This window comes from Gordionus sp. m RMFG-2023, chromosome 5 (assembly GCF_954871325.1).
Source record: "Gordionus sp. m RMFG-2023 chromosome 5, tfGorSpeb1-WG-v2, whole genome shotgun sequence".
NCBI lineage: Eukaryota > Metazoa > Nematomorpha > Gordioida > Chordodea > Parachordodidae > Gordionus > Gordionus sp. m RMFG-2023.
The window spans coordinates 17,979,421-18,242,637 of record NC_088779.1 but is presented as its reverse complement, the minus strand read 5'-3'; the positions used below and the strand labels follow the sequence as shown (position 1 = coordinate 18,242,637).

General features: G+C 26.4%; 7 protein-coding genes and 2 long non-coding RNA genes across 22 annotated transcripts; 4 read left to right on the top strand and 5 right to left on the bottom strand.

The window, feature by feature from the left end:
* The first annotated feature begins 25,777 nt into the window (after positions 1-25,777).
* LOC135930086 (uncharacterized) lies at positions 25,778-26,635 on the top strand. The gene is made up of 3 exons (XR_010572727.1): positions 25,778-25,880; positions 25,983-26,325; positions 26,368-26,635. It is a non-coding gene; the product is annotated as an uncharacterized LOC135930086 (long non-coding RNA).
* Positions 26,636-55,650: 29,015 nt separating this feature from the next.
* LOC135929867 (uncharacterized) lies at positions 55,651-56,744 on the top strand. 3 transcript variants are annotated; one of them, XR_010572650.1, is made up of 8 exons: positions 55,651-55,734; positions 55,782-55,853; positions 55,905-55,985; positions 56,036-56,107; positions 56,159-56,239; positions 56,290-56,361; positions 56,404-56,479; positions 56,526-56,744. It is a non-coding gene; the product is annotated as an uncharacterized LOC135929867 (long non-coding RNA). The 3 variants fall into 3 exon arrangements; XR_010572651.1 differs by lacking the exon at positions 56,404-56,479; XR_010572652.1 differs by lacking the exons at positions 56,159-56,239; positions 56,290-56,361.
* A 1,003-nt stretch (positions 56,745-57,747) lies between these two features.
* Positions 57,748-68,622, top strand: LOC135930496 (rRNA methyltransferase 1, mitochondrial-like). The gene is made up of 6 exons (XM_065467294.1): positions 57,748-58,103; positions 58,145-58,249; positions 58,335-58,505; positions 68,053-68,176; positions 68,218-68,346; positions 68,432-68,622. Exons 1-6 carry the CDS (start codon positions 57,756-57,758, stop codon positions 68,485-68,487), a joined length of 933 nt encoding a protein of 310 aa, XP_065323366.1. The 5' UTR covers positions 57,748-57,755; the 3' UTR covers positions 68,488-68,622.
* Positions 68,450-89,237, bottom strand: LOC135930495 (isocitrate dehydrogenase [NADP], mitochondrial-like). Its single transcript, XM_065467292.1, has 10 exons — positions 89,155-89,237; positions 89,029-89,111; positions 88,822-88,987; positions 88,623-88,783; positions 87,911-88,054; positions 78,959-79,095; positions 75,424-75,688; positions 75,036-75,133; positions 68,971-69,066; positions 68,450-68,680 (listed from the first exon to the last, which is right to left on the bottom strand). Exons 1-10 carry the CDS (start codon positions 89,213-89,215, stop codon positions 68,593-68,595), a joined length of 1,299 nt encoding a protein of 432 aa, XP_065323364.1. The 5' UTR covers positions 89,216-89,237; the 3' UTR covers positions 68,450-68,592.
* Positions 89,238-111,743: 22,506 nt separating this feature from the next.
* On the bottom strand, positions 111,744-129,040 carry LOC135930533 (eukaryotic translation initiation factor 3 subunit I-like). Of its 2 annotated transcripts, none has more exons than XM_065467336.1 (7): positions 128,972-129,040; positions 128,659-128,905; positions 128,339-128,616; positions 128,186-128,296; positions 128,049-128,138; positions 117,323-117,486; positions 111,744-112,163 (listed from the first exon to the last, which is right to left on the bottom strand). In XM_065467336.1, exons 1-7 carry the CDS (start codon positions 128,972-128,974, stop codon positions 112,088-112,090), a joined length of 969 nt encoding a protein of 322 aa, XP_065323408.1. In that variant the 5' UTR covers positions 128,975-129,040; the 3' UTR covers positions 111,744-112,087. The 2 variants fall into 2 exon arrangements, with proteins under 2 accessions (XP_065323408.1, XP_065323409.1); XM_065467337.1 differs by lacking the exon at positions 111,744-112,163 and adding an exon at positions 115,194-115,827.
* A 6,313-nt stretch (positions 129,041-135,353) lies between these two features.
* LOC135929456 (GATOR1 complex protein DEPDC5-like) lies at positions 135,354-196,675 on the bottom strand. Of its 10 annotated transcripts, none has more exons than XM_065466048.1 (27): positions 196,614-196,675; positions 196,500-196,577; positions 196,411-196,460; positions 195,092-195,161; positions 194,910-195,050; positions 191,405-191,547; positions 182,975-183,159; positions 182,757-182,891; positions 182,596-182,657; positions 182,479-182,549; positions 176,289-176,370; positions 176,047-176,201; positions 175,721-175,909; positions 157,096-157,285; positions 156,996-157,038; positions 156,731-156,946; positions 156,422-156,646; positions 156,168-156,365; positions 147,213-147,451; positions 146,671-146,900; positions 141,409-141,922; positions 137,323-137,396; positions 137,139-137,277; positions 136,876-137,073; positions 136,709-136,827; positions 136,188-136,615; positions 135,354-135,969 (listed from the first exon to the last, which is right to left on the bottom strand). In XM_065466048.1, exons 1-27 carry the CDS (start codon positions 196,617-196,619, stop codon positions 135,377-135,379), a joined length of 4,773 nt encoding a protein of 1,590 aa, XP_065322120.1. In that variant the 5' UTR covers positions 196,620-196,675; the 3' UTR covers positions 135,354-135,376. The 10 variants fall into 10 exon arrangements, with proteins under 10 accessions (XP_065322120.1, XP_065322122.1, XP_065322125.1 ...); XM_065466050.1 differs by having other exon boundaries at positions 182,975-183,066; XM_065466053.1 differs by lacking the exons at positions 196,411-196,460; positions 196,500-196,577; positions 196,614-196,675 and adding exons at positions 195,222-195,276; positions 195,546-195,789; positions 195,965-196,007.
* A 2,091-nt stretch (positions 196,676-198,766) lies between these two features.
* Positions 198,767-199,918, top strand: LOC135929888 (exosome complex component MTR3-like). The gene is made up of 6 exons (XM_065466623.1): positions 198,767-198,844; positions 198,885-198,945; positions 198,986-199,308; positions 199,351-199,575; positions 199,622-199,732; positions 199,779-199,918. The coding sequence occupies exons 1-6, from the start codon at positions 198,830-198,832 to the stop codon at positions 199,875-199,877; spliced, it is 834 nt and encodes a 277-aa protein (XP_065322695.1). The 5' UTR covers positions 198,767-198,829; the 3' UTR covers positions 199,878-199,918.
* Positions 199,919-201,783: 1,865 nt separating this feature from the next.
* On the bottom strand, positions 201,784-217,023 carry LOC135930586 (COP9 signalosome complex subunit 2-like). 2 transcript variants are annotated; one of them, XM_065467430.1, is made up of 6 exons: positions 216,785-217,023; positions 203,636-204,122; positions 203,265-203,584; positions 202,896-203,211; positions 202,789-202,844; positions 201,784-202,121 (listed from the first exon to the last, which is right to left on the bottom strand). In XM_065467430.1, exons 1-6 carry the CDS (start codon positions 216,947-216,949, stop codon positions 201,897-201,899), a joined length of 1,569 nt encoding a protein of 522 aa, XP_065323502.1. In that variant the 5' UTR covers positions 216,950-217,023; the 3' UTR covers positions 201,784-201,896. The 2 variants fall into 2 exon arrangements, with proteins under 2 accessions (XP_065323502.1, XP_065323501.1); XM_065467429.1 differs by having other exon boundaries at positions 202,789-203,211.
* Positions 217,024-237,178: 20,155 nt separating this feature from the next.
* Positions 237,179-238,316, bottom strand: LOC135929492 (proteasome subunit alpha type-2-like). Its single transcript, XM_065466100.1, has 7 exons — positions 238,230-238,316; positions 238,106-238,182; positions 237,932-238,064; positions 237,766-237,888; positions 237,635-237,722; positions 237,517-237,590; positions 237,179-237,386 (listed from the first exon to the last, which is right to left on the bottom strand). The coding sequence occupies exons 1-7, from the start codon at positions 238,265-238,267 to the stop codon at positions 237,212-237,214; spliced, it is 708 nt and encodes a 235-aa protein (XP_065322172.1). The 5' UTR covers positions 238,268-238,316; the 3' UTR covers positions 237,179-237,211.
* Positions 238,317-263,217: the final 24,901 nt, after the last annotated feature.

Genomic DNA, 263,217 nt, shown 5'->3' with positions numbered 1-263,217 from the left:
CTACGTTAAAAAATTTACTATTATTTTTACTACGTTAAAATAAATATACATGAGGGAAGCAAATTTAATATTGCTTATTTTTTTAATAAATAAAGAGAAAATCATGCTATGGTATTGTGTAATTTTACCATTAAAAAATAAGCATTGGGGAAGCAAATAAAAAAATGCTTATTTTTTTAATAAATAAAAGAGAAGGAAATTTTTTTATATAATATTTTTTTCCTTACTTTTTTAAAATAAAAAATTTTTCGTTTTTATTAATGTTTAATAATTGTAATTGTATTATTGGAAATTTATTAACATTATCATTTAGCTCAAGAAATTTTGATGCGAAAAAATTGATTATTGAAAAAGGAAGACCAAAACCAATTTTACAAAACTTAAAAAAAGAAACCAAAACTTGCATCCGTAATTTTTCTGTCGATAAATTTGAAAAATATGAATGGCTCACTGGATGTGAATTTTCTAATTCTCTATATTGTTGGTCATGCCTATTATTCCCAAATGAAAAATATGTTTGGAATGATAAAGGATTTTCAGATATGAATAATTTTTCAAAGGCAGTTAAACGGCAAAGAATCAACCGCTCATTAACATTCGATGATTTAATTAAAAACATTTGGCCAAAATCGTATTGAAAATATGATAGATTCGATACGCAAAATATCAATCGAACAGCATAATTCTAAAGTCAAATCAATTAGAGAAATATTGATCAACTCTATATGTTTTCTTGGAATTCAGGAGCTCGTATTCCATGGTGATGATGAATCTTCTAATTCAGTAAATAGAGGAGATTATATTATATTAATTTATTTGCGCGCGGAAGAAAATTTACTATTGAAACATCACTTAGAAATAGTGCAGTTTTTATTAGACCATCAAGCAATATTCAAAATGATTTGATTAATTTTATTTCATATGTCTTATATCAAAAAATATCAAATTCGTCGAATTGTTAGATATTAGTAAATTCCAAATAATCAATTTCCCAAAATATTTATTAGATATTTTAAACGACACTTATTCTCAATATTTCGACTTACACAAACTGGAAACTGAATTAAAAGTAGTGTTTGAGGATGTTGAATTAGAAAGAAAAATAATGTTAATAAAATACTTAAATTTTTAATATGCACCGATTTGATGAAAAGTTTTAAAGAATTATTTAAATTATGCAAATTCATCTTAACTTCAACAACAGCAAGTGCGGAACGGAGTTTTTCATCTTTAAAAAGAATCAAATCTTATTACAAAAACAGGATGAGCCAAAATCGATTATCTAATTTATCTTTGATTTCGATTGGAAAAAAATTATTAAAAAATTTAAAATCTAGCTATAACTTTTATAATGCAGTACTTGATCATTTTACTCAAAAACAAAGACGAATACCACTTATTTATAAATCCGTTGTGGTTTGAGTTTGACTAAAGTAAATTTTTTGATTGTTTCCCTAGTAGTAAACTTGACGCTTCGTCACCGAAGTAAAGGCTAACTTGATTCAATCTTCAGGTGCTTGCCGAAAAAAATTAACATGCGGTTTAATTTATAATAATTTCTCCTCTAGCCGATTTTTTAATGGCTGAATATTTGGTTTGAATAAATTGAAATTAAAATTTCGTAAAATTTAAAAAGAATTAATTTTAATTAAAGTTAAATTATAGGAAGTTTTTAAAAAATAATAATGTTTTTCTTAACTTTTTCTTTTAACTTCAAATTTTTAAAGTAAATGTGTCATTTTAATTATTTTTATAAACAAACAGTGGCGTCACTAGAGGAGGCGCGCAGGGGCTGGAGCCCCCTAAAAAATTTAAATAGCCACCTGAAGCAAATTTTTTAATTTTTTTAATTGCTCCTTAATATCCCCTTAAACTTAAATTTTTTTGATTGCCTCAAACGATTTCTTTTTTACATAGGCGTAGTTGGGGGGGGGGGGGGGTAAGGGGAAATCTCCCTTCCTTCAGAAATTATCATTTTTTGTGAATATCATTTTAAGCTAATAAAAAATATTCCCCTTCTTCCCCCCACTACTAGACCCCTAAAAATCTAAGCATATATCTTAAACAATAATTTGAAAGAAAGATTGTAAACAAAATTTCATATTTTTAGAAAAAAGCATTTATATATAAAAAAAGTGAACTAATTATGTTTCTAAGGAAATCGAATATAATTCAAAGATAAGTCTTAAGACAAAAGTGAAATGTATTATAATTATAATCCTAATCATAAATTAATTTAAAAAAATTCAAACAGTGGAATATTACATGTCGTAGAATTACAGTGTATCTAATTTTATCAATTATCATATGATAATCAAGTAATTTTTACCAATATAGCGAATTATATATTTTACAAAAAACTATAAAATATTGATAAGGACATCAGAAAATATCTTTTAAATACATTTTGGGATAAATAATATGAAGATTAAATATAAATAATGGCGTTAAATAATTGAATGCAAATTATTGATATATTTATTATCAAGAGCATTCAGGTGCGTCGCTAGCCTTCACAATCTCAGGGGGCTCAGTAAAAAAAATTTATGGGGGGATTCCCCCCCATACCCCCTATTTGCGGGCCTTCTGCCCACTTTTGCCGGCCTTCGCCCGGGTTTTATATTAATATATTATACTTTTTTAATATTTGTTAACTCTGAACAATTATTCTGATTTTCATATTTTGTAATTTATTATATTATGCATAAAAAATAAACTGGCATATAAAAAACCACATAATGCAATAATAAAATTCTTAGAAACTTACATTGACAAAAGGTTATCAAACTAGTATAGCTCTCTGTTACCATTTTAGACAATGTTTTATAGAATGGACTAATAAGGAAAAATTTATTGGCCTAAACCCAATCAACAATTTTTGAAAGAGAGCTTATAAACGACCAATCCAAATCATAAAACTATATGGTGGTTAGAGCTTCCTCTTAGATGACATGATGGAAGCTAGATAAGTAATCGAGAAAATTATTGTGATATATTAAATTTCTAAAAGATTATCTTCCATTTTAAATGATATATAAACGACTACACAGTTGTCCATTATTGTTTATCTAAAATAAGCAATTATGTGCTCTCAGCCGTTATAGTAATAATCTTAAATTACATAGCAACACAAATAATAGTTCTTGTTAATTTGCAGTAATAGCCATGACACTCACGATGTAAACTAATATCATAATTTATTATGTTGGATAAATTGATAAAATAAAAACACTAAAAATCTTTGGAAGAAATAATTGTGCAAAGATATTAAAGCCTGGAGTTATTTATACGGCAATGCCATATTAGAAATGAAACATTTTCTAACTATAAAATAAGGACCAGAATTATATGATGAAACAATTAAGATTTTATATATTGTCGCACCATCTTGGTATATTATTTCTTAAAATAATAGTAGTTTGTAATAATATCAAAAATATACTTGTATTAAAAAGTTAATTCAAGACTGTTTTTCGAAAAAGAAAAAAAATAGCTTTCCTAAAAACATTTAAAAAAAGAGAAGAAAAGCTATAAAATTTATTACATCTATTGCAAAATGAATAATAAAATGTTTTTGTTTTAAAATTATTTGTATCTAAATAGATAGCGTTAAATACTTGAATTCAATTATTATTATATTTATTAACAAAACCATTTACTAGTAAAATTTATTATAATATTAACTGTAATATATTATATAACTGTCAAATACGTCTATAAAAGTGGCATTATATCTAATATTTTATAAACAACTGCATATAGTAAAGGATTATAAACTATATGTCTACTTAATTATAAATAAATCTCTTATACTTATTTGGACCTTGAAAATATTTTTAAGGTAGATAATAAAATTTAAAAATAAATATACAGTTGATTAGTCATTATGTATTGGGCTAATTACAATATTAAATTTGTTAATTTTCAAATAATATATGATTATATATATTTAATTAGGGTTAAATAATAATTTAAATAATAAAAGTCAATTAAACTTCAACTGTTAAAGCTAAGTTAATATTTAGTGAGTTATTGATATTATATTTTTTTTAATACAATATTTGATTGCAAGCTGACATAGTGAAAATATAATTTATAATTATATCTATATATTACTTAATGGAATTATAAAAGAAATTATTCAGTGGGCAATCAAAAAAATATATTTTTAGTTTAAAGGGATATTAAGGAGCCATTAAAAAAAATTTTTTTGCTTCAGGGGGCTATTAAAATTTTTCAAGGGGCTCGAGTCCCTGCGCCCCCCCCCCTATTAACGCCACTAGCTTTGATTAGTAAAATTTGTTAAAATATTAACTGCAATATATTCTCTAACTGTCAAATATGTCTGTAAAAGTGGAATTTTACCTAGTATTTTGTAACTAATTCTATATAATAGAGGAATATCAACTATATGTCTACCTATTTTTTATAAATAAATTTCTTATACTTGTTCGGACTAAATTATTACCATGCTTTTATATTCATGTATATACAAGTAATATATTATATTTTATATAAACTAATAAAAATATATTTCTTATTTTTGTTCCAGACTTATTTTATGTTTAAGATGTAATATCATTTTATTGGAGGTAATTATGACAATATAATTAATAGTGAGGATGAAGATTTTATATATGATAGTGATCATGATACACAATCTTAATTAGATGATTATCATAGTATATTTCTCTTTATTTATCATACCAATAAAAAAATTAAAATTATATGTAAACACTATACTGACCAATATGAAAGTTCAACCAAAGAAGTTGATGTAACACAATTCCAGACATTATTAGGAAATCTTTATTTAGCTGGAATTTTTAAATCTAACCATAAAAATAAAAAAAACAAAATATTTTTTTTAAAATATGTAAAATAAATTTATGTTTAGAACACATTAATTTTTATGTAATAAATGTTTTGCATGTCATATTTCAATGTTCTATATTTTTTTATGTTTGAATGTATTAGTGTAATTTTATATTGAAGAATAAAGATCCTCATTATGAATTATCATGATTATATGATAGATAAGTTATTTTTTAAATGTAATATTTAAAATTTAAAAAAAGTAAGCATTTTTTAGAAAATTTTGGCACATATTATAATTATCCACATCTTCTTTAATCTAAGCTTAAGAAATAAAAATAAATAAATATTTTATCAAGTTTAATGTTTGTTGTATCCTATATCCAAATATTAAATATGAATATAACTGGAGATATATACATTTGAAATTGGGGTCTATTAAACCTCACCCGAGTACTAACGTCATTTTTTTTCACCTGAGTTTTGAAGGGTTAAATTCGGCTACAAAAGTGAATAAAGCACTAACCTTTACTAAGGAAGCCCTAAAGAATGATATAAATTTCATAGTTAGAGCTATAATTTTCTGGCCCAAAATTGACCTTTAAATATTTATTTACCGTAATTGTTTCATATGACGTCTATCCTAATTAATTACGGAATGCACAATATAATGGGGAAAACCATATGTTTAGTACTACTATAATTCAGCTCTAAATAATAATATTATATTTTTCCCTTAATTTTTTATATCAAAAAATTTTCATTTTTAAAAGCAAAATTAATCAGTGGCGTCGCTAGGGGGAAGGCGCAGGGGCTCGAACCCCCTTAAAAATTTGAATAGCCCTCTGAAGCAAAAAAAAATTTTTTTTAATGGAATCTTTACCCCTTGAATTAAAAATAAATTTTTTGATTGCCTCCTGAAAGATTTCTTTGATAATTCTATTAAGTAAAATATAGATTTAAATTTATTATTTAAAAATTAATAAGACTATCTAAATATTTATTAAATGAATACTATATTAAACATTAGATTAAATTAATACATATAAATTATATTTTCATTTTATCAGCTAGCAATCAGAGTTTGTGTTAAAAATATAATATCAATATCACTCACTAAATATTAATTTAGCATTAACAGTTGAAGCTTAATTGACTCTTATTATTTAAATTATTTTATAACCCTAATTAAATAAATATAATCATTTAATAATTGAAAACTAAAAAATTTAATATTGTAATTAGCAGAGTTCAAAACAATGTTATCATTGGTTCAAAATGCCTAATCAACTGTATATTATTTTTAAATTTTATTATCATACCTATTCCTAAAAATATTTTAAAGGTCCAAATAGGTATAATAAAAAGTAGACATATAGTTTATAATCCTCTATTATATACAATTGTTTATAAAATATTAGATAAAATGCCACTTTTTATAGACGTATTTGATGGTTATAATATATTACAGTTAATATTATAATTAATTTTACTAATAAATGCTTTTGATAATAAATATAGTAACAATTTACCTTTAAGTATTTAACGCCATCTATTTACTTATATATATTAATTTAAAAATTAAACATTTTATTATTCATCCTAAAATAGATGTAATAAATTTGATTTCTTTACTTTTTTACATTAGGAAATCTATTTTTTTCATTTTTAAAAAACAGTTTTGAGTTAAATTGTTTATACAGGTATATTTTTGATATTTTTACAAACTACTTTTATTTTAAGATATAATATACCAACTAGAGGTGGTGGGACAATATATAAAATCTTAATTGTTTCATCATATCATTCTGGTCCTTATTTTATAGTTCCAAAATGTTTCATTTCTAATATGGCAACCTTATCGTGTAAATAACTCAATACTTCAATATATTTGCACAATTATTTCTTCCAAAGATCTTTACTGTTTTTATTTTATCAATTTATCCAACATAATAAATTGATACTAGTTTACATCGTAAGTATCATGGTTATTACTGCAAATTAACCAGCATCTATGATTTGTGTTGCTATGTAATTTAAGATTATTACTACAACGGCTGAGAGATATGATTGCATATTTTAGATAAACAATAATGGTCAACTGTGTAGTCGTTTATATATTATATATCATTTAAAATGGATGATAATCTTTACAATAATTTTCTCGATTACTTATCTAGCTACCATCATGTCATCTAAAAGGAAGCTGTAACCACTTAATAGTTTTATGATTTGGATTGGTCGTTTATACTTTCTCCTTCAAGAATTGCTGATTTGGCTTAGGCCTATAAAATTTTCCTTATTAGTCCATTCTATAAATGTGTAAAATGGTAACAGAGAGTTACATTAGTTGATAACCTTTTGTCAATGTAAGTTGCTAAGAATTATATTATTGCATTATGTGGTTTTTAAAAACTATTATCATTTGAGGCATATGTATGAATTAGTTAATTATTTTCATCACTTGTAATTCTTTAGACGCTTTTTTTTTATATCAGCAATCGAAAATATTGTATACTATAATAAATAGATTTTGTATTAAAAAATATTATTTTTAGAAATGTCTTGTATTGTTTTAATTATTTATATGCAAGTTTATTATGAATGCATAATGTAATAAATGACAAAATATGAAATTCAGAATAATTGTTCAGATTAACAAATTTTGGGCAAAAGCGGGCCGAAGGCCCGCATATTGAGGGTATGGGGGCCTTCGCCCTCCATAAAATTTTTTTTAGTTGAGCCCCCTGAAATTGTTAAGGCTAACGACGCCCCTGAAATTTATGTTTAATAATTGTAATTATATTATTGCTATTATTAATATTATCAGAGATGTATAAAAAGTATCTGTCTGTATTCTCTGTATATCTCTATGGTATCTGTATCTAAAATACAGTTTGATATACTTTTATTCAGCGTTTTTTTGATCTAAAAAATAAAAATATTTAAGCGCAAATTTTATCTCAGATGTATTAGCATATAATTTAAATAAATATATATTATAAAAATATTACGGATAATATATACATATATATAATTAACACTTATATATAAAACAAATATATAAATATTATTTTTTTTCCCGTTTATATCCATAGGTATTAGTTCAAGACTGTGATGGATATTTTAATCATGCAAAAAAATTTAGAAATTCTGCCAATTATTATAAACAATACCATTGATGCACAAAATTATTTTAAGTAAATAATTTTATTTAGAATTTTGTAAAATATTATAAATATTCCGCTAACTTTTAATCAATAATTAGTTTAAAAAAATATTTCTCTATTTTAAATCTATTTTTTGATTCCGTTTGAAATAGACTTATTAAAAAATTTAAAATCTAGCAATAACTTTTATAATTCAAAAACAAATTCTATATTTTTATATATTTTAATTTTTATAAAATAAAAAAAAAAATTTTGATTGCCTACCAGGTAGTAAACTTTACGCTTCATCACTGATTTTATATGAAATGTTTAGCTTTTATCGAATATTTAAAATAATAAAACTAGATATCTATATTGAAAAGAATAATTTCTCAATATACAATCCAACTCTTAAATTTTTATATGTATTTAAGTGATACGTGATAAAAGCGTTTTCGCCCTCTGGTTGTGCAACAGAGCTACGCTATGTTTTCCTCAAAATCCATCAAACTGGATAGTTAATTAGAATAAGAAAAATGAGGAGCCCTTCACACGTTTGTGGGCAAGCCGCACGTACTTATAGGCGCAGCATTTCGAAAAAAAGTTGCTTAAACCTCTATAGTAAAAAGGAATGGGGTAAAAAAAAGAGCCTATACCCTAGAACTACAGTATAATTTAATTACTTTAAAGGTGGGTGATGGCTGATTTTAAGTTTAAATTCTTTAATGTAAGTTTTGATGATTACTATCAGTATTGAGATTTAATGTTCATAGAATCTGTAAATAAATATGATTAAAATAAAAAAATTTGTTTGAACAGTAGATATAGTGTTATTTTTTTATTAATGATTCAACCCATACAAAACAGTAATCATAGTCTATGTTCAATTTAATGTAACCATTTCAGCTTTAAAGGGAATAGAGTAGGATAAAAATATTTAGTATAAAATTGGATGATCATTTGCTCTTATAAATTGCAAAAGGATGCAGACAATCAAGAGTGGAATGAAATGTTCAATAATCTAATTGTGTGATCTTTTGGTTTATATATTTACAAGAATAAGGAATTCAATATATCTAATTGTGTGACCCTTCACTTAACTTTGCATCTGATATACTCAACAATTTAAAATAGATCAAATGTAACTATTCCAGTTTAGAAGGTATATGTGTAAGTAATCTTATAATTGAAAAAGGAAGTGTAGAATATTATAATAAATCTAATTGTATGGTTATTTTATACTTACTGAGTGGAATAAAAAAATTTCAATATAAAATTGCATGTCTTTTAATCCTTATAAAGAATAAAGATATTCTATGTATCAAATTGTGTAAACTTATAAATTACAAAATAATGTAGATATATACAATCAAGAGTGGAATGAAATGTTCAATAACCAAATTGTGTGGTTTTTTAGAACTATCTGATATACACAACAAAGTTAAAATAGATCAAGTGTAACTATTCCAGTTTAAAGGTATATGTGTAAAAAAAGATGTATTTATCTACATTATAGTTAATAAATGCCACTTCATTAAAAGGGATTTAAAGATGCAATATCATTACAGTTCTAAAAACATGTCCATAATTAGGGCTCCACAGGTACCAAAACCTTTATTTAGGTGTAACTAAGGGATTCACAAATGCAAGATCATTACAGTTCTATATATGTCGATAATTAGGGTTCCACAAGTACCAAAACCTTTCTTTAGATGTAACTATCTATGTACTGACCATGATTCAAATGTATATCAGATAAGAAAATTCATGTTATAATTATAAATTGTATAAGCTGGAAGTACATGTTAACAAAATATATTATCTTGAGAATCTTCTGATAAATGTAAAGCTCTTGAAAATAATTCCATAATTTTGAAAATTCTTCATAGGACTTCAATTAGTGTTTACATGGCATACCCGCCACCAGGGTTGGGCAGTATCGCGGATATTTGTATCTAAGATACATTTTTAAAATTTTGGAAAGTATCTTGTATCCAGTATCTAAGATACATATTTGAAAAGAATAAGATCTTAACGATATTGCGCGAGGTGCGAGTCAGTAAAAATATTTTTTATTAACTAATTTCTTTTTCTTTTCTTAAGGTATATATACATTTTCTATAAATATAAATTAGAATACAAACGAAAATCAAAATATATTATAAAATATAAAAAGTAAGGTTACGCCGAAAGTTATAAAAACAAGGTTACGCAAATAAGTTAAAAATCAAATTACAAAAAATAATAAAAATTAGATTACAAAAAATAATAATAAGATTAAGAAATTAGAATAACGCAACAATATTATTTAAAAGTATTTGTATCTTAACCAACTTTGTATTCAAAAAGATACAGATACTTTAAAAAAAATTATATTGGTTAATTTAAATAGTATTAAAATTTAAAATGATATTGTTTTAAGATTTAAATGAAAAATTTAATCAAAATTTAGATATTTTAAAATAATTTTTGATATATGACGTTGGTCCTTATATAGCAATTTGCTAACAATTAGAACTACCATATTTGAATCGTTTTATATCTGTCTATTTTAAAATTATAGAAGAAGAAAATAGAATAATATGTTTATCTTCGTCTTCAGATGATTCTTCAACCGAAAATTATAACAATAAATTTAAACTAAGCATACTTAATGGCAAATTTTTTGAAGTACTTCAAGATGATCACAATAAAGAGATTCATCGTGACTTTAATATTGACAAAAAACATATAGCAACTGTTACAGATAACGGCTCTAACTTTAGGAAAGCTTTCAAGCAGTTTGGATATTCTATGGAAGCTGTAGAGAATGACTTTGACATCAATGATGATGAATGTATAGAATCCGAATTATTTATTTGTTTATTTAAGGGTCTAAAGAAGCCTCAATAACATTGCCTCAACACATTCGTTGTTTGTGCCATACGATAAGTCTATTTGCCACAACAGATGTCGAGAGAGCTATTAAGGATTCTCCTAACATTTCTAAAATTCATCATCCTGCAATTAGTTACACCTTGTTGCACTAGATGGAATAGTTTGTATGATAATCTTTATAGTTTATTAAAATTTAAAGGCCAAATTCCTAAATTATGTCAAAAATTAGAATTTCCTAAATTAAGAGATATTGAAATTCAATATTTAGAAGAATATTGCAATATAATGGCCCCATTGGCTATAGCGATTGACAAAATACAGAGTGAAATCAACTGCTCTTATGAAGAATCAGCTCCAAATTTAAATGTCGTTAAAAAAAAATTACAAATTTAATTCAAACCAATCTACAATTTTGCAAACCATTAGTTATTGCCATAGAAAATTATTTAAATAAAAGATTTAAAAATATATATGATTTTGATAACAATTTTAAAAGTGTATTTTTGGCAACTATTTCTCATCCCGATTTTAATCGTTGGATTGATGGTGAAAAAGAAAAAAAAATACCTTCAGGATTTGTTATTACATGAAGTTTTAATTGTTTTTAAAAATAATATTGAAATTAATACTTCAACAAAATCTTCAATCGATGAAGATGATGATTACTTTTGCCTTAAAAGTACCACATCCAATTCTAATAATTCAATAAATGATATTGAAATAGAGGTCCTAAATTATATGAAAGATGACAGGCGGAGTATAAATATGTTAAATAGTTACAAATATTTAAAAGAAATATTTATTAAATATAACACAATATTACCCTCCTCAGCCCCCGTTGAAAGATTATTTAGCTTAGCTAATATGGTTAACAGACCACATCGTCAAAGATTGAACTATAAATCATTTGAAAAATTAATAATATTAAAAAATATTGCTGATATATGATGCTGATTTATTATTATTTACTAATTATATAATTATTAAATGGAATATCGCATTATCTTTTATAATAAATTTGTTATTTTCTACAATTTATTTTAAATATTTTTTTATAAATTATTATATAGATAAGAAAATAAAGCTTTATACATTTTGATTTTGACTATTTAAAGTTTTTTAAAAAAGTATCTTGTATCTTAGATACTTTTTTTAAAAAAAATACAAGTATCTTGTATCTTATATCTTATTGAAATTTTAAAGTATCTAGTATCTTGTAACTTAAATACAAAATTTTATAAAGTATCTGTATCTGTATCCGAATACAATTTTCTGAAAATTTGCCCAACCCTGCCCGCCACCGATGTTATAGTTTTATCTAAAAAAATAAATATACATTATAATTACAACTTCTAATATAGTATTGAATCTTGGTATTCTATATTGTGATTGAGGATAACAAATTTTATTTCGTCTCTCACTTTTAAAAATTGCGACATCTTATATGTATTTTATTTTTAAATCAATAGAAATCTTCTTTGTCATAAATTTTATCAATCAATCACTTCGTTTCGTAATATTCTATGAAACCATATGCACTATTATTCAAGTCATCTGATAAAGAAGATGAATACCAGAAGGTTTTTTTTAAAATGTACTAATTATATCATGCAATTAGTTACTAGATGAAAATGGTTATAATAGTGTTGTTATACCAACATTAAAATTTGAATTTTGCAATGTAAATTTACTCTACGAAAATTTATTACACCCTGAAAGTTATAATGGGCTAATATTAACAAGCCCACGTTCCATCGATTCCATTTTTAATGTAATAAATGAGTTTAGTTTTCAGACATTATGGTATACTGAGTTGTCATTTAAATGGAACAATAAATCACTTTTTTGCATTGCTCCTAAATCAAGTTATCTAGCTAAAATCAATTTAAATTTGGAAACTAAGGAAAATTTGATAGCTAATAATTCAGAAGCCTTATCAAAAATAATTGTTGATATATGTAAAATTAAATATTTTAAAATAATTAAATTGTCAATTAGTAGGTGGTCAATATCAAGAGAAACCTTTACTATATATAAAAGGAGAACTTGCTAAAGATACAATTGAAAATAATCTAAAGTTATATTCAATAAATCATTATTCTTTGGTTGCTTATAAAACTCTTCCAAATGATAATATGCAAAATTCTTTCAAATCCTTTTTAAATTCTATAAATGATGATATTAACATTGCTAATGGGATAAATATATATTTAATATTTTTTAGTCCTTCAAGTGTAATTTACTCAAGAGATTTATTAGAAAATTTACTAAGATGTAAATATTATAATTACACACTTGTAGCTATAGGTCCTTCAACAGAAAAAGAAATCAAAAAAATATTGAATGGTAAAAATATTTTAAAATGTCAAACACCCTCTCCAATATCCATGTTAAATTTATTGAAGAATAATTGCACATCAAATATAACATAAAATTTTATACTAATATATATAATATAAATATTCAATTCAAACACAAGATACAAAAAAAAATATCGCGATTTATATAGACTTAAACATTTTGTATCAAAATTTTAAAATATAAGCCAATGTATTTTATTTTAATTAATATATCTCCAAGGTGGACAAGACTCTTTAAATTGATTGAAACCAAATTGGTTAAACAAATTTAAGTTGATTTGATATACAATTAGAAGCTGCAGTGTTGGGTTTTTAGCTCATAAGCCTGCCCACCAAATATTAAAAATTTTTAACCCACCCTTTTTATAAACATACACCTAGCCACCTATTAGTCTAAAATTCCTTACATGTCCACCAATTAGTCTAAAAATTTTTACCTGCCCGCTCAAATATAAATAAATTCTTTAATCCAAGCCCAGCAATATAAAATTTAATTATGGCTATTCTTTCAATTTTTTTAAGCATCTAATATAAATAATTCAATTTCATTATTACACCTCTACAAAAAAGTTTTATAATTTAGGAAATTACTATAAACATAAAAAAATATTCAATTTTTATTACAGATAAGGAATTTATTTGATCAAATAAAATATTCATGAAAAAATATATAATTATATTGCAAAAATCAGCATTTTCTGAATTCAAGCACATTCTTTGTTCTAATTCTGGATATGCTAAATCCTTGTTCAGAAAAAACAGTTGCAGGAATTGCTAATTTTGATAGCTTTAGAAAATCTTTTTATTGTCATTTCCACCAAAGTAGGATATCAATTTGAACCTCTTCCTCAAGTGAGATCTTTAAATAAAAGTTAAACCAATAATAATAAATTATTTATAAACTAAGCAGCTTAAAATCTTGCCAAATTATAAAAATCAAAACAAATATTTTGTTATTGCATTATGTACTGTAGAGATTTGCAAAATAGGTTGGGCTGTGTTTGGGCCTAATATTTTGTAAGAAAATTCGGGCCAGGTTGAGTTGGGCCTTAGAAATTTTTTAAAATATATCTAAATATAAAATGAAAAAAATTTTAAGTTTCCATCATTATTTTTGGAGTTATGATGTGGATTCTCAGATTAGTCAATTTTTTAATTTTTTTTTAGATTTTTGGGATTTTAAAAATATTTTATTTTTTTTGACTCATTTGGTGTAAACTAACTTATATAAACATAAAATGAAAAAAATTTTAAGTTTCCATCATTATTTTTGGAGTTATAATGTGGATTCTCAGTTTAGTCAATTTTTTAATTTTTTTTAAAATTTTTGGGATTTTAAAAATATTCTATTTTTTTTGACTCATTTTGTGTAAACTAACTTATATATACATAATATGAAAAAATTTTGAAGTTTCCATCATTATTTTTGGAGTTATGATGTGGGTTCTCAGTTTAGTCAATTTTTTAATTTTTTTAAAAATTTTTGGGATTTTAAAAATATTTTATTTTTTTGATTCATTTGGTGTAAACTAACTTATATAAACATAAAATGAAAAAATTTTTAAGTTTCCATCATTATTTTTGGAGTTATGATGTGGATTCTCAGTTTAATCAATTTTTTAATTTTTTTTTAGATTGGGATTTTAAAAATATTTTATTTTTTTTGACTCATTTGGTGTAAACTAACTTATATAAAGATAAAATGAAAAAAATTTTAAGTCTCCATCATTATTTTTGGAGTTATGATGTGGATTCTCAGTTTAGTCAATTTTTTAATTTTTTTTTAGATGTTTGGGATTTTAAAAATATTTTATTTTTTTTGACTCATTTGGTGTAAACTAACTTATATAAACATAAAATGAAAAAAATTTTAAGTTTCCATCATTATTTTTGGAGTTATGATGTGGATTCTCAGTTTAGTCAATTTTTTGATTTTTTTTTAGATTTTTGGGATTTTAAAAATATTTTATTTTTTTGACTCATTAGGAGTAAACTAACTTATTTAAACATAAAATGAAAAAAATTTTAAGTTTCCATCATTATTTTTGGAGTTATGATGTGGATTCTAAGTTTAGTCAATTTTTTAATTTTTTTTTAGATTTTTGGGATTTTAAAAATATTTTATTTTTTTTGACTCATTTGGTGTAAACTAACTTATTTAAACATAAAAATTTTTTAAGTTTCCATCATTATTTTTGGAGTTATGATGTGGATTCTCAGTTTAGTCAATTTTTTAATTTTTTTTTAGATTTTTGAGATTTTAAAAATATTTTATTTTTTTTGACTCATTTGGTGTAAACTAACTTATATAAACATAAGATGAAAAAAATTTTAAGTTTCCATCATTATTTTTGGAGTTATGATGTGGATTCTCAGTTTAGTCAATTTTTTAATTTTTTTTTAGATTTTTGGGACTTTAAAAATATTTTATTTTTTTTGACTCATTTAGTGTAAACTAACTTATATAAACATAAAATGAAAAAATTTTTAAGTTTCCATCATTATTTTTGGAGTTATGATGTGGATTCCCAGTTTAGTCAATTTTTTAATTTTTTGGGATTTTAAAAATATTTTATTTTTTTTGACTCATTTTGTGTAAACTAACTTATATAAACATAATATGAAAAAATTTTGAAGTTTCCATCATTATTTTTGGAGTTATGATGTGGATTCTCAGTTTAGTCAATTTTTTAATTTTTTAAAAATTTTTGGGATTTTAAAAATATTTTATTTTTTTGACTCATTTGGTGTAAACTAACTTATATAAACATAAAATGAAAAAAATTTTAAGTTTCCCTCATTATTTTTGGAGTTATGATGTGGATTCTCAGTTTAGTCAATTTTTTAATTTTTTTTTAGATTTTTGGGATTTTAAAAATACTTTATTTTTTTGACTCATTTGGTGTAAACTAACTTATATAAACATAAAATGAAAAAAATTTTAAGTTTCCATCATTATTTTTGGAGTTATGATGTGGATTCTCAGATTAGTCAATTTTTTAATTTTTTTTTAGATTTTGGGATTTTAAAAATATTTTATTTTTTTAGACTCATTTGGTGTAAACTAATTTATATAAACATAAAATGAAAAAATTTTTAAGTTTCTATCATTATTTTTGGAGTTATGATGTGGATTCTCAGTTTAGTCAATTTTTTGATTTTTTTTTAGATTTTTGGGATTTTAAAAATATTTTATTTTTTTGACTTATTAGGAGTAAACTAACTTATTTAAACATAAAATGAAAAATTTTTTTAGTTTCCATCATTATTTTTGGAGTTATGATGTGGATTCTCAGTTTAGTCAATTTTTTAATTTTTTTTTAGATTTTTGGGATTTTAAAAATATTTTATTTTTTTGACTCATTTGGTGTAAACGAACTTATATAAACATAAAATGAAAAAAATTTTAAGTTTCCATCATTATTTTTGGAGTTATGATGTGGATTCTCAGTTTAGTCAATTTTTTAATTTTTTTTAAAATTTTTGGGATTTTCAAAATATTTTATTTTTTTTGACTTATTTTGTGTAAACTAACTTATATAAACATGATATGAAAAAATTTTGAAGTTTCCATCATTATTTTTGGAGTTATGATGTGGGTTCTCAGTTTAGTCAATTTTTTAATTTTTTTAAAAATTTTTGGGATTTTAAAAATATTTTATTTTTTTGACTCATTTGGTGTAAACTAACTTATATAAACATAAAATGAAAAAATTTTTAAGTTTCCATCATTATTTTTGGAGTTATGATGCGGATTCTCAGTTTAATCAATTTTTTAATTTTTTTTTAGATTTTTGGGATTTTAAAAATATTTTATTTTTTTTTGACTCATTTGGTGTAAACTAACTTATATAAAGATAATATGAAAAAAATTTTAAGTCTCCATCATTATTTTTGGAGTTATGATGTGGATTCTCAGTTTAGTCAATTAATTTTTTTTTAGATGTTTGGGATTTTAAAAATATTTTATTTTTTTTGACTCATTTGGTGTAAACTAACTTATATAAACATAAAATGAAAAAAATTTTAAGTTTCCATCATTATTTTTGGAGTTATGATGTGGATTCTCAGTTTAGTCAATTTTTTAATTTTTTTTTAGATTTTTGGGATTTTAAAAATATTTTATTTTTTTGACTCATTTGGTGTAAACTAACTTATATAAACATAAAATGAAAAAAATTTTAAGTTTCCTTCATTATTTTTGGAGTTATGATGTGGATTCTCAGATTAGTCAATTTTTTAATTTTTTTTTAGATTTTTGGGATTTTAAAAATATTTTATTTTTTTTGACTCATTTGGTGTAAACTAACTTATATAAACATAAAATGAAAAAAATTTTAAGTTTCCATCATTATTTTTGGAGTTATGATGTGGATTCTCAGTTTAATCAATTTTTTAATTTTTTTTTTAGATTTTTGGGATTTTAAAAATATTTTTATTTTTTTGACTCATTTGGTGTAAACTAACTTATATAAACATAAAATGAAAAAATTTTTAAGTTTCCATCATTATTTTTGGAGTTATGATGTGGATTCTCAGTTTAATCTATTTTTTAATTTTTTTTTAGATTTTTGGGATTTAAAAATATTTTATTTTTTTTGACTCATTTGGTGTAAACTAACTTATATAAACATAAAATGAAAAAATTTTTAAGTTTCCATCATTATTTTTGGAGTTATGATGTGGATTCTCAGTTTAATCTATTTTTTAATTTTTTTTTAGATTTTTGGGATTTAAAAATATTTTATTTTTTTTGACTCATTTGGTGTAAACTAACTTATAAAAAGATAAAATGAAAAAAATTTTAAGGGATTTTAAAATATTTTATTTTTTTTTGACTCATTTGGTGTAAACTAACTTATATAAACATAAAATGAAAAAATTTTTAAGTTTCCATCATTATTTTTGAAGTTATGATGTGGATTCTCAGTTTAGTCAATTTTTTAATTTTTTTTTAGATTTTTGGGATTTTAAAAATATTTTATTTTTTTTGACTCATTTGGTGTAAACTAACTTATATAAACATAAAATGAAAAAAATTTTAAGTTTCCATCATTATTTTTGGAGTTACGATGTGGATTCTCAGTTTGGTCAATTTTTTAATTTTTTTTAGATTTTTGTGATTTTAAAAATATTTTATTTTTTTTGACTCTTTTGGTGTAAACTTACTTATATAAACATAAATAAATGCATTATTTTATAGTTGGAATCGGAAAACTAGTTTACTTCAATTAAAATTTAGGGGTAAAAAAGACCGTTGGGTATTTTTATATCATAAAAAAAGAGTAATAAAATATTTAGACCAATTAGAAATAGCAATACCGCAAATATTATATAATTTTATAAAAAAAATTAAGATAAATATAAACTCATTATAAAGTTTCATAAGAAGATAAGAAGGTTTCTTTACATACATATATCAATTTTTTGTAAAAGCCAGGAGGATCGATAATTGTTAAAAATATATAAATTATTTTTTATAAATATAGGGAGAATTATTTAATTAATTATTGGATATATTAATTGTTGGAAATTAGAGATTTATAATAAAAAACATAAATCTATGGTCTTATTGTTTTCGTTCTTTACGCTTTGGCTCTTTTGGCTTGATTAGGTTTTTTTGATCCTAAAGGTTTCATTATAGCTAATTGACCACATGTTGAGGTAATTAGTTTTCCATTACTATTTTCAACAGAATTGCCTTATGTTAAGCATCTGTCATCTCAGCCCAGCTCTGATGCATGGATGATATATCTAATGCCTTTGTTAGATAATAAGGGCCCAACCTACATATGGCTCTCTCGTAGTCTTTTTCTTGTATTAAAATTATATCATTTATTTTATTTATCATTATATGTAAAGGAGTTTTTTTCCAATCAAATTTTGTTTTTAATACATGATTTATACTTTCACAATTATTGTTGGTGTATGGTGTTAAAATTATTTCATTTTTTAAAGGTAAATATTGTTTTAAATTATCTGTATTTTTTTTAAAGATTTCATCGGTTAATGAATATATTATTCCATCTTTATTGAAAATAAAATTTATAATTATGTTTCTAATTTTCATTTTCTTTAATGTGCTTAGTACATAAAAGATGGGTTGAATTTATAAAATTTCTACGCAAGGCCGATACCATCTCCGTCACTCCCAAAAATTAAATTATTTAAGGGTATACGATTTTTTTTAAAAATTTACTAAACTGAGAATCCACATCATAACTCCCAAAATAATGATGGAAACTTAAAATTTTTTTCATTTTATGTTTATATAAGTTAGTTTACACCTAATGAGTCAAAAAAATAAAATATTTTTAAAATACCAAAAATTTAAAAAAAAATTAAAAAATTGACTAAACTGAGAATCCACATCATAACTTCAAAAATAATGATGGAAACTTAAAAATTTTTTCATTTTATGTTTAAATAAGTTAGTTTACACCAAATGAGTCAAAAAAATAAAATATTTTTAAAATCCCAAAAATTTTTAAAAAAATTAAAAAATTGATTAAACTGAGAATCCACATCATAACTCCAAAAATAATGATGGAAACTTAAAAATTTTTTCATTTTATGTTTAAATAGGTTAGTTTACACCAGGGATGCGAACCCGACAAAATTTTTGCCCGGGTTCGGTTCGGGTTCGGTTCAGGGAAATATTTTTGAACCCGGGTTTGGTTCGGGTTCAAGAATTTTTGAGTTGATAAAAAAAATTCTATATTTAAATCATAATAAAAAACTAGACATAAATTTGATATAAAAAATAAATTTTTTATTTTATTTACAGGCAAATATAGTTAAAAATACAAAGCATATAGTCATGTATCAATTTTAAAAATTTTATTTAGACGTATTAGCATAATATCTTCCAAGAGTTGTTCACTCATCCTCGATCTATGTGGTGAAAGAATGAATTTCAAATGTGAAAAAGATCTTTCAACGCTAACCTATGTTAAATGTATTTATATGTGAAAATATGAAAAATTAACTTGGGTTGCAGGAACAGCAAATAAGATTTTAGATAAAATATATAATTCAGGGTGTTCTAGCTTAGCAGACTCCCAAAAATGCAAAATATTTTCCTTCTTATCTAATCTTTTATAATCGCTAAACCCAGTAATTATTGTTCCAATAAATCGTTGGCCCTCTTTTAAGTATTTTCTCCTGCCTTTCTTTAAGTTGTATCAATTTCTCTAAATCATCTTCTTGTTCAATAATTTCATCGGAACTAATATCATCAGATAAAATCGGCGTTGTTAAGCTTTTAATTCGTCTCCATAAATTGACAAGATGTTTTTTCGCACAAATCTTATCATCATCACTAAGTAATACCTGTAATATTTAAGGATTTATATTGTTTATATTTAAATATTTCATAAAATAACAATTTTAATATAAATCTAAAATAATTAATTTACTAAGCTTTTAATTAACCTTGTATCTTGGGTCCGGGTATATGGCAGCTAAGAGAATTTCGTTCTTTATAAACCTTTCTTCTCTGTTCTTAAGACAAGAATATAGTAATTGAGCAAAATGGTTTAGATTTTTTTCCAGTTCGATGCAGCATCTTAACCATGCTGCATAAAAATCTGTCAGTGTTAACTGTTCAGATTGGAATTGTTTGGTTGCGATTTTTAGCGGTTTTAAAATTTCAACAATCGTTATTATCTCTTTCCAATCTTCAGTCAATAAATAATCAGATTGCTCTGTAAAAAAATCTTCGATATTGGTTTTTAGTAAAATCAGCCTTTTAACATATCATGGGTTGAATGCCATCTGTGGCAATCTAACACAGGCTTATGGAGTTTCATATTTTTTAATAACTTTTGGTAAGTGGGATGTCTTAATTTTAAATTTAGGCTCCTAGCTTTTGCAATGGTTTCCACAATAGGTGATAATTTTATAGCATCTTGAAGTGCCAGCTGAAGTGTGTGAGCTGCACACCGTACACTATAAATCGGATAGGATATAATAGTTGATAAAAAAGTATTTTGTATATCATATTTATATACATTTACATCCATATTTTCCTCATCTGCTGATTCACTCCTTATATCATAATCAGTTTCAGGTTGCAGGAGCTTTATAGCTCTTAAAAAATTACAACCATTATCAGAAGTAATTGTGTATATTTGTTGAATATTAATTTTAAATTTTAGTAAAGTTTTTAATATATTCTCTTTTATATATTCTCCTGTACATCTCTCTTTCAGCTCTACAATTCCAAGAGTCCTCAAATTTATAATGGACTTTGATATAAATTGAATATTTACACCAAGAATTGACCTATCTAGTCGTTGAACTGCATCAAATTTTAAACTTATTAATTTTCCTTCTACCTCTCTCGATATTTTGTCTCTTGATTGGGCTGTTTTATTAATAGTTCTGGATAAATTTTCTTTGTTTATAACTAAATTGAGCCCAGATAGGAGTGGATTTATAATTCTTTGAAATCCCGAATCTTCAATAATTGATAAAGGCCGGCCATTTACAGTAACAAGTTCTAGTATAGAACTCATCAAATCATTAGATGATATATTTATACTTATATGCTTTTTTGGAAAAAAGGTTTCTATATTAATTTTAGGTTTTTTTGCCAATAACAATTCCTGATATTTGGTTTTTTCATTTAAATAATTTAAATATTCATTGTTGTGATTTCTTTCCAGGTGTCTTTCTAAATTTGACAAGTGATTACCAGACATTTTTACTTTGCAATATGAACATATTGATTTTATTAAGGGTAAAATGCTTATCAAATATGACTTTATCTTTAATCTTAAATCTATAAAAAGAGAACAATTTTTTTAAATAGCAATGATTTCAGAATTAAAAAAGAGATATTTATAAATTTAATTTCATTTATAATATGCACTTCATTAATATCTTGTAAAAATTAAACTGAACCAAAAATAAATGATTAGCATATATAAATTTTAAAATCATTTTAATAAGTTCACAAAAACTGCCCTACATTTAACAATTTTTAAGTTAGATGTTTAGAATTTTTTAAATTAACAATATAATAATTTTTACTTTGATGTGTTAACCATTTTCTTCTAATTTTAAAAATAAATGGCGTAAATTATTTCAATTGTTTAAAATTTTTTAACACTCCAATAGGAATCGAGAATAAATTTAAAATGGCATAAATGAATTAAGTTATTTAAAATTTATTAAGACTTCATTTAATTGGAAATTTGAAAATATAATATTTGTATTTACATATATTAATATATGATTTAAATAATACACTGAACCCGATTGAACCCGGGTTCAAATAAAATTCTTGGGTTCGGTTCGAGGTTTTGAAAATTTTATAAATGGGGTTCAGGTTCGGTTCGGGTTCAGAGTTTATTTCTAAAAACCCGGGTTTACTTCTCCGGGTTCGGTTCAAATCCCTGGTTTACACCAAATGAGTCAAAAAAATAAAATATTTTTAAAATCCCAAAAATTTAAAAAAAAATTAAAAAATTGACTAAACTGAGAATCCACATCATAACTCCAAAAATAATGATGGAAATTTAATATTTTTTTCATTTTATGTTTATATAAGTTAGTTTACACCAAATGAGTCAAAAAAAAATAAAATATTTTTAAAATCCCAAAAATTTAAAAAAAAATTAAAAAATTGACTAAACTGAGAATCCACATCATAACTCCAAAAATAATGATGGAAACTTAAAATTTTTTTCATTTTATGTTTATTAGTTTACACCAAATGAGTCAAAAAAAAATATTTTTAAAATCCCAAAAATTTTAAAAAAAATTAAAAAATTGACTAAACTGAGAATCCATATCATAACTCCAAAAATAATGATGGAAACTTAAAAATTTTTTTCATTTTATGTTTATATAAGTTAGTTTACACCAAATGAGTCAAAAAAAGTAAAATATTTTTAAAATCCCAAAAATTTAAAATAAATTAAAAAATTGACTAAACTGAGAATCCACATCATAACTCCAAAAATAATGATGGAAACTTAAAATTTTTTTCATTTTATGTTTATATAAGTTAGTTTACACCAAATCAGTCAAAAGAAATAAAATATTTTTAAAATCCCAAAAATCTAAAAAAAAGTTAAAAATTGACTAAACTGAGAATCCACATCATAACTCCAAAAATAATGATGAAACTTAAAATTTTTTTCATTTTATGTTTATATAAGTTAGTTTACACCAAAGAGTCAAAAAAAATAAAATATTTTTAAAATCCCAAAAATTTAAAAAAAAATTAAAAAATTGACTAAACTGAGAATCCACATCATAACTCCAAAAATAATGATGGGATCTTAAAAATTTTTTCATTTTATGTTTATATAAGTTGGTACCAAATCAATTAATCCAGAGCGAAGAAGAATGCTCCTATAATTCATATTATTTATAATTAAAAACTAAAATTATAATAATTTACGCCATCTAGTGGAATTATATTTATGATATACAAAATATATTATGTGTGTTATATTTTCTATATAATAGATCTGTTCTATACATATTATAAATTTATGGACTACAATATCTTCTATATTCTAATTTATCTATTTAAATAATTATAATTTTGGATAGATTTTATTTTTACTTTAAAAATAATTTATTTATATATTTAAAAATAATTGATAGGCAATAAAATAAAAATAAATTTTACCTATCAATTCTCAGTTTAGTTACACCCAGGGATTCGAACCGAACCCGAACCCGGAGAAGTGAACCCGGGTTTTTAGAAATAAACTCTGAACCCGAACCGAACCTGAACCCCATTTATAAAATTTTCAAAACCCCGAACCGAACCCAAGAATTTTATTTGAACCCGGGTTCAATCGGGTTCAGTGTATTATTTAAATCATATATTAATATATGTAAATACAAATATTATATTTTCAAATTTCCAATTAAATGAAGTCTTAATAAATTTTAACAACTTAATTCATTTATGCCATTTTTAAATTTATTCTCGATTCCTATTGGAGTGTTAAAAATTTTAAACAATTGAATTTACGCCATTTATTTTTAAATTTTTATCTTATTATTCTTAAAGATTATTAATTAGAAGAAAATGGTTAACAGATCAAAGTAAAAATTATTATATTGTTAATTTAAAAAATTCTAAACATCTAACTTAAAAATTGTTAAATGTAGGGCAGTTTTTGTGAACTTATTAAAATGATTTTAAAATTTATATATGCTAATCATTTATTTTTGGTTCAGTTTAATTTTTACAAGATATTAATGAAGTGCATATTATAAATGAAATTAAATTTATAAATATCTCTTTTTTAATTCTGAAATCATTGCTATTTAAAAAAATTGTTCTCTTTTTATAGATTTAAGATTAAAGATAAAGTCATATTTGATAAGCATTTTACCCTTAATAAAATCAATATGTTCATATTGCAAAGTAAAAATGTCTGGTAATCACTTGTCAAATTTAGAAAGACACCTGGAAAGAAATCACAACAATGAATATTTAAATTATTTAAATGAAAAAACCAAATATCAGGAATTGTTATTGGCAAAAAAACCTAAAATTAATATAGAAACCTTTTTTCCAAAAAAGCATATAAGTATAAATATATCATCTAATGATTTATTGAGTTCTATACTAGAACTTGTTATTGTAAATGGCCGGCCTTTATCAATTATTGAAGATTCGGGATTTCAAAGAATTATAAATCCACTCCTATCTGGGCTCAATTTAGTTATAAACAAAGAAAATTTATCCAGAACTATTAATAAAACAGCCCAATCAATTAGAGACAAAATATCGAGAGAGGTAGAAGGAAAATTAATAAGTTTAAAAGTTGATGCAGTTCAACGACTAGATAGGTCAATTCTTGGTGTAAATATTCAATTTATATCAAAGTCCATTATAAATTTGAGGACTCTTGGAATTGTAGAGCTGAAAGAGAGATGTACAGGAGAATATATAAAAGAGAATATATTAAAAACTTTACTAAAATTTAAAATTAATATTCGACAAATATACACAATTACTTCTGATAATGGTTCTAATTTTTTAAGAGCTATAAAGCTCCTGCAACCTGAAACTGATTATGATATAAGGAGTGAATCAGCAGATGAGGAAAATATGGATGTAAATGTATATAAATATGATATACAAAATACTTTTTTATCAACTATTATATCCTATCCGATTTATAGTGTACGGTGTGCAGCTCACACACTTCAGCTGGCACTTCAAGATGCTATAAAATTATCACCTATTGTGGAAACCATTGCAAAAGCTAGGAGCCTAAATTTAAAATTAAGACATCCCACTTACCAAAAGTTATTAAAAAATATGAAACTCCCTAAGCCTGTGTTAGATTGCCACAGATGGCATTCAACCTATGATATGTTAGAAAGGCTGATTTTACTAAAACCCAATATCGAAGATTTTTTTACAGAGCAATCTGATTATTTATTGACTGAAGATTGGAAAGAGATAATAACGATTGTTGAAATTTCAAAACCGCTAAAAATCGCAACCAAACAATTCCAATCTGAACAGTTAACACTGACAGATTTTTATGCAGCATGGTTAAGATGCTGCATCGAATTGGAAAAAAATCTAAACCATTTTGCTCAATTACTATATTCTTGTCTTAAGAACAGAGAAGAAAGGTTTATAAAGAACGAAATTCTCTTAGCTGCCATATACCTGGACCCAAGATACAAGGTTAATTAAAAGCTTAGTAAATTAATTATTTTAGATTTATATTAAAATTGTTATTTTATGAAATATTTAAATATAAACAATATAAATCCTTAAATATTACAGGTATTACTTAGTGATGATGATAAGATTTGTGCGAAAAAACATCTTGTCAATTTATGGAGACGAATTAAAAGCTTAACAACGCCGATTTTATCTGATGATATTAGTTCCGATGAAGTTATTGAACAAGAAGATGATTTAGAGAAATTGATACAACTTAAAGAAAGGCAGGAGAAAATACTTAAAAGAGGGCCAACGATTTATTGGAACAATAATTACTGGATTTAGCGATTATAAAAAATTAGATAAGAAGGAAAATATTTTGCATTTTTGGGAGTCTGCTAAGCTGGAACACCCTGAATTATATATTTTATCTAAAATCTTATTTGCTGTTCCTGCAACCCAAGTTAATTTTTCATATTTTCACATATAAAAACATTTAACATAGGTTAGCGTTGAAAGATCTTTTTCACATTTGAAATTCATTCTTTCACCACATAGATCGAGGATGAGTGAACAACTCTTGGAAGATATTATGCTAATACGTCTAAATAAAATTTTTAAAATTGATACATGACTATATGCTTTGTATTTTTAACTATATTTGCCTATAAATAAAATAAAAAATTTATTTTTTATATCAAATTTATGTCTAGTTTTTTATTATGATTTAAATATAGAATTTTTTTTATCAACTCAAAAATTCTTGAACCCGAACCAAACCCGGGTTCAAAAATATTTCCCTAACCCGAACCGAACCCACCTTTTTTTTTATACCCCGAACCGAACCCGGGCAAAAATTTTGTCGGGTTCGCATCCCTGGTTACACCGCTCTCCTTTGTAACAACCTCATCTATCCATCTGTTGTTTAATTTTGATGTGAATGCTGTTTATTTCAAACATTGCATTTAATAAGTAAAAGTGAATTTTTATTATTTTAATGGTAAGCAAATTTTATAATTTATAAATGCCCTTTAGTTTGATTATCTTTGCTTTTCAGGATTAGATTTTGACCCACGACAATTTTATATTCTATACAAATCATATCCAACATATTTTGGATAAGTTATTTTTAACTTAATTAATTTCTTCTGCCGATAACATCCTCAGTTATGTTAGTATTAAAATAGTAAAGATTTTATCAAGCATATGGATTTCAAATTTTTCAATTATAAAATTTTTAGTGTTTGTTTTTCTCTATTATATCTATTATTGATTATGTACATGTAGGATAAGATTATACCTAATTTTTTTTATAAGGAAAAAGGTGCATAATTCAAAAAATATTAATTCTATAGTGTAGGCCTGCAGTCGCCATCAAGAGCATTAATTGTATCCTTATATGGCTCAAATAATCTATCACTATTTTTAACGTTCATTTTCCATAGATCCCATTTTTTCAGTCATATCACGAGATTATAAAAACAAAAAATCTCATGCATTATATCTTATATTGATTGTTCTAAGGTCTTGCTCAGATATGTTACATTGCCACTTTGTTTGAAATAAGTTGCCAACGATTATGCAGTAGCACAATATTATTAATTTAGTAGGCATTTTCTAAAATAAAAGTTGATTGGAATTTCATGTGAAGTTTTGAATCTTTAGAAAAATATATTTCTCTAAATATGAATGTTTTCTATTTAGCAGTATATCAGATTCAGAATATCAAAAATTAAGATATTATCTGCCTAATAGATAAATTTTATAAAATTTAATAAAAAATTACCCTTCCAAACGCTTTTTTAATATTGCTTCTTGATCCCATTACAAAGATGAGCTTGGATAAATATTATCGGGTCTACATGACAGGGTTTCTACATTATGTCCCCCTCAAAAATCTAAGCATTATTAATTACACCTTTTTAATTATAATGGTACTCCCTTCATAAATTTAAAAAATAATAACTTCAAAATATTCTGAATATAAAAGAGATATTTTTTAGATCAAGAATTCAATTAAAAACCCCCTCATTTACAATGAATGCATTATTATAGCATATTGCTTGGCATGAATATGAGTTTGCTGAGATTACATTTAAAGGGATAGCGGAAGGTTTTTTTTCGAAAATAATGTCTATGATTGGTTGCAATATATAGTAAATTTTTAGAATAAAATGTGGAGTTTTTGGTTCCATGGGCGGAATTTCAATATGATAATTTTTCATACAAAAATAATAATTCTTTTATTCAATTTAAAATTAAATTCAAAACTTTCGTATAAAAAATATAATTACAGTTTAAAATTAAATCCAAAAATTTCGTATATATTAATGGTTTTTCGAGATATACATGTGCACATAAATTGTATAAGGGAGATAATAATCGGGGTAATATGAAAGTAGAGGATGAGGTTAAAATTTGTGATAAGGGTATAAAAGTAATGAAAGATTTTGTATGTTCGGAAGAAGAAGGTACTAAATGATAATAATTTTGTATGCTCTACAATAAAACTTTTGCCATGGAAACGTTAAATGATAAGATAGCTTATTTCAATTCTCAGGACAATTGTGGCGAGGAAAAAATTCTTCAATATAGATGACAGAATAAAAGGGATATATGGTGAACAATTACAAAGGATTAGTGACGATAATATAAATAACTATAATGAGGGAGACAAATTACCAAAAGAATAATAAAAGATACTGATGGAGATAAATTATGCAAAATTAATGATGGCAATATGGAAACGGATAATGAAAATAATGATAAAATAAATAACACAAATATGATAATATAAATATGGATTCTGAAGAGGAGATGGGTTTAAACGAAAATAATGAGATAATGGAGAAGATATTGAAAAGGGGAACAAGGTTTGAATAAATAAATACGGAAATGAAGTAATAGCAACAAATGACAATAATATGATGAAGGAATAAGATAAAGTGTTGGAAGATAAATATATACAAGAGTTGGATGAATTATTGATACGATACGATGAGATGGAACTTGGTACATTAAATAATTTTGAGATGAATATAAAATTGAGAGATAATTCGATACCTAAGTAGTGTACAATTCATCGCGTTCCTTTCGAATGGCGGGATGATAGAAAAGGAGCTAAACAGATGGGTGCAAGAGGGAATTATAGAGCCAGTGGATAATAGTAGTTGGGCGACACCGCTAGGGCCGATTAAAAAAACCAATGGCACCCTAAATTTATGTGCTGATTTCCGGATCACGAAAAATCAATGGGTACAGGAGATCAAGTTTCCATTGCCGCGAATCCATAAAATTTTAGTTAATTTGAAAGGGGCCAGGTATTTTTCAAAGGTGGATTTTGCTAATGCATACTTACAGTTAAAAGTTAACGAAGATACCAGTAAACTGTTGACTATAACGACGCAAAAGGGATTGTTCAACTTTAAGCAGTTACCATTCGGATTAAGTGTATCGGTGCCATTTTCCAAAGAGTGATGAATTCAATATTTTAAGGAATGGAGGAAATATTTTATTATATGGATTACCTGTTGATTAGTGGGAGGCCGATGGAGGAACATAATAAAGATTAGAGAAGGTTTTACAACTTATAAAAATGAGAGAATTGCGTGCAAATAGGGAAAATATGTTAGGAGTCATTCGGGTCATATATTTAGGTCATATAATAGAAGATAGAAAAGTCACTCCATTAAGTAAAAATATTGTGGGTATAAAAAATATGTGGTCGCAAGGACAAGAAGGAGTTGCAATCATTTATGGGAATGATAAATTTTTATTATCGATTTATTGAAACTTTTAAATAGTAGTTCCATTATATGATTTGTTGAAAGATAAACCATTCAGGTAGTTGGAGCCTCAGAAAAGGAGTTTTAACGAGTCGAAGGATAAAATATGTCAGAAATCAATTTGATTATGTTTTGATAATGATTTGGATGTAATTTTATCAGAGTTGTTAACGCTCCTTTTTAAAAGTAGCTAGCTCCCGCTCTCGCTCCTACCTTCTCAAGAGGAGCTAGCTCCCGCTTTCGCTACTACATTTTTAAAAGGATCTAGCTCCCGCTCCAAGTAATGGAGTTCCACTTCATAACCGCTCCTTTGATTTTCATTTTTTTAGAAGGTATATGAAACAAAATCATTTATTTTATCAAAAAGCTTCATTTATATTAAATGATCTATCAAATTATTTATAACCTTCTTAGTATTTAAAAGTAATAATTTTTCTAAATTAGAATCTAACAAACATACACACCTCTCTCCTAAGACCTCTTTTGCAATACTAAAACTAGAGGGAAGCGAGGTATTGTATTTTATAAAGATATTTTTTAATTAAGGGAATTTCTCAAAAATAGTAATTTTGGTATCATTATTTTAAAAATATTTGTCCAATATATTATCTTCCTGATGGTCAATTTCATGGAATCCAAAAAAATTTTCTAAATCTTTTTGTATTTAAAAGAAAGATTTTTTACTTTTAGATGCTTTTTTAGATTGAAGCTGATCACTTTTGAAAATTGAATAGTTTTATTTAAACACAAAAGGCATTTTGCCCTTAAATTTGTTTGATCGTTTGGATTAACATCTTTTAGAAGTTTAAAATATTTTTTGTATGATGGAAATAGAAATTCGATTTCTTCATCTATGATCTCTAAATCCATAATATCTAAAAACTATTTTTCGTTATATATCTATAAAATGAATATAATATGACTAACAAGATTTTCCAAAATATTTTCAATATAAAAATAAAATCTTGATGTTTAATATTTAAAATGATTAGATGAAAAACCAATATAAAACTGGGTTAAACATTTAATAATGGATAAATTTAAATAAAATAAAATTTCATTTTTATTGAATTTTAATTAACAAATATTATTAATATTTATAAAATAATTTAATTTATACATTAAATTAAAAGGAGCGGCACTCCTCCACTCCAGCCCTAAAAGGAGCTAGCTCCCGCTCCCACTCCTCAATTTTAAAAAGGAGCGCCGCTCCTTAACAACTCTGAATTTTATCAATTCATGCTTCTGCAAGGGGGGGGGTTTAGAGGAGCACTTTTAAAAATATTGGACAAGGAGGAAAGGCCTGTTATATTTTTTCGCAAAGATTCAAACCGGCAGAGGAGCATTATTCTGTTATTGAAAAAGAATTGTTGGCGGTTATATTTGAGCTCATGAAATGCCGAAAGTATGTGATAGGGCGCTGATTCATTATATATATAATGAACACAAACCGTTGATGTTACCTATTCAAAAAAGATAAAAGGAATTGATGCTGTCTTAGATTGAAGAGGTGACTGTTAGTTGGAAATTTCAATGTGGAGGTAGTTTTATAGACTGGAAAAGATTAATCATTTGCCAGATGTGTTGTCCGATTATGTATCGAGGAAGAAGTGGTGAACAAGGTGAGGATAATTATGATAATGGAGCGATTAGGAAATTTTCAGGAATGGTCCAGTGACTTAGCAAGAAATAAAACAAAGCACGCTAAAATAATAATATTTTTATACGAAAGTTTTGGATTTAATTTAAAATTGAATAAAAGAATTATTATTTTTGTACGAAAAATAATCATATTGAAATTCCTCCCATGGAACCATAAATTCCACATTTTATTTAAAAAAATTACTTTATGTATCCAGCTAGATTTTTGTCATGCAATAAAGGCATACAAAATCTAAGTATAGTAATTTTTTATAATGTGGAATTTATGGTTTCACGGGCGGAATTTCAATATGACAATTTTTCTTACAAAAATAATAATTCTTTTATTCAATTTTAAATTAAATCTATAACTTTCGTAAAAAAAATATATTTATTTTATTCAATTTAAAATTTAATCCAAAAATTAAAAAATATAATTATTTTATTCAATTTACAATTATCAAAAAACTTTCTATAAAAATTACCGGAGACCCATCTTCATTCCTATTATTATTGTAAAACAATTGCGATAACCATCTTTCACTCACCATACCTCAACACTGCAACCATTCTCTCAGCCTGACCATTGAACCTGGGACGATTTGGAGCCCTGATAACATGCTTGATACCGTGCATCTCACAAAACATCTTAAACGCTACACTTGTAAACGCCGTACCACCATTCGGTATTATCATCTTTACCATTCCATATTTCTCAAAAAATTCCATCAATCTTCGGACGTTAATCACGACACCTTTCAGCAATTAATCCATTTGGGAAAAGCATCCACTATAAATAATACTTCTTCTCCCATTTAAAAAAAATCCAAATATATCCGTTCACATGCCTGTGTAGTTTCCTTCCAGTTGACCAAATATTACACGTTAAACATTCTCTGCACACCTTTCCAATATCCTTCTGCATTGGCGCTCACCTTACATATTCTCTAGCCAATGATGTCCCGCATGCAGCATTCTGACTACTTTATCTCTCAATCTTCGCGGTACTATAGTTCTATTACCTCGCACCAAACAGTCATATATAATTTTATTTCTTGTTCCACCAATCTGTATGGTATCTTTCCTTTTCCAATTTATTTCTCCTATTAAACATTGCTTAATTTTCTTCAGCGTGCTTTATTTCTTGCCAAGTCACTGGACAATTCTGAAACATAATTTCCTAATCACTCTTTTATCATAATTATCCTCATCCTTGTTCACCATTTCTTCCTCGATACATAATAGGGATAACACATCCAGCAAATGATTAATATTTCCTACAGCGTCTACAGCGGGGTGTAGGAATAGTTTGCATCCAATTTTTAATTGAGGGGTAAGCGCCTTTAAGGGCGCTGGATAAATTAATTGGGGAGTTATCTATTAATTTGAAGAAATAGGGCAAACTATATTGCTGTAAAAATTAATCGTTTATTATATCAGATCATACAATAATGTTGGTGATAATCGACCAAATCTATATATTGCAAACAATCATAGATTATTTTCCAAATAAACTTTCTGCTATCCTTTTAAATATAATTTAAAAGTGTTAGACATTCTTAGCAAACACATATTCATGCCAAACTTTATGCTATGATAATGAAAAGGGGGTTTTTAATTGAAATCATGATCTAAAAAATAGCCCTTTTATATCACAATATTTTGATAGTTGGTGATAGAGCTAAAATTTAAGTTATTATTTTTAAAATTTATGAAAGGAGTACCATTATTAAAAAGGTGAAATTAATAATGTAAAAATATAAAAAAATATTTAGGGGGTATTCATAAGTTTTTGAGAGGAGTTTTTATCCAGTAAAAATACTACCATATAGGCGCTGATCAGCAATATCATTGTATTATAATAGGTCTATCTCGTCTCTATTTAAGATATATTAAAATATCTAATGTGTCTAGCATAATATTCTATAAAATTGGCAATTAGAGCCGATTTTATCGTTTTGTTTAATTGAGAATTGTCTTTTATGAAATATCCGGTTATTTTTTTATTATCAAATTCATAGTGTTCTAGTTTTGTTATTATATTTATAGATGGATTCACAATCATTGCAGCGAATCCCATTTAGCTTTTTGTTATTTTCATAGAAAATAATGATTTTATATTGTTTCTATATTGACAGGGCTTTCGAACCGTAAATATAGCGGTTCGATTTTTAGTTTAAAATTTTATAATGGTTTTGTTCCATTTCGATTTTTTTGAAGAAATTCTTATCGATTCGCTTCGGTTATAATTTTTATCGGTTCGTTCCGGTTTTTATAATTTGATTTTATAAAAAAAATTAATCATAAACCATATATATGTTAATCTTAGATTTTAATTTATAATTTTATATTTATTTAATTTAACCATGATGATTATTTCTTATCTAATTAACTAGTAATTTGCCTAATCTCGATTAAATTGAGTATACAAGTAAATGCAATAAACCTGGTATGGATTGATAAAAGAAGTCACTAATTTAGATTGCCCCAAAAAAATTAAAATTTATGTTATAATTTCAAATTAATTATTTTTAAAAACCGTAATGAACTGGTTCAAAAATATTTTTAACAGTTCGGCTCGTTCTTTTTATATTTTCTTTATAAAGGTTCTTTACGGTATCGCTAATTGGTTTGAGGCCCTGCATATATGAGATTTGAGTTTATTTTATATAATACATTTTCTTTTTATAAAAATTAGTTTTTAATTTTTTAAATATATTCTTTATTCATATTATAATTTAAAAAACGAATTTATTTTTAATTATTAAAAATTAAATAAAATTAAAAAATAATATTTATATCAGAGACCTGCAGACCCAGCCCTAAGCCCAGCCCGGCCCAAATACCAGGGCCGGGCCATATTTTAAATTTTTTTAAAAATATACCCGGGCCAGGTCGGGCCTGAAAATTTTTTTAAAAAAATACTACAACATGAATTATTATATTTGTCAATTAGATATGGTTTTAATGATTATATATAGTTATGATTAATATAATGTTTGGTGAAATTTAACACTAGCTAACACTCATAGTATCTATTACATAATAAAATTATAGTTTTCCTGCCATGGAATAAATACGCAAAGGATTTAATACATTATTATATAATATATATGTTATATTTTTTATTAAAAATATCATTTTCATTTTTTTTATAAACACATAGTATTTGTAATACGTTTCCCTAACTTTCATATAAAAACCTTTCATATAAAAAATTGCGACAATAATTGCGACTTTTTTTATGATTGGTTGTGATAATTGCGACTTTATACCCATTGGTTATAAAAAATTAAACGTATTTATAATATATATTTTAAAAATCGTGATTTTGGAAAGCCTCTATGGCCTAGTAGACAAGAGCTTGGCTTACTTATCCCATGGTCCCGGGTTCGAATCGCGGGAATGGTCATGTTTTTTTTCTTATTCTAACTTGGTGGTTCCATCCTTGGGGGGATAATATATAGGAGGCCGGACTCGACCACGTGATTCCATATTAATATATTAAATAATAAGAGTTTTATTACATTTTAATAAATTTTGGTCGGTATTTAGCAAATTAGGTTGGTATTTAGAATATTTCCATACATTCACTCATTAACCATATAAAGTCGCAATTATGAAAGGTTTTTATATGAAAGTTATACCAATCTTTGTAATATACTAAATATCTGTTTAGAATAAAAAAAAATAAAATATTATTGTTAAACGGCTCGTTTTGAGCCGATTTTTAAAAACAGCTAACTAAGTTTTTTATCCAGAAAAATATTATGCAAGCCTGAAAATTTTGCTCATAGAAGGAGCAAAGGTATCAAAATTTCGAGGCTTAGTCAATATTTTTCTGGCAAAAATATTGAGTTAGCCGTTTTTAAAAATCGGCTCAAAACGAGCCGTTTAACAACATTAGCTAATATACTTGCTTATTAAATGATAATACTCGCCGAAAAATATAATAAAATACTAAATAATGAATTTTTTGAATATACCAGGTCGAATATAATTTTTAAAAATTCCGAGCTGGGCCTAAAAAATTTTTTTTTAAATATTCGGACCGGGCCGGGCTTTAAATTTTTAAACCCGGGCCGGGCCGTAAATTTTTGGAAAAAAAATCCGGGCCGGGCCGATAATTTTTTAATCTGGGCCGGGCCTTACGGTTCCTCTGCAGGTCTCATTTATATATTATATAAGAAAAGAAATAATGAAAAGAGTAAATGTAAAGATAAACAATAATTACTAAAATAAAACAACAATTTTCAATATTATCTCTTGGGTAGAGAATCGATAGTATTTACTAACTCATCAAAAAAGAGAATCCTTTCCCATAGGGTTGGAGGCGCATAAATGTTTAGGAGAATAGTAGGTTTGAAGGCTGTATTAATGTATAGGGCTGCCTTTTTTAGTATTATAATAAAGAAATTTCTTAAAATAAATAAAAATAAGAGATACAAGATTATCCTTGGTGATTTCAATACTAAAATCGGCAGAATAGAACAAACAATACTATCGGTAATACTACATTATCATGCCCAAATGGCTCTGACAGCCTTTCTTTATTAGAACTATGTAAAAGTAAGAGCCCTAAAGTAGAAAATACTTTCTTCAACATAAAAATCAACACATTTTTACTTTTTATAGAAATAAATATTATTCACAAATTGACTTCATTTTGTCAAATATTCACAACTGGTTTTTTGATGTGAAAGTGATTACCACAGTCAATATTTCTGACCACATAATAGTTAAGGGACATTTAATGATTAATAGTGAATTATAGAGAAACAAAAATACTCTATGTGCATCTAGAAGAGGAGTTCTTTGCCAACTAAGTTTTCAAGAAAATTATAATAATTTAAAATGCCCGATAGTCAAAGATGTGGTTTCGACTAAGCTTTCTCTAGTTATAAATCGGTTCTTGCAAACTAGTCGGAATTCAACTCTAGAAAATTGCTGGTGTGATTTCAAACACATCTTATTACTCAACTGTAAAAATTTTACTAAAGTTAGAGGCCCTCGGCCTAAAGAATGGATATCCCCGGCTACAGAATCCCAAATAGCGGAATTAAAGACCAAGAGCCATAAGGATAAGGATTTGTGAAAACTATACAGAGACTTCTAAGGTCAGATAGAAAAAAATTTGGGGTTAACAGGGCAAATGAAATCGAGGCGGATATGAGATGTAATAGATTATTTGACGCATACAAAAAAATGAAAATGTTCGCGAAACCTTAGACTAAAAATTGGTGATAACATTCTTGACCCTGAAGAACAAATGAGATTATGGTTCGACCATTTTTCTGAATGGTTTAACTCCAAACATGTGATACTACCTGTGGAGAGTTACCTACTCCCCACCAACTCAAATTTTACTACTTTTGAGATTAAGAAAGCTATACCAAAGCTAAAAAATAACAAGGCGGCTGGACTTGATTGCATTAGAGCAGAACATTTAAAAGTCGCTCCGGACTATATTTTAGTGTTTTTACTAAAGTATTTTAATAAAATTTGGGTTTCTGGTGTTACTCCAAAGGAATAGAATTTATCTTTTATTTGTGAAATGTATCGAAATGTATCAAAATAATTTATTGAGAACTATTAATTTAATATGATCAGATATATATATATATGTTTTTCTATTTTTATAAATTGTAATAAATTGTAGCTTTAAGCAAATATAAAATTAATTTATTTAAATACATTACAGTTCTCCCCACTATAAATTGAATTCATAATAATAAGGTAATGGGGGTTTCTAAACTCTTTTTTCTAGAGTTGTATTTCCATTATGTTCTGCAATGTCCAAATCCACAGTCATTGTTATGGGTGTTTCTTTAGCTTGTACATGAGCCTCCCTCAGTTGGTCGGCATGCTTGTTATTTACAATACTCTCAAACTCAACATCATACAATATCACACTTTTCCGTTGAACCACTGTTCCTTCATGCCATCCCGCAGTCCTTTCGTTTTTTAACCAAACCTTTTGCTTTTCTTTGAATACACGGGGCTCAACGTTCCTATCGTTATAATTTTTTTGTTTCCATAACGCGTTTTCAGTCCTTTCTCTCGTAGATAATTTCCATTGATTTAACGTCGTCCTGAGCGGCCACCCAAATATCATTTCGGCAGGGGATTTACCGGTAGTTGCGTTTGGAGTATTTCGATGTGTAATTAAAACATTCGCTAAATTTAACTGGTCCGGAGTCCCACTTCTCCTTCCAGCTTAGAAACGCGTCTTTATCGTACGTATAGAACACTCAGCCAAACCTTTTGATTTGGGGCTATAAGGGGCCGATCTAAAATGTTTTATATTATTTTTAAAAAGAAACGTTTTGAATTCAGATCCAGTAAACTCAGTACCGTTATCTGAGACAATGTAACGAGGTAAACCAAATCTAGCGAAATAATTACGCAGATTATTTATTACACTCGTCGAATTAATATGCGTTAAAATTGCAACTTCAACTGGTGAAAGCGTCTACGCAAATTAACCAGTACTTTCCAGACACGGGGCCTGTCAAATCAATTTGTATTCTTTCCCAAGGTCGGATAGGAATATTCCAATTGTATAATGGTACTTCTCTGGCTCCCGGTCTTCCTTCCTGACAACTCTTGCAGTTTTTGACGAATTAAGGATTTCATCCCCACTATCCCCGGATGTCCTTGATGAATAAAATTCAAAGCCTCTTTTTTTAGGTTATCAGGAATGATGATTATATCATTATAAAACAATGGCCCTTCTTCGAAAGAAATATTATCTTGAATTAAGATGAATTTTTTTAAACTTTCCGAATAATTATTCATATTATCAATATGCCAATGATTTTTTATTAATTTAATGATCTCTCTTAGATTTATATCATTGATCGTTTCACTTATAATTTTACTTCGAGTGAACGATAAATCTTCAATTAAATTGATTTTTACTCTCTAATTTCATTTTAAAATTTTTTTTAACTTCATTAATTTTTTCTCTCTTTACCCCCAAACGGGACAGAGCGTCGGCGCATCTGTTTTGATTACCCGGCCTATGAATTATCTCATAGTCGTAATTTAATTCGTGGCCCATCGTATTAAACGGTTATTTTTTATTTTATTTAGGTCTCTTTTATCACCTAAGATATATTTTAAAGGTTTATGATCTGTAACCAAAATAAAATCATAAATATATTGATGAAACTTCTCGATAGCGAACATGATCGCCGAAGCCTCCCAATCAATAGTGGCGTAATTCTTTTCAGCCGCCGAAAGTGTCCTCGAAGCAATCGGTTTTTCCTGGCCAGTAAGAAATCAGTGTGCAATAACAGTTCCTAGACTATCTTCGGAAGCGTCACAAGAAATCAGGACAGGAATATCGGCTGAATAAGGAATATTATTGTATCTTCTTTTGATAATATTTTTTTAACTACATTAAATATTTCATCTTCTTTAGCTGACCAAAACCAACTCACATTTTTACTCGTTAGTCGGTGTAAAGATGCACAAATAGAATGTAAATTTTTAATAAACGATTCATGATAATTTACCATTCCCAAAAACGAACATAATTCTTTAACATTAGACGGTGTTTTACAATTTTTTATAGCATTAATCTTATCTTCGGTCGGGTGAATTCCAAATTCATCATTAACATGACCTAAATAAGTAACTGACTTTTCTCCAATTTTAATTTTATCGGTCGTCGTTGTCAGTCCAGCCTTATAAAATCTTCTTAATACTTCTTCTAGATTAACTATATGATCAAAATTATTCTCGCCTGCAATAATTACATCGTCTAAAAATACACTAACCATAGGAATTTTCTTTATTAAGTTTTGCATAAAACGTTGAAATATTATAGGAGCGCTAGTCAACCCAAAAGAAATTCTTTGATATTGGTAATAACCGACATGAGTCGAAATTACTAAAAGATCTCTACATTCTGGACTAACTCCGAATTGTTATAATGCATCTCTTAAATCTATCGTTGAAAATATTTTACCACCCGCGATCCTATTTGTCAGGTAGACGAAAGTTGGTAATAAATCGTTATCTATAGCTAAATATTTGTTGATTGTTAAACGAAAATCTCCGCATATCCGCACAGCACCGGATTTCTTTAAAATACTAACCGTTGGCGTAGCCCAAGTAATTGGAGTCTTTGTTGGATCTACCTTCTCGATAACGCCTTCATCTAAATGTTTGTCCAACTCAGCTTCAACGGTTCGACGCAACGGAAATGGAATTCTTCTAGATGGCAAAGCAATTGGCACTTTATTTGGTTGTATCTTGATGACGGCTTCCTGTAATTTTATTTGTCTTAATTTTTTTTAAAACTTGCGGAAATTTTGAAACAATAGTATTTAAACTGGAATCTTGCATATTTATATTATTAATACGAACTTCTTCAGGAAGTTTTATATCAAATTCTTTAAGAAAGGGCATTCCAAAAATAAGGGAATTCTCACCCTTAACTACCCAAATAGGTAAAAATTTTGAAATATTTTCTACTTCGACCTCCACTAAACATTTACCCAATATTTCGATTTTGATATGGTTGTATCCTACTATTTTATAAGCAGGTGATAATGGGAGTTTGTCTATGCGACTCCAGGTAACCTCATCTATCACACTACACGCCGCGCGTATCGAATTCCATAGTAAGCTGCAGCCCATTTATCTTCGCATCGATTGTAGCTTTATTAGCAAAAGACAGGCGAGGTGTCCGTGGTAAAATCATTTGTATAGCATGCATTCTATACTCTTTCGCTATGTGGTTTGCTTTTCCGCACCTAAAGCATATTACTTTTTTTTGACTGAAATTAGGTTTAAAACTTGGTTTATAAAAATTAAGGTTGAATTTGTTAGCATTATAATTATTATTATTGTTATTGAATTTGTTTACGTTGTTATAATTGTTCCTAAAATAAGTATTTTTGGAACCTTGCATAGGCTTATGTTTAATTATTTTATTAACTCTGTCAGGGTTTCCTTCTCCAATAAAGACAGCGCGATATGTAGAAGCACAGTATTTTCAAAAGTAATATTTCCTTCGGCATATTTTGACCGAAGTTCTTTGTCCAGCTCAAGCATCCCTACTCCTAAGATGAAAATATCTCTTAAGAGTTCATCAACCGGCGATTTAAAATTACATAAAGCGCAAATGCTTTTTAATTTAATTGGAAAATCAATTATAGTTTTGTTATTTCTTTTTAAGGTAAAAAAATTGATTCCATGAAGAAAAATACTCGAGACATCCTTAAAAATATTTTCTAAATTCTCGAGTAAAGTTAAATAATTTATATTACCTAAATTATTTGGAAAATAAATTTTTTTAATTTTAATTAAATTTTCAGTGCCTATATAGGCCAATAATAAATCTTTTTTTTTATTTTGGTCGAAAATATTTTTTACCTTGAAAATGAGTTCTATATTATATAGGTAATCCTGAATATTAACTTTATCTTTTACGAATTCTGGAATATGAAATTGAGTAGGTGTTGATGTTTCTTCGTTTTTCTTCAGAAATATTTTCTTTGAGTCTTCGTTAGGCATAGTATAATTTTAATCTTTTTATTTAAAATAATTCGTAGTCGTCAAAAATGACTTGAAAATAAATCGTCGCCAAATGAAATGTATCAAAATAATTTATTGAGAACTATTAATTTAATATGATCAGATATATATATATATATATATATATATATATGTTTTTCTATTTTTATAAATTGTAATAAATGGTAGTTTTAAGCAAATAAAAAAATTTATTTATTTAAATACATTGCAATTTGCAACTTCCCAAAGGTTTCCAATCCATCCACTTTTGATGACTATAGAGCGATTGCGCTGACGTCTATAACTTCTAAAATTTTCATGGTACTCCTAAAAGATCGAATATTAAACTCTATAAGCCATTTATTATTAAATAATATTTGTGCATATAGATCAGATAGAAACATCCTCAACCTATTTTAGCGCTAAAGATTACCTTACAAAAATGTTTCAGATATAACCTTCCCTTTTTCTTCATCTTCTTAGATCAAAAAAGCATATGATTTCAAACATGAAGTTCTTTGGAATATTTTAACAGATAGTGGTTTAGACTTAAACCTAGTAAGAATCCTTAGAAACCATGATGGCTCGCTTCGCTAATGTCTACTTTTAAAGTGGAGAATGTCCAATCTCCTTCCTTTATGGTACGAAAAGGAGTTAAACAAGGATGTGTTCTGTTCCCTATTCTATTCAATATTGTTTTGAATAAAATTATTGCAGATAAGGAGAATTTAATTTATTAAATTTATCCTACCAAGATAGCCTTTACTTGGAATACCGCATTATATCCGATATTGTAATCATTACGAAATATATGGAGGAAGTTGTATGTATCCTTGATATACTTAAATCATATAGTGGCGAAGGACTTATTAACTTTAAAGAAACAGTCATTATGTCCTCTCCATGGGTGATAAACCCAAACAATACTTTTGAAAGGTTAGGGATTAGTTTGGTCAAGGAATTCAAATACCTTGTGGTTAATTTGGACAACAAAGGTCATATAAAGAACGAAGTAGAATTGGAATAAAACATGCAAAATCAGTGTTTTACAAATATTTTAAATTATGGATAACAAGAGAAATATCGGTTAAAAGTAAACTACAGTTGTTTAACTCGTTGATTATCCCCATTCTTTTATATGAAAGCGATACCTGGGATGTTAATAAAACTCAGACTAAAAAACTTCAAGTTTTTATTAATAGATGTCTAAGACTTATTAATGGATATATATATTCTAGAGTTATCTCAAATGTTAGCTTATGGAAATTATCCAAACACACTCCAGCAGTAGTACAACTGAAAAAAAGAAGAATTCAGCTATTTGAGCATATTATGAGAAACGCGGGGAATAATTTGGTCCATGAAGCCCTTAGCTGGCTACCAATTTATAAAAACAAGAGATATTGTAATTATAAAACATACTGACTAAATAAAACTATATTCGACATTCTAAATTTGAATAAGTCTAACTCAATTTACACATTTATATAACAAAAGTTCCATTAACAAACTTCTTAAAATGAAAACCAACTACCTTATAGATTGATAGTTTCCTTATATAATCATTCAATCCCTTTGGGAGGTTCAATTATTTCCTTTTCCTTTTTTATCATTTTCAAGCCCATTCCAAAATTTTAATATGTAATTGTCAAAGTTATTTAAGATTGGGAGATTAGAACCGTATGATACTAAATCTTTATTAAATACTTAAATATAAAGTGAAAACATAATCAAAATAAAAGAAAAATAAAATTTATATAAATTAAAATTAAAAATTAAGTTCGCAAAATAATAATTATCATCATCTTACAAGTAAAATATTCCCGATTATATATACTTTACTATACTATTCATTTACATAGTGTTTAAACAACCAACTTAAAATCTTGAACTTTATTTAATCTGAATAATAAATATTTTTTATTCATTTTTCTTATTTGAATAATACAACACCCTTCCACCTAAATTTGACCCCACATTCTGCGAAATACCAATATTAGTGCATGTATCATGTTAAACATAGATAATTATTTTATTATACTGGTTGTTATATAGCGCAAAATTTTATATGTCGCATTCATTTAATTTACACAATTTATATTAGCTTCATTTAATAGTTTCATTTAAATTATTTAATAGATTTTTTTTATATATAAAGAATAAATTTATTATATTTTTTTAGTTAAATTATTTTATATATATTTTTATAAATAAAAATCTTAAATTTTTTTGTTAAATCTTGTCTAACTTTCTGCCAACCTTAACATGGTAGCAGCGGAATTTATCATTTTAAAATCTTTAAAATTTTTTTTTTCTGCAAAATATAATTTAGATCATGACACTGGAATCTTACCAAATGGTGATCAAATGGATAAATCAACAATGAGGAGAATTGTTAAATTAGATATCAAACTAGACGAACTAATTAAAATTGGGCTATGATGACTTACAAAATATTCTAAATCCACAGACAATATGATTTTAGTTACTGGAACATAGACAACTAGATAAAAAAAAAGTTCTATTTCATTCTAAAAACACGTAAGAAATGATTAATTTGTGAAAAATAATTAAAATTTTAAATTATAAATCTCTAAATTATGAATAAACTTATATGGGGCAATAACAATAAAACAAAGTCCATAGACAAATTAGAAGATTATTTAATATTTTATGATAGTAAGAATATTCTAAGCTTAATATGTAATTTACCAGATGGTTTATTTTTGGTCATGAAAGCAATGTTACCAAGAGAGTTAGATTCAAGTTATGATAAAGCATTATGTACATTAAAGTGTTTATGTAATTATAAATCGGCTACAGAAATAAAAGAAAATTGTTCTAATAAAAATTTTAGTAAATCTAATAATGAGAATTATTATAAAAATAGAAAATTAGACAATAAATATGATAAAGAAATACATTATTGTTATAAATGAGATTTATATTATATATTATCAATGTTATAAATGTCATACATACAAATCAATCATATTAATATATATATGGTGATTGCCAGTCAATAAAGCCATCCATATTTGTGTATGCTTATTTAAGACTAATTAGTATATTGGCGACGTTGTCGATGATCTTATTATGAACAAAGAAGACAAAAATAAAGTAATTATGAATAAAGAAGAAAAAAATGATAACATTATGATCAAATTTGATAACTTCGACAATCAAAACAACTTTGCTGATTACATTGAATATATTGATGATATGTTGGAGATAAGAGGTATATTAGTAAATAATGAAACCAAAAAAAAAATATTATTTGCGTATATGGGTATTAGTAATTTAGCAGAGATGAGGTCCTTTGTTTATCCAAAAATATTGAAAGATCTTAATTATGAAGAGATTATTGAAGTGGGAAAGAAAGTCTTTAAGCCTATTTCAACATTATTTAGCTCGAGAATTAAATTTATTCGGATAGAAAGAGGGGTTGGTGAATCAGTTGCGGAGTTTGCAGCTCGACTTAAAAAATTGGCTCAAGAATGTAAATTTGAATCTGACCTAGATGGGAGATTGAGGGATCAGATGGTGGCTGGAATCAAAATGGGTGCATTGGAGAAAGATATTCGCACTAGATTTCCAGATGGAATAAATGACTTGGGAGAAGGGTGAGTTTTCAACAGGTTTTAAATATGGCTTTGGCAATGGAAAGGGCTGAGGATGAAGTGACAAATATGATGGTAAAAAAAGTCAATAAACTTAAGGAGTAGATAGAGAATAATCAAGAAAATTTTTCGAATCAAAAGTACTCATATAATAATAACAAAGAAAAGGGTAATTTTAGTTATTACAATAACATTAATAATAATTTTAAGTTTAGAGATAACAATAAATTTAACAATAATGATAAGTTTAATAAATGCTCAAAATGTGGAAGAACTCATCCCCCTTTTCAATGTTTTGCATCAAGGGTGAAATGTTATAATTGCAAAAAGGTAGGGCATTATGCTAAATATTGTAAGGGACAGAAGTTACATGCTATGCATATAGATGACAATGATTCATCAGATTCAATTAATAATATTTCCCAAATTGGTAGAAATAGTGCAAAGATATTTGTTTGGATAAATGGAGTACCTATAGAATTTGACTATGATACGGGAGCACAGGTATCGGTGATTGGGAAACAATATTGGGATGAAATTGGCCGACCCAAACTTGGACCAACCAAACCTTTATCAGTATATGATAACTAACCGCTAGATGTGCTTGGTGAAACTATGGTGAGGGTTCGTCTTGGTGACCCGTTCAAATGACATTCCATTATTTGGACTACCATGGATACTGGCATTTAATATGTTTATTCCACGACAAGTGACTATACGTAGTATCACAAATAAAGAGGTTATGACAACCAATAAACAAATTGCTGGCATGACAACAGAATTTTTTAGTGTTTTTGATGACAAGCCTGGACGGGTGAACGATATAGAAGTTAGCATACATTTGAGTGAGGCAGCAAGGCCGAAATCATAGCCAGCTCGTAGAGTACCTTTTCCATTACGAAAACCAATTGAAATGGAACTCGATAGATTGGTTAAATCAGGAATATTGAAGGCGATTGATCCAACACAAAAACGGTTGACATGGGCCACTCCAACGGTAAACGTATGAAAAACAAATGGAGAAATCAGGATTTGTGCGGATTTTAAGGTGACATTAAACCCATATATTTTGTACGATTATCATATTATACCAACGGTGGATGATCTTTTAACCAAATTAAAAGATGGATTGAAATTTACGGTAATAGATTTGAAAGATGCATATTTACAATTACCAATAAAAGAAAGTTCAAAAGAATACTTAACCATATCGACCCACATTGGTTATTTCCAATATCAATGTATGCCTTTCAGTCTTTCTAGTGCGCCGACCATATTTCAAAGTTATATGGACAATTTATTACAAGACTGCCAAATGACCGGAGTATATCTTGACGATATTATTATAACGGGAAAAAATGATGTAGAACATTTGAATAACGTAAAAAAAGTACTAATGAAACTAAAACAGGTGGGTATGAAGGCAAAATGGGCCAAAATACGTTTTTTAAATGAATCAGTTTCTTTTTTGGGTTTCGTAATAGACAAATATGGAATACATCCAGCGAAAGAAAAAATAGATGCTATTCGAAGGATACCAACTCCTAATAATATACACCAATTACGATCTTTTTTAGGACTTGTGAATTATCACGAGAGATTTTTGCCACATCTACATGGAATTGCCGCTCCTCTGCATAAATTAACAAGCATTAAATCTTGCTGGGGTTGGTCGGACAAGGAACAAGAGGTATTTGATAAAATAAAACAGCTTTTGTCAACAACTAAAACGCTAATTCCATATTCGCCAAACTTGCCAATTATATTGGAATGTGACGCTTCCATCACTGGTTTTGGAGCTGTGTTATGTCATTTAGTGAAAAAAGATATTAGCAGACCAATCGCATTTGCCTCGCGAACACTTCTAGAGTCAGAGAAAAATTATGCACCAATAGAAAAGAGGCACGGGCACTTTTGTTTGGTATGGAAAAATTTCATACATTCATTTTTGGTCGAAAATTTTTATTACGAACAGATCACAAACCTTTGGAAAAATTATTTGGTGATAAACGGGAACTACCAAAAATATCCAATAGTCGATTAACGCGCTGGGCTTGGAAAATGTCCGCATATGATTTTGATATTGAATATGTTCCTGGAAAAGAAAATAAAGTAGCTGATACATTATCTAGACTGCCAATAGATGGCATAAAATCAAATAATGATCAAAAAAACGCGTTAAAAATTAGAGCTATAAATTTGCACGATATAAATATTAGTCAAGTTGAACTCCAAAAGGAAACAAGGAATGATAGCTTGTTTAAAAAAGTAGTTAAAAACATTGAGCATGGATGGGTGGATTTTGATGCGAAAAAAAATACAGAGTTAGTTTGTTTTTATAATCGCTGAGAGGAATTGTCAGTAGATCATGATGTTATTGAATGGAATGGGAAGTTGGTAATTCCAACCATTTTGAGGAAATCAATTTTAACAATTATACACAGAGGGCATCCAGGAATAAATGCTATGAAATCAATTTTTAGAATGTATTGCTGGTGGCCGAATTGCGATAAAGATATTGAACAATATGTTTGTCAATGTATGCCTTGATTATAAAGGTTCCTTTATATTCGTGGAACATATCTAATATACCATGGGAACGAATTCATTTGGATTTCGCGGGGCCTATTGATTCGTATTCATGGTTAGTTGGAGTTGATGCACATACTAAATGGGTTGAGGTTGAGTTAATGAGAGAGACCACGTCCACGACAATGATCAGGGTTTTAAGGAAATGGTTCGCACGGTTTGGAACACCTAGACAAATCGTATCAGATAATGGACCTCAATTTATTTCTGGAGAATTCCGAAAATTTTGTTTCGAGAAAAATATTAAATTGATACATACAACACCGTACCATCCAAAAACGAACGGTTTAGCGGAAAGAACGATACGAACCCTCAAGAGTGGATATTTTGCAACTAGGACAGACATCAGGGAGCCCGAGGAAGCCATGGGAGAAGTTTTGCTAGCATATAGAATGGGTGAGCATCAATCAACTGGACGTTCACCGGCTAAGTTATTATTGGGGCAAAATTTAAAAACGGGATTGAATTGGTTACGTCCTAATGTTAGTTATGAAATGGAACGATCGAATATACGACAAAAAGTAGCGCATGATGAACATAGTCATATGAGAGAATTTGAGATTGCACAACCGGTATGGGTGCATAATGAAATAAATTCAGGTTGGAGAGAAGGAGTTATAAAATCCAGAACTGGAAGATATTCTTATTTGGTAGAAAGCAAGGATAGAATGGTACGAAAGCATGCGGATCAACTTCGAAAAAGGGAGGTAGCTAAAGAAATGGAGAAGTCTGGGCCAGAGAAAGAAAATGGAGAAAATATGGAGTCAGAGAGAGAAGAGGAAAATATAAAAAATAAAGAGTCGGATATAGTTGAGATTTTAGAAAATGTGGAAGATAACGGAAAACTAGAAACGCGGAAATCACAAAGAGGCAGGAAACCTACAAATCGGCTGATTGAGGAATTGTAAGATCATATGTGTGGGGATATGTTATAAATGAGATTTATATTATATATTATCAATGTTACAAATGCCATACATACAAATCAATCATATTAATATATATATCAGGTGATTGCCAGTCAATAAAGCCATCCATATTTGTGTATGCTTATTTAAGACTAATTAGTATAATTATAAGAAAAGCAATTATCATTGTAATTGTAAATCTAGAACCATATATTCAAAATGAAAGAGATTCTTATAAACTAAAAGAGATAAATTATATAATGAAATTTGAAACATTTGTGATTAATGAAAATAAGGAAATAAACATTAAAGAAAATAATGAAATAAAAACTTTTATAATTGATAAAAAATTTAAAAAAACTGTGAAAATAAAGAAATTTCAAACAATTATTATTATGAGAGGCAAGGTGATAGATAAACATCTTGATGATAAAAAAGTTTTTAAGAATATGATATGGAAATCATATATTAGAAATGAAAGGCGAAATAAAAATTCTTTTTAGAAAGAACAATTTAAAGAAAATTTATGATATGAAAAAGTTGTTTATATTGAAAAATAGGTTAATGATGCTTGGTACCTTAAGGTACCATCTATCAAATTTTAATTTTTTCCATTTTTCATTTGGATAGGCACTACCAAATATATTTATAATATATATTTGAAAAATCGTGATTTTTGGAAAGCCTCTATGGCCTAGTAGGCAAGAGCTTGGTTTACTTATCCCATGCTCCCGGGTTCGAATCCCGGGAATGATCATGTTTTTTTTCTTATTCTAACTTGGTGGTTCCATCCTTGGGGGGATAATATATAGGAGGCCGGACTCGACCACGTGATTCCGTATCAATATATTAAATAATAAGAATCTTATTACATTTTAATAAATTTTGGTCGATATTTAGCAAATTAAGTTGGTATTTAGAATATTTCCATACATTCACTTGGTAGTAAGCATCATTAACCTGAAAAATAAGGGTGTAAAATTTAAAATTTAAAAAAAAAAAATTATTATATAAAACGTTACAATTAAAGGTATTTTTTTAAAAAAAGATAAAATTCAAATAATATTGATAAAAATTATTATGTAAAACGCAATTATTTAAAACGCAATATTTATAATATAATAAATAAAACGCGACCAATTATTAATTTCATTCCAATTCAATATTTGAATTTATTCTGCTTTAATTATTCATAATCAAATTCGTTATTCGTTAAATTAATTCTATTTCGATTATTCGACGATTCTTATTTTATTGCGACGTTATTCAATAATACCTACATTCTAAAATTATTCAATGTCTTCGCATACATATTTAATAACAAACAATGATAATAATTAAGAGAAGGATGACAAAGTCAAATCATATACTAAACCGTTTTTCAAAGATTTGGAGGGAGTAAGACAAGATAAGATAGTTTACGAACAAAAACCAACTAATACTAGATATGACTATACCCAAATGATGCCATATATTGAGAACAACATATATTATGATAATAATTACAAACATCAGTTTAGACAACCATGGCAGACTCAACCATATTATAGCAAATAAAGATTTTACAACCAAAATAACTATCATTTTTCATGACGAAACTATGACAGATTTTATGATCAAAATAGATGGGAAACTCCTTGAACACAAAAGATTTAAGTCTAAAGAGAACATAGGCGGGGTTCCTTTAGAGGGTGAAATGTTAAACATGGATAATTATTTTATTATACTGGTTGTTATATAGCGCAAAATTTTATATGTTGCATTCATTTGATTAAGAAAATTTATATTAACCTCATTTAATAGTTTCATTTAAATTATTTAATAGATTTTTTTTATATATAAAGAATAAATTTATTATATTTATTTAGTTAAATATTTTTAAAATGTATTTAAAAGTTTCAAATCATTTTGTTAAATCTTGTCTAACTCCCTGCCAACCTTAACATATCCCATTACTGTTTTATTTCATCTGCTCACTTACATCACCGATAGATTCTGTTTCTTGTCTTAGTCTGTTATCGATGAGCTCTTAGCACTGACAACTTGATTAATCAACGATTATCGATACTACGTCTTAAATTCTCCTGATAAATTAACTAGGTCTTTTGCTTGTTTCTAACGTTCTCTTGTAACTAATGATCATTGCTTTATCTTGAGCAACGATGTGCGATGCTTGATCTGCCATTTTTCACGAATTTTTGTTTATTAGATCATCGATTTTTTATCTTATACTAAAGTTTTGATAAGCAATGGTGATAATTTGTCAATTATTAACGATTGCATCCTGGTATTGACCACTTGTTCTGCCTAGTCGCTTGTCGATATATCAACTTCGTCTTAAGATCTCTTGTACGATAAAGATTTCTTTTATCTTTTGATCTCAAATAAAAATTCGATCTCTACATGAGCTCGATTTCGGCATAAATTTTTATAATGACGAAGAGCCGTTTCTCTTTAAGATTTTTGGTTAATCTACAACCTAATATTATATAAAACGATCACTGGTACCTATAACGATCTATTGTGACGAATTCTTTTTAGCTAAACGACTAATTCTCTTCTTTTCCGAATTACTAAAATTAATATTGATACCATTGTTTTATTGCTCTCATTCTTTAGTCGATAGTCCTTTCATATATCCCCTTCCCCCTATATTTAGAATTTCTTTTAAGAGTTAATTAGACTGAATTGTTGAAATTGCCATGGCGCCTCCTCTCTCCAACATCATTGTCAAATAAATAAAAGTTAGAACTAAAATATGATATTAAATCTTAATTAAATACTTAAATATAAAATGAAAACATAATCAAAATAAAAGAAAAATAAAATAAAATAAATATAAATTAAAATTAAAAATTAAGTTCGCAAAATAGTAATTATCATCATCTTACAAATAAAATATTTATACTTTTCTATACTATTCATTACATAGTGTTTAAACAACCAACTTAAAATATTGAACTTTATTTAATCTGAATAATATATCTTTTTTATTTATTTTTCTTATTTGAATATTACAACATTAATATTTATATTCCTAAACCTAATACTGTACACTCATTGGATGGTTATTCGATTTATTTTGTTCAATGTAAGTTTTAAACCTTATTTTAAAATATTATCCTAACATTATGTTACTATATTTATTTAATCCTAGTCTATATTTATTCAATTTTAAGGTTTCTCTCAAATCTAATTTAAATAAAATTAATATAGCCAATATTACCCTTCCATAATCAAGTTTTATTTTTAATCGGGCATGGGCTTTTTATCTCTCTTTTTATTTTCTCGCGGGAGTTTAAGTAAGGGGCTGCTTCGCCTCTTGCGCGCACAGGTGCCTGCCCAAAAAACGTGATTGGTCCACTTAATTATTTAATTATTTCCCATCTTTTATCCCAGTTAGATGTGTTTTTTCATGAGAGAACCAAGCGTTGCTCTGTTGTATATATATCTTTGATAAATATAAATGACATTTTAGGGCTAGTGCGCTTAATATCATATATCACGTAAAAAAAACATTTTAATTTTAGATATCCAAAAAAGTTAATTGGGATAATTTTTATTAATGTTTATAATTAAATAATTTTAAATAACAAAAAGTTAAAAACTTTGTAACCCGCCCGCCCAAACCTGCCTGCCTTTTCGTAAGATTTTGTTCTGTCATTTAGATGGGCGGACTAAACCTCGCTCAATGCAGATTTCTAATGATGATATTAACTGAAATTAGACTTTTGCCTGCATTTACAACCAAAATCAAATCATTTTTAAAATATCCCATAACTCTAATCTATCTTTCTTAACCCTGATATTCCACAACCAAATTCCTTCAACATTTTTTAATATTACATTCACTTTATATACTATTAAATTTTTCAATAATTAACCGTTTCTTTCCCCTCAATATTTCTCAACACGATGAGCTTTGCGCAAATGCTAATCCTATTATATCAAAATAATTTATATTCAAATTAAACTGGTTTAATGTATAATTTTTTAATATTAATTTTTCTAAGCCTTTTAAATTTATTTTAAAATTAGGTTGTATATTTGGAGATACCCCGCTAGTTAGTCAGGGGCGTCGCTAGCCTTTACAATCTCAGGGGGCTCAACTAAAAAAAATTTATGTAATATATTATACTTTTTTTTAAATTTGTTAACTCTGAACAATTATTCTGATTATTAATTTTCTCATATATTATATTATACATGCAAAATAAACTGGCATATAAATAATTAAAACAATAAAAGACATTTCTAAAAATAAAATTTTTTAATACAAAATCTATTTATTACAGTATAAAATATTTTCGATTGCTGATATAAAAAAAATTTGCATCTAAAGAATTACAAGTGATGAAAATGATTAATTAATTCATACATATGCCTCAAATGATAATAGTTTTTAAAAACCACATAATGCAATAATATAATTCTTAGCAACTTACATTGACAAAAGATTATCAAACTAATGTAACTCTCTGTTACCATTTTACACATTTATAGAATGGACTAATAAGTAAAAATTTATAGGCCTAAACCAAATCAACAATTTTTGAAGAAGAGAATATAAACGACCAATCATCATAAAACTATTAAGTGGTTAGAGCTTCCTTTTAGATGACATGATGGTAGCTAGATAAGTAATCGAGAAAATTATTGTGAGATATTAAATTTCTAAAAGATTATCATCCTTTTTAAATGATATATAATATATAAACGATTACACAGTTGACCATTATTGTTAATCTAAAATATGCAATCATATGCTCTCAGCCGTTGTAGTAATAATCTTAAATTACATAGCAACACAAATAATAGATGCTGGTTAATTTGCAGTAATAGCCATGACACTTACGATGTTAACTAGTATCAATTTATTATGTTGGATAAATTGATAAAATAAAAACACTAAAAATCTTTGGAAGAAATAATTGTGCAAATATATTGAAGCCTTGAGTTATTTACATCAAAAATATACTTGTATTAAAAATTTAACTCAAGTTTTTTGAAAAAGAAAAGAAAGTAGCTTTCCTAACGTAAAAAAGAAAATATATCAAATTTATTACATCTATTGTAGGATGAATAATAAAATGTATAATTTTGCTAAATTAATATTTAGTGAGTGATGTTGATATTCTATTTTTAACACAAAATTTGATTGTTAGCTGATATAGTGAAAATATAATTTATATGTATTAATTTAATCTAATATTTAAAATAGTATTAATTTAATAAATATTTAGTAGTCTTATTAATTTTTAAATAATAAAATTAAATCGTTATTTTACTTATTAGAATTATAAAAGAAATCTTTCAGGGGCAATCAAAAAAAATTATTTTTAGTTCAAGGGGTTAAGATTCCATTAAAAATATTTTTTTTTGGTTCAAGGGGCTATTCAAATTTTCCAGGGGGCTCGAGCCCCTGCGCCCCCCCTTCCCCAGCGACGCCACTGTAGTTAGTCCATACGATCGAGTATGGGCCATAATAATATTTAACAGACAGAAACTTTATTAAAATTTTATCAGGTGAAACAAATTATTTAGTATAAAAATTTATAATTCACCAAAAGGTATAAAAATATATAACGATAAACATAAAAATTAGTTCCATTTATAGAGAAAATAAAAACGCAATTATGAATTAAAATAAAATTGGCGCAACGTAAAAAATGGAACGTTTTTGCAAAAGGGGGTTGTGTTAGTTTTATCTTACATAATTGGGGATAAAACCAACCCTCCTTTTCGGAATTCAAATATACCTCGGGATTTAGGAAGATCTCCGGAACCTAAATATCTTATTTATGTTTACTGAACACTCTAATAAAGGAATCCAAAAGTATGAAAAACCTCGGATTAAAAAATAACACAAAACCATATGTTTTACTTTAATATAATTAAATCAAACAAAAGGTAGACTTTAAAAAATGTAAATTAATATTTATGTATTTATAACTCTAAACAAATGTGGAATTAATTTTTTTTTAAATTTAATATATTTAAGGCGAAATAATAGATGTACAAAAATTCAGATTAAAATAATATGGAATGCCATATTTAATACTCCTCAATTTAGGCGTAGTTTAATAATTGTTGACTGACGTTGTATATTAGGGAGGGCCTCCTTTGATCGTATTATTTTGATCGTAAAATGGTGGTTAGGGTCCACTAGATCGTATGAACATTTGTGAAAAAACGTCAAATGACCTAAAATGGCCACAAATATATTTGAAGCGATTATAAAATTGTATAATTTTGAAACGTTGTAACAGATTTGGCAAATAAATTAAAAAATGCTTTTTATTTTAAATTATTTAAATGGCTAAATGGTAATTAATATTTATATTAATACAAGAACAGTATATATTAAAAAATAAATAGCAGATAATTTACAATATTTTAGCAAACTCTTAATGCTCTAGATTCATTAATATATAATAGACAGCACAATTGTATTATAAATATATCTTTGATATAACATCATTAAAATTTATATGAAATATCTCATAATAAAATTTTTAATTAATATATAAAAATGCAATCTCTTTTTTTTGCATGATAATGTATAAATTGAATTAAATTTTTCTTAGAATAGATAATATTATTGCTAACCATTTGATTATTAGAATTTGTATAATAGCTTTGTTTAAAAATGATATAAATAGCAGATAATTTACAATATTTTAGCAAACTCTTTATTATAAATATATCTTTGATATAACATTATTAAAATTTATATGAAATATCTCATAATAAAATTTTTAGTTAATATATAAAAATGTAATCTCTTTTTTTTGCATGATAATGTATAAATTGAATTAAATTTTTGTTAGAATAGATAATATTATTGTTGTATTTTGATTTGATCAAACTATATTGAACCATTTGATTATTAGAATTTGAATAATAGCTTTGTTTAAAAATGATATAAATAGCAGATAATTTACAATATTTTAGCAAACTCTTTATTATAAATATATCTTTGATATAACATTAAAATTTATATGAAATATCTCATAATAAAAATTTTAATTAATATATAAAAATGCAATCTCTTTTTTTTGCATGATAATGTATAAATTGAATTAAATTTTTCTTAGAATAGATAATATTATTGTTGTATTTTGATTTGATCAAACTATATTGAACCATTTGATTATTAGAATTTGAATAATAGCTTTGTTTAAAAATGATATAAATAGCAGATAATTTACAATATTTTAGCAAACTCTTTATTATAAATATATCATTGATATAACATTATCAAAATTTATATGAAATATCTCATAATAAAAATTTTAATTAATATATAAAAATGCAATCTCTTTTTTTTGCATGATAATGTACAAATTGAATTAAATTTTTCTTAGAATAGATAATATTATTGTTGTATTTTGATTTGATCAAACTATATTGAACCATTTGATTATTAGAATTTGAATAATAGCTTTGTTTATATGCACTCTTTGTTTTGCCTAGTTTTCTAAAAAAATTAATTATTATATGCAAATTAAATAATATATACTTTACAATTTTCTTATTGATAATTGTTGCGATTTAGCATTAATCTCTTGGATTTTCATAATTATTTTGGGAACAAACTACTTTGGGAACGAACTATTTTTTTTTGGGAACGAACTATTGCAATTACGACAAAAAACCTATTTCCTAAATTTTCATACGAATTAGAGGGACGATACCAAAATGGTACCTTTGTCCATTTCAGGTCAAAATGGTCGATTTTTTAATTCATATGAATTTATATGCACGTAATTTTTCTAATTCTTTATATCAGATTAATGTAGTAATGTATACCTATTAATAAACATATATCAATGTATTATTTATTAGATAATGAAGAGGTACTGATTTTGAATGCCTTTAATTGATGGAAATAGAAGCAACTATAAATATGATTACAACGTATACCTATTAATAAACTGATAAAAATGATTAAAATTTATTATTTATTAGATAATGAAGAAAGAAGAGCTACTGATTTTGAACTCCTTTAAATAATGGAAATATTTTTCTAATTCTTTATATCAGATTAGTGTAATAATGTATACCTATTAATAAACATATATCAATGTATTATTTATTAGATAATGAAGAGCTACTGATTTTGAATGCCTTTAATTGATGGAAATAGAAGCAACTATAAATATGATTACAATGTATACCTATTAATAAACTGATAAAAATGATTAAAATTTATTATTTATTAGATAATGAAGAAAGAAGAGCTACTGATTTTGAACTCCTTTAAATAATGGAAATATTTTTCTAATTCTTTATATTAGATTAGTGTAATAATGTATACCTATTAATAAACATATATCAATGTATTATTTATTAGATAATGAAGAGCTACTGATTTTGAATGCCTTTAATTGATGGAAATAGAACCAACTATAAATATGATTACAATGTATACCTATTAATAAACTGATAAAAATTTATTATTTATTAGATAATGAAAAAAGAGCTACTGATTTTGAACTCCTTAAATAATGAAATATTTTTCTAATTCTTTATATCAGATTAGTGTAATAATGTATACCTATTAATAAACATATATCAATTATTTATTAGATAATGAAGAAAGAAGAGCTACTGATTTTGAACTCCTTAAATAATGGAAATAGAAGCAACTGATAAATATGATTAAAATTTATTATTTATTAGATAATGAAGAAAGAAGAGCTACTGATTTTGAACTCCTTTAAATAATGGAAATAGAAGCAATGGATAAATATGATTACAATTTATTATTTATTAGATAATTATAACTTATAAATAAAATTAATTGATAATTTGGTAAGAATATTATATTTTATTATACATCTATATTATAATTATACATAAGTTTTAAACAAATAAATATTTATTTATAATTTTTAAATTATATTGAGTAATTAGATTTTGAATATTCTTTTCTTTTGTTATATATTATCCATCATGATACAAGCACAAATTCCCTTTTGAAGTTGGAATTTATTGTATATCTAAAAATTACAGTGTCAAAATATAAATTATTTATAATCAGATTATGTAAATGTAATAATCAGATTATGTAAATGTAATAATATAATTTATTTACTTAAATTTTCATTGTTGGAATTATGTAAGTCTAATAAAATTCCTGCATTGTTAATGTCTTCCAAGTCTAATTATATTAAAATATATTTTAAAAAAAATATTTGTAATCTACTTGTAAAAGTAGTTTGATTATTAGTGTGGTTAAATGCAAAACTTTGTATTTGGGCCACATTTGTTAATATATCTAAAAAAATGTTTATTAATTTATACAATTATTTTTGTTACTTGAAATTGGAGGGTAAAAGTTATCTCTAGTAATATTTGGGGCTGTATATGTTGTGGTTGTATTTGTTGAATTGTATTAGCTTGTTTATTCAAAAATAATTATTTTGTTTGTTACTTATTGATTACTAGATGAGCTACTGGGTTGGCTAATATTCTGATCTATATTACACTGAGAATCTTTATCTAAATTAATGTATGTAATCTAGATAAGTTTAGTATTAAATATACCTTCAGCTGTTAGATGATTTTGTGTCACTCTAAAAAAATATTTTTTTAAAAATCAAATTAAATATATCATACTTTGTAATGATTCATTTCTTCTTTTAAAAAATAGTCTTAAATTATCAGCTACAGTATTAAGCATAATGTTTTTAAATGATTTTAATTTACCGCGATTAAATAGACCAATCAGAAAAAAATGGACAAAATTTACGATCAAATGACTTTACGATCAAAGTTAGGCAAATCGTATATTATTGTCCGTTCTTGGAAAATTAAATGCAATCATTCAGAGCATGCAATTTTAATTTTTTTAAATTTACAACCCAATTTCTCCATCTATCTGAATACATATATAATTCAGGTCTTCCTGGGTTAGGGAAGGGTAAAGTATATAGGCAAAAAGGCCATGGAAGGATTATTGGCGATATTTTATACGGATTGGACTCCGTTTTTAATGCACTATTAAGAAAAAAGCGAAAAGTTTATAAGGCTTATATAAAAAACGAGATATCTAATTCAAAGAATATAAAAATAAAAAATATACTTATTCTATTACAAAATACACTTATAGAGTATGTGCCTAGACAAAGATTAAATGAATTGTCATGCAATAGACCACATCAAGTTGATTAATAAATATTTTCAATTATATTTTTAATCAATAGGGTATTGTCTTAGATGTTAGTCCTGTCAAATTTGTTTCATTACAAATTTCAGATCTATTTTTACCGAATAAAGCTGAAATATGGCTTTACTTATACAATATTAAAGTTATTCAATTTTCATTATAAAATATACTTAAAAAATATTATCTCAAATTTAAAATATGACATCTGGCTTAATTATAATATTTAGGATCCTATGAATTTAGGAGCAATACTTAGATCAAGCTTTTATTTTGGTATAGGTAAGGTCATTGTATCAGAAAATTCATGCCCATTAACAAATGTAGTAAGTAAAGCAAGTGCAGGAGCTTTGGAAGTGATGGATATTTATCAAGTTCACGATTCTTATAAATTTCTAAAGGTAATTTTAGGAGAGTACATTTAACAATAGCTCAATTTGCAAATTTTTTAATCTGATTTTGAAAATATTTTAAAAAAAATTATTTTTACTGGGAATTTTTTATATCCTTGAATATTTTTTTTAAAAAAGTTTTATTAAATGTTTTTATGCCACTTAACCATTTTTATTAATTTTTTATCATAAAGGATAAATATAATCTTTAAAATTATTCAAAATTTACTTTCTACAATGACTAAAATAAGCTTCCCTAGAAACTATGCAAGTGGATATACCCCTATTATAGAAGCTAAAATTTAATAATATTAATATAGAAATTATTTTTCTCATCAAGTTGATTTAAAAAATGTTTTTTTTAATACTGGTAAAATAATAAAATTTAAAAAAATAATAATATAAGCTCCTCAAAATTTTCTGAAAATATGCTAGCTAAGATTCAACTAAGTTGGAGGTTCCCTTTTTTAAAAACTTAGTACATTACAAATGAGGCATTTGATTATTAATAATTCCTAAATCCCATTGATGAGCTAAACATGATTCTGCCTTCATTTTTTAAAAATAGTGCACACTTATTGAGGATGAAGGACTTGGTTGGAGATGATTATTTTACTTATCCAAAAAGTTGTTTTTGGTATTTTACTAATTTTTTTTCAAAATTAAAAATAACATTTTCTATGTCATCTCAATAAGCTAAATACGATTCTATATTAATTTTTTTAAGAGCCCTTTTAATAGGGTTAGTGTAGGGATGTGTAGCTTAGTCAAAAAAATAATTTTCGATAATTTTAAGAAAATTTTTTAAATTGACGTTAGCAATTTCTAAATCCTCTTGAAGAGCTAAACATGATTCTATATATTTTTTTTTAATTGAAATTTTTTAGTAGGGGTTCATAGTTTGGTCAAAAAAAGTGTTTTTTCAAAAGCTTACAAAATTATGAAATTTTTTCAAATTAATATTAACATTTTCTAAATATTTTTAAAGAGCTAAATATCATTTTGTTCATTTTTTTAAAAATAACACATAATTAAGGACTAGCTTAGAGATTTATTAATGTATTTTTTTTTTAAATTTCATTAATTTACCAGTTTTTTTAAAATTAAATAAATATTTTCAAATCAACTCGATAAGATAAACGTGATTCTATTTTTTTTGAGTATATTAATTAAAAATAACTAACTATAAAATTAATAATTAAAAATAAATATATATATATAAGTATTGAAGGCTCTAAAAAGAGCTTAATTTAGAAATGAGTGTGTTCCTAAAAAAACAAGTATAATTATGCTTAAAAGTTTCAAGTTGAAGTTTTTGTTTGAGAAATATAGATTCTCGGTATTCGTTTGTTATTTTAAATATTTTCCCCAATAAAATTAAAAAAAAAGGCTATGTTGACTGGGAAAAATTACCGTTAGTTAATATGACTATTGGCTGAAATATAAAATTATTAAGATTTGAATATTTAATAATTTTTTTATTTTCCCCGGTATTTAAAGGGCTAGAATTAATTAAGGAAAGAAAGGAAGAGACGCAGGTTGCGTCCCAAATAAGGGATTTGCCGTTGGATCAGGGGGGTCTGAGACCATCCTGTAATGAAAGGTTACTTGGTTCGAAAATGTTGGGATTTTTTGCCTTATTAAATGCGTTATGGATGTTTTTGTTGATTGATTTATGACAGAGTGGCGACCTTGATTATGGGCGCAGTTAAGGCTGTGTCGGGCGTTAGGATCGGGTAAATTTCATTGGTGGCATGTGTGTGGTTGTGTAAGTGAGAATCCAAACTCTCAGTTGTTCGTTGGTAAAGAGATTATCTATGGTTTGGCTTGGAAGTGCTTTGTTTGAGCCATTCGTGCCATCCGCATTTATCGTTGGATTGTAATAATTGTATATCGTTAATATCAATAGGATTAAGGCTATTTTGTAGATTCTTTATTAGGGGTTCAATAATAGATTTGTTGGATATTTCGGTTGGAAATGTAAAACCGTCTGGGGTAAATTGATTCCAACGTTCGATTGCTGCGGTTAAAAGATCATCATTGGGTGTTATAAATGATGAGATCGCTGAATTGAGGGATAGGCAATTTGACATAAATAAAGATAGGAATAATAGTTTTAAAGAAATTATGTCGATACCACCTGGTTTAGCACGTAATTTTTCTATAAAGGTTTTTAAGCTAATATCATGTTGATTGAAAAATTTTAAGGTGGTAAATGAGGAAGATGAGTGGCAAAGATGCGAGATTTTAGATAGATAAAAAGATTTTTTTAATATAAAAAAGTTGGTGTGAATATGGTTTCTAAGTTTTGCATTTCAGAAAATGTTTTATCGATTCGATATATTATTATTTAGTAATGGGGAGGCCAAGAGTTGGATATCTTCTTTTTCAATAATAGTGTAATCTTTAAAAAATCAGAGGGCATCTCCGTTTGAGGAAACATATTTCTGTTTTAGTTTTGTTTAATTGTAAAAAGATTTTAATCGAAGGGCTTTGCTTATCTGATGTTAATTACCCCATAGTGTGCCATCATCTAGGTACCATAGGTTAAGGTCGAGGTCGAATCAAATTTAAGATCTTTCATCATATTGTGAATAGCTAAGCAGAAGAATAGGGCCAAGGGGGTCACCCTGTTCTCCCTCTTCGGAAAAATAATGTTACCATTTAAAATGAGGGGAGTGCTATTGTTATAGCAAATGTTTAGAAGCGCTAATATTGGGGGGATCGTAAAAAGATTCGAGTGCCGAGGAACGCGAAATTGTATTGAAGACATTCTTGAAATCGATTTTGCATAACACGGAGTTTATCAGTGGATGTTGAAGGTAGATTCGTAGGCAATGAGAGGCTATATCTACGCCTCATTTAGTTCCTCATCCTAATTGGTATTTGCCCAGAAGGGACTGAGAATCGGATTTTATTTTTTTTGTAATAATTTTGGCTATCAAAAGTGAACCTATTGCGATTGGGAGGTATTTCGAAAGCCCAAATATAATCTGATGAATGTCGATTAACGCGAAATATTTTTATAGCGAATGCATTATAGCGAATATAATACAGCGAAAATATTAAAACGAATGCATTAGCGCTAATATCGCAAAAGTGTTATCGCGAATGTATTGTAGCGAATACATTATAGCAAATGAATTATCGCGAATGTAAGCATTATTGCGAATGCATTGCAGCAAAAGCTTTATCGCGAATGCATTATCGCGAAAATGTGAAAGCATATTTATTACAGCGAATGCATTAACACGAATGCTTTATCGCAAGTGTATGTTCGCGAATGCATTATTGCGAATGATCGCGAATGCATTATCTTAAATGAATTGCAATATCGAGAATGAAATAAAAAAAATTCTAAGCAATAAAATAGATTTATCTAGGATTAGGGTAAAGAAATTATTTTTATATTAATTGATTGCTTAAATATGCGTTTAGTTATATTTTCCAATTAAATTTGGGACAGGAAGACCTAAAATTTAAAAATAAATAAAGATTTTTGGTGAAGCTTTTGCTGAAATAAATTAAATTTGCAAGGTGCTAAGAAAAGTCTTATTTAATACATTGAGCCAGACAGATAATTAGTCCTCGAAAATCATTTATATTTTAATTAGTGAGGGATTAGTATTGTGGTAAGCATTTTTTGATAAGAAATTTATATAAAGTGTTCTCTTATTGCTTAATCAAAAAGTCAAGGCCAAAGTTTATCACAACAATACATGAAACAATATTAAGCATCATAGGTAGTTAGTAGAATTGAATGGCTACACATCTTAGAGCTTAATTCATTTATTCTCTGATGATGAAATTGCGATTATTGTGACTAAGGAATTGGGAAAACAATATAATAGATTTCCTATTGATTCTTGTTAGGTTCTTGATTTAAAACCACATATTTTAAATTACCATTATTATCTATGTAAATTAATATATAATATATTTTAAAGAAATTCGGGTCGGGCAGTACAGATTAAAATAACTCACAAAGTATTAAATATGATAAAATTTTCTAAAAAATTGACGTAAGACTGACTTAGTTGCTGATAGTTTTTTAAACTGGCTACTCTACCAGTTAAAGCAAAGCACTAATAGGAACTGATAAAGAAAGAAACATTTTCATAATTTTAACATTACTACCTAATTAATTGTTCAGCATATTAAAAAAAAATAACAACCGGAAACCCAAAAATATTATCATAATTATTCATCAGGCCTCGGCCGAGAAAATTAGAATTTGATGACTAGGTTTATAAAAATATCGTTCTTTTTATGAAATCTATTTTATTGTGTATCTTAATATTCTCAAAATATTTTAAATTTTAAAAATGTAGTCGGACACTCATCTTTTTAAAAATTTCTCCTAAATCATAAACTATAACATAAAAATATTTCGGCATTATCAGAGAAATCTCTTATTAAATGCCACTAACAATAATATACGGTAATTTTGCAAGAGAAGATCTGATAATGATAAAATTATGCCATGAGAAGAAAAATTGGAAAGAAGTTTAATTCCTGAATTTTCTAGGAGAAAGTGGAATATTAGCCTAGTTTAAATACAATAGTTTCAGATTATTAGAAGAGAACAATTTTTAAAAAATATAAATATTATTAAAGATAATTGTTTCTATGCTAATATGGATATTCGTTCTTTATGCATAAAAATATTATTATGTAAATTATTCACAATAAAATATATAAGGGAACTCCGGGTTCAGACTAGAGGTCTGCATTGGGCGGGGTTTCGGCCCGCCGCCCACCCATCTAAGTAAGCGGGCGGATGGGCGGGTAAAAAATTTTTCGAAAATGGGCAGGCGGGCGGGTTAAGAAAATTTGAAACTATGGGCAGGCGGGTTAAGGAAATTTAAAATTTTTGTTCAAAAACAAACTAAAAAAAATAATTGTTTAAATGATCTATAACAATATTTTTTTTTATTGTACCAATCGTTTTTAGTTTTAAAAATTATCATATATTGCAGCAAAGCAAGTATGCAATTTACAATTCAGCACTTTATTACATTTAATGTTTCTTTTGAATCCTGATAATCAATAATTTCGTCGCAAATTCGCATTAAATGTGAATGGGGTAATAAAATAAAAGATGTTTACACTACCCGAGGTAGAGCTCTGCAAATTTTATTTTTTTTGGCCTGGACCCATTTCAATTTATTTTAAAACCCTATCAGTCATACCTATTGATTTTTAGGCACTAACACCTTCCTTTAAGCCCTGAGTTCGAAAATAATTAAATTTAAATATATAAAGCATTCTAATTTTTGTATAAAGTTAAATTTAGTACTAATTGTTCTTGTTCTATTCCCAGAAAAATTCTAATTCATCTTTTATTTAAAAAAAGTGATTTTTCGAATCGTTGCAAAAGTCGTATGGCTGGAAATAATCGCTCGGCTAACCAACATAATAACTCATTTTAATCCTATTTTTATTGTATTTCTAAGGCCTAGGTGGACCCGAGTAAAATTTTTTTAAACCTGAATCTGAGTTGCTTACAGGGCTTTACTATCTAACCCCAGAAAACGCTATTGCGTTTTGCTGCTTCCCTACTTTTGGTAAATGATTTTGTTAAAAACTATTTGGAATAATATTATTCGTCTTAACCACGGGTCTGGACCAGGGTTGCCATGTCTCCTCCCATCAGCGGGAGACTCCCGCAATTTTTTAGTTTATACGCAGACATCTCTCTCCCGCAAAATTACAGCAATTAGAAATCTCCAGCAAAAATCTACCGCATTTTTTTAATTTCTCTCGCATTTTTTTTTTAAAGTAGTTAAACGTTTTTAATATATAAATAATAATTTTGAGAGACATTAATTGATTATTTTATATTTTTAAAATAAATTTTAAATATTTATTTGAAAAACATGTCTAGTTTGTAAATTTCTTTCTATCCTGTTTTATTTTTTATCCAATAATAAATCTTTCATTCATATAAGTCAGTACAGGGGAGTATATCTACATCGATTGTAATACAAAAATATTCTCAAAAATAATAAATAATATAGATGCAACTACATTTGCGGAAATCGTATACATCTATCATGTAATTTAACATTCACAGAGCCATATCATCACAATGTGGGTCGAATCCTTTTCTCATGATATTTAACGAAATATTAAAACATTTCCCTCGATCCTTCGCTATTTCAACAAGAATAAGAACATTTCAATAAAACTGTTAAAATTTTTTCCTCGGATATTGAAAAATCCAACAATGTAGCTAGCCACATAATGGTAAATATAGCTGATTCAGAGTTACCAATGATTTGCATGTCAGCTTTCTGCGCTGACAATGCCTCTGTAAATTTTGGCAAAAACCAAAGTTACCGAATTGAGGCAGCACAATAATGAATTATTACCAATTGGCTGTATATGGCATATACTACATAATTCTTGCAAGAAGGCAATGAATATACTATCTGAGGATGTAGAAATAATTGTGATGAAATGTTTTAACGAATTTAATTTATCAACTAAAAGAGTTAATGAATTAAAAGAGTTGATGAAGTGGTCTGACTTGGAATAGTGAGAGTTGTTGCGATATATACCTATCAGGTGGTTGTCATTAATACCTGCCATAGATAGAATTTTAATATTTTACAAACCTTAAAAAAAATACTTCTTAAATAGAGATTTTAAAAGCTGTCCTAAAATTTTGAAAAATTTTTTCGAGTATGAAATGGCAGAAGCATATTTGGGATTCGTTTCACATGTAGGAAATCTACTTCATATATATTAAAAAAGATTCACCAAATCATGCTACAGATCTGTTCATCTCTACAGTTAAAAATTGATAATAAATTTTATGGCGCTATTGCTAAAAATATTATATTAAAATGTTCAAAATACTCTAAATAATACATTTTTAAATGAAGTAGATATTTTTATTAAGACAATTTTAGAATATTTACAATCAAAATTTGATTTTAATAACTATTTACAAATGTATAAATATTATGACCTTGGAACAGAAACCATCAATTGATGGTTTTTATAATTTAATAAATATATTAAAAATACCGAAAGACATTGATATCTTGTTTGAGGAGATTGTAATTCTCTCTATTTTTTATGATTCGTAAAAATACTTAAAGTTAGATGGTCTAAAAGCAGAGAAGAAATGGGTAGAATATTTTCGTAGTATCGATAAATCCCCATGCTTGGAAAAAAATATGCAAGTATGTCTTCTCCATACCTCATTCTAATGCTTCACCCGAGCGCATTTTTAGCCTGATGAGGACTTCCTAGGAAAAGGAGAGAAATGATTGCTTTAAGGCCGAGCTAAAACAAATATATATGTCATGCCAGGAATTTTATAAATATCTCAATAACGAGGTAAACATTTAGTTCTATTATTATAATTAAGTTTTAGCAATGGCGCTATAAGATTTATTGTCAATTATTAAATGTAAAGATTAACACATCTTCAGCATAATTTTGTGAATCTATATTAAGATTCTTCTGATTGCAACTACACATTAACAGCATGTAGTAGATTTCCTACATGTGAAATCATTCCTAAATATACCTCTGCCATTCATTATTGAGAAAAATTTTCAAGATGTTAGGACAGCTTTTATAATCTTTATTTAAGAAATATTTTTTAAAGGTTTATAAAATTCTATCGATGGCGGGTATTAGGAACATATCGCAACCAACATTGTGCTGACTCAATTCTGTAAATACACTCTGTTTTTACCAAATTCACTGAGGCATTATCAGATCAGAAAGCTGACATGCAATTTATTGATAATCTCGAATCTGCTATATTTACCATTATATGGTTAGCTATGTCTTTGGATTTTTCACTATTTGAGGGGGAAAAATTTAATAGTTTTATTGAAACGACCTTAATTTTGTTGAATTAGCAGAGGGTCAAGGGAGATATTTTAATATTTCTTTTATTAGATGCATCTGTTAGAATTGCATATGTATGCCCATCTTTCAAATCGTCAAGAATTGACCTCCTGGATTTAGGTCCTAAAACATTGATGATAGCCTTGCTCATTTTTGTTCTACAAGTATAGTTTTCATTTATATTCGAGTCGTTAAATATTATGGGGAAAAGATTCTACTAACATTGTGATGATAAGTATCTCTGTGAATGTTGTAATACAAGATGTGATTACAATTGCCGCAACTGTAGTTGCATCTGTATTATTTCTTATTTTTGGAGTACCTTATATATTAAAACGTGATAATTAAGCGCCTATCCCTATAATGTTATACACACACACGGTAGATTTACAATTGCGGTAGTTTTGCTGGACATTCGCATAAAATATTTTTTTAATTGTAAAATTAAAATCGTTTTATTAATATAAAATTTTATCTTGTTTACATTCTTTTATATTTAAAAAAGATCGTTGGTTTTTTTCAAGATGTTATTTTATTTTGAAAAATAGTTACCGACTTTGTATTTATAAACTAATTATAAAAAACAATATGCGGATAACTAAGTCTATTCAAAATAAAAAATTTTTTTAGCAATTTTTATATTTCAACTGCAATTTTCATATTTCTCCCGCATAATACCAAATTTCTCCCACAATTTGAAAATTTTGACCTGGCAACCCTGGTCTGAACCCCGGGTTCGTACTCATAACAGGCCAGTGCAGTCATAAATTTTAAGACCAAGCAAATTAACACTAATTAGGAGACTAGGCCTTTTTGATTGGTTTACTCCTTTTTTTTTAAAAATTTTGGTTTTACATCTAAAACAATTATCTTTTGCATATTTTTTTCATTTATGTTAGGGTTTCGAACCAGACTGAACCGCGAAACCGGAACGGTTTTAAAGAAAATATAAAAAGAGCCAATCAAACTATAATAGATATTTTGAACCGGTTCATAATGGTTTTAAGAAGTAATTAATTTTAAATTATTAATCTAACTTTGAATATTTAATTATCATTGTGGGTAATTAATCCGTGATTTCTTTTCAAATTAAAATTTTTATACAATTAAATCGCCATTATCTTCATATCTATCAATAATTATTGTTTATTAGGCAAATAAATAGAATTTAATCTTCATGGTTAAGTTAAATAAGGAATATTAATTAAAAAGATTTTTCTCTAATAATAATATATATATGGTTTTGATTACTTTTTTTAAAAAATCAAATTTATTAAAATCGGAACGAACCGAAAAAAAAACCATTATAAATTTTAAACCGACCCTATATGAATTTCTTCAAAAAAAAACCGAAATCCGCTACATCTAACCTTTTAAGACCATAATTATTATGTTTATTCATGAAAAGGGGGGGGGGGGAGGGCGAAGTGATGGGCATATAAGAGGATAATTTTTAGCATAAATTTTTACAAATTCCTAATATGGGACTATTTCCCTTCTCCAATTTAAACTTAATTATCTTTGATCTTAAACCGCTGCCAAAAATCAACAAACATTCAGTAATATCAGACGATTATATTTTTATATTTATAATCCTAAAGTCGAATGTGGTTAACAAAATAATCTTGTTTATTTTTAATGAAATCAAGCGATCTTATTAAATTTAATTATGTGAAATATTTAGATGCTAAAAGAATTAGGATGGCAAATCATAACAACACAAGCATTTAAAAAAAACAATCATAAATCTACATTGGTTACAAATAATCTAACATGTTTACAAAAAAAACCATCATTAATTATATTTGGTTTATAGCATTTAATAAATATTTCAAGCATTATTTGATAGGCAACGAAAGTGAGGGAATTCCTGATCTAATTACTAATTATTCCGACGTTCCCCTAACCATATCTCCAGATAAATATTCATGTAACGATCTACAGCTTGTAGAGAGCCTTAATGTTTCAGTCTCACTTGGTAAAATTTTTAATTTAATTAACGATATAAAAATTTAATTAATTGAGAATTCAACAAATATTTTTAATCCCTCTTATTTATTTAGGAATAATCTTGCATCAAATCGTCAATCATTATAATAATACCATTCGCCAAACATGATTAAATTTTATATATTTCATATTGTATAATTTTTAAAAATAATGCCAGAACCATAAAAATGATTACTATTGAGTATATTAAAAAATATTTGATCTTGGGTAATCATTAGGTTGTTGTCTTCAGCATATGATCCAGATTTTTCTTGATTTCAGTCAAAAAATCGTTTGTAGTCAAATAATCATTAGAATTGACTCTATTTACATTTTATGCAATAAATATTTTAAATATAATATAAATATGAAGATGCATGTTTACGAAATTAACATAGAGTAACTCAATTAAGATCATAAACCTTATAAAATATGATAGTATAGCTGTAAACCTTAAATCGATATATAAATTTTGAATAATTTAGAATTCGTCCTCTTTCAAATTAAATAATTTTATTCTCGTTTGTACGAATAACATATAATTTGATTTTAAAAATAATTTTTATCAGATATTTTATTTAGTATAAATAAATTTTTGAATGAAATGTAATACTTTTTTATGTCTCCTTTAACACATATTGCTAAATCTTTGGTGTATTTTCCCGATTCTATAGTTCCTATAGATGCCTTTTCTAAAGTTTCACAAAATCTAATTTTTTTTAAAAAAGTTTTTAAAACACACTATTCTATCTTAACAATAATGACTACCTTTATTTTTTCTGTGAAACATTATTTTTAAAATTAAAAAAATATAAGACGTTAATTTTTTTAAGGAAGCTTTCAGGGAGGTAACTGGACTTAAAAAGGTTCAGGTTCTGAATATTTATTTAAAGTGTTTCTGGAAAAGTAATAAAAAAAATTCAAAATAACAGTAAATACTCTTAAATGAAATACAAAATCTTAACTATATAGATTTAAATAAAGTATCTGCGCTATTATTATTATTACTGTCCTGGAAATTTAAAATGGGCTCTGGTTCCGGTTCCATACTTTGCTTTAGGACAATCTTTATGTTATAAAAAATCTAGAACATTTAGCTTCAACCATTTTAAAATTATTGCAAAATAAAAACGGTCTTGAATCAACAACTACATAAAATCTATATGATTTCGGCAATTCTTTAGTTTAATTGCTTTGTAATAATTATTTGATTTTATAATATAATAAATAAAAAAGAACTTTAACTTTTTCCTAATTTATTCATTCTTCTGATGACTCGCAGAAATGTGGATAAGAGTTAAGAGGAGAAAGCGGATGAAAAATATAGTTGTAGCTACTAAAAAGTGTAATCCACAACTCTCTAGGAGGTTGCCCCAAAATTAGCAATTGAAGAATTCAGTAACTGAGTTATTTTGTTAAGAAATACCTAGTGTTGTTAAAAAGTCGAGTTCTTACGACTTGCGACTCGAGTCATAAAAAACGGCTCCGACTCAAGCCGATCAAGGAGCCGACTCGCTAAAGTGACAATTGTCATAATCGTTGTTTATAAAGATTTTTAAATTTCTTTGACGTAAATGTGCTAAGGTAAATATTGCTAACATGTTAATATAATACTTCAGTGAAGATGTACCCTAGATAAGTGACAATTGTCATAATCGTTGTTTTTAAAGTTTTTTGACTTAAATGGGCTAAAATAAATATTGCTAACATGTTTAAATAAAATTTCAGTGAAGATGTACCCTAGATAAGTGACAATTGTCATTAAAGATTTTTGAAATTTTATTATGCAAGTGGGTAAAAATATAGATTGTAAATATGTTATATTAAAATTTTAGTGAAGATGTACCATAGATAAGTGACAATTGTCATAATCGTTGTTTTTAAATTTTTTTGACATAAATGGGCTAAAATAAATATTGCTAACAAGTTAAAATAAAACTCAGTGAAGATGTACCCTAGATACAGGATTTCTCATTCAAAAAAGGAAAAGTTCAATCATAAAAGGAAAAGGTCCTATTAAAAAAGGAAAAGGGTCAATCATAAAAGGAAAAAGTTCAATCAAAAAATTAAAAGGCCTAAACGAAAAAGGAGAATTCCCAAAAAGAAAGGAAATAGTCCGATCAAAAAAGGAAAATTCCCAAAAGGAAAGGGAAAGTGTCAAGCAAAAAAGTAAAAAATTTATTTCTAAATTTTTGCGATTTCTTTACGTTTTTTTTACTGTATCTTTTCTCAATTTATTTCTAACTTTTTGCGATTTTCTTTACTTTTATTTTTCTTACTATATCTTCTCCCAATTTATTTTTCTTCTCATTTTGATATTTCTTTTGTATTTTTAAAAATAATTTATAAATTTAGGTCCATTTTTTTAACAATTCCCACTCAAAAAAGGAAAATTCCCAAAAGGAAAAGGAAAGTGTCAAGCAAAAAAGTAAAATCGTAATTTTTTAAAATTTTTCTTTTTTAATTTATTTCTGAATTTTTACGATTTCTTTACGTTTTTTTAACTGTATCTTTTCTCAATTTATTTCTAACTTTTTGCGATTTTCTTTACTTTTATTTTTCTTACTATATCTTCTCTCAATTTATTTTTCTTCTCATTTTGATATTTCTTTTGTATTTTTAAAAATAATTTATAAATTTAGGTCCATTTTTTTAACAATTCCCACTTAAAAAAGGAAAGGGAAAGTGTCAAGCAAAAAAGTAAAATCGTAATTTTTTAAAATTTTTCTTTTTTAATTTATTTCTAAATTTTTGCGATTTCTTTACGTTTTTTACTGTATCTTTTCTCAATTTATTTCTAACTTTTTGCGATTTTCTTTACTTTTATTTTTCTTACTATATCTTCTCTCAATTTATTTTTCTTCTCATTTTGATAATTCTTTTGTATTTTTAAAAATAATTTATAAATTTAGGTCCATTTTTTTAACAATTCTTTATGTTTTTTCCATCATACATACAATATTCTTTTTATGATTTTTTCATTGTAATCTTTACATACATTTCTAACCTTTTTAATCTCTTTAAGTCATTTTTAATCTTTATATTTTTGAGCATTTATCAATTTTTTTTTATCTCATTTTTGATAATTATTTTTTAAAATTATATTTAATGTTTTTGGCAGACAATATAAATACAATTGCTAAATTATAAATTAATCGTTTGGATATAATGTACATTTTTAAAATTAAATAAGTTTGAACTGTAATACCAAACGATATGTAAATTAATAAAATATAATCATTTATATATTAAATATAGTAAAATAAAATGTGTCCTTATTTATTTTTTTTTAAAATTTATAAAATAATTTTATCAAAGTCAGATATAAAATAAATGTTTTAACTAAATGGTGTTTAATAAACAAAATTATATGTACTAGGATTCTGTAATGAACTAAACTAGCGTAAATTCCTACTGTTGTTTTCTGAGTTTATTTTTCATAAATTAAACCTTTCAAAAATATTATGAGAAGAATATTAGCGTCTTGTTTCTTACAAGAATTAAATATAGAATTTATTTAACAAAATGTAATATCTCAAATAAAAATTTAAGTCAAAAATATTTTTAAAATATAGGGTCGGGGTATAGTAGTTTTTAATCCATATAAAATATATTCTTAAAAAAATTAATTTAGTCTGTCTTCCTCTCCTATTGTTTTAATCTTTTTTTGTATGTTTAATTGTTTATTTATATTCTAAAATAATAATTTGAAAAATTACATCATATAAATAAAAAACTTTTCAAAAAGTAACATATTTAAGAGAATAATGATATAATTTTTTTTACTTGTCTTACTTACATAGCCAGCTATAAATAATTAACATAAAATAATAATTTTAAAAAAAATTCTCAATATTAATATTTGTTGAAATATTGAGAATTCCGAATTTTTTAAAAAAACTCCTATTTGTTTAACCTCTTTTAAAATTAAGCGAAAGTGAAAAATTCCGAAAGAAACCCTACAATTGGGATGGCAACAACATTCATAGAATCTTAAATAGGCATGTTACACCTATCACCAAATTAAGGCTATTAAAAAGGCCGAATAAGATGCTTGATGAATGCGTTATTTATATTAGTGATCTGCATCGGGCCTATTTTTCAAGCCAAGGAGATTTTTTTATAAAAAATTTCGCCGGCCTGAACCATAAATTTTACGGCCTAGCCCGATTTTATGTAAATATAGAAATTAATTCTTATAATTACTCTAAATAAAAGACATGTTATATGACGTCTAGTTTTTTAAATAAAATCAAATATTTTTATTTTACATAAAAAATTCAATATAATTGATAAATGCCTGGTCTACTTTTGCAGATCTCTAATTTATATGTTGCATGTGACAAAATTGTTGGTTAATATATTGAATGAGTTAACTTTTTTCTATTTTTAAAATAATTATATTAAACTTTTATGTTATTTTATATGATCATTGTAATGATAATATTTTAATCTGACAATTGTCATATTCGTTATTTTTTAAGATTATTGAAATTTTTTGATGACCTCTTTTAAGTCCAAAATTTAAAAATAACGATTATGACAATTGTCACTTATCTATGGTACATCTTCACTAAAATTTTAATATAACACATTTACAATCTAAATTTTTATTCACTTGCGTCAAAAAATTTCAAAAATCTTAAAAAAAACGATTAAGACAATTGACACTTATCTAGAGTACATCTTCACTTAAATTTTATTTAAACATGTTAGAAATATTTATTTTTGCCCATTTACGTCAAAAAAATTAAAAAAACTTTAAAAACAACGATTATGACAAATGTCACTTATCTAGGGTACATCTTCACTGAAATTTTATTTAAACATGTTAGCAATATTTATTTTAGCCCATTTACGTCAAAAAAATTAAAAAACTTTAAAAACAACGATTATGACAATTGTCACTTATCTAGGGTACATCTTCACTGAAGTTTTATTTTAACATGTTAGCAATATTTATTTTAGCCCATTTACGACTTAAAACAATGATTATGACAATTGTCACTTATCTATGGTACATCTTCACTAAAATTTTAATATAACATATTTACAATCTAGATTTTTACCCACTTGCATCAAAAAATTTCAAAAATCTTTAAAAATAACGATTATGACAATTGTCATTTATCTAGGGTACATCTTTACTGAAATTTTATTTAAACATGTTAGCAATATTTATTTAAGCCCATTTACGTCAAAAAAACTTTAAAAACAACGATTATGACAATTGATACTTATATAGAGTACATCTCCACTGAAATTTTATTTAAACATGTTAGCAATACTTATTTTAGCCCATTTATGTCAAAAAAATTAAAAAAATTTTAAAAACAATGATTATGACAATTATCACTTATCTAGGGTACATTTTCACTGAAGTTTTATTTAAACATGTTAGCAATATTTATTTTAGCCCGTTTATAAGTCAAAAAAATTTAAAAACAACGATTATGGCAATTGTTACTTATCTATGGTACATCTTCACTAAAATTTTAATATAACATATTTACAATCTAGATTACCCACTTGCGTAAATTTCAAAAATCTTTAAAAATAACGATTATGGCAATTGTTGCTTATCTAGGGTACATCTTCACTGAAATTTTAATTTAACATCTTTACAATATAAATTATATTTTTACATTTTTGTGTTATAAAAATTAGGTATATAATCCCTGAAGCCGAATTCAAGTCCTGAGCCATTTTTAGTTACGACATGAATATTCTTATTAAAATTTTGTTCAAATTAATCAGTAACCCAAAATTTAGCAATTTACCAGATTTTATAAAAAAACAAAAAATTGAGCAGATTCAACGAGTCAACTTACACGAGCCGACCAATGCGGCTCATTTAGTCGACTCGAGTCAAAGTCGTTTTATCAACTAGAAACTAAGCTCGAGTCGCAGCTAAGTCGACTCAGCTTAGCTGTTCAACATTAGAAATACCTTCAGGAAGAAAAAACTTAATTGGACAAATAAGCGCAATTTAACTTTGAAATATTTAGCGATTAAATCTGATTTGAGATAATATATTAATCATTAATCTCGTAAATGTAATTGAAAAAAGGAGCTGCATCATCCTAAAAGTGCAATTATCTAGGATTCAATTATTACAAAAGGTTTAAATGGTTGTGCTTTATTTGTGGCATTTTATCCTTAAACTAAGAAATGACCTAGTATTTTTACCAAATGTTATTTTCTGCTTAGAAATACGCATTTTAAAAAGAGTCCCATGTCATTCATCATAACCGACAAAAATTAGTTGCTAGATAATATAATAAAAGTAGTGAAATAGTCTTCATGAAGCTTTGACTTTAAACAATATATATGTAAAACGGGGATACTCGCATTTATCAAAATCTCCAAAATAATCGTTAGATAAAAGAATAGTAAGGCATCGTTCTTATACAAAAGCATATTTTCAGATAAATTTAAAATATGTAGAATAAAATAGCTTCAGACTTGTCAACATTCAATTAACTTTGTTAGAATAATTCGGGTCTTTCAAGAAAAATCTTTTTAATTCTATGAAAATTCTGATATGACTAGAGGAAAGTGTTTTCATTCTTGCTATATAAGGTCCGAGTGTTTTTTCAATTTTAAAAATAATGTATAATGAAGTAGTAGTTTTTTTATTAGGGCAATAGTATATAGTTAAATATCTCACATAATTACTTTTTTAGCTTATCATTGCCATCCAATTTTGCACGGTGTTCTAGACCTTTCGTCCAAGCGAATATGCTTGCTATTGGATTAGTGCTAGTTGGATTACCCTATTATAAAACATTATAATATTTCATAAAATTATTGTAGATTAAAAAGAATTAAAATATGGGAAATATTTATGCAATAAAATTATAACGTTAAATTTATAATCATTTTTGAAATTTATTTATATTCGAAAACATTTTTTGAAATTTACTTAACCCTAATCAAGATAAGCTATGACCGTTTGAATCCTTGATATTTATAAATTTAAGTTATTCCACTAATTTAAATTAACTCGAATTGTTCTCTTGCCCAAGACCCCAAAAACGATTATAGGTTATATAAGCTATTCAACCTTCTGATGTTCCCGGTAATGCCTGGTTACTGTTCCGTGGGCCGCTTCAGATTCGACAGTTCTCCCGTCAGGTGCCAGCAATAAAGAGGTCATGAGGCCAAGCGAGCCAAACCCTTGGGCGACCACGTCTGATTGCACGTCACCGTCATAGTTCTTACAAGCCCATACAAACCCTCCAGAAGATTTTATAGCCTGAGCTACCATGTCATCTATTAAACGATGTTCATACCAGATACCGGCCGATTGGAAAGATGCATGATAGTCTCTGAAAATAAACATTTTTTAAAGAGGTGAACAGATAGAAAAGTAGAATTTTGAAATTAGACTAATCAGTTTAAAGTAATTTAATTTTTGGTGTCATATTTATTAAATATCAAAATATCAATATATTTAAAGGATTGGCTATTTTATTATTTGAACAGATGATCTAATTTTTTTTTTATAAAGCTTAAGACGGGTTAAATTTTTATGGTTGAATATCTTTTTCAAATTTAGAAGAGTTTTAAGAAGGCTATGCCGATATTAAGTATAGGATCGGCACCAATAAAATTAAAAAATATCGAATCGAGCTGAAATTTTTTTACAAATCGATCCGATATTTTTATTCTTTAGGGTTATTTTATGATTGTGTATATATAATTATATTTATTTTATAAATAATTTCATAATAAATTAATAAAAGGAACTAAAATATAATTTATTCTTGATTGTTAAAAATTGTATAATACATTCATATTATCTTTGATAAGAAAAGAATTTTAAAATATGTGACGAGAAACATTCAGCTAATGAACGACTCAATTAGCCAATTTCTAAAAACATTAACACAAGATTTTGGCCAAAACTAACTCAAGATTTATTTTGCCCACAGATGGCAGAAAGGTTTAGACTTTTATTGGCAAAATTTTGAGGCGTGGGTAATAATATTTTGACCAAAATCTCGTTTTAGCACTTTTTAAAAATTGGGTAAATTGAAAAGTTTAAAACTATATTCACCCATGAACATTGCAAATATTTTAAATGAGATTATTTAATTTTGGAGAATAACAAAAAACTTAATAATCCGTGAAAGTTAGTTTGTTTTTTTTAAAATAGAAAATCTTTAGGACATTTAACTCAAAGATAGATAGCAAATAAAAAACATAAATATAGAATCGGTGAAAAATATGTGTCGGCTCAGCCCTAGTTTTAAAGAGGTTGTGTATGGCCCCATCAATAAATAATGGAGTAACGTAACTTCTTCGCTAAAGTGGAAACCATCTCAAATCGAACCCGGAACTGTGAACCAGGTTCAGACAGCATCTGAATCTCGTTCACCTAATCCTGTCCTCACATTCTTTATAAAGATTTAGGTTCCAAACTTAATTGAACCCAACTGAATTGAGCTTACGATTCGTTTTTGCAATTTTTCTTTTAGTTGTATATAGTGTTTAAAAATTTAGTAATCAATGAGATACTTATTGATCAAAAGAGAAAGATTGAAGTTTCAGGATGAAATTATAAAATTTCAAATATGTAGAGACGAGTAGGGATACCTGTTTGACAAAAAAATGGTTGAGTGAAATAGTTTATTATTTATTATATGTCGAATAGGTTTAGCAATCTAAACAGGTTGTTCAGTCAGATCAGCGTCGACATGACAGGATTTTCACTGGATGCAAGCCCCCCCCCCAAAAAAAAAATCCATCAGCGTTTTCTTATCATTACATATTTTAATTAAAATGAATCTTTCATACATTTTAAAAAGAATGACTTAAATTATTTTAGCTCTACTACCAACTATCAAAATATTGTGAATATTAAAGTGTATCATTAATTGAATTAAAAACCCCCTCATTTAAATAAATGCATTATTATAGCATATTGCTTGGCATGAATATGAGTTTGCTGAGAATATCTAACCCTTTTAAATGTAATTTATAATGTTCATGATTATTGCAATATATAGATTTGGTCGATGATTAGCAATATCATTGTATTATAATAGGTCTATAATAAAAGTATTAATTTTCGGATATATTTTGTCCTATTTCATCTAAAAATATAATAGATAACCCTCCAATATATCCTAACTCACTTAAAAGCGCTTACCCCCTATTCCTTCTAAGAAAAATTAGATGCAAACTGTTCGTACCCCCCTTCCCTCCCAAATCATGAAAACGCTGAGTCAGATATAGGACTTTTTGAATATTATTTTAGGTTTTATTATATTAAATTATAAAAAAGTGAAGGTAGTAGAGTAATGTTTCAAATTATTACCATTAATCTTGAATCAATTTCATAAAAATTAATATTTTCTATTCAAAAAAAATCAACTAACTTTCCCAAATTAGTTTTTAATCCTTAATAAGTAGTGCTATAAAGGTTGCTTATAGAGCCCTGATAAGTGATTTTTCGCGACCCAAGACTGAATTTAATAAAATTAGGAGGAAAAATAACAAATAACGCTTTTCTTTTTTTGAATAACGGTAAGGCAAAACGTAACTCATTACTTTAAATTTATTCATAACAAATATGAAAAATTAAGTCGAATATTAATTTAGATCAACCACCAATGTTCTTCATTTTTATTTAATTTATATTTTTGACTAATTTTATAGTCACGATTGTTAATCTAATTAATATTGAATTAATTAAGGTATATAAATTTATAATCTTCATTTATTATATAAAGAATATATATCAATAGTACTATTTCTTCAGATAATAATGATTTAACCCCCCCCCCCCCCCTCCAGTACAAAACATTTTTTTACAAAATAGTATATTTGAAATATTTAAATAAAGATGCTAATTTAAAAAAAATTAAGGGCGTCTTATTTTCAGTTTGGAAAAGATTTTGACAAATAAAAACAAAAATCAGATTCGATTTCTTTAAATAACACAAATGCCAGATTAAATTCAGATAAAGATAAATTTTTTTTATAAGGATCTGAATGTAGACTTGTAATGAAGAACTAATAAGTTTTTTAAAAATCATTCTTAAATTTTAATTTATTAAATAGAATACAACCCTCCCATCCTCTGCACCAGTTGAAAGTGTTACAGCGAAAGGCGTGTTGAGCACTAAGCGCTCCTTTATCATTTTGAAAATCTATTGTTAAAAATAAATAAAAAATTAGTATAAAAAAGGACTTATCTTTATATTTGTATAATTTTATCTTTATTGTCTATGGGAAAAATATAAACAAGATTAATGTGACTCGTTGTCGTTAGCAGATATTTTAAATTCCTTTTCTTGTTGCAGATATAACAAAAATACAAATTCTTAGCTATTATATCTTTTAAAATAATCGATTTTTTTAAATATTACAAATTAAATTTATTCCTTTTATAAATTTATTATGAAATTATGAATGAAAAAATATTAATTTTATATAAAATCAGAATACACCAAATAGCAATGAAAATATTGGATCGGTCTTTTAAATATCAGTCCGATCCGATATTTAATATCAGCACATCCCCACTTTTTAAAAGTATGCGAATCTGCCAATCCACTAAAAATAATTTAAAATCTTATCATGAATAATACTTTTCATATATTTCTTGAAAAATATCTTTAAATCTTCCATCATATTTTTTCAGAATAGTATTTTTGGTACTCATATACAAAGGCCATTTCTTAGATAAGGCATATTGAAAGCTTGAATGTGCAAAGCTGCGAATACTCTGAAACCATAATGTATAATAAACTGAAATATAGAAATTGTAAACTATATAATTAGAGCTATAACGATACCAATATTAAAATTTTACATTTTTAAATTTTTTTTTAATTGATACCGATTTTATACATATTTTTATTTTATTTTTGAACTAATTATCCCTTCCTTGTAATAAATCTCCATAATTCCCATAAAAATGTATCTTATAAAATTAACTACATTTTTTAAAGTTAGAAGCAGTAAGGTTATAAAATATATTTACCCAAAATTTTTGTGTATTTTTATTTGCCTTGTATTTTACAAAGAAAGAACTTATATTAAATAAAAATCACGCGAATTTAAATTTCAAAAATTAAAAGATATCAATATTTTATATTCGATCGATCCTCTTGATTATTGGAGAGTTAATGCTCAAAGGTTTTTAACTTTGGAAAACCTTGCATGTAAGTATTTGGCATCTCCTGGAACAAGTGCCTTATCAGAATTAGTATTCAGCACAGCTGATGATATAAGTAGTCCTTATATGAGAACAGTGGCGTATCCAGGATTTTCTTATGGGGGAGGAGGGGAATTTTTCTGGGGGCTTCGCCCCCAAACCTGTCATTTTTTTTATAAAATTTGCTTTAAAAACTAGCCTCAGCTTAAATTCTCATACAATATAAGTATAATATAATTTATTATTGAAAATACTAATAGTAGTGTGTATAAAATATTAATGTTGTTAAAGGGCTCGTTTTGAGACGATTTTTAAAAACGGCTAACTCAATATTTTCGCCAGAAAAATATTAACTAAGCCTCGAAATTTCGATACTATATGTCTAGACCTTTGCTACTATGAGCAAAATTTTCAGGCTTGCATAATATTTTTCTGGATAAATAACGAAGTTAGCCGTTTTTAAAAATCGGCTCAAAACGAGGCGTTTAACAAAACTTTAAAATATTGACTAGAAAATAATTTTAAAATATTGACTAGAAAATAATTTAAAAAACAAGTTCTTTTAAACTTCTTATCAAATACAGTATTATACAAATTTTTTTATTAAATACTATAATTATAATGTGATTTTTAATTTTCGTGGGAATGTTGCCAATTCATCAAGAATTTTGTTTGTCGTTGGAACCAAATCTCTGTGGATATTTAACAGAGCTAACCCATTTAGCCGAGATTCGGAAGTAGTACTTCATAAATATGTTTTCAACCTTCTTAAGTTGGAAAGTCCTTTCATTCGTACATGTTATAATAGGCAAACGTGGTAGAATATAAAACAACTTCAAAATATTAGGAATTTGAGGCAAGGTTTCTTTACACCGATTGAGCGCATCAATAACATGCCCAGATAAAATAGCTAAACGTAGTAAATATTTATACCACAATTCGAATTCACTGATTAAATTTATTTCAGTATCAATATCATAGGAATAAAATTTTGCTAAATATTTAATTTTAAATAGTGGCATTAGAAAACGAAGATGGATCTTTGGGTATTAAAACTTGAAGATTGCTAAAGACTTGTTTTTTATCTAAAAACCGTACTTTTATTTGCGATAAAAAAGTATCTAAGAATGGGATGAAAGTGGATATTTTATAATATTCTTCAGTTGAGCCAATATTTATTTTACATCTCAATAATTGCCCAGGTGCTAGACGAGGTTTAATTAGTGTTATATCATAAAATTTAGCCTTCGATTCAAAGTCTATATAAATATTGAAAATATTCATCTACATTCATTCTTATTGTATCTACCTGTTCATATATATTTTCCGACAAATCAATAACCTGAACCTTATCTAAATTTGGTTTTTTTAAATTTCTACAAAGTAGTGAGCTATAGGAAAATAATTTATTGTGCAACTAGCAAAAACTCTGAATGATCAATAGAATTCAATAATGATATCGCTTCTGACTACACATTACCTTTTTTCAGGCTCAGCCTTATTTAACTTTTGTATTTCTATTTCTTCTGTTCTACAAAATCGAAGTAAAAATAAAATATTAAAAAAATTATTATTATTAATAATTAATATTAAAAATACTTATTAATTCTAACTTACTAATAATTTTGAATTTAATAAAATAATTATATATAATAAACTAAATTACCATTTGATTTCAATCTCTTTGACTTAAAATTTTTCCATTTTATTAATATTTTTGAATAATGTTAATGTACTCACAAGGAAAGGAAAAGGAAATTTTATTTATAAAAAATAAGTTTTATGTTGAGAAATTGATATTCAAATATTTGTAAAATTTTGATTGGGGGGGGGAGAGTAAAATTTTTATTAGCTTAAAATGATATTTATAAAAACAGTCAAATTTGCGATGAGAGGGGGGGGAATCACCCCCCTCCCCTCATTGGGAATCACCCCCCCCCCCATTGGTTACGCGCCTGTATGAGAATCTTATTATTACATAGACTTGAGGCTCTCTTCTGTAGAAAGAAAAATATTCGATTTTTGTTATATTTAATTTTATATTCAAATAAACATAGTTTGTATTACATAAAATTCAATATGAATATCTATAGTGCACTAGCTTATATACTTAATTAAAGGCTAAAGGGTCACTCCATGTCAAATCAATCACTTTTCGGCCGACCCCTTTGATTTCGATAAAAAATTGTAGTCTAATTATATATGTTCACATTGATCATAAACAAAATTTTAGCGCATTAGCAACTATATTGAGATAATAGGGGTTAAAGGTCCAAAAAACGTCTTTTTTTCCTTTTTAAATAATTAGTTTTTAATTTAAAACCAAATATGATCAAATATTGAATCTAATATCAATAGCTAAGTCAATAATTGATAATTATGGCGAAAAGATCAAAATTAATTTTTATTAAATATGGGTCATATTATGGTCAATAGAAAATTTGAAAATAATATATCGAAATGAATATGATCTCCAATTTTTAATCTTTTTAAGAAATATTATCCGTTTACTATTTTTTTAATAATTTCTTCAACAATGCATGGCTAGATATTTATTTTAAAAAAATATTGCGATTTCTATACTTTAAAAAAAATAGATGGCGCTATATATATATAATAGTTTTAATAAAAATTCATTTTTTTATTGATTAAAAATATTTTAATGTATATATATCATACTAAATCGATTACAATGTGCATTATATATATTTATTTGTAATTCAGATCATGAAATTTTTAAAATCTTCACAAATTTTGCCTAATTAAGATAGTTTATAAATTAATTAAATCTTACTTCATCTAAAGAAATACAAAGCCTGGTTAGCTTGTGAGATTTCTTCAGAGATAATATATGTTTAACAGGTGTGAGTTGACCAGCGAGAAAATATGAGATTTAAGCAACACTAAAATATCATCTATCAGAGGAAATTTAAATGAGGCTGAAGGTCCACAAGGGTGTAAAAATAGGATTTTTACTTCTTCATTTGTATCATTTTTATCGATTATAAATCCTAACCACCATTTGTCATCATATACACATGTTACATATCCGTTAATATTTTTAAATATAATTTTCTCATTTAAAAACGAAACTTGTTTTATATTAAATTCTTTGGAATTTGAATATATTTTGGTTTTTAGTCTATTTTGATCAATGGGAATAACCCGTGAATTTTTTGGGTCCCAAGGATGGGCAGTGCAGAATTAAATCTTTTACGAGGGGCTAATTATCCTTCAATATATTCTAGATTGGATATATATTCAAATTGAATTCCATTAATATTTTCTTTAGCATAATTATATAATTCTAATGGGGTTAGGATTTGATTTATTTTGGCCTTTGAAGACTAGCTCTGGCAACTAATCTATTGACAGTTCCTATTGTCACATACATTTTTGCCGTGAGCAGTGTCAAAGAAATGCCATTCAGCAGGAATATTAAAATCGTATTTATGAAGGCATATGTTCAGAAAATTTTTGCGTTTCATGTATTGAGACGCGGCTCCATCTGAAAAAATTTTTTTTTCTGGTTTAGAATTCAATTTGGCTGTTAAGAAATTAATAAAAATTTATTGATAAAGGTGGACTGCACTAGTATTATGGTTTAATGATTCGGATATAATAACAAAATTTATATTTTTTAAATCTTCTCCAGATTTATAATATGCTACAAATGGGTGTATAGTGGCCTGCACTTTGTTCCAATGAAATCCTGAAATCCATCTTGTAAAATAAAGGAATAATTTAGAATTGTTAAAAATTCCCCATCTTTTAAATTTTCTTTGGAATTCTTCAAAAATAAAGTTTGTTGTTTACCTATAAACGAGTGACGCAGTAAAATTTGACTTTTTCTAATAGATAATCGACGAAATCAACAATGGACTTTATAATAGTTTCAAGATTTGCTCTATCCACCGTGATCCATTGTTTAAACGTAACATATTCTATACGATTTCTCTGAAACAATTGGTATAATTGGCCAGAGATTCTATACCAGGGCATTGATAAAAATTTGTTAAATAACATTTTGGCTGAGAGGGATTACAACTAATTTGGGCCAAAAGACAGTTACAAGAATTTATATAGTAGTCTTCTCCTGCTGTGATTTCAGCTATTACATTTGTCATTAATTTCACATTCTGATGAATGGCGCAGACATAAAAGTGTGTGCCACTAGCTCCAATACAGTTTTTTGGTCTTAGTTCGGAAAATTTAGAGAATCCAATTGATGATATATTTGGGTATTCTTTCTTAAACATCTTTTCAAGTTGAAATTATAAATTTTTAGCAAAATTTTGATCTTCGAAAAAACTATAATTTTGTTTATCTCTGGTTTTTTAAAATAATTTAAGATAATGACAATTACATAAAAGAATCTTAGGCCTGGTAATTAATGTGATTTTCGATTTTTCCCTTAATAATTTTCCTGCACTCCTTTAATCCTGCTTTTTTATTCGTGTGCTATCGGATTTTTTATTTTATATTTAAATATTAAAAAAATTGTTAAAATTTCTGCGAATATTTCAGGGGAATGACCGATACCACTTTTCGGCCCGATATCGTATCTAATTATGCATTCTGTAAAGATACCAATGGTTTTAATTTTTAATATACTTTCTATTAGTATAACATCTTATAAAATATTTTTTATTAAAAAAGCACTTATTTATATAATAAATAATAACATTAATCTATTTACATAATAAGTAATAATCAAATATATTATGAAATTTGAAATAAATATTTAAATTAATATCTATAATCTCTTCAGAATCTGTTTTTAGTGAAGCTGGTGATATTGACAGTTACCATCGTCGCAGACTGACCTCTGATAAATTGGAAATTTTGATATATCAAAAGATATTTGTTTATTACTTATTACGTATATAGATTAATGTTATTACTTATTATATAAAAGTGATTCATGAATATAAACTATAACTATCATTATAATACATTTAAATGACATAAGTTATGGTATAAATTATAGATGTTTTATTAATAAAAAGTATATTAAAATTAAAACCATTGGTATCTTTACAGAATACAAAATTAGATATGATATCGGATAGGTAATCGGCCGATATCAATTTAAAATCGGGAATATCGGATCGGATCGGCCTCCAAAAAGTGGTATCGGTACACACCCCTAATAATTAGGGAGTCTAAAGAATTACCTTAGAGAAATAGAATCCGGTGGAAAAATATTATTGGCCAGGAACTTCCAAAAGGTAACAAATTTATGGTTTCTGATATATTTAAAAAATAAAAACATATTAATGATGAACTCTTTATTAGAAGGTAAGTGGATAAGTAGCAAAGAACTTTAATACTTCTATTAATTATATCAACCATTTGTCAAATATAAATCACTATTGCATACATGATAATGCATTGGCGATACTGTTTTCACTATGATGCATTATAGAGGTGGGCGCGGGCCTAATTTTTCATTCACGGCCCACCTGCTCAAGGTGGTATTTAAAAATATCACGCCCATTCACGCTTAACACTAAAAAATTTTCGACCAGACCCGCCCGCTCACGACAAGCAATATTTTGATTCACGCCCGAAAATTCACGGTGTTTTTTTTCAAAACTATTGCTATAATTTTACACTTTTTTGAATTCATTCTACTTATTTCTCTAATTTCTAATCCATATTAATAACAAAAAATAAATACTATCTATAAATCGAAATTTATTTGGAAAAAGAAGAATGTCCTGTGTACGTCTTTCCTCTAGTAAGAGATTGGCTACAGAAAATAACCTTTCACTAGAAGCTGAACTTGCAGCTGACAAAATTTTACTCGATAATTTTCTCAAAAAAGGAAATGAATATTCCTGCTTCCAAAACTTCAAAATATTGTCTTGTTATTTATCTTATATGAATCTTTTAAGTTCATCCTCACAGCTTTCATCGGTGATGTTGATGCTTCATCAGAATCATCTAGAAATATACGGTTTTTATGAGTGTAGGATGAATTAGGAAAGTGATAGTTGGTATTGATCATTTAGAATATACTGTTTTTTATAAGTTTAGGATAAGTTAGGAAAGTTATAAATGGTAGTTGGCATCGACTTATGCATATCATCTAATTTTATGTCATTTAGCATTTTTAAGATTGTTTTATATATATCATTTTCTTCTTTTATTAAAATCTTAAGTCTTTTGAAATTTGGATCTAGAATTAAGCCTACTATAGTGGCTGCATAATAATCTTTTAAATAAAATCTTGTTCTGTATTTTAAGGTTTTGATTATTATTGTATCATGTTCAGAAGGTTAACAAAATTTTATTAATTTTTGTTTCCATAGACAAACTTTATTTATTGTGGGACGAGAATCTACTCTCAGATTATCCGAGCATTCTTTAAATACTGATAAAAATTTATCTAACTCGCGTATGATGCTGATATCGATTGTGGCTAATCTATTTAATTCTTGCTTGCTAAACAAGTTAACCTGCATTTCAGAATATGATTTTAAGAAACTCTGTATCATGATATATACAGAGTTCCATCTCGTTATTACATATTGTTTAAGGGTGTGGCTTAGTTTGCTATTAGCTGTGTTTGAAATATTGTATTATTTTTTTACACCATTTATATTTAAGGCTATTTCAGTTAAACAATTGTCAAAAATATAATGCATAATATTATTTAGTATATGGTATATATATGCTAGCGTTTCCTCATCTTTGAATGCATTTATAAGATTTTCTTGGTTATCACTCACAACTAGTGTTGTTAAAAGGCTCGTTTTGAGCAGATTTTTTAAAACGGCTAACTCAATATTTTAGCCAGAAAAATATTGCCCTAACCTCAAGATTTCTATAATATATGTGTAGACCCTCCTTCTAAGAAAAATCTTCCAGCTTGGGTAATATTTTTCTGGATGGAGTATTGAGTTAGCCGTTTTTAAAAATTGGCTCAAAACGAGCCGTTTAACAACACTACTCACAATTATACATTTATTTAAGTAATTTTCTACTTCTGTATATTCTCCTAAAATTGAATTGACTACACTTTTAATTTTGACGTTTTTTTCATCCATTGCCCTTATGGCCAAAACAAATGTTTTAATTAAAATCCTTAATGATAATATGTCCTATAATGGTTAAAAAACTTAGATTTTTATAGTCATCCGTCCAAATATCAGTGATTATGGACAATGATCATGCTCTTAATCTTAAATTTTATTTCATGGTATATTTTTGGACCTATAATTCATGAGAGTTTTCTTGTTCACAACTTTTATATTTTGTTATCCATATGTAACACCAACATTTATCTCTTGGCCTAGCTTGTAAAATCCTTCACTTTCTGTTGCATTTAAAGATTGAAGATATTTACAAATAAAATATAACTGACTTTTCTGTAAAAAGTTTAAGCAAAATTTAGCATAAAGTCTCGCGATAAAAAACACCTAAACATAAAAAGAAAATAGAACTAACAAAATGATACCGGATGTTGTTTATAAAATGCGAAAGATCTTTAGTTTTAATAAATTTTTTTTAAAAAAAGAACTAAATTAAATAAGAAAATATATAATATTATTATAAAGTTGCAAATTTATATTTATAAAAAACAATTTAAAAAATTAAAATTTCCGTGAATCACGGGAAATTTATGTTCACGCCCGATCAAACCCGCGGAAAATTTTGGGAAGGCCCGTCACGCCTTGGAATTTAAAATTTATTCATACTCAACCTCTAATGCATTAACTATAATATCATTTTGCTGTAATCAACATTTGCGGAAAAAGTTTCGCAGTAGTGACATGAATGATACGATATAATTCATAACAATACAAAACTTAAATAATTTGCAAATAAAGCCAATAAATATGGGGAGGGTTAAGGTAGATGCAGAATTGTTGTTCAAATTGAAGGTAAGGTATAGAGACCTGTATAAACACAAACTTGGGCCTTAGCCTGCCCAAGGCTCCACAGCCCAAATTAAAGAAAATGTATTTAAAAGAAATCAAACTCAAAATATTTATTTTATTCTATATTTTTAATGTTATGCATTAAATTTAAATATTTATCAATAGCTTTGATTTAATGCTATTTTTTTCAAGTTATTATTTGTTAGGAAAAGTGGCAAAATTTTTAGTGGAGTATTGTCTTCATATAAAGAAAAGAAGACAAATACCATATATGTAAAAGAAATCAAGGTTTTCATTTTAACTTTTGCTCCAACAATGGCAAGTGCAGAATTTTCAACTTTAAAAAAAATAAAACTTAGTGTACACAGGATGTCACAATTGATTATTCACATAATTAATTAAATTGAAATTATATTTTAATAACTAACACCAACTTCTTAGGATGAAATATGTATATTACTATTAAATAATAATAATAAATTGAGTGAATTTACCTCATCTGTATTGTACATAGCTAAGCCAACTCCTTTTCCGTTAAATGAAAATACTTTATATTTCTCAGGTTTTTTCGATTTATCAGGAGTAAATACCAGTTCCAATGTACCAGGTTCTAATATTACCAAATCAGTAGCTTTATACTTTAAAATAATTTTATATAAAATAATAAATTATTGTTATATTCAAATGTTAAGTTAAAAAATATAATATAATTATCGAAATGTAATATTTTAGTCAACAACTTAAAATATATAAACAAGATAAACATTTATAGCCATAAACATGTTTCACAGAATATAAAAATAATCAAATATAATTTTCATAAATCTATCACATAAATGATTTATTATACTATATTAGAGCCCAGTAGGTTGCATGAAGTTTAACTCAGGCTTAAAAAAATTAAATCAAGCCAGGTCAGGTTAAATTTTTTAAGAAAAAAAATTATCCTTGCATAAGTTTAAATTTTAAATTAATAATAATAAGTTATTTTATTTAACTTAATAAAAATATTTTAATTACTACTTTTTTATTTAATAACTTTTGGCCATATTCAGGCCAATAAAAATAAAGGTGAACGCATGCTTAATCCTAAGTAAACAAAATTTAGAACAAGATAAGATAAAAATTATTTTAAAATTTTTTGGCCAGACAAGGTGAGAGGAAAAAATTATTTACAGGGCTTTGTATTTATATATATATAATAACCTGGTCACCAAATGCATGTCTTCCAATAACAATTGGCTTGTTCCACCCTGAAACAAGTCTAGGAATGTTTTTACAAATAATAGGTTCTCTAAAAACAGTGCCTCCAATAATATTTCTTATAGTTCCATTAGGACTTGGCCACATTTTTTTTAATTTAAATTCTTGATCAATAAGTAAGATTCTTTATCTAATTATTTACCTTTAACTCTATCTTCGTCTGGTGTAATTGTCGCACATTTAATACCAACATTATATTTTTTAATTGCCTCAGCAGCATCAATAGTAACTTGATCATTGGTTTTGTCCCGATTTTCTAATCCTAGGTCAAAATATTCACATTTAAGTGATAGATTGGGGAATATAAGCTTAAAATAAAATTTAAAACTTAATTAATATCACAAATTACTTTATCTTTAATTGATTTCCATATAATTTTTGTCATTTCATCACCATCAAGTTCAACTATGGGATTTTTTACATTTATATGAGCTTAATTTAATATTATAAACATTCAATAAAATCTACAAATTACTATATCTTTGTGCCATATTACAATGGGGAGACAATCTGATAAGGGTTTTGATAGTTTCCATATTTTTATAGTTAAAAAAAAAATCATGCAATCAACTTTCATACATTTTTTAAAAATCTATGCGGGAAGATCAGCTGATATTTACAGTTACACGTTATCTTCACGTTTATTAAATGAAAAAAACGTGATTATATCTTTGGGCAGTTTTGCGAATACTTGTATTTTAAATACTAATACTCATTTTATATTTAGAGCTCGATATTTTCAATAATATTATATAATAATTATTAAAATAAAGAGGTATTTATTTTATGGTAATATTTTAGGGAAGGGATGTATGTGAAACTTTTATAAATTTTTTTTTTAAATTTTTGATCCAAGTGAAACTGTAATTATATTTTATTCAAATAAATTCGGCCTTATTTATATAGGCCTTCAGCGAAATGCGGAATGGTGTAGTATATCGATATAAATATTGTAGGGATTGGGGTTGATTCGATTTGGGAGAATTGGGTTCGATATGGTAGAATATACTATGTGGTAGGTAATTAAACACAGGTATATAGATAATAATTTTATTGTAGTAAATATTAGCGTATAAAAAATAGCAAAGTCAAAATCTAAGAATTCTTAATATTATTGAACTGTATATATATATATATATATATATATATAAGTAATTTTGTTTCTCTTCTTAATATGAAGGTAAATTGTATGTAAATTAGATTAACTGTCTCTTGTTAAATAAAAATTAAATCATCCAAATAACAAAATAATATGAAATAAACAATTTAAATGTAATATAAAATTGCAAACTATCAACAAATATTACGCAACCATAGCTAAAATCTATGACAAATCACAAAATTGCAATTATAGAAATTTGCACCTATATTTATGTATTAACTAGAGCATTAGTAAAAAGTGATATGTATTGCTTGAAAATTTAGCGGGAGGTATCACTTTTTATTAATTAAAATTAGTGCTGTAAAGTAACATCGAAAAAAGTAGCGTCGTTACTAACGGCGTTATTTTTTTGAGAAAAGGAAGCACTATTTGGTACTTGTTTCAAAAGGTAACGAGTATTAAGTTTCTTTTTTTTCTGAATAACGGTAACACTAAACATTACTCATTACTCTAAAATTTTTTTAAATACATAGAAAGAATTATATATTTTTTAAAAATTTTATAAACAATTTAAGGCTAGGTTAATTCAGATCAACTACCATAATTCTTCATTTTAATTTTATTTTTTAGATTCTTTTTATTAAATATTATAGTCAAGATGGATGTAATTAATATCGAAGCAATCAAGATAAGTTAATATATATTTAACACCTCTTTACGATTTTTTTTCCTAAAAAGTCCATCCACTATTGAATGTCATAGATACGTGTTATATATGGATCATAGGCGTAGCCAGGATTTTCCCAAGGGGGGGGATTAAAAAATTACCGGGGGCTTCGCCCTCAGTCCCCTTTTTGGGCGGGCCTTCGGCCCAGTTACCTTATTCTATATATAGTCATAAAATATTTTTACAAGATAAGAGGTTAATTTTAATAAAAAAATAAGCCTAGAACAAATATGAAATATATTTTTATTAGTTTATATAAAATATAATAAATTACTTGTATATACATTAATATAAAAGCATGGTAATAATTTATTTCAAACAAGTATAAGAAATTTATTTAGAAAAAGTGAGTAGGCATATAGTTGATATTCCTCTATTATACAGAATTAGTTACAAAATACCAGGTAAAATTTTATTTTACAGACATATTTGACAGTTAGAGAATATATTACAGTTAATATTTTAACAAATTTTACTAATCAATGCTCTTGATAATAATATAGCAACAATTTGCATTTAATTATTCAACGCCATCTATTTCTTTAAATTAAATATTAAAAATTAATCTTCATATTATTTATCCCACAATGTCTTTAAAGGATATTTTCTGATGTCCTTATCAATGTTTTATAGTTTTCTATAAAATATATAATTCGCTATATTGGTAAAAATTACTTGATTGCCATATGATAATTGATAAAATTCTATATAGTGTAAATCCACGACATATAATATTCCACTGTTAATTTTTTAATTTAATTTATGTTTTAATTTTATCAATAGTTTTATAATTATATTTTACTTTCACTAAGATAAATATATTAAAATTACTCACTTTATAAAAAATTATATTTGATATATTATATTATTTAGTAATTTTATGGATCTATTATTAATAATTATAATACATTTCACATTTGTATTAAGACTTATCTAATATTTCATTTCTTAAAAAGCCTTTTTGGTTCAATTTTTTTTATATATAAATGCTTTTTTCCAAAAATGTATAAATTATGATATATATTTTTATAAAAAAATATTTATTTTTACATTCTTTCTTTCAAATTATTGTTTAAGTTATATGCATACATTTTTGGGGGTCAGGGAGTGGGGAGGGGAAGACTAAGGGGGATATTTTTTATTAGCTTAAAATGATATTCACAAAAAGTGATAAATTTCTGAAGGAGGGGGGGGGGATTTCCCCTTGCCCCCTTCCCCCCCTCTTGGCTACGCCTATGATATGGATATATTTTGTAATATATTCGATTCGCATAAATATTCAAGTGAAATGTTATGTGTTAATATTTGCGATTATGTTGAATTTGAATAAAAATCAGTTTCAATTTTATCTTGAGAAATTGGATATAATAGGTAGATTATAAATATTTTTGGAATAAAAGAACGGTGCTTTATGAATGAAGGATTTTAATATTATTACGTAACTTAAATGATTTAAATTATTACATGTCTTGTAATAAATCCTCACAAAGGATGGATGGCTCCGATTTATTTAAAGGAAATTCTTGCATGTCATCTTGAACCGCCAAGGCATAATATTCAGAAATATCTGCCTGAGCAATGCATTATCTTTCATTTAAATTTATTTTAATGAAATTTATGCCTTAAATAGTTTTTGAGATATAAAAAATTTAAAATTTTATAGTGCAATAAGCGTCATTTTTCGCACAATATTGTTGCCAAATAGTCGAGTTCTCCCAACTCCGAGTCGAAGGCGCAATAATTCGATTAATTTTTTCCGATTCGAGTTCTGAAATTGGGTCGTGAACTCAATACATTAATTTATATTTTTTGAAACTCGATTACTTATATTAGTTTTGTTAATTAGTTGGTTGTGTAAAACCCACGGTGTTAAGGTCTAGAAATTGACCAAACCAGCTATGAGCACGAAACCCCACAACAGACTGATACATTTTAAGTTATTTTTCCTAAACCATATTAAAGAATATAAATATATGGTTATTAGGGGTATCAATCGATAGCTAATTAAAAGATCTGTTAAGTAGGGAACACGCCAAACATCACTTCTCAATGGGAGAAGCTATTACTATGGTGATAAGGAATAATTTAAGCACCAAATATTGATATGTTAATGAATAGGTATCAAATAAGCTTAGTTCTACCTTATTATGGTGTATATGAGTACGGCCTGGGAGGTGAAGGTGGGGGAGGCATAGAGGAGGGGTTATAAATTCGGCTCAAAAATGATTAAAGCACTAACCTCTACTAAGGAAGCCCTAAAGAATAATATAAATTTCATCGTTTAAATATTTTTGCGTATTACAATTGTTTGATATGACGGTTAACCTAATAAATAACGGAATTTTAATTTACTCATTAAACACTAATAATGGCGAAAACAGGATGTTTAGTACTACTATAGTTTATGTCAGAGACCTGCAGAGGTACCATTTGCACGGCACGGCCCGGCCCGGTTTTAAATTTTTTAGGCCCTTTAAAAAAAATTCGGAATTTTTTAAAATTATATTCGACCTGGTATATACAAAAATTCACCTATGAGGTATTTTACCATATTTTTCAGCGAGTATTATCGCTTATTATTTAAAAAATACATGTAAAAAGCTAATATTTCGAGAATATTATATTGAATTTATAAAAATTATAAAACTGTTATTTATAAAAATGGATATTTTGAGCATATACTATATTTTATATTGCATTTATAAATATAAAACTAATATTCATAAAAATGGTAATAATATTTTGAGCATATACTATATTTTATATTGCATTTAAAAATAATAAAACTAATATTTAACTTATAAAAATGGGAAATATTTTGATATAATATATTGTATTTAATTTACTATTTAATTTATAAAATAAAAATAAATCGCTATTTAAAAAAATGCATGTATAATAAATAGTATTTTGAAAATATAATCTAATTGCACAATATTAATATAATTTATTTTATAATATAAATTTTTAACAAAAGAAGATAATTGTATTATATAATATTGTAAAAAAAAAATAATGAAAAATGTTGGATTAAAAACTTTCATGACTCAAGGTAAATATAATAAATGCAATAAATATTTAACAGTTTGCAAAGTAAAAAACCAGCATGATTGACGAAACCCTATACTCAAGAAAGATATTAAAAATTCACAAATTATCATGAAGAAAGAGAAGTATATCTACCTTTTCAGGTTGAAGATTACTTCTTCTTTCTTCAAGAATTCTCGTAGTGGAAAAATTCCGCTCACAGCTTGCACTTGAAGCAGGAATTGTCAATTTTGCTCAAATTGGAAATTCGCTTTGATGAGCCGCCCACCACTCTAACAAATTATCCACCTTAAATGTTTCATCTAATTTTTATTTATGTAATTATAATATTCATCATCGGGTATTGACATATTACCAGAATTACCATCGCCCCATTTGTCATAAAACGATTCAGTTTGTTTAACAACAGTTGTAATTTGACTGGTCGATGGTATTTCATTTACTTCCTGAAATTTAATATAATCTTTTATATAGTTTTCCGTCATCTTGCGATCTGTCCCTGACTATATACGTAATTGCTTGAATTTGGGACAGAGAAAAAGAGAAATAAAATGATACTTGTGTAAAACAAATTTTTCAATTAAAAAATGCTTTATATTAAGTAAAATCAATTTTATTTCTCCTTTTTCGCTTTGAAAGGTATTACAAACTTCAAGAAGTGATATTCCTTTATTTGATTGTTTTGGTAAAATATATTCTAAAAATTTAGATATGAATTATAAAAAAATATATTAATACTTTGAATAAATTTGCAGGAAATTAATAATTAGATCGATCTGTGGATGTTAGGTAGTGTTAACCATCACCCAATATTATATTAATCATAACTATAATATAATATAATCTTATAACCATTAACTCATAATGTAAAAATTTTTATAAAAAATATTAAGGCCCGGCCCCGGCCCGGGTTTAACAATCTTAGGCCCGGCCCGGATATATTTAAAAAAATTTTTTTAAGCCCGGCCCGGATATGTTTAAAAATTTTTTTTTTAGGCCCGGATATATTTAAAAAATTTAAAAAACGGCCCAGACCGGGCCGGGTTTAGGGCCGGGCCTGCAGGTCTCTGGTTTATGTATTGGTTGGCCGCCATTTATTGTTTATTTTTATTTTTTTCGCCAATAACTTTTTATTTTTTAATTTGGCTACAAAAATGATTGAAGTATTAACCTCTACTATCGAAGCACTAAAGAATGATACATCGTTAGTACTTCAATCGTTCGGCCAACTTCACACCTAAATTGCGAATTCATAATTTTTATAGCTTATAACTTTATATGACAGTTATCTAAATTAGTAACGGAATTCAAATATTAATTAAGCACTAAATATTGGGAAAAAATAATGTTTAATGCTTTTATAGTTTTTGTTTTGGCACGTCGCCCTTATTTGTTTATTCTTGTATTTTTTCGCAAACAACTTTTTATTATTAAATTCAGCTACAAAAGTGATTGAAGCACTAACCTCTACTAACGAAGCACTAAAGGATGATATATATATTTTATCGTTAGTGCTTTCAATTAACTTTTAAGCGTGAAGTTGGCACAAGTTTTTATTTTTACTTATAACTTTTTTTCCTATAACGGTTATTATACAGATTGAAGCGCTAACAAGCACTAATGAAGCACTAAAAAATGACATACACGGATCTTTTCCACCAATGCTTATTTTTTAAACGTAAAATTACACAATATATTCGCATGATTTTTCTTTATTTATTAAAAAAATAAGCAATATTAAATTTGCTTCTCTTATGTATATATTTTTTTAACGTAGTAGAAATAATGTTATCATTTTTAACGTTATAAAATTATATTAATGTTTCTAACGTAAACATATTAGAAAGATTTTATTAAGTTTATTTAAGAATATTAAGCTTCGTCATTGTATAAAATTATCATTTACATCTGCTGTTTGTTAGTTAAATTTCAAAAAAAGAGCTCTAAGGGTGCGGAAGAAGATAAAGATGTATTGTAACGAATACATATTTATTCCGCTTAGTATTTTCAAATGTTGGATCATGAAGATATAGGTTTACTCAATTTCCTTTTGTAGGCTTCAACTGAAAAATTGATCGTGATATATAGACCTGTGCGCCAAGCCGCTAGCACCGTGACACTTATTTATAAAACTATATTATAATTTTCCGATTGTCAGATCACATGTCATTGCTACATCTTGACATATCTATATTATGTTATCACCTCCTCGGTATAAAGAAAATATGACATTTATTCGCCAGCTTTAACACAATCTTCAGCTGAAATTTTTGACTTACCTTAATTTCAGGTTATAAGATCTATACTTATTCAACATATATGCATCACATAATGACAAAATTTTATATAAAGAACTGAAAAACATCTTAAAAGAACTGCTCCATCTATATAGTACCATATTAACAAGTGATTTTAATGTCTCAATACAGTAGGCAAGCCCAAAAATTATCCCGCCTCGGAAATGCCACATTATTACAATAGACAAATACCAATGGCAATGAAGTAATCGAACTTTGAGAATATTTCAATAATAGGCTATCAAACTCCTTTGCACTACTTCATGTTCTAGGCATATGGGTTATTTTATTATAATATCATATATGTTGATATAATTGTATCGATAAATTATTATTATGTTTATGATATCGAAAAATTATCATTGTTTATTATTGATTTTTATAAAATAATTAAATGTAAAAAATAAATTTGGACAATTGTTTTTTTTATACAAGAAAATAAAATATAAAAATTGATTTAAAATTGTTGTAAATTTATAAAGAAAAAATTTGACGTATGACTTATTGAATAATTGAATTAATAATAGTAATATTGGTGCCGATCTAACCACGAAAGGGACACTTAGGGAAAAATTTGACGCAATATAAATATAAAAGTCTACTATCATGGATCATTAGAAAATAAAAAGGAAATTGGAAATCAAAGGTATAATTTATTTTCCGTCGAAATTTAATGCATCGTTTGATAGTGGTTTTATTAGTAATTGCATTAGCTTACTTTTTATCATTTAAAATAAAAATTTTTTAATAAAATTACTGATTAGTTTATTATAAATTACTAGTTAATAACCCGTCAAGAATGACGGGGATGAGGGGTAATTAGTTTGCGCATATGGTACTAAATATATTTAATTAATATATTTTATAAAAATATTAAAATTTAGACGAAAAAGAGGTAAATTTGTGAATCTCTGATTCATCTCTCATCGAATTAGGGAGAAAAGTATGATGACCCATCTTTCTTGAAGGGCAACATAAAAAATATATAACTAAGAGTACCAGAGCTCCCGTTAGTCAGCATTGCTGAGTTGGTCGAAAATGAAGGGGAATAAAAACATTCTCCTTACTCTTATGATAGTTGTTACCTGTTATTTGAAAATAATATCCAATATTTTATTCTTTATAACCCCCTCCCACCTTCAGGTCAAGTCCAATCTAAAATGCTATGTTTTGAGTCAAAATATATTTAAAGCTTTTACTTGATACCCATATCAATATTATTTGTTAAAATATTACTGATCATCTATGCCTATTATTTAATATTGAAAAAATTCCCAAGCAAGGTCCTAGGCCATAAGAATTTTGAAAAAATTTTCCCAACCCCAACCTAAGATCATAATAATTTTGGTAGTTGAGAACTGGAATAAAATATTTAAAAAAATCATAGTGAATTTAAAAATACAATCAAAATCAGATTTTCTGCCTTGGTTTATTTGTTTTAGGTCAATGTCTGATCCATAGTTAATAATAAAAAAATTCCCAAGCGTCCAAGCTGATAATAATTTGAAAAATTTTTCCCAAGCGTAGCCCAATATAATTTATAAAAATAATTTCCAAGCCCAGCTCGACACATTATAATTTTAAAAAATTTTTCTTAAACCTGGCCATCCGATAATAATTTTGAAAATTTTTTCAGCTTCCAATAAAATATATTATAAAAATATTTTCCAAACCCAGCCCGACCCATTATAATTTAAAAAAAAATTTCTCAAACCTGGCCAACCGATAATAATTTTGAAATTGTTTTCCCAAGGCTGGAGCTTCCAATAAAAAAGATATATATTTAAATTTCTTTATCATATTATAGTTTTATATATAAGAATTGTATTACAAAATTAAAAATAAAAGGAGGGGGGGTGACTTGAAAACGTTTATCTAATGAACGTTAAGTCAGTGGTTCAAATCTCGTTGATGTATAAAAAAATTAAAAAAAAAATTTAACATTAGAGGTATATAGTCTTAATTTATTTAACATTAAGATGATAGGAAAGTTGATACCAAAAATAAAAATTAATATTAAAGTTAAACGAAAACGTTCATTTCTTGATTATGGCGATTATATATATATTAGATAGATATAAAAATCAATTTGGAATTTAAAGAATCTTTAGATAAAAATAAAATTTTAAGATGCTCAATAGAAAAAGTATAAAAGTGTATAGCTATTTTTATATTAGAAATGTTTCTCAATTAGGTATTTACTTTGGAATAGCGATAATTTTAATATTTTGGGTTATAGGTTGGTATTGGATAAAAAAGAAAAAAAAATATTTAGAGTAGAAATGACAGAAATGAAAATAATAGAATTGGAGGAGAAAAATGGAAAAAAAGGGAATAGAACAAAATTATGGAAATAGAAGAGAGTGAAATGGATATAGAGTCGAAAATAGAAGGAATCAGTCGAATAGGACGGGACAAAATGGATCATGTTGTGGAAAGTATGGTGTCATATAAGTAGGGAATGTAATGAAAGAATAAACCAAAGAATGTTACTGAGAGTATGTAAAAGATGTGGAAATAAAGCGTGATTTATTAACTCCCCTTATCACATACCTCTGAGTTAAGATATCACTATGATAGATTAACTCCCCCTTTGATAAATAGTGTTAAGGAGGGAGTTGATTAATAACAAAGATCTTAATTACAATGTAAATTGATAGGGAGAATAATATGATCATGCAGTTTTCTTTATATTACTGAAATTCTGTAAATCTAATTTTGATATTAAATTTGATTTTCGAATTTAAATTTTGAATCGAATTTTTTTTATTTTTCTAATTTGTACAAACTTGCATCCGAATTCAAAATTTAAATTACAAAAGTAACATATTTATTTATTAATATAATATAAAAATAATAAAATAGTGAATCTCGATGTCAATGATATTTATAATTACCTTAAATGTAAACCCACCAAACCTATCGGCGATCATGGGTTAAAAAGAAACCTTAGAGTCAATGTGTCAAGTTTTTTTTAGTGAATGACAAATTATACCATCACCTATATAATTCTGAAGTATTCTTTAGCCAACAAAAACTTTTAATCTCATTCCATGGGGGATGTGAGACAAATCCAGGTCACTTTGGAATCAACAAGACATATGATAAACTAGTTGAAAGATATATTTACACTATTTATAACATAATTTTATAAACTGGTTTAAGTATTATTTCTAAATTTTTATGAATATTACTGATAAATTCCACAATTTATAAGCAAGGATACCGTACTCAATATAAAAATCTTTTTCAATTGATAGAATATTTTTTAAATATTGCTCAGATTTAATTGAAGTATTGTTTCTAAATTTTTATGATATGATAAATCCAATTTATAAGCAAGGATACAGTACTTAATATAAAAAAAATAAAATAATTACAGAAAATTTTTATTAAAGGAATACGTGAAAAAATCTTACAGATTTAGGAATAAACTATACTATCATTTTATTTTATAATCAAATTTTCACAATTTTTTTTTACAAATTTTAATTATAAAACGGAATGCTTCTAGAAGAGGTTAAGCGCACATAGTATCAAAGTTGTACAAAAGATCTTCTTTGAAGATTTTTGAGCGAGATCTAGCTCAAAAATTTGAGCACGATCTTTGAAGATCATAAAATTTGAAGATCTTTTATTTTTTAAAAATTTTGTGTAACGATCTTCAAAGATCTTCATGATATTTATTTTTTTACCCCTTTATTAAAAGCCCAGATGTTTTTCAATTTTCATCAAGGCAAAAGGAGAGGTATAAAACATTAAAGAAATATTATATTAATAAAATTGAAAAACATCTGGGCTTTTAATAAAGGGGCAAAAAAATAAATATCATGAAGATCTTTGAAGATCGTTACACAAAATTTTTAAAAAATAAAAGATCTTCAAATTTTACGATCTTCAAAGATCATCTTTTTATTTTGAGCAATTGTACAACTCTGCATAGTATACTAAACAATAGCTCAACCTAGCCGCTTTATGAAAAAAATTAGCCATTCTAATGGTTTTAAATTTTACCATAACAATCCATCTCATTTTGATATAACATTTCCCAAAGATACTACAGTTAAGTTATCTAAATTTCCAAGATTGGATAAATTACTTTTGGCTAAATTATAAAGTTAGTTTTTAAAAAATCCTCATATTTTAAAATTAGGAAAAAGTTGATTTTATTTTTTTTAGATATTTCTTTTAATTTTTTTTATTAAATTGCTTTCTTTAGATTCTTCGTTCAATCTTAAATTTGATACAAATTTTAGTAATGCTAACAAAATCTTGGTTTATACTTAAAGGCGTGCTATTGTCTATTTCGACTATTAAAACTAGTTTTTGTTTATTGACTGGAAAAACTTATTGATGGATTAGTATGTACTAATCTGGCATCTCATATCGTATGAGCTCACTCATTGCTTCTATAATGTTTGTTTTCGCATGTTGATAAACTTATTTTATTTTGTTAGTAATGCGCCTTTCTTTAAACTATCTACCAACGAATTGAAGCATCAATTTAATAAGTTTTAAATAATTGTTGATATATATGGACTACAATCCATAGACTTCTTAGGAGGGATATAAGGATCATTATTGCTAAACAAGCTTTCGAGATAGACAGGGATATGAAGGAGAATAGAACATGACGCCTATAAGAAGCTCAATTACGTCTGCAAAGCTAAAATGTTCAAGACACTCCCATCGATAAAGTTGGAAAATAATTAATTGATTACTGACCCAGAAGAACAGATAGCGTTATGGTTGGATCACTATATGGTATCTTTGATTCAAGGAGGCCAACCTTAATTCCATTCACTAGCCAAAGTATAGAACAATCTGACGCGACATTGGCTGAAATTGTTGCAGTATGAATTTAAAAATAATAAATATCCGGGTACGGATAACATTATTGAAGAGCATCTAATAGCAGCCCCTTCAGTGATTGCTCGTTTCTTACTAACATTGTTTAACAAGATATGGCTCACTGGGATGATGCCAGCGGATTGGAACATGACTACTTTCTGCAACATCCCGGAAATCCCTAAATTCAAGGATTATAGAGTTATTGCTCTTACGTCCATTGCATCAAAGGTTTTTATGGTCCTTTTAAAAAACCGAATTCTCTCCTCTACACCAAGCCTTTTATCTAAATACATTTGTGTTTACCGTCCAAAAAGAAATATAAACGAACCGATATTAGCTTATAATGCAGAAATGTGAGAAATATAAGTTACTTTTTTACTTTATTTTTATCGATTTTAAACGTGCTTTTGATAATGTTAAACATGACTCGCCGTGGAAGATTTTAGCTGAATGCGGCATTGACATAAATATCATAAGGATTCTTAAGACACACTATGGCAGTCTTTTTACCTCTTTCAAAATCAACAATAAATATTCTCCATCCTTCAGGACAAAGAAAGGGGTAAAGCAAGGGTGTGTTGTTTCCCCGTTTAATATAGTCATGAACAAAATCATAATAGATACGCTGGGAACTGTGAATCTTTTAGAATTAAGGTCCAATCAGTCAGGTTTTTTGGAAAATAGGGTGAATGTTATGCGGATGACATAATGTTGATCACAAAAAGTTTGGAAGAAACCCAAATTTGATTTTTATACTAAATTCCTTTAGTATCAAGGTTGGTCTGAATATAAACTTTGATAAAACAGTGATAATCCCCTCGTCCAATGCACCCCCTTTAAATAATTTGGTAGAAGGGGGCAAGTTTGTCAAGGTGTATCCTATAGATATCTGGTGCAACTATTGACCATAAAGGCAGAAGAGGAACTAAAAATCCGTATATAAAATGCTAGGGCAGCTTTTTACAAATTTTTTAAACTGTGAAAAGCTAGGGAGATATCTGTTTTTACAAGACTCCGTATTTTCAATTAAACCATCATTCCGATTCTCCTTTATGGCTGTAATATATGGGAGATTACCAAAGACCAGAAAATTGCAGACGTTCATAAATAAATGTCAAAGAATAATAAATGGCATTTTTACCCTAATATATGAAAACCTTTGGAGGAGGTCTAACCATACTCAAGTACACGTGACTTTAAAAAAGAAGCGCCTTACTTTCCATGCTTATATTTTGAGAAAGCATAGTAACAATCAGTGGCGTAGCTACGGGGGTGGTTTTCGGGTTTGGACCCCTCCCAGAGCAAAAATTTATTTTTAGATTATACGTTCAAAAGACTTCTAAGTGGTGACTTTATATCAAATAAATACCAATAATATTTATATTTTTCTGGTTTTGATGTTTGTGGAAGGATATTATATTACTATTGAAATTATTCTGGATAGTATTATTATAAAGTCATTGAGAATAATCTACTAAATTATAAAACAAATTAAAGGGGGTCTGGGGGGCGAAGCCCCTCAGGCTTTTATGTGTATGGGCCCCCTCTAAGGAAAATTCCTAGCTACGCCACTGGTAACAATGGTCTCGTTATTGATGCCATTAATTGTTTATACTCCTTTAATGAAAAATATAATGCAAGTATAAGACATTATGGTTCTATAGAGCTTTGAAGGACATAATGGATTTAAATTTAAAAATGAAACAGTTTCTGAAGCTGAATAAAAACAAAGTCAATAAGGAAATTACTAAAATTAAATCGAATTACCTAAATCTCCCATAATCTTTTCCTGGATTCCGGTTATTTAATCTTTTTATTTTTCACTTATTCCATGACTTTTGTCTTTCACTTTTTATTTGAATTACATCTTCACTGACACTAGCTTTTCTTTTTTCATTTTAACTTATTATTGATTCTATGTACTTTAAAATTCCGTCACATGCTTTTAATGTAATTAAATACTGCATTACACTTTGTGGGTCATTCCATGTCAAATCGATCAAAAAAGGCACATTTTCGGCCGACCCCTTTTAAAAATATTAAAAATTTCTGGAATTATTTAGATACTCATATAAATGAGAAAGCCGTTTATTTTAGCGCGCTAGCACACCTGGTACCCGAGATATAGGGGTTCAAAAGTGCAAAAAAGAGCCACTTTGGAATCTGTAAAATTTAGAAAATGCTTATATCTCAAATACTATTTATAGTAAAAAAATGTATAATATATCATATTGTAGGTAAAAAAATATCTCTAAAGGGCTATTAAAAAAATGATAAAAATTGGCGCCAATTTAAGTCTTTAACTTCCGGTTACGTATCTTGCTTCACCTGTATTTTTTAAGCAAAAAAGGTTGTTTTAATAATTTTTTTTTGCTTTTTATTTAGACACCTTTTATAAATTTATATACGATGTCAAAATCTTGGCGACTAAACAAACTTTTCCTATATTTTTACCAAAAATCTAAAAAAAAATTGATGGCGCTAATGGTTGAAAAATATTATTCTTAAGGAAAATGAAAATATTAATTTTACAGTTCTGCCCCCCCCCCATCCTTAAAATGTTTTACATTTTTTAGATCTCTACTTTGCTACTATAGAGAATGACTTATTAGCTCGATAATGTATAGTAGTAAAAACGAATATTATATTAGGCATATTAACGATTATATTTTACAAAATAAATTATTTAAAACGATCTCTCTTTCTGCGTAATATTTTTAACTTGTCCGTTCAGATTAATTTTAAATAATTCAACCCGTCTGCAGCTTATTATATAACGTCTGTCTACCAATAACATTCTGGATTTGGAGAGTGCAAAAACATATATTCTAGGTGCAGATCAATTAAAATTTTATTCTATATCACAGATGGACGTATCAAATATTAAAATGTTGCAACACATTTAATCTACAGAGACATTCTTATTATCGCGAGAATCTAAGAAAGATTCTACCCTGGATGACCCAAAAAATTTACCATTCAATTTAGATATGTTAATATGCTCTTCATGCCGACAAAAATTAGCAAACATTCCTTATACTTCAAATGACAATGTAGATATTGATTCTCCCCCTCATATAATTAATCAAGAGGCTATTGATAACATTAATATATCCCTACAATCAAATGGGGAATCTCTCATTAAAATTATGGGAAAAGAAATATTCGAAGAAAAAATTATCTAGAGTAAAAAAATTTTAACGACTAAAATTATACCATTATCTTCATCAAATGATAAAAAATTTGATGAAATTCTAGATACCTTAAAAATTAAAAAAATTATATGAAAGATATTTATTATTGGAAATTTGTTACATTATTAAGTGTCTAATGGGCATTTGCCCACTCTGCTCCTCAGTTTAATTAGTATATTTAATAGTATAAAAAGTGAAAATACCCGGTTATTGATAAGTTAGTAGCAAAATTTTAACCATAATCCGTAATTTCATAAAGCGCCATCTATTTTTTATCAATTTTTAGAGACGATTGCGTCGCCAAGTTTTGATATCGTATATATATTTAACAAAGGTGTCTAAATAAAAAGCTATAAACAAATTTCGAAAACAAACTCCCTTTTTTGCTTAAAAACATAGGTAAAGCAAAATATGTAAACAAAAAGTTAACGGCTCAAATTGGCGTCAATTTTTATTGTTTTTTGATAGCTCTTTAGAGAATTCTATTACCTACAATTTGATATATTATATAATATTTTACTATAAATAGTTTTTGAGATATAAACATTTTACAGATCCAAAGTAGCTCTTTTTTGCATCTTTGAGCCCCTATATCTCGGGAAACAGGTGTGCTAGAGAGCTAAAATAAACGGCTTTCTCATTTTCTTAACTATCTAAATAATTCCAGAAATTTTTAACAATTTTAAAAGGGGTCGGCCGAATCTTGATCGATTTGAAATGGAATGGCTCTTGTATGTGTAAAGCTATATTTGGGGCATCGTGTACTAGTTTGCGATTACTGTTTCTTATTATGTAGGCTCATTGGCGTAAGCAGCCGGGGGGGGGGCATGTAGATGCAGGATATTCAGAAATATTTTTGTTTGTGTTGTGCAGATTTAATTTAAAACATTTCCATATTTTTTAATTCGTTTGTAAATAAAAATTTTAACTTGTAAAAATTAATAAGAATATATAAATATGTTATTTTAACAACTTTTTACAAGTCAAATAATTTTATTTTCAAATAAATTAATAAATTTGGAAATGTTTTGAATTAAATTTACACAGTACCATATTAATTTATATTTGTTAATATTTATTCCTATCTCATATTAAATATATATATTACATTTATCACTAAGTTTATCAATTAATCTCGATTTCAAGTTTTCCAGTGTAATATTATCTTATTATTTTCAAATTTTTAATGGCGTAATATTTATCTACCATTTTTAAATTTCTAGTCAAATAATAATTAATCTGAAATTGTCCAACAGGGTGAAAGAAATTGCAACCTTGTTCTACGAGATAGAGTCTCCGCCATCAAACAGTAACAGCTTTTATGGAGTTAGAAGAGCCGATTATTTGCTATTACTGGCATAACACAATGGCCTGAAAAATTTTTTTCCTTAGAAGCAAGAAAATTATTGGATTCAATGCTTATTCCAAATTTTTTTTCTCATTAGAATGTACAACTATTTTATGTATTACTTTTCAAAAACATGATGACTTGATTAAGATGAGAATAGCGGAGAGCATTTTATTAGAATTCAAGGAAATTAGGGCTAATGTTTATGAAGTATTTCATATTTTATATGATATTGTTAAATCAAAAGCAGAGCTATACGTGCTTAATATTTGTCTCACTCGACTTGCAGCAAGGCAAGCTCATACTTAAAACATTAATATAGGATCAGTAGAAGAGTATATCTTAGATATAAATACATTTATAAACCAAATAAATGAATGGTTTTTAATTCATTATGCAGCACTTACCAATCTGCAAATATTATTTCCATAAAAGCCTTCCCAACCTTTTTCAGATGGTGATAGGAAAAAAAATATTTATTGGATTTTTATCATGAAGATGTTAAAGTATCTTATGATGCCTTATTAGCTGAATAACTATGTTTATAAGATTAACTATGGTTGATAGAGTCCCAAAAAATGCTATGGATGCTCTGCATTATTACAAACACATTTTAGATTATATTCCCAATGTATTAAAAGGGTTTATATATATTAGCTACTCTTCCCAATAGTAAACTAATGAGAGAACATTCTCCTTTTTAAGAAGAATAACAGAGCCCTGCAGAGTTTGCAGGGCACGCCCCGGATTTTTTTAAAGATTTTTACGGCTAAGCTCAATTTTCAGGCCCGGCCCGGCCTTTTTTAAAATAAAATTTTCAGGCCCGACCCGGATTTTTTAAAAATAAATTATATTTATTTTTGATTTTTATAGCTAATAATAACGATTTCAAATATAGGCTGTTTTGAAATATACAGTCCGGCCCGGATATTTTTTAAAAAAATTCAGGCTCAGCTCGGGTGTTTTTTTAAAAAAATTCGGGCCCGGCCATACGGTCCGACCCGGGAGCCGGGCCTGCATGTCTCTGAAAAACATACCAAGAAGTACAACTTTTGAAAGTAGATTGAAAGGTTTGGATCTTTTGAATATTCATAGGCATTTAACAACAAGCAAGGATGAGATAATTGAAAAATTAGCTCAATCCCAACGAAGATTGTATTTTACATTGTAAATATAATAACATACAAAATACAATTATTCCCTAAGCTTTTTGTGTATCAATATTTCTAACATTTAAATTTTTTATACTTTATAAATTTTAAAGCTCAAAAAATTCAAATTTCTATTTTGGGTCATTTAAGTGATTCTTAACATATAATTTTTTTATAATTTACATTAATTTAAAATTGTATATTAGGAATGGTTATTAGTCCTAATAAATTTATGCTTGATATTTTTAAAAAACAATATTTCTTAAAAAATTTTTAATATCCCCCCCCCCCCTTCCTGATTAAATTCCTGCGTACGCGCCTGTGTGGGCTAGAATTAAATTCGGCATTTTTAATGTTATATATATTTTGGGTAAGTTTGTCTTTTCCAAAGATATGAGTTTGTAATGTTTCTTGGGCAGAAGATATCTTCTATTGTTTCGGAGGCAATTATTGTTTAAAAGGTTTGAAGTCACCTATTTTTCAGTTTGGTTTTTTTCTAATGTCCCCTCCATAGACTAATATAGGAATTATTGTCGTGTTGTAGTTCCACAGTTTGGTAAATACCGAAATCTCTTTTGTCTTCCATCGTATAAAAAGTACCTCTAGCCTTTTGTATTCTAATTCTTCATTTCTTCTTTGCAACTACCTTTGTTATCAAGTGTGACCTCTAAGTAGATTTTGGCTATTACTTTTACTTTGTTATCTCAAACTGTAAGTTTTTAGAGTGGTGGAGGGTTTGGGGAAGGAAAACTGTTTTGTTGAAGTTTATTGTTAGTCCAACTCCATGACTCAAGGTCTAATAGGTAAAGTAAATTTTTTGGTTTCATCTATATTTTTAGATATTACAACGATGTCATCTGCGTTGTATATTAGTCTGTTTCTCAAGACGTAACGTCTCATTTGATCCTAAATCTACTAGATCGGCCGTATGATTTTTTTGTTTTTTATTTATTATGACTTTAAACAGGAGCGGCGAAAGTGTTTAGCCTTGTTTTTCTTTCTTTATCCTGAAGGAAGGGGATATTTGATCGTTGATTTTGTGGTACGACAGTTTGTAATAGTGGTTTTTAAGATGAGAATGATGTTGGGGTCTATCCCAAACTCTGACTGCGTTTCCCATAAAGCTTCACGGTAAACATTATCAAAAGCTCTGCTAAAATCTACGAATGTGAAGTATGAGGGTATTTGCCTGCATATTTATTTTACAGTTTTTTGGTTTGGCCTGTATGCGCATATGTATTTGGAGGAAAGATGAGGTTTCTTTTTAAGAGGATCTTAAAAAATCTTTGAGACACAGGATGTGAGGGATGTAGCTCGATAATTCATCCCTGACTAGCTTTTATCCATTCTGGAATTTTTACGCTCTATTTCAAAATTAATGGTAAACCGACTAGTTTATTTTTTGAGGATAACTCGAAATTCAACTGATATGAACTTAATTTCAATTTTGATAGTAATCATTAAGGTTTACACTAAAGATTTTAAACTTAAAATCAGCCACCAACCACCCTTAAAGTAATTAAAATATTTTGTAGTTCTCGGGTATAGGCTTTAATTTTGCCCAACTCTTTTGATATTAGCCTATATATGTTTAACAACAGTCTGTTGTGTGTACAAGTAGTGCGGCTTGCCCACAAACGTGTTAAGGGCTCCTCATTTTTCATCCCTCTAAAATAAATATCAAGTTTGATGGATTTTTGAGGAAAACTTAGCCTAGCTCTGTTGTATCTACAACCAGAGGGCGAAAACGCTTTCATCATGTATCACGATATAAGTACCAGATTTAATGCTTCCAAAATTTGGTTGATTCGTTTAATTCGTGATAATGAATTCATTTGTTGTATAGTATGGTTACCTTTTTGTTGTGAAAAAAATGTTTAAAGAATTAAGAAATAATAACGCAAACCAGCTACTTTCTATTCTATCATCTTATTTTGTTAATAAACATTTCTTTATACTGTCTATTAAACGGATTAAAATTATAATTAACAAGGAACATTGATAAAATTTTCATAATAAATAATTTCAGTGGCTTAAATCATAGGTTTGCCAAAATTTTGTTACTAATAATTTTTCGGTATAAACACTAAATTAGTACTAATAAAGCAAGAAATAATGATATAATTTACGATTAGTTATTAGAACTATTCAGCCGCCAAATTTAACGAAGATGATATTAAGATATATAAATCCCGCATATGCCACTGGTTTGATAAACAAAGTTGTAGCATATAAAGAAATAACTCAGAATTATCAAACTTTATTCATATTGAAATAAGATATAATTAGTGAAGGTCACGGTCCGGTCTTTGGTCCGGACTGGTCCTTAAGAAAAAGATCGATCCAGACCGTGGTCCTAAATAAAAAGACCGGTCCTGGACCGGTCTTTTTATTTGTTTAAAAAACATATTTTTTAACCTAATTTGATTTGTTTTATCATTTTATTAAATATAAGAGTATTATATAAACAATAAAATTTATGGTATTGAAAAAAATGATTTTGTGCTTGTAGAGGGCATATTAAAATTAAGAGTAGATTGTGTTTTTTGAGATATTTTCATTTTCATCATTATAAGTATATATTTTATGTTTTATCAGATGTCTGCTTAAGGTACCTAATTATTTTATTAAGAATAAGGTTAAGTAATTTTTACAATAAATTATACAGACAGTTTCTTTTAAAAAAAATAGAACTATATAATAACTAAAATATTTTAATAATATTATTGCTTATTTTGATTAATTTATTGCTTAAAAAATTATAAACAATTATTTTGTTACTAGGTGCTGACGATACATTAAATTTGGTACTGCAGTGAACACATACTCTATGTTTTTATTGGGACTATAAGTAAAATGTTTCTTGGACAAACTTATGGTTTACATATTGTAAAATAAAAATTAACAAAATCTAAAATGACTCCTCTAGAAAAATATCATAAAATAAAATATACAAAAAAATTATATTAATTGTATAGTAAAGCAAACTTAAACAATAATAAAAGACCGGTCCGGACCGCGGTCTGGACCGTAAAAATAAAAAGACCGGTCCGGACCACGGTCCTCAAGAAAAAGATCGGTCCGGTCCGATCTCGGTCTAAGACCGATAGGACCGGACCGTTGACCTTCACTAGATATAATAATGATTATAGATATAAATATCTTAAAGCGATTTCGAATATTTTGAAAGAATTGAATAAAAATGTAATATAAGCCTTAAAAATATATAATGCTATATTTTAAATTCTACATTCATGTTCTTCCGTCATATTTGATATAGGCCGAATTAAAGTAAAGCATAATTTTGACATGAATTGCAAAGAGTTCATGAAATTTATTTTCATATATAATAAACTTTTAAATAAAATAGATTCCTTCCGATAAATATGTAGATTTGAATTTAATTTTTATATATTTTGACTTTACAAATGTGCTAATATTCAAATTAAGATTTATAAGTTAGTAATTTAACAAAAAAATTCACCAATATTTATATATAAAATGTGATTGGGGTTGTCGCGCTTAATCCCGCTTTTTATCTGAAAATCCCACCTCATTTTTAGAATATGGTAGATCTATAGCAGAGCCTAAAAATTTTTACAATTTACAAAATGAGAAAAATGAATAAGACACCTATTTAATCTCAGATCTAAAATCATAGCCATTTTTTATTATCCTTCATTTAAATATTTTGTCAAAATTTAGAAAAAGGTTTTTAATATCCCTCCTCCATTTTTGAGAGGACTAATGTGACGATTTAGCGCTCAATTTTTTGAATTATCTTTCATTTGTTATGCTTATATAGAATTCTTATGCTAAAAGATATTTATATGCCTGTCCCCCGATCCAACAAAAAAAATGTGTAAGAGCAAATAAATAAACATTTAACCCATTTTCCCCCGGTTTCCCGATATTAGAACATCTTTATTTTTTTGATTTGGAACATTTCCTATTTATATTTTTATCAAATCCTGATTTATTTTAATTTCATTTTATTAGAAAGAATGAGTAAAAGTGCCTACAAATCGAGTAAGGCGTTTAGCGTTGTTTTCCTAAAAAAAGCTGTTATCTAAATTAAACTGGTATTATTTTTTAAAAATGAAAACAATTTTACGTTTTCTAATTTTTATAGTTGAGTTAGACTATAATTCATTTGTGCTAAAATTTAATTATTTATGATCCTACACTGGAAAACCGGAAACTCAAACAAGTATAAAATAAATTATATTTTAAAATTTCTTACAATACTATTATTAATTATAAAGTATAAATCTTATTATTTATATAATATTTATATAGCTATTATTGGAGAATAAAGATAAGATTATCAATAATTTTCTCTGAGCTATCTAGCGATAAGAATCAAAGTAAGGGGGATTGTAGAGATAGAGATGAAGGTTTTATAATAAATTAATCTCAGACAACCATGGAATCACATAGAAAAGAGTTTTTATTAATGAAATATATGAAATCAGCAAAAATTATTTATTGAAATGCGGAAAGAAGAAAAGGGGGATATCAAAATATTCGGTAAGTCACTGAAACTTAAAGGAAATTTTTAACATTATTTTTTTTATTAAAAAATAATAAATATGCGATCGTGAGGCTATTGGCTAAAATTTTTGAATGTAAAAATAATTCAAAGTTTCATTATTCAAAAGTTTTAAGAATTGCATGAATTTTGTAAAAATTTTCACAATTCTTCGTTGAATACGCGTAATTTTCGATATTTAAAATTTTTTATGGACATTAGTTGAAGATTTTTTAATTAATAAATATTAATTTAACGTATAATATTTTTTTTAAATTTAAAAAATAGTTTTCCCCTTTTTTTATGGATTACGAGATAGAAAATTTGCTATAAAGGGGTTCACGATAAAAGTTTCGCTCTAAAGTATTCGCGACATTACCTTCACTATAAAATTATTTCGCGATAAAAGTTTGGCTGAATTGACCTATTATGAACTTAAGCAACAATAATGATTACAAAGCGTTCCATTTACTTAGATCACTACCACAAATCTAATCCATTACTGACTCAAGTTTTTTTAAAATTATTATTAATACAGATAAAATGAAGTCGTTTTTTTCTTTATTTTTATAAATTTAACATTATTATAAAGTTCTAAAAATTAAACATATTTAGGAATCATAAAAATATGTGTACCAATAAAACGATTTTACCATTATAACTATCTGAGGTATTTTACTATACAATTAATTTTCTTTTAGGAAATTCTTAAGAAATAGATAAAATAAAAAAATTAACGATAAAAAAACATTACGAGATAGGTAGTTAACAAAAATTTCAAATTTAGTTACCTATATTGAAGGTTAATTATATCTAAGGAAAAAAATATAATGTGGTTCTACTCTATTAATATTTTACCATGAAAAATACTACATAAGTTATCTATTAAGGTTATCTCTAACTGTATATAACTTAAAACTCAAAAATATTATAATTATTAATTGTAATAAAATAACGATATAAAATATTTAAAATTCAAATTTTAAGTATCAATTCCATATAAATTAATAAAAATTTGGCTTTTTCCCATATAAAAGAGAAATATTGTGGTAGTACAATAATATAATAAACACAGTTCCCCTTACCCTCTTGCATTTGTTCCATACACTATAAAACTTTTTATTAAGTGTATTTAAAATTTTGTATAATGTATTCGAAATTATATTTTAAAATTGAAATATGAAGAATCAAAGTAATTAATCTTGATAATAGCTTCTTCGCCTCCTGTACTAATGCTAAAAAATTATATATATGAGGTTAGTTTATATATAGTAAAGTATATTATATATGGTTAATTCCCAAAATCAGCTTAAGAATGGTTATAATTCTCAAAAATTTTGGATATTCAAATTTGTCACTATGGTTGATTATTTCCCCTTTTAGCATATCTATAAATTTTGTTTAAACAGGCCCGCTTATTTAAATGTATTTTTAATTAAACATATATAATATGCAATATTATGAAATAAAACTATCAATTTTAACAAATTGAAGTCTATTCTGCTCATTTCGCTTGAAAAAGATCAAAAATTTATCCGCCCATTTTTTAAAATTTTTTTTCAACCCACCTGCCCAATGTTGAAAATATTTTTAAAAACCCGACCATACTCATTCAAAGTATGGGCGGGCGTGGACGGGTAAACATCTGTGATAGGCGACTTTAAGGGGGTAGAATAAATTTATAGGGTAGTTATTTATTAAATTTTTAGATGAAATATGGCAAAATACATTGCTGTAAATAATATGTACTTTTATTATAGAACATACTCAGCAAATTCATATTCATGCTAAACAATATGCTATAATAATGCATTCACTGTAAATGAGGGGGGGGGGTTTAATTAAATTTATGATCTAAAAAATAACTCAAAATAATTTATGTATTTCTTTTTAAAATTTATGAAAGATGTATCATTATAATTAATAATGGGAAAACAGCGAAAAATTTTTAGGGGGGAGTTTTCATCCAGTGGAAATCCTGTCATGTAGGAGCTGTTCGTACTGCTGGACAAATAAGTTAAGTTAACATTTTATGCCATTCACTTCTTAACTACCCTAATATCGTTTACTTTTAAATGTTTCATATAAACTTGGAATCTTCTTACTAACCTCTAAATTAATTAAAAAATTTAATTAATCTAACTATTACAATGATTTACTTTATCGATGTGGCCAAATCCTAATATATAACACTTAGCTCAACATTTTCACATCCATTTATTCTTTACAGCTAAAGAAATGCATCGAAAATCTAAACTGCATCTGACCTATATAGCTTACCTTTATATTTAGGGCTTATGCTTATCATATTATTACCCCCCCCCCCCCCTTCCCCCAACAATCGTCATTTGATGAATCAATTTTCAAAATATTTATGTAAGCTACTTAACTAATTTTGGTGAAGATTATATGTATTTCTACCTCAATTAATGTCATGTTTCATCCAGAGCTTCAAACCGTTAAGTATAGAGGTTAGGTTTTTAGTTTAAAATTTTATAAAGGTTTTGTTCCATTTCGGATTTTTTGAATTTTATAATTTCTTATTTATTTTCGCCATGAAGAATATTTTTTATCTAATTAATGAAGAATATTTCTTATCTAATTAACTAGTAATTTGCCTAATCTCTATTAAATTGAGTAATAAATTTAAAACAATAAACTTGGTATCGATTGATATGAGAATAGCGATTTAATTTTAAAATTCAAATTGAAAAGAAATCACAAATTTAAATTGCCCCCAAGAAAAATTAAAATTTAGGTTAATAATTTAAAATTAATTATTTAAAAAAACCGCTATGAAACGCATTAAACCGGTTCAAAATATTTATAACAGTTCGGTTCGCTCTTTTAATATTTTCTTTATAACGGTTCATTCCGGTTTCGCGGTTAGGGTTGAACCCTGGTTTCATCAAAAGGATCTTCAATAAATTAATTTTATCTTAATTTTCTTTTACAACGGTTCAATTTTTAAAAATGGCCAGCCAAATATTTTAGCCAAAAAATATTATGCAAGCATGGATATTTTGCTCAAAAAGATAGAAAGTTTGGGCATTTAAATTAAATAACCAAATTCGAGGCTTGTGCAATATTATTTTGATTATAATCTTAATTTGAAATTGGCGAAATAGACTAGTTTTACACTACACAACATATTTGAATAATGTTTATTTTATTAAGAGTTTGAAAGCTGGATTAAAAAGGATTCCAGTTCTGAATATTAATAAGGTTCCAATGTCAAAATTCTGTTAATAGTGTTATTAAACGGCTCCATTTGAGCTGATTTTTAAAAACGGCTAACACAGTATTTTATCCAGGTAAACATTACGCAAGACTGAAGATTCTTCTCATAGATGATCCGAAGGTTTAAACATCTAATAGCGAAATCTCAAGGCTTAGGTAATATTTTTCTTGCTAAAATATTGAGTTAGCCGTTTTTAAAAATCGGCTCAAAACGAGCTGTTTAACAACACTATCTGTTAGCAATGGAAAAATTTAAACTTCCTAAAATAAATTATTCAATATTTTAAACAACATAAAACATATAAATTGAGCCACGGATAATATTTCCACAAATTTTTTTAAATCCCCGCCCTCCCCCCACAAAAAATTAATGGTTTTTCATTTATCATATAAATTCAGTTCCAATTACTATAAGTATTAGAAAAGGAAATCGGTTCATAGATTTTTATTTCCAAGTTGTTAACAATAGTTTTATTTCTTATAATACAAATTATAGGAATCACCATTCCATCATTTATTGATTTTTTAACCCTTCAATAGTTAAGTGGTGTCAATTCCATATTTTTAACTTCATATATAAATCTAGAGGTCTGCGTGGGTTGTCTTTAGCCTGACCCGAAAACGGGTCGGATTCGGATATAAAAGATTTTTTATGTTAGGGCTTGGGTTGTAAATGTACAACCCGAAGCCTGACCCTATAAATAAATATATAAATAATTATTTTAATATGTCAATCAGAAATCAAATTATTTTATTATTATTCCATACTTTATTTACATCATATTCTATCAGGCTAATTAAAATATGAATCCCGAAAAAAACTCCGAAATTTTTTTTCGAATTTACTTAAGATCTAATAATATCGGTATATTTTTATTTTGATTTAATAAGGTATAGACAAATTAGTATTTTAGAAAAAAATATTATAAAAATGTAATTTAATAATAAATTATATATATAATAATGATTTATCAATAAAATAAACAGATCTTATTGAAAATTTGTCAAATTTAGTCTACTTAATATATAAATAAGATGGATATTGTATTTATTACTATAGCTAAAAATTTTTACGAAAATAAAAAATACATGGGTTATTTTACTGGGATATTTTTTTTACCCAGTACCAATTTGAACATCACGATTTTGTTTTCGGTGTCCAACTACCTACACGCCATCGTTCAAGTTTGGTTTCATCGGCAGCCACCTCGCATTTCATTTTTTTTAATCAATACCCTGATTGATGGGTGTTTATTCCCAACCAGATTAGAAAAACGATGATTCGAACCTTCGCATTAATTATTTATGAATTATTCGTTGGATAGAGTGCTCTGATTCAAGTTTATGGAGAAAATCGAGGCCCAATTCGACCTGTCTGGGATTGAGAATTGCTTCTGACCTCCATTGATACTCCATTGATGTAATTTTTATTGAAATATTCAAGAATATCCTTACCATTACTCGTAGTAACCGATCTAAGGAATGCCATTGCAATGCCCACATCACATAAAGGAACAAATGCTAAGCCGTCCATCATGCCACAAAAGTAGCTTAGGGCTTCATCGGTTCTGTATTGGCTTTCCAGACCTAGCTTTTGAATTTTTCTATGGGTACTTTGACACAAATGGTAAAAGCATCCTCTGATTATGATGTGATCCCCTAATTGAAAAAATAAATATAAATAATTTAACATATTAATAATCATACCAATGACAGTTTAACCGCGCTCATAGCAGACTTTTCGAAATCCATGTATATATAATGGATCAGGAAATAAATCCCGTTCTTGACATTTAGACATTATTACTTCGAATATTTTTTCGTAAGTATTTTGTGTTTTTTTTTGGAGTTTAATAGCTGTTAATGATTGTGGAATTCGCTTATAAAATTATTTATCAATATTAATTATTGCTAGGTTATACTAAAAAAATTAAGTGAAAATTGAGAAGAAAAAAATTGAGAAAAGGTCAGAAAAATAAAGATTAACAATGACTTAAAGCAAAAATGGGAAGAAAATAATAAATTGAGAAAAAAATTGACAAGAATTTTTTTTTAAAAAATAACGATTTTCTTTTTTTTTTAATTTTTTTCTATTGGGTTTTTTTCCGGGGAATTTTTTTCCATGGGTTGTTTTTCCTATTACCTTAAAATATATTTATCTAATATTTATTTAATTAAATAGCCTCAAATTTTCAATATTTAAATTGTTTAACAAATCTCAAATTGGTGGATGACTTATCAAAACGACTTTCCCAATTTAAATGTTTGGCTTTTAATCCTGCCTATCCCTGCTTCCTTGGCTAGCAGTGAAAGAGCGTTAATAGGTGGACTTGTTTAGAGTCTGATAAACTCAACTTCTTATTATTTATATTCCACATTTATTCACTATGCGATACTATTGATAATGATATATCTTTATAATATGTTCATTATATCATGCATATTATTTTAACATAATTTTTAAATTCTATTGTATTTCAGCTTTTTAAATATATAAACTGAGGTATATGTTCCCAATTTAAATAAAATGCAACTTAATATAAATAGTGATTATATTATGACGGTCAAATAACTTTTATTTAAGGTAATATACATAATATTTAATTGTATTTGGATATTATAATATTCACACTCAAATTTAAAAAAATTCAGTCGGGTTGACAACAAATTTTTTTTGAATTCGGGCTTGGGCCATGAAAAAATCACTTAGCAGACCTCTATATATTACTCAAATATTCATAATCCTTGATAATTAAATTACTTATTAGATTAACTAAAAAATTTGAAGATTAAATGGTAACTAAAATTTTCATAAGAGATTTTTGTTACAAAAAACAATTAAGAATATAATGGGCATAAAATTTATTAATATCTAAATAATATTAGCAAATTAATTTTTAAAATTTTAATAATAATTATTTATAAATAAAGTTATAGTTGTCTGGATGATATATTTTAAAATGTGAATTCAATGTCTCTTTGTCTCTCCAAAAAACGTTTATATCTTAAAAACTAATAATAGGCTAAAATATCTAAATGTTAGTAGTAATAATATTTACAAAATTTTTGAGGTGTTGATATATCATGTCTGACCAGGTAGGGTTAAATAGTCACTTATCATTGATATTTAATTTACTAAATTTAATTATATAACCTTTTTCCATCAGGGTGAAATGCTAAGGAATTTATAGGACCAAAATGTCCAGGTACTTTTGCGAATTCTTCCTCGTAAATCAGATGATAAAGTCTGGTTTCAAAACCACCTTTGTCTGCACTTGTCGTAACTTGCCTAACATCTTCCCCTCCACCTAAAGCTACCTATTTTGTAAAATCATCATATTTCATTAATTTTTCCAAATTATTCACTTACAATTAATGTTGAATATTTCATCTGAAATATCTAATAAAGAATGTTTTTTATTTTTTTCTCATTAATTAAATAAAATATGGACATTAAATACTAACAAATGGGTCATCTCACATGAAATCAACCAGGTTTCGTGGTTCTATTTCAAATCAATTAAATTGCATGATGTTAGTATACTTTGTAAGGACCTAATTTAATTTTTTAAGCTCTAACTCAATTGTTTAGGAGATATAGTGAGTCAAAGCTAAAAGATTAATTCAAAAAACCGATAAAAATAAAGATTACTAAAATAAATGATAGAGATATATATTTCAATGATCAAATATGATTCGTTCAATTGACCAATAAATGCTTTTTAAGATAATATTTTTTTTTGAATATTTTATAATATTTTCCTGTTGTCAAGATCTTCAATCGATTTCTGTTTTAGTAACCTGTAGCGTGTGAAAGTGATTGCCGTGAGATTTCGAATTCTCACACCAAATCTCACGGCTCATACCATGTGAAAGTGATTTCATGAGATTTTGATTTTTATCGCTTCAAATACATTGGGGGCCATTTAAATATTCAGAATCTCACGGCTATTCAATATTTCAAAATCTCATGGATTTTTTTAAAATCTCACATTACGAAAATAATATGGATTAGATTTTCTCAAATTTAAAACGTCAGATTTTAATGTAACTGTCAAATTGAAATATTTCTATATAATACATTTTAATTTGAAAAGAAAGGAAAGGAATGGGTCATTCCATGACAAATCAACCACGATTCGGCCGACCCCCTTCAATTTTTTTTAAAATTTGGTAAGCAAAGAAAGGTTAGTATAGTTAAGAAATAGCCAAAATGTTAGCCTCGTATCTTTTATATTTTTGGAGATATTAGGGTTCAAAGTGGCAAAAATGACGTATTTTTACCATTATCTGCCTTCATTAAATTAAGCATATTTAAAAACTACATAATTGTAAATAACAAATTTAATATCAAAATTACGTACAAAGATTCTACTTTAGATAAAAAAAATTAAAAAATTTTTTTTTCCAATTTCCGGTCATTTTATTTAATATAGGACTAAAAACAATTTTTTGAAAATAATACGACCTTCAATTTTTTTAAAAAATTTAGTAGACATTATTAAACTCTCCTTTATATTTAAAAAAAAAAATAATCTGGGACGCGGCCATCTTCATTCTCAAAATTGATAAAAATGTTTAGAAAAGTGTATAAATTATATATTAATCAGTTTTTAATGGTTTTTCTTAGACTATTTGATATAATTTAAAGGATTATTCATCTTGTAAGTGAAAATAACAATAAATGGGGCTTTCATTCAATTATAGAAATTGTCTATCGATAAAAGAAATTCAATTTATTACTTTATTTATAATTTAAATTTATTATAAAATTTTTTGCCCATATAACATATATTTAATGAATATTAATAAAATATGTTCAATTAAGTTTCGAGTTCTTGAATATATGAATCAGAATCTTGTGCATTTCATATATGGCGCCCTAAATATTAAAATAATTGATATAATTTAAATTTAAAAATCTAATAAACAACTCACTTTTAAAAGATTCTAATTTTTCGGTAGCGCATTTACTTTCTTGTGACAACAATGCATAACTACGGCCAGTAGCAGTTAACAGTGAAACTAATGTTAAGATATGACATTTGGGCAAGTAAAGAGTGTCGTCTATACTTGGAAATGTAAAGGAATTAGAAAGTCCGGATGGGTTAAAAACTTTATATATCCTGCTTTTAATTTTTCACTAAAACAAAGCTACCAATTAGAATCATAAGGATACGTTAGGTATCCTGATATTTCTTCAATAATTATACTTTCATCATTATATGATAACTATTCTATAGTACTTTCTATTGAATTTCCCTTGGCACTATAAAAGGGGAGTTTTCTGTCATCAGGGTCAATAGTTTTGTAAATTGATGTAGATCTGTTGGAATCAAGGTGTGTATGTTATGTGTTCCAGATATAGATCTAGTTTTTGAAAATCTTTCCTTGAGTAATAAATCTTCATAATCATAATTTATTTTGGTCATCCATTCAAAATATATGACATTAATATTTTCTTTATTTAACTCGTACAATTCATATGATGTGGTTATTTACTTTGAGTAAGGCCTTGTAAACTAGCTCTAACGGCTAATCTTTTAACAGTGTCACCAATCCCATCACAAACACTTTTCCAGTGTGCTATAGCAGAAAAATTTCATTTCGCCTAATCCATCTCATGATGGCAAATATTAATAAAATTTTTACGATTTTTATCATCGGAAAAATAAAAAATTTTATTTGGCCTACAAATTTTATTAATTAAAAAATTTACCAATGTTTTTTTGAAATTATGTACTGCTATTGTATTGTGTTGCAAAGATTCGGATATCATTACATAATTTAGGCAACAAATATTGGCAAAATTATCTTTATAATATATAACAAAAGGATGAGCAGTGGATTGAGCCCTATTCTAATGATAATTTTGTACTTCATCCTAAAGTATAAAGCTATAGTTTTCTTAAAAATTACAAAATTAAATATTGGTCTTCGTCTAAGTTTAATTTTAGATTGTTTTGATATAACGATTGTTGCGTTGAAATAAAAAAATGGAGTAATAAATATTCCATTTTTTTTAAAAAGGCATTGATAAATTCACCTACTGGTTTGGTCATTGTTTCAAGAGTGGTTCTATCTACGGATAGCCATTGTTTGTATGTTATAAATTCGATGTCCTTAGAACAAAACAATATTTCTATTTGATCGCGTAAATGTGTTGACCCTGGACAATTATCACATTTGCCCATATAACTGGATGGTTGAAGCGAATTACAAATTATTAAGTGTAAAATATGTTTGTATGTTTTAAAGGGCACCATATCATTGGTTAAATTTGATCCAATGATCATTAATTTGGCGGTAGCTACAATCACATACATGTGTACCACTACCTCCAACGAGTATGCAATTTTTGGGCGAATGCTTGCAAATTTCGAAAAACCAATTTTAACATCAGACCTCATTTCTTTAAAAAATATATGAATTTCTTTCAAATTATCTAAAATTAATCTCTTATGTATGGTATTCTTTTTTCCGTCTTTGGTCAAAATCGAAACGCAATCTTTCTTGCCTGGCATGATTCTGCTTATTTCGTCCATACAATAAAATTCTTGTACAATTTTAACTGTATATTCGTCTATAGTTTTTCCAGGCTTGGGGTTAGGTGTTGATAGAAATAAAAATACCAATAAATTAATTAAAAAAATGAAATAATATAGTGAGCATGTATTATTGAATGATTAATCAATTTTAAAATTTTTATTTATTTTATTGATTGAAACACTTATTTATTGTTATTCTAATTTAGTAAGGCTATGCCGATTTTAGAAAATCCGATCCAATATTTATATTGATTTGGGTTATTTTATGATAATACTTTTATTTTGTATATAATTTCATAATAATAATAAATTAATATTTGTAATATTTTAAAAATATCAAATTATTTTAAAAAATTGAGTAGAGAAAATTTTGATATTTTTTTGGCGTTTATGAAATGCACAACATATATTCAAGAACTATAAACTTGGTTAAATATATTTTATTAATATTCATTAATGACCTGAATATTTCCTGTATTATGAAGTAAGTTTTTAACTAACAATATATATTATATTTTATAAATATTTTTGGTGATAATTTCTCCCAAAATAAATGAATTTTTAAAATTTTCAAAAATTCCACTTAATGTCAATAAGTCTAACTTTATTAGAAAAAGCACGTCCTACAAGATAAAAGATGACAATCTTTACTACATGATAGGGGAAAGTAAATTTTAGATATTTTTTTATTTCAAATTGTCATAATGTATATAGGTTTATATATATATTAATTTATTTTTTAAATTTAGGATAATTATTAAATTTGATTAAAACATTTCATATATTTTTGTTAAAGTCTTAATTAATTTATTTTATAGGTAAATCAGGATGTAAGTGTATTTTTTATTTCAAATTATTTTAATGTATTTTATGTTTATATATATAAGAACATTTAATATATTTACTAAGATTTTACATATAGGCATTATAAGATAAGTGCTATTTATACAACTAAAATTTAATTTAGATTATCACATAATTTATTATTTCTGCAACATCACCTAATATTATTATAAATATAAAATTTAACATTGCAGAAGTTAACACTTTGGGTAAAAGTAAATGTCAGATACTTTATAATGTATAAATATAAAATTTTCAATGCAATTTTTCATTATAAATCTTTAAGCCATTGATTGTTTTTATTTTTTCTGCTTATTATTATGTATATAATATAATGATATATTATTTTAGAAGAAAGAAAAGTTATATGGTCAGGAGATGAACAAAGGAAGATAATTAAAATGATACATTCCAGGTATTTCCATGGGAGGGCATCTGGGGATAAATAAAACTAATCAAATAATAACTGAAAAGTAAACATTTGCAACATTATCTTAATTAATTTTTTTATAGCTTTTATTGGTTAGGAAGCAATAAACACATTAGGGAGTTTATCAAATCCTGTGAGGTTTGTCAAAAATCAAACAGTCGTTTTGATAAAAGTTCAAATGTTATGCATAATATAAAGGTTGTACCAAAGTCTTTGTATCAAATTGGCATCAATTTAATCCAGATGCCAGAGTCTAAAGAAAATTTTAAATATATTATATGTGCAATATGTTATTTCTCAAAATATTTAATGACCATTCCTATAAAGGATAAAACAGCTAAATCTGTTGTGAAAGCCTTATACATTATTGTCAACACCCACCAATGTTATGAAGTAATAAAATTAAAAATATCAATTTTAACTTTGAATTTTATTTGTTTTTAATTTAATAAAACTAATAATATATAAATTCAGATAAATGATCAGGGTAGGGAATTCTGTAACAATGTTTGCACAGAATTCCATAAATATTGTGGGATAGTACAGAGAATAACCTCCGCCTACCACCCACAAATGGTTTGGTTGAGAGAGTTAATAGAACAATCCAGAACCAAATAGCAAAATCGGTTTTGGATATCCCAACTGACTGGCCGGACGCTTTAGTAGGGATGTGTGGGACCTACAATTCTTGCATACATTCTTCTACAGAATTTTCACCCTATGAACTGATGTATGGTCAGAAACTGCGACGTCCTATGACAGTAGAGATAATCTTTAAAATTATATTTTTAATTATTATTTAGTTACAAAATAAAATTAATGATGTATTATGCTTACAGAGGTCATGGCAAAAATAAAAATTGACGAATGTCTAAGGGAAGAGTTAGATATAAAAATGGCGCATCTCAAGAAAATAACAGAGCTGGCTGTACAAAATATTGGCACAGCTCAGATCAAACAGAGAAAGGATTATGAGAAGAGGACTAATGGTGCAAAATCTTTTGTTGTGGGACAAAGGTTCTTGCATGGAATCATAAATCAAAGGAAAAAATGTTGAACCCCTGGATTGGCCCTTATTTGTCAATAAAATATTTGATAAGGGTAATAATTATATTATATAAATTATTTATTGTATATCAAGGTGTATATGAATAATAACAACAAATAATGTTATTTTGAAAACAAAATATAATCTACGCAATCTAAAAGAATTTATTGTGCGAAAAAATGAAGATCCAGATGAAAATGGTAATGATTTTTTCAAAATCACATTTTTTTATAAAGTAAAAAATATTTTTAGATACAAAGGTTAATATTTAATATTAGTGTTGTTAAACGGCTCGTTTTGAGCCGATTTTTAAAAACGGCTAACTCAATATTTTAGCCAGAAAAATACTGCCTAAGCCTTGAGATTTCGCTAATAGATGTCCAAACCTTTGTTCCTTCTGCAAACAAAATATTCCGGCTTGCGTAATACTATTCTGGATGAAATATTGAGTTAGCCGTTTTTAAAAATCGACTCAAAACGAGCCGTTTAACAACACTATTTAATATCATTATAATTATTTTAAATGTTTTTATTATAATGTATTGCCTTTAGATATTGGTTCCCTAAATGTTCAGCTTGAAGATGTAAATTTCCCACTTGATACAGATATTATCGATCCAAAGTCTCCCATAGGTAATGTTATTTTTGATATATATTCAAATTATTTTTTGAATGATATGATAATTTTTTAAAAATATTATAAGTAGCACATCTGGGTGAAGATATATGTAATACATAACCTATTGACAGAATACATAACCTATTGACAGTGGTTCCCAGAATGTTGGCTTTGAAGATGAAAATTTTCCACTTGATACAGATTTTATCGATCCAAAATCTCCCATAGGTAATGTTATTTTTGATATATTTTTATAAGCAGCACATCTGTGTGAAGATATAAGTAATACATTTCCTATTGACAGTGGTTCCCAGAATTTTGGCTTTAAAGATGAAAATTTTCCACTTGACAGATTTTATCGATCCAAAGTCTCCCATAGGTAATGTTATTTCTGAAATGTTTTTGATTGATTTTTTAATTAATTATGTATACAGAATTGGATGATGATAATATGATAATAAATAAATTAGAAAATATCCCTGGATATTTTTTTCCTACAACAAAAGCATGGGAAAAATATAATGCCAAAATATATGCTCTCCAAACATTGTCGGGATGTTGAATATGGTAAACAACTTGGTGAACCAACTATCTTGGGGCAAATTGAAGGTGATGGGAATTGTTTTTAAAGGAGTAACATATTATTATAAAATTTCATTTTTTTCTACTTTATAAAATTTAGGGCGATTAGTGTGGAGATCACAGAGGCTCAAAATTCCCATATTATTCTCAGGCAATGGTTGGCACAATTTATGCTAACATTTGAGATGGAAAAAGTAATTCAGTATTACATTTATGACACAAATAAAAAAATGGATATAAAAACGTATATTGTAAATAATGTTATGACAGGACAGATATGGGCTTCTGACACAGAAGTCAGGGCTATGACCACAATGCTTAATACTCCTATTTTTACATATTTAAAATATAATAATAACTTTGTATGGGCCCGATATGAACTATTTTATATTCGCGATAATATAAATAAAATTTTATAATAATTTTATTTATATAAAAAATGGAGGAAACCATTTTGAAAATGTTTTTGATTGCAATCATTTATCTTCGCTCTAAACATTATTTAATATTTCCTTATTAGGATCAAATAATTTTTATTAAAAAATATATATATTTCATTCATATTATAATTTATATTGAGCTGATATATTTTTTTGATGAAAGTTGTAGTTTATAAATAAAATTCTATATATACATTATAATGTACATTATATGATAAATAGTTATATCAATAAAGTTCTTCGTCTATTTGCTTATTAGTTTATATGACTCAATTCAAAAATAGGATTTTTTTAAAAAAATATTATATTAGGTAAACAAATAAGTTAAGAATTTATCTTACCATTTCTTTGCATTATTTAAAAAGGGTAGGTAATGATTTTTAGAGGGTAGGGTAGAAAAGGGAGGTATCATAAATTAATATTAGTATAGGAAATCTGAGGAAAGGTCAAATCTGGATAGTTATGAGATTGTAGTCTTCGGTTTTGGACCTCTTTAAACTTAAATTTGTTTTATATTTAAATTTCATATTGTGTAAATTAGAGTATTAGTAAGGATATTTTTACTTCCTTTACAAATAATAAATTAAATAATATTCATATATTGCCAAGGCAACCCACATAGCCTAAAATAATCTGAACCATATCACCCCCACTCTTTGGTATGAAATACAGACTAGATAGGCAGCATTGGGTTATAAGATATGCCGAATTTTGTGAAAAATAAAAAGAACAAAACAATCAGATTTTCAATTTAAAAAAAGGTATGTACAGGGATTTGAACCAAGATTTTGAAGGTAGGTAGTGTAACATATAACCAATAAGACTACGCTACATAATTATAATATTTAAGTTTATTTGTATATAATTATAAATAATCAACTATTCAATTATATGCAATTTAATTTATATATATTAAAAATAGAAATTATATAAATCCTTTACTTTATTGCTTAATGGTGTTTATTTATTTGATATATCCAGTATTCGACTTATTAATCTAAAAATACAAATGAACTCTTGAAATTAAACAAATATATCTTGCAAAGCAATCAAAGATTATAATTAGTCAGTTAGGGTGTATATAATTATTGTCACTATATTATAATATTAGTAATTTTAAATACTTGTCATGAAAACTTTTACTTTTAATTTATCGCTTCAAAAACATTGGGGGCCATTTAAATCAAAATCTCACAACCCATCCGTGGGATTTTGATGGTGTGAAATTTGAAATCTCAGATCATTTTCATACGTTACACCCAGACCAACCAATTTCTAAGTAGAAATATGAATTATTAGTCAAATGCCACTTCTATTAATAAGATGGTGGTGACCAAAGTCCATATGATTATCTCTTATGGAATTTACTATTTTTCACATAATTTTCTATTAAATATGCCACTTTAACGAAATTTATGATATCACTTGAAATATTTTGATCACCACCATTTTGTAAAACGTCTATTTCTTGTATTATACCACATACATCATTAAATTCACTAGTAAGATGTTCCACTTGAAATTGTGGACTTAATCAATAAGCAACATTATGATCACATGTATTTATATCTTTTTCTTTTTTTTACAAACATATTTTAGTATTTTTCTTCTTCAGATTTTTAGAGTATTTGACACCCAGTCAATGAACTTGCCAACCCTGAAGACCTATATTTGATACTATTTGATAACTCTTTCCATTTCTTAAATTGTTTTATTTCTGGGAAAAGTCGATTCTTAATATATACCATGTACCTTAGTTTATAATTTTCTAAAAATTGGTATGTTTGTTTTTTCAGGAATGTGAACCCTTCAACAAAAAAAAGGGTCCAGGTCTGGGAATATAATTTTAAAAAGGATCAAGTTCAGAGTCAGGGTTTGGAGAAAATAAAGAAATATTGCCTACCATTTTTTTATACATAATTTACAAGTATAAAATTTATAAAAAATGTTTTATTTAATTGCATAATTTTAATATAATATATAATAAAATATTAAACCTTGCCTATAAAACATAAGTATATCCAGGATTTTGTTAAGGGGAGGGAGCACTATCAAAGGGGATTTTCCCCATAAATTTTATTGGAGATCTTTAGGTGTACATATTGTAGAATTTTAGCTCTATTAGATTTAAAAAAAAATAATTTTGAGTTCTTTTTTTTATTGATAAAAATCAGAAAATAACTAAAAAACAATAGTCCTAATTCTTTCAATATAAATTTATATTGATTTATAGACATTTTAAGTTCAAGTACATATTAAAAAATTAAGCTTTACCTTTTCCAGAAAAGAAAAAAAACCAATATTTTTTTAAAAATTAATTATATTTAGGAAAGGAATAAGGGCACTCTAATAATAACAAATATAGGTCTCTATCCAGTGGCGTAGCTAGGAATTTTCCTTAGAGGGGGTCCATACATATAAAAGCCTGGGGGCTTCACCTCCAGACCCCCTTTAATGGGCCTTCGGCCCTTTTGCCCGGCCTTCGGCCGGGTTTATCTTACAAATCATAACCATATCTTCGATAATATATAATAAATATATTTTTTAAATGCATCAATAATTTGTTTTATAATTTAGCAGCTTATTCTCAATGACTTTATAATAATACTATCCAGATAATTTCAATAGTAATAAAATATCCTTCCATAAACATCAAAACCAGAAAAATATAAATATTATTGGTATTTATTTGATATAAAGTCACCACTTATAAGTCTTTTGAACATATAATCTAAAAATAAATTTTTGTTATGGGAGGGGTCCGAACCCAAAAACCACCCCCGTAGCTATGCCACTGTCTCTAACAATTACATTTTTGAGTAATATTTATCTTTATCTGTAAAAACCACTTATTAGCTTTGACCCAGAAATTCCCAGAAACTAATTGGGATATAGTCTAAAAAATTAAATTGCATAAGTCCTCATAAAATATATAATCATCATGCAAAGTTTCATTCGATTTGAAAGAGGTTCACAGATATGGCTTTGATTAATTAGCTAAATATTTAACAATTATATCCAGGTTTCCATTTTAAATAATTTTAGTTGTATTTAAGTAGTTTAAATGGGAAATTGAAAAAAATTAGAATTAGATGAATTATAAAAGGTTTAGATGGTGATTTAATAAATGAGTAATGGACATCATTTAAATTACTTATATTAAAAAGCCTTGTTTATTTATTCATGGCTTAACGAATATTTTTAATCATATTATTTAGCCCATGTTCTAGGTAAAAAAGTAAAATGTATTATGAAGAAACATAAAATCTAGATTATTCTATAAAAATTATAATAAAAAATTTTTGTTTATAAGTAGAAAAAAATAAAACCTAAAATTACTAATAAGGTAATAATGAAATGATTGAATTACATGTTCAAATGTGGGTGAAAGTGCAGCAGAATTGACTTTACGATTTGTTTTATAGGTTTTTAAACATTTTAAAGTATCCATGTCAAACAGCTATAATAAAAATTTTATTATACATATGTACATAAAAGGAAAATAACTTTAGCACATAGATCGGATGAAGCTGTAATAAAATATACCATATCAATAGAAGATTGGATGTCATTTATTTCCAAGTTATGATCTATTGCAGTATTGATACATTTCTCATTCTTAAAATATTACATCAATATTTATTAATAAATCTACACTACTTTTATATCCCATTGGCATATGCTACCATCTCCATGAGTTGTAATAACATATTCATCTAATGGGCCCCATATTGAACCAGTAACATTAGATTTACCTACCATTTTGAGAGTTTTGATAATACAATTATTATCATTTCCAATTTCTGCCACATCTAAGAGAAAGACTGATGATGGTTCATCTTTTTGTTGCTGTGTTGTAAGAAGTATCTGACTACCATCCATGTTAAAATTTACAGATCTTACAGTAGATTTATATTTAGAATTTCCTAAGCTCTTCCCTAAATTACGTTATATATAAAATTAATTAACTTAATTTATACCTGTTTCTGTATCCCATAATATAGAAAAAGTATCTGCAGCACCTGTAACTAATTTTGTGGAATCCCATTTTACATCTAAACCATAGACTGCACCATTGTGTCCATTATAAGTACCTAAACTTTCTCCATTTATAGAGTACCAAACACAAGGGGAAGAATCTTTAGCAATAGAAAACAATAAATCACCCTCTAAATTATATTTCAATTTTGTTATAGGTTTTTCATGTCCTTGGCAATTGATTGTTTTCTAAAATATATTGATATTAAATACCATTTATTTAAAATAATATATATAATATGTTTCGGTTATTACCATTTTGGAGTTAAATAAAATCTTCAAAAGTTAAGTTTTACTAAATTTACTTGATAAGTGACAAATAATCTGCCTAAACTGTCATTAGAGATTTCATAATGACATGATATCAAGTGTAGTTGTGTTATATTGCTGATTGTAACGTGAAAGTAATTGACCCAGGGATCAAACCAAGGTAAGTAAGAAACTTTTAAGCTCATCAAAAATTGCCCCCTCGTGTAAATATAAATTTAAACAATTTATCCTTATCCCCCCCCCCCCCCTTTATATAAAATAGTGTATAATATATCACTATGAACAGGGTAAATAGGTTTAAAAAAAATTATGATCAATAAAAACTTTTAGGAAAAATAATTTTTAAATATAACATAGCTAAAGGTCAATTAAATACCTATCTAATATACGCCTATGGATTAAAATATATTGATGTTATAAGATCAGGTCTGTGTAAAATCAAAGTTTAGGAGGTGGGAGGGGGGGTGCTGTCAAAAGTATATTTTAGCTAAAATTAATTAAGATTTGAGCGCCAAAAATACTTTGACTGAAACAGTTTCATTGTGGTTATGGGGGATATATGTTTCTAAAATTTTAACCTTTTAAGGATTGAAGCTAGCTAGGATTGAAAATTTAGATTTCTTTTTGAAATTTCATTAAGTTGATGTTGCTCGACCTGGAATCCCTTTTTCAATAGCTAATTTATTTATATGAAATTTTCTTGAGTTAAAGTATATTTTTTTATATTTAATTTTAACAGCACAATTTATTTTCAATTAATTATTATTTTTTTAAAATATGTGTATATTTTTTCTCAAATAATTATTAAAATTTTGCTTTCTCTTTATTTATAATAAAAATTTTTTTTTCCATTTCCTTCCTCAACGCTTATTTTTTAACATAAAATTACATAATTCATAAGTATTATTTATTGAAAAATTAGAAAATTTATTTGTTCCCTAAGGAATATTTTTAAAAGCAGTAAAAGTAATATAACAATATTTTATATAAAATTATATTAACTTTATTTGAAAAAATATAAAAAATTATGAAACTTAACCCTTGGATTCTTCACTTTTAAAAAGAGTCCGGGTTCGGCCAAAATACGAGGGTTCAGGGTCCTAGTTCACATCCCTGGTTAGGGCTTCCTCTTAGATGATATGATGGAAGCTAGATAAGTAATCGAGAAAATTATTGTGAGATATTAAATTTGTAAAATATTATCTTCCATATTTAATAATATGTAAGCGACTACACAGTTTATCATTATTGCTTATTTAAAATATGCAATCATATGTCAGCAGCTAGTTCTTAACTTTCATTGCCAGAAATAATATATGCTGGTTAATTTGCAGTCATAGCCATGACACTCAAGATGTTAACTCATATCAGAATTTATTATTACGTTAGATAAATTGATAAAACAAAAACACTAAAAATCTTAAGAAGAAATTATGTAAATATATTGAAGCCTAAATTATTTACATAGCAAAGATACCATATTAGAAATGAAACATTTTAACCAGTGACATAGGCGTAGCCGGGGGGGGGCAAGGGGAAATCCCCCACCTTCAGACATTTATCACTTTTTGTAAATATCATTTTTAGCTAATACAAAATATCTCCCTTAGTCCTCCCCCCACTCCCTGACCCTCAAATATGTATGCATATATCTTAAATAATAATTTGAAAGAAAGAATGTAAAAGTTGATATTTTTTTATAAAACTATTCATCATAATTTATAGATTTTTGGGAAAATAAAATTTATAAATATATAAAATGAACCAAAAATGTTTTTTAATAAATGGAATATAAGCCAAAGATAAGTTTTAAGACAGAAGTGAAATGTATTATAATTATTAATAATAGATCCATAAAATTACTAAATAATATAATATATCAAATATAATTTTTTATAAAGTGAGTAATTTTAATTTATTTATCTTAATAAAAGTAAAATATAATTATAAACTATTGATAAAATTAAATCATAAATTAAAAAAATATTAAAGCACAATACAAACAGTGGAATATTATATGTCGTAGATTTACAGTATATCTAATTATCAAATGACAATCAAGTAATTTTTACCAATATAGCGAATTATATATTATACAGAAAACTATAAAATATTGACAAGGACATCAGAAAATATCTTTTAAAGACATTGTGGGATGAATAGTATGAAAATTAAATTTTAATATTTAATATCAAGAGCATTGATTAGTAAACTTTGTTAAATTATTAACTGTAATATATTCTCTAACTGTCAAATATGTCTGTAAAAGTGGAATTTTACCTAGTATTTTATAACTAATTCTATATAATAGAGTAAAATCAACTATATGTTTACTTACTTTTTATAAATAAATTTCTTATAATTGTTTGGAATAAATTATTACCATGCTCTTATATTAAGGTACATACAATACAAGTAATTTATTATATTTTTATTTTATATAAACTAATAAAAATATAGTTGATTAATGATTTTGAACTAGGCTAATTAAAATATTATATTTGTTAAATTTTAATTAATAAATGATTATATTTATTTAATTAGAATTATATTATAATTTACATAATAAATGTCAATTGAGCTTCAGCTGTTGATGCTAAATTAATATTTAGTAAGTGATATTCTATTTTTAACACAGAATTTGATTGCAAGCTGGCATAGTGAAAATATAATTTATAAGTAATAATCTAATCTAATAATTAAAATAGTATTCATTTGATAAAAATTTAGATAGTCTTATTAATTTTTAAATAAAAAAATTAAATCTATATATTACGTAATAGAATTATAAAAGAAATCGTTCAAGGGGAAATCAAATCAATTTATTTTTAGTTCAAGGGGATATTAAGAAGCCATTAAAAAAATTAGCTTCAGGGGGCTATTTAAATTTTTCAGGGGGCTAGAGTCCCTGCGCGCCCCTACCTAGTGACGCCACTGACTATAGTAGGTCTATAATAAAAGTATTAATTTTTACAGCTATATATTTTGCCCTATTTCATTTAACAATTTAATAGATAACCCCCCAATAAGTTTATCCTACCCCTTATTTCCCTTAAAAAATTGGATGTAAGCCTTTCTAACCCCCCCACCCCCCAACCGGCTATAAGTAGACCCTGATATAAATAACAATTGTAGATAAATGTTCAATTTATTGAGTATAAGTAGATAAATAATATTCCAATAATACAATATGATGCTGTTTATAATTATTTAGAATAAAAAATCATATGAATGAATATAAATCTCTATTCGCGAATAATATTAATTGACATGACAGTTCCCAACACTATAAAGTTAATCACGACTCCTTCCCATATTGCTAATCCTGCCATATAACATTAGCATAGGAAAAGATGTCATGACTGATTCATCCACCACTTTGATATTTGGCTCAATCTTGCTCCATATATTAACAATATATCATTCCAACTTGCCCCATATATATTTGCCATTCGCACAATTTAATCATTCCACCTAGCCCCTTCTGGCTTGTCCCCATTAACATTAACCATGCATCATTTCATTTGAACATTAAATTATAATTTTTGATTCTGCTCATCTCTGCTACACAGTTTCATTTTTTTAGAATGAGAATGAATGAATTATGATTTGAATATTTTTGGATTTACTTATTTTACGCTAACTATATATGTTATCAGTGGCTGAAATACAGGCGAGTATGCAATAACGGATTTCATCCTCCATGTATTCTTCTAAAAAAAATCATTATTCCTATAATTATACCTTTATATATAAACAATGTAAATTATAACAAGTGAGTTGAGTTTCAATCAAATCAGCAAAATTAATTTCTTGAAATGAATCGCTAATAACAAAATAATTAGAAATATATTTTTATTTATAAATCATATTATTTATAAGCGTTCATTGTAAAATAGACGATTTTTAAAGATATATTTCGTACCCTAACCGTATTATGCTTTGATTTATTAATTAAAAAAATATATCATAAAATTATATTCTGGAACTTTTTTTTTGTAAGCAAATTATTAGTTTATATTATAGACTATTTTCTGCCCTATTCTTCCCCTACATTTTTAAATCTAGTTACGCCATACATACATGTAATTATAATAAAGTAAAAATATTATTTTTAAACCATTACAGAAATATATGCAGGCTTTACAATTTTTAGGAATCGAAATGAGTTATTTTAGTTTGCACTTAACCGATATAAATTGTAATGTTAGTAATAAACTGAACTTAAAATTTTTAGCGTTCAAGAGCTTTGCTGCATTATATAACTTTAATTGAATTGCGTAATATAAAAATTTCATTTTTTATTCTTGGATGTAAGTAGCGATGATAATTTTAAAGTTTAGGTGGCCTAAAAAGTAATGTTATTAAGAAGTCGAATTTTGAATCTGACCTAAAGTTGCAGTTGTAAAATGAAATTTTAAACGTCGACTCAAATTAATTTTGAATAGACCTGATTTACTCCACAAAAAAAATATTAAAATGTGTCAACCATTTTGGTTTGGGCCGAATAAAATATTTTTAAATCTGAAATTCTAGGACTTATATGTATTATTGTAAGATGACCCCACCTGTTTCTGAAGCCAAATCATCAAACCAACTCATACGGCTTATTTCAATTGAAGTGAATTTTATGACTCAAAATTTGAATAGAATTTAGGTCTGATTCTCTTCTAAATATTAATGTTAAAAAAAATATCACGGGAGGGGAAGTAGACCCCCTCTCCCTTCATTTAACGCCACCGATTTTATCCTAAGTAACGATTATAATACTCTTATAATTTAAAGTAGAAATACTCTATTCTACTTAGGCAAGATAATACCAGAACAAAAGGCATTTATCTTATTGAAAAAACGACTTGTTATTAACTTGCTAACTTTTGGGAAATTTTTAGTATACTGATAAGTACACTTAGCGAAAGAACACATATAACTGGGTTAACCTACCAAGAGCACCTGTTCCACCAATCTAGACATAATAATATTTTTTTCAATTATATTGTAACTATATTTGATATCTAATTTATTTGTATTTCTAACTGGTTTTGAAATGTTGTTATATAGATGTTGTCCATATGGAGACATAAATAAAAATTTTTCGAGCCCACGGCAAAATTTATTTTAGACCAAGGTATGGACCACGGTTTTTTAAAAAGCATATAAGATTATAAGGAAGTAATCAACTTAAAATACTTATTTTACATTTTATTTTAATGTTATGTATAAAATTAGAATATTCAGCAATAACTTTTATAATTTATTATGTTTATCTATTTTAATATTTTAAGAAATTTGATAGATAATATTTCTCTACTCCTGATTTATTTAAAACTTTCCTAATATTTTCAAAATGTGGTATTTATTCACGCAAAAAAGAAATGGAATAGGAAGCTTAAATAACAATAATATTTTTCGGGAGACACAAGTCTATATATAAGCTAGCAAATGGACAAACACGTAAAGGATTATGAACGCTATCATCAATGATGATAGAACCTCGAGTGCCCAAAATATTATATCCACAAATCGAAAAGTTTAATATTACTATTTTTAAACCAAGTATACGGTACCCAAAATGTTGGAGAGCGAAAATAAATATACTTTCTTTCAAAATAAGATGAAAATTGCTGGAATATAATGATTAATTTAATTATCTAATTTGTATTGGCATACTAAAATATAAAACAATAAATAATATCATATAGATAGGAATCAAAAACAAAACAAATGTATACACGGAAAAAATGAATATTGATTTTATTAAACATAAATATAAAAAAATATCTGAAATTGTGTCAAAAAAATGAATTGATCGAGAAAAAAAGTTAGATACAAATATAATTATCTTTTTAATAATGTAAAATAAATACAGAGCACAAGATACAAAAAGATCTTGTATCTTAGATTCAAGTATTAGGTATTGTCAAACTCTAAATATATTATATATATTTAACTTATGTAACTAGTTTTTAAAAAATAGAATAACTCCTTATCCATAAAGAAGATTTTATTCAACATTTCATCGTCTTAAAATAAAAAATATATAAATAACCTCTCGCATTGCAACAGGATTGAATAGGATTCAGACCTATTTTTGAAATAAAATTATGGAATTTTTCAAAAAAAAATCTAAATTTTTTCTCGGATCGGGTCGGACCAAAAACAACCTGTCCAGGACTCCAATACTTAGTGATATACCTAAATTTTTTTGATAGGAAATGAATTCGAAAAAGTAACAAGTAGTTATTTAAATGATAAATTTTCCAAGAAATAAAAATTTTTAGAGTTAATAATATCTTTATTAAAATGAAATATTGAACTCATATAATTTTTCTTATTATAGCAATTATAAAAAATACAGTATAAATTAAATAATATGAATTGATGCAGTAGCTACTTTTTCCGAAATTTGTGATAAATATTAAATTTGTTAAGTAATAACTTTTCATCTCTAAGAAAATTTTTAAAATCGTTAAACGCATTTTCTAAAAGGGATTCTTCTGAAAAGGATGAAAGCCTCCATCTTTTTGTGAGTAAAAAATTCCAAGACCATCGAAACCCTGGAATATAAAAACTTTCAGAGTTAATCGGGTTAAAATTGTTTTCAAAAATAAAATTAGAGTTGTTATCTTTGATAATTTTGTTTCTCGAATGTAAATTATAATCTAATTGTTGAACACGTGAATCAGTAGATGCCGGACTAGATTTTTGAATCTCTAAAGAAATAAACATTCCACCAGAAAAATGAATATATTCAAATTCAGAGGCCTTATATAGATGACCATAATTAACTAAATCTCGATTTTTTGCACTTTGGTGATTATGATCGGTTAATTCATATTTTTGATTGTAAATTTTTTTTTTATTATCGGGCGTTGGTACATGTTTAATATAGCCAAAAACTGATCGAATTATTTGATCCAAAAATTGTATAAAATCTTTTTGCAGTAAAGGAAAAGGATGAGAATCCTGTTCAGATGAATTGGCTGCCAAATTGAATTTATTAAAATAAAGAAATAATTTTGACAAAAAATTATCTAACTTACCCTGCTTCCTAATAAGGCGTATAATGTTTCAAATTTTCAAGAAAGGTTTTGAAATTAAGATTGAAATGCTCATACATCAATAACGCCAGTTAGGACGCAGGAATACATAATATTATGAGAAAAATTATCGCTTTACAATTAAATTAAAATGAAATTACCAAATATCTCTGGGTACTTAAAGCGTACAAAAGTTTCATTTATGGGTAAAAATACAGGTAATCTCAAGGGATCTTGATCACATTGACTTCTGGCATAAAAGAAAGGATCCCTAAGAACGGGAATTAAATGAAATCCCAGAGTTGTTGCCTTTCTAGCCCAATTTTTGCGAATTAAATCTTCTATCAATCGATTGGGAGTAGCTGATAGCCATTCAAGCCCTATTTCGTATGCTGAATCGGGCGCAAAACAAGAAAAATAATGCAAATCCACCTTTTCTAAGGTTGTTATATCGCAATATGATTTGGTGGTGGTGGGAAAATTCATCGAACTCAGGTCATTATCGATAATTTTAGAGTTTTTTATATAATTATGTACATGTTTATGGGCTATATTCGAACTAGCGCCTGGCTGTTGGGAAATTGATCCCCTGTTGGAAACAAAATAATCATATTTATAAAAAATAAATTATTATATCATTTAAAACTAATGCTTGAATTATACAAGGCAAAAAAAACTTAACTCTGATTGGGCCGTGTGAATATCAACGGAAAAATATTCTGAAAATATTATATGTTTTCGATAAAGCTGATCGCCATAGTCTTCATTTTTAATCAAATCATAAGATTCATCGATTAATCCCTAAATGATATTTAATAAAATACGTAAAAAAATTAGATTATATTTTACCTTTAAACGATTTACAAAATAGGAAATAGGAAATTCAATTTCAAAGAAATACTGATTAGGCGATTTAATAATGTGTAAAGAGGAAGATATGGGGTTAATTATATTGTCGTCAATGTGTATATAATATAGGTGTGTGCCAAAAACAAGTCGATCATTATTAGGAGAATATGATTTCAAAAGTGAGCTTTCCATCAATTTCTAAAATAAATAATTAAACATTTACTTTCTTATATAGTATACATATGTAAAATTAGAAATGTTACTTCGCATAGAGAAAAAGCTCCAGGCAAATCTTTAACTCCCTCAACATTCCGAAAAATCCAATATACAATTTCATATGACATAAAACAATAAATTTGTGAATTTGTTTGAGCATGAAATTTGGTTACCCTTATAAGTTCTCTACAATTCAGCATATAAATATTTTTATAAAAATTAATAACATACTTATTATCTGTTAATTTTTCAATGATATGTTCTAAAGGGGATGCTGTTGTTATTCTATTAGGATGGTCAACATTCTTTAAGCAGTTTTACATTTATATATTTTAAAAAATCTCATTTTTATCAAATACAATAGATTACAATTAATTTAAATTACAAGGTTTGCAGTTATTTTCGGATAGAAATTCTTATAATGAGAGCACAAAATATGTAAGCAACATTTTTTATATTTTGTTCTCATTCAATTCGAATAAAAAAATGTGATTACGCCCTATATTTTACCGTTCTTTCGAACAAATTCTCATTTACAACAACTTTTTTACTAAACTTATAATTTATTTATTATATGTCACAAGAATTATAAAATAATTTAAAAAATTTATAAATAAATTTATTTACATAAAATAATTTTATGCATCAATGGTATTGAATATAAGTATCTATAAAATAATCTTAAAATCAATTTATAACAAAAAAGTACTATTTAATACATAAGAATTTTTTTTTTCGTTTTAATAATTAATGGATGTCATAGTTAATTAAGAATTTATATATTACTTCAATTTAATAGTTATATTCATCAATAAAAATGTTCCTTCCTAGTTTCAACTAATTATGCACATGTGATTTAGATGTTTTAATTAATCTTTATATCAATGTTAGTTTTTTTTTCAGATGACACAATGATGGTCTTTTTATAAAAAAATATCATTCTTTTAAACCTCGTTCATTAAAATAATTTGATTCTAATTGCTTTCCAAATTTTATAAGACAAAATAATTCTCGAAAAAAATTAAGATATCTAAGTTTTCTTTTGTTTAAAAAATCACAACTAACTTTTTATTCAAAAATAATTTTATAGATATTCATTTTTTAAGCTAATTTCGAGTATAGTTGGACGCGGGCCGTAAAATTATGCGTGGCACGATGGGTCACGGCGTGAGTTTAAATAAATTTTAAATTATTAGGCGTGACTGGGCATGACGGGCTTTCCCAAAATTTTTGCCGGGCGTGATTGGGCATGAACATAAACTTCCCGTGAATCTGGAAATTTTAATTTTTAATATTGTATTTTTATGAATATAAATTGGCAATTTTATAATTATAATATATATTTTCTAATTTAATTTAGTTCTTTTTTAAAAAAAAATAATTTTTGAAAACAAAAAAACTTCCGCATTTTATAAACAACATTTTTTTTCCGTCTAATAAAATTTCTTGAATGAAAAATAATAAATCTCTAAACTCACGTTCAGCAATGGAAATTTGGTAATAAATTAATTTAAATATATTTATTTTCATTTATCTTTACTAAAAATTTTATCAATAATCAAAGAATGCTCGGATAATCTAAGCGCAGATTCTCATCTCACAATATGAAATTAGGGAAACAAAAATTAGTAAAATTTGTCAACCTTCTGAAAGTGAAACAATAATAATCAAAACCCTAAAAAACAGGACAACATTTCTTTTAAAGGATCTTATGCGGCCTACATAATGTAGGCTTAATTCTAGATCCGAATTTCAAAAGTCTTAAGTTTTTAATAGACGAAGATATATATATAGCAACCTAAAAAATGTTAAATGATATAAAATTAGATGATATGCATAATGCCTACTATCATTTATAACTTTTTTTAATTCATCCTGAACACATAAAAAACCGTATATTCTAAATGAAACATTTAGAGAATTACTAGATGATTCTGATGGAGCATCAACATCTACCGATGAAAGTTGTGAAGATGAATTTAAAAAATTCATCGCTCTAAAACAAATAATCGAGACAATATTTTTGTCAGCCCTGGCAAGTTCGGCTTCTAGTGAAAGATTATTCTCTATAACCAATAGCTTAGAGGAAAGGCGAACACAATTGATATAAAAGTACAATCTTTTTTTTTTCTAAATAAAATTTTCACTTATGAAATGTAATTTCTTTGTTATTAATATGGAATTAGAGAAATATATGTTAGAATAAATTCAAAAAGCGCAAAAGTACCTCTAATTTTAAGTATTTTTTAATATCTTCCAATGCAATAGAAATGATGAATTTTTTAAGATAATTTTATATATTCCGCTGAGTTTAAATCAGGGAGGCGAACCAGGCTAAATTTTTGCCCGGGTTCAGTTCGGGTTCGGTATAAAGTAAAATAAATAAGGGTTCGGTTCGGGTTCAGTTCAGGGAAATATTATTGAACCCGGGGTTGGTTCCGTGTTCAGCTCAGGTTTAAGAATTTTTGAATTGATAAAAAAAAATATTCTATATTTAAATCATAATTAAAAAACTAGACATAAATTTGGTGTAAAAAATAAATTTATTATTTTATTTATAGGCAAAATATAGTTAAAAATACAAAGCATAGTCATGTATAGATTTAAAAAATTAATGACATATTTCCTTAAATTAACAATATCTAATATAATAATTTTTACTTTGACTTGTTCACCTTCATTTCCCTCTTAATAATCATTGAGAATAAGTTAAAAATTAAAAATAAATGGCGTAAATGAATTTAATTGTTTAAAATCTATTAACACTCCAATAGGAATCTTTGAGAATAAATTAAATAAGTTTTAAAAATGGCGTATATGCATTAAGTTGTTTAAAATTTATAAACACTTCACTTAATTGGAAATTTGAAAATATTAAAAAATCTCAATTAAATTACAAATATTTGCATTTACACAAATATCTTAATATATGACTTTAAACAATACACTGAATCCAGTGGAACCCGGATTCAAATAAAATTCCTGGGTTCTGTTCCGGGTTTTGAAAATTTTATAATCGGGGTTCAGGTTTGGTTCGGGCTCAGATTTTTTTCTAAAAACGCGGGTTTTCTTCTCCAGTTTCTGTTCGAATCCCTGCTTTTGAAGAATAAATTATGTTGTTGTAAAATTTAGAAAAAAAATAAATGCTCGTTAAATGAGAATTTGTTAGAAAAAATAGGGTAATTACATTTTTTAAAATAATTTTTTCATATGATGCTCGAATTGAATGAAAAAAAATATTAAAAATACGGTTTACGTATTTTGTGCTCTCATAATAAATGTTTCAGTTCGAAAATAACAGAAAACCCTGTATATAATATTAAAAGTAAACCAAACACAATCTATGAAGAATACTTTCCTAGACGTTTGAAAATATTACAAAATACCAGAGACCTGCAGAGGTACCATTTGCAAGGCCCTGCCCGGATTAAAAATGTTTCGGACTGGCCATTTTTTTCAAAATTTTTTTACGGCCGGGCCCGCCGGATATTTAAAAAAAATTTGGGGGGCCTGGCCTAAATTCAAAAAAAAAATTTTTTAGGCTCGGCTAGGAATTTTTAAAATTATATTCGACCTAATATATCTACAAAAAATTCAACTATTTCGTATTTTATCATATTTTTCGGCGAGTATTATCATTTAATAAGCAAGTATATTCATATTTTTTATTCTAAACAGATATTTAGTATATTACAAATTGATACTATAAAAAATGTAAATAATATTTTGAGAATATACTATATTCATTGTATTTATAAAAAAAATAAAACTGATATTTTAATTAATAAAAAATATAACACATATTATATGATAATGTATTTAATCCTTTGCGTATTTATTGCATGGCAGGAAAACTCTAATTTTATTATGTAATAGATACTATGAGTGTTAGCTAGTTAACTTTCACCAAACATGATATTAATCATAACTATATATAATCATTATAACCATATCTAATTGACGAATATAATAATTCATGTTGTATAAATTTTGAAAAAAAATACGGCCCGGCCCGAATATTTTGAAAAAAAAATTTTCAGGCCCGGCCCGGGTATATTTTAAAATACGGCCCGGCCCTGCAGGTCTCTGCAAAATACAAATCAGTAATTTAATGCCAGGGTCTAATTGATATTGTAGGTTAAAAGTTTTAAATCGTACATCGAACAAACCAGAATTTCACAGTTAAATTTAAAATAATTTTTAAAACTATGACTAAAACTGATTTTATTTCGAGGTTATATTTTAGTTTTAATTGGATTAACTGACGTGAATAAAACGAATCGAATGGTAATTCTCGTCTTAATAAATGAGGCAAACCTTAATTTCATCATTTTCAAGATAATATTCGCTTAATATTTTATCTGCCCTTTTATCAATATTTTCTCCCTCCATCTCATCAATGTCGCAGTACATGTTATCTTCCAAATAAATTTTCGTGTAAAATGAATGTCTGACTCCGTTGAGCAATGCCACCAATTTTAAAAAACGAGGACATTCGTTTGAAGTTCGACTCTTAATTACTACACTCATGTCGTTCATACTTTCACGGTTTTTATAATCGAAATCAATAAGGTGGGAGGGTGGCGAAAGGATCAAAAATCTAGCTGAATTTAGAGCCGAGCCAAATCGATCTAACGCTGCAACCGAAGGAGGGAGACCGACTGCACCTGCTACCCTAATGTCCAAGGAATTCCAGGAGAAGGAATCAAGAACGCGTTCGAAACGGAAATGAGTCGCACAACGTTGGAAGGACTCGTCCTCTGCAGATTTCAAATTATAGGTGTAAGGCAGACTATGGGTTGTTTCGAAGCTACTACCCGTCAGACTGTGTCTGTAAAGGAACGAATGAAAAAAAAGGGAAGGGAATTTGTATTCAGCGTAAATATTTAGATGTTATCGCTTAGATAAAAGGGATTGCTATTCGTATTTATTGTTCCAAAAGGTAAAATCTCTTTCTAATCCAATAATGATAAAGTAAGATAATGGATATATATTAATATTTGAACGCGTTCGTGAACGAAGTTCGTTTATTTGGAAAAAATGATGAACGGCGTTCCTTTTATTTTTGAGAACTTTGAACGTGAATGTATTATTTTTTTTTTGATGAACGCGTTAAATTTTATAAAATCTTCTTATTTTTATCCATTTAAAAATAAAAAATATTAATTGTTTCCTTTATCACAGCCACTATTTCAACCTTATAGTATAGTTTATTAATTTGAATATTATTATTTATAGATTAGCGTAAGCATGAATGTTGTTATTTCATCATTATCACCTGATTAAGAATTAACATTATTATGACCCAAATATATTAAATAACAGTAACATCATATATAATAAACAAATTATATCTTTACGAAATGTAAAATGTGCCCAGTTGTCGTATTGGGATATGGAATCATGTAGGATTCGGAATCCCAACATTCGGAATCTTTTTTTTTAATATTCCGAATTCCCATGAAAATAAAATAACTACTTTTTCTTCCCTTTTTTCTTGCTGGCACCATATAATTACAAGGCCAAAATAAGGGATTTAAAAAGAGAATTTAAAAAAAAGTAAATAGTATAAAATTAAGTCATATAATGAATGAAAAGGGATGAGGTTAAGACATTTTTGTTTTAAAAAATATTAAATATTTTCACATGAATATATATTTATAAATAATCTGAAAAAAATTATTTATTGGAACAATTATTCAATGCAATATGGCATTTCGTTGAACATTTAAGGTTGTTCTTGAAACGCTCGCATATTCATGCGACCCTTTTGCGATTGCATAGCGATGTTTTCCCATAGTTTGTGACATTCTGGGAAGCTCCTAAATATTTTTAGCACTTTAAATGAAAAATTAATATATTTTATGTAAATGAATTTATTTGAGGAGTATATGTGGTTATTATAAAAATAAAATTTTTTAAAAAAATATTTAAGGGGATTCGGAATCTTTTTTTTAAAATTAAATTATATATTTTTTTTCTTCCTTTTTTTGCAGCCTAGCTGGCACCAGAAAATTTTATTTTTTAGAGATATTTAATATGTATTACTTTTATGCTTTAAATCATTAAATACTCGAAAAAATGTTACATTTAATTTATATTTAATTTAATATAAATTAAATGTAAAAAAAATATTATTTTTAAATTTATTTAGACAAATTAGAGGAAGAGAAAGCGAAAAAATTTATAATATTATCATTATTTAATTGTTTAGATAAATTTTTTTTCCTTGATAAAATGGTTAAATTATTAAGAAATGGATCTTTCATGGTATTAAGAAGTCTTGGCAGTATATGAGATAGTAAAAATTTATCATCTCTTATATTATGCCATGTGCAATTATTAAATAAGCATTTGTATTTTTTTTGGTTTTTTAGGCATATTTTGAAATTGGAAAAATAATTTTATTACAAGAAATCAACCTAATTTGCTATATATCGACCAAAAATCGTTAAAATGTAATAAGACCCCCCCCCCTCATTTATTATTTAAAATTAATATGTATACGGAATCACGAGGTCGAGTCCGATATCATAAACCAGAAATTATTGGTTTTGGATGGGCATAGTATCAACGAAATGCCTTATTGCATTGAATAATTGTTGCAATAAATAATTTTTTTTTAAATTAGAATTTTTTATAAATACATATTCATGTGAAAATAAAAATGTCTTCTTAACCTTATCTCTTTTCATTTATTAGGGGAGCTGGGTCTTGTAGAGCCCTAAAAAGCAAACCTTAATAAAATTAAAGGTACTTTATCATTTTTGATAAAAAATATCTCATTCTGTTCAGCTCTATTAGTTTTAAAGTAGTTTTAAATTTCAAAAATACTTTTTTTAAAAATTTTATTTTTTCTGAATTTTTTTTACCCTACCCGGGGACCAATGGCCCCTACAACGGTGGGGGTCCGAAGCAACTGCTTCTAAAAATTTGAATGGGAGGTACATTTAATTTTTTTTATATTTAAATCTTTTATTGTTTTACTATACCCATCCATAACCAAGTGATTTCTGGTTTATGATATCATACTCGACCTCGTGATTCCGAATACATATTTATTAAATTAAATAATAAATGGGAGGGGGGGGAAGTCTTATTACATTTTAACGATTTTTGGTCGATATATAGCAAATTAGGTTGATTTCTTGTTATAAAATTATTTTTCCAATTTCAAAATATACCTAAAAATAAAAACCAAAAAAAATACAAATGCTTATTTAATAATTGCACATGGCATAATATAAGAGATGATAAATTCTTACTATCTCATATACTGCCAAGACTTCTTAATACCATGTCTTAATAATTTAACCATTTTATCAATGAAAAAAAAATTTATCTAAACAATTAAATAATGATGATATTATAAATTTTTTCGCTTTCTCTTCCTCTAATTTGTCTAAATTATTAATTTAAAAATAATATTTATTTCATTTATATTAAATTAATAAACCATTTTTTCGAGTATTTAATGATTTAAAGCATAAAAGTAATACATATTAAATATCTCTAAAAAATAAAATTTTCTGATGACAGCCAGGCGGCAAAAAAAGGAAGAAAAAAAAATATAAATTAATTGTTTAAAAAAAAAGATTCCGAATCCCTCAGGGATCTCCAAAGCGAAACGAATATCGGTTCGGTTCGGAAAAATAACGATTCAAGGTTCAGGTTCGGTTCGTAAAAAATTAAAATATCGGTTCAGTTCGAACCTCTAAAAACCGGTTTGAACACTTTTGTATTCAAACCTACATTCGAATTATGTATAGGGAAAATATTTTTTTATTTTATTTATTTAAAAAAATACATGTATAAAACCTACCTTTTATTTTAATTGCACATTATAAAATAAAATTTAGTTTATAAATATAAAAATAAATATCAATGATTAATTTTAATATGAAGAAATATTTTACTTTTTTTACTTAATTTTTTTTTATTAAGCCACACAATTAATATATTTTCAAAATTCGTCCCACTCAAATTACATCTATAAGGAGATAGCTTATAAATTTAATTGTTGAAAAACATCTTTCCATAGTCCACACTAACTCTGGTAGCATGCACTGCCAATATGATATCAGATTTGATATGTGATTATAATAATATTTTGGATTTAATTTTTCTCTAAGCCTTATAATTTATAAGCTTAGAGGAAAATGTTGTTAAATGACAATTTACTAAAGTTTACAAAAATTATTACCGACACTTATCAATCAAACGTGATTCATGATAATCTTTAAAATAATTAGAATATAATTGAAATTTTTTCAATTATACTAATAATAACTCACATATTATTTTATAAGCATAAAATCATGAGTCTCGAACAGGTTCAGAGGCATTTTATCGGTTCGGTTCAGGTTCGGCTAGAATTTTTTTTAGCGGTTTAGGTTAGGTTCAGGTTCGATAAAAAATACCGGTTTTTAGCGGTTTAACGGTTCGGTTTGGATCCCTGGAATCCCTTAAATATTTTTTTAAAAATTTTTATTTTTATAATAACCACACTCCTCAAATAAATTCATGTACATAAAATATATTAATTTTTCATTTAAAGTGCTAAAAATATATAGGAGCTTCCCAGAATGTCATAAACTATGGGAAAACATCGTTATGCAATCGCAAAATGGGTCGCATGAATAAAAGTTGCGAGTGTTTAACCTTAAATATTCAACGAAATGCCATATTGCATTGAATAATTGTTCCAATAAATAATTTTTATTTAATTCAGATTTTTTTATAAATATATATTCATGTGAAAATATTTAATATTTTTTAAAACAAAAATGTCTTAACCTCATCCCTTTTCATTCAATATATGACTTAATTTTATACTATTTACTTTTTTTTAAATTCTTTTTTTAAATTCATTTATTTGGCCTTGTAATTATATGGTGCCAGCCACAAAAAAGGGAAGAAAAAGTAATATTATTATTTTATTTTCATGGGGATTCTGAATATTAAAAAAAGATTCCGAATAAAACGTGGGGATTCAAGATCTCGAATCCCACATGATTCCATATCCCAATACGACACATCATAGATATAAATAGTTTTAATAACTTTAAAATTTATTTATTTTTAGTGTGATTATTGAATTTCGATCTATTTATTAATATATTTTATAGTTATATAAAATGAAAAATAAATAATTAAATTTTTTTTAAGAAGGGTTTTATATTTTAATAGTTGAACACATTTGAAAGTATTAGAAATTTATATATTTTATAAATAATTAAATTTTATATGATATATAAAAGTTTTTATACATTAAAAGTTATTAAGAAATTTTTTTAATATATAAAAATATTTATTAATTTTAAACATGGCTAATATATTGTGTTAAAAAATATGATATTTAATTTATTTATATTAAATTAAATTAAAAAAAAAATTATTCATAAAGTTTGAACGAACGTGAATGCGTTTGCTTTTTTAAAGTTAAAAGTGTTCAATTCGATGAACGTTGAACGCGTTAGATTTTTTTAGAAATGTTTGCAGCACTAATATGTATCATAGATTATAAAATACTATTCTACCAAGTAAAAATAATGATAACAAATTTTAGGGATTATTAACCTGGGTTTGTAAATGGTAATATTGATAGTATTAGATGGTGATGACGGAAGGCTCAACAAATGATAAGCTCTGCCAATGCTGATTAAATATTCATTCGGCTTTCTTGGGCTAGTTGTACTTCTTAGGGACACAAGTTTATCTATTAGATTGGAAGAAAAATTCCGAGAAGCGCTCAAGGGGAAAAAAAAATGTTGAGCATCTTGAGACATATTAGTCACTATTTGTCCACCCTTAATAGATTGCGTTAAAAAATCGATTAATTATTTAATATAGTAATTACTAATTATCATGAATTGAACAATTAATATCTATCGCCAAAATTTAGATTGGACACGTCTAAAATACATAGCATGACAAAATTTAAAAATAGATTGGCTACCATGCCTAAGGCATAACGATGCCTTTTTTATTATATAGTTGTGAATTATGATGTTACCAAATTAGATATTATTACATTCTTCAATAAAAAGTTAAATCTAATAATTACCAAAAAAAATTGTTTAAAAATCTTATAAGGGTGTTGATATTAATTGTATACTTACAAATCTCAATCGCTGAAATAATAATTGCTCTAATAAATCAAAGCTTGCTCTATTATCGGTATAAAAGTTCTTATCATTGTTTTGGTCCATATTTATAGAGTCTGGCTGTTGTAAACCTTCATCCGCCAAAACAAAATAATTCGTTACTATGTAATCCCTATGCATGGACTGTGGATCTGGAACAAAATCTACAGTCAGCGGTAAGCTGGCTGGAGAAAGAATGAGCTTCCAATCAACACCTTGTAATTAAATAAGTTTATTTAAAACTAGGGTTAACTGATCCATTATATTTTATCGATAATAATAAATATATGTTTTAGTCAACTACTGGGAATTTTCAGAAACAGTGTTTTTTATCGATATTAATTAGAGTGAAGGATGATAGTATATTAAAAAAAGACATTGATGTCTCTGAAAAAGGACTAAGTCATAAAATATCAGAATTTTAATAAATCGAATTAACCTTCTTTTTATGAGGACAAAAAAAAATAATTTTTATCTTTAAACAATATTTCTTTGTATAATTTAATTTTAAAAATTATTTGAAATGTCAATCCAGTTTAAAATCTAAGCTAATTGAAACAATATTGTATATTACTAAAGACTCTTAATATTTTATCTTTTTTTAGTTAGAAACCAGCGTGATACTGCAACAAACCACTTCATCAGTCAAGTCCGTGCCTAACCACCTATACTTTAAATCTTTTTCCAGGTGAGGGATTCTAGGAAATCTTCATTCCTTTCCAACATTTATTCATTCCAACTGAGTTAAAAAAAAATCAATACATATAAAAGTTCACATAATTTTTGTAGCAACATTGTAACATATCAACAAACATCCATTTTTCGTCTATTATGTCGTAATTTTTAAAGGGATCAGAATTATCCGGCATCATCACGGGTTTTAAAGAGATACCTTTAAGAATTCAAATTTTAAAAGGATAATGGTATTATCACGTTTGAACCATGATGAAGAATTTTAATTTAAAACGAGTTTTACGCGAGTTGTGCTTTATTTTTTAAAAAAATTTATTGTTATTTATTTATTTTCAAAGTTTTTTGAGGTACTTATGAAAATAGATATGTTGAATATAGAATATCAATCGATAGCTAATCAAAAGATCTATTAAACTAGAGGTCAACATTTCCCTATTAATGGGCGAGTCAAGGTCTGGGTGGTCAGGAAAATTTTTATCAAAACAAAATATCGATATGGGTATCAAATAAAAGCTAATTTAAATATATTTTGGTGAAAGCATTCAATATTGGTCTTGATGGGTAGGACTTAGTATAGGGGGTGGGAGGTGGTAAAAAATATTGATATGGGATCAAATAAAAGGTAATTAAAATATTTTTGTATTGTAATAATAATAATTACTCAAAGTGGGTCGGTTTAGGACCTAGAGGGGTCAGGAATATTTTTCAATATAAAATATCGATATGGGTATCAAATAAATGCTAATTTAAATATCTTTAGATTATAAGTATTCATTCTTAATCTTGATTGGGTATGACTTTGTCTGAGGAGTGGATGGAGGGGGGGGGATAAAAATAATTTATTTTGATATGGGCATCAAATAAAATATATTTTATTGTAATAATAATTATCATTATAAGTGGGCGGATCTTGGTCATGGAGGGTCAACAATATTTTTATAAAAACAAAATATCGATATGGGTATCAAATAAAAGCTAATTTAAATATCTTTTGTTTGAAAGTATTCATTCTTGGTCTTGATGGGTAAGACTTGGTCTAGGGGGTGAATATAGGAGGTGGGGGGTGGTCTATAAATATTTATTTTGATATGGGTATCAAATAAAAGGTAATTAAAACTTTTATTGTAATAATAATAATCAGTCAAAGTAGGTGGGTCTAGGACCTGGAGGGATCAGAAATATTTTTCAACACAAAATATCGATATTAGTACAAAATAAAAGCTAATTTGTTTTAAAGTATTCATTCTTGGTCTTGATTGGGTATGACTTGGTCTGGGGGGGGTGGATGGAGGGGAGTAAAAATAATTTATTTTGAAATGGGAATCAAATAAAAGGAAATTACAATATTTTTTTATTATAATAATAATTATATCTCTAAGTGGGCTGATCTAAGTCATGGGGGGGGGGGGTCAGGAATATTTTTATAAACACAAAATAACGGTATTAGATGAAAGGTAATTAAAATCTTTAGATAGTAATAATTATCATTCAAAGTGGTAGGATCTAGGGCCTGGAGGGGTCAGGAAAGTTTTTATCAACATAAAATATAGATATAGGTATCAAATAAAAGCGAATTTAAATATTTTTTGTGAAAGCATTCATTCTTGCTCTTGATGGGTAGGAGTTGGTTTAGGGAGGTGAGGGGGAAAATAAAAAATATTGATATGAGTTAAAATAAAAGGTAACTAAAATATCTTTTGATTATAATAATAATCATCGCTCTAAATGCGGGTTTGAGTCTTGAGGGGTCAGGAATATTTTTTCAACACAACATAACAATATGGATATCAAATAAAAGGTAATTAAAATATCTCTTGATTGTAATAATTATACTCTAAGCATTCTATACCAAGGAAAGCACTTATTATTTAGGCTTTTACTCTCCGTAAAATAAGGTATTCCTATATTCTTATTTTCCCGATTTTCAATAATCTTCACATTCGTAGCATTTTGACCCATGTCTCTCTGTGGAAAACCGCCTCTTGTATTGAAATTGCCAACAATGCATTCCTTCCTAGTGTGACCGAATCGTCCACAATTCGCACATCGTAATTTATCACGTTTTCGAGGGCAATACGGGGCTATATGTCCATATTTTCCACATTTCGTTTCTTGGCAATCTCATACCACATGTCCACGTTTTCCACAATTATAACAATTTAGATTTTCTCTTCCTCGAGGATTAAAACCTAGTCTTATTTCCATTCGCCTTCTCTGCAAATTCTCTCTCGACGATCTATACGGTCCCAATTGATTGCTATATCCAGACCCTCTATAACGGTCTCTTCTTTGCGTGTTATCTATCCTATCATTTATATTCAACTCTCCCAAGTTGCTATGGGTCCATCCTTTGATCAATTCCTGTACTGGTAACCAGGTTACTTTGCCCATCATATCCTCTTCTCCATTATGTCCTTCAATGGTCAATGTTTAACCTTTAATACTTACATTCCTACTCCTTCTAATCCTTCTTCCAAAGATAAACTACATACATATATCACTAAAATGATGAGGGTTCCAAGAATATTATACTGGATCTCCCAGTAATTTATGAATTTTAAGCTTTTCATCACAAATTCACAATAAATTAACTATCACCTTCAAAATAAAATTTTTTATTACTTGAAGAGTTAAGAGATAGGAAATGATTAGGACTGTGAATATTCCAATAAAGCCATATACATAAATATAATGCCTAAAATTTATACATCACTACTATTCTTTGTGTGATGTTTAACCCAAAAACACTTTATTCCGTATTTATTCTGTTTCAAATAAATTATCAACTATAATTAATGAAATTTTTTTTTCGAATTTCAGCAAATTAACTATTATTCTCAACACTTATAAGTGTTTAATCTGCTGTATTTTAGCACTTAAAAATATATTTATAAACACAATTTGGCGTTAACTTCGCTTCAAATTCAAAGGACACCAATTTTTATTCAAGAAATTTCAGCGATTACTTCGCTCTAAATATATTTGCAATTCTCTAGCGATTTGTTCGCTCTAAATATATTTGCAATTTTATAGCGATTTGTTCGCTCTAACTATATTTGCAATAGCGATTTGTTCGCTCTAACTATATTGCAATAGCGATTTGTTCGCTTTAAATATATTTGCAAATCTAGCGATTAACCACAAGGTTCTAGTGCTCAATTTGCTAAATGGTCACGGCAAATTTTACAGTTTTTATCACTGGTATAACAAATAAATTCTCAGTATTTATCACTTTTGTATAAATTTATTTACTTCACTATATTATTTATCTTTACCTTTATTGGTTGAATAAATGTATATATATTTTGAATAAGAAAAAACGATAAATGATTGTGGTTATAATTTTTTTTTAAATATCTTTTTATTGAAAGTATTCATTCTTGGTCTTGATGGAGACTTGGTCTAGGAGGTGGATGGAGGGGGCTGGGGTAAAAATATTTTTTTTTGTAATAATAATTAAGATAAGTGGGCGGATCTAAGTCATGGAGGGGTCAGTAATATTTTTATAAAAACAAAATAACGATATGTGAATCAAATATTAGATATTTAAAATATCTTTTGATTGTAATAATAATCATCACTCTAAGTGGGCGGATCTAGGTTTTGGAGAGTCAGGAATATTTTTATCAACACAAAATAACGATATGGGTATCAAATAAATGGTAATTAAAATATCACCTGATTGTAAATTATACTTAAGTAGGCGGGATGTCATGGGTTGTCAGGAATATTTTTATAAACATGAAATATTGATATAGGAATTAAATAAAATGTAATTTAAATATCTTTTTACTGAAGATATTTACTCTTATCTTAAAGGGTTGGACTTGATTTGGGATTAGTGGGGGGGGGTTAAAAAAAATTGATATGGGTATCATATAAAAAGTATTAAAAAATCTTTTGATTATATTATTAATTTTATAATACTAAGCGGGCGTGTTAAGATGCCATGAATATTATTATTAACACAAAATATCAACATAGGTATAAAATAAAAGTTAAATAAAACATATTCAACTTAAATATTAAATATAACAATAAGCAGTAAACATATATAGTCAATGCTTTTTAGAACTTCATTGTAGCCTAATGTTAAAATTATTTCTCGCAACTTAATCTAATATGTAATATTTTTAAATCTCAAAATTCTTGAGGCTATATTTGAAACTATCGATTCAGCAATTTTACAATGGTATTATAAATTTTTAAATTATTGTATAAATTAATACACTAGCAAATCATTCCTATTATTATATTTTTTTTTCAAGACATATAATTACATATTTTATTTTATTTGATTTTGATAATTGAAATTTAAAATATAATTTTGAACAACTTATTATTTACACAAATAATATTTAAGCGACATTTTTTTAACTATAATTAATATCACTTTTAAAACATTGGCATCTCTTATTGTTGCAACTTTTTTGGAAATTGCAAATTGATTTACAATTATCATAAGAAGAACTTCTCGATGCTGTTTTTATGGAGATGGTCTTATTAAGAATGGTTAAATTTATTGATTTGTGAACGTTCGTTTTTAAAAATGGGGAATCAATTTTTCTCAAATTAGTTCCAACCCATAGTTTATCCCCCCCCCCCATTTGGTAATTTTGGCTTCAATATTTTGGGGCATAGATTTGATCTACATTTTTTTTTATTAGGATTACATGATCCCTGTTGTAAATATTTATTTTTTTGCGAGTCATGATATTATAAATATTGTTTTTTCTCTCAATTATAAAAACCCTAAAAAAAGGGAAAATTATTATTTGTTTTTTTAAATTTAATTTTTTTACCCTTCACTACAAAGGTGGGGTAAATAATATACCCCACGGCTTTTATAATCATGTAAATTAAAAATCCTGAAGATAATTTGACCTGGTTTTTATAGTAGTTTAATATTTTGTTATAAGGAACATATCTACCAAATTTCAAGATAATTGATTTGATATTCTTTAAAATATTTGCAATTTGTTGAGCTTGGGGTAGTATAGGTCCCACCTTTGTACTTATGAAATTTTTTTTTTCCAAATTTTTTTAAATTAATTAATTAATATTATTGTATATTACAAACTAATATATAAAATTGAAAAAAAAAATTTTATTTTTAAATTTTTCATTGTTATATTGTGACCCAAAATTTTAAAATTTTATACTATTTTTTTTTCTTGTGGAGCTAAATACTATAAAACGAGCATATAGATAATTTAATATCATCAAGTTCTGGAAGTATTTTCTATTTTCTATTTAATATTTATAACATTTTATATAGGTGAAATAGATTCTAAATCAAGTGATGATTATTTATATGACAGCAATCACAACTTAAAAACAGAGGAAGATGATATAGATAGTGATGAGTGTGAAGATAATTATAAATATTGTTACAGTAAAATATGCTATCTTTTAATGAGTTATATAAAAAAATTAAGGTAAAGATGGCAAAATCAAGTGTAATAAAGAATGCATGCCTCAAAAAAGAACTAGAACCCATAATATAATTTCTTGTTTGCCAGGGGTTAAATCACATGCAAAAAATGCAAAATCCCCCCTAGAAAGCTTTAAACTATTCATCTCAGCAATTATTACAGATTTAATTTTAAAATACACAAATCAAAAGATTGAGGCTCTTCAAAAAGATGACTCTTAGCAATGGAGCTCATTACTCCATATACGATCAAAAGATATGAGAACCCTTTATATGTAGGTTATTACATAACAACATTAGTTCTCAATATTACTGATGAAAAACCTACTTCATCAAATAAAAAAGGAAGATGCTATGATTGCCCAAAAAACAACCTTTATTTGTTTAAAATGTTTTAAATTTATTTGTAAAGATCATATGAATACTTTTTGTCGTAAATGTTATTATAAAAATTTACATGATATTTGATGATTAATATTTATTTTTATATTTGATATTTTTTTATAAAATTTATGTAATTATCATTATTCAACATTGAATTAATAAAATATTTAATAAAATTTGCATTTTTTAAATTTTTTTTGATGATAACACTATGATTAAAGGAAGGTCTCAAAAATTTTTTTTTATTTTAGCAACTTTAAGAAAATTTGCAAAACTTTTTTTTAGAAGTAACTATTAATCTAAGATTTTTTATTTATTATCTCCAATAATTTCTTAATATATATTCAAAATTTTAGATCTCAAACTTTAATGTGTTCTGAGATATAGCTAATCAAAATTTGGGGTAAAATAGACCACACCTTTGGAGTTAGGGAGTTTTTTCCAAATTTGTAGTGAAGGGTTAAATTAGCTTTCATTTGATACCCTTATCGATTGAAAAATATTCATGACCCCTCCAGGTCCTAAACCCGCCCACTTAGTGATTATTATTACAATAAAAAAATATTTTAATTACTTTTTATTTGATACCCATACCCATATCAATATCTTTTATTTTTTACCCCCCCCCCCCCCCACTTCCTAGACCAAGTCCTACCATCAAGACCAAGAATGAATACTTTCTCAAAAGATATTTAAATTAACTTTTATTTGATATCCATTATCGATATTTTTTATTTTTTACTCCCTCACCCCCCTAGACCAACTCCTACCTATCAAGAGCAAGAATGAATGCTTTCACTCAAAAGATATTTAAATTCGCTTTTATTTGATACCCATATCTATATTTTATGTTGATAAAAACTTTCCTGAGCTCTCCAGGGCGTAGACCTGACCACTTCGAATGATAATTATTACTATCAAAGGATTTTAATTACCTTTTATCTAATACCCATATCGTTATTGTGATAATAATTATTTTAGTAAAATATTATTTAATTACCTTTTATTTGAAGCCCATTTCAAAATAAATTATTTTTACTCCTCTCCCCTCCATCGACCCCCCCCCCCCTCCAGACCAAGTCATACCCAATCAAGACCAAGAATGAATACTTTCAAACAAGATATTTAAATTAGTTTTTATTTTGTACAAATATCGATATTTTATGTTGAAAAATATTTCTGATCCCTCCAGGTCCTAGACCCACCTACTTTGAGTGATTAATATTATTACAATAAAAGTTTTAATTACCTATTATTTGATACCCATATCAAAATAAATATTTATAGACCACCCCCCACCTCCTATATTCACCCCCTAGACCAAGTCTTACCCATCAAGACCAAGAATGAATACTTTCAAACAAAAGATATTTAAATTAGCTTTTATTTGATACCCATATCGATATTTTGTTTTTATAAAAATATTGTTGACCCTCCATGACCTAGATCCGCCCACTTATAATGATAATTATTATTACAATAAAATATATTTTAATTACCTTTTATTTGATGCCCATATCAAAATAAATTATTTTTATCCCCCCCCCTCCATCTACCCCTCAGACAAAGTCATACCTAATCAAGATTAAGAATGAATACATTCAATCTAAAGATATTTAAATTAGCATTTATTTGATACCCATATCGATATTTTATCTTGAAAAATATTCCTGACCCCTCTAGGTCCTAGACCGACCCACTTTGAGTAATTATTATTATTACAATAAAAAAATACTCCTGACCCCCCCCCCTCCCTCGACTCGCTATTTAATGGGGAGAGATTGACCTCCAGTTGAATAGATCCTTTGATTAGCTATCGATTGATACCCTATATTAGATAAAGGCCAAAAAAACATTTAAAATTAATAAATAACAATAAAATTAAAAAATATATCTTAACCCCCCCCCCCCTGCAAACCAAGTCAACCCATCAAGACCAAGAATGAAGAAATTAGCTATTATTTGATACCCATATCGATATTTTGTTTTGAAAAATATTCCAGACCCCCCAGACCTAGACTCCCATTAGTGGAGTAATTGACCTCCTATTGAATAGATCTTTTGATTAGCTATAGATTGATACCCTATATTAATATCTTATTTCATAAGGCTAAAAAAATAACATTGAAAATTAATAAATAACAATAAAATTAAAAAGAAATAAAACGAAACGCGAGTAAAACACTTTTAAAAATAAGATTCTTCTTTATCACGATTAAAACGTGATAATACCGTATTATCATTCCTTAACTTAAAATCCTAATATTTTAGTTATCCCTTTAAACCTGTGATGATCCCAGATAGTTCTGCTAGTTACTTTAAAAATCTAGAAAATCTTACTTTTAAAGACTAAACTTTTACCTATTGCTTATTACTTTCAAGAATAACTTTTAACAACATTATAATATTTAGACTTCAACCTATTTTTAAATGCGGCTTCCAAAATTTAGGCTTCAAATGTTTATTATTAGTCGCTTTGGCAATGTGACTCTGAATGCAAAAATTATGATCAATTTTGGAATCCCCATCGCTTGATGAACCCGAAATGGAGATTGGCTCGAGAGTGTCTTGTAGAGATAAAAATGGCGTAGATAAAGGTTTAACAGGTTGATTGTTTACTGAAAAATAAAAGCATTATTAATTATATAACACTTATAAGTTCTATTTTTTTTACATAATATATCGGAAGAATCTTTTATTGATAAGTTAATGGTAGTTCTTTTATCATTCATTTCTTGACCCGACTTTAAATTTGATGTTTTAGTTTGGTTTCCAAATATTACTACCCTTGACATGTTGTTGATCGATGTTAGCAAGGATGAAACATGTTTGCACGTAGATTTTTTATTTTGGTCAAATATATTTCCAGTATTTGTTATATTTAAGTCAGTTACTTTATCTAAATAATAGATTTAATAAATTATATTTTATGCTTTTCAATAGATGTGTCAAGTAAGAAGCAATTATATTTATTTTATATTACCGACAATATCTTTATCATTTTCAATTGTATTCTTCCTAATGGGTAAAGTTGCATAATCTTCCCTAATCTTGTTATTAATGACGGGCGGATGAATCGGATTTGAATGAAAAGCGTTGTTCCATTTGTGATAAACACTAGACACCAATTTTAATGGTATATTGTTAAGTCTGAATGGGTTAATCAATTGTCTGATTTTGAAAGATTTGTTATTTAAATCTAAATATAAGTAAGCATGTATTAAATATTAATCTTCAAAAATATCTACTTGAATGGATATTATATTCGTCAACACAAGATTTTTGAGATATCTTAAAAATAATTTACAATAAATGTGATACAAACATTTAGTAATATATGAACTAAACCTTTCTACGAGTTATGCAATCTACTCTTTTCTTCTTTCCAAATTTTTGATAACGCTCAAAATAGTGTTTATCGTAACCGCTATGCTCTGTCTCAGTCTGTCCTAAAGTTTCGTCCCGACATTCCGAGTGCCATTTCTTACGTTTATTGAGGGAGATCAAAATTTGAGCTAAAGATGGAGAATCAGAGCGACTATTTAATGTGTATTAAATTTTAAATAATTATCATGTAAACAATTTAAAAACGTATGTTGATAAATTCATTATTAGGGTGGTAACTAGAAATTTTCATTTGGTGGAGAGGCACAATTTTTAAATTTGCATATTTAATCTATAAGATTTGGACAAAGTTATTTTTATGATTTATGAAAACCTTTAATGAAGCACATTGAATTTTACATTTCTCTATCCAATGCATTATCACGAATGATTAAGGTTATTTTGTTGTTTTTATTCCCCAAAAGTTAATCTTCCCTAGTGTTGTTAAAAGTTACTTTTAAAAGTAGGGTGCTATCGTTACCGCTATTTTACAAAAGTAGAGCGCCATCGGTACCGCTATTTTACAAAAAAGGTAGCGCGCCATCGCTACTACTATTTTACAAAAAAGTAGCGCACTATCGCTACCGCTTTCATAACAGTAGCGCGACTTTACGCTACTTTAAAGTAGTTTTTTAAAATATTTTAACTATCTCTATTTTCACAAATAAAAAATATGACTAAAATTTCAAATATATATTATAATTTGTTTATTTTAATTGCATCTCAATAATTATAACATTTCCATACTGGCATCACAGTCTAGAGCGATGATCAAAAAGAGCTATGAATTATTAAATAATCGTTAAACACTAGCACGCAATGTAGTATTAAATACATTTTTTTTATTAAGAAAAATCAACAAAAATATTCATTTAATTATTTTTGGATTTAAAAAAAATTATTATTTATTTCAAAAAATCATCCATAAAGGTGGCGTTTTTAAATCATAAAAAACTAGACATAAATTTGGCATAAAAAATAAATTTATTATTTTATTTATAGGCAAAATATAGTTAAAAATACAAAGCAGTCATGTATCAATTTTAAAAATTTAATGACATATTTCCTTAAATTAACAATATCCAATATAATAATTTTTACTTTGACTTGTTCACTTTCATTTTCTTCTTAATAATCATTGAGAATAAGTTAAAAATTAAAAATAAATGGCGTAAATGAATTTAATTGTTTAAAATTTATTAACACTCCAATAGGAATCTTTGAGAATAAATTAAATAAGTTTTAAAAATGGCGTATATGCATTAAGTTGTTTACAATAAAAACTTCACTTAATAGGAAATTTGAAAATATTATAAAATCTCAATTAAATTACAAATATTAATATTTACACAAATATCTTAATGACATTAAACAATACACTGAACCCGGTGGAACCCGGATTCAAATAAAATTCACGGGTTCGGTTCGGGGTTTTGAAAATTTTATAAACGGGGTTCAGATTTTTCCCCCAAATCCGGGTTTTCTTTTCCGGATTCGGTTCGATCCTTGGTTAAATTTGTTTGATATATTACTTTTAAATGTTTCTTAGTTGAAGCTACTAGTTTTGTTAGATGATAAAACCTCCTGGCACTTATGAAATTTATACCTTGTGTTAATTTTTTTTATCGAGATTAAAATATTTTGCGAATTCAGGAAAAGCATTTCCATATTATTATCTTCTAGGGATATTACTCAGTCGATATGATCTGTACCAAAATTATCTTCAAAATCTCTATAGTCAATTAAAATTATTTTGAAAAATAGATTTTATTATTAAATATATAATTTTAAAAATAAATAAAAAGATTATGATTTTAGAATTAATTATGGATTTTTATGTGCATATATAATTAAAAGCAGGGAAGTAAAAGGCTACTTCGCTAATTTCTAAATTAGTAACGAGCTACCACTATAGAAATTTTTAGCGCAATGTTTTAACAACATAGATCTTCCCATTTAAAATATGGGTAATGTTTATGGCTAAATGTAGCTCGTTAAATATTTTAAAATCGTTTTCTTGTATATATAACAAAAAAAACAATATAGCATTTTTTAAAATAATTTAATTTTTTTAAAAATTCCAAATAAATATAATTTAGCTTTCTATATTATTATTTAGAAAATCTTTTTTATAAATTAATTTCCCATATTTATTATTTATATTTTCAAAATAAAAAAAAATATATTATTATAAAAAACTTCAAAAATTAAATACAAATAAGAACAATATTAAAAATTATAATATAAAAAAATTATATATTTTATAAAGAAAAACATTAAAAATACTAAAAAAATATTAAAAAAGGTACATATCACCATAGATAAGGGTGAATGCTAAAATATTTAGACCGACAGATTTCGAGAGAAATATGCCGACGAAGGTAAAATCCTTCATTGGGGTCCCAGAGATCTGTATTATTTTTTCCCTGTGGTTTTAATGAAATCGAGGCCTCACTTCCGAACATGCCTAAGGTATTGGTACGATTGGCATGAACATCATATTGGTGAGGTCAGCATATTTGTTTTTTAAGGATATCTGCCATTTTAATGGCAGAAAATTAAAGGTTGGACTTTGTTGCAAAATCGATACAAGTATAGTCCCAAGTCAACGGGAGACCGTTAGTCCAGAGAATGAGGGATACCACCGGGACGAATATCGTTTTCATTTGAAAGGCCCACTGATTCAAGGATGGATGGGATATTAACTTTTTTGAAAGCCAGCTGGGGAATGTTCTTAATGGATTTATGGCAGGGTTGTCGTTCACGGGAGAACTTGCAATGGTGGGCTTTCGATTCGATGGACATGCCACAATCGATGCAAATGGAGATCACTTAACAGCCAAGGCGAAGGGCTATGGATATACGTAGCTGTTTGCCAGTCATGAGTAGGCTAAGATTGGAACTGGGGGTGGCTTCCAACCAATTATCTGAGTTTCATTTAATATTATGTTATTGGGATTTTCCTCAAGGGGCTTATTCGAAATGAGGTATTCAACGTAACGGGTGATCAAAGAAGCACCCCAGTCTTTTTGAATGCTGGAGGCAGGATGACAGAGGGTGGACAAGTTATTGCTGTCCCAACCAGGGATAGGTCAAGATCTATAAGAGTGAATACATAATAGATGATAATTTGAGCAGCTAGACGAGATAAAGGCTGAAAGAGGAAGTTGTAACGAGGATCGGATAATACCACCTGACTTGCTAGGAAGGGTGGCCTGAAGCCAGGATAAATCGGAAAATTTTATGTTAAATATATTTTCGAGGAGCCTCAAGATTTGGATTTCATGAGAAACTTGCAAATAATTGCATTTGAAGATCGATGAGGATATTAGGGCGTAGAGGATTTTGTGTATATTAAAGTAGTTGATTAAAAAAAAGGATTGACGAGCAGGGAGGTAATTAAATAATATGTTTAATTTAGACATATTGTTAAGGGATTTATTTAAAAAGTTTCGATGGCCTTTCACCCTCTAAATTATGGATAATTTATTAGATCAAATTCAATATTTATGAAAAAAATATAAATGTAAAATTAATATTATATGTAATTATAATGCAAAAATAATAATTGAATCGACATTTTCTAGATTCAAACACGTTCTTCTTTGTTCTAAAAATCTTCCAGCAATGCTAAATCCGCGTTCGGAAGAAGCACTAGAAAAGTTTTATTACATTCCCATAAAAGGAAATTTTTAATAGATAAAAATGCTTATTTATTCTAAGAAAAAAGTTTTATTGTTGTTTATTACATAATAGTTAGGTAAATGTTCTTCATTTAAAAAAATGGTACAATATAAAAAAATTAATATTGTTATAGATCATTTAAACAATTATTTTTTTTAGTTTGTTTTTGAACAAAAATTTTTAATTTCCTTATTGTAAATTTCTTAACCCGCCAGCCCATCCCGCCCACAGTTTCAAATTTTTTTAACCCGCCCGCTTGCCCATTCTCGAAATTTTTTTACCCGCCCTTTTATATGGGCGGGCGTGGAAGGGCCGGCAGAAACCCCGCCCAATGCAGACCTCTAATGTGGTGCCTAAAGAAATGAATATAGGAAGCAAATCTCACATTTGAGGGAAATATAGTCCTGTAATATGTGAGCAGTCTTGTTAAGGAGCGGCGCTCCGGAGCGCCGCTACATTTTTTCAAAAAAAGCTGGAGCGCCCCTCCTTTTTAAAAATGAGGAGCGGGAGCGGGAGTAGCTCCTTTTAGGGCTGGAGCGGAGGAGCCGCTCCTTCGCTCCTTTAAATTTAATATATAAATTATATTATTTTTTAAATATTAATAATATTTGTTTAAAATTTAATGAAAATAAAATTTTATTTTATTTAAATTTATTCATTATTAAATGTTGAGCCGAGTTTTATATTGATTTTTCATCTAATCATTTGAAACATTAAACATCAGTTTTTCCTTTTTATATTGAAAAATCTTGTAAGTCATATTAATATTCATTTTATAGATATATAATAAAAAATAGTTTTAGATATTATGGATTAGTAGAGATTATAGAAGAAGAAACCGATTTTCCATTTCCAACATACAAAAAATATTTCAAGCTTATAGATGATACAGATGATAAACTCAACTTAAAGGCGAAATGCCTATTGTGCATTAACAACAAAATGATTTCTTTCTCTAAAATCAGCAGCTTTAATTTAAAAAAACACCTTAAGGTAAAATCAATATTTCTTTATTTTAATATAATAATTTTTTTTAAAATGGTTTTAATTATTTTTGGGCAATTCATTACATTAGTTGAGCTTGGGTTGTCAGATATGATGCTTTTTTATATTTCTATATTTATTTTAATTTTCTCATTACTTGTTCAACCTCCTTTTTATACATTTTTTTTCTAAATTTAAAGTATTTTTTTAAATTGAATTGTAACATCCAAATTAAAAATATACATTTTAATATGGTAAAATTTATATTTTATTTAATTTTAATTTGATTTTTTCTTATTTTATTTTGATCAATAAACTTGGAAAATAATTATTTATTTTTATTTTATATTAATAAAATAAGTAAAACAAAATAATAAAAAAAAAATTAAGTACCTAAAAAGATATTTATACTGCTCATTAAATATTTGTCAATTTCTTATTTAAAAAATCTACCTTAATAATTTGATGTTTTAGATTATCAGTTAAAAATAAAGTTGATTTTTATAAAATAAATTTTAATTTAATTTATAAATTTATATTTAGAGAGTACATGATAATCAATATTCAAAAATTGAAAATCATATCAATAGTTATAATAAAAAAGATATTCGCCAAAATATAAAGTTTTCCGAGAAAAAACAGTCAATATTAAATTTTAGTCAAAAAACATATGAACCTACAAAAACTAAAGGAGATAATGCAATCATTGATTATGTCATTGAGACACTAGTTCCTTTATCAACTGTAGATAATCCTAGCTTTGTCAAAATGATAAAAACGTTTTCCCCTTCAGCAAAGGTAATGTGCCGCCAAACACTAAGAGCAAAGATAGGTTTGCGTTATGATAAAATGATGGATGATATTATAGAAATGCTTTCTGGAGTATCTTATGTGTGTACCACAGCTGATTGCTGGAGTGGATTTAGAAGGTAGTGCCTATATTTTTAAATGTGCTTGATTAATTTAACTTATAAAGGTCTTTTTTGGGTGTAACTGCTCATTGGATTGACACAAAATCATTGCAAAGAAAATCAGCAGCTTTAGCCCTAAGACGTGTTCAAGGCAAGCATACTTTTGATGTTTTGGCTAAGATGATAATTGATATACATAAAAGCTTTAAAATTCAGAATAATGTGATAAAAACCATTACTGATAATGGTAGGAACTTTGTGAAGGCATTCAGGTAATCTCAAATATTTATTTTAAAATTATAACTTTCCTTTTATTTTTTAGAATGTTTGAAGATAAAAGTTCTGAGATTGATGATGATTTCCAATTTGTGGATATTGATGATATCCTAAATAATAGGGCAGAAAGCTTTGATTATCTCCCTCAACATTCAAGATGTGCTTGTCACAATCTTAATATGGTGGCAACAGTTGATGCAGAGAAAGCTTTAGGAGATAGAAGCTTTCAAATAGTATCTCAAAGTTTATTCCAAAAGTGTCAATCTTTGTGGAATAAACAAAATATGTCTACAAATATGGCGGACGAAATTATCAGAAAGTTGGGTAGGTATCTAATATGCCCAAATTCCACTAGGTGGAATTTGTATTATGAGTCTATGGTTTTGCTAGATAAAATGTTAGATGAAAAACAAAAGGACCTTGATGAGTTGTGTGATAACCATGGGCTTATACGTTTTAAGTCCCAAGAACTTAAATTTATTAAAGAGTATAGTCAAGTAAATATTAATATAATCGTTATCTTAGTGATATAAATAAATTTTAGGTTATGGAACCTATGAAAAAAGCTCTGAAAATCCTTGAAGGGGAGCTTCATATGGACATGGGTTTCCTAAGTCCTACCATTTTTAAACTCATTTCAAAATTAAATGAATTATCAGATTTAGAGTTTTGCCAACCTCTTGTAAAGTCTCTCATCAGCGGTATTAATAAAAGGTTTATAATAAAAATAAATTATATCTATTTAAATAACCTTATTGCAGATTTCCAAATATTTATAATGATGATAATATAATTGCAGTGATTGTCCATCCTGCATTTAAATTGAATTGGGAATGGATAAAAGATCCAAAAAATATGGAACTAAAAGCCAGATTAATTAATTTTTTAAGGAAACAAATACCCGACGGAAAAATAGCTACAACTAGTTCACGGGAACCTTGTAATGATTTGGAAGATTTCTTTGGATTCCATGAAATCGATTACCATGAAGATAATATATTGGATGATATTTTTTAAATAATGATAGCAAAATTACTATTTTTGAACAATTCCATGAATTAAAAAATATTTATATTAAATACAATACCCCGCTTCCCTCTAGTGCTCCTGTGGAGCGCCTATTTAGTATTGCAAAACAGGTCTTAGGGGAAGCGTGGGTGTTTGTTAGATTCTAATTTAGAAAATTTATTACTTTTAAAAGCTAATATGATTATAAATTTAGATATATCATATAATATAAATAAAACGTTTTGATAAAAAAATATGATTTTGTTTCGTGTACCTTCTAAAAAAATGAAAATCAAAGGAGCGGTTATGGAGCGGCACTCCATTAGTTGGAGCGGGAGCGCTCCTTTTAATATGTAGTAGCGGGAGTTCGCTCCTTTTGAGAAGGTAGGAGCGGGAGTCGCTACTTTTAAAAAGGAGCGTTAACAAGACTGTGTGAAAGTCTTCATGATTGATGGGATGGACAGGATACGTTAAAATTTTTTATTTAACTATATAGTGTTGTAGTACTATAATTTGCGGTGAGGGCAGACTATTACTCCGAAAAAAATAGTATGGGGCAAGTTTAAATGGCCAAAAAATGTGAATTTTCGTTTTTTAAAGAATTAGGGCTAATCTTTTTTAAAAATGTATATTTTTAATAGTTAATATCAATTTTTTTTTAAAAAAATAAATAAACCAGGGTTGTGGGATTGAAATTAAGTGATTAATTTGTGTATAAAAATATATTATGTTTACAATAAAAAAAATTATATCCATATATACTTTTACAAAATCGTTTATCTATTTAATCTATTACAATAAATTATAGCTTAAAACTAAATTATCAAAATACAATTTTGAAGTTTTCTGATTATATAGGTATAAAGAGTTAAATTTTATTTAATTTATTTTTAAAATTTTACATCTGTTTTAAAACTAAAAATATAATGCTTATATAGCATGTTACAAACAAAAAATCAATTTACATATTAATCTAATAATTTATATAAAAAAATCAATTTTCAAAATTTATAAAAAAAAAAAAAATTTATATAAACGCAAAAAAACAATTTAAAGGTTAGTATTAATCGGTCATATCAACATTCCACCCTTTAAAAAAACGATCTCCATTCAGATTTTTCTTGCATGTGAATCTTATCGTGCAATCTGTCATAGTTTCGTCTTGGAAAATGATAGTTATTTTGGTTGTTAAATCTTTGGTTGCTATAATATTGTCGAATCTGCCATGGTTGTCTAAACTGATGATTGTAATTATTATCATAAAGTCTGTTGCTCATGGCATCATCTGTGTATTGTCATATCTAGTATTAGTTGGTTTTTGTTCGTAAACTTTCTTATCTTGTCTCACTCCTACCAAATCTTTGAAAAACGGTTTAGTTGTTCATATGATTTGACTATGTCATCCTTCTGTTAATTATTATCATTGTTTGTTATTAAATATATATGCGAAGATTTTAGAATGTAGGTATTATTGAATAACGTCGTAGAGTAATCGAAATAGAATTAATTTAATGAATAACGAATTTGATTAAGAATAATTGAAGCAGAATAAATTAATCAAATATTGAATATTTGGTATGAATAAATAATTTGGTCGCGTTTTATTTTATTTTTATTATATTTTAAATATTGCGTTTTATATAATAATTTTTATCAATATTAAATTTCAATTTCATCTTTTTTTAAATATCTTTAATTGTAGCTTTTATATAATAATTTTTTTTATTAATATTAAATTTCAATTATTTCTATTTTTTAAATTTTACTCCCTTGTTTTTCAATATAAACAACTTTTTTATATCATAAATTATTCTTTCTAAAAAGAATTTTATTTCGCCTTCTATTTCTAATATATGATTTCCATATCATATTCTAAAAAACTTTTTTTATCAAGATGTTTAACTTTCACCTCGCCTCTCTTAATAATAATTGTTTTACATTTCTTATCAATTATAAAAGTTTTTATTTCATTATTTTCTTTAATGTTTATTTCCTTATTTTCTTTAAAGTTTATTTCCTTATTTTCTATAATCACAAATGTTTCAAATTTTATTATATAATTTATCTCTTTTAGTTTATAGGAATCTCTTTCATTTTGAATATTTGGTTTTAATTCAATATTTTGTTACTAAGAGATTTACAATTACAATTTCTTTTCTTATAATGTGTTTCTTTATCATATTTATTGTCTAATTTTCTACTTTTATAATAATTCTCATTATTAGATTTACTAAAATTTTTATTAGAACAATTTTCTTTTATTTCTGTAGCCGATTTATAATTACATAAACATTTTAATGTACACAATGCTTCATCATAACTTGAATTTAACTCTCTTGGAAACACTGCTTTCATGACCAAATATAAATCATCTGGTAAATTACCTATTAAGCTTATAGTATTCTTACTATTATGAAATATTAAATAATTATCTAATTTGTCTATGGACTTTGTTTTATTATTATTGTCCCATATAGGTTTATTCATAATTTAGAGATTTATCATTAAAAATTTTTAATTATTTTTCACTTTTTCAAATTAATCATTTCTTACGTGTTTTTAGAATGAAATAAACATAACATTCCAGAACTTTTTTTTATCTAGTTGTCTATGTTCCAGTAGCTAAAATCATATTGCCTGTGGATTTAAATATTTTGTAAGTCATTATAGCCCAATTTTATTTAGTTCGTCTAGTTTGATATATACCTCATCTGGTAGTCTTCTTGTAAAGGAACCTGCTTTTTCGATGTCCGAGATTTGAATGTCCTTGAAGATGTCTTCGAATCTACTCAAAAAAAGCTCGCCATTGCCTGAGTATATTGGAAATTCAATATTTATATTAACATTATTATTGGGAATCTGTTTAATATTTAATTATTTATTTACAATTTCCTCGAATATGTAGCGGAACTGCCACCATGAAGTTTTCTGAGTATATAGGTATAACGAGTTAAATTTTATTTAATTTATTTTTAAAATTTTACATCTGTTTTAAAACTAAAAATATAATGCTTATATAGCATGTTACAAACAAAAAATCAATTTACATATTAATATAATAATTTATATAAAAAAATCAATTTTCACAATTTATAAAAAAAAATCAATTTATATAAACACAAAAAAACAATTTAAAGGTTAGTATTAATCGGTCATATCAATAAATTTATATTTATATTAATGCATTACAGGGATCAAATATGATCGAATTCAAATAAATGTTTTTCAAGACAATATTAACTTTATTTTATATATAATAGTAAAAAATAAATTTATGTAATATTAAATTATATTTTTCTAAATTCCATAATTAATGTTTCGCTCACGGCAGAGTCTTGTTCTAATTTATAATCAATATTAACATTTTCTTTAATATTTTAAATCAATCTTAGGTTATGATATATTCTTACCAATTTTCTGGTTGTCAAGATCTTCAATCGAGTTCTTTTCTTCTATGAATATTACCCCAACACCAATATCTTACTGAAAAAAATACAACTAGAGATTGTTAGTAAGATATTAATTAGACACTTCTCTTAATGTTCAATGGGCAAAGTCCATTCTAACTACTTGAGCCCGAAACCGAATTGTTTTTTATGAAAGTTACTGCTTTCAACATTGGCTATTAAATATACAGCCGTTTTTGCTTTTGAAATTTATGATATCACTAAAATATTTTGATTATCATCACATTGAAAAACGCCTAATTCCTGTATTATATCACATACTTCATCAAAGGTACTACTAAAAAGATTCCCCTTATATTGGGGCTCCAATAAATAATCAACAGTGTGAGCACATATATTTGGATTGTTTTTTCTTTTTCAAACGTATCTTTATTTTTTTTTCTTCAGGTGAGGAAATTATAAAATTATGGCATGAGTTTTCCAAATCAAGCATTTAGTTTTTACCCTAGTCACCTTACATTTATCCATTTGCACTTACAACAATATGAAAGATAAATGTTAATGAATAGTTTAAAATTTTTCATTCAAAATATTTCTTCATTTAATATATTATTGGTATAATCTTTCGGACAAATATTCAACAGCTACTTTCAAAGCTTTCTTGTTGTATTTACTCAATATATTTTATTGACGATGCCCATCTTGTTTGTATAATTTACATACATTTACACTAAAGATTGTAAAAAACAGATTATTTAGTTTCCTTTTAAAAAAATTATCACTTTTAATTAGGGCTGTGCCGATATTAAATATCGAATCGGCACCTATATTTAGCATTTTCCAAAAATATCGTATCGGGGCAGATACCTGTAAAAACTGACCCGATTCGATCTTTTTACTTTTCCTTTTTTTGTTATTTTATGTTATGTATATTTATTTTACATTATTATAATATTTTCTAAATAATTTTTTTTTAAACAATGCAAATGCACAACATCCCCTAAGTTTTATTTATTTTTTATAAAAAAAGAAAGGAAAACTCAAAGTTTTATTTATTTTAAATCTTTTATAATAAAGCCAATTTTATTATTTATACTTTAAATAAAAGCATTTTTTTAAATATGGTATCTGCTAAATTATGGAAATATTTTACAGACAAAGATAATTTTGCAAAATGCGTTATCTGCGGAATTCTAATTTCACGGGTAGGAATAATGAAAATTTAATACTGAAAAATATTGATATCTTAATTACATTTGGTTCAAAGGGGAGTGGTGAAAAATCTGTATATCGGTATCGGATCGGTGAAAAATATGTGGATCGGCACAACCCTAATTATTAGATATTTATGCTGTATATTTCAAATGATGGGATTCTTTCAATTTATCTTTATACTACAAACTGTGGAAGTAAAAATTTTTATCGGCTCTATCTTATTAATAATATAATGTTATACCGATTCGATATTTATACTGATTCCCCCCCCCCCTTTGAACCAAATGTAATTAAATATTTTTTATGCAAAAAATTGAATTATGCATTTAATTATTTTATTTCTATAATTAAACTTCATAATAGATAAAAAAAAATTATTTTATAATAGATAAAAAAAATATATTTAATAATATATCCATTTTATGTTGATATGAATTATAAAATTGTAATTTTTAATATATAAAATTATAATATATTAGATTTTTTAATAAATATAAGAGCCTCTAGATTTTCTGGCAATAATTTCTACGACGTGGACTATCTATATCCCCTACCGTAGTGAAGGCAGACTCAGATGGGACACTTGTTGCAAGAGGCGCCAAAAATTTGCATGCAAGATTTTACAAAGTTGGATACTTTTCAGCATTAATTCTCCAATATTCAAGTCGATCCACAGGGGATATAATATCAATATCTATGTTATTCGAGTTATCTAAATAAAGAACACAAATATAAAATTAGCATTTATAAAATAGTCGGTTTCATACAAACCCAATCTTTTGTTGATTTTGGAAAATAATCAGATATCACCCAAACAAATGGGTCAGTCATAACCCAACCAACCAAGCAATACCTGATTAAATATGAAATATATGTTATTATACTTTCTAGATATAAAGATTCTCTTAAAAATTCCTTGCATTCTATCAAGTATGGCAGGTCATCTACATTACTATGGATTTCAATTATTTTATTTGTTACTAGTTTTTCTTTGATTTTCAATTTATATAAATTAACATTTTTTAATGTTATGTGGAACATTTTTCTCATTGTCATTACCTAAGTTAACAATAAAATCTAAATTTATTTTAAAAAATAAAAACCTGACGAATCTTTATTGGGAGTTGGAAGTTGATATTATCACCTTTAATAAAAGGATCACATGCATTCCTGAGATTTTCAATATATGAAATGTCTTTTGGTAAAAAAATCCTTATAACGAGGATCAAGTAATGTTGCGATAAGATAATTGTCATCATCATAAATATAAAAAAACCGAGTTGTTAAATTAATGGTATCCTTCATGGTCTGCACACCTCTATCTGTGTCCCCATTAATCGTTAATTCACTTTTCAGAATTTCGACAAAGGGTATTGCTAATTGAACATGATTCCGTACTTATTTATTTTGTTACCCTCTAAACTTCCAGAACATCAATTTACTTTCTGCCAATTCCTACTCATATAATGTAAGATTTCCAAAATTAAGATTATCGATAATAAACAGCTGTACCGCCCTTTTTTGTTCTATCAATCGTTCGTGCATGTAATAGGTAGAATCCCAACGAATAGGCACGACCTGGATTAATTTGTGCCTAGTTAAACTTAATCGAATTTGGATTTCTTTTAGACTATTTTGTGTAATAGAAGAATGTTTAAAGTGACCTACTATTTTTCTAACCCGGGCTCAATAATAGATCTCTGTGATAAAATTGCTGCCTGAGCAACCAATTGCAAACTATGTGCAAAACATGAAACGCTTTGAAATTTCTCGTTTTTTATGGCCAAAGCTATATTTGTAGTATTATCTCTAATGACTAGGTGTTTTTTTTATACCCCAATAATTATTCATAAAATTTGAGCAATATTTATTGCTGTATGCGATTCATTAAATGTTTTAACATTTAAAAAATTGTTTAAAGTTTTGGTTTTAATGAGATATGAGAATCCCCACATGAATCCATATATCTAGGGTAAAGGAAATATAAGAATCTTCAATGAAATTTCTTTACGAATTATTTCGAAGAGTTTTTCATATATATTCGGAATAACTCCTTGCGAAAAATACTATCTAAGGGAATTTTATAATTTGGATATAAATGATGTAAAAGCCCTTTAAAGCCGACATCCTCCAAGATAGAAATCGGCTGGTGGTCACAGGCTATCATTTCCCCTATAAATTTAGAAATAATTATGGATTTAGAATAGAATTTTTCCAAATATAAGTTTTATTAAGAATGGCTGATATTGTTGGCTGATTTTCAGAGCTCTTTTTTAAAAAAAATATATTTCTCGTTCTTGTATTAACTATTCGAATGCCGTTTGATGAAATCGCTTTAAATACGAATATTGGTAGTATTTAATGAATTCATTATTCCACCCCGCGAAATTAGAATTTCGCAGATAACGCATTTTGCAAAATTATCTTTGTATTTTGTAAAATATTTCAATAATTCAGATACCATATTTAAAAAAATTCTATTATTTAAAGTATAAATAATAAAATTGGCGTTATTATTTAAAAAAAATAAAACTTTGGTCCTTTCTATTTTTATAAAAAAACGTTTAAAATACTATAAATCTATTTAAAAAAATAAAATTTAAGGGGGTGTTGTGCATTTGCAATGTTTAAAAAAAATTATTTAGAAAATATTATAATAATGTAAAATAAATATACATAACATAAAATAACAAAAAAAAAGAAAAGTAAAAAGATCGGATCGGATAGGTTTTTAGAGGTATCGGCCTGATCCGATATTTAATAACGGCATAATCCTACCAATAATATAAATATTTATTCATTACATTATATATTCTATTCCGTATAGACATTATTTTGATTTGCAAATTTGAAAAACCAAATATGAGATGAAAAAGGTTTTATTTGAAAAATAAATCTTTGACTAACTTTAATTTGATAATCTTGATTTTTTATTAAATTAGACAATAAATATTAATAAATTAGTTTTCGTTCCTTTATTATACTACTTTTTATTTTTGACGAAAAATAAATCAATAAAATTCTTTATCGCATTTTTCTATTTTCATTTATTCTTATCTTTAATTATGTATCGAATAACATTTTTTAACTGTTACATATTTTAAATTAGATAACTTAATCGTTCGCGTTTTTTTTGAAGACGATAGTATGCCGTTATATAGTAGCCGTTAAATTTTATTAAGTAACATTCCCAAATCTCGTTGTGTGCATCATAAATAATATTAAGCATTGACTATTTGATTGGATTGACTATATCTTGAAATATTTCAACGAATATTAGACTCCTCAATATCACAAATTGTATCATCAATATTTTCATTAATCTGACTATTAATTGTAAATATGTAAATTAAGACAATTCATTTCGTAATTTTCACTGATGATTACATTTTCTAATCAGGATGTTCAAGGCCAGAAATACCTTAGATATTTATTTCATCAAAATTTTTCGGATACATATATTGAACATTCGTTATAATCTCTTTATTCGTCAAAGTCTTAAGGTTGTTAAATTAAACTATTTATAATTTGATCAATTGTAGGACGAAATTCTTTAAAAACATAGATTAATCGTCGAGCGTTCATCACTATACATCCTTCTTGTTAGACTTATTATCTGCCATAAATTAGGAATATTTTCATTTAAATTTGTAGCCATTTTTTATAACACTATTTATGGAGGTGAAGGTTATAAAAGATACAGAAGAGTTGGAATCTTCAATCATTTTCCAAGCTGATAAATCTTCAAATTTTTGGTGTGAAAATATAATGAGAGCCACCTCATTATTTCAAAAAAATCAAGGCGGATTTAACGTTTTAAATTTGTACAGATTCTCAAATAAGGATTTAGCTACTGATAAGGTTTGTTTTTGCCTTGATCGGGAGTGAGCTCTCTTCATCTTATAACTATTGGTCTTTTTTACGTGCCCATCACCTTGTTTCACCCTTTTTTTGGCGGCTTAGCAGCCCCCTTTAGAGATAAATTCTTCAAAGATCAGCTACTGTTTAGTGCTAAATATTTGCAAAAGAATGGTCACCTATCTCCCTATTTTAATATTAAATTCTTAATTTTACCTAGAATAACATTAATAACTTATTAAAGGTTGTTTTTGACATAAAATTATTGAGAATCTCTTCCCATGGATTTTAATTTATAGTAAAGTTTCAGCTTTCCTTTTCTACTATTGCTCCTGAAATTAGCTTATTCTAAATGGTGCTTAAGTATTTTATCATTTTTGATATGATTTGTATCATCTCAAGAGAATTCCCTAGAGATAAATTTTCAATTTCAATAATAAGTGTTTCATTGTGGTCTGATCCTCTGTAGGATTTTCTTACCTAACAAATGTATTATCTCAAATATGCATATTGTTACATGGATATTATTTAAAGCTAATTGAATTCTATTTAAATAAAATTATAAATTATTGTATAAAAATAAAAATCAATCAAAACTTGACTTTCATTTAAACGGACACGCATGTTTTTCGAAAAAAACGGCAGTAAAATTGTTAAAAAATTTATTAATATGTGATATTTTAACTGCAGGAAATATGACAACTTTTAATATATAAAATTATGGATATGATAAGAAAAGGGTTATAACTTGTATGATAAAAAGAAATAATATATATTTATATTTTTCAGACCGGCCTCTTTTTTCCATTTTTTTACTGATCGGCCTAAAAAATCGACATTTTCTAGCGGTCTCGTAGGAAAAATGCTTATTGATCTTATGTTATGTCCGCCCCTGGCTCTGATTATAAAAATAATTTGTTATATTTTTCATTTTTCTTTAAACACGTACACTAGTCAAAACGAATACAATGATATTCCTCTATTCCTATTGGATATGATTCTTTAAGAACTTTTGAATTAAAAATGTACAATTACACATATACAGTTTTGTTTATAAAATATTTCAGATAAAAATCATTATAAAAAATTCAAATTTTCCATGAGGAGCATACCCCGACTACATCCCTGAATATAAAATGCCACCAAAAAATAAAAAACAATGAAAAGTATATCATTCAGTATTGATTTTATTAGTTATTAAAGATAACCAAAAAAAGTTGTTCTAATCTTTTATTTGAATCGTAATATAATAGATATTGTTGATAGTTGTTTGAAAATACTTTGTTGGATCTGTCTTATTTATAACGGACGAGGGAAGTAAATTTCCATAAATATTTGTGTGAAAAAATTAGGAAACAAAGCTAAAATAGGGAATTTTCATTAAAAAAAAATTTTACTATGCAATATTACATTTTTTTATGCTTCATATGAATATAGAATCTAATTTAAATTTATTTTGTCTTTATCTTATTTTAAGGAGACCATATCAGATCTTCACCAAGAAAATTAAGCAATTAATCAATTTTAGAGCCTTCCAAATAAAATTGATATTCATGGAAATAAATTTTCTGACCTAATAAATATTTTCAATGTAATTTATAATTAATAGAATAAATGTAAAAATGATTAAGGAGAGAAGAATAGAAGAAGTTTAAGAAGATATCAAAAAAGTTGCAAAGAGAATCTGGGAAGAGAAGAAAGTAATGCTGAAGGAGGCATGGGAGATTATTTAATAGAATAGTTAGAGCATAGGCAGTAAGAGCGAATAATTGCGGTAGCAAGTCTTTGTCGTAAGAATGAATATTTTCTGGAAATTAATTTTTATTAACTTAATTAAAATAGTAATAAGACTATTAGAATAAAATGTATCACAAACATTATTTAGGGCTATAATTTGACATTCTTATATTTCTGTAAGAGAAAATTAAAAATGTGAAACTTATAAATTGATAAGGTAAACATTTTATTCTTAACAGTAATCCCAAAATTTATTATAAGGATTATATAAATTAAACGCAAATCGTGAAATCAAAATTAACAACTAGTATAAATAAATAGTTCTTCTAAAATCATCAACATTGTTTAGGACTATGATTTAAAGCTATTCTAATTCCATAAATTGACAAGAGAAGATTAAAAATTTGAAACTTATTATTCGATAATTTAATTTTGACATTGTGATCTTAAAAAGTTTCTATAAAGATTGTATATTAATTAAATCTAAGGGAAATCGTGAAATCGAAAATAACTTAACTAATATAAATTTATCGTTCTTCTGAATATTCTATAATTTGTCACTTTGCAAATACAATCTTCAAAAAAAATCTAAATGTTATTCTTTTTTTATAACACATTATATTTACTCAAATAAAGAAAAATTGAATGGGGGAAAAATTAAAAATAATAAATCTTGATTATTTCATTAAAAAAACAAAACATAAAAATTGGGGAAATTTCCAGGAATGTTCTAATTTCCCTTCCGTATGTTACATCCCTATAAAACTCTACCTCATATTGGATATATATAACATTTTTTCTCTTGCGTTTTCTTACAGTAGTTTTAAATATTAAGCTTCCCTATATTTCTAGTTCTCCAACTAAATTCCGATAAGAGCAAACACAAATTCTTGATAACTATTACTTCTATAATTGAGAATAAGTATGAGTTAGGATTTTAAATAATATCGCTTAAAATAGTATGAAGGGCTTCTTCATATTAAATTAAGTTCTATTTGGCTTTGGTGTTATTATTTTCATTCCTTTGACTCATTCCATTTTCAGGATAGCCTATTTATTTGTATTTTTAGGATTACTAATAAAAGAAAATTATTACATCTTGCTGTTTCTGCTTTATTTTTTGTGTGTCAGGTGCTTATAAAAGAAAAGTAATCAATAAAATGCAATAATAAATTATAAAATCGAAATATACCTTTTATTTTTACCATGATTTTCAAACCCAAAAATATTTTTTTGAGAATAATCATGATTAAATAATAATTTATTAGGGGACTTAATAACATAACTAACTAAACGATTATAAATTTTTAAAATAATTTTTAAACGAGGCAAAAATGAATGTTTCGGGTGCTCTTAGGGCAACTACATGCACAGGCCTAAAACTGGATACAGCCCTATGTAAATGACTTAGATATGGCCGTCCCCCAAATGCCTTTCCACCTGTAGTTATGACTTTCTCTATATGTTTAATGAAAATTATTATAAGTAATAAAATGATCTAGAGATTACTTAACGTCTGCGTCGTCATGTAAACTAGAATCTTTATTTGAATAATTCATCGCAGCTGTATGTGTATGATAAAGCTGTTTTTCGTAAAAAGTTTCATTAGTATAACTATACAAAGAATCATCATCATTCAATTTGTGGCTACCGTTAGTTTCGATAATAGATAATAAATATAAAAGGTGATTGTCTTTCCTAATGTTTTTTTAGAATAAAAAACGAAAAATAATTTCCGGTCTAAATAATTAGAAGAGTAAAAAAACCATTATTCGAACATTCTAGAACAATATAAATTTTTAATTCATTCTTTCCTTATTAATTTTCAGTATAACTTATCAGTCTTGTTATGAGAGCATGGCTTAAAAATTTTCTGATCGTATTCTTCATAGCTCATACCATTCAAATCATTTTCTGTTAAATTATTCTTATCAATATCTAGTAAAGAACGGGAATGCGTCGATTTTATATTTGGTTCTTTCGTTTTGACCTATAATTATAATAAAAATATAAGCATTATATTTAATTAGAGGAATTAAAATTTTGATTTCATTAATTTATATAATTAGTAATTAACTTCATAATTAGGATCATATATGTTGAAACTCCTAGGCATAAATATTGATAGAGAATCAGCATCTAATTGTTCTAAGTAAAAGCTTTTTTATGCAGAAATATAAAATAAATGATTAAAGATTTGAATGAAAAAAAATATTCTACAAATTTATATTCACGGCTGTTTTTAAAAAATGCCATTATGACATAAAATATTTAAAATAAATGGTTAATTAAATATAGAATGAAAAAAATATTCTAAAGTATACCTTATAGATTTACTTTAAATATAAGCCCTTTACATAACGGCCTTTTTTTAAAAAATGCCATTATGACATAGGATATATAAAACATTTAGTTTCTTTCTAAAACATAAAATTCATATTCATATTTTTTATAAATTAGATCCCTATGAAAAATTTGCATAAAAGTTGTACCATTATGACAAAATAAAAAAATAATTTGAATTTTTATAAAGATAAATGGGTACAGCGCTTACCGAATATTTACATATATAAATGATTTGTTGAAAGGTGCTATATTTGTAACATCTCCGATTTTTCAATCTAAATGGAAGATATTAGTATTTTTATATCATATTTTATCCCGACTGAAGAATAGGGGCAGGTCGCACCATTTATATCATTAAAATATAACTTTTTACATAAAATTTTATCATAGTTATTTTTTTGTGATTTTTAGTATTTTCACTAAACTTTATTAATAAAAGGATATTGAATTTTTTTTAAAAATATATGATCCTTATACATAGGGGTGGGACCAATACTAATATATTATTGGTTTACAATACCAAAACCAATATATAATTAAACATTGGTATTGATTTTACAACCAATTTCCTAAATATATTGGTTTGATTATATATAGTTTAAAAACATTTAACCAATACCAATATTAAAAATAGATAAATAAATATATTATTTGGTTTTATCGTGGATAATTATATCTTGGTATATTTTTTTACTTTCATTTCATAAACTTCTTACATCCGATATTTCTTTCAAATACTAACTTGTACTGTGATATCAATATTGGTGTTATTTATAATTATAGTTTATTTTTATTATGGAAGTAAATTTTCTACATGATATCTACCAATTTTATCTATTCATTTAGGATATTATAACGAATGAAGACCAAATAGAGTTAATAAATAATGCAGATGATACTAATAATAATAGCGATAATGAACAAGAATCATCAATATCTAATAAAAGACGAAACAGAAAAAATCGGGGGAATTTTATACTAGTTGCGATAACAAAAAAAGGATTGGTAATAAATGCAAAAAAATCTCTTTCCAATTTTGGAACCTCAGGATTATGGACACATCTTAAATCCTTCCACCCAACATTATTAGGAAATATGAACAAATAAATATTGGCAGTAAAAAAAATTAACACAATAAAATCATGTTTAGTTAATAATATAACTAATTTAACTCATTTAATTATAGACTTTTTTTATTCAAAATAACTTAGCCTTTTTCAAAGGTTGAGAATATCACTTTTAAAAATTTAATAGCATATTGTAAACCTTCACTAACATTAGTTTCTAGCAAAACACTAAAAATAGAAATTATGAAATATTATCATAGTTCTTTCATAAATTTAAAACCTGTACTTTCAAACATTTATCTAAATTTTCTTTAAAAATGGACATTTGGTTCCTCGAAATAAAATATCCTTTAAGGGCATAACAATTCAATATATTGATAATTATTTTAAATTAAATAATCATTTATTAGATTTTATTCCTTTTAAATCAGCACATAATTCTATTAATATTTAAAATATTTTTAATTGTATTAAAAATAAAAATAAAATTTGAAATTGTTTTTTATTTGCATTACTAGACAAAGCAAGTAATAATTTAGCATTTCTAAAAATTTTAAAACAAAAAGATAATTTTAATAATGTGTGCAAATGCTTTTGCCATGTCATACATTTGGCTGTTATGGCTGCATTGGAACTTAAATACAACTTTAAAAAAAATAAGAAATTTGTTAAAAATTTTTAAACTTTCTATATCCAAATTTAATAAATTCGAAAAAATATTTTTTGAAAAAAATCCAAACTTAAAATTTATTCACCCAATTTGGATATATCAACATGTTGAAATTCAACATACCAAATGCTTGAAAGGACAATATTGCTCAAACCCTTTAACAACATTTACAAATCATTTACAAAATACTAATGAAGAAAATTATATTAGTGTCTTAGCCTGGAATAATATAGAAATATACCGAGAATTTCTGTAACCATTTAATTTTTCTAGAGATGGCCTCATGTGCTAAAACTCCATCAGTTTCAACAATCATTCCTTTATATTCCAGTATTTTTGAGTTGAGTTATAATAATAATCCTAATGCTATTTTAAAGACAGTGGCTGCCTTAACAAAACTTAATAAATACTATAATTTTAATAAACATCTATATATTATATCAACAATGATTGATCTACGATTTAAAATATCATGTCACTTATTAAAGCATAATAGTATAGACACTCTTATTGGATACCTAACCGAAGAATATAATATTTATAAAGCAAATAATTACAATTCAGCTGAACATATAAATGAAACAGAAGTTAAATCCAAAAAATATCAGGTTAAACCTAGTCATAACAATAATAACTTAGAAATAAGCAAATATATGGATGAAGCCACAATTATGATACAAATCCATTAGACTGGTGGAAATTAAATAAAAATAGATATCCAATATTAGAAAATTGCCAGATTATCTTGCAATTACAGCTCCCCATCTAGCTCTGAAAGGGATTTTTCAGAAGGTCGGCATGAAGTTGGATGCACATGCAGGATTCTTCTTAAATACATAATATTTTCTGTTATATTAAATTTATACCAATCTTTAGCACTATATTTTATATAAATAGACAGTTATGTTACATTTTTAGTGTGCTCATTTGATATGTTCATTGTGATAAATAAAACGTTTCAAAATCAATACGTTTATTATTTGGGTTTGGTTAGGTTTGTTGATACAAAAAATATACGATTAAATCAAAATTTTTTATATTCATATCACCTAATAAATTCCTAGTTTAAAAAAAGAATTTGGATTCAGTAAAATTTTGAGAGTTGGTTCTTAGCCCTGTTTTTATGGTAATGCTTTATGATTTTTTTGTTCATTTTAAACTAGAAATTAAAGGTTTTATAATTATTATTTTTATTCTTTTAATTAGTAATTTGAATTTAAACCAATACCAATACAAGAAATAAAAAATATTAAACCAATACCAATATTTTAGACCCAATACCAATACAATATTTTATCATAAGTACAATTTTTTGGATTTATTTTCAGTTTCAAGCTGAATTGTAATGATTTATTGTATAAATATTATATTCTTCTATAATGAATTGTTATGCCCATAAAGGGTATTTTATTTCGAGAGGACCAAATATCCATTTTTAATGAAAATTTAAATGAAATGTTAGAAAGTAGAGATTTTAAATTGATGAAAGAACTATGATAATATTTCATAATTTCTATTTTTAGTGTTTTGCTAGAAACGAATTTTAGTAAAGGGTTACAATATGCTATTAAATTTTTAAAAGTGATATCCTCAACCTTTGAAAAGACTAAGTTATTTTGAAAAAAGTCTATAATTAAATGAGAAATTAGTTTTATTATTTATATTATTAACTAAACATGATTTTATTGTGTTAATTTTTTATACTGCCAATATTTATTTGTTCACATTTCATATATAATGTTGGGTGGAAGGATTTAAGATGTGTCCATAATCCTGAGGTTATAAAATTGGGAAGAGATTTTTTGCATTTATTACAAATAGATTTTTTTGTTATCGCAACTAGTAGAAAATTCCCCGATTTTTTCTGTGTTTTGTCTTTTATTAGATATTGATGATTCTTCTTGTTCATTATCGCTATTATTATTAGTGTTATCAGCAAATTTATTAACTCCATTTGGTCTTCATTCGTTATAATCCTAAATGAATAGATAAAATTGATAGATATCATGTAGAAAATTTACTTCCATAATAAAAATAACTATAATTATAAATAACACCAATATTGATATCACAGTACAGAAATGTTAGTATTCGAAAGAAATATCGGATGTAAAATGAAAGTAAAAAAATATACCACGATAAAACCAAATAATTATATTTATTCATCCATTTTAAAAAAATATTGGTATTGGTAATGGTTAAAATTGTTTTTAAACAATATATCAAACCAATACCAATATTTAATTATATATTGGTTTATATTAATATTGTAAACCAATAATATATTGAACCCCTAGTGTGGGTCTCTCTTATAATTTCAATTTAATTAAATTGTAGATAAAATACTCTTTAAAGATATTCTAAGAAGATTATCTCCTAAAAATATTTATATTAGACTCAAAATAAAGCTACGTATTTGCATTTGGTCGTAAATAAGTTGGGTTATATCCTCTTCTAAATGCATAATAGTCTAGTTTGAATCGGTTCACAAGTCATCTTAATTGAGTTAATCCTCAGATGATAGGATAAAGATGTATTAAACATCCTAAAGATAGCCGAAACTTCGAAACACCTTAAATATTCCTTTCTACACTTGGTAACTTTGGCAATGAGGCGTCACACTTCCTAAAAACTTAGAGAATCTCTACTATCTCCGGACCGTAAGGAAACTATTATCTCAAACAGAAAATATCTCAAATATGGTGATCTAACTGATAACCCATCCAAGGATCTATGCCCTAATAATATTAGTTGTTTTTTGTAACTGTAAAATTTTTGCATTTAAATGTTTTTTAGCTATGTAATTTTAAATATATATAATTATTTCTAACTTTTAATGAAAGAATTTCAACGGTCGAATAGTACCCTCACTTTAACAACGAATTTCAGCATTAATAAAGAATTATGACGAATTTTAAATATTTTTAGCATGTTAGAAATAATCCAAACAATTTTTTTGACAATTCAAATTTAATATAAATTATTATGTTGTAATAAAAGATAATAATGGTTAAAGAATTATACAAAAGGAACTCATATTTAAACGTCTAAATAATTATGCGTGTTGTACTACCGCACCAAGGTTCTGAGATTCTGTGATACAAAAGCTGTACACTATGATATAAAGAAAATCTTTTGTGATTTTATTATAATTTTAAAGAAAACAAATATTCGAAAATTTCATTTTTTAATATTTTTTAAGAATTCCATAATAAGGATGAATTAATAAATGATATTAGATTTTAGTTAAGAGACCGCTCATTATAGCTGGTGAAGATTGGCAGAGCCCGGTCCGCGAAGGATTTTTGTATGAGTACTCAGCCTGTAATTTCCAAAGGTTAAAATAATAACTCATTTTTTTAAATATAAATTACAAGAGCGGCGTCGGTCATTAAATGAATTAAATTTTACCATAAAAAAATTTAAAGGAAAAATAAATTAAAAATATGTTTAAAAAAGGGAAAAACGATGTAAATACATGTGATCACAACGTTTGCTTATTTTTGGGTCCAAAATATCAAGAGGAGAACTCACTAGTACTGAAATTAATGAAGTATGTGATATAATTCAAGAATTAGCTATTAAGGTAGTGATGACCAAAATATTTTTAATTTCAGAAGCAAAAACAGCATGTTTAATATAGCAAAGTATGTCGAAGTAGTAATTTCCAGAAACAATCAATTCCGACCTCAAATTAATAGATTAAACTTTGTCTAACCCTGCCCATTAAGAGACTAACAATTCCTAGTTCTAGTTCTTCTTTAGAAAGAAATAGGTCGATTTGGGTTAATATTCTTATGAAAATAGAAATCGATTTAAGATCTAAGACATCAGGAAAATTGATTAAAAAAATATTACTAGAAAATGATAATATTGAAATATATTTGAATTTGACCGGTCAAATGCACAACCCTAAATTTTACTATAATACTTAACATATTCTTTTAAGTTTAAATTTCGGGAAAGGCCTATCCATTATATTCAGTACGATTTGCGGTCCGGGCTGTGCAACTCCCTAATGACGGGAATATATCTGAAAGATAATCGGGTTTGATCATTTTAAAAAATAATTTCGGTAAATCGTCTGGTGGCTTCAAAAACATTGTTAAATAATAAAACATTCAGGTTCATTAATTAGCAAGGTTATTTGCTAAACACGAACACAAATAAATAAAGAAGTTTACCTAATATCTAACCAAAAAGGTATTATGTAGTCTGCGCCGTAATTTGCATTATCTCCATCTTTATTTTTAAACTTTATTTTTTTTTAAATATAACTATATGAAGTTATCATAAATTACTTTAAAAAGAGGTACTATACATAATGGAGGCTCATCCAAACAAACAATATAAGGAAGATAGCCTATAATATAAAAATCAATTTTTTTAGGAATAGATATTAAGATATAACGTAATTTGTTAGTTAAGATTTTAATAATCATTAATTTGAAAAGTATCATACCGATTTCTGTAACTCTTTCTTTTGTAATAATAGATAAATCTCTGTCAACTTCGTAAACACCATGTCCTGGTGTTATTATTATACTCAATTGACCTGTTCTTTCGAAATTGCAATCCAAATGTTGTTTTTCGCATACTAGTATAAAAGTTTATGTAAGAGTATTAGTATATCGTAGATATTTCTTATCAGAATGGTATATAATAATAAAAGCATGATACCATTTAAAGACAAATTAATCATTTCAAGAAAATTTCCAGTCATTGCATCCGAGTTCCAAGAAGAAACGTTATTTATAGATGAAGGAAAAAGCCTTAAAGTTAGATTGGAATACAGTTGAAATGCCACCAACATTTTTTGAATTATCGGTGAGTAATCTTCACATTTTTCATTTTTTATAATGACCCTTAATTTATATATTATTTACTCATTCTTAAAAAATTAAATATAGAAGAAAATATTTATATATTATATGTACTAAGCCAATAAAGTTGTAGAAATAAATACAAGTTCAAATTAAATATTAAATTTTTATTTCAAATAAAAATAAAATATTATTAAGACTTTAAAAATTACAAAATTAAAACCTTATTTGGTGATAAATTTCTCGGTATTTATACATTAATTTAGATTTATAATTTGCATAACTATTTCTATAAGTTAACATAATTTATTACTGGCCGTAGTTATTCAAATTTTTATATCATAATAAAATGATATTATCTTCATCTTGAACCTTAAATTATTGGTATTGACATATTTTAAGTAATAAAAAAACCATTCGTCTCGGACCACATTATTTGCATGAAATAATAACCAAATAATTTGCATCGAAATAAATTATTTACATAAAATAAAAAATTATTTGTATTGATCGAGTTTAATTAAATAAGAAAAAAATATCAATTTGCATCTTCACTTACAACATTATAAAGTTTTCCTCACAATTAATTATATTAAAGACGAACGTAAATTCAGGTCTCTAATAAATTTCAGGCGGTAACTTCATATTCAACATTAGGCCTAAAAAAACGAATCGAAACGAATAATTGCGCTATTCGTATTCGTACGAATAATAAAATCATTACGAAAATTTTTCTAAAGCTTATAAAATATTTTGCAAAAATTTTTTTACAGATGTTTAAAGATGACACTTTTAAGGATTCTCTAAACTAATTGTCATTACAATATAAAAATTTATAGAAAATAAACGAAATAAAACCCAATGATATCATATAACGTTAACCAAACAAATTGACCAAAATATCCGATTTTTAGAATTAGAATTGCTTATAAAAAATATTTAGTGAAGGTGATTATGACAAAATAAAATTTTTAAAATTATAATCTATTTTAAATATCTACATTTTAAATATTTGCATATAAAATATAACAAAATTTTATAAAGTATTTCATTATAGATTTTATTTATTAAAAATACTTTAGTAGTATAAATTTCCTTTATTTAATCATGTATTTATTTTTATTATTAATATCTTATTAGTTAGAGGTGAAGGTGATTATGACAAAATAAAATTTTTAAAATTATAATCCATTTAAAATATCTACATTTTAAAATTATATTTGCATATAAAATATAATAAAATTTTAGAAAGTATTTCATTATAGATTTTATTTAATATATAAAAATACTTTAGTAGCATAAATTTCCTTTATTTAATTATTAATATAATTTTTAAAGGTGGTTATGACAATGTAATAGAGGATGAAGATATTATAATGCACTATCTGAATTAGATTGTCTTTAAAATTTGCCAAAAATAAGGTTACTAAATGGGAAAAGGATTTTCCTAATCAAATAATAAGAACTAGTCAAAATTTTTTAGTTATTTATCTGTCAGGAGCTCGAGAATATGGGAAAGAGGCACACTCTATAAAAATGTTTTGACTTGTTCAATAACATCAAAAATGATTAAAGAGAAACAATCAAAATAAAATAATTATATTTTACTTTGAAGCTTTCCCTTTTTTCCATTAAACTTTTTCAGCAAATATAACTTGTTATGATTTAATATTTGATAATAGGAAATAAAATAAAAAGAAATGATATCCACTAGGAAAATTTGATTACTTCTTTTTATTTTACTTGCAATAAAATATTTGCGAATAATTACGAATATTTATATATAAATAATTTCGAATAATTTTCCTCATTATTCATATTCGATTCGAAATTTCGAATCGAATAATTGTGTTATTCGTATTCGTAAAATATGAATCGAATATCAAATAATTCGTTTTAGGCCTATTCAACATACAGTAGCCAGAGCTCCATTATAATTGAATCATGTTATATTTTAGTCATTGTGGGAGGGGGAGGGGTTTCAAAGTTATTGAATTAGGAGGGGTGTCTTGGAGCCTATGAATAAGCTTGAAATTAATATAACTTATGCTGGGTGTTTAAAAAAATTAATTAAGCTAATTTGCATGCTTATAATATCTTTTTTTTCCTTATAAAATTATTGGGATGGACACTTGAACATTTTATGTCCTGATTTGTATTTTATAAGATGTAAAAGTTCAATTTATATATATGGCAAACAGTGTTGTTAAACGCTACTTTTAAAAGTAGCGCGCTATCGCTACCGCTATCGCTTTCAAATGAGCAGCGCGCTATTAGCTACTTTTTACACTATTTTGATTTTTTTAAAAATATATTTTACATAACTTTATTTCCACAAATAAAATATTGGTATAAACACATGATTATAATTTGTTACATATATATATATATAATTTATTTAATATTGCACTTTAATAATAATAACATTTTGTACTCGACGATCAGAAAGTATAAGTTTGCCATACTAAATAATCGTTCAGCACTAGCACTAGAGGGCAACGCAGTATTAAATAATAAACACACTTTTTATATAAAAAAAAACATCAAAGATATTTAAATGAGTATTTTTAGATTTAAAAAAAACATCTAGAGGTTCAATAATATTATTATTATTTATTTCAAAAAAATCGTCTATGGAAGGCCGCGGTTTTGTTCCTGCTATAGTATTAGTATCGTGGTTAGGCATGGAATTTTTTAACGTTACCATCAGCCTATCAGGGATTCAGTCAAATTAATATGGCCAATTTAACTTGAAACAGGATGAACGATAGCAGCTATTACATTATCATCATCATACAGATCTGGAAATCTAATTTATATAAAGCGATTGTTTTAATTATAAAATAAGAATACCTTTTTAATTTTCAAAATTTAAATTTATCTGAGATTTAGATTCATTTATAAAAAAAATATTAAAATAGTATTAAATTATGAAAGATTTTAAAAATATAATTATTATACACAAGGTAATTAATAATATATTAATTTTATATTAATACTATATATTAATATTATAGATTTTGTTGTAAATTAAGCCAATTTAAATTATGGCTAATCAAGCAATAAATCATTCATTTTTTAAATTGTATAAAAATAAAAATAAAGTTTTGACCTTTTCTCAATGCCTTTTAGCATTGACTCTACCAGTGGTTGGAAAAATTTTCTTGCATCGAAACCGATATCCAGTAGTAATTTTTTCTTCAAGATTAAAGTATTTTTTGAATTTTGGGAAAGGATAATCTATATTTTTCTCATTTTCCAAAGAAATTTCACTATCTTCAACAATCTCACACATTTTTAATAACTAGATTTATGATAACTAGATTTATGATAACTAGATTTATAATGTATATTTTTAAATATAAATTTCAAAATTAAATTAAATAAAAGGATTATAATTTTAGATTTAATAAAAAATATATTTTAATAATTTTTAGATGTATTTATTATGTAAAATTAAAAGTAGCAAGATACCGCTATCGCTATTTTCTAAAAAAGGTAGCCACCGCTACTAAAAAAAGTAGCGCGCTATTTTAACAACACTGATGGCAAATTCCATGACAAATCACTATGAGTTTTAATCCGATCCCCTCAAATTTTTATAACTAAAAAAATTTAAAATTTAGCCTCCAATTACAAAGGACTAAAATATGATCCTTTAAAGGTGGGAGATAAAATACTCTCTTTAATTTCGAAAATCTTTGGATAAAATAAAGCTTCAAGGGTCATTTCAATGTCTATATATAGCTTAATAGTAGTGGGTAGGTCTTTAAAGTGAAATTGTTAAAGTATTTAAATGAAAACCGAAAATGATCATAAAATATCGGCAATTTTAAATATTTTTTGTTATAAAAATTTTCAAGTTGAGTGAAGAACACATATAGGAAATATAGCATTTAATTCATTAATCAATTGTAAAAATTTTTAATAAATATTTGATAAATCACAAGCGAATTTATTCTATTGCAAATAAGGTCTGCCTTCAGATGAGATAGGACCAATTATTAGTAAATGATAATGATGCTCGAGGGCTATTTCACTTAAGGTAAATATGTTTAAAATCTTAGTGATATGCAGCTAATATTCTATAAATATTTTAATTTACTTCTTTATTTCATAAATTATCTAGGTGTTGGCATTTTTTTTATTATTAGACCCCCGATTTCAAAAATGAAACATTGTATACAAATTATGAAAGAACGAAATATGTGGAGAATTTACTATAAAATATGTTAAAATTCTAGAAAATGTGTATATTCAATTAGGAAATCTAGGTAGTGAAAACGCCAAGGGGAAATATCGAACAAAGTTAACGAGTAAACATTTAATGGCATATTATCCATGAATGGATTGAAGTACTAATGGTATATCTTATGGAAAAGCATCATCCGCAGGATATCGATGCTCCAAATTTTCAGAAAGGAAAAAAGATTGTACTTCAAAATCTTTCCGTGCTAGCCAAAACAATGACTTGTTTTGACAATAGCAGAAAATATTAAATATTTTCAATTTGTTTCTAAAAATAATCATTAAATATAACACTGCATATCACCCTCTCCGGTGAAACGTGTTCTTAACGTAGCAAATTTAGAGTCTATAAGATTATATTTTGAAACACAATTGTTATTAAAAATTAATAGAAAAAAATAATTTTAATTAACAAATATTATATTAATATTTTTTTGGTAAATTTACGAATTTAAAAGAGTGCCTTTTTTGCCAATAAATTCTTAACGCGAAAGTATTCGTTATTTTTTGGAAATATTTATAGCACTAAATATTAGGGTTGGCAAATAAAAATTAATTTTTGATCAGAATACGTAAAATAAGGAAAGACAAAGACTTAAGAATTAAATAATTTTTATGTGAAAAATACTAAATTAAACTAGTAATCATTACTTATTAGATAAAAAAAATACTCCATTTATTTTGTTATTTATTGTTTTAATTTTTGTCATAATTTGTTAATTGTATAATCTAAATCTCAATGTAGAGTGAAATTATTTAATATTCTAAAAAAATTTAGTTTATTAAATTCAGGGTTGTGAATCCTCCTTCTAAAAATAGGTTTGGTTTAGTGAAATATCTCTGAACTAGGTTCGTGTTTGCAGTCCAGAAAAAGAAAGACTTCTAAAATTTAGGAGCATTTATCATAAATTTTTTTTCATTATAATTAGAATAATGAAATACAACTTAAAAAATAATATTCTATTTGTTTTTTAGATTTTATAAGAGAATGGTTATGATATCTTACAAAATCTAGATAAAATTTAAAAAATTGATTTTTATGCCTAACTTCAAAAGTGCATTGCAACTTTTCATGTACTCGAAATTGGTATGCAATTAATTGTTTAAATAAAAATAGTTCCTAAACGATTCCTAAGTTATGATGAAAATACTCTACTAAAGCTGTTTTTTGTTTTACTATGAATTAAATGGTCCTGCTAACTATCATTAATTTTTTTTTAATTATTTCATCGGAATACATAATTTTTTTGAATGGGTAAGATCTAGCTGAGGATTTTACCATGATTAATAGGTAAGAGATTGGTTGAGGATATAAAATTAACCATGTTCCACTATTTGGTAAATTTGAAATATATTTGGGATTTAGAAAATAGGATAAGAAATTATCGGTAGTATTAGAATAATCTTGATTTTCTGGATGGTGGGTTATAATAATTTTTGTTATAAATTGATTTATCCTCAGAAAAAAAGGTTAATTAAACCATATTTATCATAATAGTGCTGTAAAACTACAAAAAAGGAACGCGTTACCGTTAGTTACGTCTGAAAAAAGAAACGTGTTACCGTCACTCGTTACCTTTTGACTATTCAAAGAAGTAACGGGTTACTCATTACTTAAAAAATTAAATATTATATAAAAAAGATATTTATTTTTTCCTATAATATATATAATATAAATAAAACTATATAAAAAGAATATATAATAAGATAAGATCTTTTTATTAAAAATTTTCATATATATAATTAATAAATAAAATTATACAAAAATAATATATTATATATAAAATAAAATCTTTTTGTAACAATTATTTATTTATTTTTAGCAACAATTGATTTTCAAAATTTTGATCAGACAAACAAGAGAGCTTAGAGATAAACACAGCTTTCGCCGAGCTAAGCACACGTTCAATTGGCGCAGAGGATGAGGGAGTTGTATTATATTTAATAGATAAAAATTTTAATTCGGGGAATTTATTAAAAATATTTAAAGAATTATCTTTATTTTGAAAAAAGCTTAATAGATCATCTTCACAAGGATTTTTATTCATCCTCATCAAAAAATATTTTTTATTTTTATCAGAAAATATTCTGGTATGTGTGTTGGATAAAGGAATTACGTCTGCTCTCTCTTTATCAAGATCTTTTCTCAAACTGGCAATAAATTCTAGCATTCTTCCTTTGTTGACATCTAATTTGATCCAGGGCTAATCCAATTTAAATAGCGGGTGCTGATAGTATATATTCAACTTTATAGAATCGTCAATATGTTTCATTAAATCATCATAACACGTATTTATTTATTTAAATATACATATCTATTTAAACAAAGTTTTTTAAAATCACTATTTATTCTATAAATTACAATTTGAAGTTAAACCAATAGAAATACTAAAACAAGAAATAGAAGATATTGCTTAAATTCAGTATATTTTGTTAATCTTCTTCTAATAATGTTGATTACCAGCCCTATATTATTGTATAATTTAATTGCTTTATTTTAATTTCATGATTAAGCTATTCAAAATATTATGAAAGAATACTTCTTTTAATGTTTATTTTATAATACCCATGATTTAATATTCTATTATTAAGGTAATGTTTAAAATAATTATACATTAATTCATCTTTTTACCTTCATATACTTTTTTAGGTTTGAAATGCTGGACATTGATGTTGAAATATTTGCTTTGGGACATAATTTACATTTACAAAGTGTAGACTTACTTTGTACCCTTAATTTTCTTTATTGGTGTAAAATATGTTTCAAATTGGGGCCAGGGAAGGGTTAAATCATCTTCCTCTGTAGTAAGTACTATGGACATAATATTTTTAAAATAAATTATAAAATAGAATAATAATATTATTATTAACATTTACTTTGAATTTTGATTGAATATTTATTAGATGGACATTCTGAAAATTTAACGAGTATTTAAAATATGAAGGAGGTGGTTTATATGAATTAAAGAACTGGGTTTAAATTATTTATATTAAAAAATAAATAGTAATTAGTAACGTTTTGCGTTACCGTACTCAAAAAAAGAAACGCGTTACCGTTACCTCTTTCAAAAAAGGTAACGACGTTACTTTGACGTTATTTTACAGCACTATATCATAATATAATTGAAGAACTAGCCTTTATCAGAAAAAGAAAGGAGAGGGAGAATATTGAAATTTTTTAAAATACTAAACACTTATCACAAAACTATTAATCAAGATTATTTTAAATTAAAGGTATTAATGGATATCTTAAATTTAGCTAATGGATCATCAAAACTTGGAAAATAGCAGTAGCTAAAATTTAAAATAATATAGCCACGATTATTTTATTAGGCAAAAAAATAAAATTTTAAAGTTTATTTGAATATATATATAATAGTATTCGTTTTAGAAAATGACTTTCTTTCCGACTCACTGATATCGACTAGTTAAAATATTTTTAAACAGTTTGCACACATTATCAATTGTTTGGTTGAAAGTCGAATTTTCATTTGACAAAATATCAAATTAGCTCATGATTTATCAATATATATTTTTTCCATAATTTCCTAACTGGTCTCCTGAAATATTAACTCTTTAAAAAATATGATGTATGTTCTTCAATTAAAATCGGTAACTTATTAAATATATGTATTTGGTTTAAATCGCGATTTATATAAAAATCGATTTATTTAATTTTTTTAAAAAAATTAGAAATTTTGCCAGCCCACCCTAAATATTAAATTTATTTTATGCAAAAGAATATAATGAATTTATATTATGTTTTTTAAAATACATGTTAAGAACCGGCCGAAGGCAAATAGAATATTCGGGCCCGGTTTAGTACCGGATCATCTACATTAATGGAGCGGTAATTTATTCACTACTCATACTTTAATTTTCCTTTGAAGTGTGTAAAATTTTAAATAGTTCGTAAAAATTTTTAAAAATAAAAACCCGAGCTTGGCTTGAAAAATACCTTTTGCCAAATTCGGACCGGGTTTCAATCGACCTCTGTGGGTCTCCGAAGAGAATATAAATAAAATACATAAATTCATACCAATAAAAATCCTGATAAAATTTTCCATTTATATCTTGATTTATGAATGGACGATCATTAGCAGGAAACTCGTTTAGAGAATGAGCGTGGTAATAAGTACGAGAGAAGAATATGATTGTTATATCATGATTACAGTCTTTACTCTAAATAATATAAATATAATTAAGATGCAATATTGTTGAATAATTAAATGCTTTCTTCAACTAACTGATGTCAGCGCTATTTATTTAATATTTATAAAAATTAGGAATGTTTAATATTTAAATGGGATCGATTCGGCCTGAATCGTATTTTTCTAAATATTGTTTATTAACTAATTTCGTATAATTTGACGATATATAGAAATGATAAATGTATATATTATTCCTCAAAAAATGTCAATTAAATTTATCAAATAGTATTCCTTAAAGTCATATTTATTCAATAGTATTTCCATCTCCGTCGCAGTTTAGACAAATTTAAATAATGTCAGCCTCAGTCAATGACATCAGACTTAAGGTAATCTTTACAATTTAAGATATTTGCATTTTAATTTTTAATTGTATCATCATAATAATAACAATTAAAAAGGAAAAAAAATTTATTATACATATTTTTAAGCAACATTCATTTTAGCCAGAATAGAAAAAGATAAATAATAATTTATAATTAAAAAAGCTAATTATTTTACATTTTATGATAATAAATACATCAAAACAAGTAGGGGAAATGTGCCATGAATGGCCATGTTTTTGCTTTTTTGAAAAAAGGTATTAAAATTTATGTTTAACCAAACAAGTTTTTTATCAATTAGCCTTAATAATAAAATTTGAATCAAAGCTCTATGTATAATACTTTATGAGCTAAATGAGATTATGTGAAAGTTGTTTTTCTCAGACTATATACTATGTGTTAACTGGTCATAATATATTATTTAAGAATTTTATTATAAATATAAAATAATACAATATGAAATACTTGTAAAAGACCTATATTAATATTTCTACATTTTATAGTTATATAAAAAATTAATTATACACTAATTTAATTAGTATTAAAATCTCAATTTATTACCACATCTATTTAATGATAATATTATAAATTAATATCTTAATTATCATATTACTAAACATTCTTTGTTCATCATTTTATTTCACCAAATGTTGTTTTACAAGAGCTTTTCATTTTAATATGAATATGTGAATGTGCGATATGGCCAATCAATACTCACCTCTCTATTATTATTAAGCGCCTTTATATGTCTATTAAATAAAGCTTTTAAAATCTAATTTTTTGTGTGAATAATGTTAAATGCCTAAGGATAATATTTATATAAAATATCAGTAATTTAAATTAGTAATTTTTTCACCAAACAAAAAAAATGTGAAATGTGATTTTTCCAGAAAGAGGTACTAAAAACAGTTTATTTGAAATATTTTTTTATTGAATTGCTCTATTCAATAAATGAACTTAGGTAAGGTACATATCATATATATACACATTTTGACCAATTTTGAGAGAAATTGGTCATAGATAAAAAGTTAAAGGGTGGTGGCCATTCTTCACACATGACCATTTATGGCACATTTCCCCTACTCACCAGAATTAAATATTCCATATATTTTAAGCAAGATTTCAAAAGTATAATTTTAACAAATTTTATTTACATATTTATTATTCTATAATTATTCTTTCTCACTTTTCATCAGAGTTGGGATTTGGATTTTTTTGAGTAAACAGTACTGATGTTTAAATTATATGATGGTCCAATATTGTGAATCATATGTTTTATATAAATTTTGAATTTTTTTAGAAGAGATTTTCTAACAATAAAGACCTTGTCAAAAAAATGCTCCCATGCCACGATATTTCAAACTAGGGATGTACCGATATTTTTATCGGATCGGGCCGATATTTCACCCATTTTAAAATATCGGTTATGGGCCAATATTATAAAATTTTCCGATCCGATTCAATATAAAATGGCGTCTTTAACAAAAATAAAATGTTATAAAATTTTTTAAAAAAGTTATATCTAAAATCATTTTTTTAAAATAATAATAATTAATTAATAAACATTTTATCATATTGTTATTTTTTTGTGCATTCTGTTTGTAAAAGTGTGCGATAATCTCTTCAGAATCTGTTTTTAGTAAAGCTGATGATATTGACAGTTACCATCGCCGCAGGCTGACTTCTGGTAAATTGAAAATTTTGATATTTCTATAAAGAAATCTTTGATATATTAATATTAAATATTTATTTCAAATTTCATAATATATTTGTTTATTCCTTCTTATGTATATAGATTTATGTTATTACTTATTATATAAAAGATTTAACAATAAAAATATTTTATAAACTTTTAGAATTGCAATTGAATTGAATAAAAACTATAACTGATCACTGTAATATATTTAATGACATAAGTTATGGTATAGTTAAACTATAAATGTTATATGAATAAAAAGTATATTAAAAATTAAAACCATTGGTATCTTTACAACAAAATTAGATATGAAATAGGATCGATAATTGGCTGATATCAATTTAATATCAGGAATATCGGATCAGATCTGCCTCCAAAAAGTGGTATCGGTACACCCATATTCAAAACTCTGCAGAGAATATTTTACCAAAAAGTGCTTTGTAACTCCCATTATATATAAAAAACATACAATCTAATAAATATTTGTACTTATAATATATCTTTATTACAATTTAAAATTTCCTGATCTGCTTAAAAGGGTAATTTTTATGCATTTATTTTATCATATATTTATTTATATAAATAGATATTTACATTTATGATTATAGTAAATATTTCTTATCGAATCGGTCCGATATTATAAAATTTTCCGATCAGATAAAATGACGTCTTAATTTTCAAAAAATTTATTTCAAATTTCATAATATTTTTGTTTGATATTTATTATAGATTAATAATATTATATAAATAAGTGATTTATCAATAAAAAATATTATATATACTTTAGATTCATGATATAAACTATAACTGAACATTATAATATATTTAAATGTATAGTTAAATTACAGATGTTTTACTATTAAAAAGTATTATGAAATGAGTAGATGTATGTAGAGATGCTAAATCGCTCCATTTGTTTTAAAAACGTGTAACTCGATATTTTAGCCAGAAAAATATTGATGCCTCAAGATTGACCATCTATGAGCAAAATCTTCAGTCTTGCCTAATATTTATCTGGATAAAATATTGAGTTAGCCGTTTTTAAAGATAGGCTCAAATTGAGCACTAGCATCATGAAGTAGGTTTAAATGTTAATTTATCTCATATCATCTCTAAAAGTTTTCTTAATGCTTTAACATTTTATTATATTTAAAGAAAATATTGACTAAATAATAATTATTATGTTGATCAAAATAAACAAAATATATCAAACAATATAGAACATTTCATATAAATTATTCACTTATATCATAATATCAATTTAAAACTAATGGAGACTGGGAACATACTTAATATTTTTATTTAAAAATTCTTTACTTTCCATAATTTAAATATTTTAATGATCAAATCATAAATTGCCCTTTCAAAGTAGAGATTTCCAACAAAATCAAATTCCCACATTTCACGACTCATCTGAACAAATATATTGACCATAGCAGTTGATGATCTAAATAAAAACTTTATGATTATTAGCTCAATTTTTTTTAAAAATAACATACTTTTGTGTATTTTGAAATATTTTCTGTTTTTATACATTCTCCATTTTTCCATATATCTCCTATTTGCATTCTTAATGACATAAAAAAACATATTTACAATATACATTCATAAAATACTGGTAGATGTTACCAGATCTTATTTTTGTACCACCTAAAAAAATTTAACTATCTGGCCCAAGCTGGTGCTGTATTAAAATAATAACTTTCTTTATGTAGTATGTAAATTTCATTAAATAAAAATTATTTAAATTTGTTAGTATATCCTCACTTTCAACAAAAGAACAAATAAAATTCATCTATGTTTTATATTTAGTTTGTTTAAAATGTGCAAATATAATTTTATGAAATTTAATTATTGATAGTAGTTTCCTACTTAAAATTCTAGCAACAATAAATGATAATATATTATTAGTCAAAAATGCTAAAAACAATGCTTTTTAAAAATTATGTTTACCTTACCAGTCTCCACTTAAGTATTTTCATGATTTCCTAATATTATGTGTCTAATTAAGATAATTAAAATTGAACCAGGCATGGTAGTTTTCAAAAAGTATATTACCATTTGGGATCTGTACATAGTAAAATCACTCGAATTGAGGCGATTTTAAAAATGGCTCAATATTAGAGCCAGAAAATATTGCAAAGCCAATAGATACCCAAATATTTATGCCATCTATGAGCAAAATCCTCAGGTTTGCCTAATATTTTTTTGGATAAAATATAAATATAACCATTTTTAAAAATCTGCTCAAATAGTGATTTTCTATCACTAACTGGGAGCATTTAAGAGAAAATGAAAAAAAATATATCCTTTATAAAGTATTTGTTACTCACAAAATGCAAAATATAAATAAAATATAATGTAATAGTTACATATTATTCATATTTAGTATAAAATGTTTTGGTACAGGCTAAATGTATATTCACATAATGTGAATTTTTTCTGCTCACTTATCAGAAATACCTTAAAAAAAATAATAAAATTTTAGTGTTTATACATTTCCATTATTATAGAGCTGGAATTTATTATGGTTACTGGAATTTATTATGGTTATTCCTTTTATTTCTGAAATAAAATAATAGGTAAATATACAAGTATAAAATAAAAAAATAATGAAAACATTGGATTGGGTTAATTTTTTTATTTAAATGGCTGATACAATATTTATTTAAATATTGTCCCCAATTTGATATTTAATATGCACAGGATATAAAATCTTGATTGATTATAATATTGAATTAAAACTAACTAAATTATTTTAAAAGATTTGCAGGTGTAAATAAATACCAATATAAAATATAAGTAAAAATTTTTTTACCTCATGCCCATTTTATCTATCTTAGTTCCAGCTTTAATTTCATTTCCAATCTAATAAACCATATTACAAAATTTAAATAAATATTAAACCATATTTTGTGTTAATCTCCACATGTCACTTCTACTCAAATATTGATCTTTTATAGAAATTTCTACTAAATTTGAAGTCTTAAAAATAGATCAGATAAAGTATGTTATTTTTACCATCATTTATAAAACATAATTACGATCTGACCATAATAAATATAATGACGTGACAGCTGACATTTTAAAGATTTAAAAAACATATAATAAAATATTATTTACAAAATAGAAAGTTGTGCAGTTTCATAAAAAAAGAATATAGATCATTTTGTAAAAAATGCAAGATACAGATATCTTACTATTAAATATTAAAGATACAAGTTGGTTTTTATTAAAAGAATGTTCTATTTCTTCAGCAGATTAAGTCATAGTGTCATCAGGTCAAATTAATTCTATTGTTCTCAGAAAATAACAATTAAGGTCTTTTCATGCCAATACTATAAAAGAATTGTGTGACCCAGTGACAAAGCGTCCATAGAAGAAAGGGAAGCATTGCTTCCCTTGAAATTTTTATTAAAAAATTTTTAAATAAACTTAATAAAATCTTTGTACTATGCTAAATAAACTAAATCGTTAAAAAATTAATATAATTTTTATAACGTTAATAAGATTAATATAATTTTTATAACGTTAAAAAAATAATATTATTTTTACTAATTAAGAAATACTAATATTTTTACTACGTTAAAAAATTTACTATTATTTTTACTACGTTAAAAAAAATATACATTAGGGAAGCAAATTTAATATTGCTGATGTTTTTTAATAAATAATGAGAAAATCATGCCATGGTATTGTTACCATTAAAAAATAAGCATTGGGAAAGCAAATAAAAAATTGAAAAAGGAAGACCAAAACCAATTTTACAAAACTTAAAAAAAGAAATCAAAACTTGTATCCGTAATTTTTCTTCGATAAATATGAATGGCTCGCTGAATGTGAATTTTCTAATTCTCTATATTGTTGGTCATGCCTATTATTCCCAAAGGAAAAATATGTTTGGAATGATAAAGGATTTTCGGTTATGAATAATATTTCAAAGGCAGTTAAACGTCAAAGAATCAACCGGTCATTTGCAGTCGATGATAAATTAAAAATATTTGGCCAAAATCATATTTAAAATATGATAGATTCGATGCGCAAAATATCAATCGAACAGCATAATTCTAAAGTCAAATCCAATAGAGAAATATTGAACAACTCTATGTTTTCTTGGAATTCAGGAGCTCGTATTCCGTGGTGATGATAAATCTTCTAATTCAGTAAATTATATTGAATTAATTTATTTGCTCGCGAAAGAAAATTTACTATTGAAACATCATTTAGAAATAGTGCAGTTTTTATTGGACTATCAAGCAATATTCAAAATGATTTAATTATTTCTATTTCATATGTCTTACACCAAAAAATATTAAATTCGTCTAATTGTTAGATATTCCATATAATCAGTTTTCCAAAATATTTATTAGATAATTTCAACGACACTTATTCTCAATTTTTCGATTTACAGCTGGAAACCGAATTAAAGGTAGTGTTACGGGATGTTGAATTTAGAAAGATGTTAATGAAATACTTGAATTTTTAATATGCACCGATTTGATGAAATGTTTTTAAGAGTTTTTTTTAAATTATGCAAATTCATCTTAACTTTGGCTTTAACAACAGCAAGTGCATAACGAAGTTTTTCGTCTTTAAAAAGAATCAAATCTTGTTGCAGAAACAGGATGAGCCAAAATCGATTATCGAATCTATCTTTGATTTCGATTGAAAAAAAATTATTAAAATCTAGCGATAACTTTTATAATGCAGTACTTGATCATTTTACTCAAAAACAAAGATAAATACCACTTATTTATAAATCTTAATGTTTTTATGGTTTGAGTTTGACTAAAATAAAAATATTTTTTTAATTCTATCCCTAGTAGTAAACTTGACGCTTCGTCATTGGTGTGACCCAACAATAAGAATGGAAATAATAAATATTTTGGTTGTTCCATTCAACGAGCTGAAAGATAAATTCCAAATAAATGACATCAAACTACGGTTAATTACATGGGAGCTATCCAAAACTTTTTAAGTTGAAATAGAAATTGATGTATAATTTACATTGGTTGTTAAATATGAGAAATAAAAAAATATTTATATAAAATTATCAACTTATACTTTTAAATCGAAATTGGTATATGAAAGGTATTAGAAAGTAAAAATAATATTTTATTAAATCAAGACAATTTCTATACCTTCCTGAGAAAATATTAATACTCATATTTTTGACATGATCAATCATATTAACTAAATTCTGCATTTTGAATTCTTAGTATCAAAATTTTATAAATATGATCATAAATAAAGTAAAATACAATACTTATAGCTTTTATAATTTTATTATAGGACCTTGTTGACAATATATTAAGATCTGACGGTAGAAATAATTTCGACCATAGAAAAATTTGTAAAAATTTATTTATTTATATTTAATTGAAAAATGTTAGATGCAAAAACTGATATCATTAATGCTGCCAAAGGTTCCGCCTACTTGGAACAGGGTAAAACTAAAATAATATGTTCGGTTTTTGGTCCAAGAGAAGCTAGCAGTTCATTTACTTCAAGTAACATTACAATAAAGAAGAAGGGTCAATCAATTATCAAAACCAATAAAGGAAATCTATTGTGTAAAGTTAACCTAGCTCCCTTTTCTAGCAAAGATTGGAATCATCAAAATTTATCAAAAGAAGAATTAATTGAAAAGTTAGAATCCTCCAATAAATATTATTCACATTGTTTAATGGAAGCTCTAGAACCTACAATCAATCTTGTAAATAATTAAATCTTAATTAATAATGCTGAAAACTATTAGTTACAATATCCCAAATCCCAAATAGAAATATGTGCTCTTATACTTGAAGATAATGGCTCATTATTATCAGCACTTATAAATTGTGCCAGTTTAGCTATTATTACCTCGGGAATAGAAGTATTTGATGTATTATCTGCTTGTACTCTTATCACATATGAAGCAGAACTAAAAAAACATAAAATTTTTATATTAGATCCTACAAAAGATGAAGAAATATATTTTAAAGTTATATTTGAATAGCCTAATTTTTATTATTCAATTTTTTTTTTAGAAAACTGATAAAATTATTTCGAATTCAATAACAATTGGATATCTTCCAGCATTAAATCAAATAACTTGTTTATTTCAAGAAGGTGAAACACAAGTAAATCGATACATAGAGGTATAAACAAAACTATTCATGATTATATATTTTTGTTTGTATTTAGAATTTCTTATTAGCAATCAAAGCTTGTGAAAAAATTTATGATCACCTTAGAGAAATATTAAAATCATGGGCTTTATTAAAACCACAAATTTCTTATTAAAATATAACTTGTTAGATATTTCTGATTTAATTACACATTAGAACAAAATAATAAATATGTTAATAAAATAAAGGTGTGTTTTATAATATAAAATTAAAGTGATTTTTTGAAATAAATTAAGATTATGTCCCCACCTGTTCCTAAACCCCTAAAATTATATGAAAAAAACATCTATATTCTATTTATACAATAAAACTTGTCTAATTAAAGCTCTTAACAATTTGGACTGACAAAAATTTTGAGTCTCAATTAAATTCCTATTAACTTAATCCCAATCCTGCCCAAATTAGAGATAAGATTTTTTATTTGTATTTTTTAATTGAGAGATATGTATTGGTATTTATAGTCCCTTTATTAGCTACAATCCTTCTAATTTTCAGCTCAATGGCTCATTTGTGGGACAAATGAACATATTAAATTTGGGAATTCCCTTAAAAATTACAATTATAGAATAAATTTAAGCATTGCTACAATTGTCCCTTACCAAATAATTGTTGACATATTTAAAAATATTTTGTTAAAATGTCATAATTTATTTTAGGAATGGATAAATGTTATTTAAAAATCTTTTTTGGCCTATGGAATTTCGCATAATTAGGCAATGTATGAATATTACATTTAACAGCCAGTACTAGTGTTGTTAATCGACAAAATTAGTTAAATTATTTGATTATAACTAGTCAAAAAATATGACTAAAAACCTTAGCCACTAAATTAGTCAACGAAGACTAAAATTATTTATTTTATTAAAGTTTTTGAAAACATAAAAAGTCTACCTAAATTTCTATTTATAAAATAATTTAATAAATATTAGATTTGGTGCCAGTCAGGCACTAAAAATAAACAAATTCAGAATTAAAATAAAAAGGTAATATAATAGAAATAAAAATGTAAGAAAATCCACAAAATTAGTTGACTAATATAATTGCTAACGCTTTTAGTCGATTGCCTCAACTTCAACTAAGAAGTTGTCTAATTAACAACACTAGCCAGTATGGAGATAAATCAATTGTATTTAAAAATTTTATACTTTTGTGAGTACCCGGTATTCCAATAACAGAACAAAATAATTAAATTATTTACAAATGAATATGAAAACAAAATAGGCTATAGGTGTAATTGATTCTAAAATCGGGTTCAAAATCCTATAAAGAAGCAATCGAAGGGGTGACGTTATAGTTTTTATTTATCTAATAACATTTTCACAAGGAAGGATCAAGGTTAATGAATGAACCGGATTCTTAGTGCACGATTCTTATAAAATAAGACTTAGGACTGGGTAGCACATATAATATATTTTCAGAGTTGTTAAAAGATACTTTTTAAATGTATTCTGATAGATACAAATTTTATCACACTTATATATAGAGTTCGCCGTTGTTTTAAAACAGAGAGAGGACAAAATCAGTAAAGAACATTTTAATATTTAGTTCTCATTCAAATCGAACACCATATAAAGTAATAAAAATGTAATTATCCCTATTTTTATCCTTCTTTCGAACAAATTCTCATTTAAAACGAGCATATCTTAAAAAGTAATTTTTTTATATTAAACTTAAAATTTATTTGCTAAATAATTAAAGGGCGTCATGGCTAAGCAAGGATTTATATATTTCTGAAGGAAATATTTTTCATTATTTTATCATTGTCTAAGTCCAGTAATAAATAAATTGTCGATATTATGACAATATGAAGTTTTAGTAAGATAAAATTTTATACCAATTAGAACAAAAGAATATTATTTTTTAAAACAATCTACAAATTACTATTTTAAAATATAATTATTCATGTTTTTGGGGAACTAGTAGTCCCACCTGCGTTTTTATAGAATACGGTATTTATTTTATTTTTGATATGTTAATTTTCGTATAATTTTATTTGATAGATTATAATAAAGAAGTTCATATTAGAACAAATAGTTTTATTTAGTAATAAATTTCTCTACAATAATAAACTTTATGTAATTATCAGTAATCACAATATAAAAAAATATTTTACAAATTATCATTATAGGTAAATTTAAGCAATTCTATTAATTAAAGCTTGTTGAAGTTCTAACAACCTCTCATTTAGTTTTTGAAAAGTCTGATATTTTTTATCTTCATAGAAGTTCGTATTAAAATAATTTCCTTTCGAAATTTTATTTGTATGAGAAAAAACATTTTGTATTTTGAGATCATCTTTATCTTTTAAATTCGGAATATCAGCTTCTTTTAAAAAAACGTTTTCATTTTTATTTGATACCTAATGTTAAAATAATAATATATTATTATTAAAAAAAGCTATAAGGGGTCATTCTATGTCAATCAATCACGATTCGATTGACCGTTTGAATTAATTTTGCATACAAACTAAGGTACCCGTAACTAAAGTAGTGCTGTAAAGTAACAGCGTTACTTGTTCGAGGGAATGGAACACAATTCGTTATCCGAGAGTAACGCGCTTACTTTTTTTGAGTAACTGTAACGAAAAACATTACTTTAAATTTTTTCTTAAAAATTTTCATAAATAATTTAAGCCGATTTTTTAAATTTCAGATCAATGACTAAGCCTGGACTCCAAACTGTTTTCAGTAATATTTGCAAAAAAAGCTTTAGAACGGGATTAAATGGACCTTAACATTAAAAAAATAGAATGTGAACATTTTATTTTAAAATTATAATCTTATTTACAATCTGGTAGTTTTTAATAAATTTTAAATTGGAAAACAATTGATAAGATATAGGTGAAAATAGATCATATTTCATAGTTTGACCATGGAAATCTCTCGATATATAATAGCTCGGGTGCTAAAATTTGGACCATGCATTAGCTTACGTGTCCCTTAGCTTGTATACAAAATTTCAAGAGTCCATTGATATGTCTTTTTATTGATTGATTTGATATGGAATGGCCCAATGAATTAACATACTAGAATTAAAGTCTTTTCCATTTGATCAACCTTGCAGCCTTCAGGTAAAACACCATCTAAAATTAAAGATACTAAAAGATCTTCAACCTCCTTTTCACGATTTATACCTCTGACATTAAGTTTGTCAGCTAGGAACTTAATTTTAACACGCGTGTAAGGCTTCACTAAACATTTCATTAAAACTTGAGTTCTAATATTCTTAAGCAGTTCTTCAACGTGCTCTCTTATAAAAGGGTCATCCATGATAGATATCCTATTAACAAGGGCTTTATCTTTACTCGTTATAATAGAATTATTGAAATCATTGCATGAGGAATCTCGTTCTAATACCGATTCGAATTTAACTATATCTCCATTTTGATAAGCAGTAACTAAATCTGTCATAGCTATAATTTCTGGATCATTTTTGTAAGGTTTGGCTTCCTTTTTTAAAAAGCATAAAATTAATATTATAAATTTATATAACAAATAAGAACTTGAGAATCAAAAGGATTGATTCCACTTTTCATGAGCATGTTAGCCAAAACTAAATACTTTAAACAAGCTGTGCGTCTTGAGCTCCCAGATTCGTCGTAATTTTTAAAGGCTTCAAAAAAATCAACGTGCGCTTTTTCAAATTCGTGCTCCCTTAAATGCATTTTGCCTCCACACTCTCGTATGACGCCCATAATCAGTGGATGAGGTATGGCTGATTTAATGTGCAAACAATTTTCGTAAAGCTGTTTCAGTTTTTTATTGTTGCGTTGCGCTGTATGAACCTGAATTTCTAGGGCATATATTTCTAATAACTGTGTACCTATTTCAAGATAGTTTTATTTAATTAAATTTTAGATATTTAATAAAATACCCTTTTTAAGGTCATCTTCTCCGTCATCGGTTTGACAACTTTGATGTAATTGGCGTATAATTTTAAATATTTTATTATATTCGCCTCTGTCAAAATATAATTTTCCTAACTTAGTATTCGTTTTAAACCAAAGTCTCTCGTTTTTAGCTTCCTTTAAGGCTTGTAAAGTTGCTTCATAAAATTCTTGTAAAAGATCCAGATTTTTAAGATGTTCATTATTTTTGCGATTAAGCTCGAAGGCTTTATTAAAATTATCTTTGCCTAGGTTAGAATTTGCTGGGCCAGAATATGAGGAAATGTAATCAAGTATGGAATTGATTGACTTCTCAGAATAATTACGGGTTACGGCACTTTTGATGTATGTCAAAAGTTGCTTATATCTATGCATCATTTTTTCATATTGGCCTCTTTTGAAATATATTTTAATCATTTGCTTGAGAGCTTTAAATCCCCATTCCCCCTTCTCGTTTCCTTCCAAATCTAATACCTTAAAAGATGGCATAAAGTTTTTTCTAATAAATATTCGAATCAAATAATGGAAATATTAGTAGAATTAAGTCTCTTCATTACTGGAAATTATACAAGCATTCAACATGTTATTATGGAACTTTTTATTTTTAACTTTATTTCTACATGATTTAAAATTTAATATGTTTTCACTTTCGAAACATTATTTAAAATTTAATTTGAATAAGAAATATTTAATTCAATTAGTATTTCTGTAGGCCTACATATAATTTCATATATTTTTTATGATATATAATGCCAATCCACAGATTTTTCATCGTTCCGATATTACTAAAAACTAAGGATGTACCAATGTTTTTTATCGGATCAGCTTGGTCATTCACCTGTTTAAAATATAAGTTATCGACCGATAATATTAAATTGATGATACGATCCCATAAAATGGCATTTAAATTTTTAAAAATTTCCAGCTGTACAATATCAGTGCATTACAAAAGAAATTAGTGGAGAGAATGGATCAATTATATTTTATTCCATTCATAGAATTACTTAAAAAAGAACGCTTATCATGGCGAGGACGATACAGGTGTCCAGACTATGAAGGATGCGCTGTATAAAACTTAATATATGTTTTTCTTATATTTATAATGGAAAATTTAACTTCCTAGCATCAATTTTGGATCCCCGCTTTAACACAATCTTTTTAAAAAAAATTCAATCAAATGCTTTATAACAGCGACGAAGCGTCCATAGAAGCAAGGGAAGCATTGCTTCCCTTATAATTTTTCTTAAATAAAATGAATATAATCTTTATTCAGGGATGTAAACCAAGACCCTGATATTTTGGTTGAACCCGAACCCTGATATTTTTTTAAAGGTGAATGGTAAAATAGTTTAAAAAATTTTTTTCTATTAAATTTATGAAAAATAAATTCAATTTTATTTTTCGAAGAATCCTTTTTTTTTCTCTTCCCATTTTCAAAATTTTCTGGTTTTTATACTTACATTTTATTGGTAATATCAATTTTAGAAAGTGAAATATGTAAATTTTATAGTGTAGGTAATATTTTATTATATATGTGATAATTTATTAATATGCTATAGGTCATATGCGTTCTAAATTATTTTATATTTATTTAAGCTTGTATTGAAAATCTATATTTTTTTATGTTTTTGTATTATATTTTTATTTTCAAAAATCATAAATTAATTTTTTGTGTAGAAATGAAAAAAAATCTAATACAAAAATAAGATAAAAAAAAATATATATAATAATAAAATATTGATTTTCAATATATAAAATAATTTAAAACGAATGACAGGTCCTCCTTGAAAAATGAAATAACTCTCATTATACCCCACGATTCCATTTCCATATCTGTCATGTCTAAATTCATTTCTTATTTGATTTTCAATAATGATTTCTACCATGCGGGCTGCCACTGGTATCGCCGTTTATTTCTCCCGCTACTGTCTTCGTTGGTCGGGCCACGGGAATTGTTTGCACCGGCGGTTTATCATTTCGGTACTGTTCCACCTGTCTACGAGGTTCGCGGGGAGACCGATCTTGTAAGTGATCCCTGTATTGACAATGATAACAATTCCCTACCAAGTTTCGCCCTCTTCTTGTTGAGAAAGGCTGCGTCGATAGCGGGAGTAGTTCAGACATATTTTGATTTCCCGTTCCATTAATATACAGTAGTGATCTGCATCGTTCCCAATTTTTGAGGCCCGGCCCGAAATTTTTTTAAAAAAAGTTTTGCCGGCCAGGCCCGAACCCAAAATTTTTTTAAAAAGATTTGCCGGCCCGGCCCGAACCCGAATTTTTTTTAAAAAAAATTTACCGGCCCGGCCCGAATGTATTTAAATATAACAATTAATTTTTATAATTACTCAATATAAAAGACATATCGTTTAGTTTCAATAAATAAAATCAAAAATTTTTATTTTACATAAAAAATTCAATATAAAATTGATAAATTTAGATATATTTAAAAAAATTTACAAAGTCCGACGCGACCCAGCCCAAATTTTTTTAAAAATATTAGGCCCGGCCCGAACACGATTATTTTAAATAAAATTAGGCCCGAGGGCCTAACTTTGCAGATCTCTAATATACACACTAATTCATATAATCATGCCAGGTAAATATATAAACTTGTGGATTACCATCTTGAATTTTAAACTTTAATTTTTTAATTTCTTTATATTTTACAAAAAAATTGTTCAAAAATTTTTTTTTATAATGAATTTTACTAACATCAATACTATAATTGTTACACCAATTCATCTCATAAAACACTTACTAAAATTATTTACCGAAATTAATTTTTTTAATCATCTCTTTTTACCCAAAATAAAACATTTATTTTGAAATAATTTCTAAAAAATAACTTTTAATCATCACTTTTTCACCAATTTCAAAATTAATGGTTCTTACTAGAGATCTGCAAAGTTAGGGCCGGCCCGAACTATTTTAAATAATCGGGTTCGGACCGGGCCTAATATTTAAAAAAAAATTCGGGCCAGGTCTGGTCGGACCTTGGAATTTTTTTAAAATATATCTTAATTTATCAATTTTATATTGAATTTTTTATGCAAAATAAAATTATTTGATTTTATTTATTGATTGAAACTAAACGATAAATAACATATGTCTTTTATTTTGAGTAATTATAAAAATTAATTTCTATATTTAAAAAAATTCGGGCCGGGTCGGGCTTGAAAAATTAGGCCCGATGCAGATCACTAATTCTTAATACACCGTAACCCATAATTACTTTTTCTTTTGGGTTTGACAGCGCTCGTAAATTTTATTTAGTTAATAAAACTCTTTAAAAAATTTCTTGGCTAAGGATTTCCCAAATTTTACATTCTTCCCCTTATGTTGAATAATACGCAACAAATTTTAGCTCAGATGACCTTGTTCCTCTCTTTAATTTTACAATAATTTCAATTAACCACCATATTAGCTTTTAGACATTTAACATACACTTTCTTCTTTTAATTACAAACACTATTAAAATAGGGATTATATATACTACTTACGTTGCTATTCTAATCAACCAATAAGACTTCCCATTTTATAAAACTCAGTGTTATTTAATTTTTGATACTTAGTAGGGCTGTGCCGATATTAAATATCGGATCGGTCCCGATATTTGGCCTTTTTAAAAATATCGGATCGGCCCGATACCTGTAAAAAAACCCGATCCGATCCGATCCTTTTTCTAAAAATGCAATTCTTATAAAACTTTTGAGTAATGAAACTTTGAATTATTATTTTTTAATAAAAAAATTTTTTTTTAAATATTTTAAAAAAAAATAAATTTTTTCGAGTTTCTATTTTACATTAATAATATTTTATAAATAATTTTTTTTTAAACAATGCAAATGTTATTTATTTTTTTAAATAGATTTTACAAGTTTTTTTATAAAAATAGAAAGGAACACCCAAAGTTTTATTTATTTTTAATTTTTTAAAAAAATAACACCAATTTTATTATTTATACTTTAAATAAAAATTATTTTAAATATGGTTTCTGAATTATAGAAATATTTTATAAAGATGAAGGTAATTTTGCAAAATGCGTCATCTGCGGAATTCTAATTTCACCTAGAGGAATACTGAAAAATTCGTTCAATACAACTAACATTAGGAAACATCTGAAGCGTTGCCATCAAAAGGAATTCGAAGAGCTAACACAAAAAGAACGAGAAATATTAGAAAAAACAAATCAAATTTAAAAAAAAAAGAGCCCTGAAAGTCAGCCAACAATATCAGCCATTCTTAATAAAACTAATATTTGGAAACATTCTGATCCTAAATCAATAATAATTTCTAAATTTATAGGGGAAATGATAGCATGTGACCACCAGCCGATTTCTATCTTGGAGGATATAGGCTTTAAAAGGCTTTTACATCATTTATGTCCAAATTACAAAATTCCCAATAGAAAGTATTTTTCGCAAGGAGTTATTCCGGATATATATGAAAAACTCTCCGAAAAAATTCGTAAAGAAATTTTGGTTGACGATTCTTTTTTATCCTTTACGGTAGATATATGGACTAGAAATTCAGGTGGCGATTCTCACATCTCATTAACATGCCACTATATAAACCAAAATTTTCAACAAATTAATAGAGTTCTAAATGTTAAAACATTTAATGAGTCGCATACAGCAATAAATATTGCTCAAATTTTAGATGAAATTATTAATTATTGGGGTATAAAGAAAAATAAAATACACCTAATCATTAGAGATAATGCACCCAATATAACTTTGGCCATGAAAAATGGGAAATTTCAAAGCGTTTCGTGTTTTGCACATAGTTTGCAATTGGTTGCACAGGCAGCAATTTTATCACAGAGATCTATTATTGACATGCTTGCCCGGGTTAGAAAAATAGTAGGACACTTTAAACATTCTTCTATTGCACAAAATTGTCTAAAAGAAATCCAAATTCGATTAAGTCTAGCCCAGCACAAATTAATCCAGGATGTGCCCACCCGTTGGGATTCTACCTATTATATGCTCGAAAGATTGATAGAACAAAAAAGGGCGGTACAGCTGTTCATTATCGATAATCCTAATTTGGGAAATCTCTCATTATATGAGTGGGAATTAGCAGAAAGGGTAATTGATGTTCTTGAACCAATTCAGAGAGTAACAAAAGGAATAAGTACGGAATCATGTTCAATTAGCAATGTTATACCCTTTGTTGAAATTCTGAAAAGTGAATTAACAATTAATGGGGACACAGATAGAGGTGTGCAGACTATGAAGAATACCACTAATAATCAATTAACAACTCGGTTTTTTGATATTTATAATGATGACAATTATGTTGTCGCAACATTACTTGATCCTCGATATAAGGATTTCTTTTTGCCAAAAAACATATCATACATAGAAAAGCTCAGGACTGCATGTGAGTCTTTTTTTAAAGGTGATGATAATGTTCAACTTCCAATTTCTAATAAAGATTCGCCAGGTTTTATATTTTTTAAAATAAATTTAGATTTTATTGTTAACTTAGGTAATGACAATGAGAAAAATGTTCCACATAACATTAAAAAATGCAAATTTAATTTAAGGGATGCTTATAAATTGAAAATCAAAGAAAAACTAGTAATAAATGAAATCGATAGTAATGTAAATGATGACCTGCCATACCTAATAGAAATCAAGGAATATTTAAAAGAATCTTTATATATAGAAAGTATAACAACATATTTTTCATATTAATTTAAATATTGCTTGGTTGGGCTATGATTGACCCATTTGTTTGGGTGATTTTTCAAAATCAACAAAAGATTGGGTTTGTATGAAACCCACGATTTTATAAATGCTAATTTTATATTTGTGTTATTTATTTAGAAAACTCGAATAACATTGATGATATTGATATTATATCCCCAGTGAATCCACTTGAATATTGGAGTTAATGCTGTAAAATATCCAACTTTATCAACACTTGCACGTAAATTTTTGGCTCCTCCAGCAACAAGTGTCTATCTGAGTCTGCCTTCAGTACGGCAGGGGATATTGATAGTCCTCATCGTAGAAGCCTATCGCCTGAAAATCTAGAGGCTCTTATATTTATTAAAAAAAATCTAATATATTATAATTTTATATATTAAATATTACAATTTTATAAACCAACATAAAATGGATATATTATTATATATTTTTTTTAAAATTATTGTTGAAATAAAAAAATTAAATTATGCATAAATAATATTGATTTATTAATTACATTTGGTTCAAAGAGGGGTGGTGAAAAATTAATATAAATATCGGATCAGTATCGGATCGGTTTTGAACCAATATCGGAAAATATCGGATCGGTGAAAAATATGTGGATCGGCACAGCCCTAATACTTAGCATACATTTCATTTAACTGAAAAAATTAAAGGTCAATAATGATACACTTCTTTCAATGCACCACCCCTTTTTACATATTATTTAAGTTAAGATTCGTATATACAATATTTCTTATTTTTCTTTCAACACTTTGTCACAAGATCTTAGCGCCCCCCCCCCCCCGTTGATCTGAATGCCTCATACCTTCTTTTCCATTTTCAAATCTGACCTTATATGTTCTCCACTATTATTCCAGACTCCCATTTTTTGTACTCCCATAAATTCGGACCCACATGGTCTGACCTACCACAATTTCACAGGTCTTATTCCTCACTTCCAACTCATTATTGTGTATCTCCAACTCATCATTCGACATGGGCCTCAAAATCCAACCTCATGCGAGTATGGCGCCCGACGGAGACCTTTACTCCGCTTTTCTGCTATTATTGTAATAAGCCACCACTATCCGTATTTCACCACCTATATATTCAAACTTTCTTAACCAACTCTTCACCACCGCCACCCCCCTGCCCATTTAAGCTCGGATTATATGGCGGGGCTAATATATTTTTACCCAAGTTTCAGCACAAAAGGTTTTTAACTCCCACTTATAAAAACTGGCCCTCTTTCCGAAATGATTATTTTCGCCACCCCAAACCTGGCTCATAAGTTCTTTAATGTTTTCAACACCACTTGGGTCGTTAACCCTCTCGGTGTGTAATTCCTGGGCCAGCATACCCCTTAGGCATAATGAAAATGTTTGATCTAAAGCTACTCAACTGTGAGAGGATACATATTGACTTTTTCGATTTTGAGAATAGAATTTATATACTTGTAGTGGACACTTATTAAGTGGGTAGAAGATGAAGAGGTGAGAGTTAACAAGTGATAATTCAACATAAGGGGAAGAATGTCAAATTTGGGAAATCCTTAGCTAAGAAATTTAAAAAAAAAAGAGTTGTATTAACTAAATAAAATTTACAAGTACTGCAAAACTCAAAAGAAAAAGTAATTATGGGATGTCACGGTGTAGTAAGAATCATTAATTATAAAATTGGTGAAAAATTGATGAAAAGTTATTTTTGAGAAATTATTTCAAAATAACTGTTTTATTTTTGATAAAAAGAGATGATTAAAAGCAGGGATCCAAACCGAACCTGAACCGCTAAAAACCGGTATTTTTTATCGAACCTGAACCGAACCTAAACCGCTAAAAAAATTCTAGCTGAACCTAAACCGAACCGTTAAAATGCTTCTGAACCGGTTCAAGCCTCATGATTTTATTCTTATAAAATAATATGTAAGTTATTAATTGAAAAAATTTCAATTATATTCGAATTATTTTAAAATTAGCATCAATCACATTTGATTGATAAGTGTCGGTCATAATTTTTATAAACTTTAGTATATTGTCATTTTACAACATTTTTTAAATACTTAAAGCTTATAAATTATAATGCTTAGAGAAAAATTAAATCCAAAATATTATAAATGACACATCAAATCTGATATCATATTGGCAGTGTCGGCTCAAGTTAGTGTGGAAAGATGTTTTTCAACAATTAAATTTATACTATCTCCTTATAGATGTAATTTGAGTGAGACGAATTTTGAAAACGTATTAATTGTCCGGCTTAATAAAAAAAATTTAAGTAAAAAAAGTAAAATATTGTTCATATTAAAATTAATTATTGATTTTTATTTTTATATTTATATAAATAATATTTTATAATGTACAATTAATAAAAATGAAGGTTTTATACATGAGTTTTTTAAATTAATGATAAAATAAAAAAAATATTTTCCCTCTACATAATTCGAATGTAGGTTTGAATACAAAAGTGTTCAAACCGGTTTTTAGAGGTTCGAACCGAACCGATATTTTAATTTTTTACGAACCGAACCTGAACCGTTATTTTTATCCGAACCTGAACCGATATTCGTTTCGGTTTGGATCCCTGATTAAAAGTTAATTTCGGAAAATTATTTTATTAAATGTTTTATGGGATGAATTGGTGTAATGAATTATTGTGTTGATAAAATTCATTAAAAAAATATTTTTTTTGGTGTTGTATAAACTTTTTTGTAAAATTTAAAGAAAATATTTATAAATTAAAGTTTAAAATTCAAGATGGTAATCCAGAAGTTTAAATATTTACCTGGCATGATTATACGAACTAGTGTGTATATTAATATAAAGGGAAATCAAAGTATGTCCGAACTACCCCCGCTAGCGACGCAGTCTTTCCCAACATGAAGAGGGAGAAACCCGGTAATGACGTTATCATTGTCAATCGATGGATCCCTTACAAAATCAGTGTCCCCGCGGATCTCAGACAGGCGGAAAAGTACCAAAATGATAGACTGCCGGTGCAAACGATTCCAGTAGCCCAACCAACGACGACCATAGCGGGAGAAATGGTAGAAACGGCGATACCAGTGGCAGCCCGCGTGGTTGAAACCAATATTGAAAATGGGAAATCATATGAGAAATGAATTAAGAAATGAATTAATGAATTTGGACATGATAGATAAGGAAATTGAAGAATTTATTCGCGGGGAATAATGGGAGTTATTTCTTTTTTCAAGGAGGGCCTTTGATATTCGTTTTAAATTATTTTATATTATTTGACTTTGTATTGAAAATCAATATTTTTTTTATTATTTTTTTTATTTAACGCTTTTGTTTTTTTTATTAGATTTTTTAAAAAATAGAAGTTAAGAAAAAATTCAGCAAAATTATCTTAATTTGTTGTATGGTTAAACTAATAACCAATGCTTTTCAATTGCTTCCAGTAAACACCCTTCATCACTGCTTTATAGATAAAACTATCTAGAATGAAATAACAGCAACTCTTATGATGAAATTAATTCATCAAGTATACGTAAAAATTTTATGTATATATTGTTTTTATATTATTTATATAAGATAGGAAATCAAAATAGGCATGGGGTAATTCCATACCCAAGTCGCTACCCTACCCTTTTAATTTTGAAAAAATTGCATACTGAGTGAACATCATTAGAAAGCATCGAATCCATAATTTTAGCCTTCAAGTACTTGTAGTTTCTGAGATATCAATGGTCAAAAGTGCCAAAATTTTTTACGAAAAATACGATTTTTAAAAATTAAGATAAGTTAACAAATAAAGATTATAAAAATAAAAATTATATGCCGTTTTGTAACTCTATTAAAGATAAAATAATAATCTTGAAGTCTTTATTTAAGTTATAAATTTTGAACCTGAAAACTTCAGGTGTTTCGCTTTCCGAGAATTTCTTAATTTAATATTTTGTTATTCACTCATATTATAACTATATATAAAAAATTTTTTTAACTTGGGAAGCCATGGGTTCTTTTAGTTATTACGATTTTTAAAAAAAATGAAAATTTTTTAAAAAATTATGGCGCTCCTATATAGAATAACATATTTTTTTTGTGAATTATAATAATTATTTTCTTGTAAAAAATTTTAATTTTCGAGAAATTAATTTATTAAATTTGCAAATATTATAGGAAAATTAAAATTGAGGAATATTACTTATTTGACCACTTGATAATTTCCTTTTGCAATATAATAAGTAGGGCTGTGCCGATCCACATATTTTTTACCGATCCGATCCGATATTTTCCGATATTGGTTCAAAACCGATCCGATACCGATCCGATATTTATATTAATTTTTTACCACCCCTCTTTGAACCAAATGTAATTAATAAATCAATATTTTTTATGCATAAAAGAATTATGCATAATTTAATTTTTTTATTTCAACAATAATTTTAAAAAAAATATATAATAATATATCCATTTTATGTTGGTTTATAAAATTGTAATATTTAATATATAAAATTATAATATATTAGATTTTTTTTAATAAATATAAGAGCCTCTAGATTTTCAGGCAATAGGCTTCTACGATGAGGACTATCAATATCCCCTGCCGTACTGAAGGCAGACTCAGATGGGACACTTGTTGCTGGAGGAGCCAAAAATTTACGTGCAAGTGTTGATAAAGTTGGAAATTTTACAGCATTAACTCTCCAATATTCAAGTGGATTCACTGGGGATATAATATTAATATCATCAATGTTATTCGAGTTTTCTAAATAAATAACACAAATATAAAATTAGCATTTATAAAATAGTGGGTTTCATACAAACCCAATCTTTTGTTGATTTTGAAAAATCACCCAAACAAATGGGTCAATCATAGCCCAACCAAGCAATATTTAAATTAATATGAAAAATATATTGTCATACTTTCTATATATGGGTTATTTTTTTAAAAAATTAAAAATAAATAAAACTTTGGGTGTTCCTTTCTATTTTTATAAAAAAACTTGTAAAATCTATTTAAAAAAATAAATAACATTTGCATTGTTTAAAAAAAAATTATTTATAAAATATTATTAATGTAAAATAGAAACTCGAAAAAATTTATTTTTTTTTTAAATATTTAAAAAAAAATTTTTTTATTAAAAAATAATAATTCAAAGTTTCATTACTCAAAAGTTATATAAGAATTGCATTTTTAGTAAAAGGATCGGATCGGGTTTTTTACAGGTATCGGGCCGATCCGATATTTTTGAAAAAGCCAAATATCGGGACCGATCCGATCCGATATTTAATATCGGCACAGCCCTAATAATAAGTACGCCCAGTCGTCTTTGATGGGTTTGCTTTTAAAATATTATTTTTTAATATGAAAAGGAGATCTGGTGTCGTTGCATAAACAAGAATTAGCTCGTCCTTTAGGATGGAGAAAATTTATTTCATATCTATTTATACTCACTTTTTACACAAATCCTAACCACCAATCATTTTCTTAAATACAGGTTAAATATCCTCTAATTTCATCGATTAACAGATCCTCACATGGATACACTATATTCTCTAATAAACGTCTGCGAATTTGAATATAATTTAGTATTGAACTTAGTCGAACCGATTGTAAACACTGCGTGAATTTTTTATGACCTAGGTATTGAGATAAATTTACTAAATTAGCCTTATCTCTTTAACCTCATACTCTGGTATAGTAGCATAAGTAAAATTTATATCTTTTATAGGCTCTTCAGCCTATTAATAAAATTTTACAGGTATAATTATTTGATCTGAACAAGGTCTTTGTTAGATTTACTTGGTAACTAACCTATTCTGGATTTAGCTTTTGATATTTTCGCTTGGAAATTAAGTTATCCATGTCATAACTTTGGCAGATTCGTTTTATAATAAAAGTGCTTAGATTCTTTAAAAGGATTTGAGCATTTATTATACATTAGAATTATGTGAAAAAATTTATTTACTATCGAAATATTTATAAAATAAAAATTAATTAATAGCAGGCAGGTGCACAAAACTGGCTTTTATCTTTCATTATATTTTCCTGCAATGTTATCAATAATAATAATAAGTAAGCCTATTAATGGCAACTTAAATAATATTTTTCATAATATTAAAGCTGGAAAATCATATTATTTATGTTTAAAAATGGAAAAATTTTTAAAAATAAAAATAATTTTAACAAAAATATCTTATTTTATATAGGAGCGCCATCCATTTGTGAAAAAATATTCGCCTATTTTTTTAAAATATCCGCCTATTTTTTTAAAATATTATAATAACTAAAAAATCCTTGGCTGTTCCAAGTTTAAATTTCTTTCACATATAGATATAATATAAGTGAATAAAATATTAAATTTAAAGAAAGTCAGAAAGCAAAACACCTGAAGTTTTAAAGTTATAAATTTATTCCTTAAATAAAAACTGCAAGATTATTATTTTATTCCTTAATAAAAAACCTTTAATAGTTATAATGACATATAATTTTTATTTTTAGCATCATTATTTTTTAACTTATCTCAATTTTTAAAAATCGTATTTTTCTGAGGTTACTTTTGGAGGTCTTTTTTGGCACTTCTGACCATTGGTATCTCAGACATAATAAATACTTGGAGGCTAAAATTTTGGATTCAATGCTTTATAATGATGTTCTCAGTATGCAAAATATAATCAAAATTAAATAGGTCAGGCCAAAAGTTATCTATTTGGTATGGAATTACCCCATAGAAGAAATTTCACCAATATCAGTAACCAATTCAAGTGGCATATTTAGTTTGTGGGTAGTAGATGCTGTTAAAGCAAATAAAAAGTCTCATTTATTAATAATGCCATCAAAATTGCCCGCATTCCCTTGAAATTGAAAATTATTTCAATAAACCAATACATCCCTTGACAAATATTGCAGATAGAAATACTTAAATCCCTATTTCCCAACCTAAGTTTATCAATCTTTTCATAGCAAGAAAGCAATATACCACAAATCCTTTATAATATTGTTATGTGAACTGCCATAGTTATCCTACCTATATTAAATCATAATTTTTATTATCAACCCACAATATTTAGATTTATTTTTATTTCTATCTTCTATTCAAAAAAATCAAATAAATTTCATGAATTAACTAAGTTATTATGCTTTTTTTATTCTTATTCTTATCTCAGTTTGACTCATTAATTATTTTTAAATCCTGTTTTTGTTGTAGATAAAAAAAAAAGTAATAAATTTTTAGATAATTTTTTAAAAAATTCATTTATTTAACAGTATAAATAAATTGTGTTTGGGTTCTTTTAACTAATTTAATATTATGAAATTATATATAAAACATGAATATATTATATAAACAATAAAAATAACTAGGAACCAATAAAATATTAAATCAGATCATTTTTTTGAAAATTCCCTGATCCAATATAAGAAGAATGCTAAAGGTCGGTCCAACCCAATATTTAATAATAAAACTATTACTTTTTGAAAATTTTCTAATGCTCTATCAGGATCATCTTCTTTTAGTGCCTTTGAGTTGTAATATTGATTTTCTAAATCAACATCAGGCTCATCATTAGATTCTTCAGAATATTGTAAATCGTATTCTTCATCATCATCACACATAAAATCATCTTCTTGAGACATTCAATGTAGTTTACAGAATTTATCATGCATGAGAGGAATTAGCTGGAATTACCCGAAAACATTGAATGACGAATAATTGAAAATTTACTATAATTGTAACAGCTGTCATATAAAAATTTTAATTTCATATCGAATATCAGGACGGACTGGCTAGTAAGCTTAGTAGGAAAATATCCGACGGGGCCTTGATTTTAAAAATTTAGGGGGCCTTCAAGAAAGAATTTAAGTCATTAGGAATAAATAAGATATTTATTTAAAAAAATAGGTATAAATATTTTTATATATTATATATTTATACATTTATTAAGTTTTATTTTCTGGTGGAATTATAAGCCTTATAAGTGCAAAGAAATATAAGGAATTAGATTTAAATGTTAACCCTCAATAGTCTATAATAATACCATCTCCGTATTTTCATTAGTTCTTTTAATGTGGATCCAATAGAAATTTAATAGGAAGGCATTTTATTTGTATTATTATTCTCTTAAAACAAATAGCCGCAAGTAAATATTTAATTAATTTTTATAATTATATAGTAGCGGGAATGTGTTTTTTCCAGCAATGTGGTATTTTTTCAACTTTAAGTCGTCAGCTCTTTTTTAAATTTAAAATTGGGATTTTAGCGGAAATATATTCCACCAAGTTTGAAATACTTACCGTATAAATTTCAGACAATTTTGCTAAAAACTGAAATTAATATAGTTTATATTAGTTTTTCCATAGATTTTTTATCTATATTATAATTTTCAGATGTCCTCACTATGTCATTCGTGACGTCATGTCATCGGTATGTCATGTCATCGATACGTATAATCATCGGTATGTCATGTCATCGGTATGTATTATTATCGAGATGTCATATCTTTGGCACATATTGTAATAGTGTCATATCATCGGTACGTATTTATTTATTTATCTTTTTTGTAAATATTCTATCAAGCCTCATTTATAATAAATGGGTTATAGTGCTAACAAATTGAACGTTTAAACAATGCAGCGTTTCAAAACGCAAATAATGCATTTTAAATGCATTCTTTAAATTGTACAACATTTTTTTTATTAAAAATTTAAACGTTTCATATTAAAAAAAATTAACGTTTTAATTTAAGCATAGCTCCGTTTACGTTTATTTGCTTTTTGAAACGCTATGTTGAAACGTTCAATTTGTGCGCACTATTATATATATTCAAACCTATAAATCATTATTTGAAAAGGATATGTTGTGATTAGTTGATAAAAAATATGCGATGTCGATAAAAAGATATATAATTTTTCCTAAATATTATAGAAAATAATCTCCATTTTAGATTTATAAAAACACTTTATAACATGGAAAGACTATTGTTATAGTATTAAATATTTTACTCAGAGAGTTATATAAAAATGGTAGGAAGAAATTTAAAATAAAAGGAAACTACAAATTATGTCGATTATTTTAAGAATAATGATGCCAGTTATTTATATTTAATTTATATATCCTAAATTAGATGTATATAAGTATATGAAAGCAGTGACGTCGCTAGGGGAGGGGGTGCGCAGGGCTCAAGTCCCCTGGAAAATTTGAATAGCCCACTGAAACAAAATTTTTTTTTAATGGAATCTTAACCCCTTGAACTAAAAATAAATTTTTTTGATTGCCCCCTGATAGATTTCTTTTATTATTCTATTAAGTAAAATATAGATTTAATTTTATGATTTAAAAATTAATAGGACTATCTAAATATTTATTAAATGAATACTATTTTAAATGTTAGATTAAATTAATACATATAAATTATATTTTCACTATGTCAGCTAGCAATCAAATTTGTGTTAAAAATAGAATATCAATATCACTCACTAAATATTAATTTAAGCATTAACAGCTGAAGCTTAATTGACTATTATTATTTAAATTATTTTATAACCCTAATAAAATAAATATAATCATTTATTAATTGAAAACTAAAAAAGTTAATATTGTAATTAGCAGAGTTCAAAATAACAAATCAACTGTATATTTATTTTTAAATTTTATTACCATATCTATTCCTAAAAATATTTTCAAGGTCCAAATAAGTATAATAAAAAGTAAGTAAGTAGTCATATAGTTTATAATCCTCTATTATATACAGTTGTTTATTAAATATTAGATAAAATGCCACTTTTTTAGACGTATTTGACAGTTATAATATATAACAACTAATATTATAATGAAATTTACTAATGAATGCGTTAGTAAATAAATATAGTAACAATTTGCTTTCAAGTATTTAACGCTATCTATTTAGTTATAAATAATTTTAAAAATTAAACATTTTATTATTCAACCTACAATAGATGTTATGAATTTGATATCTTTTCTTTTTACGTTAGGAAAGCTATTTTTTTCTTTTTCAAAAAACAGTTTTGAGTTAAATACAAATAAATTTTTGATATTTTTACAAACTACTTATATTTTAAGATATAATATATAAACTAGAGGTGGTGCGACAATATATAAAATCTTAATTGTTTCATCATATCATTCTAGTCCTTATTTTATAGTTCCAAAATGTTTCATTTCTAATATGGCACCTTGCCGTTTAAATAACTCAAGGCTTCAATATATTTGCACATTTATTTTTCCCAAAGATTTTTAGTGTTTTTATATCAATTTATCCAACATAATAAATTCTGATACTACTTTACATCGTGAGCAGGGTTGCCATGTCTCCCCCCATCAGCGGGACTCCCGCAAATCTTTAGTTTACACGCAGACATCTCTCTTCCGCAAAACTACCTTAATTGGAAATCTTCCGCAAAAATTTACCGCAATTTTTTTAAAGTTTTTAATATATAAATAATCATTTTGAGAGACAGTTATTGATTATTTTTTTATTTTTAAAATAGTTTTAAATATTTATTCGAAAAAACATGTCTAGTTTGTAATTTCTTTCTATCCTGTTTTAAATTTATCCTAAAATAGTTTTAAATATTTATTCGAAAAAACATGTCTAGTTTGTAATTTCTTTCTATCCTGTTTTAAATTTATCCAATAATAAATCAACAACATTTCATTCATCAGTACAGGGGAGTATATCAACATCGATTGCAATACAAAAATATTCTCCAAAATAATAAATAATACAGATGCAACTACGGTTGCGGAAATCGTATACATCTAACATGTAGTTCAACATTCACAGAGCTGTCGAATCTTTTCCCCATGATATCTAACGACTCCAATATAAGTGCAAACCTTACTTGTGGTAGAACAAAAATGAGAAAGGCTATCACAAGTGTTTTAGTACCTAAATTCTAGAGGTCAATTCTAGACGATTTGAAAGATGGGCATCCATATGCAATTCTGACAGATGCATCTAATAAGGGAAATATTAAAGCATTTCCCTTGATCTTTAATTTCAACAAGAATAATAACATTTCAATAAAACTGTCAATTTTTTTTCCTTGGATAGGGAAAAATCTAATGATGTAGCTAACCACATAATATAAATATAGCTGATTCAGGGTTATCAATGAATTACATGTCAGCTTTCTGCGCTGATAATGCCTCTGTAAATTTTGGCAAAAACCAAAGTGTATTTACCGAATTGAGGCAGCACAATAATGAATTAATACCAATTTACTGTAAATGCCATATACTACATGATTCTTGCAAGAAGGCAATGAATGTACTATCTGTGGATATCGAAATAAATATGATAAGAAGTTTAATTCATCAACTAGGAGTTGGTGGAGTGGTCTGACTTTGAATGGTGTGAGTTGTTACGATATGTACCTATCAGGTGCTTATCGTTAATACCTGCCATCGATAGAATATTAAAATTTTACAAAGCCTTAAAAAAATACTTTTTAAATTAAGATTTTAAAAGCTGTCCTAAAATTTTGAAAATTTTTTTCAAGTATGAAATGGCAGACGAACAGATGAAATAACTAAAATTAGATATAAAATATATAAGATGGCACCTTCGATTCCCATTAAGGAAAACAGTGATTCTTTCTCAACATTTCTTATTAAATTGGAGGCATATTTCACATTGAACAATATTACAGATGAAAAAAAGAAAAAAGGGATAATTATTCTCTCATTACAATCCAGCGATATATATATTCTAGCCCAAAAAGCGGTGCCGAAAAATATGATGGATCTAAAGTATGATATGTTAAATATTTTAAAGGGGAAGGAAGCATTTATATTCTCGCGATAGACCATGAAATTTATCCTCAAAAATTTGAAGAAAACAACAAAATTATTGATAAAATAAAACACGAATACAAAAAGGACAATAATGTCAACGAAATGGATAAAGGAAACGAAAAATTCAGGGATAAAGCATCCGACTCAAAAAAAATTACCAGATTTTATGCCTTGTCATATAACTTCCATTAACGATTCTGTAAATTCTTACAGTTTAGCACTTGTATTAAGTATCGAGAAAAAAGAGCAAGTCACGTCAAAACGAAAGAAATGTTCAAAGTATTTATTAAAGGATAAATTATACGTTAAAACCACTAAAATTTTACATGAGTGTAATAAAATTGATGTAATACCCAAGTCTCCAACTAGACATTATCAAGATATAAAAAATATTTTAAAAGATAAAAATAGTGAAAAAATCAAATTAAATAATGACAATATAAAAGTGAAAAATATTTTAAAGGACAAAAATAAGAGAAAATATTCACCCAAAATCAAAAAATACAAATTCGATATATGTAGATTGAAAATATTTCAATATAACATCTGGGACGACGATGTATCAGCATCTCAGATAAAATTAGAAGAAATCGGCAACAAACAGATTAAGAGACTCACGATCAGAATAATTCAACAAATAGAGCTACCGAAGAGGGAAAAATTTACGAATTCCAACAAGACTAAACTCACATCTAAGATCAACAACTTCGACTTCGGAAGGGGAAGGAAATGGAAGCAGGATACGAAAATAAAAAAAATACTAAACGAATTCTTATTAGCGTATAGAAACACCCAGCACACGACTACAGGACAAACCCCAGCACAGATGATGTTTGGACGGAATTCTCGGAATCATCTTGAAATGATTAAAGAAACCCATGAGAGCAAACAAGACGATACGCACGCAGATCAAAGAGGTACATTTTTCAAGATAGGAGAATCAGTATGGACGAAAACTTATAGTGACAAAGTAAAGTGGATCAAGGGGACTATAGTGGGCCTATCGGGGAAGTTCATATATACTGTGGATACCGTTAAGGGCGAAGAGACATAAGGATCAAATTAGAAAATCTTTTTAAAAAAGGGAGATGTTATGAAATCTTAAGGAGATTTTATTATTTTTATTTCTTTTATCGATTTTTTGGATTGTTATTATTTTTTATTTTCTTTTATCAATTTTTTGAATTGTGAATAATTTTTTTGACCAATTCTTGGAATTTGTATTTTTTGAAAAAAGATTTTTTTGTTTTTTTTTCTTAGAAAATGGAAATAAAAAAGTTGTATGAAAAATAATAAAATTGAAAAAAAGAAAATCCATTTCAGGGAAATATATTATTTTAAGATTACGTAAAATCTCGACTTAGAAATTCGGCGACTTAGCAATTCAACAAATAAGAAATATAACAGTTTACATTCTTTTTTTATAAATTAATATATTTTAATAAATCAAAATGTTATTTTATTTTGAAAAATAGTTACCGAATTTGTATTTATATAAACTAATTATAAAAAATAATAGGCGGATAATTAAGTCAATTCAAAATCCCGGCTGTGGGCCATTTTTAGCAAATTTTTTATTTTTACCGCAATTTTCATATTTCTCCCGCAAAATACCAAATTTCTCCCGCAATTTGAAAATTTTGACCTGGCAACCCTGATCGTGAGTGTCAAGGCTATTACTGCAAATTACATTTAAGATTATTACTACAAGGCTGAGAGCATATGATTGCATATTTTAGATAAACAATAATGATCAACTGTGTAGTCGTTTATATATCATTTAAAATGGAAGATAATATCTCACAAAAATTTTCTCGATTACTTATCTAGCTTCGACCATGTCATCTAAAAGGAAGCTCTAACCACCATATAGTTTTATTATTTGGATTGATCGTTTATACTCTCTTTTTCAAAAATTGTTTATTTGGTTTAGGCCTATAAATTTTTATTTATAAGTCCAATCTATAAAACATTGTCTAAAATGGTAACAGTGAATTATATTAGTTTGATAACCTTTTGTCAATGTAAGTTGCTAAGAATTATATTATTGCATAATGTGGTTTTTAAAACTATTATCAAATGAGGCATATGTATGAATTAATTAATCTTTTTTATCACTTGTAATTCTTTAGACGCAAATTTTTTTATATCAGCAATCGAAAATATTTTATACTGTAATAAATAGATTTTGTATTAAAAAATTTTATTTTTAGAAATGTCATGTATTGTTTTAATTATTTATATAGCAGTTTATTTTGCATGCATAATATAATAAATGTGAAAATTAAAATTCAGAATAATTTTTCAGGGTTAACAAATTTAAAAAAGGTATTTTATATTAATATAAAACCTGGCCGAAGGCCTGGCAAAAGCGGGCCGTAGGCCCGCAAATTGGAGGAATGGGGGCGAAGCCCCCCATGAATTTTTTTTAGTTGAGCCCCCTGAGATTGTAAAGGCTAGCGACGCCCCTGTATGGAAGGTGATATCACGTGTAAATATTAATGATGATTTAACATATAATATTTTTAGCTGATTCATAAAAATAATTAAAAAAACCAGATAATGGGTTAAAATTTCCAAACAATGGATATTAATCCACTACACTGGATATTATTAATACTAGCACTTCTTACTATAGAAAAACACTTATTAACTCCTCTAAAGATTTTATATCAATAAAAATAATACAAGTTCTATTTATTTTCTCCTTTATCTTCCTTTTTTCTTTTACCTTTCATTGTTCTTTTTCTCCCCTTTTTATTTACCTTTCAATTTATATAGGATTATTAAGATGCTGATTTGGATCGATTTACAAAAATATACTATTAAGATTTTAGACAAAATAATATTATATAAGCCTCGAGATTTGGTAAAATATATGTCGAAACATTTCTACCATCTACGAGCGCAATCTTCAGTCTTACATATTATTTTATCTAAAATTTTACTTAGGTCTTTTTTAAAAATTCACCCAAATCAGACTTTTTAACAATCCTACCTTCCCCCCTCCCTCCCCTTTTTATTAATTATTCCCTTTTCTTTATTTTTTTCTTTCCTTTACATTTCCAGATGTTTTTTCCTTTCTCCTTTCACATTTACTTTTCCTTCTCATTTTTCTTTCACTTTTCATTATCCCGTTTCCTTTCCCTTTTTTCTCATCTTTTCATTTTTCCCTTCTCCTTTAACTTTTGCATTTCATATTTTCCCTTTTTCTTTTTCTTTTCCATTACCTATTTCTTTAATTTTCCCTTTTCTTACCGTTTTTTAGCTTTTCCTCTATCTCCCCTTTTTCTTTCACTTTCTCCCTTTCTTTTGCTTTTCCTTCCATTTTCTTTCGCCTTTCCCTTTTTGCCCTTTTCATTTCTTTATTTCCCTTCCTAGACCTATTGTCTATATATAATCAGGCATATTGCAAATAAAATATAATTTATAAGTTACATTGAATTAAATGAATATTAATTTATAAGCTAAACTTTCGCGTAAATAAACAAATATTCGAGTTTTATTTGCAACAATTCTTTTTCAATTGACATCAATAAAAATGCCTCAAACTAATAATGTCATTTTTTATAATTTTAAATTTACTAGATGTTCTTCACAATTAACTATGTTAGCAAAAAATATATTACCGTTGAAAGGGAATGTCTGCATTATTTTCCTTCTTTCATTTTTCCTTCCCTTCACATTTTTTCTTCGCTGTGTCTCCATTTCCCTTTATAATTTCTATCTCCTTTCACCGTTTTCCTTATTTTTTTCCTTTTCGTTCCTTTCCCCTTTTTCCTTCCCTTTCTAGTTTACTATCTCTTTTCTTTTCCCCTTCCCTTTCTCGTATACTATCTCTTTTCTTTTCCCCTTTTCTTTACCGTTTTTTTTCTATTCCTTTTTCTTTTATATATTATCATTTTGTTAGCTTTTTCTTTCTTTTATTTTTCCTTTCCTTACCTTTTTTCTTCTCCTTTCGCTTTCCTCTATTCGTTTCCATTTTATTTTGATTATCCTTTTCTTTTCCCTTTCCCTTTCCCATTTTAATTTATTTCCTACCTATATTCTTTTTCTTCAATCTTTCCCTTTCTTTTTTTCTTTTCCAATCGCTTTTTCTTTTCGTTTCTCCTTTTCTTCTCACCCTTTCTTTTTTCTTTTCCCTTTTTCTTCTCACCTTTTCCCTTTTCCTACTTTTTTTCCTTATCCTTTCGCTTTCCTCTTTTCTTTCCCTTTTTCCTACCCCCCCCCCCTTTTTTAAAACCTTTTTCTTATCATTAGATTTTCTCTTTTCCTTTCCTCTCTTTTTTATTTCCTCTCTATATTTTTTCTTTCATTCTCTTTTAATTTCTCTTCTTATTTTCCCCTTTTAATTTCCTTTTTCTTTCTCTTAACATTCCTTTCCCTTTTAATTTTCTATTTTCCTTCCATTTTCATTACACTTTTATTCCCCTTTCTTTACGTTTTTTCTATTTATTTGCCTTCCTTTCCTTTGCTCTTTTATTTATTTTTATTTTACCTTGCCTTTTCGCCCCTTTTTCTTTCACTTTCTTTTTTCCTCCCTCTATTGTTTTCTTCGATCCTAATTCTTTTTCTTCCTTCTTTCTATTTTCTTTCCCTTTTCTCTTCTCTTTCTTATTCTCTTCATCTTATTTTTTTCTTTCCCTTTCCCAATTCTTTTCACCTCGGCATTAGTTTTCATTCTTAGAAAAAGTTTAATTCCATCTGATTCTGGTTTGCCATTTTCTTCCAAGAACCGGTAATTTCCCGTTAAAAGCTAGATCAAAAAAAAGGTTCTATTAAAAAGGAAAAGATCCAATAAAAGGGGGAAAATTCCAATTCAATAAAGGAAAATCGTTATTTTTTTGAATATTTAAAAAAAAATATATATATTCTCATTGATCCTACATTGTAGAAAGCTTGCTAAAATGGTTCCCCAAACAATATTCATTTTAATTCGCATATATGATTATTATTTTGTATATAATAAATATTTGTATAATTTTTATTTCTCATTGTTCTTGCTCAATAAAATTAGCTATTGAAAATTCATTTATATTATGGCAATACATAAATTAATAATATTTTTTTAATATCCGTCCTTAACCCCATACCCACATTATATTTTTATTTCAATTTGGATATCTCATGATCTTTCGTCACTTGTTATTCAACACTATTTGTGCTTCATGGGAATTCCTATTTATGCGCCATTTGTAATTCCCGGGATACACACCCTCCGGGCGTAGGGCCGTGCTAGGGCGCAGTCCTAGTATAAATGATTCAAAAGATAACGATAAAATTTTGATATTTTGAATAGATTTTTTTTTTGTTTCCCTTAAAAAATAGTGTTGTGTTATTTATTATTTTTTTTATTATTATTAGAAAAATTATAGCTTTTTTTTAGAAAATGATTTTTGTTTTATATATAAATAGTACAAGAAAAAAAATAAAGGACATTCTGTTTTTCTTTAATTTTGTGTCAAAAAACTTGTGGAAAAGAAAATAAGGGAAAAAAGGAAAACAATGATTATGAAAACTAAGGTAAAAACTCTAATTACATTGATGAATGTTAATCTCCTAAATTATTGTACCACGTATAAAAAAATATCTATAGAGCTCATCAAATAGGTATTATAAACGTGCTGCAATATATTTCCCGTAAATTCAGATTTTCAAATTTAAAGGAACGCACTCAAAAAATGATTTAACGTTTAAATTATAACACATGCCTGAAAAAATATATTGGCAAAATCATATATACAATATTTAGAGTATAGACCTACAGGCCCGGCCCTAAGACCGTGTATACGGGTCGGGACGTAATGTAATTTGTTAAATATCGGTCTGGGTCAATAAAATTTTGAAAAATAAATACAAGTCCGACCAAAAGAATTTTTTTTAAAAAAATTCTGGTTGGGCCCTGCAAATGGACCTCTGCAGGTCTCTGATTCATTATTTATATATAGAAAATAGAATATTATTATATGTGGAATGGACCGAAATGAAAATAATATACAACAAAAACAAAACTAAACCCCGTAAAAATAATTATTTTAATATATAAAAAAGTATAATATAGATTTTTAATATAAAAAATGAAGATTCTTTCAAATTTTAATTTTGCCAAAAAATAAAATATTTTTAATTTTGTAAAACATTTATTGAAAACTTTTCCCTGTCCCTGATTTAAATTACTGGTTGGTTGTATTATTATTGCATATGCTGTAAGTATTAAGAAAATTTCAAACCCTCTTGCCCTAACTAAAATGAACCATATTTGTTAAATTCATATAACATAGCATAATGTAAATATTCAAGAATTTTCCTGTGCTAGTCGAGAAATTGGGAACTCTATTGCATTATTTATCCATTGATCATTTGACTTAAAATACATTTATTATTAATGATTTTTCATATAAAGTTAACATCTAAATTTTACCTGATACAGATCATTAAATATAAAGAAAAAATATATAAACATCCTTAATAGCTAGCATCACAATTTTTTTTGAAGTAATCAGCCCTCTATCAAGATATTTACAAACAAAGACATTTTAACTGCTTGGAAAATGATTGAAGATTTTAAATATTCTTTAAATTCTAAACATTTCCTCTCAATAAATATAAAAGCTATAAATATGACATTATCTATAAATAAATATTTGCCTTGTTGATAACCTATGACAAGTGCATAGAAACTGAAATACCTCAGTGTCGAAAAATGTGTTTTGAGCAGGGACCCGAACCGTTATTTATAACGGTTCAGTATGTAAAAAATTATAATGGTTACGTTTTGGTCATGGTTCTTAAGAAAAAATTTACAAAAGTTTGGTTCAGCTAATTATAAAGGTTCATAATGGTTCATTACGGTTATAAATTTTTTTTTTATTGAAGCAACACCATCGTTTAATTTATTTTTATTATAAGCATCTATGAATTATATATATATAAAATTTATAAGATTCAAAATAACTCATTTTTAAATATATTATAAGTAATATATTTTCTAATATAAATGGATTCATATTTGTCTGTTGTGACGATAACACAAATTTTAGCCCTGTCTACAGAAACTTGTGTTGCGGGAACTATCAGTACTATAAGAGCAAGTTTAAATAATTCTGGATATTCAAATTTTTTTGATTCCTAAAATATAAAAACTGAACAGGTTTAACTTTTTTTATAAAGGTTCTTTTTACTCCTTCAAAAAATAATTATATCGGTTCGGTTCTGATATTTACAACGGTTTAACGGCTCACTAGTTTTGAAAAACGTTTAGATGAATTCCAAATGACTTCGTTGAAATATTTCGTAATATCATCGATAAGATAACTAGTTTTACAAAAAGAATTTTGGAAAATCAACATCTTATGACTGATGCTCAATATTGCCATCCTAGAAGTATAATCAAAGAGGCTTTGAATTTAATCTCTTCATAAGCTAAGGTATAGAGTGATAAGCCGTATATAAACTATTTTATTTTCTAGAATTTATAACAGAGTGTAGACGAGTTGATTTGTCATAGTGATTACACATCAGAACCTGAGGAAAGAATTATTTAAAACTCCATGAATGAAAGTTGCAGTGGTAGAGAACCTTTAATCAAATGCAATACAAAAGCAAGCAATGTTTGATATGTCTATATGAGACGTTATGCCGATATAATGTGCATATATAGGAATATACAAACTTATATATAGTATGTGAATATCTTCGAATTCCATCTTTTTCATAAGGGAGTTGCGAACGAACTTTCAGAAAATTAAAAATAGTGATCAAATATTGGGCAGGATTATCTAAAAGTATTTTTAATGTCAGTAGAGATAAATTTTTTGAAAGAAATTGAATTAAGTGGGATTCTTGATTATTTGCGCAAATATTCACCATAAATGCGAAAATTGTGAAGAACTTTGGAGGAAATTTTTAGGTGCAACTTCAGCAAATTCCTTCCAAGTGTTAAAAATCAATTTAGAACTAAACGCTTAATAATTACTTAAATATTTAATTTTATATCATTTAGAAATGTTAATATATTGGGATCTTTTAATGATATGTGAAATAGGCCATCTATACAGTGTTTGTGATGTCGAATTTTAATATAAAAATCTTGACAGAATAAATTATTTTTTGAGACATGGCAAATATTAATAAAATAAAAATATTTACTAAAATGCTCTGCAGATCCTTTCCATGTGTAATTGCACTTTAGATTCCCTGCTTAGTCAAAACAATATTAATTTTTAACTACCTTACCAATTAGTACCTGCACTTGTGAAAGGTCTTTTTCAACTTCAAAAAGGTTAAAAACCTATTTAAGAATTATCATCGGTGAAACGTTTAAATGGATTAACCCTATTAAATATTTATAAATTATTCTAGATGAATTAGCAAAATTTCAGAGAAAAGTAGACCTCTAAATACAAATCTGAAGTTGCGGGGCTTTAGTTAAGGGTAGAATAGAAGGTGGCACCTCGCCATGGGATCTGGTATGAGTCATTATAGATTCTTTAAGAAGATTAAAACGCTGGTATAAATAAATTACACGTAAATCTTTCTTTTAATAAATTTTAATTGGTTAAACAAAAAAATAAAATATAAAAAATTTATAAATTCAAAATTATTTTATCAAAATTATAAATAAAAAATTTCTTCTTGAAAATAATATTAACCTAAAAAAGTATATCTTGTAAACCAAAAATTAGTCCCTTTTATAGGGAAAATAAAACGTGCAATTATAAATTAAAATTGGCGCAAAGTGAAAAAAAGAACGTTTTTGCGAAAAGGAGTTATTCGTTTTATCTTAAATAATTGGAGAGACATCCTACCCCCTATATTTTTCGGAACTCAAATTATACCTCTGGATGCAGGGCGATCTCCCGGATCTAAAAATATCCTACTTATAATTGCGGAACACCTTACTAAGGACCCCAAAAAGGTAGGAAAAATTCATAAATAAAAGAAAATACAAAAATAATATGTTTTACTTTTAATGTGCTTAACTCAAAACTTAATTTTTATGTACTTAAAAAACAAAAGAGGGGTAAAAAAAAAACTATTTTTAATTGAAATGTATTTAAGGCTAAACAAAAGAGGGATGGTAAACTAGATTAAAATAAAATATGGAATACTATATTTAAAAAAAATCAAAAAATTGAAATATGATTATATTAGTTTTAATTTATAATCTTTCGTAAAATGAATTTTTAGTTATAACATTTATATAATTGTTTATCTCTAAAATTTATGCAATCTATTTTTAATCAAAGTACTGTGTATTATTTATATTTTGATAATATAATCTTTTTTTTAATACCATTATTTGCATAAGAATTACTTATATTTTATGTAATTGTGAAATTACATTTTTTTTAAAATAGTTTTTATACAATATATAATCTGTATAAAATATCTACATTTTGAAATTTATTTTAAATAATAAAAATAAATACAGGATTAAATAAAGGAATATTTAGGGGCAGACTGGCGACGCTACGGCCTCGTGGGCATTTTTTTATAGCTGCCTTATTTTATGGGGGTTTCGCTCCCATACCCTCCATTCTGCGGGCATTCGACTGGGTTCCCTTATATGGCTACTTCGATTTACATGATTTTTATTACTTCTTATTTTTGAAAATATTCACAAGATTTACATTTTTAGTAAAAAAAAAAATAGTATTATACGATAATCATTATTTTTACAATATGCATACCATACCAATATAAAATAATATTCATTGCACATACATATTTTATATTAGATTTACAACGATATTGCACTATAAAATCAAATCATACATCACATGTTAAATATAATCAATATCAATTAATTACACATATAAAATTATTGCAGTTATACAATATTACAGCGTATAAAATTGCTGCACTTATAAAATCAGGCACCGATCATATTGTAAATAGATATTAATAAAATTCAAATAAAAGAATTAAGGGAATATATAATTTTTACGTTAATAAATCTCTCACTAACTTTGAACCTTTGCGCAAATATACAAGAATATCTTCTAGTTCAATCTGCGCTAATGGTTCTCATTCAACTGATATCATTAAAAACGCTTCTAATTTTTCTTGGTCAATATTGGCTCTCAGTTTATTTTTATAATTTTTAATTTACTAAATGTTTTCTCGCAATTAACCTGCGTATGTCAAAGTTAAAATGCCATATTAAACACTTGTTACATTTATTATCACTCTGAGTTATTAACATATTGTAATATTCCATCTTCTTCATTTGACTCCTCACTTGTAAATACGATCATCGTCCGTTTCATTTAATTCTGCTTCCAAATCTTTGAATAAACTGGCAAATGAATATTATTCGTTACGTAATTTAACACTCAATATATATATCTTTACTATTTATTTCATCAAAATGTCTAGGATACAAATATTGCACATTCAAAATAAGCTCTCAATTCGCAGAGAGCCGTTCCGACAAGCTGTTTATAATTTGATCAATTATAGGACGAAATACTCCGAACCTATAAAGATCAATCGATTCTTGAGGACGTTTATCTTGGCATTTGTCACTATATATTCTCTTCCCTCGTCCTATTCAATTTTTGGCAGAGCATTCTATACCCTGATACTCTCCAGGAGCTTTAAATATTAAAGTGTTTCATTTAAATTAGAAGCCATTATATTGCTTTATTTTAAATCGATGATACAGAAGACTTAGCATCTTCTATCATTTTCCATGCTGACAAAGTACCTATTTTTTTAGTTTGATGATATGACAATGGCCCAATTATTTCAAAAATTTCCAAATATATTATAACTGTACTTAGAGTCTTAAATTTACATAAATTATCAAGTTATTGTCTCAAATGATTTATTATCTATTAAAAATTGAAGTGCAATTATCGTTATTGGGAGCAAGTTCTCTTTACCATATATCCTCTAAGGGCTTTTTCACGTGCCCACCATCTTATCTAACCTATTTTTTGCAGCTTTCTCAACATTTTTGGCCAGATGAATTATTCTGTTTACCCAAGCATCCATCCTTTTATCTCATTCACAGACTTGGATTTTATTTGATTAAGAATAAGAAATGTTGGCTATATTATTTCTACAATATATATAAAAATGTAATATAATGAATTAATCAAAACTTAGCTTTCACTCTACTCAAACGGAAGCGTTTTTACTTCATTTGAAAAAAAACAAAGAAAAGAACGTGGTAATGATGTCGTCAAGTGACGTTACTGGTATATTATGCATTAAATTATAGTTAACGACATGACAATTGTCAAGGAATGTGATATTCAAATCATAGATATAATTAAAAATAAATAAATGATAAGAGAAAATAATGTGAACATAATAATATATTTTTTTCAAATCGGCCTCTTTTTTGATATTTTCCTCTGATCGGCCTCAAAAATCAACATTTTTTTCGCTGTCCCGTGGGCAAAATGCTCACCTGGTCTTATGGCCAGTCCGCCTTTGGGAATATTATTTATGCTAAAGTATTTTTTATTATATGCAAACATTTAAAATAATTTTACATAGTCTAAGATATAAGCAATTTAGTGTGTTCATAAAAAATAAGAGCCCCTCCCCAAAAATCCATTACGACACTGACGTTTGATAGAGGCTATAATAAAACCAAATATAATAATACTTTTAATAAAGATTATAATAAAGTAAAATATTATAAATGTGAGTTTAGTCATTACCAAGAAGATGTCCAGCCACAAAAATAAAAATTGATCATTATGCAGTTTCTTTTAAACCAAAGAACTTAAATTATATACGAGTGTTATCAAGTGATTCTATTCATAATATATGAAAGTTCAATAAAATCGAGTAAAACTAGATGCAGTGATATCGGTTAGATGTTGAATTTGATTTTGACCCTGGTGTGCAGTCGTTATTACACGGAGTTGATATATGGACAAGTATTGTACGATCAAATATTAAGCTAACCTGTCTATAGACCGCATAAGGTGACTTAGATGTTGTTCAGGAAGAGACCCAAGTTAATGATTAGATTGGAGCACTGACAAGGACCCTACTTGTAATAATAATAATGAACACTATAATGAAGCATTTTTTTCGTACTATCATGGATAGTAGAGTTCAATTTAGGAATGAACGCTATCAAATTACGATAAAACAAGTGCAGAATTCGGTTTAGAAAGTTTTGTTGGACCAATCTAAAACATTAAATATCGAAATTAACAAAGAAATTGTTGCGTAGCAGTAGATTCAAGATTTCGATAATTGGTTAGTAAACAGCTAAAGATGGAACATATATGTGATTTGTTGTGAATACATTTAAAGGAGAGAGCTGTATCAAGATCGTTTTCCAGCCCGTAAGAGTATAATTTCCACTTCATAAAGCAATTGAAATAGAATTAGACCGACTAGTGACTGCAGGAATTATCGAAAAGATGGATTCGACTACAACTACGGTACAATGGTCAACGCCAACCGTAAATGTGCGCAAGAGTAATGATGATATTCGAATTTGCGCTGATTCCAGTTATGTTTAAACCGTGATTATTGTATGACTATCATGTTTCCTACCTTAGACGATTTGCTAAAGAAAATCCAGGGTATTATAAATTTACAGTGATAGATTTGAAGGAAATAGAATCGGAGTCTCAGGTTCTAACAATAGCGACTTATAAGAGTCATTTTCGCTATCAACGAATGCCTTTTGGATTGGCAAGTGCACCTAATATATTCTAGATATATGGATAAGTTGTTAAAAGATGTCAAATGACCGGTGCATATTTAGATGGTTAATTATTTACGGTTGAAACGATAAGCATGCAAATCGCGTTAGACAGATTACAGATGCCTGGTTTTAAGAAGGAAGTTAGATTTTTACAAAAATTATATTTTTAGGAGTGATTACTGATAAATTCGGTATACATACTAATCTTGAAAAGACAAAGGTGATCCAGAATTCACAAAAACCTAATAATATACAACAACTTAGATCTTTTCTAAAATTCATGAATTATGAAGTTTTATTATCAAAGCGATGTGCCTGGATGGTGAAAGAGGAACATTCTTTTGAGAATAAAAAATTAATTATTGTCATCCGTTGAAACGTTAATTCCTTCAACATGCATTAACCGATAATTTTGAAATGCGACACTTCTGATTCAGGATTAGAAGTTGTGTTCTTACATTAGCAGATGGAGGGACAGAACCTATCTCGTTCACGTCGAATTTTATTAGAAACAGAGAAACAAATGTTTTGATTAAAGAAGTTCAAGTACTTTTATTTAGAATTGAAAAAAAATAATTCATTTATGATAGAAATTTATTACTCCAAACTAACCACAAGCCATTAAAGCAATTATTTGGGAGAAACTGGATCTACCTAAAATTTCTAATAATCGTTTGACTCGTTGGGCTTAGAAGATAGTTTCTTATGATTTCACAATCGAATATAGGTATTGAAGTAAAAATGTGATCGCGGCATTATCAAGGATTCCGATATTGGATGTAGAAGAGAATCAAATTCTCAACATGCTTTGGAGCTTGGAAGGATAAATTTGAATGACATGCATCTATTAGGATAGTTTAAGAAAAGTGTAGATGAAAACTTAACATTAAAGAAGAAGCATATTCAGCTAAGTTCTAATCATCATAAAGATAAGGTAATTGTTAATTTTCAAGGAAAAAGTTATCTGGCGATCTAAATATAACAGAATTTGCTAAGTTTGGAATACCTAAGTATATTGTGTCAGATAATGGACAAATTATATAAAGGCAATTCCGTCTTTACTGTGAATTAAATAAAATAAGTCATATACGTTCAACACCCTATCATCCTAAAACATATGGATTCGCTGAACGAACCATAGGAACTGTGAAAAGTTGATATTATGCAACAAGTCAATTTTGGCATAAGTTTTAACCAGTGGCGTAGCTACGGGGGTGGTTTTCGGGTTTGGACCCCTCCCAGAGCAAAAATTTTTTTTTAGATTATACGTTCAAAAGACTTAAAAGTGACTTTATATCAAATAAATACAAATAATATATATATTTTTTTTTGGTTTTGATGTTTGTGAAAGGATATTATATTACTATTGAAATTATTCTGGGTAGTATTATTATAAAGTCATTGAGAACAATCTACTAAATTATAATAACATATTATTGATGCATTTAAAAAATATATTTATTATATATTATCGAATATATGGTGCTAGGCCTACAAAAAAACGAATCGAATAATTGCGCTATTCGTATTCGTACGAATAATAAAATCATTATTCGTTTCGATTCGAAAATTTTCTAAAGCTTATAAAATATTTTGCAAAAAAATTTTTACAGATGTTTAAAAAGATGGCACTTTTAAGGATTCTCTAAACTAATTGTCATTTTTGCATATAAAATATAACAAAATTTTAGAAAGTATTTCATTATAGATTTTATTTATTAAAAATACTTTAGTAGCATAAATTTCCTTTATTTAATTATTAATATAATTTTTAGAGGTGATTATGACAATGTAATAAAGGATGAAGATATTATAATGCACTATCTGAATTAGATTGTCTTTAAAATTTGCCAAAAATAAGGTTACTAAATGGGAAAAGGATTTTCCTAATCAAATAATAAGAACTAGTCAAAATAATTTATTTATTTATCTGCCAGGAGCTCGAGAATATGGGAAAGAGGCACACTTTATAAAAATGTTTTGACTTGTTCATAACATCAAAAATGATTAAAGAGAAACAATCAAAATAAAATAATTATATTTTACTTTGAAGCTTTTCCTTTTCTTCCATTAAACTTTTTCAGCAAATATAACTTGTTATGATTTGATATTTGATAATAGGAAATAAAATAAAAAGAAATGATATCCACTAGGAAAATTTAATTACTTCTTTTTATTTTACTTGCAATAAAATATTTGCGAATAATTACGAATATTTATATATAAATAATTTCGAATACGAATAATTGTGTTATTTGTATTCGTAAAATACGAATCGAATATCAAATAATTCGTTTTAGGCCTATATGGTGCCGGGTAAAACGGCCGAAGTCCCGTTAAAGGGAGTCTGGGAGGCGAAGCCCCCAGGCTTTCATATGTATGGACCCCCTCTAAGGAAAATTCCTAGCTACGCCACTGGTTTTAACTATCTATCTCTGGGAGAGCATAGCTCAAAGGGAGATTTCCTTGCAAAATTATGTTTAAGACAATTGAAAACTAATTTGGATTAGATAAGAAATGTAGAACATATTGAAAAGACAAATGAGAGACAAAGTCAAAATCATGATTTGCATTCAAAAGAGAGTGAATTCGAATTTTCATGACTGTTTGGTTAAACAATGAGAATACCAAAGGTTGGAGAAAATGTGCGATAAAAGAGAGGACATGGTTTAATTCTTATCATATATTGTCAAAACTCCCAAAAGAACATTGCGGAAACATGCAGATCAGCTAAGAGATCATTTAATTATTTCAACTCATGAAAGTACATTAGAAGTTATAGAAATAAATTATGCCAGTAAATAGAGCAGGTACATATACTACATTATATTGTTCATAAAGTATAAATACAAAAAGATTTAATTACAATGATTGGGTGAAATGTAATAATCGAGTATTATTTTTTAAAAAAAGGAGCATTCTAGAAATTGATTATTATTATTATATCTTAAATGTAGAAATTATTTTATCTTATTGATTTTGAATAATGAATGCTTATATATGATAAAGTCTCTTACTAGTTATTTAATTAGTTACCAGTTTCCTATTTATTGTACCTGTGTAATTCCTTATAAGTGAATGGAAAATATTTTCATATTGTAATCATTAGAATAGTTAATTGTGACAATCCTGAGACATATTTATATCTCATTTTAAAAAGTGAATTTATAATTATGGGCGAGATCAGCATTATCTCATTGCCAAAATATTAAATGTTAATATTATTTTATGAGTTTATAATTTAATATTTTATAAATTCTTGTTATATTCTCTAAAAAATTCTTATGATTTAACTAGAATATTTTGCTGTTAGCTAAGATACTTAACTAATTATACTCCATAATATCATTAATTTATAACATGATACTGTAAATACTATTTATTATATTATATACATTCAAGAAATAGTTGCCAAATAATCTTTGATTTCACTATTTTTAAGCCTTCTAAATCCATCTTTACTACAAACACCAATTTCTATATTAGCCTCTGTAATTTGTCCTTCAAAGTTTTCTTTTAATGTTAAAATTGCTGTGTGAATAGCATCTTCCAATTCAAGATCTTCATTATATCTAAATATTATATAATATTACTTCTGAAAATTTATTCAATTAATGTAAATAGACATAAGTAAATACTTTGAAAATATATAAATAAAAATATAATAATTATTGATATAAAATTATTATATATAAAAATTACCGCTTCTCCAAAAAAGTTCGACCATTTATGCAATTTTTTCCTAATGCTGTAGCTTTCCAGGCAAAATAGGCACCCTTTATTTTATCTATATAAAGATATATAAGGCACAAAAAGTTACTGATGGATCACATTGATATAAAAATGGTTTGTTTAGATCATTATCCCATCCAGCAATCAGAAGAGATACCCCAAATGGTCTAACACCACTATTAAGAATGTAATAAATTGTATTAAAGTGAATAATCTTACCCAGATTGTGTATAATTTTGAACAACAGCTGCAATCTTTTGAACCAATTGATTTGGTGAAACACTTTCACCATATACTAATTGGTATTGTTGAGCCACTTTCCTACCCTCCTTGACTAGCAATCTTAATTATATTATAAGGGTATGATAAAATGATAATTATTAACCTAAAATCAGGACCTAATCCACTGTATGTTATTCCACAATTACTTGACAATAATTCAACCTTTCTTACACTTGATTCATCATATAAAATAGATTTAAATTTTTTTTCAGAAGCTAATACAACTCCATTTCTCGCTAAACTATGAGTAAATAATAATTTAAAATTAATACTTTACCTTTTATCCCAATTGAAGGTGCTCCTGCAGCTACAGCAGCTAAAGCATATTCTATTTGGACTAATTTTCCTGATGGGCTATATACGCAAATACAATTAATTACCAAGGATTATTAGTTTAGTACCTAAATGTAGTAAGAGAAAAAGAATATTTTTCACTCATTGAAATAAGTAAATGGCGAGTAAAATGAAGATATTGGCCATAAAATTGAGTGACATGAGGAAATGTGACAGATGGGAAATTTTTTTGTGACTTATCTTCAAAAATATAGAATATGAATGAATAGGCTGATAATAGGTCATCATTAGCCTTTTTTTTATTTTCTAAGAGTGTACGCGATTTTATTTATGTTAAAACGATATATAACCAATATTCTTACTACTATCCTAAACAATAATTATATTTTCTAAATTGTTAAAATGTAAATGAGACGGTGTTGTAATTGTTAAACCAAATTACGAAGCCGAAAGATATTCAAATCTACTCAAGAAAAAATAATTAAATTTCGAATGCAAATGATTTAAAGAAAGATGAAAAAAGAATGATTATTCAAATTAAAGAAAGTTCAAGATTTTTTTCAGTTTGTAAAACATAATGTAAATGAATATTATAGAAAAGTATATATATATTCGAGGATATTTGTATAGGGGAGATCATGATTTTAGGAACTTAATTATAATTTTTAATTTTAATTTTTGATTATTTTAATTTTTTTTAATTTAGTTGATTATATTTTTAACTTATTATTTATTAAAGATTTAGTATCATTTTAGTTCTAACTTTTCTGATTTGACGAATATTATAGAAAAATATATATAATCGAGGATATTAGTCTGATTTAGTATCATTTTCGTTCTAACGAGGATATTAGTCTGATTTAGTATCATTTTATTCTAACCTTTCTTATTTGACAGACGATATTTTGATTAATTTTATAAAAGAAATTGAATAAAGAATATTAGAATATAAGCTCTCCCACTAATTTCGACCTTAACAAATAAAGTAACACAGTTTACTACACTGGTGTTGGAGAGCGGAGGAGACCGACCCTTTACAATAATTCAGTCTCTCCCACTAGCCTCAGCTATATAAATATCAATCCCATATTGGTACAGACAGTATTAAGATGTAAACCCTTTGATAAAAAAAACAGGGTCCTGGTTCGGATCTGGTTCAGAGTTAAAAATTTTAAAATAGGGTTCAGCTTCAGAGTTCGGTTTCAGGGTTTAGTATAAAGAAATAAACTGAATATTAATAAAATAATATTTTTTTTATCTACTCCATATATTTTACTAGAAAAAATTTAAAAATTTCTATCTCATATTCATTATTTTTATGCCAAAGCTATCGGTAAACTTTATAATTACATAATTGGTTATATTTTTTTAATTAAATTGAAAATGTTCCAATATTTTACTTTCTAAAATGGATATAAAAACAAAATAAGCAATGTATTCCTATTGTATTACTAGCATGTCAAATTATCATTTATATTAGAATTTTACCTATAAAATGGTTGAAAAAAAATGGGAAAAAATATTTAAAAAAAACAAATGTGCTTGCCTCAATAATACCGAGTTTATCCCAATACCCTAGGCAGGTTCGGTAGTGATGCTCTCAATTTTATCAAAACTATAGGAAAAAATATAAGACAGATTTCAGGGGACCCCAATGAAGGATTTTACCTTCGCCAGCAGATTTCCCACTTTTCTCCTAGGTGATTTGTACCCTTTTTTTAAAAAATTTTATTATTTTATTTATCTCATTACTCTTTTATACATACATATTTTTTAATTCATTTTTAATATATTATTGGTTTTTTTATATATTTTTTTTTATTTATAATTTATAAATGAAAAATTTGTGAAATTTGTTATTTAAATAAAGTATCTCAACCTTGGAAAAAAAAAATTATTAATTGAGCCCTCAACTTTTTAAAATTAGTTTAGATCTAGGCTCAGAACATGAGAGTTCGAGCACAATAGAGGTCAGCAATTAGCGGATTTTTAGCCAAAACCCGCCTACTCGTTGTTCTAAATCTTTTTTACCCATCTGTTGGTCCCTTAATAATTTTTTATAAAAAATAACCCTCTCCCGTCACATGTTTAAAAATTATAGTAATGACTCATAGGCGTAGCCAGAATTTTCCTAAAGGGGGAATAAAAAATTACTGGCGCCTTCGCTCCCAGATCCCATTTTGGGCGGGCCTTAGGCCGGGTTACCTTAGTCTATATATAGTCATAAAATAATTTTACAAGATACAGTCAAAACCGTTTAATTGCAAAAGCTTGGGACCGAAATATTTAAAAATTTCGCAATTATCCGATTTTTCGCAATTATACGATTAAAATTCAACAATTTATTTATTAAAAATCAGTTTGTGTTTTTATAAAGATATTTATCATCTATATATATTTTAATCATATAAGCCATCAAACTTTGCAATAAATACAATTTTTAGTTAATGTAACCAACTATATATTTAAATTTGAATAAGTTATGTAACGAATAAAAAAAAAATAAATTTTAAAAATTTATCTTATTTGTTGAAACATATGATCATAGCTTTTTTTTCTTCCCACCAATAATCCTATATTTTTATCGTCAATTCATCAAGTTATTATTTTATAAAAAGTATTCAGTTAATTTAGATCAATCAAATAATATTAAAATATCTGAAGCACTTGAAAGTAATGTGATATATTTTGATATATATATTTATATTTTCTTTAGATCTAGACATGATTATAGACAGAAAGGAACAAAGAAAACAAGACTTTTAATTATAAAATGATTGCAATTATTTATGTATTAGCATTCTAGTTGTTAATAAATTATTTTTTATTGAATAAAATTATTTCAAATTAAATTTGTTTACTTGATTTTATCTCATTTTTTCAATGATATTTTTTATTTAAGATATGTAAGAATTAAAGCAAAAAAAAGCTTTTGTGGAAAATAATAACATTTTTTCCTTTACAATACCCTAATATTTATTTCCATTAATTTTAACTACTTTTGTTATTTTACCTTCATTAAATTTACTGAAATATAATTTTACACTATTTACTCCAGAGTCTAGCCAAACTCATATCACAAAATATTTTTATTAAATCTTACATTACTTTATAATAATTGTGATGCATGTATAATAAAATTAGTTTGAATAAAATCTTATGTTAACAAAGCATTAATAAACTTTCATTCCAACATGGTCTGTTAATACATTTACATTTATAATATTCGAATTCATAAGATTTGAATAGGCACAGGATTTTAAATCAAATATCATGTGAATGAAAACAAAACACTTAATAAACTTAAATTCTTTTATATTAATCTTATTGTTTCCAGTTTTTTAGGCAAAATATTTTAAAATTTGGCTTTAATAATAAATTAGAATTTAAAAAGTGATAATATATTTATTCTTTTTCCACAATATTCTCTTGCTTTCTTAGTGAATCTTGATCCCTTAGATGTTCATGAGCATATTCAAGAAAAGTATAATAACCATTAAGAGCCTGATTTTTTGTAATTAAATGATCAGATATCTCTAGGTTTCCTTCGTCATTCTCGAAGCTTTCATAACCTTCTATAAAAAATAAGATAAATAAAAAATTTTAAGTAATTAAACCTTCCAACTCTAATCTTATCTGATTACAAATATCCTGATCATCCAAAATTTCATGGCAGCTAGCATCATCATCGTGTAACGCATATTCTTCAAATATGGGATCAAATTCATCTTCTACGTTGTCAGTTAGTGCTATATCATCCTCCGATTCCCAATCAAATGCCATAGACTTATCAAAAAATTTAGCTTCAATAAAACATTTTATGATTGTGGTACTTGTCACCTCACCCCATGCAAATTTTATAAGATAGAGGCTATCATAGAGTGCAAATCTTTTATAAAAAGAGCTGGTGTCATTTCCTTCCATCAATGTTATCATTTTTCTCATGATACCCTATCTATAATGACATTTAAAGGATCTAATTGCACCCATGTCCAAAGGTTGAATTAATGATGTTGTATTTGCTGGTAAAAAAATTAATTTTATATTGTTAAATGTTAATTCTGTTTTGTGACAAGATGCATTTTCACAAAACAATAAAATTTTCTTCATTAATGAGGAATCCCATTCTCTTAGGATATCTTCAAAAGTTGAGGTTGTCATCCAGCTGCTTTTATTGGAGTAGTATTTTACTGGTAATTTTTTATTTTTAAAGCACCTAGGGTTTTTAAATTTCCCTACAACATATAACTTTTTATCAGATCCATCCCCATTTATGATAAATAGAACTGTGACCTTTTACTTGTCTGGTTTAAAGCCCAGTGGTTGAGTTCCACTAAATTCCATTGTGCCCTTTGGTAATGCTCGGTAGTATAGTCCTGTCTCATCACAATTGTAAATATTACTCCTTTGATAATCTTTAATCATAGATGGGAGTGTATTTCTGCTTATTCATTTGCATTAATAATATCTGCACTCCCCTTTTCATTGCAAACATTATGAAAATTTATATTCTGTCTTTTCCTAAATCTCTGCAACCTGCTGCTAGTAGGAATGCCTATAATTTATATATATATATATTATAAAAAAAACGTATAATTACCTTCATTGAATGTTTGACTAAAAAATATAGCTTTTTCTAACATCACTGGCCCATTTAGACTGCAATTTTTACTTCGCATTTGGGTAAACCAAACCAATAAAGCTGCTTCTGTCTTTGGGTAACAACTCATTCTAACTCTTTTAGTTGTAGGAGGTTTATTCCTTAGAAATTGTGAGCATATATTTTCTTTATTCGCTATTAAACGGTAGATTGTCGAGACGTGGCAATTGTAATTTGATGCTAATTGTGTTTTTGATGTAGTGTTTAATTTATCAATTATTTCTTTTTTATGCTTCAGGGTTAGAGTATGGAATGTTTTTTTTACCATTTTTATATTAATTTCTGGGGTGGTAATGAATGAATGAATGAAAAAAGGTTAAATAAAAAAAATGATGAATAATTTTTTTTGATAAATTTTTTTTATTTTTTCACTTATCCGATTAAATTAACGTTATTGTCATATAAATGGGACCTGAAAAATTTTGCAATTATAAATGTAATTTAACATTATACCATAATAATTATTATCAAAATCGTGGGGTTTTTTAGCATTTAAAAGTTTTTGCACTTAAGCGATATGCAATTAAACGGTTTTGACTGTAGGAGGTTAATTTTAATAAAAAAATAAGCCTGGAACAAATATGAAATATATTTTTATTAGTTTATATAAGATATAATAAATTACTTGTATATTACATTAATATAAAAGCATGGTAATAATTTATTCAAAACAAGTATAAGAAATTTATATAAAAAAGTAAGTAGACATATAGTTGATATTCCTCTATTATATAGAATTAGTTATAAAATATTAGGTAAAATTCCACTTTTACAGACATATTTGACAGTTAGAGAATATATTACAGTTAATAATTTAATAAATTTTACTAATCAATGCTCTTGTTATTAAATATAGCAACAATTTGCATTCAATTATTTAACGCCATCTATTTATTTTAAATAAAAAATGATATTTAAAATTAATATTTATATTTTTCATCTCACAATGTTTTTAAAGATGTCCTTATCAATATATTATAGTTTTCTGATATTTAATTCACTTATATTGGTGAAAATTAATTGATTGTCATATGATAATTGATAAAATTACATATACAATCTACGACATATAATATTCCACTGTTTGTATTGTGCTTTAATTTTTTTTATTTAATTTATGATTTAATTTTATCAATAGTTTTATAATTATATTTTACTTTTATGAAGATAAATAAATTAAAATTATTCACTTTATAAAAAATTATATTTGATATATTATATTATTTAGTAATTTTATGGATCTATTATTAATAATTATAATACATTTCACTTTTGTCTTAAGACTTATCTTTGGCTTATAATCCATTTCTATAAAAACATTTTTGGTTCACTTTTTATATATATAAATGCTTTTTTCCAAAAATGTATAAATTATGATGAATAGTTTTATAAAAAAGTATCAACTTTTACATTCTTTCTTTCAAATTATTGTTTAAGATACATACATTTTTGAGGGTCAGGGAGTGGGGGAAAGGACTAAGGGGGATATCTTTTAGTAGCTTAAAATGATATTCACAAAAAGTGATAAATTTATGAATTTCCCCTTGCCCCCCCCCCCTGGCTACGCATATGTAATGACTCGTTTGGCTCTTTATTTAGTTAGTGTAATATATATTTAATTAAACATATATAATATTTAATATATTCTAAAATAAAGCTATAATTTATAATAAATTAATTCTTGCTATATTTGTCTAATAAATATTAAAAATTTATCCAACCACGCCCGACTATTATGTAAAATTTTTAATAATCCGACTACCACTTGCACAATGTTGAAAATATTTAGAAAATTTTATCACGCTCTCAAAAAGTATAAGCGGATGAGGGCGAGCGAGCTAAAAACCAGCCTATTGCCAATGTCATAAAATATTTTATGGTTATTCTTTATTAGAGCCATGTAATCTTTCAATTTAGAGAGAAAAACAAAACTCATTCAATATAAAATTATTAATTATAATGTGATTCTTGAAAAAATATTAATATATAAATTAAGGTTATTAAAAATATATATTAAAGATAAAACTAACTCTCTTTTATCGAATATATTTCATAAAATAATGTCAATATCTGTCACTTTCAACAGACAGATATAGCACGCTCCCCCCTTTCTTTAGAAACCATTCCGGTGTAGGATATTACAATTTACGCACAAATATATACAATTCAAATAAATATTTATAAAAACTCAAATAATTATTCCAATATATAATTTTTTTTTGGTAAAATTCCAGGTTGCTCCCATAAACATTTCCACCAAAGATATCACATTTCTGTTTTCATATATTATCTTAACCGTTAGTCTATCATATTATCTTTGGTAGTGGGGTTTAATGGCCGTGCAGTTAATCTTCCTATTTAAAGCTAGATATAGCATAATTAATCATTCGCATAGTCAAAATGTAGTATCCTTGGACAATGTGTGGTCAGTTTAATGATTGGTGTAATTATAGCATGTTTGATATCATAAGTGTAATATTCTCATACAGTCATTCAAATACACTAGGGACAAATACACTAGGAATATATTTATACATTAATATTTAAATTTTCTCCCATTTTCCTCTACTTCAATATTATATCCCAAACAAAAAGTCATGCTAATTATAATCCTAAATTCAAATATTTAGCAATCTTTTCCATCTCGATATTATTGAGGCCTTTTGTCCCGATGGCGGGTGCCTGTTCACCATTTTATAGGTCTAAAATATAATTATACTTATTTTCCAAACATATACAAATACTTAACCTAACTAGAACTCGGCAATATTTAATGGTCCTTCTATTTAAATATCACCAAATTCTAAAAATATCTCATGCTTTACTGTCTATTGACTTTTAATTTGATCAATACCTATCTATCTTTAACAGTGTAGGAAGATGCAAATTCGAGGAGACAGAGAGCCGTAAAATGTAAGTGTGATGACAGTAGTAGATGAAACCTTGTAGAATTCTTTTTTTAAATGAAATATTCAATTTATTCAAAAACTTTGCATTTCTACTTCGAAACTTAAATATATAATGGGAAAATTTTATAATTAATAATTTCATATGATCATAAAAAATTTTTAATATTTTCTTTTAATCATCCTTATCAGAATTGTTAATGAAAATGGGAACGCATATCAAAGCTTATTTCTAATGTTTTAAAAAAGCTAATTTAACAAATTAGATTCGCTTCCAATTAACACCTTTAATAAAATTTTAATATTAGTACTTGCCTTAAACCCCTTAACCCCGAATAAATTCTTTGACCTTTAGGTATATTAAAATATAAGAAAATAACGCAAGTAAAATGGAGAAATGATTGGATTATTTTATTTGACTAATTTTTTAATAATACCCATAAATTTAAAACAAGTATTATATTGTCAAAAAAAAATTAATTAAAAAAAACAGTAGACGTTTAGCGAATTCAGGACTATACTTCATAGAATAGGGATATTAACAAATTATACAATTTTAATTCATTTATAGCGTGAGTTTTTTAATTTTGAAAATTTGATTGTTTTTAAAATCGTTTTTCCGCCTGTAGAGGCTATATAAAATGCAAATTTCATACAATTTCACATGAATTATTATTTTTTTAATTTATACGGGATGTCTCTATATACCAAGATCATATAAATTAGAAGTAATTCAAATGTAACGGCAAAATTATCTGACATTCAAAAATGCTGGAATATAATTTTAGCAAAATTAGCTCTTTCAAAATTAAAAATTAGGTGCTAAAACTTATTTGTGTATTAAAGATTTATTAAAAACTCTGTTTTGTTAAATCACTACTACCATAAGAGCTCACAGGAAAAGACAAGGGATGTCGCTTGACCCTCTTTTGAAAATTTATTTAAATTATGTTATATTTATTATTGAAACTTTAATAATTTTATTTGGATGCTTTGCCCAGCCTCTTGAAAACATAATATATGTTTAAAAAAATAGTTATATTTTATTTTAAATTTTAGCTTAATGTTCCTGAAATTTTAGAAAATCCTATACCTAGTATATACATTCAATGAAGGTTTGATTATTGGGCTGAGGGTCGGCAAATTAACAAAACTAGTAGATAGCCCTTCAAGAATGACGGAGAATGAGAATTTTATTCATTTTTTTAAGAAAGATGTTACCTTTTATTTAAAAATCATAATTAATTTATATTATTTTTAAACCCCCTCCCCCTCCCCATTTAGGTCAAGTCCAACCAATGTCATTGAGTCCAACCCATTAGGACTAAGAGTGGAAACTATTTTTTGAGTCAAAATATATTTAAATGAGCTTTTACCCAATATCAAAATTCTTTGTAAATATATTACTGATTACATAAGACTAACATTTAACATTAAAAAATTTCAAGCCAGGTCCAAGCTCATAATATTTGGAAAAAATTTCAAAGCATCCAAGACCTTATATTTAAAAAAAAATTTCTCAAGCCTAGCTCAACCCATAATAATTTTGAAAAATTTTTTCCTAGCCCGGCCCATAATAATTTGTAAAAGATATTCCCAAGTCAGGTGCAAGCAAATATTAATCTTGAGGAATATTTTCCAAGCCCAGTCCAACCCATATTAATTTTCAAAACTTTTTCCCAAACCCGGAGATAGTTAAATTTCTAAATAATTTATCATTACATGAAGGGGAAATCTCGGATTTACCAATTGGGTTAACTCCTTTTATCAAAAAATTTGATAAGGGCTATCTATATCTTTATGTTAAGTTCAAAAAAATGCTATCTATTTAAATTACAAAAATGCCATTCAATACTAATGAAACTTATATGCAATTTATTTATATATTTTTTAAGAAATTTGTTTTTCTTGCCATATAAATTTAAGTAATTTTTTAAAAAAATGATGAGGATTAATTATTATTTTGTGTGTCTGATAAAATTTAGAGCAAAATTTTAATTTTTGATGGAAAAAGCGACAAAATAAATCTGGGCAGTCGTCTGCAGAGGAAATAATTAATGTATAATATCATCCCATTTAGGGTTGTAGTTGAAAGTAATGAATAATGACGGATTACCAAAGTAGTGTACGACACCCATTGCGTCCTGATAAAGCTGAGGCCTTGGGCTACTGGTAAAAGAAGAACGCAAAATGATATTTCTGCCAAAGTGTCAGTTTTGGTATCCCCCTCTAAAATAGAATCATGAAAGACATTGTCAACTCAACCATAAAACGGTCGTAAATATTGTTATAAAGGCCACGACAAAACTACCGCATATTTTCCCATTAATAATGTAAATGAAATTTCCCGCACTACACATTAACGTTTGAACATCCCTCTAAATATTCATGAAAGTTCCTCAGGGAATCGGATAAAGTATTATTTATATTAACTCCTAGTGAGGTGAATGATAGTGGAATTAAATGCTTATATTTGTTAAAAATTAGGCAGAGGTGGCATAGGGATTGTGGTAGTGGTGATAGAAATATCATTTGGAGGCAACTGGGTGAATATAAAATAAACATATAGATATAAAACATTAGATAAAAAACAAAATAAACCTCCAGAGGAATTCACAGTTCCTTATTATCTTGGCCACCAGTAATGCTAGAACGGGTAAGGCATTTGTTGAATCGCCATTTTTTTCTTTGCTTATCTTTAATAATAGATTCATCATGTTTTGTAACAATGTGAGGGATTAAGATTGGGTTAGCCTAGACAAATAAAGAAGTCACCCACAAATATAAATAAACTATTGTTGAAATTAAACAAACATTAATATACTGTAAACCTGTAGAGGAGTCAATATTAGAAGTATATTTCTAGTAGTTGGGGGGGCTATAATCAAAAAAAAATTTTGGGGGACTTATCAAGCCTATCATGTTCTTCTAAAGGTTTATTTTGCATTTGTTCATTATTAATGACTGATATATCAATATTTGAACAATTATAAAGAGGAAATAAGATGGGGATAGGTAACTAAAGTAAAAACAAAACAATTCTCAAGTTAATTTTATAAGGTAGGATTAAAATAAAATACCATTCGGAGAGTTTTGGCAAATTAAAAAAAAATAGGAACCTTGTGAATAGATATAGAATAATTTAAATAATATAAATACCGTAATATGTATTTTGTTTTGGAATAAATGTAAAATCCTAAAGATAGAAAACCCCGTTTTGTCTTTTTTATTGAGTTATACAAAAAAATTAGAAAGAATAAAAAGGAGTATTGTTAAAAAGGTAGGATCCTTAAGAATAAATATATAATTTTAATTGAATAAAAAATAAATTGTAATATATATATAGATTTTTTGGATAGATATAAAATCCTATATAAAATTATTTATAATAAAAATAATGTACTTACTTTTTGGTGAGTTATACAAAATAATCAGCATGGAGAATAGAGCAATTGTGGATCTGACAAAAGGCAAGCTTTTAAAAAAGTAGGATCCTTAAAAATTGATATATTAATTTAGTTAAATACTAAAAATAATGTACTTTGGATAATTTTCTGTTAGTTAGACAAAATATTTATCAGAGATAAAAGGGCATATTGTGATGCCGGACAAAATGGATAGCTTTAAAAATACGTAGGATGTTTAAAATAGATATATAAATTTATTTAAATTATAAAAAATATCATACTGAGTATTGTAAATGGAAAGAAAATAGGGAAATTAAAAGGGAAAGGAAGCTAAAGAGAAAGAAATAGAAAATTAAAAAGTTTGAGAAAAAGGTGAAGATAATAAAAGAAATTAAAAGGGGAGGAAAGGAAAATAGAATAGTTTTTTAAAATTTTTTATCAGGCTGATTTTTCACATATTATTTGAGACTATTGTTAAAATAATGAATGTTAGTGACATCTTCAATAATGATATATATGTTGTCGGCGTAGCATAGCCAGTCTACATTTTGTAGGTTACTGGTATTTGTGATGTCACTAATTAGTAGATTGAAAATGGCGGGTGGCACATCCTTGTTTTATGCCACATTTTTGTTTAAAAAAAGGTAGGGTTAATCTTTTGTGTTTTGAAACTATTTTCATAAATATTTATAATAATTTTGAATGTGTGTAGCTGGAATGGGAAAGTTTAAATTATTGATGTTATACATTTTGTAAACTAAGGGTTTATGATGATTGTTTGATTTGTAAAAACTCATTTTTATAAATTAAAAATATTATTTACCCTTACTTTGCTTTTCTTCTCAAAATATATATGGGCTGAATTAATAATTGAATGATATTTATTTTTTGATATTAACCCTTGTAAAAACTCATTTTAATAAATAAAAAATAATAATTTACCAGGATAATAGTAGCTTAATCAGCATCTGTACAATCATTAAGAGAGGTTAAGACAGGGCTTGTTATCTAAAATAAAAACATAAGAATAATTTTAAAAATATTAATGTATTAAACCTGAAGAGGAATCAATATTAGGTTCAACTCTCTAGAAAGAGTGGGAATATCATCAGAGCTAAAATTGATGTATTCTAAATGTAAAAAAAAATATAAGCATTTATAATTTAATTTACTTGAAAGAATTGAATGATATTTATTTTTTGATATCAACCCTTGTAAAAACTCATTTTAATAAATAAAAAATAATAATTTACCAGGATAATAGTTGCTTAATCAGCATCTGTACAATCAATAAAAGAGGTTAAGATAGGGCTTGTTATCTAAAATAAAAACATAAGAATAATTTTAAAAATATTAATGTATTAAACCTGAAGAGGAATCAATATTAGGTTCAACTCTCTAGAAAGAGTGGGAATATCATCAGAAGCTAAAATTTACGTATTCTATATGTAAAAAAAATATAAGCATTTATAATTTAATTTACTTGAAAGAATTGAATGATATTTATTTTTTGATATTAGCCCTTGTAAAAACTCATTTTTGGAAAATAAGGGTGAATGATGATTTGATTTGTAAAAACTCATTTTTATAAATAAAAAATATTATTTACCCTTTCTTCTCAAAATGAATGTGGGTTGAATTAATAATTGAATGATATTTAATTTTTGATATCATAAATTAAAAATATTATTTACCAGGATTATAGTTGCTTTTTATTTGAGTCTTGCTTTCTTGGATTTTCTTCTCAAAATATTTCACCGATAAAAAAAGTAAATAAATAAAAATTTTTATAAATTATAAATATTATTTACCAGGATATAATAGTTGCTTTTATTTTAGTCTTGCTTTTATAAGAATAAATAAATTAATAAAAATAAATAAATACGTAGCGATGACATGACGTAGCGATGACATGACGTCACAATGACGTATGAGGGCATCGGAAAATTATAATATAGATTATAACAGGCTTGGGCTGAACAAAAAAATTTAATGGGCCAAATCGGGCTGGGAAGTTCGTACATAATATAAAAGGCCAGGGCGGACAATTTTTACAAATTGAGTAAGGCCTTGCAAACCTATTTCCGGAATTAAAGTTTTGATATATTTTTTTTGAATTTCAACGCTAATACTTTGATTTTGATTTAAATAAAATTTATAGTTGTCTAACTAAAATAATAAGCCTATAAATAATATAAAATTAGACAATATTTATCATATGATCCAATTACAAATATACACCATATTAAAATGTAATTAATTTATAAAATGGCTGTTATGGAAATAGATAAGCAAGAATAGAGATATGAGCGCCTTAATTGATACTGGTAAATTTAGATATAGACAATAAATGCTGACCGGAAAATTGATCTAAAAAGATTAAACGGTTAGGGTAGGCCTTGATGTGGGACAAACAGTTAAATAAAGGTCCGAGCACTGGGCAAAAAATCTTAACGAACCGAATTGGGACAGGCTTTGCTGATTTCTGATTCGAATATTCTACGAATTATTTAAATAATAATTAATAATTCACTTATTCGACAAATTAAATTATTTGTTTTAATATAGAATTTTTCAAATAATTTGATCTAATATTCGAATTATTTGAACGATTAATGCTTTTTTTAAATAAAATTTAATTATTTGTTATTTTTTATTGATAACCTGTTAATATAGCAGATGATTATTACAAGGTATTCATCTGCTTGTTAAAGGTTTTTCTTAATTAGAACTATTTTGCTGTCAAATAATCAAATGTCTTATAAAAAAGAAACAATAAAAAATTATTTGCCTTAAAAACTGGCTTTGCCATTTATATATTAATAATATGCATTTTCAATTTAATTAATAATTTGATCACTTTTTCATCAACAAATTATTATAATATTTTTTCTGTTTAAAATTAGAGGTGTGATAAATAAAATTCCGTCAGTTAAATTATTTTATGACATTTTTGAAAACAAATTATTAGAATAATTCGAATCGAATACAATGAGTAAATTATATTATTCGTACAAATATGAATATTAAATTATTCGATTCGTTCTATTCGATATAGATTCAAGAATAGGCCTACTATCAACTCTGATTTAGTTCCAATGACTGGGTTGTTCCTTCGTAATTTTTATGACACGTGTTATTCCTATGACGTGTATTGCTTACCACCAGGAGCGTACGCAGCAAGCGGGAGCAGGGGAACAAATCCCCCCCCCCCTAAAGCCAAAAAATGCAGATGCCGGATTATATTTTTCAAAAATATTATTGTTAATATTAATTTACATTTGTTAATAATTATTCCTATCTCATATATATATTTAATTATAATTATTTATCACATTCATCTACTAAGTTATTTTATCAATTAATTTCGATTTCAAGTTTTCCTTGACGTAATTTACCTATTTTTTTCAAATTTTAGTGGCGTATTATTTATCTAAATTTATAGTCAAATAATAATTATCTCTGAAACTCCTTGCCCAACAGGGAGAAAGAAATTGCAAGCTTGTCCAACGAGATCGAGTCTCCACCAGTAACAGCTTTTATGGAGTTAGAAGAGCCGATTATTAATGCTATTACTGAAATATCACAATGGCTTGAAAGAAATATTTCCTCAGAAGCAAGAAAATTATTGGATTCAACAAATATTCCAAATTTTTTTTCTCATCAGAATGTATTATTTAATTATACAACTATTTTATGTAATACTTTTCAAAAACATGACATTGACTTGATTAAGAAGATGAGAATAGCGGAGAGCTTTTATTAGAACTCAAGGAAATTAGAGCTATTGTTGGTGAAGAATTTTATATTTTATATGTTATTGTTGAGTCAAAAGCAGAGCTATACGTGTTAAATATCTGTCCCCCTCGACTTGCAGCAAGCAAGCTCATCAACAAAACATTAATATAGGATCAGTAGAAGAGTATTATAAAACAAATGTCCCCTCTCTTAGATACATTTATAACCCAAATAATGAATGGTTTTTAACATCATACAGCACTTACAAATCCGCAGATATTACTTCCACAAAAGCCTTTCCAACCTTTTTCAGATGGTGATAGAAAAAAATAAATATTTGTTAGATTTTTATCATGAAGATGTTAAAATATCTTATGATGCCTTATTAGCCGAATAACTATGATTAAAAGATTAACTATGGTTGATACAGTCCCAAAAAATGCTATGGATGCGTTGCATTATTTCAAACACATTTTAGATTATATTTCCAATGTATTAAAATGGTTATATATATTAGCAACTCTTCCCATTAGTAAACTAATGAGAGAACAATCTCTTTTTTAAGAAGAATAACTGAGCCATGCAGAAGTACCATTTGCAGGGCACAGTCCAGATTTTCTTAAAATTTTTTTTCGGCCCGGGTTTTTTTAAAAAAAATTAGGCCCGCGCGGCTTTTTTGAAAATAAAATTTTCAGGCCCGGTCTGAATTTTTTAAAAATAAATTATATTTATTTTTGATTTTTATAGCTAATAATGGAGATTTCTAATATTTGGTTTTAAAATATACAGTTCTGCCCGGATATTTTTTTTAAAAAAATTTTCAGGCCCAACCCGGGTGTTTTTTTTAAAAAAAAATTTGAGCCCGGCCCGGGTATGTTTAAAAAAATTAAAATCCTGTCCGGCTCGGGGTCCGGGCCTGCAAGTCTGTGAAAAACATACCTATGAAATACAACTTCTGAAAGTAGATTGAATTATTTGGATCTTTTGAATATTCATAGGCATTTAACGCCAAGCAAGGATAGATAATTGAAAAATTAGTTCAAAACATACAAAATACAATTATTCCTAAGAAACTTTTTGTGTATTAATTTATATTTCCAACATTTAAATTTTTTATACTTTATATATTTTAAAGGCTCAAAAAATTTAAATTTCAATTTTGGGTCATTTAAGTGATTCATATCGTGGTTATATTCACTTTATATTTCACATTTATTTTATAGTTTTTCAATGCTGGTTTATATATAATTTTTTTATAATTGACATTAATTTAAAATTGTGTATTAGAAAAGTTATAAATTTATGCTTTTTAATTAACAATAATATTTCTTAAAAAATTTTATTATCCCCCCCCCCCCCAGACCAAATTCCTGCGTACGCGCCTGCTTATCACCGTTACCTATTAATTTTATATACGATTTCTTTGCTCAGCTTTTTTCGATATTTCCCTGGGTATTATCATGAATCTTGTTCCAGTGTCTACTTGCTTTATCGTTGGCATATTATTTATTTTCATTGTCCTTATCCATATTATTTATAATTATATTTAACAAATAGTAGCTTTATTTTCCATTTATCCATTTTTCTCTTTTATTTTCCTCCATTTCTTTTATATATGGATTTATTCTGTTTTTATCGTTTTTTTAATATTGAATTTGACTTCTATCGTTATTAATCATATTGCTTCTATTATCATTGTATTGTAGTCTATTTTATTTTTATATATTAGTTTTTGCATTTAGTCTATCATAAACTTCATAATTTTGATCTTGTTTTTGTTACCTCTTTACCTTTCGTTGTATTTTGAGCCGTTAAATTGTCTGTGAATATTATACCTCCAATTATTGTTCACATTAAATCTATTATAGTTGTTGGTTGTTACATCTGGGTGGGCATTATAAAGTTTTAGCATAGTCTGTATGTGTCTTCTTTATACCTTGGTTGTTATTATTTATGGTAATTCTGGTATCTGGGAACAAAATTATTATTGATTATAAAATCTTTGGTTGTAAAAATGAGTTCGGAGATATCATTAGCATTTGTAATTATAGTTGTCATGATCTGGATATATATAATGAATGTGCTCTTGATTATATACTTGTCAGTAGTGTAGCCAGTATTTATCCAAGGGAGGGGGGAGAGGTTTATATAATATCTTTATATCATCTCTCAGCCGAACAATTGGATGTATTAATTCTAAAATCTATGTCAATATTTCGTGATTTACTAATGTCTATGAGTGCGCCCACCAGTATAGACAATATGAATGAAAAAAAATATTATTAATAAATTAAGTACTACTTTATTAGTACAATTAATTGCTTTATTCTGTTTGGTAAATAACAGGGAATTAAATTATTGCTAAAATAAGAATTTTTTTTACAAACATCAAGAACGGAGGATAGAAGTTCCAAATATTTACTTAGTTTTCATATTTTATGCATTATTTATTAATCCTTTAACGTCAGTCACAAAAAGTAAGCTAATTACAGGCCAAATAAAAATGATGATACCACCTTCAGCGAGAAGTCATCCAAACTTCTGAAAGCATAACGCTGATATAAAAAATTAATGGGTATTTATTACATTTTAGTGCTCCAACCCGTTTGATAGCTAGCTTAAAGAAAAATTAGCAAGAAAAATTTGCAGATTGCCAAGACTTGAAAAAAAATTATAGAAAAATGAACATCTGGGTGAACTAATATGTAATGCCTGATTATAACTTAAGGACTTTTTCTAAACATCTTTTGTGAGATTTATACACCCTTCCATTTTCCTTCTCCCTGCCTTCATCCATTCCAGGGTATACCCATAATGGAAAATTTTTTCTAACAAAAAAATTCTTTAACATACTTAAAATTCTATATGCTGAGCTCCTCACCTATTTTCAAAAATTCATCATAATTTCTTTTATTATTATCACATTGGTGTGTCTAAGAGGATAGGGTTTTTTGCAGGTTATTTCTCAATTTTTTTATTTTAAGTTTGGTTTGGAAAAATGCTTTTCTTCCTACGGATGGGGTTAGATCAAAAAGTGGTTTCTTGTGTTTATTACTCTAGTTGGGTATATTTTATATTTTTAGCCTTTCAGCTTTATTTTAAGCCGTCTACAAAATGGTAAAGCATTTTGTTAACCGGGAGCTTTCACTCTATACAATTCGAAAAAATTAGTATTACAAAAATTAACATTTGTGTGCTATAAATTATTTGAGTTTTGAAAATATTATAAAAATCCAGATTTTTATATTATTCAAAAATTTTAATTTGTTACCCTAAAATTACAAATTATTTTCATTTTTTTTATAATTAATTACAGTTGAAAAATACTTCACTCTTGAATATAATTGATTATAATTACTAATTATAACAAAGTAATTATTTTCTCTATTTTAGTTATAATTGTAATCAATTAATGCGCAATCCTCATCTGGATGCTACATTTCATTTCCCTAAAAATGTAGATTTATTTTTAAAATTTTCTCGTTTTATTTTCAATTTCCTCCATTTCTTTTTCTATTTTTTGTTTCTTACTTCCATATATTGAGGACCAGGCCTCAAGTGCAGTATTGTGCTACCGCTATTTTACAAAAAAAGTAGCGCGCTATTAGCTAAAGCTACCTTTTACGCTACTTTAGAATTATTTTACTATATATTATTTATTTATTTATTATTGCATCTCAATAATAATAGCATTTTCATAAGAAAAATCATCAAAAATATTCATCTGAATTTAAAAAAGATGTCTAAAAGATTATAAAGAGCAGCGCCATGCCTAGACTTTTCGAGGCTCAGGGCAAAAAATAATTTGGCGGCCCCTTAATAACACGATTTACCTTTGATAACATTGTGCAATGAGAACTAAAAGCATGTACATCTTATTAAATTTTAATCACAAATGAGTAAAGCACATTATAAAAATAAATATAATCATATACTAAAATATTTCGATTTTTCCTCGCCATTTTATTTGCAAAAGAAGATATTATGTCAGTATAATCTAATGATGAGGCATCAATTTCTATTAAAATTAAAGAGAGATTAAAAAATCTGTCCTGTGCCATACAGAATCGTAGATAAGTTTTAATTAATTTGAACTTTGCGAAACTGGGTTCTACGGATACCACGATAATCGGAATGATAAAAATTCCTTAATATAATGGATATTGGTAAAGCTTCATTTAACCAATTAGTGTTACAATAGCGCAAAATTTCTAATGGAGTTGTTAATTCAATTAGTAGATCTTGCGAATTAATATCACATTCTATCGAATTCCCTCTGTTAAATATTTAATTGACAAGATTTTTTAGCTAGCTTTCAGAGCCTTTATCTATTCTATTGATTATCGATCTAAAATGATCTTTAAAGAGTTTTAACTGCTGGAAACGTTCCTCCAACGAATTTCTCACTTGATCTAGTAATACAATGAAAAATTTAATCTCATATTTTTTTTTGAGAATAATGCTAAATCTTAACAAAAAAAACTCAATCAAGATTGAAGTAGTTTAAAGTGTAACCACTTGAAAGGTATATATGTATTAAATGAAGAATATAGTGCAAATTTTTTTATTTTAAAATAGACTAACCAGAATATCCAAAAAGTGCCTCATAGCTATTACAGCTAAAAAAACAGGACCTTTACGAGAAACTAGACCAAATATTTATCAAAATAGTCAGTTAATAGAAATCGTATTTTTAAAATAAATTTATTATATTTTCTAATCACCGATTATCTTGTTTCTTTGCCAATAGAAAACTTAATTAAATTGATTTAATAATTATTTATAAATGAAAAAAAATCAAATTTCTTAATTAAAAAATGAATGAAGTTTTTTTTTTACTAAAATATTAATCAAATTTTTCGTTATAATAAATACATAAGGCTAGACATGCTTAACTTTTTTTCGAAATTCATACTTGAATTTTTTACAAAAAAAATATACAAAAAAATTATTACTTTTCAAGAGGCTAAAAATAATTGAGCAAAATTATAAAATTTTAATTTGGCGACCTATAAAATTGTTTAAATACGGCCGCCCGGGGCGGCTGCCCTGCTCGCCCTCTCCCACTGTAAAGCCCTGACCAAGAGTATTATCATTTATTTCAAAAAAATCATCAATAGTAGGTGGCGTTCTTGATCTGGCTAGGGTCAGTCTAAAATTATAATAGCGATAGTTTGAATAAAAATTATGAGTGCATGTTTTCCAACTAGCCAGGCCACCATTCTTTAAGTTTTTACCTATTGAACCAATTTCTTTCAAAATTGTTAAAATAAATATTTTTTTAGCATGTTTTGATAAAATTTATAAATATATAAATAGATGTGGTTAATTTTAAGAATCAGATAATAATTTATAAAATATTATCATTAAATAGATGATTCTGATGATAAAATGAGATGTTATTATTAATTATTTATTGTAATTTTTTTTAATATAATTCTTGAATAATATCTTATGGCCAGTTGAAACATATGCCAGAAAATCAACTTTCACATAAACTCATCTAGCTCAAAAATTATATTAGATAGAGATTTGATTTAATTCATTTTTAAGGATTGGGCTACAAATTAATAAGTTTGTTTGATATATTACTTTTAAATGTTTCCTCGTTGAAGCTACTAGTCTTGTTTGATGATAAAACCTTCCGGGACATACAATTAAACATCCCGTGTTAATTATTTTATCGAGATTAAAATATTTTGTGAATTCAGGAAAATAAAATTCCATATTATCTACATTTACTAAGAAAATTATTTTCAATATCAATCTCTATCTGACATTTTAAATAATTTTGAAAACTAGATATATAATGCAGATTTTTAAAAATTTCAAAATTAAATTAAATAAAAAAAATTATGATTTTAGAATTAATTATAAATATATTTTAGAAATATTTATATGCATTTATTATATAAAATTGAAGTACCACTATTTTTTTTAAAAGTAGCATGTCAACGCTGCCGTTACTGAAAAAATAGAGCGCTACTTGTAGCACGCTACTTTAACAACACTCAGGCTCCTAAATAATATGGGGGGGGGGGAAGGGGAAATTTCACCTCCCATCTATAATTTTACGTTTCATAAATATCATTTTAAGCTAATAAAATTGAATATTTTGATAATATTTATCAAAACGTTGAATTGAAAGCTAAATCTCTATAGCACTAATTAAACCTCGTCTAGCACCTAGGCAATTGATGTAATATATATGTTGACTCAACTGAAGAATTAAATATCCATTTTCATCCATTCTTAGATACTTTTTTATCGCAAATTAAAGTACGGTTTTTAGATAAAAAACAAGTCTTTATCAATCTTCAAATTTTATTACTTAAAGACCCTTCTTCGTTTTCTGATACCACTATTGGTAAAATTAAATATTTAGCAAAATTCTATCCTATGATTGAAACTGAAATTAATTAATCAGTGAATTCGAATTGTGGTATAAATATTTACTGTTTGGTTATATTACCTAAGCATGCTATGCGCTCAATCGGTGTAAGGAATGACTCAATATCCAAATATTTTGAAGTTGTTTTATATGCTTGCATATTTGCTTATTACAATATGTACGTATGAAAGAACCTTTTCAAACTTGAGAAGGTTTTATTTACGGAATACTACTTCAATTTCGGCTAAATGGGTTGGCTTTATTAAATATCCACAGAAATTTGGTTCCAACGACAAACGAAATTCTTGATGAAGTGGCAAATTTTCCACGAAAATTAAAAATCACATTAAAATCATAGTATTTAATAAAATAATTTTTATAATAGTGTATTTGATAATAAGTTATAAAAACTTGTTTTTTAAAATTAATTTTATACATATTGCAATTAGTATTTTATAAAAATTTTTTATTTTATTTATATTGTATGAGAATTTAAGCTGAGGTTAGTTTTTGCCAATTTTATAAAAAAAAACGCCAAACTTTATTTCAATTTTATATTTAAAAAAAATGTATTAAATATAATCCAACTAACTAAAAAAATAAAAAATTGTGTTACAACCTTTATTTCTGCTTTAAATATCCATAACAAAAATATTAATATAATTATTATTGAATTATGAATAATTTAATAGAATAGCTCAAAGATATGACCAGCTAAAGAAATAGGGGCAAAGCCCCCCTGAAAAATTTTCCCCTAGAAAAATCCTGGATACGCCACTGACAAAACTGCACAAGTGTGCCCTTGTAGTAAGCTTTTATAGCCATCAGTCAGGTCTATAATATTTTGCTAGACACTTAATTCATATGTATTATTCTGAATATTACATTTAAAGTTCGTGCCAACTCTTAATTAATTTTGCAATGGACCTTATCTGAACATGAATCGAATATAATTTTTCAAAAACATTTCTGTTTTATTTTCTTTTCTGAGAAATTTAATTTGTGCGATTAAATGGAAGTTTTTTATATAATATTGATGTTTAATTTCTATTTACTTTTTATCGTTTTTCAAAGTATCATTGGAATTAACAGGTGTATTTTCGATAATTTAATTGTAAAGATATTTATTATGAAATACGAATAGGTATAACGTATAAGTCATATTGGTCCTTCACATTAAAATGGAAATTATTTTGTTAATAATATGATATCTATTATAATTAATGGATAATTAAATAACATTTCAGATAATATTTAAATTTTATTTAAATTATATTTTATATTCATGAATTAATGAGACCATATTTATATTTCTTACATTACTTAATATTTAATGCTATAGGAGAACCGAGGCTAAACCAAAGTGTGGTAAAATAGCTGTCGCTTTTTTACCTTAGCGGTCAAAATTTGATAGATTATGTCTTTTTTTATGTTTTGAAATCTCTAGGCTAAAAAGAGTCCAAAGTAGGCGGTCGCCTGGATTTTCTACAGAAGATGGGGGGGGGGGGGAGGGGAGTAATTTTTTAATATTAAAATGATTATATTTTAGAAAATCAAAAATTTATTAAAACTCATCATCAAAAATTTATTATAAACAATCATATTTTGAAAAATGACAATTTTTAAGTAGGGTTACCAGATCTTGCTTGGTGGAAAAGAGGATATTTATTTATATATTTAAATAAGGCATTAATTTAATTGATTTTGCATAATTTACAAATCAAAATTATTTTTATTCCCTATTTATCACATGCAAATATTTTCCATAATACATTTGGCCTTTTCTCTAAAAATTTAATAGAAATCTTGGCATAATCAAAATTGTATTGTTTGCATATAAGTGCTTTTATAGATTCCACTGATAATCTATTCCTCTCATTTGTCCAATGACTATTGAAAAGGTGTAGCCAGGAAGGGAGGCAAGGGGTTCCCCCTTCAGATATTTGCCTGTTCTCGTATATATCATTTAAAACTAATTAAAAATTGACAAACTCCACCCATCTCACCCCAAAATATAAAGAAAAATTTGAAAGAAAAATTAATAATTTTTAAAATAACGACGACTATAATTCAAAATGTTTAGAAAAAGCATTTTTATAGAAAAAAAGTAAAAAACCAAAATTATTTTTATAAAAATCGAATATAGCCAAAGGCATATATAAGTATACCTAAAGACCTCCAATAAAATCTATAGGAAAACTTCACCTAATTTAGCATTTCACTATGTTAATCAAGGATTCAAATATCAAAAAATATTTGACCCATTTTTGGTGAAGAAGAGTTTTGCATATTAAACAAATCTCATTTTATTTCTAATAAACGATTTAAGGTTGCAAAATTAATCAAATTTGATTTAAAGAAATATTTAATTTTCAAAAAATCTATTAAGAACATTTTTAATTTCCAACCATTGGAAACATTCCAATTCTTCTAGAAGTTCTGACTTAATATTAAAACATAAAATACTACAAACATTTAATAAGATATTTTTATTCATCTACTTAGATATTTTGTCCACTTTTAATATTTGTTTCAAATATTATTTTTTTTTAATGGGAAAAAATTTTCATCTTTTTTCCTTTAACAAATATTTTAGATTATAAATGGGTAAACATTTAAAAACATATAATATACATAGTAATTTAATTTTGTAAGAAAATATTATATTTTAAAATTACAATAATAAAATATATCTAATATAACAAGTCATATATTAAAAATGAGTGTAAATTTTAAAATATCGATGGCTCTAAAAAGAGCTTATAGTAAAAAAGTACCTAAAAAACATGTATAATTATGTTTTATTTTCTTTGTCAACTGATTTGATTTTTTCATCAAACGCATACATCAAGGAATGGGCAAACCATAGAGATATGCCTCATTCAAAACATTTTTAACAAAGTTTCTGATAATTGGTAGATTATTAATTGAAAGAAAGTACGACTTTAATGATTCATACACTTCAAAAAATCGTTGGACACAAGGAATTAAAAACACTAAATGTGTTTTTGAATAAAGAAGTTATTTACAATTAAGGTCAACAAATTTACAAAAGTATTGCTTAGAAGAATTCATAAAATTTTATTTTTCATTATTTTATTTAATCTTGTATATTTGTGATATCTAATAAATTTTTTACAATTTGTTTTTTAAAAAAAAAGTTTTTTTAAAATTTATTTTTAAAAAATAACTGATAATAATTATACAGAGAGAGTAGAATATTAGAAATAAAGATTAATCTATTTTTTTATTAAATTTATTTTTTAAATACAAAAAAAAATGCTAATATAAAATATTCATAATTAATTTTTTGCCAAGAGAATTTAGACAACGAATTTAAACAATATTTATCTCCTAAAATCAATCCTATGGAATTATTATTGAATTATTGAGAATTAAATAAAGGAAAATAAAATACAGTAATAACAAAGGATTCTTTCACCTAAAATTCACCGTTCATTTAGGCGATGTGATTTAAATAAGGAAAACCAAAACTCATTCTTATATAAAAGTTGATAAAGCAAATATTCATAGCTATTTCAATTTAAATTCAAAATTATCTTGTTACGATACAATTCACAGAAAAGTAAATTGATCACCTATAATTATTTCGCGTATATTCTATTCGGTTTCTTCACAATTAAAGATATGCACAAGTTGACACTTTAATCGGTATTCGCCCCCCCCCTTCTTCCACAAGTACAGTATGTCCGAAAACAGTTAGGTTTGGTTATAGTAAATAGGATCCGATCTAAGGTCAATTCCCTCCTTTTAAAGCCTGATTTCAAATTTTTAATTAATGGTATCTCGACGATGACTTGGCGGATCTTTACCCAATGTTATATTGGCCATCGAGTAAGTTGTAATGGAAGCTTCGAAAATTAGTGTCTTTCCTTAAATAGAACAAAATGTGAAATATCTTCCCTCAACAATAAGTATTTTATCCATTCCCCAGATTTTAAAATCATTCCTCATAAGGAACTGTGTTTAGGT

Excerpts from the sequence above, each read along its gene's own strand:
- LOC135930496 (XM_065467294.1), top strand. The coding sequence starts at position 57,756 with ATGCAATCATTCAGAGCATGCAATTTTAATTTTTTTAAATTTACAACC. Across the intron at positions 58,506-68,052 it reads ATTCTTATAAATTTCTAAAG|ATGCTAAAAGAATTAGGATG; the intron begins GTAATTTTAGGA and ends TGAAATATTTAG. Across the intron at positions 68,177-68,217 it reads ACCATCATTAATTATATTTG|GCAACGAAAGTGAGGGAATT; the intron begins GTTTATAGCATT and ends ATTATTTGATAG.
- LOC135930495 (XM_065467292.1), bottom strand. The coding sequence starts at position 89,215 with ATGGAAACTATCAAAACCCTTATCAGATTGTCTCCCCATTGTAATATG. Across the intron at positions 88,784-88,821 it reads AGACGAAGATAGAGTTAAAG|AATTTAAATTAAAAAAAATG; the intron begins GTAAATAATTAG and ends TTATTGATCAAG. Across the intron at positions 75,689-78,958 it reads TTTCAAGAAATATATGAAAA|AGACTATCATGCATCTTTCC; the intron begins GTATTATTCATG and ends GTTTATTTTCAG.
- LOC135930533 (XM_065467336.1), bottom strand. Across the intron at positions 128,139-128,185 it reads CATCCGATCTATGTGCTAAA|CTGTTTGACATGGATACTTT; the intron begins GTTATTTTCCTT and ends TTTTTATTATAG. Across the intron at positions 117,487-128,048 it reads TTTCACCCACATTTGAACAT|GTAGCTTTAGGTGGAGGGGA; the intron begins GTAATTCAATCA and ends TTTACAAAATAG.
- LOC135929456 (XM_065466048.1), bottom strand. Across the intron at positions 196,461-196,499 it reads GGAGATTAACACAAAATATG|ATTGGAAATGAAATTAAAGC; the intron begins GTTTAATATTTA and ends ATGGTTTATTAG. Across the intron at positions 147,452-156,167 it reads GAAGCCGCATTTAAAAATAG|GTGTTGATTGGAAGCTCATT; the intron begins GTTGAAGTCTAA and ends TTTAATTACAAG.
- LOC135929888 (XM_065466623.1), top strand. Across the intron at positions 199,309-199,350 it reads TAGAACCTACAATCAATCTT|TTACAATATCCCAAATCCCA; the intron begins GTAAATAATTAA and ends GAAAACTATTAG. Across the intron at positions 199,576-199,621 it reads ATGAAGAAATATATTTTAAA|AAAACTGATAAAATTATTTC; the intron begins GTTATATTTGAA and ends TTTTTTTTTTAG.
- LOC135930586 (XM_065467429.1), bottom strand. The coding sequence starts at position 216,949 with ATGTCTCAAGAAGATGATTTTATGTGTGATGATGATGAAGAATACGAT. Across the intron at positions 204,123-216,784 it reads CATTAGAAAATTTTCAAAAA|GTATTAGATTTGGAAGGAAA; the intron begins GTAATAGTTTTA and ends CCATCTTTTAAG. Across the intron at positions 203,212-203,264 it reads TCAATCCTTTTGATTCTCAA|GAAGCCAAACCTTACAAAAA; the intron begins GTTCTTATTTGT and ends TTTTTAAAAAAG.
- LOC135929492 (XM_065466100.1), bottom strand. The coding sequence starts at position 238,267 with ATGAGTGAAAAATATTCTTTTTCTCTTACTACATTTAG. Across the intron at positions 237,889-237,931 it reads GGATTAGGTCCTGATTTTAG|ATTGCTAGTCAAGGAGGGTA; the intron begins GTTAATAATTAT and ends AATATAATTAAG. Across the intron at positions 237,591-237,634 it reads TATATCAATGTGATCCATCA|GGTGCCTATTTTGCCTGGAA; the intron begins GTAACTTTTTGT and ends GATAAAATAAAG.